We start from the raw sequence: 288,358 nt of genomic DNA on the forward strand, positions 1-288,358 counted from the left end.
AGGAGGCCGCACAAAAATTAAAAAAAAAACGCCCTGGTTCAGAGCGAGCGCTCTTTCAGAGCGTCCGTCTCTGAATCAGGCCCTGTGATCGTTCCATCCTTCATTAAATCTTTTAAGTGTGTACCGGCAATCATGCATTGTCCAGGGTGAAGGCAAATCGCCCTCCCACCCACCCTAAGAGAGGTAAGGTTGGACAGCGATGATCAGAGTCAAAGCATTGACCTGGTACAGGGGTAAGCAATAGAGGTTGAGACGTTGTTAAAATCAATCAAAAGTAATCAAAATCGATCAACATCGATGTGTTTCTGGGGCTAAATCACACATTTACTATCAAACAATTTTTTTTTTTTTTAAGTATTAGTAAATGTGCGATTTAGCCCCAGAATCATAACATTGACGTTGATTGATTTTGATTGATGTTAAATCGATTAAAATCGACCTTTAGTAAATTAACCCTCAATTTGTAGAAGGAGCCGGGTTCCCTGTGTAGCACAGTCTATCGATGCAAGGCCCCTGTCAAACTGGTGCTCTGAAGCTTTAAATGAACCATATGGAAAATTATTGAAACACCTTACATGTTTTAGATTTGTATGGTAGCTGCTGAATTTTTGTTTAGATATCTACATACAGTAGCATATACACATTGTGATGGAATGTGAATAAAACAGTCTCTGTTTGGCCATATGAAATCGTGTAAGGCTATATAAATACCACTGATAAAAATAATATACATTGTCAGAATGTTTCTGCCTGCTGCCTAGTACAGTGGTTCCAGGGTTGCCTATGGAAACTGAAAACATCTTGGAAAACAACAGGGGAATTTAGGTAACTGCTCCTGGTATGTGCTGTCTGCTGACATACATTATACTGCTAAAGGAATGGAATGTTCCATCATTGATAGGGGTGTCCTGGCAGGCTCATCGCTGCCACACCTGCACACTGCTTACCTATCACCGCTGTTATGTCCATAGGAAGAACCTGCAGACAGCATTGTGTTATAGCGTGTCTGCACGTGTTACCAGACTGTGTTGTCAGCATAATAAAAGTACAAATATGTTCAAAATTCCAACTCTAAAAATGTCAAGAAATTAAGCAAAAATGTACAAAAAAGGACGTAATATTCAAGAGAATAACAGCAACACATTCTTGTCCCTACTACTCTGTCTCGTACCTCCAGCACTTAGCCCGAGGCATGAGCTCTCAGGGGCATATCCAATTAGCCATGGAGTTTACCCCGGGGCTAACTGGTGGTGCTGACCAATTCAATTAGGGGCCCACATCCCTGTGTGTTTATTAGCAGAGGGTACAATTTGCCTCACAGTCTCAGGAGGAGATTAGTTAGGGTTAGGTTTTGGGGGGGGAGGGGTGAGAGTTAGGCACCCCTAGGGGGGGAGGGTTAGGCACCACTGGGGAGGTTAGGCACTAAGGGTCAGAGGGTTAGGTTTAGGAACGAAGGGGGGAGACAGGGTTAGGCACTAACGGGGAGGCTTAGGGTTAGGCTACAAGAAGGGAGGGTTAGAGGGAGAAGGAGGGAGACAGGTTTAGGCACTAACGAGGAGGCTTAGGGTTAGGGTGTGGTGTGGGGAGGGTTAGGCTACAAGAAGGGAGGGTTAGGGGGAGAAGGGGGGAGGGTAAGTATACTTACCTGACCCCTGCCAGGATACCAACCATCGGGATGCCACTGTCTGTATTTTGACAGTAGGCATCTCGACAGCCGCCATTACATATTTCCATATACAGTGTATGTACTCTCTTTATAACATTGATGTCTTATCCTTACAAGATCGTTTGGGAGATACTGCAACAACATACAGTAGCAGATGAAGTTCACCTGTGATAAATGGTAGGTTGTGTAGCTGGGGATGAAAACTAAACATGCAGCTTGCTGGTCACATGAAGCACTATTTGCTAAATCCATGCTATAGAACTATTTAGGTATCATCCTAAATTATCTTTCTGTTGATAACAGCAACCTCTGTTCAGTCCTCCATGTCCACTGCCTCTGTGTCATCCTTCATTCCTAACTCTCCTTCACTCCCCACATTCAGTCTACGTCGCAGTCCTGCTGCTTCCACCTCCCATTGGTTCAGCCTTATCCCACCCCAGTGTAAGACGTCAAGTAGGGGTGTGGTATAAGAGATAGACAGTAATTAGATAGACAATGTCTAGATAGACACCAGATGTTAGACAGTCAATAGTTAGATAGGGACAAAAGGTTCGACATGTACAAAAGTCAGACACACTAAAGTAAAGCTGCATACACACGTAAAGATTAACTGTCCAACCATCCAACTAGTTGATTGGTTGGAATGAAAATCTGGTAAAGTATGGGAGTAAATGATGATCATCAATTTGCTCCTAAATGCCAGAAAACAGATGAAAATAGCCGTCAGACAAGTTTGTTAAATGTTTGATCTAAACAATTTGTTCAAACAACAGTTTTTGTCCATTGTCCGGCGTTTGGGAGCAGATTGCTGATTGTCATTTGCTTTCATACCTTACCAGGTTATCATTCCAACAAATCAACTAGTTGGATGGTTGGGCAGAAAATCTTTACGTGTGTACCCAGTTTTAGACATGTAAAAAGGTCGAAAGGGTCAAAAGTTCGACATGAAAATGGTTGACACAAAAATGGTCGACAATTTTTTTATTTTTTTGCCCTAATCTTCAACCTAACCCTAACTCTCCCTCCTGGTGCCTAACCCTAACTGTCTGGGTAAGTGCCTAACCCTAACCGTGAGGATAAGTGCCTAACCCTAAAAAAAAATTAATAAAAATATTGTCGACCATTTTTGTGTGGACACATTTTCATGTAGAACTTCTGACCCTATTGACCTTTTGCACCTCTACGGCGGCTAAACAGTTGCCGGTATTTCAATCCCATTCCATCATCGCTACATCTTTATTTCCTCATTCAACCTACTGTATATTCAGCATATAGTTCAATCCAAAGGCAAAGCATATCATATGAAGTACATGTTACTAACATTCAGTCCCGTTTAGCACCAACAACAAAGTTAGCCGCTGGTATTTCAATCCCTTTGCTGGGGAATTAGATCTGGGAGGTTGGTCTACTCTCCTGGGAGTCCAAGATGGCTTCTCCAAAACTTGGGAACCTCCCGGACATTCAGGAAAATAGGCAACTGCATCTAGAACTACCAGGATATTATAATTTATTAAGTAGGATAAAGGTATACTTTATTGATTTGCAAGGGCATGCATATAGATTTTTAAGGGATCCAAAACCAAATGCCAACTAAAACACTTGAGGGTGGTTTTGCCAAAGCCGAAAACCAAAGCACGATGATGAATTAGAACCAAACCAAAACACTGGGGTCCGTGCACATCTCGATCCCGTTAAAAATCACTGGTGAGGTCTCATTTTAATATTTATTTCAAGGCGCCAACTTACAGGATTGATGTTCTGGAACGGAACGGAGTACATAGAAGGAAAATAAATTAATAAAAGGTATGCAATATCACAGTTATAGCGAGAGAATGTATGAATTTATTTACACTAAAGAACAGAAGATTAATGAGGAGAGAATCACTGTGTATAAACATATTAATAAAGTCTATGTAAACCGGCTCAGTTTAAGGTCCCCACAGACGACGTGAGGCTTATAGACAGAGAGATCACCAACCACGATAACGGTTCTCCTCTGTGGAATGCACACCGCAAGAACTGCTATTAGCAGGCACTGTAGATAAATGTAAGGAAGGATTGGAGATTTGCAAAACAGAATATGCAGGGCTATAGGGGTCTATTTACTAAGCCTTGGATGGAGTTAAAGTGAACAGAGATAAAGCACCAACCAATCAGCTCCTAACTGCTATTTTTCAAACACAGTGACATAGCAGTTAGGAGCTGATTGACTGGTACTTTATCTCCGTTCACTTTATCTCCATCCAAGGCTTAGTAAATACACCCCGTAGTTATTAATGTAATGTGTTGATCCAATGAATTTTCCACACTCTAGGCAAATTGAACAGTACTTTATAGTTTTTCATAATTTTTTTTACCTTTCTCTAAATCAAAATGTTTTTTATTTGTTGTTGGTGTGGATAAAAAGTTAAACTTAATTGACAAACAAAATGTTAAACTATGTAATTATTATTATTATCGTAAGAAAAGTATCTCTTTATTGAGCATTTTTGCCTGCTTGAACCAACCTCCCCATCAGTGGTTGAATCTGCATGCTTCAATGTATGTTTTGTTTAATGTTCCTTTTACGTCATGCAATAAAAATGTATACATTGTCACTAAGATAATGTAAAAATACATAGCGTTGTATATGTGTACTTGATGTTTTCCTCCATGCTGCTCCTGTTGCAAAATGTTTAAACTTACGTAAATTCTTTATTCCAAACCAGCAATGCCCTCATCATTCAGCAATACCTCATCCATATATTCTGGAAGGCCTGTATGACTCTATGTGATAAGTTAGTACAGTGGCTCCAAAAATATTTACCCTGTTTGGCATTTTTCACATTTTAATTTCGTGCAACATCGAGTTAAAATACATTTATTTGGAAATTCCTACCGCTAATCAACACAAAATACTAGTACTGGTAATGTCAAATAAAACAGCAACAACTTGAAGGCTTTTTCATAAAAAAAACAAAACAATACTTGACTAAAGTATTCACCCCCTTGTTTTAAGAAATGGTATAAGCACTTTGTACTGCAATTATAGCTATGAATCTTCTAGTGTAAAGGGGCCTATCCATTACCCGACATTGTTCACCGTCCCCGACTGTCTACTGAACATGCTGGTCAACCTGACGACGGACGTCAGGTTCGGCATGTTCAGGGATAGGAGGTCGGGCTCCCTCACTGAATGACGTTCAGTGAATGCTGTTCAGTGTGGGCACCGCACAAGTCTTTCTTCTTTGCAATATTGTTTCATCACGTTAAATGGAGATTGTCATTAAACAGCAATTTACAAATCATCCTACAGATTTACTATGGGTTTTTAGGTTTGGGCTATTACTGGGCAGCTCAAGACTTGTTTCTGTTTAAGCCATTACAATGTAACTTTTGCTCTATACTTTGAGTAACTGTCCTACTGGAATATATGGTACATCTCCAAAATCTTGCAGACTGCAGCTTGTGTTCCCCAGCTATTTTCCCCTGACTTCTGATTCCCCCATCCCCAGTCACCTCTCTCTGGCTCCTGAATACCCCTATGCCCATGTCTCAGCAACCTTCATTTCACTGTTGGATATCTCTACCAGTCTGTCACAACTCTAAAATGGATGTTATGAATGCTGACCATATACTTGGACCGTACAATCAGAACAGAGGCAAACCTCCGTGTCCTTTGCCAGGGACACTCACAAGGGGGGTTGGGTTTTGCTGCGCCCGATATGCAGGTTGCGGTCCTTTGTCTGGGTACCAGTGTATGGGCTGGTGAACTAAGAACTGGCAACAAGACTGGTCTTACTGGAGCGCAGTCGACAGGAATGGGTCAGGACCAGATGGGCAATGCGGTACCAGGGATGGAGCGGAATCGGGTCAGAGGAATAGCCAAGGTCATAACCGGGAAGTCACTAGGAGCAGTATCAGGGAACAGGCAATGAGAATAGTCAAACAAACCAGATCAAATTACTAGGAATCATATGAGGGGTTTATGTATCAAGCAGTGAAAAGCATGGAAAAGTGGACCAGTGGAGAAGTTGCCCGTAGCAACCAATCAGCTTTGAAGTAGCATTTATAAAGTACAGTCTATAAAATAATAGGCACGAGCTGATTGGTTGCTATGGGCAACTCCTCCACAGTCAGATGCACCACTACTGTTTGCGAGATTTGAGGGGGTCCGCATGGAGACTGCACAAGTGCCCCCTCTTCTCTTAAACTGCCCCCTGGCTGCTTATGTTTTTTTGTAGTAGATGCAATTAAGCATGAAACCTTTCATTATGTGTTTCTGTATTATGTTTATGCCAATAATGGAAGCGTGAGCAATGTTTTATTTATGGTAATTACCATTTGTTTTACCCTAATTGCCGTTTGTTATGCAGAAACACGCCTGGCCATTGCAGTTACAGGACCTTGCAGTTACAGGACCTTGCAGTTACTTGACTAGGCCACTTTGGGGTCTATTTACTAAGCACTGTTAGGAGACAGAGTGAAAAGTGATAAGGTGCCAGCCAATCAGCTCCCAACTGTAATTTTTCAAACACAGCCTGTGAGATGGCAGTTAGGAGCTGATTGGCTGGCACCTTATCACTTTTCACTTTGTCCCTTTGTCTCAATAGCAGATGAATGTAGATGAAAAAGAAACTATTCCTGGCAAAGCATTATGAAAAGAAAAGTGTTTCACCTTTATAAGAAGTCCAAGTTTCGTGTGCGCAGCACAAGAGGATAGAGCGATGCCTCTTCCTTACACGTGCAGCACATGTTTTTTTTTTGTCCAATGCAATTTCAGTTCATAACATGTTTGTTTATTCAGAGCTCTGCTATTTTCAGACAAGTTAGAACTGATGACGGAGTACTGTGGAGATGGTGCATCTGACTGTGGCAGAATGTCGGACCAGATGCAGCTGATTATTAAGACTGAGCTCCACGAAGGATACACTTGGTATGGAATTACCATCGGAAATAACCCTAAATGCAGTATTTAGTTACTTATATTGTATGATCATTGTCCATGGTATATTTTTACCTTGCTTTTTAATCAACCTTTAACTGCTTCTGCCCTTATTGTACATATTTGTATCCAGTGGCAGCAAATATGTTTTTAAAATTTTTTGAGACACCTAAATAATGCTGTTACAGTAGTCCCTGTAATATCACTATTCGGCTTGCTGTTTATATCGCTGTGTTACCACTGTTACCGGATACCCTGCTAATATCAATAAACCCAGCATCCTAGTTATGGACTCTATGGGGTATATTTACTAAAGTGAGAGTTTTTAGAAGTTGAGATGTTGCCCATAGCAACCAATCAGATTCTACTTAACATTTAGCATCTTCTAGAAGATAATAGCTATAATCTGATTGGTTGCTATGGGCAACATCTCCACTTCTAAAAACTCTCTCTTTAGTAAATATACCCCTATGAGTGGGCTAACAGTCACTTTCACATTCTGCCTGAGAACTATTGTGACCGGGTTGGGTATGAAATCCCAGCTGTCAGGATGCCGACATCAATAGGAACTTTGCTAATCCCTACCCTAACTCCTACCCTAACCCTCCCTCCCCGGTCCCTAACTCTAATCTCCCCCTCTAGTGCCTAAGCCTAACTTCCCTCTCCCCGTACCCTAAACCTAAGACCGTCGGCACGCCGGGATGCCGACTACATCCGATTGTGAGTGACCACCACTCCAATAGATTATATAAATAAAGGGATGGTGTTACATTGCCCACCATATTCTTTTGAATATTGAGTGCTGAGGTAATCGAATATCAATATTCCCACAGAATCAGGGCCTGATTCAGAGCCGCTCGTAAGCGGCCGCTCGTTCGCTCCGAGCCATGTTCGCACAACTGCGCATGTCTATGGGTTGTAATACGCATGCACGAACCAGTCATTGCGGTCGGAAATTGTGTGCTCGTAAAATAGCGAGTGCCTGCTAATTTGAGTGACAGGATGAGGCGTTTGTGGGTGGTAACAGGGGAAGGTGCTTGAAAACGGGGAGTGGTGATCCGAACGCAGGCATGCCAAACGGTCAAAACGGGCGTTTTAAGGGTGTGCATAATTAACAAAGCAGTGTCATCGACCACGTCACTTGGTTGTCTTTTAGCCTGAACTGCTCGCATGATTGCGGTAGGAAAATCCTACCACAAGCACTGCGAGCAGTTCATACGCCTTTCGATGTACTCGATTAATCTAATAAATAGCGGAGATGACGTAGGATTCGAGCGGCCAGGGGGCGTTTTTTACAAAATAGCGAGTGCATGTTTCATTCACTCGTTCAGACATAGAGGCGTCAACAGACTGCAGAGAGCGAGCGCTCTATTTAAATATCCGTCCCCTTTTTCTGAACGAGCGAGCGCAAATAGCGTCCGGCTCTGAATCAGGCCCTCTGTTCTGTACCTGCAAGACACCTATACTTACTGTTTTCCTGTAATCTACACATAATGCTTAACATTCTCATTCACCCCCTGGCTGTCCTGTGTTGAGCCCAGCATCCTGAGATAAGGCTGTTCCCACTCCACGTTAGTCCTAATCCAAAGTCAGTAGTCACATCTATCCAGCCACAGACACTAGCAAAGAAGTGCCACAGCAGTGATAAGAATCAATCGTTTCCCGGTATCTGTGAAGGAGCATAGCACTGACAGAGACTTTTCTTCTGAAGCTGGGGGCACCACAATAGTGCTCAGATGACAGTTACAGTCAGGGACATTTGTTGGGTACTTAGCATCAATAAGCATGGTCAGTAATAACAAGCTACTGACTGTAAGAGAAACCCTAAGTCAAAGGTGACGATATAAGAAAATCCAGTCACAGAGGCTTAATCCTTCCAGGTGGGACAATGAGGTCAAAATAAAACTAATTGTTTAATGTTCCTATATGGACTCAAATATTTAACATGTTCACATACTGTACTATAACTGCAAACTGGTACACTAGTCCTAACTGTGCAGAATTCCAGTAATAATCTAACATTACAATGTACGTTTTTATGTATCAGACAAACACATTGTGTTCTAAAATGTTACATATCCTATTTTTTTTTTAAATAATGCAAATTAACTTTATTTTGAACATGTAAGGAACAATTAAGGAAACAGTGTTGCCAAGAGATACCAAAATGGAGACTTAATTTTTTTTAGCAATAAGATTTATTGAAAGCGCAAGGTGAACTCGAAGAGGCAGATTCAATGAGCCCGTAATATATGGGTTAGCCGCTGGTTTATCGTGGTGGGAAATTGCCAAATAATTGAATAGTTTCATTAGTTAAACCTGGAGCTTTAGCTGTGTGGTGACAGTGCCATAACTAGCACCCTGTGCAGGCCACACCCCATACCTGATGATGTCATGGTGTCACGCTGAAGAGGCGGGGCTGCCTGACAACCTTTCGGGAGGCTGTACAGGCTGCAGTGCGCATGCCTGGAGTGTTCAAAGTATGTTCCGGGGTGGCACTGTAGCAATGATCTTGGCAGCAGGGTGCCATTACATCCTGGCGGCATGGTGCTATTATCACGTAGCGTTAGGGACACTTGTACAGAGATGCCTTGATGCGGCCCGGTGCTTAAACATATCTTTGCAAATATATACAACAAAGATCTCACACAATTAAATGTGCCCCGATGACTCTAGCTCATGTGAACTTTGATTTCAGTAACAATTATTTTGTCATGATACAAATGAGGAACACATTTAACATAAATGATTCCCTGAAGTTTTCTGATAGCACATTTTTTGACTCACAATAACTGAATATTTTTTTTAATCTGTTGCCAATAGTCTGTTCTTTTCTAATTTATCTTACTTTTATGTTTAGCATGCCTAGTAAAAGCACTCTAAATTCCCATTGCCTTAGCATTGAGGGTTCCCATAAAATTGTAATCTTTTCCATAAATAAAATGCAGCTTTTCCCTAAGCCACCCACCCTGTAATATGAGCACAGTGTATGACCTCTAATAGAATAATAATACTAGAAGGGATTGGGGCCTGATTCAGACCCGCTCGCGAGCGCATAGCGCTCGCAAGCGGGTCGATGGTTGGGCAGTGCGCGAGCCCCGGAGCGAGTGAGAACTTCACTCGCTCGGGGCTTGCAGCAAAACGGGGCGGCTTTCGATGTTTTGTAGGCGGGTCAGGGGGGGTGGCTGCCCAAATGGAGGCGTTCTCAAAGGAACGCCTGCCGTTTGTTGGCGGCCCTACTGACATCACACGTGATGTCAGTAGTGAACTTCCTGGAAGTTCACTCTGCTTGCAGTGGACGAGACCCTACCACAAGGGTCTCGTTGCAAGTCCGATGGTCGTGATAATCACGAGCATCGCCAGGCCGCCCGCACAAGTTGTGGGTGGTCATCCACAGCTATGCGAGCGGCCTTTAGGCAGATTTTTTTTTTTAATCCGCCCTAATTAGTGAGCGCCTCTGAATCAGGACCTTGGCCAAGCAAGGGGGTGTGGACACCTCCATTGTGAATATCGGGGTCCTCTGAAGAGGTAATTTTATATACTCTCCTGCGTGCATGATTACACTTCCCCCTTGGTATCCGGATGAAAGTTCGACCATGAATAGGTCAACAGTCAATAGGTCGACACCAAATGGTCAACATGCAATAGGTCGGCAGGTACAAAAGGTTGTCTCACAAAAGCTTGACAGTTTGAAAGGTTGAAAGTGTTAAAAGGTTTACAGTGTTTTTTTTATGGTTTTTCACCATTTGTAAGGGTAGGGTTGGCTCGTGTTAGGGTTAGGAGGAGGGATAGGGTTAGGCTACCAGAGAGGACGGTTTGAGTTAGGCACTAAGGGGAGGATTAGGGTTCAGATTTAGGGTTAAATTACAAAAAAAGAAATGTGTCGACCATTTGTATGTCGACCATTTGAACCTGTCGACCTTTTGTACCTGTCAATATATTGAATGTCAATGATTCGATGTCGACCCATTTACTGTCGACCTTTACATTGTCGCTATATTGTACCTCTGCTATTCTCACGACATGGTGAACTTAATTGTTTTTATTGCCCCTGTCGACCTTTTGCATGTCTGCCATCTGGTGTCGACCTTATTACTGTCCTTAGCATTGTGGGCCTCATTCAGTGATGTACGCTATTCCGATGCTCAAGCAATTCAGCGACTATTGTCCTTCTATGCATAAGTCTGAATTGCACTGTGCATGTTTCAAGATACATTAGCATAGTTGCTTGAAGCGACTTTTCATTTGCAAAGGTATTGATAGTTGATAGTGTCTGTTTGGGGTGGGTAACGGGGAGGGGTGGCAAAAAAAACGCAGGTGTATCTCCCCCATTTTCGGGGCAGGTTGTAGCCTTCATCTGTGATCCCATACTCAGATAAAGTGGTTCCGATGTCTCAATTCAGGCAGCCATTTTTGGCCAATTATCGAATGATCTGCGACTGCCACGGAGTATTTGTAGACAGTTGCTTGGATCTGCGATAGCCCCGGTGGGCATCTCAATACAAATCTCAGTGTCTGCAACATCAACACATATTTTTGCACGTCAACCGCGTACGAGATTGGGATCGGTATGAAAGACCGCCGGACCTATGTCCCGACGCCGGAAGTCCGGTAGCAGTAAAGATCCCGACAAAGTAAGTAACTAATTATCCCTAACCTTTCCCCCCTAACCCTAACCCAACTTTAGGAGTGTCTAACCCTAACCTCCCCCCTTTGTGCCTAAACCTAACCCCCCCTCCTCCTTGCAGTCTAAACCTAACCCTCCCGGGGGCTTGCCTAACCCTAACCTCCCATTTCGACCATCGGTTTCCTGGCTGCATCCCACGAGATTACAGCTGCGATTTCATTAACGTACTTTTTTGAACCAGGCCCTGTGCTCATACAGTAAATACATTACAGAATCCAGTATGAATGTCCTAATAAGAGCATGGGTAATGGAACTGGGATATTTTTTATAATTATTTTCCATTCACTGACATAGTAAAATGTGTTGTTTGAACAAGTTAGCAATCTAGTCCATGTCACAATTTTGTAGCGCTATTTGTCACTGTCTCAAACAGATGTGTAGTGAAGAGAAATCCTACTTGGAACAAAAACATTGAAATTCCTTCCTTTGAAGACGATCACACGTACTTTTCAAGCGATAAGGAATTGCAGTGTATAATATTCTTCAGGAAGAAGCTGCCAGACACTCACAAATATGGAACTTCCGTTACCGGCCAGGAGTTGTGTGTTACGTAGGAAAACTCTCACTCCCTGGAATTTATTTTTACATGTCTCCAAGATACATCAGAGTGTTACATTGCCTGAAACTACAACACAGGATTGAGCAACCGTGACTTGCAGACACATATTTTAAGCCAAGTAGATAACATCTGAACAACACACAACATGCTCTAGGCAAACACAAAGCATTTAGTAATGTGCCTGCAATCATAGTATTAGTGCAAACCATAATTCTAATGCACCACGTCTAATGGATTACAGCAGAAGTACCTGTTTGCGAACATATGTACTTGGTTCTTTGAAATGTTTGTATAATACTGTCTGCATACTAAGAGAACTTTAAAAATGTTCTACATCCAGGTACTTGAGTATGGGAAGTGTCTACCACTTAGGAGGAAATCCAATTAGCCGTGGCCCGTGGGATTTACCCACGCCGGGCGATTCAGTTAGTGAGGTTTACCCCCCATGGGGCATTAAACTACTGAGGTGGACTTTTCCTCGCACCACTAGAAAAGGTACCCGCAGGGGGTTAACGTGCAGGGAAAACCCATTGATTTCGCAATAGTGGGTTTAGTGCGTGTTAACCGCTGTTTACCGTGTGAGGGAAAATGCTATTTGAATGCCCCCCTTATTGTACTAACGATACTGGATCAGAACCTCTATACACGCCTTCCTATACCTTCTAATGTCCTGCCTATACCTTCTAATATCCTGCCTATACCTTCTAAGGATGACGCTAATTTGCGTACGCAGTCATACCATAAATAAAGACTTAGACGTGGAATCTGTGGTTCCAAAGCACAAGTGTTATTCAGGTAAAAGTTCAGACAGTTACACGCAATTGATCTAGACACAATTTAGGCGCAAAAGGAAAATTATACAGACCCAAGTACAGTATGCATAAGCAGGCACTTCCGGACCTGGAGATAGGCATCAGCAAGATCCCTAGTCATACAGCGTTCAGCACGAAGACTGAGAACCAGCGTTCGTGCACACATATTTATACCCCCCCAGAATAAACAGGACAATAGGGAAGTTTGTTGCTGATGTCATTGGTTCCCAGGGGAGAAGCATCTGTTACAGCACATTTAACAGGCTTTTTCAAATAGACTCTCCCTGCCTCTAACAGCTGGGGGTCTTCCTTTTCACGCCCCCTGCAACATTCTAACAGTTGTTCATGAAATATACATTTTGTTGCTTGTAGGCTCTGTGATCCATAACTCGGGAATGTATGATGCGATCTCCCCACCGATAACACCGGAATACTGTAAAAAGAGTACGCATCAGTATAAGACCAAACTTGATACCTTAGTTATCAAATACCTTTATTTCTCAGCATTTAAACTAACTGAACCAACTTAAATTATACACTTTAAAGCTTATTGAACCTTATGTGTGAATATGTAATGTGTGGGTATTCAGGGTTTGATATAAGGATGCTAGTTAACTTGGGGCAGATGCGTGCGCATAAAACTAACAAAACAGCGGTTTCATACAAAGTCCTATGCATTCGCTAATATGCGACTAGTTAACAGCGCAATTGTGTGTATTAATGTGTGTATGAGAAATGGTGAAAAATGCAATCGCATGGTGCTAATAGTATCATCGCCACATGTACTAAAATGTGAGTTTATCTAAAATGGTGCTTAGGCGGCCATTTGCAAAATGGCGTCTTGCGATCTCATTTTCAAGATGGCGTCTTGCGGCCAGTCGCAAGATGGCATCGCCGCAATTAAATTTTAAACTGAACTTGTCTCAGCCAATTATTCAGCTTCGACAGTCCACCCTTTGATAGCAAACAACATGCTATCACAATCTGCTATTAGAAATTAATTTAGGCTTACATTTACATATTATTTGGTGTTATTATGGGATGGCACAAGGTGGTTCTTAATCCATCAATAATGTGTCTCTGGGTGGGGACATAAAACTACTATTATATGCATACCGCGGATCTTGGAAGATCATGTGAAAGGTTTGGGAATGCACCAGTCTTATAATAGCAGTCTTGAAGGGGAGTTGAGACTTTACATTATCTGAGCTGTTCTATAAATAACATTTCAATAATACATTCTTTGTATGTCTAAATATAATACATCAAACGATTGTATTTCCTAGTTCAGGGTTGTAATGCAGTTCTATATTTACTTCGGTATACATATTGTCATTACTGACCACCATCATAGTTTCATTCTTTTGTTTCACTCTGTTTTTACATTTTCCACACTTCAACACAATAGGAACACACCGGATGCATATGCCAATTATTATGATGACAATCAGTATAAGGATTAAGAATTTGCCTACGCTGGCGATCACTTCCCGGACCCATTCCCCTAGACTCGAGAACCATTTCACTGGGTTCAGCTATGAAACCCATCCTTCTATCTTCTCCCTTATTTCAGCCACTGAAGCGTTATGGTTTTTGCAAAATTCCCACTTTAGCTGCAGAATTTCATCCATCTTCCGGTCCTCCTTAGGGTCGCTGGTATCATTGGTGACAAAGGTGCAACATTTTGCTCCAAATTGAGTGGCAAATGTTATGCAATACCCTCCAGTAACAGCAGTTAAATAATTCAACACTAGCCTGTGTTGCACTAGTTCTTTCTTGTACGCTTGCAATTCTCTCCCTGTATACCTGAATGTGTCATCGTACATCTCGGTGATAATATCTATCAATTTGGCAAGTTCCTGGATATATCTAAAATTTAATGTACCCCGAGCGATCCTGGTGGGGTCCAATGCGACCAGAACTTGAATCCAGTTGTCTCACTGATTAACTGAGTGGCTTTATGTATATCACCAGGTACCATATTTCTTTTGCCTCTGTGTTCATATTGTGTGTGAAGATATGTGACGGTGTGTTTTTATGTATACCCAGCATTTCAACATCTGTGAGGGTCATAACTTCTGGGACTACTCTTCCCAGGTAACACAAACCTTCGGATCTCGGGGAGAGCCATTTATACGCTTTTCTTCCACAGATGAAATATACATTATCAGGGAGAACATAAGGAATGGTATGCATCATTATTATTAAGCACATTTCCCTTGCAAACAATCCTATTTCTGGTTCTTCCATCTGGTACATGCAAGTTTCTGGCTGTATTATTTTAGCACAATAACCATTTGGCACCTTACCAATAATTTCTTTGGTGGAACTCAATGTATACCGATACCTAAAATGTTTCCCACCAGACTTAATGGAGCGCAAAAGATCATGGTTTATGGACTCATTATCAGCTCTTTGTGAGAAGGTCATCGTCTGATTATTCCCCGACACTTCCCAACTCCCGGGTTTATTGGGGTTGGTTATGTTTAGACACAAAAGTGATCTATCTACTTGGAATTGATGGAGTTTGAAATTAGGTGGTTTGGATGAGAGGAATTTTCCTTCCAATGTTTTCCCTTTTTGCAATTCTAAAATGTCCGTGATATTCAGCAGAAATGGCACCAATTCTATGTTATGCTGTCCCTGTGGCACATGTGAACACACCCAGCAATCAGTTTGATTTAACACTTTGCCTACCATGCTATGATAATCCTCTACAGGATACCTACCCCAGTACGGATTATATTTAGGTTGGCACCGTTGGATACAGTTTTCATCAACTAGGGACCCACAAAGCTCACAAATACAGGAATCTTCAGACGATAAACCTCCACACCTTCCCCGAGTATCCGGAATGACAGCTCTCTTAACAATAACAGTACTAAGATTGGTCAGACACTCCCCTGATTGGCATTGCACTCCTCCTGATTCCACTCCATCAGCACTGCCATCAGCTCCCGTTTCCTCATTCGGTCCCCCATCACAGACACTGGATATCCCCGGACTGACCAGGATGGTGAACACTCTAAAAGAGAAAATGAGAATGAACACAGCAGGCCCGTCCATTGTCACAACAAGACCTGCAATTTCTCTCAGTTCAGTTATCTTACTACGACCTTTTCAATCCTCCCGGAACAAGCTCGCGAGTGACAGGTCCATGCTATCAGCCTTGTCTCCGACTTGTTTCTCCACCGGTTGATTGACCTTTTTGCAGTGAGTGGAATGGACCCAGGTATCTCTCTCGGCCACCTTCAAAGATGTAGTACTTGTCAGTAGCACCTGGTACGGACCTTCCCACTGATCAGTCAAACAACCTGAACGCAAGAAATTTCTGATCATTACATATTCTCCTGGTTCAACATCATGACAGTTCATTTTAGACATATGATTAGACAACAATTTCAGTTTCTGCTGCTGTTGCTTTAACTGCTTACTCATTGATATAAGATACTTCACAGTTACCTCGTTGTTACCCTTTAGATCTTCCTGTGGACTTATAATCAAATGAGGTTGTCTACCCAACAATATTTCAAATGGGGACAGATTCAGAGGAGGTCTGGGAGTGGTCCTTATACTATGTAGGACCAAAGGTAACGCTTCTGGCCATCCTAGTCCAGTCTCAGTCATGATTTTACTTTGCTTATTTTTAATAGTCCCATTCATCCTCTCTACCTTTGCACTGGCTTGCGGTCGGTAGGGGGTGTGAAGTCGACTATTAATACCCATCAGCTTACACACATTTTGAAAAACATCACCTGTGAAATGGGTACCCCTATCACTCTCAATGATTTTAGGGATACCGTACCTGCATACAAATTCCTGAACTATTTTCTTGGCAGTAAACGCAGCAGTATTAGTGGCCGTTGGGTAGGCCTCAACCCAGTTAGAAAATACGTCTGTGCACACTAATACATACTTAAGGTTCCTGTAGGGTGGTAATTGGATGAAATCAATTTGTATCACCTGGAAAGGTCCATCAGTCGGTGGAATGTGGGACGGTTCGGTAGGGATCGCTTTCCCTTTGTTCTTTCTCAAGCAGGTCAAACAGGACATTTCTATTTTTTTCTGCTTGTGAAGAAAAACCTGGTGCGCACCAGTATGCCCTCACCAACTTGCACATACCCTGTTTACCCAGATGAGTCAGACCATGTGCTGCCTCGGCCAGGCTGGGGTAATATGCCTTGGGGGCTACTGGCTTACCATGGGGGTAGGGGGGGTAAGGTGCGCTCTTCCTGCTAGTACTGGTGATGACTTGTGTGTGTTTGTGAGTGGTGTTAATTAGAATGTTTCTTCTGGTGGTGGTGATGTTTTGGGAGTGAGGAGGGTGTGATTGGGTATGGAGTGTAGTTTGGAGGAATGTGAAAAGGGGAATGGAATAGGATCAAAATGAGGCCAGCGAGACACAGTAATTTTGGGCAAAATCTTTTATTGAGTAGTCACAATGCTGCTCTGTTAAGATCCCGGGCAGGTGGGTGGGGTTCAGTGATGAGTGGTGATGAGACTGGGGAGGTAGGTGGACCCTTTTAGGGGGCTCCTTCCCATGCAGTTCAGTGACCTTGCACGTCACCCCTGCTGGACCTATGGGGGATTTGCAGAGTGGGTTGGAACACCTGTGCGGCGTCCCGCGTGTTGGTGTGAGTCTTGGCAGTACTTACCTACCGGTAGGTTTTTTGTTGTGGTGATGTAGGTCGACGTTGCGGCCGTTGCAGATTGGTTGGAAGCTGCAGGTTTGTTGGTGAGCTGGATCAGCGTGTTGCTGGTGTGCTGAAAGTGCACGGCTGTTCTGATTGGTCTGCGGAGGTCAGCGACCGTAGTATGCAGCTGAAATTGGCTCTTGGTCGTTCCGCTGGTGGTGCGGAGCCAGAGGTGTGGATGGGTGAGCTGCTGGGAAGCTGGGTTGCAGCGTGTGTGCTGGGACCACCCCTGGGGGGTGGTCTGCCCGGGATACTGATTCAAAAAAAGCCAGGGAGGAGGGGGGATGTGGAAAGTGTGACCGGGATGGAGCTGGTCACTGGCGATGTTGGCTGGGCGGACTTGCGGCCGGATGTGCGGGATGCTCTTATCACTGACGGTCCCTCGTGGAAATGGGGATCGACGGTGGAGACACCCCTGGCCAGGAGTGAGTTGCTGAGCACGCCTGGGAGCAGGGGGGGAGAGGGGCTGGTCCGGGGTGGAACCGGTCACTAAAGAAGGCACCTGTGTCGAAACGCGTTGGAGACCCTCACATCAAACCCGATACCGATCCAGGCTGACCTCCACTAAAGATCCCCATCCCCACCAGGGACCACCAGTGCAGAAAGCTCTCAGCCCACCTGCCTGCTGGTCCGCACCGCTCACACCTCCATTGACTGGCTCGCACCGCTCACACCTCCAGTGACCGGCTCCACCCCGGACCAGCCCCTCTCCCCCCCTGCTCCCAGGCGTGCTCAGCTCAATTAATTTCAGCATATCAATAGTTTGAAATGACATAATTGTTTCAGTTGGAGAAAACATTTTTAACCCTGCTGCCTATTTTGCAGCTTCATCAGCTCTGTTGTTGCCCAGTGACACCGGGTCATCCTCACATGTGTGGGCTTTGCATTTAATTACTGCCACTGCTTTGGGCAGTAGGATTGCTTCTAAAAGATGTTTTATGTGTCGGGAATGTGCAACTGGTGTGCCTGCTGCTGTCATAAACTTTCTCAGATGCCATAGAGCCCCAAAATCGTGCACCACCCCGAACGCATACCTCGAGTCAGTGTAAATGTTAGCAGATTTGCCTGCTGCCAGTTCACATGCTCTAGTCAGTGCTACTAACTCTGCCACCTGAGCTGAGTGAGGAGGACCAAGAGGTTTAGCTTCTATAATGTCTGTGTCATTTACAACAGCATAACCTGTACATAATTCACCTGTGTCTGTTTGTCTATGACAACTCCCATCCATATAAAAAGTTACATCCACATTCTCTAAAGGTGTGTCATGTATGTCAGGTCTAGCAGTAAAGGTCTGATTCAGATATGTCATACAATTGTGCATATCATTATGTCTGCCGAACTCACCTCCCGCCAGCAACTCCTCTCCTTCCACCCTTTGTACATCATGTTGTACATATGGTAGGTATGTTGCTGGATTCAGCGTACTGCAACGTTTAACGGTAATATTTGCAGGAGCGATTGGAGCTAGTTCCCATTTGGTGAACCTAGCCGACGAGACGTGTCTGGTTTGAGCTGAGTTCAGCAGAGCAGATACAGCTTGGGGAGTGTAGACAATCATATCATGACCAAATACTACATCCTCACTTTTACTCACCAATAGAGCGGTAGCTGCTACACTTCTCAAACAGGTGGGGAGTGATCTTGCTACCGTGTCCAATTGGGCACTGTAGTATGCTACGGGCCTACTGGCATCACCATGTTTTTGTGTAAGGACACCTGCAGCACAACCTTCGGCTTCCGTACAATACAAATCAAAAGGTTTTTCATAATCAGGTATTCCCAATGCAGGAGCTCTTGTCAGACTATCCTTAAGATTAAGGAAAGCCTGTTCTGATTCCTCTGTGTGTATGACACGATCGGGCTTTGAGGAAGAGACTAATTCCTGTAAAGGTAAGGCCAAAATAGAAAAACCTGGTATCCACATTCTACAATATCCACACATTCCCAAGAAGGTACGAATTTGCTGTTGATTCTGCGGCAGTGTCATGTTTTGTATGGCCTGGATTCTATCTGTTGTGAGGTATCGTAACCCCTGAGTTAGGCAGTGTCCCAAATATTTTACTCTGGATTGGCATGGCTGTAGTTTGTCCTTAGCCACCTTGTGTCCTGTTTGTGAGAGATGAAGTAACAAAAGTTTAGTATCATTCAAACATGACATAAACGAGTCAGAACATAGCAATAAATCGTCCACATATTGTATTAGAACAGATCCATTGGCAGGTTGAAAAGATTGTAAACAGTCGTGCAATGCCTGGGAGAAGATACTGGGGCTGTCTATGAAACCTTTGGGTAATCGTGTCCATGTGTATTGTAAACCTCTGTATGTAAATGTGAATAGATACTGGCAGTCAGGATGGAGAGGCACAGAGAAGAAAGCAGAACAGAGGTTAATGACAGTGAAATGGGTTGCTGTCAGGGTTCAGCCAAGGATTGGCCTCTCTCACCTCCTTGCCGGCTTCCCCTGACTTCCTTGCGGTCAGACGTCTGGTGCAGTGATGGATGTGGGGCTGAGTATTCTGCCTTAGGTGCTTTTTGCGAGCTTCCATGGTCGGCTGTGTGTGCTGGGGATCGGAGTTCCCATCATGGGCGCCACCATGACAGTTCCTCTCATGTGACAGTACTCCTAACCTATGGTAGCATGATTTCAGTCAGCTGATGCTGTGCTCCAGTAATCTGCTACCCCTGGGTATAAATCCGCCTCCAGAACTCCAGAAAGTTGCTGTTCAACTTCTTCTCTGTTCCAGTGATACCAGCAGTGCTCTGTGCTAATCTTTCAGAGAGTTACTTCAGCCTGTTCACAGTTCTCCAGTTTCCAGTATTAGCCTCCAAGCTATTCTTAGTATGAGAGTAGTTCTCTCCCTGTATCCAGACTGTTTTGTTTTCTATGTCTGTGTGTCTTTGTATATGTGCTGCTAGTATTGTAGCTTCCTTGTGTCACTGAGGTGTCAGATTACCTGCTGGTATTAATTAGCTCACAGCTGGACCTCCCAGCACATATCTGTGTCAATCTGCCCTGTGTCTTGTCAGTGCAAATCTGCACTTGCATTTAGCACTCTCCTAGTGTATGCCTGACTTCTCTTTGTGTCTTGTCTCTGCCAATCATTTCCAGCATTCCCATATATTCCCTGAGTCCACTCTGCTCTTGTCTGTGCAATCTCCAGTATATGTCTGTGTTCTTTGCTCAGTGTCTTGTCTCTGGTAATCAGCTCCAATCATTTCTAGCATTCCCATATATTCCCTGAGTCCACTCTGCTCTTGCCTTTGCAATCCCCAGTATATGTCTGTGTTTTTCTGCATACTTAACTGTTTCCAGTCCATGCCTGTGTATAGCATTCAGTTCCATTTCCAGAGTTTATTCATTCCATTCACCTCCAGTGCTATTGCATTCATTATAGTTTCCGGTCTTCTGCCATTCCCAGGTACCTGTCCAGAGGGCCGCGACCTGCTCTCTTGGTGCAGCTGAAAACCAAATCCCAATTGAAGGGGTCACTGGAGAAAACCACCAAGTGAGTTAGACTCCGTGCCTCTGGGTAGGTCTAGCCAAACCTGGGTTTGGACGCAACTAGGAGACCTAGTCTAGTCACTCCCCTAGTCACCCGAACCCCTCGGCTCACCGTCCTCCACAGAGGAATTCTTGCACTGGATCGTGACAGTTTGAACAGCCCAATATGCAAGCTGCCGGGTTCCAGGGTGATGCAGGGTTTCAGGATTTACTCTTTCGCTTTTGCTTTGTCCCCAGACACACCACAAGTTCCGCCAGTGAATTCTCCACAGTTTTGTTCTGAAGTTTCAATTACACCTACAGATGAAAAATTTTCTGTGCAAGCTAGTGAACCTCTCAAGTGTCCTCTGGTTCCCCAATTTTCTGATATGCGTGACCCTGAACCTTTCAAGAGTTTCTACTGGCTTCTAGAACAACTACAAAATCTCCGTCCCAAAATTTTTCAAGTTATTCCCAAGCTCTCTAGTGCTACTCCTGACTTGACTAACAGCTTTTCCAAACAAACTAAAGTAAAGCATCAAAGTTTCCTGCGCCCTAAACTTACTGAGGTTGAACGTCAGCGACGCCGGGAACTGCATCTCTGTTTATATTGTGGTTATGACGATCACTTTCTTAAGGACTGTACTCTGCGCCCACTGAGAAGTGGTGACAAGTGTGTGACTCCCAATGTCTGCGCTTTCAGTGCTCCCCATCATCCATCAGTGATTCCTGTTTCTTCAGTTACAGATAAGGAGGTGATGTCCACTGAGCAAAAGAAAGTTCAAGTTTTCGATTGGGGCCCTGCTACAAGATGCTTCAACCCTCATCTAAGAAATATTGGGAGGATATTTCAGCCTTCTAAAGTCAGGGACACTACTCATTCCATTTCTACTGGTCACGGCCCAGATTCCATTTCCATCGGTCCCAGTCCGGATTCTGTTTTTCCCAATACCGGACTCCAGTCAGTAGCCCCAGGAGGGGTCTCAACTTCCTTACCCCGAGTGGAGGTCCCAAGTCTCGCACCCCAGCAGGGGGTCCCAAGTCTCGCACCCCAGCAGGGGGTCCCAAGTCTCACACCCCAGCAAGGGGTCTCAAGTCTCGCACCTCAAGAGAGGGTCTCAAGTTCCATACCTCAAGTGGGGGTTTTAGGTCCCATACTCCAACACGAGTGTCAAGTTCTGTACTCCAGGAGGGGGCCTTGAGTCTCTCTCCCCAAAAGAAGGTTTTGAATCTTGTTTCCCAGGAAGGGGCCTCAAGTCAAGTACCTCAACAGGGGTTTCCTGACCCTATACCCCAGGACAGGGTTTCAAGTGTCGTACCCCAAGGAGGGGTCTCTAATGCTATACTCCAAGAGGGGGTTCCTAGTGTTATGCCCCAAGAGGGAGCCTTAAATATTCTTCCCCAGAAAGGGATTTCAAGTATTCCACCCCAGGATGGGGTTTCCAGTGTCATACCCCACGAGGGGAATTCAAGTGTCTCACCCCAGGATGGGGTTCCCAGTGTTGTGCCCCAGGGGGGAATTTCAAGTGTTATTCTCCAAGATGGGACCTCAAGTGTCTCACCCCAGGAGGGGGTCTCAAGTCTCACACCCCAGGAGGGGGTCTCAAGTCTCGCACTCCAGGAGGGGGTCTCAAGTCTTGCACTCCAGCAGGGGGTCTCAAGTCTTGCACTCCAGCAGGGGGCTCAAGTCTCGTACCCCAAGAGGGGGTTTCAAGTCTCACCCCAGGAGGGGGTTACAAGTTTCATGCCCCAGGAGAGGGCTATCATTTCAAGTGTTACGCCCCAATAAAGGGTCTCAAGTTTCAAACCTCAAGAGGAGGTTTTGAGTCACTCACCCCAGGAGGAAGTCTCTGTTCTTGCATCCCAAAAGGGGGTTTCATGTTCCATACCCCGAAAGGAAAAGCCGAGTCTGCTTCCCCAGAAGGGTGTTTTAGGTCCCATACTCCAACAGGGAGTGTCAAGTTCTGTACTCAAGGAAGGGGCCTTAAGTCTCTCACCCCAGGAGGATGTTACAAGTTTTGTGCCCCAGGAGGGGGCATTAATTTCAAGTGTTTTACCCCAGGAAGAGGTTACAAGTGTTGTACCTTGGAGAAGACTTTTGTTTCAAGTTTCACGCCCCAGGAGGGTGCCTCCGCTTTGAGTTTCACGCCCCAGGAGGGGGCCTTCACTTTGAGTTTCACGCAGTAGGAGGGGCCTTTCATTTCGAGTTTCACGCCTCAAGGGGAGGCCTTTGTTTCAAGTCTTACACCCCAAGAGAGGGTCTTCATTTCAAGTGTTATTCCTCAGAAAGGGATTTCAAGTATCCTACCCCAGGAGGGGATTTCAAGTGTCTTACCCCAGGATTGGGTTCCCATTGTTTTACCTCAGGAGGGGATTTCAAGTGTTACGTCCCAAGAGAAAATCCTTGTTTCAAGTTCTTTACCCCAGGAGGGGGTTTAAAGCCTCTTACCCCGAGAGAGGGTTCCTAGTGTCTTTCCCCAGGACAGGACTTCAAGTTTCTCACCTCAGGATGGGGTTTCCAGTGTTATTCCCCAAAAGGGACTTCCAAGTGTTTTACCCCAAAAGGGGGTTTCAAGTATTATACTCCAAGATAGGATTCCTAGTGCCATTCCCCATGGGGGGATTTCGAGTATTAAATTTCCGAAGGAGAGTGCAAGTGTCTTACCCCAGGAGTGGGTCTCTAGTCTTGTACCCCAAGAACAAGGGTTTACAAGTGTTACTCCCCAAGATGGGGGTTCTAGTGTCATACCTCAGCAGGAGGCTACCAGTGTTATTCCTCAGGAGGGAGTCCCAAGTCTAACATCCCAAGAAGGAATTTCAAAATCCGTATCCCAGGGAAAGATCTCAAATTTCTTGCACCAAGAAAGGATCTCTGGTTCTTTACTCAAGGAAGAGTCTTCTGGTGTTGTGTCAAAGTCAAACGTTTTAGTGCCCCATCAGTTAAGAGGTTCACAAAATGACGCTACCACTATATCTATGGGTATCCCCCAGGATCCATCTGATGTTTCTGTGCCCATTCTTTTTGATGGAGATATAACGCAGTATTATGCCTTGGTGGATCATTTCATCGCTATTATGAAATCCTCGCCATGGTCTGAAATCAAGCCTACTAATGTAGTAAAATTTATAATTTCATCTTTCCGAGGTAAAGCCTGGGACTGGGTTGAGCCTATTTATGATTCAAAGGATCCGATGCTGTCAGCGGCAGTCATTAAAGAATTTGGTCCAACTTATCCTGACAGTTCTCTCGGGAATACTCATCTCAACAAAGTCTCAAGTTCTGGGGTACCACCCTCTGCTATTAAGCTCAGATGCATTTCTTTGAGTCCTTCTTAAAAAGATCCAGTACGAAAACAACCTGTCCAGAAGGATAAGACTCAAGGAGGCATAAGGATGATGAATTATAACAGATTCTGACTATGATCCTGAGTACGATGAAAAAACAATTTCGGTAGTTCCCATGAAAGACACTTTGCAACTTAAGTCTTCTTCAAGTGGTTAGAAAAAGTCTTGGAAAAATAAGAAGAATCGATGACGTCCTGGTGACCAACCTTTCTTGGACCAAGTTGACTATTTCTTCCAATTATTAGTCTCAGAATCCATCTGGTATTGGGAACCTTGTTCTTCTAAATTTTCCAGTTCATATTGTATCTTCAAGCAAGATTTTTGAGTTTCCTGTGTTTTTCAAATATATTTTTTGTGTCTTTCTGAGGAGTACCAGTTGAGCCTTTATGGGTGTTCGGTGCCCACCCTAAAAGGAGGGGGTACTGTCAGGGTTCAGCCTAGGATTGGCCTCTCTCACCTCCTTGCCAGCTTCCCCTGACTTCCTTGCGGTCAGACGTCTGGTGCAGTGATGGATGCGGGGCTGAGTATTCTGTCTTAGGTGCTTTTTGCGAGCTTCCATGGTCGGCTGTGTGTGCTGGGGATTAGAGTTCCCATCATGGGCGCCGCCATGACAGTTCCTCTCATGTGACAGTACTCCTAACCTATGGTAGCATAATTTCAGTCAGCTGATGCTGTGCTCCAGTAATCTGCTACCCCTGGGTATAAATCCGCCTCCAGAACTCCAGGAATTTGCTGTTCAACTTCTTCTCTGTTCCAGTGATACCAGTGTTGCTCTGTGCTAATCTTTCAGAGAGTTACTTCAGCCTGTTCACAGTTCTCCAGTATTAGCTTCCAAGCTATTCTTAGTATGAGAGTTCTCTTCCAGTATCCAGACTGTTTTGTTTTCTATGTCTGTGTGTCTTTGTATATGTGCTGCTAGTATTGCAGCTTCCTTGTGTCACTGAGGTGTCAGATTACCTGCTGGTATTAATTAGCTCACAGCTGGACCTCCCAGCACATATCTGTGTCAATCTGCCCTGTGTCTTGTCAGTGTAAATCTGCACTTGCATTTAGCACTCTCCTAGTGTATGCCTGACTTCTCTTTGTGTCTTGTCTCTGCCAATCATTTCCAGCATTCCCATATATTCCCTGAGTCCACTCTGCTCTTGTCTGTGCAATCTCCAGTATATGTCTGTGTTCTTTGCTCAGTGTCTTGTCTCTGGTAATCAGCTCCAATCATTTCTAGCATTCCCATATATTCCCTGAGTCCACTCTGCTCTTGCCTTTGCAATCCCCAGTATATGTCTGTGTTTTTCTGCATACTTAACTGTTTCCAGTCCATGCCTGTGTTATAGCATTCAGTTCCATTTCCAGAGTTCATTCATTCCATTCACCTCCAGTGCTATTGCATTCATTATAGTTTCCGGTCTTCTGCCATTCCCAGGTACCTTTCCAGAGGGCCGCGACCTGCTCACTTGGTGCAGCTGAAAACCAAATCCCAATTGGAGGGGTCACTGGAGAAAACCACCAAGTGAGTTAGACTCCGTGCCTCTGGGCAGGTCTAGCCAAACCTGGGTTTGGACGCAACTAGGAGACCTAGTCTAGTCACTCCCCTAGTCACCTGAACCCCTCGGCTCACCGTCCTCCACAGAGAAATTCTTGCACTGGATCGTGACAGTTGCATTTGGTGGGATTTGCATCAATATCACAGCTGGATTCGGCACTACAGGGAATTGGCTCTCTACTACCTTATTAACACCTCTAAGGTCTTGTACCAGCCTATATCCCCTCCCACCACTCTTCTTCACCTGAAAGATGGGACTATTGGCTACACTAGCTGTACGAACTAAAATTCCTTGTTGCAATAATCGCTCAATTATTGGAAAAACCCCTAATTCTACCTCCTGTTTTAGTGGGTACTGGGGAATTTTTGGAGCTTGCCTTCCGTTTTTTAAATTTACCATTACTGGGCTTACGTTTGCCATTAATCCAGTGTCCTGTTCATCTTTAGTCCAAAGGGAATCTGGAATTAGGGACAACATTTCATCTACCTGTGATGGAGTTTCATTTAAAACGGTAGAGTGATACATTATCCTTTGAGGAGTGTCTAACATATCCCACACCTCATATACCATTCTCTCTGGGATATCTAAAAATACACCATCAGGGGTGCAATATATAACACATCCCATCTTACATAACAAGTCTCTACCCAGTAGGTTAGTAGGAGCCGCAGCAGCCACGAGAAAAGAATGCCTGGTATGCAACAGCCCAATAATAACCTCTGTGGACTTTGTTAAAGGATAATGTTCCACTTTACCTATTACACCCATTGTTGGTACTGTCTCGTTGGTCACCTGCAAATTAACAGGAGATTTTATCACCGACCTGGTCGCCCCTGTGTCTACAAGAAAAGGATGTTCAGTACCAGCTACATCAACCATCATGACCGGTTCTTCCCTAATACTTCCCATTAACCTGACCATCTGTAGACTACAGGAATGACCTGACCCCTAGCGTTGGCTACCATTCTTCAATAAAGCATTTACGGCTACAATTGGAGCTGGTGCCTGCTGAACATTTGCTGGCCTCTGTGCATATCCCTTATAGCGATATCTAGGTCTTCCCTGATGTGGGATCCCTACTCCTTTTACTGTACAGTTTCTACTTAAGTGTCCTGTTTGTTTACAGTTAAAACATGTTCGTGTTTCGGGTGAAGACATGTGGTGTTGTGAGGTTTGCGCAGAGGGTAAAGGTGGTGGATATTGGTAAGGATAGGGAGGGTAAGGGTATTGTGGGGGATTAGAAGTTGGTGGATAGCCTGGGACCTGTGGTTGCATCGGGTTAGTGGGATAGAGTTGTGTTTGTTGTTGAGTGGGGTTAGTGAGAACACATACTTGTTCAGACGTGAGTGTGTGTGCAAGTGCAAGTGTGTCTGTTGGCTGTGATGTTACCGTCATTCCCTCCAGAGCTTGTATACTGACAGCCATTAGTTTTTTGCTCTGGGCTTCTCTCTTTTTGGAGATGTTTTTATCATGTTCAATGGCGGTTTCTATGAGGGTATCTATTGTGAGTCCCTGCCAGCCAGGCTGTGAGGTCTGAACCCGAGTTTTTAAACTCTCTTTCAGACCGTCCACAAGTACTGTGACTATCATCCCCCGGTGGTTTGTGAATATCCTCTATCCCAGTGTACTGGGTGATAACCTGCAGAGCCCGATCGCAATAATCTTCTGCAGTCTCACTCTCTTTCTGCTTAATGGTGAAAATTTTGTTCCAGTTAACTACTATTGGCAAATATATACCCAATTGAGTTACAATGCGGGAAATGTTACCTTGGTTTACTTGGTCTGTTAAGGGAACGCCACCATCCAATACACAATCCGTGATAAATTTTGTCACGTCGGTATTGTGTGGCAGACAGGCCCTTAACACCACACGCCAATCTTTATTAGTGGGCTCACGTGAACTACCCAAATTTCTCAAATATCTTTGACATTTGGCTAATTCCTTTTTGGGATCGGGGAAATCATTTATGATGGAATTTAGTTCTGCTTTTGTCCAAGGACAATGCATTACTACTTCCCTCGTGGGCACTATACCGTTCGCGTCTGCATTTCCATTTGGAACAGTTATTGTCCGAATGGGATGCAGACCGGTAGCGCTGCTACTTTTGACCTGATTACCTGGCTGGGGGTTTAGTCTGCTGCTGCTACGTATGGTATGAACAACTTCCTCTACGGGTGCAGAGGGCATTAACACTTCCCTTGCTGTTACCGATGGAGATGGCGGCACCACTCGTGATTGTGGTGATGCAGCATCTATCATCTGCACAGCATGGGAAATGGCAGACATTACAATAGGCTCATCATCCGCATCATGAACATTTTCTTTATAGTTGCTTAAGAGAGGGTACAAGTTGCTTGTTACATTTTTATGGGTATTTTTGGTAACTGTACTTGCACCTCCATCCACATAAGGTGGGGGAGGTGAGCGTGAACTGCTGGCAATACTCTCCACAACGCTACCTTGTCACACGTGCGTGCCATTTTGCGGCGCGCCCGTATTGCAATTCAGCGTCATGGATGTATTTTCTGGCAATGCGCTCACGACGCTAGTTTGCGTCGTTTGCACATTGTTAAGCCACGCATCCCCTTCATGCTGCCACAGTTTTAAACATTCTAAATATTTAACCTTTTTCTCTCGGGAGCGCATCAAACTGATGTGATCCTGGACATTGTCTAACACATTTTTATCAAAACTACCAATTCTGGGAAACGGTCTAACACTCTTCCTCGTCATATTAAACCATAAATCACAATACCTTATTGCATAAGTACCGTACTTGGTATGTATGATATGATGGGCCGATCCGATCGGCGCCTCCATTAGCAGCACATCATTGCCTAACATCTCTACTGTTTGCGTGGCTCCCATTCTGAGACAACTCCTACGCTTTTCAATAAAGATTTAAACCGATGAAAGACAATCAAGACACTTTCACTTACCTGTGGACGATTTAAGTTGGCGGCGCCCACACACCTGGATAAGATTTAGTAAGGCAACTTCCACACCTGGATAAGATTTGAAAAAGGCAACTTCCACACCCGGATAAGATTTAGTAAGGTAACTTCCACACCTATGAGAGATTATATGTCGGCTACTCTGATGCACCTCTCTACAACAAAGACAACATGTACACCTGCTACTGTGTATAGAACGGTAAAGCTGCTTACTGAGCGGCTAGACTAACCCTTGCACCTAGCCCTTAAGGATCATACGATACCCTTAACTTTGTTCAACAAATATTCACTGTTACACACTTTTTTCCTGCGCAGAAAAATACACGTTAACCCAGATATTGGTAATAGAAAAAAAAATGTAAACCTCAATGGCTTTGTTCAAACACGTGGCAGGACAACCGGAAGTACGTATACGCTATTGTGCGACCAGTGGCATACACAATAATGCGACTACCACACAACTGTATAATGGCTTTTTAACTGCATACACAAAAGCGCATCTTTTTGCTATGCGCAAACCTGCGACTTAGTTGCGTACTCAGTACTGCGACACCCCTTTAAACGTAAGGTTCTATCAACAGAGGAAAACAAACTTTTTCCTCTCTTGTCCCTGGATTCTAGTCAGCTTCCTTGATTCACATGGAGACGGATGGCGATCTTTCAGCACAAAGTGGTTGCAGGCAAACATTGCATGTGGCCACTCCACCCTTTGCTGAAATATCGATGGCCGTATGTACCGTGTGAGCAGGAAGTGACTTCACTACGAGCCCCCAACTAACGATACTGGATCAGAACCTCTATACACACCTTCCTATACCTTCTAATATCCTGCCTATACCTTCTAAGGATGACGCTAATTTGCGTATGCAGTCATACCATAAATAAACACTTAGATGTGGAATCTGTGGTTCCAAAGCACAAGTGTTATTCAGGTAAAAGTTCAGACAGTTACACGCAATTGATCTAGACACAATTTAGGCGCAAAAGGAAAATTATACAGACCCAAGTACAGTATGCATACGCAGGCGCTTCCGGACCCGAAGATAGGCATCAGCTAGAGACCCCTAGTCATACAGCGTTCAGCACGAAGACTGAGAACCAGCGTTCATGCACACATATTTATACCCCCCCAGAATAAACAGGACAATAGGGAAGTTTGTTGCTGATGTCATTGGCTCCCAGGGGAGAAGCATCTGTTACAGCACATTTAACAGGCTTTTTCAAATAGACTCTCCCTGCCTCTAACAGCTGGGGATCTTCCTCTTCACGCCCCCTGCAACATTCTAACAGTTGTTCATGAAATATACATTTTGTTGCTTGTAGGCTCTACGATCCATAACTTGAGTTTGCATGATGCGATCTCCCCACCGATAACACCGGAATACTGTAAAAAGAGTACGCATCTGTACAAGACCAAACACGACTTGTTTAGCATGTATAATACCTTAGTTATCAAATACCTTTATTTCTCAGCATTTAAACTAACTGAACCAACTTAAATCATGCACTTTAAAGCTTATTGAACCTTATGTGTGAATATGTAATGTGTGGGTATTCAGGGTTTGATATAAGGACGCTAGTTAACTTGGGGCAGATGCGTGCGCATAAAACTAACAAAACAGCGGTTTCATACAAAGTCCTATGCATTCGCTAATATGTGACTAGTTAACAGCGCAATTGTGCGTATTAATGTGTGTATGAGTAATGGTGAGAAATGCAATTGCATGGTGCTAATAGTATTATCGCCACATGTACTAAAATGTGAGTTTATCTAAAATGGCGCTTAGGCGGCCATTCGCAAAATGGGTCTTGCGATCTCATTTTCAAGATGGCGTCTTGCGGCCAGTCGTAAGATGGCGTCGCCGCGATTAAATTTTAAACTGCACTTGTCTCAGCCAATTATTCAGCTTCGACAGTACATTCATAGAACGACTCAGTTATTTACCACAGAAAATCACATAATACATCCAGCCATATTGGCTTGCGGCCACCTAGAGATCTTTGGTGCATATTTATTATTTTTTGTGGCCAGCCCCCGAAACAAAAAATTCCTTATCGCCGCAGTTTGTAGCAAAAAAAATTAAAATCTTTTTTCACCTAATTGCATGAAATCTGAATAGCTGGAACAAGGAGCACAGAAAGGCCCCTATTTATTAATCATCTCAATTGGAGGCGATCTTGGCATGACATTACCGACCATGATCGCATCACAACATGCGATCCTATCGTCAAAATGTACAATCTGGCACATGTGCAGTTCCGCTTACTGCAAATGCACGGCTGCCAATGACTGCTGGCATGGCTGCCATTGACCGCTGGCTAATTATGCGCAGTGTAGCCAATAGGCCACAGTGGCTAACGTCATTGTCAGATGGCGTTAGCTGAGGAGGCCAAATATCCGGAATGCATCGCATGTTGGTAAATTTGGCAGCATCGCATCCCCCATAGAAGCCTATGGGGGCTTCGGCTGCCTGTCGGAATGGAGGGATCGCAACAGGTCTCAGAGATTACCCAGGGTTGGGTATGAAATCCCGGCTGTCGGGATGCCACTGGTCAGTATACCGACAGCGGCATCCCGACAGACAGAATCCTGACACCCATAGAGCAGAGCGGTAAGTATTTTCCCTACCCCTACCCTAACCTCCCCCCCTAGTGCCTAAACCTAACCACACACTTCCCGCACCCTAAACGCTAACAACCCTCCCCGATGCCTAAACCTAACCTCCCCCTAGTGCCTAAACCTAACCACCCCCTCCCCACACCCTAATCCTAAAACTCCCTTCCCGGTGCCTAACCCTAACCCCGCTACCTAACCCAAACCTCCCCTTAACACCGTGATACTTACCTTCGGGATGCCGGCTGGTGGGATACTGGTGCCGGGATCCCGACCTATCGGGATTTCGCCGCCGGTCTTCTGACCGTCGGCATCCCGCACTCCAGGTTGCCGACTGCATGCCATTACCCATTGCCTATTTACTACTGTATTGCAAACTACTGTGCTGAAATTCTGAAACACGGCCTGGACCTATCTAAACCTACCCCTTTATTAAATCTACTAGATTATTCTATTTACCAATAGTAATACAGGTTGTGTCTCCGATATGCAAAATGCTTGGGATCAGGGGTATTTTGGAGATCGGAATATTCCGTATTTAGGAATATTTGCATATCATAATGAGATATCTTAGGAATGGGACCCAAATCTAAACACAGAATGCATTTATGTATTATATACACCTTATACACACAGCCTGCAGGTGATTTTATACAATATTTTCAATAATGTTGTGGCTCAAACAAAGTTTGTGTGCATACATAAAATGTATTTATGTTTCTTATATACCTTATACACACAGCCTGAAGGTAATTTTATACAATATCTTTAATAATTTGTGCCTTAGACAAAGTTTGTGTACATTGAACCATCAAAAATCACCTCCATGGCTGCCTCTAGAACTTCTTTAACAGAGCACCCTCCTCTGGAACTCTCTCCCTCATCAAACTTTGTATTGGTCTCCCCACCTTTAAATGTGTCTTTACTAAGGCCCACCAGCCCCCCCCCAGCTACTCTCTCACTCCCTCCACGCCTTCCCAGTTAACCATCCAGTTGTACACTGGCTCCATTTAGTATGGAAGCTCTTCGACAGGTTCTTCCTCCCCTTTGTTCTCCAACTGACACTATCCATGCCACCAAAGCCCCTTCTATTTAATTTTTTTGTCCCTCTTGTTTGCTCACCCAAATGAAGGGTACAGCATCACTGTGAGCTACTGTCTGCTAAGGCTCAGAGCAAACAGTGGGGAAAAAGTCTTGCACAGCCTTAAGGGCTGGAGTATCTTGGCTAGATGTGGCCGTATAGTGGTGGTGCGGCCTTTGGGCTGGTAGCCGCCACTGGGCTGGTTGAGGCCTGCGGGCCAATGAGTGGTGATGCAGCCTTTGGGCTGGTCACAGCCTCTTGGCTGGTTGAGGCCTAATGGCCAATAAGCTGTAGTATGGCCTTTGGGCCAGTAGCAGCCCTGGGACTGTGGAAGCCTGTAGGCAAACGAGTTGAGGTGCGGTCTTTGTGCCGGTAGCAGCTTCTGGTCTGGTTGAGGCCTGAGGGCCAAAAAGCTGTGATGCGGCCTTTGGGCCGGTAGCAGCCTTTGGGCTGGATGCTGTCATGGGGGCATAATGACTTGGCAGGAAGAGGCTGAGGTGTGCACAGTGTCGATGGGATGACACCAGCGGAAGGATGCAGAGTTGCATACAGAGAACGCTAAGGTACGCTTAGTGCCACCACGATGACACCAGTGGTTGTACACAGGGTGCATACACAGGATGCTGAGGTGCGCTAAATGCCGCTGAGATGACACCAGCGGTATACACAAGGTTGCGTACTCTGATGTGCAGCCTGTGTCATCTGGTTGACACAAGACGCTGGGTTGCGCACTCGGAACGCTGAATGCGGGCTGTGCCGCCTGGATGACACAAACGACAGCTGGAGCAAATGTAGACCGTGCCGCCTGGATGACACAAACGGCAGGAACAGAGATGCAGGCTAGGTGCTGGGAACTCGACTGTGAAACAGGAGACCAAAACAACAACCGAAAAACACGTGGAATGCTATCACCGGCATGGAATATAACAGAAACAGGGCCCAACCAGAGCATGTCTCCCTAATGACAGACCAGAGAGCACCTGGGCTGTGCACAGACAGGAGAATCAATCTGTGCACCTGATAGTGCACACAGACAGGCAGTAATTAGTGCAGAGGCTCAGTAGCAACCAAGACTGGAACTGCAAACAATATGCTGCAACCACAGATCCTAACAGGAGGAAGGAGGAGACTTCAGCGAACCCTTGCCGGGCATTCATCCCGCACAGCATTGGCAGTGCGGCGGCTTGTGACATTGTCTTTCCCACCTGCGACTCACCATTGCCTAATTCTACAAACTACAGTGAGTTGCCCTTCCCTTGCACTTGTTCCTCTCTGACCTTATTTCTACTTTAATGTCCTGTATTCTTGTTTTTACTCAGGCAATGATTCGCTGTTGTGTCTTGTACTTACAGTATCCATTTGATTTTAAGTGTACTACATGGGCCTGATTTTGAGATTTACGTAATGTCAATATATACGCAGATCGATTGATTTTTAGCCATTGCGCATGTGCAAATGCCGTACTATGCCCTCACAGCGATTGTATTGCAATCATGCTCGCACAAAAGATTCACTCACAAAGTGAGTGATAGGAAGTCAGCATTTAGGGAAGGTAAACACAGGCATGATGGGATCTTTTAAATTCTGTTTCATGGACGGGCATAAATTAGCCATTGCGATCTCCTTGGCAGCATGAGAGCTCCCTGCGTGTCAGGAGAGCTGCAGTGTGTGAGACAGGACATACATGACTTACAAGCTGCATGGCTGTCCGATCTGCGTCAATGTTACCAATGTTTATTCTGTTGTACGTCAGGGGACGGATATGAGAAGACAGCAGTGGGTGTCCCTATGCTCAGCTAAGCCTTGGAAGGCATTAGCATATTTTAGCAGTTGCTATACGTAAGAGATCGCAGTTGTGATTGCATTTGTGTAAATCTCAGAATCAGACCCCATGTAAGGCGCTGCATATACTGTGGCGAAAATAAATAAAAGAAAATAATCTATTCACAGAAATACTTTTTATTTAGACCTCCTTTAGCTGTGTACATAGCAAACATTGAAATTGGCTATGGACAACTTCTCAAATTGTTCTTTTTAGAAGGTTGGATCTCCCCTATTATTGTATACTAATAAAAGTACCCAGCAGTCTGCCCCCCAATCACTCAGCACCACCCCTCACACTGTTTATCCCTGACCTCTCTTTCCGCTGCTCCACCCCCCCCGCTCGGACTGCTGCTCTTCCTGTTCCACTCCCCTCCACTCCGTGTCGGCCCCAAAGCTCCTCTCCAACCCCACCTCCCTGTCTCCACTCCATCCTGTCTGCAAACCCCCCGACTCCATCCTGTAATGCCCCCCACTCCAATACTTACCCAAATCCTGATGACTGGCGAGGTCCTACTCTAGGAGGTCTATTTACTAAGCCTTGTTTGTAGATAAAGTACCATCCAATCAGCTCCTAGCTGCCATGTCACAGACTGTGTATAAACTAATAACAGCTTGGAGCTGGTTGGCTGGTACTTTATCTCCGTTTACTTTTTCTCCATCCAAGGCTTAGTAAAATAGACCCCTAGGTCTGTCCTGACTCCCTCATAGAACTAGACAGACATGATAATAAGTTATGAGACATCATAATAGCAGCTCACAGTCAGTGAAGGCTGATATACTATAAGTCAGTATAAAACACTAACATATCACTTACACATGCGGTGCCTCATCCCCGGCATTTTAAAATAAGAGTTTTAGTTTTTAAGTTTAGTTCCGCTTTAATTTAGTGTGTAAGTAGCAAAGATTGGTCTAATAGGCATATTGTCCCACATGGGGTCTCTTTATGTAGTAACTAAGCCAAATGAGGTCAGAAATAGTAACTGTGATTAACTGGTATGTATTTGTAATGAACCCCAAGAGAAATAGCATTTTATACATTAGATGAGTCAGTTCTTTGAATTTCTACATTTACATATTATATATATTATTATTCTCAAGACATGTGGGAACCATTTAGGGTTGCTGTAGCACACTATGTTCTGCAAGATTTGGGGAATGACTTGACAGATAGTTGGATCACGGTTACACTGGCTGCCTGCCATGGAACGCAAAGCATTTATTCAAATAATGGAGGCAGCTGGGCTCCTTACTGTCATTTGCAGACTTCAAGTTTAAGACATAATTAACAACTACTCGAGACTTCTGTCAGGAAGATTTGAATGTATGACCGGCAGTGCGTGCTGCCCTCACCTTACGTGTTAGAGAAACATTATGCTAGCATGTCAGAGGAAAATGAATTATTGTCCTACCTTATATTGTGTGTATTCTTGAAATAAGTTGCTATGATGGGATCAAATTAAAATAACATCATTTAGGATAAAGAAAATTCTATAAAAAGTATATTTAAAAATAAAAATAACAAACTATAAAAAAAATGCCACCGGTTCAAATCCCGACACAAGAAGCCGGCAGCAGGAGATCCCGACGCCGGCTGGTAAGTACCCTAACCCTCCCCTCTTCCCTCCCTAACCCTTAGGGGTGCCTAACCATAAACCTGCTGGGGTGGTTCCTAACCCTAAGTCCCCCCCATGGGTGCCTAAACCTAACCCCCCCTTCCCGCTTATAAACCTAACCCTCCCGGGGGGTGCCTAACCCTAACCTACCCCCCAAAACCTATCCCTAACTCCGCTGTATTCCCTAAACCTAGCCCCCCCCCACGGCTAACGCTAAGGACGCCCCGGACTTACCTAGTTTGGGCTGTCATCCTTCGGCACTCCGGCGTTGGGATTCAGGTAGCCATCGGGCTTCTCATGTCGGGATATGGACCGGCGGCATTTAGTCCGCCGGTCTTTAAACTGCATCCCAAAAAAATGTATGTCAAGCTTTTTATGCTAAGTGATCAACGCCAGCTTGTGGGCTAGATAAGTACAAAAAAAAAATAGACAGAGGGTTATAAGTGGATAGTATGAATGAGAAGAACCATTAATGTATATATAATGGGTGCAGGGTGTGTGGTGCATACGGGTCCCTGGGTCCGCAATACACAACCTGCACCTATATAATTATACTCTCCTCTCCGGAGTACAGCGTCGGCACTGTAGCAGCAGCAATAATCACCAGGAAAGTGGTGTGGTGGCCATTTTCCCATGCATGTGCAGTGGACACGTCACAGGGAACATGGTGTGGGTGCCATGTTCCTGGAGACCTGCACATGCTTAGTAGACTCTGGCACAGTGTATTGCTCCGGGTCCTCTCTTAGCTTAAACTGCCCCCAATGAGAAATACTTAATAGTTCTTGGTGAACCCCTATTAACTTTTTAAGTAGTAATTAAACGTAAAATGCAAGTTTTATTCCAAAGAGCTAGTCACAAGCACAGGTCCACCGAGAGCCTCGGCGGGCCCGGGTAACAGGGGGTGTGGCCTGACTGCGGGAGGTGTGGCCACACCCCCTTCCCGAAAAAAGAAAAAGCTTTGTGGCGCTACGCGCTGGGGAGGAGGGGGGGGCGCTCTGAGCCCCCTCAGCCCTGCTCAAAGCCAGGGGGGGCAAGATCAGTGTGAACACTCCCCCCCACAGGCATAGGAGACTGCTGTGGCTGCTCGTGGCTCAGCAGACATGAGCATCTCCCACTGCAGCTCAGCACACTCTGTGTGCTGGGCTGCTGTGAGGGAGGGGGGGGCGGCACCGGACCTGGGCCCCCGCCGGGCCCCTCAGGAAGCCCGGGCCTGGGTAATCTGTACCCGCTCCCTCCCCCTCTCGGTGCCCCTGCACAAGCATATACACTATGTAAAAGCCTGTGAATTCCAGCAGCAGCTTTTCTATGCACACAAGCATTTCTCTCTGAAAGACAATGTGGTAGATGTACTAAGCCTCGGAGAGAGATAAAGTACCAACCAATCCGTTTTTACAGCCTGCAAAGTGACACTTAGGAGCAGATTGGTTGGTACTTAGGGGCCCATTTATCAATGAGTTTTATAATACGCAACTAGTAATAAAACTTGTTGCGTGTGATAAATGGTGCTCCAGCCAATCAGCTCCCAACTGTAACAGATTACAATTAGGAGCTGACTGGCTGGAGCAGGGGGGTAGAGAGGCGGCCGGGCCCGGTTGAAGGGGGCCCAGCCTAGGCGTGGGAGGTGTGGCCACGCCCCCCTTAGGTTTTAAAAAGATTTTGCAGTGGTGCTGGGGAGGGGGCGCTGTGAGCCCCTCAGCTCGGCACAAAGCCGCCGGTGGGGGGCGATCAGCAAGATCGCTCCCGCCCACAGGCATAGGAGACTGCTGCGGCTGCTACTTGGCAGCCACAGCAGTCTCTCACTGCAGCCCAGCACACATCAGCTTGTGCTGGGCTGCTGTGATTTAAGAGGGTGGGGGGAGGGGTGGCGCCAGACCTGGGCCCCTCCAGCAGCGGCACTAACCATATCAGAAAAAGGGACATCTGAATTTATCGGAAAGGCACATAGGGTTCTGCTCTAATCCCCTTCTTACACCATCACTGGAGTCAGCATGGCTACCATGCATCATAGTTTCATAAAGCAATTCCTGAAAACTATAATTGTGTCCTGAAAACTGTAATTGTGTCAGGAAAGTGTTATAAAAGATATCCCATTTGGACAATTACAGATGCAGTTGCTCCCATGTAGACATAGAGATGGTGAGTAACAGCTGCTGTGCAGATCTCCAGATGCCTTCGATCAGCACGGCCCACACAGAAAGCAGCAGAGATATGCGAGTGGACCTATACTCACTGGCTTTATACAAAGTGAGCTGTGCTGTATGCAGAGGTATCTTCCAATATTCACAAATACATACAATGACCTGACTCTTAAGTCAGGTGCCAGTGGTACAGCAGACGTTTCTCGCGGACCTCCACGTAGTGCGCCTGCGCAAAAAGAAACAAATCGACGACTGCGCTTGCGCCGGATCAAGCTGACACTAACCGATGGAGATGGCTCCTGCGGACAGATTGATCTGTCTAATCACAACAACAAAAGAAAAAGATAAGACTTGTGTCTGGTGCACTAACAGGGTGATGCTTCGCATCTATTTATTTCTCTGGATTGATTATTACAATGAAATATAACTTTTATTAGATTATTTACAAGGTTTCAATTAGATCCAAAAGGAAAGGCGAAATGTTTATTAAAATATATAGAAATTGAAAGAAAAGAGTGTATACATATGTAGAAAATTTATTGAAGTTGATTTGCTAAAAAATGCCACCTGTCATCCATCTATTCCACGTATTATTACCTGATACTCGGTACTGATTGAATGTAGTTTACATACCACGTATTTGTATTAGCATATCACATATAATTATTACTACATTCATCTATAGATGTTATTCAATGGGGATATCTAGTATCGGGTGTTTCAAATGAAATCTGTATTTAAATGATCTTTGTAGGGAGAATGTTTATTCTCCTTTCAATTTTGTTGTCTTTCACCACCCCTCTGAGATGATACACCGTCTCAATAATACTCTTTGGAATCCTACGTTCCCTCTGCAAATATTTGTTGCAGTTTTACAATTGTAACATTATTGAAACAGACTACGTAATAAATGTATTACATTTTAGGGCTTTCTCCAGTGTCAGGTATCTTGCATATAGTTGTTAATATATTTCCATTGCTAACTTTATTATATTTGTAGTTCATTCGGTTCCCTAAATGATATTGGGTTGGTTGGTAGATATATACAATATATAATATTAATCTCGCTCTCCACAATATTCCCATATATGTGCGTCACTTTCTTAAATATACACAGATTACTGTGTCTCCTAAATATTAGCGGGTTAACTCGTGGCTATGTATAATATATATTGTTAGTCTCATTTCCCACAGTATCCCCGTGTGCATGCGATAATCCGTCTCTGTTTCTCCTAAATATTAGCGGGTTAACTCGTGGGTATGTAAAGTCTTATCTTTTTCTTTTGTTGTTGTGATTATGCTAAACATAAGATAGTCAGTTAGCACCTCCATAATTATTTACATTATATCCTATAACATTTGGAGAAGTTCGGGGTTTTAGGGGAACATAAAATAATAATTCACTGGAGTAGAGATATATATATATATATATATATATATATGTATTGGTGCGAGATCATTACAGTTATTGTTTTCATGCATAAATAGATTGATCTGTCTGTTGACGGACCACACTTTTTGTGAAATGGATGTTTCTGGGCGGCAACTGGGTGATGACCTTGCGTTTGCAAGGATCAACTATGTTTTTGGAGAGTATCGTGGCAGCCGGGCCTGCTCTAGGGGTGTTCAACCAGTGCGGTTGAACAGGGGCACCACCCATAGCAGGCGCACCCCTCTCCAACATCCCGATTTCAGTGGGACAGTACTATCCTGCTGTTCCACCTATGGGCCTAAGTGGCCCACGGGTGGTCAAATCGGGGGGTTGGGGACCCCCACCGCTACAGCTATGCGGCGTTGCCGGACCCTGGAGCCTGAATGGATGCTGCGGGCATGCATTCAGTGATGGGAGAGGGCTGGGGGAAGCCCAGCTAGTGAGGCTCCCCCCCAGCCTGATGTTATTTGGAGGTGTGCCAGGCGGGCATGCCCCCAAACAACGTCACATAGGGGGCTTGACCTATGATAATTAGGCCACGCACCCATTGGTGCAATCTGAAGAGCCAGCATGGGGCCAGTTTAAGAGAAGAGGAGGTTTGTGTGGGGTCCATGAACTCTGTACATGGGCCCCCTCCTCCCCGGCAGCACAGTAGACTGGGCTTTTGCCAGAGTCCACTGCGCATGCCTTCGGGAACAGTCTGTGTGAGCATGGCACCTGTGCTATTTTCCTGGAGACTTCTCTACTGCGCATATCACAGGGAAAATGGCTGACGCAGGAAAGGTGAGAATAATTTCATGGGTGTACGGTGTGGGCCTCCTGGACCCAAGGGACCGTGTTCACCACTTCTGCTGCAACAATTATCGATATGGCAGTGTACCGTGGGCAGATACTTGAACTTCCATATTTGATCGTACCATTTAGACGGAGATAGCACGCCTTTTTCTGACGGATGTTTTGCACCTACAGTAGCATGCACACTTCGACAGATTCTGCATATGAAAGTAAGTAGAACGCCGTGGGTGTACGGAAGAGCGGCCGCAGATGTGTACGAAAGAGAATCAGCCCCAGTATGTATGTACCTACTGTATATCATGGCAAAAGTTATGATGTTTGAAACAATATTTGACTTTGCCCAGGAAGATTTCAGAATCAGCATTGAAAAACTATTAGAGGTGCGTTCTGCGCAGAAAGAACAAAAAGTCCAGAGAAATACAGTATATGACCAAAGCATTTACAAAATATAAGATTTATGTATTAAAGTGATATAAGCCCCCCAGGTGCATTCAGTCTGTTTACACTGTTGTCCCTGTGGAATTCTTCATGTAGCTGTCACTCACTGTTGTACACTATCATTTACATGTGTAAAAGAATCTTTAAGGTATTTTCAGTGTGCAGTGTCACATGGAGTGTTTGATCTGAAAGAATGACATGTACTGTACTGCACTATGAAGGTTTATTTTTCCTTTGATCTTTTGGTATCTAGGCAAGATTGACAGCTACATAAGGAATTCCAGAGTGTACATCTACAGTGTGTAAACAGGCTGAAATCACGTGCCAGACTTATATCTCTTTCAAACATTAATAATAATTAGAATAATAATTATATTAAAAAATATATAATTTAGGGGATCACCTGTCGCTATCAGCACTTCTCTGTTTTGTAAACTAAGGGGGTGATTCAGCTTGGGACGGAATTGCAAAGCTGCAAGGAATAGGTGAAAAAGGTAGCGCTGATTAGTGTAATAATCATGATAACCGCGTACAGATGTGCTCACGTTCATTTTGCGCAGGTGGTGAGCTGACCTTACAACGAGGAGGTTGAGATTTATGCCAGCTTTTCAGACACATTGTTGCTTTCAAGTGACTATTACTATTGGAATTCTTTCCGTCAATTATTATGCTGTGGATTCTTTGCTACTGAGCTTACTAAGTGGATTAATATCCTGCTATTGGAACACCTGACTCTCTATGTATACATTTTTTAGCCTTTAAATATATGTATGTCTTTTATAAACTCTATGTGATATTTAGAATATAAATGTCTAAATAATTATATTAAATAAGTGTTTTAAGCGCTCTCTATGTACCTTTATGGTCTTTCAATAGTGTTACCTATATCTCATGATTGGTTATTTTTATTACATTTTTTCTTGTTGCTTATATGAATTGTACATGGATGGTGCAATAATCATCTCATTGAATTAACAGGCCAGACCTAGTTTCCAACACACCCAAAGGCATGGAAAAAACATAATTGCCTAATGCCCTGGAATGCCCGACACATTCTCATACTCCCGGAGTGAGGGCAAATGCGCCTGAAATCCACTCACGGGCCTGCAGAGAGGGAATGGACATGTCCACATCAAGAATTCCAGCTACTTGATCAGATTATGTCATTTGTGGCATCATACACTTTGACCACCCGCTTAATAATACAGATTGCACTAGGAAATGACAGTGAAAGATAAGAATCAGTGGTGTTACTGGGGTCAGTGACACCTGCTGGGTACAAGAGATCCCCTGCGAGCACTGAAGGCACATGTGCCCGAAAATGGGGCGTGGCCTTGCTGTGAGGGGGCATGGCATCACAACAAGCCCCTGTTTTAATTACTCTGGAGGCGTGCCCAGCACTCCTGGTGATGCCAGGCTGCCCCCAGATATTTTCCCTACACTGCCGACTCTTCCTTAGTGACTGGGAGTCGGGCGCTGCACAATACCATAACAGTGCAGCATCCGGCTCCCAGTACCTGAGGAGGAGCCGACATTTGGTGTCACCACCTCGGCAGTGACACCAATATTCTGCTGCCATGTTTTTCATTGAGAAGGGGAAGTCACAGGTTCAAAACAAAAATCCAGAATGCCATTTATAACCGTATTCTGAATATCTCCTATTTGAATGCGTGAAATATTGTTATTGTCTTCATTATCTTTTATGAATGTTTCTGTGGGTTAGCCTGTCAGAGAGCCATGCACTTTTATTTACTCAGATGAACTTTAATGGAAAACTGTGACCTGTGAAAGATATTACAAGTGTGCTGGCATCTCCCTTTGTTTTCGTCTCAGAGAAGTATTACAAGTTAGTCATTTCTTTTTTGTAGTATGTCCTCATCTGATAAACCATAGGGGAAACATTTGTCAAAACCGGATTCCAAAAACACTAACACTTCACTTTTATTGTTCAGTAACCATCAGACACATATTATTATCTGAGCAACAAGGTCTGACATCTAAGGCAAAGGCATACGTATATATCTGATATAAAAACATTGTCATTGGTGTAGCTATTTGCTTGGTAAAACTGATGTTGGAGTTGAGTGAAGAAGAGGAAATGCTCTGTGTACAGGTGAAAGATCAATTATGAAATGTTTCATAAAGCATTTTCCTGAAATGTATTAGGGAGAGATGTACAGTATCAAATCTTCTAAAGTGGACAGGTGGAGAAGTTGTCCATAGCAATCAACCAGCTTGTACTGTAGCTGTCATCTTATAGAATGTACAGTACTTGATAAATGACAGTAGAAGCTGATTGTTTGGTATGGGTAACTTTTCCACTTGTCCTCTTCAGAAGGTTTGATACAGTACATCTCCTCCAAAGAAAATTAAAAAATATTATATAAACTAAATGTACATGAGTTACATCATTTTTGCCCTTATTCATATGGACCAGTCTCAGTTGGGCTGTAGAGATTCAGGTACTGAAAATGGGATGCAGTTATTATACCTACTGCCAGCATCCCGGCTGATGAAATCCCAGTGCCGGAATCCCACTACCCGGCCAGAAGACCGGCGCTGGAATACCGACAGTAGTGGAGATGCCTGCCGGCATCCCGGGTGACTAAATGCTGGTGCCAGAAGACCAGCGACGGAATACCGACAGTAGTGGAGATGCCAACACCGGAATCCCGACAGCCGGGATGCCAATCATATGTATAGCGGGGCTTGTTAGGTCTCAGCCACGGAGGTGTGGGGGGTTAGTTTTAGTCTAGGGGAGGGGGAGATTAGGGTTAGGTACCCCCGGGGGTTGGTTAGAGATAGGAACCAAGGGGGTAGGGTTAAGTTTAGGCACCAAGGGAGTAGGGTTAGGTTTAGGCACCAAGTGGGGAGGGTTAGGTTTAAGCACTAACGGGGACAGTTAGGGTTCAGGGTTAGGGAGGGCTAGGATGCAGGAACAGAGGGTTATGGGGAGAAGGGGGGAGGGTTACAATACTTACCAGACCCTTGTCGGGATCCTGAGCATTGGGATGCCGCTGTCGGTATGTTGACAGCAGGCATCCCGACTGCCAGGATTTCATACCGATTCCACTGGAGATCACACCCATCACAATGACAGTAAGTGACCCATGAAGATTAGGTATTTACTATGCAGTTGTCCCCTTGGATGGACCATTGCGGCATACAGTGCCCTACTGTACACTGTTCAATTAAAATTCTTAGACTGCATAGGGAGTAGCATGCTTGGAGGGGAATGATGCACTAGAACTAATATCGCAATGCTTGATATTAGTGTATACTCATCATTCATTAAACCATGCCTTATTGTAGATAATCTGAGCTATTGGGGTTTAACTGTCATTGCTGTTACTCTCCCTATTCCTTCTTTGGTGATCTCTGCTGCCTCCTTGGTGACATCAGCTGCCATCAAACATGTGGATCAACTGTCCGGGCTCCATTCCCAGCCGCCAACACGAAGGCAAAAAAAAGAACATCAAGCTTCTCATAATTACATTCCATTGACAGATAACCACAATAGTTACCTGTGCAGTAAAACAGCAAAATCCTCCTCTAGAAACAGCAGAGCTAGAGCGCTCGGTTATGATAAATGATGACGGATAGTTTTGGTTAATTTCAGATGACTGATTTATGATTTCTATAGTGGCTGGTTCATGTTCCATGTCTCTTCCTTCTACTGTCTCTTCTCTCATTGTCCTACACACCGGTAGCTGTACCAAAATGCCAGGCACAAATCACTGCATAGTTTCTGGTGGCTGATAATGCTGCTTTCAGGAGTAGTGCCTGACTCAAGGTTAGAAACAATGGCTGCCTCGGGTATACCACTGCATATCAGGTCAATTCGATTTTTTATTGCTTACTTTGACACCGTCACAAACTACAGGGGTGAGCAGGTGCTAGGCTTTAATTCATTAGTTCTTTTAGAACTGGGATTTTTGACACTTTAGGATTGGTCTTAGGTGGGTTTATTAAGGCTGTCAGTGGCACTAACTACTGGCCTGTTACATGTTTGCCAAGTGTCATCATTTATCCATTATCTCGCTTTTTATTGACACTGCTTATTTTGACTATCATGCCGGCTGTCGACTTGTAATAAGTTACTGATTAGTATTCTTGTCTGCCATCTGCCTAGACCTGTACCCTTTACCAAGGGTGTAACTACCATAGGTGCAGCCGCTGTGGGGCCCACAACTGAGTGGGACCATCTTCTCTATTAATGTTTCATGTGTTATATAGATTTTTCACTATTGGGTGATACTTAAGGGACCTTACAAACAGTTGCTATGGGGCCCACAAATGTCTAGTTATGCCCCTGTGCCCACAAATATCTAGTTACACCCCTGTCCGTTACTTTTTACCTCAATTATTTATGATTGTATGCTGCCTGCCCTGACCACAACTTGTGACCTTTCTATTCTGTTAGCCTCCTGCACCAAACTCAGATCTATACTGGACTACTCTTTACCATATTATTGTACTGTTTGTCATCACATCGCAGAAATTACATTGTTAGCAATTTATTGCTTGGGGTTCAGCCTCCAATACTGTATATTATTGTTTGCAATTGCTTCTATGTAAACCTATACTGCCACCTATCATACCACACATAAGACCTGTGGAAACTAAGTACCAATGGGAAGACTTTATTCTATGGGAAAGGGGACTGCTAAAGATGAAGACCAGAAGTAGTTTTCAGATGTTTACATTGGAAGCTAAGGCATATATTATAGCCACTACCTAGTAATAGTAATAGCTGCCTACACTTTTCCCACAAGCAACTACTGTACATTGCTATTCCGCTTCCTGTATAATGTGTTCTGTGTTCCTCTTAGATTGTAGGTTCATTTGGCCAGGGTCACCTTTAAATTCTGTTTCATGTCAATGCATGTAATTTGTTTGCATCCTGTCATGACCCCCTCAATGTAAAGTCTAATATGTCAGCGATTTATAAACAAAAACATAATAATAATAATAATAATAATAATAATAATAATAAAAAAATAATAACAATTATAGCAATAATTTAATATAGACAGCCCCACTTCCTCTAACTGGTACTTGTCCCAAGCACAGTGGAAAGATTACATTTTAGTTAATCAAAAACTCATTTAAATAGCATTTAAATATTTTATTGGAGATTACCTTGACCTTTCCATTCAATTAATTCTTTACACCAAGTAGCACACATGGCTGCTTCCATTTTCCTGAAACTGCGCAGTCTGAAAACACTTATCTCCTCTTGTGACTCAACACCCATAATCCTCCAGGATTACAGTGAGAAGAAGCTCCAATAGAATTGGTTCAGGGAAGGGACATTGACTGATATTTGATTGGATGAAAGAGAATGGAGTTCTCCTAAACGTCTATCCAGCACACAGCATGGAGAGCCCTACAGATAGTATAATTGCAATGTTATAAAAATGGTATTACAAATGTATAACAACTTGAGATACAGTATGTGCTGAGCCCTGTGTTTTGGTTTTGGTTTTGCCAGAACCACCCTCAAAGGTTTTGCCTAAACCACCCTCAAGTGTTTTGGTTCTGATTCGGTTTTGGTTTGGATTTAAAAATTTATAAAAACAGCTAAAATCATGTAACATGGACCTGTTTTTGTTCCTATAGTATTATTAACATCAATAACTTTCATTTCCAAACAAGTTTGACCACCTCACAGCACCTGAAATCACAAGGGAGCACTGAAAAACGTGAAATCCATATTCTGAACTGCGCAAAGACCCATGTCAGGACTCATTCCTACTCGGAAACCAGAGGTGATTCCGAACCGGGACTCGGTTCGAAATAGAACCACCTAAATTCGGGTGTGTTTGGTTTTCTCAAAAACCAAACTGTTCATTTCTAACTACAACAAAACAACAACTTGTATTGTAAGTGCAATTATGTATTGTATAGTAAGCTTAAAAGCCTTATAATTTTTTTTTTTTTAAATTGCACCTTTAGCATACTTGGCTTATAAACCTTACTTTTACACAATGTTTAAATCCGTCATTATCTAGAAATAACAGGTGTCAACAAATACAGTTTTCTGATTAAATTCGTCATTCATAAATATTTCCACAGAATTCATAATTAGTCACAGATTTCTTGGTCAGTCAATGCCCTTTCCCTCATTTCTGATTATTTTTTTCCCTATTATATTCCCATGAATTCCTTATCGCTATATGCAAATCTATGAATGTGTGTTGTTTGGTATGCTTAAAGAATGTAAACTTTATGCACAAAAAACCACAGTAAAATACTGTGTGTTAATGAACAAGATATTGTTTATTGTCAGATGTGTCTTTATACACCTATAGTACACATAGGGGTATGCATTAGGGTGGCTAATATATATATATATATATATATATATATATATATAAATATATAGTCCAAATGCTCCGGCATTCCACTTGAAGAATCCAGGCAATCAGCCCACACTTGCTCCAGTGCCCACCCTGGGGCACAGCACCCCCAATAGATACAGGAGATGTGACAGGCGGCACTCAGAGTCAGATAAATGTAAATGTAAATACCCTCACCAGAGGGATTTTATTGTGAGTCTGACTGACTCATAATAAAATCCCTCTGGTGAGGGTATTTACATTTATCTGACTCCGAGTGCCGCCTGTCACATCTCCTGTATATATATATATATATATATATATATATATATTAATATATATATAAAAAAATGCCTTTATATTGCGCTAAGAAATATGCTGCACCTCAAAAAGAACCCCTGTTAGTGGGAACCAATTTTAGATAACATAAAACAAAAATATGAGGGTGCAATTTACAACAATATTCCAATCATTGACTGGTATATAAAAATATCAAATATTTAACACAGTCAAAGGAATATCCAATGTAGTCTCTTAAAAGAGAAATTTTCAATCAAAGGTAGTCCACTTTTCCTCTTTATAGCACTGGACCAATTCGTCGTAGCTCCAATTGGACTTTTTCTAAAAAAGACCCACTCACCAAGAAAGACACCCAAGACAAATTGGCCCAATGGCCTACTGTTAGATTTTTCAAAACAATATTTTTATTAAAAATTGTCTAATAGACATATGTATAAAAATGTTTTATCATATAAAGTGCTTACACAATTTCTTCAATACAGAAGGTGGAATGGAACCTGCTGTTACCCCTTAGGGGCCAAATTTCCAAAAACAGGTTTCTCCCCGCTGATATAAGATTCTAGTTCACAACCCTACGCGTTCATCCGTTAGGACTTCATCAGGGGCATAAACATATCTTCAATTAAAGATAAACATAGAAAAAATAAAAAGGGTGTACAAAACAATAGTGTGGGGTCTAATTTACATAATATCAATAACATCGTACATACCAAATGCACAAGATCCAGCAAAATTTTGCAAAATATAATCCTAAAGATTGGTCTTGAGATGAACCTACATATAAAATTGCATTTTAAATAATAATTCCAATAAAAATTTCCAATAAAAAATTCATGGTTATAAATTGCACCTTATAGAAATTATACATAAAAATATTGTACATACAAAATTAGGACATAAATCCAAAATGAATATAGTGTGATGCTGTCCTTTAAGATGAACCTATACATCAAAGAATTTCCAACAATCAATACAATTTTTAAGGACATTCTACACAATTCATATCAGTAATAGCACCTTCATTGATTGAAGTATATCGTATGTCATATTTAGAATATCCATCTACATAATATAATTAATGGTAATAAACCCAGTCAAATATATACCTATATTGTATACACATAGATGATCAATATGCACCCACATTAGTTGAGGCATACATTGACTAAGGTATACCATATATGATACCCAATCAGATTAATGATACCTGTAATGTATCCATATGAATTATTAATAAGTCCATAAAAATTACAAAATGCAAAATATACATCACACAAAAATTGCAGAGCACAAAATATACATGATATGAATACAACCCTTACTTAACCAGGATTGAACTGGAAAAATTCAATGGGAATCAATGTACTTACTCATTAGTTAGAAGACTTCACAGACCGTGATGTGCTCTCATCTCTAAGTCAGGCTACAATGAAGGGTTTACTCTAACTCCCTTTATATCCTCAAATGGGATTGATGTAATTTCCTGTCAATTATTATGGAGGTGAAAACTATTAAACTATACACTGTACTTTTGAGCCTCTTAAACATATCCTCAGTATCTCTTACTATATCCTAATAGTTAGAATGACTAATATCCTCAGTATTTCTATACATATAATGAAATTCCCCTGTGTAAAATCACTAATTATATTAATGTGTTAAAGATCATGTGATCCTGGAAGCTGGCACTTCCGGGTTCGTTGCCCGGCAACAGTATTGTTTGCGTGTCAGACAGTTTTGTTTGTGGACATCCAGGTTAATTCCCTGGCTTCGTGCTCATAATTACTGTCTCCACCTCTTACTGAATCATTGTTAGCATCTCGTTATTCGCGGGAGCTCTAAATGCCTGAGTGACCACCCCGATGTCATAGGGCTTACGTTACAACAGACAAGTATTCAAACGGTCACCTCGTACCTGCTCCTAAGGCCGGATGGACCACCCGGAAATCATTCCTGCTTGTGTTCCAGTGGCCATCTTAGGCCAGCGTTCTGACATCCTTACTATATAATGTAACCTAAGTGATGAACCCGCTTGCGTTCCAGTGGCCATCTTGGATTAGCGTTCCAATGTTTTTACGTGATATAGCTTAGGTGATAAATCCGTTTATATTACAGCGGCCTATTTAGATATGCATTCCACCTCTTTATAAAATAACACCCAGTAGTCACGTAATGTAGGTGATGAACTCGCTTGCATTCCAGCGGCCATCTTGGATTAGCATTCCAGCGCTTTTACTAGGTAATGTTACTGAGGTGATAAACCCGCTTGTATTCCAGCAGCCTTTTTATGTATGTGTTCCAACTACCTCATCATAAATTAACACCTAATAGTCATGATGACTTACATAACGGCAATCATTTTAAATTGTCATTCCAGCTGCCCATCCTTGCATTGACAACATTCCCGCTGGAATAAATAAACTAAACTAACCCCATATAGATGCAGTGACCAAGTGAAATGGTGCTTATGAAGTATTTATTTAGATTAAATTAATTAAATATTACTCCACTTAATATTCTGTGTTCACCTATATTCATGAAAAATGTAATATTATAAAATTTATATTAATTTCTCAAATACTTTAGTGAAAAAATTCTTATAGACTAATTATTAAATATTCGCCCATACATACAAATAACAATTTGTGTGAACATTTATGTGTTAACTTCAATGTTTAAAAATCCCAAAATTTTTCCAATGCATTCACTGGTTTTAATAGATGATATTTCATTCATTAGACCGACTTACAAAAAAGACACTATATCTATATTCTCATTGAGCCCATTCGGGGCCAGAGAATTTACAGTGTATATCCAAAATGTTTCTCTTTTTGAAAGTAAAAGATCCCTACTCTCTCCTTTCGGGTCACATTTCACATGTTCTAAAATAGTGAAGGAAAAATCTCTTATATTAGAGTTGTGGATTTCAGTAAAATGACGCCGGAGGCTGTGTGTTTTTAGCTGATTTTTTATGTTACGCATATGTTCCTGAATGCGAAGTTTCATACATCTCTTAGTTTTACCAACATAATTAAGATTGCAGCTACATCTGATTTTATAAACCACATAATCAGTGTTGCATGTAACAATTCCCTTCAATGAATATACAGTTTTATCTTCAAATTCCCAGCTAAAACTTTTTTTATCCATGAATTTACAACATATACATCGGTTGCAAGGATAACATCCATTTCTTTTACTTAAAAAATCCCCACTGATATTGCTTATTCCTTCAGGATTATCAGATTTCAATGGTTTAAGCCTACTAGGGGATAAAATGCTTTTTCACATTGGGTTTAGGAGGTAAATGTGGACCCAATATAGGATCTCTCAGAAGGATACCCCAATGTCGTTCTAATGATTTCCTGATCAAATGGCTTTCTTTATTAAATTGAGTGACAAATGGTCTACTGGTCTCATTTTTAACATCCACTAGTGAAACCACATCATTCGCTTTTTCCACTAAAAGTTCACTTCTATATTTAGCTGAGGCTTTAAATCTAGCCTCTTCTATTTTGGCTATGTCATAGCCTCTTTCTATAAACCGATCTCTCAATAGAGCTGATTGTATCCAAAAATCCTCTATAGTGCTACAGTTTTTTCTAATCCGAAGGAACTGTGCAAATGGCACACTATACAGCCATACTGGATAATGGTAGCTTCCAGATGGAATGTAGCTGTTCGCATCCACATCTTTAAAGAACGTAAATGTTTTGATGGTTTCATTGGGTCTACCTTCTAACATTAAATCCAAATAATCTATTTTAGAACTATCCAATTTGTTAGTAAATCTTAAATTGAAATAATTTTTATGAATAAAAGACATAAATTCCTCAATCTTACTAATATCACCTCTCCAGATCAAAATTAAGTCGTCTCTGTATCGTTTATAAAACTCAATGTTACTTGATTTGAATGGAGAATTGTAAATGAAAATTTCTTCCCATTCTCCCATCAATAAATTGGCATACGATGGGGCAAATTTTGTAGAATGAAATCTTTATAATGTAAAAGGGTATTGATTAAATTACTCAAGCAGCTGTGGCTTGGCTGAATGACTAAATGACTAAAATTCTATTGTGCTGCAAGATGCCAAAAACACAAAATCATATATGAAAAAATGTATATACACGAGACCATGATTACATGTATAACACATTTATTTACACCCAAAAAAAATACTAAAACTATCACTAACTCTCCATTATCATATGGCGCATATGTATATTCTATACATATAGAACTATAAAAAGACATGTGTAGTAATACAGGCTTTAAACTTTATTTGAAGTAGGATAAAGTACAGTTCCTTTGTATAACCCACTAATGAAATAAATCATACACATTAAAGTCCTGATTTCTATAAGAAACAGTTCGTAATGTTGAAGCAGATTGTATATATTAATGCACTTTATCCATTGTAACATTGGGAGACGTAGCAGTCATTCGTTAAAGGGTCTTGTGCTTATACTTTCAGATAAGCAGATGACTGCAAGCGCAAATAGGGTCAATGTACAATAGGTGCTCTATAGATAGCAATGTATGTTAGTAATGGGCAGGAATTTTGATAAAGTGATGAACCTTTAGGCTCATGAAATCTGGGTCACTTGCTGTTCTGTTTCATGAACTCACCTGATGTCATCATGTGCTAGACGTACGTCAAGACTCCAACTGATCTTAAGCCTGGGCTAAACAAAGTGCACTACACCTCTGTTCATACTGCATGTGCATCAATTTCATTGTAAGTAATAGCCATCCATTTAACTGACGCGTTTCTTTGCTTGAAGCAATTTCTTCAGATATTCCACAGGTTGCAAAGTGTTAATAGTTGCATATAGCATTATGTTGTATAAGTTGTTATACAATGTAAATTATTATTTTACATGTTACTGTGTTTTCTCCTTCCTAGTCCTGTGTAATGCCTCCTTATTGTTGTTATGTTTGGATGTATTAGGCATTGGGCTTTTACGTTCATCTCGTGTACCAAACACAGCTGATTTCTTGTTTGTCCATCTGTCCAAGCATCCTTGTACCATTGCAACCGAGTCATGCTGTGTACCCTAGTTCTTGGATATAGTTTTCTCATTTATATCTTGATTTATATTATTATTGTTATCTTTTATTTTTAAGATGCTACATAGTTTCTGTGGTCTTGTTCATGGGAATGTACAAAGTAAATGTGAAACTTGACATATCATAGGCATAATAACTGTACAGTAACATATCATAGGTGCAACACAGAGAAATAAACTGACACAATAGATAGGATGCTGACAAGGGGTTGGGTTGACAGGCGAGTGGAGAGACTCAATACTCAACGAAGTCAGGACCCACAAAGTCAGAGTAACTAAGAGAGAGTAGGAGACAAGGGAGGAGATGTATTTAAACCTTCTAAAGAGGATAGGTGGAGAAGTTGGCCATAAGAGCCAATCAGCTTCTAACTTTCATTTTGTAGAATGCACTTGATAAATGATAGCTAGCAGCTGCTTGGTGGCTCTGAGCAACTCTTCGTGTGTCTTCTTTAAAAGCTTTGATACATTTCCCCAAGGAACACAGGAATCAAGTATAGGTTCAGGGAGGAACATAAGGAAGGAGGGCCCTGCCCATGAGAGCTTACGTGTTAGGAAGAAGAGGAATGGTAGGCTTTGATGATAAACTGTGTTTTGAGAGAACATTTGTCATAGTTACAGTTTTAACGGTTAGTATTTGTGTTTGAGCTAAATTAAATTTGTTATTCCCCTTTTACATATCTGCTCTTGGGCAGGCCTAGGCCCCCAGGGAGGTCCAGGAATTTTGTAACTGCACCCATTTCAGTTTTGTGCCTTCAAGTGTTCTGACTGCATACTTAGAGCATTGTCAGAGATGACAGCCTGATCTAATGTTAGCTGTTCATTTAAGTAAAGTTAGTAAGGGGTGTGCATGGATTGGCCTTAGCTCCCATCAATTTTGAAAACAAAAAGCAGGTCACTCAAGTGGCCAACATTTGTCCAGTCAATAAAAGTCGTATGCTCGCTCTTGGCTGCTCAGTTTTATAAAGGTTCTATTATTCTGTCGTTCTGGATATATCAATCCAGTGCTACAAATTGCAAGTAAGAAGATTTGGAGCTACGAGTATTTTGGAAAAACTGGGACATCATTAGGTGTCATATATTGCTCATGTCTGCAGAGCCAAGGTTTTTGCAGTTCCCACCTAGCCTAAGGCATAGCTCCCCACTGCAAGCTGTCAGTGCCCTTGGACTGGGAGACACAAGGTGATAGGAGAAGAAATACATAGGAAAAACTTGCTAAATAGCAGGTGGGCAACAATACAGTACATATTCATTGTATACAATAGTATTATTTTTGCCATTTAAATTTGGCTCATATTTAAATGTATTTTCTAATAGTGATCTACAATATGTATCATCATTTGCACACATTCTACTTTAGCGGGGAGGGGGGCTATATATACGAAGACAAGTAACTTTTCACAGCTCATAGGTATGAGTCCTTACCAGCCTGTCCAATCGGGCGGGAGAAAATAGAACAAGTGGTTAAGGGTAACTGAATAAATCATTGTTTTTTGTAGAGATGTTTGGTTTTACTCGGTTCTTTTCACCAAAATTATCGCAAATTCAGATTAGTCCGGATTTATTTGGTTTGGCCATCCAAAATACGTGACAGCCGATAGCCAATAAGATGCCGTTTTTGAGATCCGAACATATCCGTGTAAAACCGAACCACACATCTCTAGTTTTTTGGGGCAGCATGACCTCTTACCACCTCCTCGTGCAAATGTAATAAGAAGACTGATATCCATTCCTTTGCTGAACAACATTGGAATAAATTACCACTATAACGTTGACTTCAAGCTGCAAGTTTCGCCACCATATTGAGCATCAACTATGGTTGGGAAGACTGCCAAAGGCTAGGCTCTTCGTTAAACCAGATTGCTTGGGCTACCTCCCACACTCCAAAAATATACATTACTGTAGGTTAATTGGCTCCAAAAATGAATCCTATTATGTATGTGTGTGTACTGTGTACATATGGTAAGGAATATAAATGGCAAGCTTCAATCTATACTGATGTGAATGGCCAAATATTCTCTGTAAATCACTGCGTAATATGTGTGCACTACTCTATATAAATAACTGTTAATAAATAATATATAAAGAATTAAGTATAGTGGCGATCAATTATATTTCCTTCTAATCATTCCTTTTTTATTTTATGATGATAGTTTTACTTTGAAGTATTTGCCTTATAGTTTTTATGAATTATTACATATTTCTCCAAAAGGTAATATTTTTCTTGATATGCATTCCGCAAAAAAAAAATAAAGTCTACAAATCTGCTTTATTTGCTCAGGATGTGTCTTCAGAAACACTGTTTATCATATTTCTATTACTTTCAGTTTAAAATATAAAACTACATTTTTATAAACTATGCTGAAATTCCAATTTGATTGATATAGTATACATATGTGAAATTAAAATGTATTAGTCTGTTGTATATTTACATTAGGCACTAGGAAATATTTAATATCATTTTTTAATGTCAGGCGGATCGCAAAGGGTGGTCTATTTTCCATTTTAGTGGGTTCATGCTTATTTTAACTAGGAAACAAAAGTATTTTTAAAGATAAAGAGCTTTGATATAGTCTTGAAATCATTGATAATGGATGCCATAAAAACCATATGGTGCGGATTTGCATTCTGAGGATGAAGAAGTAAAAGTGTGACTTGGTTATTGTACAGGTTGAGTTGCCCAAATCCAAGTATTACGAAATACGGAATATTCCCGAAATATGATTTATTTATTTTTAGCATGACTGAGATACTGAGACCTTTGCTTTTTGATGGTTCAGTGTACACAAACTTTGTTTAAGGCATAAAATTATTAAAAGTAAAGTATAAAATTACCTTCAGGCTTGTGTATAAGGTGTATATGAAACATAAATGAATTTCATGTATGTACACAAACTTTGTTTGAGCCACAAAATTATTGAAAATATTGTTTAAAATTATCTGCAGGCTGAGTGTATAAAGGTGTACATAAAACATAAATGCATTCTGTGTTTAGATTTGGGTCCCATTCCCAAGATATTTCAATATGGTAGGCAAATATTCCAAAATATGGAATATTCCGATATCCAAAATACTCCAGGTCCCAAGCATTTTGGATATGGGAGACTCAACCAGTACTGCCAGGGCTTTGACCCGTTCCACTGCAAAATGTGAAATGCTACTCAAACATATATTTATTCTCTCTAGATGTATTTTAATAAACTTTAAATGAATAGCGTTAATAGTTAAACGTTAATAGTTTAGGTTAAGTTTTTCTTTTTTTTTTACTTAAAATTTACATTGTATTGGTGACTTGTATTTTTGGTTTAAATTGTATGTGAAATGTTAAACTTTTTTTTTTTAAATCCACATCATGAAAGATTTGTCTAAGCAAATTTTGAGATAATATATAAATCTCATTATTATATATATATATATATATATATATTATATATAATATATATATATATATATTTAAATAAATAACAAAACAATGAGTGGAATTGATAGGGCTTCTATGAACTGTAGGTTTATGCCAGCTTTTATGGTCATTTCCAGGTGATTGTGTGGACATAATGTATAAATTATAGATGTGCACCGACCCCCATGTTTTGGATCCGGATTCATCTTTGGGTTTTAGTTTTGCAAAACCACCCTCACGTGTTTTGGTTCTTATGAATACCTAATAATCTTTTTACCCAAATGTCGCTATTTAGCGTTACAAGTCGCACAAGAAATAATTGCTTTCCAGACTTTGAGTGTGGTTCCAAAGCACAAAAAGATATTATTCACGTAAAAGCATTCAGTTACACACCTTGATCTAAATACAATTTAGCACAAAATTATACAGTCACAAGGTACAGTCGATACATACGCAGGCGCTCTGGATCCAGATTTCCCGCCATCAAAGGTGAAGCCTCCATCAAAAGAAAGAATAAGATGACTTACTACTGGAAATAGAGTGTCTGAATATATACCCTTACAGAGAGTAGGCAATACAATAGAAACGAGTTGACATAATACCATGGTTCTTCCTCTTGGTTCTTCTGTTACGGTACAGTTCATAGGTCAGTTTGTACAGTAGTGGTTCAGCCCTCCAATGGCTCTTTGTGTGTGTTTTCCCGCCAAATAAGTAATCAATAGGACACTACATACAAAGTACGTTCTATCACCCAATTCTCCATAATTCATAACTTGCAGACGCATGTTGCGATCTCCTTGCCGATGGAACTGGAGCTCTGCAAATAGACAGTGGTTTAGAATGGCACCAAACACGATCTGCTTATTATGTACTAAACCTTAGATCTCAAATACATTAATTTTACGACATAATTGATAATTAATAAAACCTTGGATATTAACCTTTATGCTAGGGAACCTTTCAGTGTAAGTGTGCAACGTGTAAGTATAGGGATATTTTAGTAAAGACGCTAGTATGCGTTGTGCGTCTACGTGTTTGTGGAGTACACCATGGTACGTGCTTTGCGGGGTTGTTCATATTATATGTTCTAATAAATGTACGTATGGTATTGTGAGGACTTTTAATGTAATGGCAGTGAGATGCACGACGCTAATAATCATAACATAGCGCCGTACACAAAGGTATTGTGTAGGTGCCGCAAGATGGCGTCGTGCTGACAACGCAAAATGGCGTCGTGCAGATATTAATTTTAAGATCTGGTCTCAGCCAATCATCCGGCTTCGACAATCTGTATTTAAAAAATAAATAAAATAGCCCCCCCAGCTAAAAAAACATAATTTTGACCTATTTGCATACAATCCAAAACCTGAGTTTGTTTTTTAAATCCGAGTTCCGAACCGTGGGAAGATCCGAACCGGGACTCGGTTCGACTCGGTACCCCAAAATGATTCCGAACTCAGACTCGGTTCTACCCAGAACCCCTAAATTCGGTTGTTGTCGGTTCTCTGAGAACCAGACCCACACATCTCTATTATGAAACCCAAGTTATGTGCACCACAAGATCATGGCCATCACCAAAGGAAGTCTACCAGTTCTAAGGTGGTATGCTGTTAAAGTGATAGAGCAGAAATGTTAGTTTGTCTCTCTGCACAGCAAGGAGAGTCCCCCAATTCGTGCCCTTTCTCTTTCCCATTATACTTTAAATAATTTTACCTTATAAAAGTAAATCTTGTTCTGTACTTACCAAGCCTGACACACCTCTGCCTATTCTGTACCTTAGTAGGAACATTGGTGGAAACTTAGCCTGTGTAAACTTCGCCTTCTTCGTAAACACTAGAGATGTACACCGACCCCCATGTTTTGGTTTTGGATCTGTATCGCCTCTTGTTTTTGGATCTGGATTGGTTTGCCAAAACCGCCCTTGCGTGTTTTGGTTTTTGGCTTTGGATCTGTATTTTTTCTAAAAAAATAATAAAAACAGCTAAAATCACATAATTTGGGCCTGTTTTCATTCCTACAGTATTATTAACCTCAATAACATTTACAGTATTTACAGTCATTTCCAATAATTTTTAACCACCTCACAATATAGATTTTTTCATCTAGTTAAGGGCCAAAAGGTTGCATCCAGCTAGCTGGCTGACTAAGCTAAGTGACAACAGTGGGCGGCACTAACATGTGGCAGTTCATCTTCCACAACGTATACAGGACTTCATTGAGAGCCGCTCGCAAAATGTGAGCGCTCGCTCTGAATGAGGGTGGCCACTTTTCTTTTGAAAGGCGGCCTCCTGGCCGCTCGCTAAGCTGTGGGTTACCACCCACAGCTTTAGTGAGTGACTAGGTGATGGTCACGATGGTCGAGACCATCGCGACCATCAGGGCTTGCAACGAGACCCTTGGGGTCGGGTCTCGTCTACCACAAGCCCAGGCAGTTTTCTGCTCTAACAGAGCAGGAAGCTCCCTACTGATATCACTGGTGATGTCAGTAGGGCCGCCTACAAATGGCAGGCGTTCCTTCAGAAATGCCTCCGTTTGTCTGGCCACCCCCTCACCACGCCTACAAAACGGGGCGAGCTGTCGATCAACATCGACAGCCGCCCCTTTTGTAGCGAGCCCCGGAGTGAGTGTACACAGTGCCCTACCATCGACATGCTTGTCAGCGCATAGGCGCTTGCGAGCTGGTCTGAATGAGGTCCGCAGTGTGTTATACAGTGTGGGTTGGATACACCAATAGTGCACTTACTGTGACAGCAGTGTCAGCAGTGCGGGTGCTGGCGGTGTCCTCAATGCGCGAGTGCCAGTGGTGTCCTCAATGCGGCGGTGTTGGCGGTGTGGCAGTGTTGGCAGAGTGAGGGTCCTGATAGTGCCGGCACTGTCGGCAGAGTGGGGGTGCCAGTGGTGTCCTCAGTGCAGGAGTGCTGACAGTGTTGGCTGTGCGGGGATGCCCTCGGTGTGTGGGAGTAGTGGCAGTGCAGGGTCGCTGATGGCGTCCTCAATACATGGGGCAGTAGTGTGGGGTTGCTGGCAGTGTCCTTAGTGCAGGGTGCCGGTGGTGTCGGCAAAGTGGTGGTGCCAGCGGTGTCCTCAGTGCATGTGTGCTGACAGTGTCAGCAGTGCAGGGGTGCCGGTGGTGTCCTCAGTGTGGGGTTGCTGACGGTGTCCTCTGTACGTGGGGGAGTGCGGGGGTGCTGGCAGTGTCCTCAGTGCAGGGTAACGGTGGTGTCGACAAAGCAGAGGTGCCAGAGGTGTCCTCAGTGCACGTGTGCTGACAGTGTTGGCAGTGCAGGGGTGCCGGTGGTTTCCTCAGTGTGGGAGTGCCGGCAGTGTCAGCAGTGTGGGGTTGCTGACGGTGTCCCCAGTATGTGGGGCAGCAGTGCAGGGGTGCTGCCAGTGTCCTTAGTGCAGGGTGCTGGCGGTGTCGGCAGAGCGGGGGTGCCAGCGGTGTCCTCAGTGTGGGGGTCCTGATGGTGTCGGCAGTGCATGGGTGCCGGTGGTGTCCTCAATGTAGGATGCCATCAGTGTCGACAGTGGGGGATGGGGTTGGCAGCAGGGGGTGCCAGTGGTGTCGGCAGCAGGGGATGGGCTGGCGGCATCTTCCTAACTTCCACCTGTGCCCATATTCAATGGGCTTAACGCTGGTTGGCTGAGAGCCGTGACAGACTGCACTCTCAGCCAATAAGCGTTAAGCCCACCCGATGCAAAACCTCGCGATCTGACAGCAGGATCATGAGGTTTTGCCTCGATAAGGGACCCGGGCCAGGCAGTTAGATCCGAGCTGAAATTTGGGTGGGTCCAGTTCCTGGAGAACCGGACCCGCTCATCTCTAGTAAACACTGCCATCTTCGCTGGTGTATCTAAAAGGGGTTGGGCGGGGTATGTGCGGACAGCGGCGGGCTCAGGAACAGGGATTGAGGAAAGTATAATTTTGTCTGTCTGTGTGTGTCTGCATGTTTATGTATAAAAGGCACTACTGGGGGCACTGTATATTGGGCACTGCATAGGGGCAATATATATTGGGCACTACTGGGGCACTGTATATTGGGCATTGCATAGGGGCAATATATATTGGACTGTACTGGGGCACTGGAATAGGGGCATTATTGGGGGCACTGTATGAGGGGCACTACTGGGGGCACTGTATATTGGGCACTGCATAGGAGCAATAAATATTGGTCACTACTGGGGGCACTGTATGAGGGGCACTAGGGGGCACTGTATATTTTTGCACTGAATAAGGGGCACTACTGGGGCCAATATATAAGGGGCACTACTGGGGGAACTATATATTGGGGCACTGCATAACGGGCACTGTATAAGGGGCACTACTGGGGGCACTGTATATTGGGCACTACTGGGGGAACTTCATAAGGGGTACTACTGGAGGCACTGCATATTGTGCACTACAACAGGGGGCATTACATAAGGGGCACTACTACTGGGGACATTGCATAGGGGTACTATAACGGGGCATTGCATGAGGGGCTCTACTACTAGGGGCATTGCATAATGGGCACTACAACAGGGGACACTGCATAAGGGGCACTACTGCTGGGGGCATTAAGGTGCAAATGGAATGGAAAGGAATGTTCCCAGAGTGACGAGAAATGGTAGTGTGCCATTTTGACATGCCCCCATTTCAGTGGCCGTGCCTCTTGTGGCATGTGACCATGCCCACTTTTCAACACGCGCACATGGGGGGGGTTCCATTGTCATCTTGTCCTGGGCTCCAAATACCCTAGTTATGCCACTGGTTATCTTGCTCCATAAACCCGTGCTAGATGCAGATCTGCAAAGTGAGGCACATGGTAGGTTAAGGGATTCAATTAAGGGCGATATGAGAGCGATGTCCACAATGTTTTGCGGGAATGGTTTTGGAACGCTGGCAACTTTGCAATTTATTCTAACTGTATTGCACTGATTTTGCCCCTAAATAATCCACAGAGCCTTAATTAGGTGCTACGCTGATTTGGGTCTGCTCACACCAGGGCCGGATTTCCCACCAAGCAACCTAGGCACTCGCCTAGGGCCCGGCGGGATCCAAGGGGCCCGTGGACAGGCCCCTTTGGCCCAAGAAATCTGACCTGTCAAAATGCTCCCAGAGGAGCACAGCACGAGTACCGCGTGACGTCATGATGTCACATGGTCACGCCTGCTTTTCAGGGGATCTTGCTGCCTTTACTGTCACAGAGTGATTGTGCATAACAGAGGGGAGGAGGAGGAGGGTCACCTGGTCCGCCGCCCAGCTTCAGCTAGCTCTGGTGTCCGGACCACACATTCCCGTCTGTACTGTCACAATATGGGTGGAGCCAATACAACAAGCTCTGCCCCCAAATCGCAGCATTACATCATGAGGGGGCGGGGCCTAATCAAGCGTGTCTGGACTGTCTAGTGTCTGCCCCATTAGCAGCCTGCACTGTTGAGTGTAAATAATTTATGTATGTGTACTCTTTTAGTATGTGTGTGTATGTGTATGTATGTATTCATGTGTTAGTGTCTATGTATGTTATTGTGTATGTGTGTGAGTGTGTGTATACTGTGTATATTTTAGTGTATGTGTTATGTGCATGTATGTGTTAATTTGTACACACGAGTGTGTGCATGTGTGTAGACTGTTTATGTGTATGTGTCAATGTGTATGTTATATATTATGTATATATGTGTGTGTATATAATATACAGTATATATATATATATATATAAATATATTCAGAAACCCGCCCAGGAAAATGCTGCGTTTGCCCCTGGGCCCCGACTTGCCCCAGCATGCACATCAGCCTCTGCACAGTGCCACTGCCAGGCTTGCTACCGCCCACCAGCAGCACGCAGAGGCCAGAGGGACAGGCAGAGCTTCAAAAGGTCCCGTCTCTCCGGGCAGCAGCCAGCCAGGTAGGGTACTGTATTAGGGGGGGTACACAACTGAGCGACCAGCAATTATGCCGATGTTCGGGGCGATTTTTCCATCACCCTGGGCATCGCATGATCACCGGTACACACTCCACGATTTAATGAACGATGGAATGATCACTTGTTCCGTCCTTCGGCCGTACGGCGCCAATATGTATGGCGCCGTATGTGATATCGTGTGATTAGCTGTGCAGCACAGCCAATGACACGATATTGCATGCAATTGCGGGAGTGCACAAATCGGGCAAACACACTGCGCAATATTTCCGATTTGGCCAAATTGGGCCAATATTGTGCAAGTGCGTAGCTGACCTTATTCTGAAATTACTCCGTAATCGCTCAGTCCATAATTACTAACTATTCAATTTTAAATCAGATTGCACAACATATGCACAACATAAAAACGACATTAATCATTCTATAGTACTACTATAGAGTGATTTATGTCGTTTTTATGTTGTGCAATCTGATTTAAAATTGAATAGTTAATAATTATGGGCTGAGCGATTATCGGTAGACTGCGTACGTACCGTGATTGCACTGCACACACGCCAAGGTATATTGCTATGGACTATTTGAGGGAGGGGGCCCCAAACTGGTATTTTGCCTAGGGCCCCATGAGCTCTAAATCTGGCTGTGGCTCACGCTATAGGAAAATAAGCTGCTATAGGTGAAGATCGGGTACTCATATTAAAACAATTACATATCAGCAAAGAGTGCATTCATTACATTTTGATAAGCCTTGAAACTGCTGCACATCTCGGTTTTAATCTTCAAGTTCCATCATTTACAATACAGTGGTATGGAGCATGAAAACCATGTTTTGCTATGTTCAGTTGTTTCAAAATCGCCAATGGGTATCGTGCTCTGTCAGTGGCGTAAGTTCATCCCAGACGCCCGGAGGCAAGTTATAATTTGGTGCCCCCCGTCACAGCTGCTGACACTGTAATGTAGCAATTCGCATGCAGACAGGCTATAGATAGATGAAGGCAGCAGCTGATGGTCTGACATGGAGCTCTCCACTAGTGTATGATGGCTTCTCAGGTGCCGGGAAGGGGTGCCGTGTATTGGGCGGCTGTGACGGTACACTACACGTACATAGTTACAGCCCTAAGTGGGGTGAATATGTTGTGGACAATGGAAGAGGTGCCACTTCAGAGCTGGAGCCTAGTGTCAGGCGTCTCCATTGTCTACCATAGTTCTGCCCCTGCGTTCTGTGCACATATTTTTAAAATCTGACACTTCTATTAATCTATTTTGTGATACTATCACAGTACTGCCAGCCTTTTATACTTGATGCCTCTTCCCTTTGGAAAGTCAGTGACCCTCCTTTAAACAACTGCACCTTTTCATGATGCCTTCAAAATTATTTTTGGTGAACCTGGGTGTGTTTCATTAGGTGCTTCATGTATTCTTCTCCTTCATCCAGGATACTCTACGGTATAACAATAGTTTGTTCAGTCCTTGAGTCCAAGTTGCAATGGAACAAGAAAACATTGGTGACAAACCAATGCATCAAGGACAAATTGGCTCCTCAATCTCATCTCCCTTTGCATCAGAGTGGATATTTGGTTCTATGAATGCACTGTACAAAAGGAGCAGTCTCACTGATCAGGTATTATTAAGCTGGCACCCTGCTTCCAAGCACCTACAGTTCCTCATGAAGGTCCCTCACAGCTTGAACATTCACGTCTTTTCTTGGAGTGCTGCAAAAGATGAAAAAAACAATTTATGTTTACATTGTGTGAGTCAGGATATTCAGTGGTTGTCTGCTCCAAGCATCCAAGAAATTACAAAATCTGACTGGTTAAATAATGCAACTATTTCACTTCAGACCCTTCCTCTAAATTTCCAAGTGAAGTACTCACTTCATTCTATGTGATTACACAAACAATTACCAACATTTTCCTGGGTCTCGTCTGGCTCCATCGGCCCTCTCCAGCTTTGGATTGGAACTTCATACAAAGTTTAGCCTGCAGTTCTTTTTGCCACTACAACTGTACTGTGAATCATCATCCAATCAACTTTGCTGAATTTGACTGAATATGAGCAGCCAGTATATCCCTATATCCTTCAGAATTCATCCGGCTGCTTCTGTCTTTTGTCACATCATCAATAAACACTAGTGACCCAGTGCCATTGGGAGCCATGCATGTCCATATTATCACACTGCCTCCACTGTGTTTTACAGATGATGTGGTATGCTTTGGATCATGGGCCATTTCAAGCCTTCTCAATACTTTTTTCTTCCCATCGTTCAGGTGCAGGTTGATCTTAGCTTCACCTGTCCAAAGAATGCAGTTCCAGAAGTGTCCTGGCTTTTTATAGATGTTTTTTGGCAAAGTCGAATTTGGCCTTTATATTCTTAAGGCTTATGAATGGTTTTCACCTTGTGGTGAGGCCTCTGAATTTGCTCTCATGAAGCCTTCTCTTTATGGTAGACTTGGATAATAGAAAGGGTCCTGCGATCACTGATGTCTTCCATGGACATCCAGGGCTTTTTTGTGTTGCCAAGCTCACCAGTGCCTTCTTTTATTCCCAGAATGTACCAAACTGTTGATTTGGCCACTCATAAGGTTCCCGCTATCTCTCTGAAGGATTTTGTTTCTTGCAGCCTAAGGATGGCAGGTGTCACTAGCATAGAAGCTCCTTCAAGTGCATGTTGTGGGTTCACAGCAACAGCTTCCAAATGCAAATTGCACTCTTGGAATCAACTCCAGATCCTTGGCTCTTAATTGATATATAAATAATGAAGGGATAGCCCACACTTGTCCTTGAAGCAGCTTTGGAATCAATTAATCAATTACTTTTGGTCCCTTGGAAAAGATGGGGCTACATATTAGACAGCTGCAAATCCTAAACCCTTCCTCCAATTTGGATGCGATTACCCTCAAATGAAAGCTGATAGTCTGCACTTGGAAACCAAGGACCTGTTTCAGACGTGGCTGCAATGCCATATTTACGCAGTTGAGCAATTATTGGCCAACTGCATATACATCGCGGACGCTCTGCGCACGTGCCAAGATATCTTAGCAATACTGGTCTCTAGTGAGACACTCAGGGACCGTTTGGGGGTGGTTACGGGAAGTTGCAGCAATAACGCAGGCATGTCGTGCCGAGTGTCTCAGCCTACTACTGCGATTCCACACGCGGAAAACTTGGTGTCAGCGTCTCAGTTCCCGAGGCCGTCCTGCCCGATCATAGGACTACTCAGATGGTCGATTATCAAAGGATCTGTAAGCATGTGTATATCAATGTACAAATTTTACTTAACCACATTTTATCAGGAAAACATTAAAACATACTATAAATTCCAGAGCCATAACTAGACTTTTTGGTGCCCTGTGCCAGAAAGAGCATTGGTGCCCCACTCATTTTTCAAAGGGACATAATGCACCCAAAAAAGGGCCATGACTTCATGGGGAAGGGCCAGGGAAGAGATGGGAGAGGCCAGGAGATGCTGGGGATGAAATAAGAGGAAGCTACAAACAAGAATGATAATAAACAGAAATTTGACAGTCCAAAACAGCGCCCCCTGACCTGTGGTGCCCTGTGCGATAGCACCGGCCGCACTACCGTAGCTACGGCCCTGATAAATTCATCTAACAACATTTATTTCACTTATATATCATAATTTCTATTGGTAGAATACACCTCTGTGACCCAACCCACAACTATCTCTGCTATCTTAGTCTGTGGCAGCCTTAGAGGAACACAAACCCCCTTCCTTTCCCTTCTCCCCCCCATTATTTTTCCCTTCCCCCATCTTCCTACATCATTTAAGGAGATAGCACGGATACACCCCCAATATCAAATGGTTCCAACCCAGGTCAGACACCGTTAACACAGCACAATCGATCTGGGTTATTCTCAGGTCAGCCCCGTTCACACTGAACCCAGGTCTGCCCTGCTAAACTTGTGAGGTCATAAAAAGTTGGAGGTGATGGTTGGGTAGGACTGCGCTCTGCTGTGTGGGCAGAGATATGTTAGTGGGCTGAAAGGTGTGCTGTATGAGTGAGTGGGGTGCTGCACTTCCTGATCGCAGGCATACCGGGTCCTGTGTAAAATTGGATAGAGATGGTGGGGTACGGAAGGTGCGCTTGCCCTGTGGGTGCAATGATGATGGGGGAGTGTTGGACTGTATATGTGGTTGCTAGTGTGTGTGCTGTGAATGAGTGGGGAGGGGTGGACCAATGGAATGACAGAAGCGGACAAAGGTGGGAGTAAATGGTTTTATTGGAGTAGTCACAGTGCTTCTCCGATATAGTCCCGGGCAACAAGGTGGGTGTGGTGGTGGGTGAAAGAGGTAGGGGGGAGAGACTGGGGAGGTGGGTTGACCCTTTCAGGGGGCTCCTTTCTGTGCGGTTAAATAGACGGCACGTTACCCCTGCTGGACACTATGGTCGACAGTCTTGGGAGTCTCGGTGGGTGAGGGGGGTGAGGGGGGGGTATATCCCGAGTCGGCGCCGGCAAAATTCCAGGTCTGATCCGGATAGGAACTTTGGCCCTCATTCAGAGACGTTCGCTATTTGTGGTCGCTCGTTTAAAAACAAGGGGTGGCTATTCAAATGATCCGTACGCACATTGCAGTCTGTTCACACCTCTAAGTCTGAACGAGCGAGCAAAACATACGCTCGTTTATTTGTTAAAAACGCCCCCTGGCCGCTCGCATCCTACGTCATGTCCGCTATTTATTAGATTAATCGAGTACATCGACCAGCGTATGAACTGCTCGCTATTCTTGTGGTTGGTGTTTGCTACCACAAATTTGCGAGCAGTTCTGGCTATAAAATAACCCAGTGACGTGGTCACTGACGCTGCTGTTTTAAATATGCACACCCATAAAACGCCCGTTTTGACCTTTAAGCACGCCTGCGTTCGGATCTCCACTCCCCATTTTCAAGCACCTTCCCCTGTTACCACCCACATACGCCTCATTCTGTCACTCAAAATAGCAGGCACTCGCTATATTGCGTACCAACGATTTTCGGCCGCACTGACTGGTTCGCGCATGCGTACTAAAAACCGTACGCATGCGCAGATGTGCAAACATCGCTCGGAACGAGCGTACTGCCGCTAACGAGCGGCTCTGAATGAGGGCCTTTGTTCCAACTCCGGGTCAGACCCGGAATTTAGGTGGAAAAGGGGTATAAGCTGCGACCTGGGTAGACCCAGCAAAACTGTGGAATGCAAGAGGAATACACTAAGCATTGAACTTCCTGGTTGTGGAACGCAAGATCAACATATCCGGTGGTGAACATCCGGTTTGCGTTCCACTACAGTATGTGGAACGCATGACGTCATATCCGGTGACGGACTTCCGGTTTCGGGAATTACCGGAGATTGAGATGCACGTGTCTTGCGGCAGTTTGGAGGTAATTATAGGGGGTATAAAAGTGGATCTTGGCAGCATCAGTCCAAAATGCTTCTGAGGAAGAACCAGAACGGTTCGAAACACGTTAAGCTGTGACAAGGACTTCATAAGCAGAGGTGGAACACAGGACACTCGTTTTTTTGGAACTCCTATGCAGGTTTCCGGGACATGTTGGATTATCTAAAGAAACTATTGTTACATCTAAAGGGTATCCTGACTGCACCCTGTATCCTGTGGATACCTAAGTATTCACCATTCGGTGATATATGCTGTTTTCTTTTATATGTAATTACTGGGAAGGAACTATATCATCTTTCTCCACATCTGAATGTGCCTTGTATCCTGTTGATGCTCAAGTACTCACCTGTTGGTGATATATGCTGATTTTTTTACATTCAAATGTGAGTGCACTATGTTTTATTAAAGGCTCTATGTTTTACGACAATATTGCACTATCAGTCTCTATTTTTCATTCTTTTGGAGATACTAAAGCACCTGGAAGGAACCATACCATTGTCCTCATTCTCATGTACCTAATAGAAGTCTTATAAGAACAGACTTCAGGGCTAAAATGAACTTTTGAAAAGAAAGTATATTTTTTTATTTATATTGACCTAAGCGCCACTATGTGACACAACTTGTGTGTTTATAGACCCAGCAAAAACCCAGGTGTTTGCTCTGGTGTAAAAGGGGTATAATTGAATATGTTTTTTTAAGCAGCTAAAATAACAAAAAAATGTCTCAGTGTTCAAATACATAAGGACCTAAGTGTATGAGTGTGATTTTTAAGGCTTTTAAAATGTGAGTGGCATTTTATACAATACATTTTTTTTTAGAAAGGGTAATGGGCCTTTTCTTTGTTTTCTTTTCACTATTATCTTGAGAATGATTATAATCAAGCCTGAAGTTGGAAGCCCAATGAAAAGCAACAGCTGGGAATTAATTTTTTTTTTAAAAATAGCAACTTGAGTGAGTTAGAGATTGTGGAAATTGTTTGAGTGTGTTCACAAAGGGACTGCGGTGGAAAAATTTAATGTTTTTGGAATAATGTTTAGTATTGCAAATAATACCCAATTAATCACAAGTGGTATTTATTATGTAATAATGAAAATGATCACTCTAAATTTTATATATTTTATGTTTTATTGTACTTAAGAACTTGGAGCAAGTTTTCTTCACATCACACAAAGGAGAAAAAAAAGAAAACTTTTGAAACTTTCTACATGTGGACACGTAAATGCTGATAAAGTAGTTGATCATTGGTTTGTCAACATAAGGAGATAATTGTTTTATTGATTTTCCGGGATGACATTATTATACAGGGCCGTAACTAGGGTAGTGCGACCACTGCCATGGCACAGGGCACCGCAGGGCACAGGGGGTGCTCTTTGGGCTTGTCAATTACCCTGTTTATTATCATTGTCACTTGTAATTTCCTCTTCTTTTATCCCCAGCATCTCCCGGGCTCCTCTGGCCCTTCCCCATGAAGCCATGGCCCTTTTTCTTATGTCCCTATTTAAAAAATGCTCTCTCTGGCACAGGGCACCAAAAAGTCTAGTTACGGCTCTGTTATTATATTAGTGTTCACTGTAGGTCTGGCAGCAGGCAGGGCGCCGAACCTAGAGCTAGGGCACTTCTGCGCGCTAAAGGCGCGCACGCCCAAAAGGGGCATGGCCAAAGAAAAGGGGGCGTGCCTTTTTGTCACTCCTGGGGGCGTGCCCAGCACTACGGACATGCCGGGCAGCCCCCAAGCCCTGCGGTCACAGTGAATGGATGCCGGGCGCATGCGCTCGGCATCCATTCACCGGCGGTGAGCGCTGCGCCACCGTTTTGATCACCCGCGGGACACGATGATCCGCGGGTGGAGACAGAGCTTGCAGGCTGTCTCAGCGGGGTGCCGCGCTGGTGGGTAGGGTGCTTTCTGCCCTTCAGGAATAGGGCAGGGCGCGGCGCCCCGCTGAAACAGCCTAGCGGGAACGCTATATATATCAATTATTCAATATATCCAAGTAATCTCTCACCTGCGGTACAGGAGAAACATTTGCACAACCTCCTCATCTGAGAGGGAGCCCAGGTCCTAGGACACTCTAGAAATATGACCTCTGAAGGACCTCCTCTTACCTCGGTGCACCTTCTCTTCTGGCTTCCTATTGTCCAAAACACATATAGTAAACTGCTGCATATGCCCATCCAAAAAATGGCAAATAATGATCATATTGCCACACACTTAATTGCAAACAGGTTTAGCTTTTTTTATGGTCAACATAGGACATTATATACTGTACATATGCGATATTAGGAATATTGCCCCTCAAAACCACCTCTTTTTTTCTTTGTTAAACTGCAGCATAATAAAGTTGTATTTTTACAGTTCAACAAATCAGGATGGTGGTTTTTCCGTATTTAGCAAATCTTGCTGTTTGAAAACCACCACAAAAATTACACTTAATAAATAAATGTCCGTCCTAATGACTTGCCTGTCTCCCTAATAAAGCCTATTTTCATCATTCATCTCTCTTTCCGCTGTTATAGTCTGTAGACACAAAAAAATCTTCATCTTCAAATTCTGAATAACTATATAATAAATAATAAATTATGATAACTTATACAGTATATACTAAGCAATCTTTGTCACAAAGGAAAACTCCTGATGTACATATAAAGAAAAAGCAATGTTTGTAGGAGAAACATTTGACATTGCAACTAAACTACATCTACAACAATGTTTTTACAGCTGGAGCATAAGAATTACATACGTTTATAACTTCCAAACTTATACAACCTTGATTAGCTTACTTAACCTTAACTACAAATAAAGACACAGACACCATAGCTTGGCTAAAAAAGGTCACAGCTTTTATTTATAATTGAATCAATTAACCTAACCAGGGTGGCAAAGAGACGCTGCAGACTCAGTTCTAGCTTTTTAACTTACTCCAAAATACTCAGGGAACGCCTAAACCGTTCCCCCTTTCAGACGCACTTAAACCGTGAGGGTCTCACTTCCCTCCTGGGCCAATCCGAGGCGTTTCGTGCAAAAACGCCCGGGTCCCCCCGTGCGGAGCAGGACAAATCCGCCTTGTACATCGAGAGCAAGTGCTCCCACAGTTATCTTGCGTCCCATAAAACCACTGAGCTGCAGCGTACTCCCGCCAAAGCCAGGCCCTAATAGAGACTGGCCCGCCACCCAAAAGAACTAACCAAGACGAAAACAAATCCTGAACAAAAAGATTCATACCCAGTCCATTCAAATGCACGCCATCATGACGGAAGAAACGTACAAGATCACCCTCAAAAAAGCCATGACGCACCACCAAGCCACCTATCGACACAACATGCTTAGACACTGCCACGTTCACCTTCCTCCGTGTTCTTTCCAATGCCCCAAACTTTCGCACTCCTCTCCACGTCAAGCGGGGTGTCATCTCTGACCACACCATCTGAATGGATGGCCATTTTGTACGAATCGAATCCACAATCTCACGCAGACTCACGATTAAACCCACGCCTGTCAGCTGACCAACATCATTGCCACCAACGTGAAGCACCAGCCATTCGGGCATTCCCCATTTTGCTACCGCAGAAACAATCAGTGCCAAAACACCGTCCACTCGCAAACCTCTCACTCCAATCCAACGCACTTTCCGACTACCAATTGGCAAGCCACTAGTCCGACCCGAGACATGTTTTTCCGCCCAAAAAATGTAGGAGTGGCCAACCAACCACACCTGCCCGTCTTCTTTTGTCAACACTGCAAAAGAAGAAACCCTAACATGAGAAACCACACCCAACCTGGATCAAAACGACACAACTTAGAACAAAACAGAGCAACTAACTAGCAGGGATGCCAAAAAAGGGGGAAACAGGAACCCGAGTGAAGAAGAAAAAACCAAAAACCTTCCCGTGAACCAAATTGGGCCAGATCATGGCTAACGGGAGGAAAATTAAAAAATCCCCTCACACCCCCAATTGTTGAACGCTAACCGTTCAACGATTGGCAGGTAAACAACGTTTTCGGGTTATCGCAGGGTGCGCACCTACAACTTGTCGCAGCGAACATACTTCTTATAACCTCCTGACTTCCAACGCCCCACCTTTTGAATATCCGAAGGAGATGCCCCTGCAAGCGCTGCACAAGTGGCTGCCCCTATTCGAAAGGAATGGGTGCCATAATCTGTATGATCTAAACCCAATTCTATTAAACTTCGCTTAAATAACGCAGTGAACTAAAACTTTGTGAGAGGCTTAGCATCCGCATGAACCAACCACTGAATCCCCCCAACTGGGCGCACTAACATGTATTGCGATGCTAAATGAACCGGGCAAATATTGCAATCCTGCTGCTGTGCAAGCGTGACCCATTTACCCCTACCTGACTGATCCGTTTTAGAGAGACGGAGCTTACAATGCACCGCCGCATCTCTAAAAACAATGTCCTTATACAACAACCCGGAGGACTCAGATAAACTATTAACTGCCACTAATTCGCTAACCCTGAAAGCTCCAAAAAACGGCTGACGGGAATCGGCGCGAGCAGGAGCTTGCCTAGCCCAACCTTTTAGAGCCTTAGCAAGAAGAAAAGACCTGGTTGGGTCAATCAAACCTTTTAGTTTGCAAAAAAAAGAGACTCCCGCAAGCGCCGACGCCACGTAGGCCCTGGACCTCCCCTGCTGATATCTCCCCCACACAAAGGATGACAGCAACTCCTTCGGAGACTTACCCTCCGAATCTTGGCGCGCGCAGTGACTGCTCCAATCCCGCCATGCGGCCGAGTATTTGCGGAGAGTTGATGGAGCGAGCGATTGCATCGCCAAAGCCTCTAAGCCGGCCTGATTATCTGCCACACAAACGGGGGGCATGTCAAACCAACAGCAGAAGCAGACGGTGCAAGCGCCCGAAAACGTTCAAATTGAAAACGAGACAATGCGTCTGCAATCTCGTTAACAACACCCGGTACATGACGAGCTCTAAAACGTATGTTGGCCTCTAAACAGCGTAAAATTAAATGACGAAGCAAACGCAAAACGCAAAACTAACGGAGAGGACGATCGCTGATTGTTAATAGCATGCACCACCCCCAAATTGTCGCACCAAAAAATTACATGCCGGTTACTCAGACGCGCTGACCAGAGTTCCACAGCAACGACAATTGGGAACAGTTCCAAGAGCAACAAATTACTAGTTAAGCCTCGTCGCGCCAAACTAAAGGCCAAGCAGTAGCGCACCATTCCCCATTGAAAAAAGCCCCAAAACCAGATGATCCAGCCGCATCAGTATACAGTTGCAATGACCCATTTGCCACTGGAGGCGCTGGCCAAATACGTTCGCCATTGAACTGAACCAGAAACTTGGTCCAAACCCGAAGATCTTGCTTAATCTCTGACGACAAACGAATATGATGATGCGGCTGTCTCGACCCAGCAGTGGCCCTCTCCAATTTCCTACAGAAAACCCTGCCCATGGGAATTATGCGACAAGCAAAATTAAAGGAACCCAGCAGTGACTGAACTCCACGTAATCTTACCGTGTCCACTGCTAAACAACCCGCAATCTGTTCTAACAATCTAGCCACTTTGTCGCTTGGTAACCTACAACAACCCGCAACCGTGTCTATCTCAATTCCCAAGTATGACAGACAGGAAATGGGACCCTCCGTCTTATCTTGCGCAATGGGAACTCCTAAACTGCGAAACAGAGCTTGAGCGGAAAACAGGAGGTCTGCACAGACGTCGCTCTCCCCTGGACCTATGAAGAGAAAGTCATCTAAATAGTGTGCCACGCCCGCTTGTCCTGTGCCGGCATGAACACACCAGTGTAGAAAAGAGCTGAATTTCTCAAAATAGGCACAGGAAACCGCACAACCCATAGGCAAACATTTGTCAACAAAGTAACCTGACTCTAGTTTGAATCCCATAAACTGCATAGCGTCTGGGTGCAACGGCAATAAACGGAAGGCTGACTCAATGTCTAACTTAGCCAGCAGCGCGCCCTGCCCAAAACTGCGCACTAAACCTAAGACTTCATCAAAACTTTGATATTTCACTCTACAAAAACTATCAGGAATGGCGTCGTTCACCGAACGCCCATCAGGATATGATAGGTGTTGGATCAAACGAAACTTCCCAGGGGCCTTCTTGGGTACCACACCTACCGGAGAGATACAAAGATCCTGCAACGGAGGAACAGGGAAAGGACCCTCCATCCTCCCCAGCAGCACCTCAGCCCTAACTTTCGCTTGCACAACTTCTGGGTAGTCCCTGGCCGAGCGCAAGTTACGGGGAGACCGGACCCATAAAGGACCCACTATTGGCAGAGAAAAACCGAACGAAAAACCTTCTAACAAAAAAGAAGCATCCTCCTTATGAGGATATAGACCCAACCAGCGAGCTAGTGCAGCTAAACAAATAGGCGAATGAGCCTTAACCAGCTCCTTTTGACCCTTCACGATCCTGGGTGGCACTAGCAGACCCTCTACGGCAATCTTTGGCTGGATGTTCCCCCCCGCAGAGACGACAGGAGTGACGAAAACGACAGGACGACCCCCGTGTACACCGGGAGTCGTTGAAAGCAAAACACTTGCCCTTCATAACTCCCGTCGCCCCCGTCCTACCACTAGCATAACCCTTGCGAGGATGCATCCCGTCCAAAGGGGGCCTACGCTGCTGCGACACCTCTAACCACACCTCTACGTCTTTTGCTCTGAACGGAATAATCTTGCTGCCATCATGCTTTCTTCTAAATTGCACGTCGTATTCCCGCCATGCCAAGGCCCGCGAACGGACAAACATGTCTAGCACTAAAAAAATATATCTCACTATGTTTACATGTTCATCCGCTCGCGTCTCCAAATAGCACGCCGCAAATACCAGCATGCCCTTCAACCAACTGGTGAAACTACAGAAAGCCTCCTCGCCCATACCCCCCGCCTTCTTAGCCTGACCAAAAGCCTTTTTCATATCTTCGGTAAGCGTAAAGAAGTCGACAAATTTACCTTTACGAATTCTCCCCCTCACACTCTTTCCCAGGCCGCGAAGAACGGCGGTGTTCGCACAATGCACTGAATAAGCCCCTGCCGCCACTGTAGCTAGCTCCACACTAACGCCCTGTGCAGCTGTACTCACTGACTTCTTGGCTAAACGCCTGGCAACCATTTTGGCTATTTTACATGGGCGCGCAGGGGAACCAGAAGAATGAGAAGAAGAGGAGGAGTCATACATAGACGAACAAGAAGACTCATGCTCACCAGCACCAGATGGACCCGGAACAGCTCCCTCGACTTGCTCATTCGTCGTGGCCGAAGACTCGCCTGTCGTCCCTTTCTCCGCGCACACCGGATCAGCTGCTGCAACAGTGATTGGTTCGCTTGACGGAGCCTCGATCGCCCTCCGATTATCTTCAACCGGGGTAGACTGGTGAACAACAGGACTGGAAGTCACTACCATCTGCGCGCGGGGGGGTGGGAATGCCGGGCGTAGGCGGAAGGGGTGCAGGCGCGGCTAACAGACGAGCCGGAGGCACCAGCGTGAAGTCGGGCGTCGCGGACAAACTGGTGGAGGTTTGACTGTACATGACAGGAGATGCGGAAGGTAGCATCGGCATGGGAGCCGATGATGCGCTTTGCTGCGAAATTGGCAAATAAGGGAAATAAAGCTGCGGATGAAAACCTGAGAAAGGGTAAGGTCCAAAAGTGGCCCCAGAGTAGTTGGGATAAAAAGGCGGAGAGGACACAACTGAGGTGGAGGGATAAATGGGGGGGGCCGCCCCGGAGCTCCATGAAGCCTGACCCCAGGATGAGCTGACTGACAAGGGGGGCGCATTATAAATGGGAGGTGGGGCACTGTTGGCGGGGAACCATGGATTCTGATAGGTGGAAGGGACAGCTTGCCTAGGCCAAAATTGGGCAGGTTGACTAAGCATGGGGCTGATAGACCCAGGGGTGCTACTCAAAATGTCCGCCGGGGTTAAGATGGCCGCCGGGCCCGACGTGCAGACCAGGCCTGCGGGACCCCCCGCTCCCCGGGGACCAAAACCTAATGACCCCACGTGACCCGCGACGCTAACCGCCGGCGGGCCCAATGCAGAGTAACCAGCGGGAGGCGCGAGCACTTGCGCCCCCGCCGGTGCAGCGTAAGCGGCAGCCGACGTGTGGCTGATGGGCGCCGGCAAGGAGCGTCCATCGGACGCTCCCGACGGCGGGCCCGATGCAGAGTGACCAGCGGGAGACGCGAGCACTCGCGCCCCCGCCGGTGCAGCGTAAGCGGCAGCCGCCGCGTTGCTGGTGGGCGCCGGCAAGGAGCGTCCATTGGATGCTCCCGTCGGCGGACCCGAAGCAGAGTAACCAGCGGGAGGCGCGAGCACTCGTGCCCCCGCTGGCGCAGCGGAAGTGCCAGCCACTGCGCGACTGCTGTGGGACGGCGAGGAGCGTCCATCGGACGCTCCCGCTGGAGCCGCGTGGGGAGTGAGTCGGCCCGGGGAGGTTGCCGAGTGCACAACCTCCGCCGGGGTAGCAGGACCCGCATGATGCGCTGGTGCAGCCGCACCAGCGTGCACGGGAGGAGGGGGAGCCGATGGGGAGGACGGCAGCATCAGAGGTGAGGTGGGGGGGGAAGGAGGACGTGGGGACAGCACAGGTGGGGAAAGGGGGGGGCGCGGACGCGCAGGGGGCAAGCTGAGGGGGCTAGCATAATCAGCTAGCTGACGGGGTGGGGGAGCAGAGCGACGTGGGCGAGGCATGATCAAACTAAGCTGCTTGGGCTATGGCACAGGGGCACTGGTACTTAGCTTTCAAAATTTCTTTCAAAGAGGCTGATCCCAAGGACCACAGGCTCCTATATAGTCCCCTATAACCACTCCCCCAAACTATATGACTGGCCCTTGGAAGCAGCTGATCACACCCAAACTAATACTCAATTTACCCAGCAACAAGGCTGTCATTCAAAACACACTGTCAGTAAAAACTAATAATCTTAACACTCCTCAATCCTATTCATATTTCGTCATTCATTGTAAAAAGCTATCGGTTAGCACTAGTGTGCAGGGAGAAGGGGCAGATCTGATAGTACTGTATAAAAGATAATGGTAGAACTTTTTTTGTCATGGTTTTGCCAAGAAGGTTCCAGTTTTCCATTTGAACATATTACACAAACAACCCCAGTCTCCTAATGCATTGTTATGAACAATCTGTCATGTTTCTAGGAATTCCCCTGTGTGTGTGCTTGCAAGGAATCATAAAAGCTCTACTGTTGTTTGGGTGACTCAATGCAGCTTATAAACACACAGGGCCTGATTTTCTAATGATCACAAATGCAATTGCGCATGCAATCGGCCAATTACTGCGTACTGCGCATGTGTATACATCGCAGTGCGCGTGCGCGAGTCGGCCACTGCGATTAGGACTGCGTTCGCAGTGACTACGCAAACCCATCGCAGAGTGATTGACAGGAAGTACCATTTGGGGAGGATGATGGGGGGGTGGTCGCGGAAACGCAGGCGAGCCAGTGCATTTGAACACCGTTGCAGGGGCGTGCATAAATTGTCCAATGCGATGCAATACGCAGCCTGAGGCCTAATAGCGTGCACTGAAGTTAACAATTCCTGAGTAAGGTCAGAGCTTGTGCAAGTGTGAGTGAGGCTGCGATGGTACTCCATGATACCGATGGTTTTGCAGTCTTGCTAAATATTACGGATGTGTGTAAGGTAAAGTGGTCGTCCAAGCAGATCCCTCCCAGCTCCCCCTGCGGTGCGAGTGTCCTTCTGTGCATGCCCAGGAAGATGCCAGAGGGACTTCTGGATCATAAACCCGGAAGTTCCTTTATTGCAAAGGACAGCTCTTCCCGGGAGATTGCGATTTTCTAGATACATACCGGCTATATGCACGGCATCACGGATGCGATGCTTAGTACATCCCAACCTATGTGTCCACCATTTATACCCTCTAAAATGTAGTCTCCTGTGAGCAGGCTCATCTCCCTCTATGGCCCCCATATAATTATGCAATATGCACTATATAAATAAAATACAATACAATAACAATAAGAACAGTATGGTAAAAAACATTAGTAAATGTTTAATACAAGATTTAAAAGAAAATATATATTTTATAGATTAAATTAAATGTTACATTTCATTTGCTAGTATTCTTACTCAGCACACTATCTTCCTGCGTTCTGTGCCCCATTTGTTTGGCTTTTTGTCAGATATTAATTTCTATCCAAATTGTATTCTTGCAGAAAGAGGGAGCAGCTGCAGAAGTCTCGGGTAAGTGCACTGTCAGATCTTGCGTCAGGCATTGCAGGAGTGGATGACTGAAAGCCACATCATACAGACAGGAAGGTGGAGGTTAACACTCTCGCTTGAGCCACAATGCAGCCTGAGGCAGCAGTCAGTGATATTTGACAAGCTACAGTCTTGACATAATGAAGTCTGAGTTGAATCATCTCTTATACAGGGAAGTAGAGCTAGAGGGATAGTTGCTAATGAACCTTCTACAGTATATGTGATATTTTATACTCGGTAATCTGACAGTACTTGAATGCTCTACTTATTGTACTCTTATAAATACTATGCAATTGTGGTAGGCATTGTAGTCTTTTCTAAGTACTGACCAGTGGCATCACAAGGGGGGTGCAAGCACTGCACATAGAGTGGTCCCCGGGGCAGTCAGAAACCTCCAGGACCCCCAGAGTGACTAATACGGGGGTACTGGTCGCGAGGCCATGCCCCCTAACCATGAGGACATGCCCTGTCCATGAGGCCACGTGCACTACAGCCCTCCCCACACCAGGTGTTACTATAGGGAGGGCCACCAATGTTACTGACCAAAACTTGAATTGGCCAAATTAGGCAATGACCTGCTAATTAACCTTGGTCAGCTAAATAACTTGTGTGCTACAATCGGGGAAGATGTATCAAACTTTCTTAAGAGGAGAGATGGAGAATTTGCCCTTAGCAACCAATCAGATGCTGTTTATCATTTTATGGAAAGTACTAAATACATGATAGATAATCTGATTGGTGTACAGGGTTGTGTTTCTGTTTGTCCACGTATTTTAAGATTGGCAGCTAGCATTGCTGGTTTTGCCTGTCACATTGACCATAAAAACTTTGATTTGGTCCTCGACCACCTCGACCCGTTGCACCCCTGCAGTACCCCAAGGTTCCACAGCACCCAGTTTGGGAACAACTACTCTAAGCAATAAGAATACTGATAGTCAAAACAATTATGATGCCCTCTACAATTAAGATGGAGTATGAATGAGGTTCTTAGCACATATTTGACCAAACATGCGTGCTCATCCACCACATTAAGGTGAACTGAAAATGGGTCCCTATCAGTGGCGGCTCCAGAGGTGAGGCTGCAGCGCAGTCCAAAATTCAAATAGGAGAGCCACACCAACTGCCAGTGAGTCCCAGCCATCTATGTTTGGCAGCGTTTGTGGTGGCAGTTGGTGTGGTTCCCCTATTTGAATATTGGACTGTGCTGTAGCCCCACCCCTGGAGCCGCCACTGGTCCCTATCATTGCTAATACTACTAACACATTAAATCAATGTATCAAGGTCCCTAAGATCCCTGCCCATAAAAGATAAACAGTTAAAAAGAGAAGACACATCTACAAGTTTAAAATAAATGGAAATTGAATAAAAGAGTCACAAAATCTCCTGTTCACCATATTATTCAATTTCTTCTTCCTGAATCTGTCAGAGCCGCCCAGATGTAAAATACAATTTAATTTTCTTCTTTCATCTTTATTAATCTGTTGCATGAGAGGGAAAACATGACAAACCCTCTGGGAGTGGGCTTAGGCTGTGAGGTCCAGCTTGGGACTGGTTTTCTTTATAATTATGGACCACACAGTTAAGATGGAAACCAGCTTGGCTGTCTAATGCTAGGGCTGGTTCTACTGGGAATATTCTGTCCTGTTCTCATCAGAAATGTTTCCCATTTATTTCAATGAGCCAATTAATTTGTATACTTGTGCATACTGTGCATAAAAGTTATTTTCTTCCATCTCCCCTCCTTGGTATTGAAGTTATCTTGAGTTCCTGCAACCGAACTTTCCATAGTGATTTGTTCTATACTGAGAAATTGGTGATTGCCTTTCATGACAGTGGTGTCACAAGGGGGTGCGGGCCGCACCTGGGTGTCACCCGCCAATGGGTGACAACAAGATGCAGGCTACCTGTAGCATTAAGTGCAGCACTCGCCACCTGTTACAGCGAGGGAGCTGGCACTCTGCAACTACGGCACCCCCCTCCAACCCAGTGCTAGCCACGGCCTTGGTTCGGGCCGTGAGGCCATGCTCCTTCTGTGAGGCCATGCCACCTGTCCGCGAGGCCATGTCCCCATTTTGGTGGCACCGCGCACATGGCATCCCTCCTTGCACCGGGTGTCACCGCCACTGTTTCATGATCTGTGATTATGGGGTCTATGTACTAATTGGTTGGTACTTTATCTCCGTCCACTTTATCTCTCTGCAAGGCTTAGTACATAGACCTCTACGAATTGAGCCTTGGAATCATTAAAAAAGAGATTTAAATAAATGTTTTGGCACATTGTAGTAGTAGCACCCAGCAGTCAAAACCTGAGAACTCTTTAGTATTCTCAGTATGCTGCAACAGAAAATGTTGTGATCAATAACAATTTAATTTAATAGTATAACTAGAGTTCTCCGGCACTTTGGGGGTACCGAGTCGAAACCGAGTCCTGGTTCAGATCTTTTCGTGGTTTGGAAACTCGAATTTAGAATCTGAACTCGGATTTTTGATTGCATGCGAACAGGTCAAAATCACGTCATTCTAGCTATTTTTTCTTTTTCTTTTTTTTTCCCTTTAAAATACATATCCAAAAACCAAAACAAATGAGGGTGGTTTTGCAAAACTAAATCCAAAACATGAAGATTTATTCGGATCCAAAACCAAAACCAAAACACGGGGATCTCTAATTATAACCCACTACATTGATTCACCTGATATATTGTCATAATATTAATATGATTGCAATGATTTTGTCTTCTAAAAGCCTAGACAGATGAAGAGGCCTATTTATCATTTTTGGGTAATATCCACAAGTTTCAAGCATTCCCTGGATGTATCTGGGGGGGCATAACAGATTTTGAAGATATCAGCTACGGTCCCTTGTTTTCGATCGTACCAACAGTCCCCATAGGGGGCTGCGATTTATTATTATTATTGTTATTATTATTACCAGTTATTTATATAGCGCACACATATTCCGCAGCACTTTACAGTGGATATTTGCCCATTCACATCAGTCCCTGCCCCAGTGGAGCTTACAATCTATATTCCCTATCACATGCTCCTGCACACACTAGGGTTCATTTTTCTTGGGGGCAAAGTAACCTACCAGTATTTTTCTGGAGTGTTTTGAGGAAACCGGATTTGAAACCCACGCAAGCACAGGGAGAATACCATACCTCCCAACATGACCCTCTCCAGGAGGGACACAATGCTCTGGTCCTGGACTTCCCTGGTAATTTATGATTGGTGGAGGCTCCAGAGATGGGGCTGCAGCACAGTCCAAAATTCAAATAGGGGAGTCACACAACTGCCAGTGAGTCCCAGCCAGTGATGATTGGCAGTGTGTGAAATGACAGTTGGTGTGACTCCCCTATTTGAAGTTTGAACTGCCCTGCAGCCCCACCTCTTATCAGGGAAGTCCAGGACCAGAGCATTGTGTCCCTCCTGGAGAGGGTCATGTTGGGAGGTATGGAATACACAAACTCAACACAGTTAGGGCCGTAATGTTAATCGAACCCACAACCTCAGTCCTGTGAGGTAGTAATGCTAACCATTACACCATCTGTGCTGCCCATATTTGTGCGATATACCAAGTTCCGGAATATAAAACATTCCGAAATTTGGCCCCGGTAGTGCCTGGTAGCTAAAGAACGCCATCTTTAATGGGGAGAGGGATCTGTAGGATCCCTCCCTGGCAATGGTCACTCGCACATGCGTGGTCTGATGACTGCACATGAGCCCTAGAAACAGCAAGTAAATTGATTGCGGGGAGATGTATCAAGCCTTGGGGAGAGATAAAGTGGAGAGAGATAAGGTACCAACTAGTCAGCTCCTAACTGTCATGTTACAGGCTGCGTTTGAAAAATGACAGGAGCCGATTGGCTGGTACTTTATCTCCGTCCACTTTATTAGTACATCTCCCCCCACGTCACTTTACTTTTACACTTTGCAGGAACAGGCTCCTATCGAAGCCATCGGGCCTGATGCAGAGATAGGCGCAATACCGATGTTTACGCAGTTGAGCGATTATCAGTGATCTGCAAATGCGTATGAGTCGCACTGCGCAGTGGCCAAGTTTCAGTACCATCAGCGGTCACAGTGAGGACTTGGCCACAGCGTGATGGACAGTCAGGGAGCATGGGGGGAGGTAACGGGAGAGTGGTCATAAAAACGCAGTTGTCCCATGAGCATTTTGGCGGCGTGATGTAGACTGCGATTGCGATCTTGTGCGCAATATAAATGGCTTCTCCATTTCGGCAGCCATTTTGAGTAACCATAGGGTCACTCAGACCTCTGATGATCGACTGACCTGCGATAGGTGCCGGGTCTTTGCATGCAGTCACTTGGATTTGCGAAGTGGGCGTTTCAATTCAAATGCTGGCAGCTGCAACATTTGCATATGTTTAATACATTCTGGCAAATAATTTCTTCCTGCCACAATAGGAAATTATAATGATTGGGTCTAAGACACAATAATTGATAAATAGAGAATGCCCCAAGGATGAAGACATTTACTATGTGTATGCAGTGGAAATATACAGCATGTTGTATGCAAATACATTGCATTCCTACACAGTTTTATCTAACAGCACCAAATACAGGGGTCTATTTACTAAGCCTTGGAGAGAGATAATGTGGACGGAGATAAAGTACTAACCAATCAGCTCCTAACTGTCACTTAACCTATGTTTGAAAAATGACAGTTAGGAGCTGATTGGTTGGTACTTTATCTACGTCCACTTTATTTCTCTCCAAGACCTAGGGCCTGATTCATTGTGGATCGCTATCCTGTTTATACGCACACAATACAGTTGCTAATAACAGCGGTGATATGTAAATATTTGTTTTCACATTGCAAATGCAGCCTGATATAAGGACGCCCACTTCCACTTACTCACATCCGTAATGCATCGCGTACCATCGAACCCATATCCACACTTGCACAAGCCCTGACCTTACTCAGAAATTGCTAACTTCCAAGTACGCTATGAGACCTCAGGCTGCGTATGGGCTAGCAGTGGCTAATTTATGCACGCTCATACAACGCACTGGCACGCCTGCGTTCGCCTGACCAGCCCCCCTTCACCACCCACAAATGGCACTTCCTGTCAATCACTCTGCCATGTGTCTGCGTAGCCTCTGCAATCGCAGTCCCGTACGTGATGGCTAATTCACCTGCGCGCAGTGCAATGCATACGCATCAATCGACCAATTGCGTGCGTATAAACAATTGCGTTCCTTGCTGAATCAGGCCCTTAGTACAAAGACCCCATAGTATGGTCATAGGAGTAATCAAACTTTTATTTGATTATTTTCTTTCTTTACTACCGTAGGTTAAACCAAGACTGCTTTTTAAAAATATAGCTTCTGGGAGGTTGTATTTACAATATACCATGCAGAACCCGATACCGCTGCAGCCCAGGAACAGTATACCAGCATATGCAGTCATTTCACTACACTAATTACTTGACCTAATATTGGCAGAAACAATGAGGGCATACATTTGAGATTTTTACGGAACAGTCCCCTGCTGAGTTTCCATTCTATGTTATGGGAATGAATATGAACTTTAGGCAGTTTAGTAACCCTGGCAACCTGTAAACTGATTGCTGATGGAGATAGTATTGTTCCTGTTAGGCAGAATAGAACACATTAAAAATTATGGAATGTTATTATTTTTGCTGTAGTAAAAGGTACAGGAAAGGGAATTGAGTCAGATGGAAAGTATACTTTAGTTTGGCCCCCCCTTGCATTCCTGCTGCTGTGAACTGTGCATGTTATATTGCATACACATTTTTTAAATACTTAACAATGCCCCATAGTTAATAAGTGATAATTAAATTGCATCTTGTTCCCAGCTCTGCTGTCAGTGATTCTGCTCTGCTTGCAGCCATGAATACATGAACCAGGGGCGTATCTTTAATGGGTGCAGGCAGGGCTGACTCTAGGGGTGTTCGACCTGTGCGGTCGAACACGGGCGCCACCCATAGACGGCACACCCTTCCCCAGCATCCCGATTTCATCGGGACAGTACTGTCCCACTGTTCCACCCGTGGGCCGAAGTGGCCCGCAGGTGGTCAAATCGGGGGGGATGGGGACCCCGGAGTCTGAATGGATGCTGTGTGCATGCGCGCAGCATCCATTCAGTGCCGTGAGAGAGCTGGGGGAAGCCCAGCTAGTGAGGCTCCCCCTAGCCTGTCGTTATTTGGAGGCATGCCATGCAGGCACGCCCCTCGGATAACGTCACGCAAGGAGGTGTGGCCTATGGTATTTAGGCCACACCCCCAATTTTTGGCCAGCAGCACACCCTGCACCCATTTATTCAATACTTACCTATATGGAGTCCCGCGCCGGCAGTAGCAGCACTGTACAAATCGACTGGAGCATGGCCGCCGGCAATTTGCGCATGCGCAGTAGGGAAATCTCCAGGAAAAAGGCTGCCGCGCCATATCCCCGATGACCTGCGCATGCACAGTAGAGTCTGGCACAGACTAGTGCCTAGAGGCTACTGCTGCACTCAGAGTGCTACCGGCCGCCAGCTAGAGAGGAAGGGGCCCGTGTGCGTTCTCCGGCCATGGCCCCCTTCCTCTCTAGCCAGCGGCTGGCAACACACTAAGAGCACCAGTAGCCTCTGTCATGAACACAGTGTCCAATGGGATTACTTTGCAAAAACTATTATGTTTTAAACTTTGGGGCTCATGTACATTTGGATTAGAGATGTGCACTGACCCCCCGTGTTTTTGTTTTGGTTTTGGATCTGGGTTTTTTTTTTTTTAAATTGATAAAAAGTTTTTAATAACAGCTAAGATCATGTGATTTTTGCAAATCAAAACCTGAAATTTGGATTTAAAATCCGAATTTTGAACCATGGGAAGATCAGAACGGTGAGACTCGGATCTGTCTGGATTCACGAAATTCGAGTGGATTTGGATTTCTGGAGAACAGAACCGCACATTTCAAATTTGAAAGTAATACACCAAAAACATAGAGATAAATTGCATAGAACAAAAATATGCACAGCAAAGGTATCTTATTTCTATATGCTGTTCTGTTATACACATGCAGGGATGTCTACAGTATGTTTTGCACTGCGCTGATCATGTCAGCCCATTCTGATTAAGTTCCACTTGTACCGCTCAGTGGACCTGATTCTGAAAAGTGCACAATTTTTTTTGCAGCTGCCTGAAAATCCCTAAAAACTATTATGGAGCATGCGTAACAATAACAAAGTGTACGCACAGCGGCTCTGTTGCAAATGAGAATCACGGTATCAGAATAGTCTTGGAATATTGAAGGGCGTTCGTGGCTGGGAGATGGCTTAGTGCACTCACGGAGACAGTCCGTTATATGGGACTGTTATGGCAGTGTGTTGGTGAAATTGGCTGCATACACAGACACTCAGCCGCTCACATAGAAGGCCATACACACGGGGAAACTGCACATGACGTAGACCTGGTGCATGTTTTGATGGTTGTGTATAAAAACGCACACATTATTATTTCAGTGCCTGCGGTCACTAACAGTGGGCGTCTCAGTCCTTGCACAGATGGACACACTGATGTGCACCAGGGAAGGTCTTTGTAGCGGCATATGCATAGAGTTACAGCTGGGTGACCGCCGAAATACACAGCCATGGCTGCATCTTCATCCACCCCTGAATCAGGCCCAAGTTCTCTATCGATTAACGTACTTTGTCCTAGAGCTAGTACTGGCACTTTCATCTTAAGGTGCCCATCCACTAGCAGATATGAAAACGACTGCACGATTATGATATTGTAATCGTGCAGTCGTTTGTCAGTCTGTGAGGAGCCTGCACTGAACTTGCAGTCGTTCAGTGCAGGCTCATCAATCATCTACAAACATGCTCAACCTGACGTTATCGTCAGGTTGTCCAGCATGTTAGCCCGATAGATGTCTAAACGACCACCGGGCACGCGCATCGCTGGTCGTTTTAGACATTTTTGCAAACGATTTATGAATGATTGTTATCGTTCAATCGCTCAACTTAATCGTCTAGTGGTTGGGCACCTTTACTGTTATATTGTGTGGTACTGAGCCCTTTCCCAAAATATGCTGCACTATGTTTTATTGACCGGATGGCGCGAGAGGAGGAAACAAGTGCATAAAAGAGATCAAAGTTTTGTACACTGGTTGACTTTGTTCACCACTTGTCACGGTATCATTGCTTATCAACTGTAAATACTTGGCTAATGTATGTGCTATGTACTTTACTCCAATAATAAAAACAAAAAGGCATTTGCTGTATGTGCCCATTATTCCTTTGTGTAGTGCTCACTGAGAAAAACAAAACTATAATTAACCCCAGCTGTGCGGCAGTGTTGTTTGGAATCCCATTTGATTCCTAAGAAGGTATAGCTGTAGGTATCACACTTACAGTAAGCCACACTCATTATACCTGACTGTGTTCAACCACAACAATAATTGTACCACCTAGATCCAGTTTGAAAATTATTTCTTTGGAAAAAGCTAATCCTATTTGAAATGCATGACCGGTTCTTCATGAAGCCATGCTGACTGACGCTGTATTAGTCAATTATTTCCTACAATGCATTTCAGAATTGCAATCCTTTCAAATAAATTATAGTGAATTACTCTTGACAGAATAAAACTTGCAATTTTGAGGTTCATATTTTGTTCACCGTTTAATGATTGTCAGCTTCATTTCATGAACAGAAAATACTGTTTTTGTCTTTATTTTTATTTTTTTGTTTTCCAACAATGAAATAAAAAATGTGTTCAGAGAATATTGATAAAAAAAAAAAATACCATTGTACATAAGTTTTTTTGACTAACAAGTATACATTGTATTGTGCATAAAGATGTGCGCTCACCCCTGTGTTTTGGTTTTGGATCTGGATTTATGTTCGTGTTTTGCAGAACTACCCTCATGTGTTTTGGTTTTGTGGTGTAACCACAGTTCGACTTTTAAATCCGAGCTCTGAACCGCGGTAATTTTCGAACCGTGGCGGTTTGACTCGGTACCCCAAAGTGATTCCAAACTCAGACTCAGTTCGACTCGGAACCCCTAAATTTGGTTGTTGTCGGTTCTCTGAGAATCGAACCCACACATCTCTAATTTTACATATTGGTTAAGTGAAGGAGACGGGTTATGGACTATAGATAGACAGTAAAAAGGTCGACAGTGTCTAGATAGACACCAGATGTTAGACAGTCAATAGGTCGACTGGGCAACAGGTCGACAGGGATAAAATGTTGACACACTAAAGGTCGACATTTAAGAAGGTCAACAAGTACAAATGGTCACCATGGTCAAAAGGTCGGCACAAAAATGGTCAACACAAAAATGCTTGACACGTTAATTTCTTTTTTTAAGGTTAGAGTTAGGTTTAGGGTTAGGCACTTACTGGAGGGAAAGGGTTCGGCACTTACCCCAAAGGTTAGGCACTTACCGGAGGATTAGGGTTAGGCACTAGAAGGAACTGTTAGGGTCAGGCACCAAGGGAAGGGTTAGGGTGAAGATTAGGGCTAGACAACAAAAAAAATCATGTGTTGGCCATTCGTGTGTTGACCATTTGTGTGTCGACCTTTCGACCATGTCGACCATTTATAGCTGTCAATCTTCTTCCATGTTGACCTTTAGTGTGTTGACATTTTGTCACTGTTGACCTTTTGTCCCAGGTGACCTACTGACTGTCTAAAATCTGGTGTCTATCTAGACACTGTCGACCTTTTTACTGTCTATCTGTTAATCCACACCTAAAGAAGACTTGGCATACCAGCCAGGGAAATAACTGAAAAAGTACATAAAATAGGGAGGAAGTAGAGCGACCACAGGAACTGCAGCTTTGCGGTATATGTAGAGGCTATTAGAGAGGATGGAGGGTGGCGACAGGGAAAAGAAATAGAGGCAAAATCCCAAATAAGTCAACTAATTCAGACATATAAACATCTTAAACCAAGATTATTGTCAGACAAGTTGCCTCAATAAGTTCCACTCAAGTTGGTGGACTGAGCTACGTTAAGACCAACCTCAATGGAGGCTAAAACTTAATCCTGAACCTACCTATCTTCATGCATCTCACAGAGCAAAAGTAGCGTTAAGATGGTGGTGTTTGGAGAAATCACAGGTTTTAAGGGTCTATTTACTAAGCCTTGAATGGAGATAAAATGAACGGATATAAAGTACCACCAATGAGCTCCTAACTGCCATGTCACAGGGTGTGTTTGAAAAATGACAGCTAGGAACTGGTTGGCTGGTGTTTTATCTCTGATCACTTTATCTCCATCCAAGGCTTATTATATAGACCCCTTAGATCTTTAAAATGTTTTCTATGGGAAGTTGACACATGAGTCCTATATACTGTAGGAATACCAAGTGTGTTTCTATGGGGTTGCAGAGGTTGGGGCGGTTATAATCTTAGCAGTATGAGCAAGGACAGTATTCAAATCCAGCAGTCCAGGCAGCTCCTCGCACCATGACTTCTCAGTACCTGTCCACAAGGAGGCAATGTATGCAACAACGAGGTCTAAATATAAGCAACACACTTTGAAACAATGCGCAAAAGCGATAAATTCATCCAGCAATTCAGACTTCCCTGCCAAGTCTGTAACAGGCTTAATTGAGCCTATGGTATTGTGAACCTAAAGGAACATGCAAAGGAAAGTCACAATGTTCACAAAGGTGGACCAGTGGAGAAGCTGTCAATAGCAACCAATCAGCTTCTAGCTATCATTTTATGTACTTGATAAATGCTTCCTCAAAGCTGATTGGTTGCTTCTCCACTGGCCCACTCTTTTCACTGCTTGATACATCAACCCAATGGTCCCTTGGGCCAAACCCACCTTTAATTGATTGGAGCCTAATAAAAGACCATATATTAAAAACAAAGTCATCTAGTGAAATTAGGGAATCCTTGGTGACACCAAGGATTCCCTAATATAGGCTGCTTTGGGTGCACTGATTTTGGTGCCATTTTCATTTCTATTATCGAAATTGGACAGAATACTGTGTAAAGACCCAGGTACTTAAGTTTGATTAGGGTTATGGCTAGAAAGGCTGAGATGTTAAAGGAAGCAAAGCATGTCAATTCCTAATAAATTTGTAATAAGCAAAATAACTATATAGAGTAATAGTTTTGAATATAACAGGTGTAGATACCAACGGATAGGAGAACAGGACCAGACTATCATCCCCGAATAGAGCTATTGTACTCTCACAGATGTACAGTATGTTTGTGTCATGGAGCTATTGTACATGACACAGATGTATGTCTGTGTCATGGACTTGTAAGTCTCTTCTGTAGCAGGCAGACAAAGAAGGTTCTCCTGTCTCAGACGGATCATTCGCACCCTTCATGGAGTAAGTGTTCGTCCAGATACTGATGATGATGGTTGCGGCTGTGAATGGAAAAACAGTGGGTGTGGAGGCCTTCCACATGCAGATGCATGGATGTATGTCATACACGGGTGAACTCTCGCATTAGCATAAGCTATTGAGTGGGCTATCTCAGCTGTATCAGAAAGTAGCCACAGATGCCTCCAACTCAGACTCAAACCCTTAGTGTATAATGTACAGTAATTGTATATAAGGTCCAGGAAATCCGAACCTGTGGAGCTTCTCAAACAGTGACCAGATGACCACATCAAATGCTTTTTCTGCATAGAGAGAGATCAATAACTTGTGATACACCTATGAGAGGTCTGCTAGGGACTGGAGGACAGTGATAACCTTCTGAATGTTTTTTAGTCATTGATTTTTAATCCCTAATACAGTGGCATGAAAACGTTTTTGCCCCTTCCTGACTTCTATTTTTGTATATTTGTCACACTTAGTTGTTTCAGATCTTTAAACGAAATTGAATATAAGACAAAGACAAACTGAGTAGACACAAAACACAGTTTTTATATGATCTCTTCTTTCCTTCATTTATTAATTTCAGTTTTATTATGACTTCAGCATGGGATAATGACATGGGGCCTGTACACTGTACAACTGAGAAATGAATGCATGATTGGGGCTGAGGGTCTTCAGCAGCAGGTGGAGACATCACCTCTACCTCCCCCTCCCTTAGACTGCATTAGCTATTCTCTGCAGAGAGCTGCACCAATATAATGAAAGAAGAGCATAAATGTGAGACTCAGTTATAGGCTTTATGAGGCCTACATCTGATAAGAAGAATCCTGCACTTTAAGTATGGCTCTTGTAATGTCAGAGGAAGCGAGAAAGATGGAAAATCAATGAAATAGGCAGAAGAGTAGGCGCTGACAAATGTTTCAATGAGCTCCTCGCCAGGGCGGTGCTAATAGTAATGGCACCTACATAAGTTGCTCATCTGATGGGAAGCCTAACAGCATGCAGTAGTATTTAGCAGTACCAATCCAGACTCCCACACCTTCAGCCACCCTCAGAAGGGGAGGTAGGATCAGAAATGTAGGCCTCAAGCACAGTATCTCAACGGATAGCAGATCGAGAGGTCCTCCTCATGGGTCTGGGATCTAAGAGATGTGTTGCAGTACCATAACAGTCCACTACCAACAAGGAGGAAAGGTTTATATATGTTATAAATCCTTTTCAGAGCCAGAGCTCCACCACCATGCATCCTCCCCCAGTTGTGTCCAGGCCACTAAAAATACTGTTTTTTTAATTACAGTACATCACTAAATGGACTGCTAGAGTGTACAGCATATATGTGCAAAGACAGATCATATAGCTGTCCACCAGCTATACCATATGTTGGATATCAACCAATCCCATGACAGAGTGTTATTTGCTATCCTGTGCTACTGCTCAAACTCTCTATCTCTTCACGTCAATGTTGTTTGATGTACTAATTCCTTTTCTTTTTACTGTCAGTCCTTCGCGTGGTCTGGAGTAGGCAGCAGATGAACTTTTGGTTCATGGTGACAATGATTTCTCCTTCACTCTTTGTTTTTTCATTTTTGTGCTTTTGTATGTTTTAAGTCTTTTGTATTTTATACTTTTTGTTTGGGATTGTGTAAAAAAAACCCATTCAAATATTTTTTCTTTAATCATATAAAGTTTATTGGAGTTTTTTTTTTACTTTAAGGAATCAATATAATAAAAGAATAGTAACAATGATAAAAAAACATAAGCTGTAAAAGTACTATAATTGAAGTTTCAATTTATAATGAACAACAAATTTAGGATGAAAAATATAAAAGCTTTACGAAACTAAAACACAGAAATATAGATAGGGAAGTGTAATCAAGGGAGTATTAGTAAGGGAAAAACTATAGGGCACAGAAAAATTAATCATATATAATTCAAATTAATGAATTTTTAGCATTGTCTTTAATGCTGGTTACAAAATAGGATGACAAATTGGTCAGCAGGCCGATCCGCTGTCAGAGCGGTCGATTGGTAAGCTATACACACTTACCGATAATGAGGAGTACGGCGGACATGTTGGAATAGTTATAAATTTTGTGTCTAATATCAAGTGATTGACCTTTTCCAATAAATTTACAATTTTTGGACAAAAATTCCAAAGTGTATCTCCTTTGCCACATCCTCTCCAGCAGCCATTGTAGTAACCTTAATTTACTATAATGTATGTACTGTTGAAGTTATGATGTACCACTGATAAAATATCTTATAAATAAAAGCATTTTTCATAGCCTTGATACAAATTGAAGTCTTATTGATTTTTTTCCCACAATAACTGCCCATTCCTTTGCTTTCTAAATGAATCCCAGCTATTTCTTCCAATTAATTTCATGTCTGTCTCTTTCAGGAAGGTCAAAGCTAAGTGGCAGATGATAAAATGGAGAGATACAACCTTTTGAAAATCCATAAAGATTCCAAAGTAATGTGTTTTGTTTTTCTAATTGGTATTTTTTGTGAATTAAATAAATGCCTAATTTTAGGTCAATAAATTAATATAACATATTTAAGGGTATTAAATCTAAATAACATTTAACGGTTTTTGAGGTCCATATTTTAAAGATTTTGTCAGGCTCCAGGAGCAAAGGGAGGATTATCCAAGACTAGAATTAGGTTAGGATTTTCTCAAATTATTAATCTGAGAATTTTTTTTAGTGATGATCCGAGTTTGCTAATGATCCATTAAAGAGAGCAGGGGGAAAGTTAACTCAAGAAGTTGTCTTGCTTTCAATCCAAAAACAGATATGTTTAGAATGAGTCAGTACCAGTTAGGAGAGGAGAGTGGCTTCATAGTACTTTTGGAAGATTAAGAAATACAATCTACCAATATTTCAACTATTTTGAATGTTTTTTAACTGCTCAAATAAAATGTAAAAAGTTTCTATGACTTGAAGTCAAAACATCAGACCACTAATGCTAATGTGCAAAACAAAAACAACAATCTTGATGATTTTCCATCTTAATTGTAGTGATCTGTCCAAACAAGATAGAGTATGAAGATATTCTCTATCTTTGACATTTCTTAGTTATAGATTCAATAAGATTTTTAAAATTGGCAGCATAAAGAATCCCCAGATATTTTAATTTAGTGTGTTGCCATTTTGATTGTATTCTTTCAAAGTTTTAATTGATTTGGATGAAAAATATATAGTTAAGGTTTCTGTTTTGGAGTTGTTGATTTTGAAACTTTAATTTCCCCAAAGCTTTTCAAGCCTTTCATAACTGTAGACAGCAATATTTTTCAGTTAGTAATAGTTAGGAGGATGATATTTTGTGTTCTCTGGAGCCAGAATTGACTCTTGAAATGTTGGTGGTTTTGTGGATTTACTGAATAGTACTGTTTGAAACTTGCAAAGATTGAGAGGTGTGGTTATTAGTGAGAATTTAAGTTATTGGGTTATAATAGAGGGATTCAATGCCATAATGAATTCTATCTTTAATTTCCATTTAGTTTGAAATTTTTATGTTTTTTCTAAATCTATCAAAAGCAGTAAGTTGGCAACACTCTTTTTTATTAGCTATGTGTATTAAACTTAAGGCTCTCCTTGCGTTATCAGATGATAAATCCATCTTGGTCAGGATTTAAGTATGTTGTAGCGCTCAACCTTCTCGTTCCGTCCAATAATATATGAATGGCTAATTGTCAAATGAATGACTAATTAACATTAAATTGAAACAAATAGATTCTGATGGTGTAAATTGAGTACCATGTACCAAGTTATAGTCAATGAAAAAGATAAGATAATGATATCTCATTAGTATGAAAATCCCATTAGGTAGGAAAGTACAATGTAACAGAATGGTAACCAGTACGCGTGTGTATCAAAGTATCACAAAAATATTTATTCACTAAACCAAGGATAGTTAAAACTGGTGCACAAATATAAGATGGTCTCTGTATCTTTCAATCATGTAGGATGAGTGGTAAATTGGAAATCTAATGGTTAAATAGTTCCTGTCCAATGTCACTGCATAATCAAAACAGAACAATCTGCGGCGTCCCGCTAATAAAGAAAAAATGGTGATGGTTGATGAACTACGGTGCCCGGGATGATGTTCCTGGGGTCAGGGAGTACAGTGTGGCCTTGATGGGGAGAGGCTAGTTCTCTACAGTGCGTGTAGCTACTTGGCATCAATGTCGGAGGGTGCCCGATATGTCACGCCACCTCCGACATACAACGCCACAGCGTGCGCTGAGGTCGGGGGCCGGGACACCACGGTCACACCGCTCGTGAGAGTAATGTGCCGTGTGTCTCCCTTTGCCGACCTGGGACTCACCTCTCTACCCTCTCACCGATCCTAGCCCTGCCGGCTCCGGCTTCCACACTTCTGCTGCGCTGTCTTCCTGGGTTGGTCACGTGACTATGACGGTGTTGTACGTTGATGTCTCTTGGAAACAATAGCTGTTGGAATCTTTAGCGTGTAGTGTACCCCAACGCGTTTCAGCCTCTAGGGCCTTTTTCAAGGAGATGCTGTAGTGATAGAGTTCATGACATCTGAATAAGTAGTCTGAGGGCGGTCCAAAAGTGTTCAAAGATAGCTTAATTGATTGGTGGATAGTTCAGTCACTCTGAATAGGTGTTGATCGCTGTCAATCAACCATTCTGGTGTACTGGCATTACATTTATTAGCACACCAATAAGTATTGTCAGTTAAAACCATGACATGTCACATGAGAAAACCAACCCGGGTACTTACTGGTTCCCTTATATTGATATACAACAAAAGTGAGAGCTGCCATGAGACACTATAGACATATCCATCAAACATAATTATGTACGTTCCAAACATTTTGATGTTTAGGAACGCCACTAGAATAAGTCAAAATAGACTTGTTATGGTTTTAACTGATAACACTTATTGGTTTGTTCTTTCACAGTTTTGGATTTACTTTTTATATACCAGAATAAGTCTAATTAGACATGTCATGGTTTTAACTGACAATACTTATTGGTTTGCTCTTTCATAGTTTTGGATTCACTTTAATTCCATACTTACTGATAAAGTTATAGGATTGTGCTAATAAATGTAATGCCAGTACACCAGAATGGTAGATTGACAGCAATCAACACCTATTCAGAGTGACTGAACTATCCACCAATCAATTAAGCTATCTTTGAACACTTTTGGACCACCCTCAGACTACCTATTCAGATGTCATGAACTCTATCACTACAGCATCTCCTTGAAAAAGGCCCTAGAGGCTGAAATGCGTTGGCGTACACTACACGCTAAAGATTCCAAAGTTATCTGCTTTTTTGCCTACACCAAGGACGTAAGACCAAGGTGCACTTCATAGATGATCCGGAACCTTTCTTCAACAGCTATTGTTTCCAAGAGACATCAACGTACAACACCGTCGTAGTCACGTGACCAACCCAGGAAGACAGCGCCGCAGAAGTGTGGAAGCCGGAGCCGGCAGGGCCAGGAGCGGTGCCCTTCACGGTAGAGAGGTGAGTCCCAGGTCGGCAAAGGGAGACACACGGCACATTACTCTCACGAGCGGTGTGACCGTGGTGTCCCGGCCCCCGACCTCAGCGCACGCTGTGGCGTTGTATGTCGGAGGTGGCGTGACATATCGGGCACCCTCCGACATTGATGCCAAGTAGCTACACGCACTGTAGAGAACTAACCTCTCCCCATCTAGGCCACACCGTACTCCCTGACCCCAGGAACATCATCCCGGGCACCGTAGTTCATCAACCATCACCATTTTTTCTTTATTAGCGGGACGCCGCAGATTGTTCTGTTTTGATTATGCAGTGACATTGGACAGGAACTATTTAACCATTAGATTTCCAATTTACCACTCATCCTACATGATTGAAAGATACAGAGACCATCTTATATTTGTGCACCAGTTTTAACTATCCTTGGTTTAGTGAATAAATATTTTTGTGATACTTTGATACACACGCGTACTGGTTACCATTCTGTTACATTGTACATTCCTACCTAATGGGATTTTCATACTAATGAGATATCATTATCTTATCTTTTTCATTGACTATAACTTGGTACATGGTACTCAATTTACACCATCAGAATCTATTTGTTTCAATTTAATGATAATTAGTCATTCATTTGACAATTAGCCATTCACATATTATTGGACGGAACGAGAAGGTTGAGCGCTACAACATTTTTTATTCATGTTTAATATATATAGGTGGGGATACCTATAAGTTGTTAGCAGCTTACCTCCTTTAAAGAGCTCAGTGCGCAAGATCATTTTGTTTCTCTAATTGGTCAGGATTTAGCATGCATGGAATTATAAACAATAATCGATTTGCTTCAAATTTTGACAAAATGTAAAGTTCTGAGTTAAGGAAAGTAGTGTCGATTCTGTTCAGACTGATGGGTCTCGATTCTCCTTAAAATTTGCTTTTAGATTTTCTGTAGTGGTTTCTTTTTTTACTTTATAATATTTGAGGTATTTAAAAAAGTACTTGCATTAACGGTACAGTACTAAGTGTAATGACATTGTTTTTAAAATATTGCTGTGAAGCCATCAAGTCTCAGAGCCCAGTTTACATGACATTAAAAAATGATTCTTCTACTTTATCTTTATGTTGAGCAGAATTTTAAAAATTAGGTTTTCAATTACTGTATATTGGTCTTCATTAATTTCTTAAAATCTCTCTGTAATTTAGCGAGTTATGAAAAGGGTTATTTGTTCTGTCTTTGTTTTTGGATTTTGTTTTTATTTATTCGTAAGAATTGTGTCCACTTTTGTGATCCCTTTCCTAGTACCTCTGAACGTTTTTCGTCAGCAAGAATTTTTAATCAGAGAATTTTTGATTTTTATCTGTCACTACTTTTAATTCAGATTCTAAAACATTTACTTGTCATTTAAAAAAAAAATCTATTTTCATATATAAAGATATTCCTCAGCCTGGAGCTTTGAGAGTTTCCCAGGTGATCATTTCATTCTTATCGTTGGGATAATTGTTTGTACAAATTTCTTCATTGAATTTCTTTTTTTTAAATACTTTTCTTTTGTAACGATATATATAATTTCAAAGTCTATTTATATCTTTTGGTAATACCTATGAAAATCTATTTAGAAAACAACAGCATCATGGCCAGGCCAGATCACAGGAGTGTTTGGACTAAATGTGTAGTGATATATTTAAGTAATATCATACTTGTAATAGGGATAATGAACTGAAAAATATACGTAAAAAACATCTTGGATGGGGACAACAGATAAAGTGAATTATAGATGTTATTGTGTCGTTTAACATTTTTTTATAATGTCTTTAAGAGCATTACTTCCCTTTTTAGAAAGTTTGGGATCTATCTAGAGGAGGCTTTGATATTGTGTTGAAGTCTCCACCTTGATAAGAATAGGTATTTTTGCTTCAGAACATTAATAAGTTTGGTTTATGTAACAAAAATGGGTTTTAGTATGGACTTAGGCCCTCATTCAGAGCCGTACGCTCTGAGCAGAGCGCACGCTCTGAATGAGGGCCGCCCTCCATAATTATGGAGCGTCCTCCTGGATGTTCGTATAGCTGTGGGTCACCACCCACAGCCTATACGAGCGTGCAGTTTGATGGCCGCGATGGTCGTGACCATCGCGACCATCGCCACTGCGAGCCGGAGCCTGCGGTTGAGGTTTTCAACCGCAAGGCCCGGAGTGATTTTGGCTCTATCAGAGCCAAAATCACTCCCACTGACATCACTAGTGATGTCAGTGGGCCGGCTTCTGAAGGTAGGCGTTCCCTTGGGAACGCCCCCGTCAGGGAGGCACGCCCCCGGCACGCCCACCAAAGGGGGCGTGCTGTCAATCAACATCGACAGCACGCCCCCTTTGATCAGACACAATGAGCGAAGGAAAGTCCTTCGCTCGTCGCGTCTGGCGCATGCGCATGACGGAGCTCCCTCCGTCGTGCGCATGCTCAGTGCAGAACATCGACCCACTTGCGAGCGGACAGCCACTCGCAAGTGGGTCTGAATCAGGCCCTTAGTTTCCTTGAACAGCAGACTACTGTAGATTTTAAAAAAAAAGCTTGTGAGTCCATTTGCTAGTTTTAGGTTGTGAATATCTGAGATGATTTTTATTCTTGGAAGTGCATTTTCATTATATAATATTTTCTTATATACATTTATTTTATTATGTAAAGCACATATAACAAATTGCATCAAGAGAATACGGAGTAACACAGTGTTTCAGGAATGCAAAAGAGACAAAATGCAAATTACCACTGCAGTTAATTCTTATTTTGGTTTCTGGTCGGGAGTGGCTTCCTCTCACTTGATGTTATTTATATTTTTTTAATAATGTAACTTGCAGTGTTATGTGAGATACTTTTCATTTCTTTCCTATATGATCCTCTGAAATGAAGATTGCATATTTCCAGACTATTCTGAAAATGAGAGGGATCTTTAATTTACAGTATGATGAGCTCATTCTACACCCATGTCCAGTAAGGGTGTAGAGACATAGGGCCTGAATCAGACCCGGACGCTAAGCCGCGGATGCACAGTATGAGCGATTATCGCACGTTTGCGCATGCATATGCCCCAAAGTACGCATGCGCGACCAGTCACTGCGTCTGGGAATCGTGAGCTCATAGAACACAGAGTGGATGCTATTTTGAGTGACAGCTCCGTTTGTGGGTGGTAACAGGGGAAGGTCCTTGTGAACGGGGGAGTGGTGCTGCCAATGCAGGCGTGTCTGGGTGTCAAAACGGCATCTTATAGGTGTGCTTAATTAGCAAAGAAACGTCATTGTACACATCACATGCTTGTATTTCAGCCTGCAGTGATCGCAGTGCTTGCGGTGAGGTAGGGTCGACCTCAAGGGCTGCGAGATGATCATGTTTAATCATACACTTCCTGGAGATGACGTGTGTTAAGAAAGAAAAGTGGGCGTCTTTAGACTGGCATGCATTCACTCTGCCGTCGCTCTCTAAGACATAGAGGGTGTCCTTAGGACAGACAGTGCGATTGCGGAATTTGCATACCCGGCCCCTTTTAGCTGCGAGAGAGTGCAGCTTAACGTCTGGGTCTGAATCGACACCGTAGATTCTCCCTATATGACGTTTTTTTTTCTTCCTGGTTGCAAAATTCCCGGTCAGAATGTAAAAATTACTGGAAACACAGGGCCTGATTCAGAGCCGCTCGTAAGCGGCCGCTCGTTCGCTCCGAGCGATGTTCGCACATCTGCGCATGCGTATGGGTCGTAATGCGCAAGCGCCAACCAGTCTTTGCGGTCGGAAATCGTGCGCTCGCAAAACAGCGAGGGCCTGCTAATTTGAGTGACAGAATGAGGCGTTTGTGGGTGGTAACAGGGGAAGGTGCTTGAAAACGGGGAGTGGAGATCCGAACGCAGGCGTGCCAAACGGTCAAAATGGGCGTTTAATGGAAGTGCATAATTAGTAAGGGAGCGTCATCGACCACGTCACTTGGTTGTCATTTAGCCTGAACTGCTCGCAGTGATTGCGGGAAGTAAAACCTACCACAAGCACTGCGAGCAGTTCAGACGCCTTTCGATGTACTCGATTAATCTAATAAATAGAGGAGATGACGTATGATGCGAACGGCCAGGGGGCGTCTTTACAAAATAGCGAGCGCATGTTTCGTTCGCGCGCTCAGACATAGAGGCGTCAACAGACCGCAAAGAGCGAGCGCTCAATTTAAATAGCTGGCCCTTTTTTCTATACGACCGTTCGCAAATAGCGTCCGGCTCTGAATCAGGCCCACAGTTTTTAATTCATCTCCCACCAATGGGTGTTTTTTATTACTCTATATTGTTTTCCCCCATTTTCTATTGGCATATGTTATTTGTTCTTGTGGGAAGAGAAATAAAGAAAGACTATCTATGGTGCCCAGCATTGCCTGGGTTTCTTTTTTTTCCCTGTCTCTCTTTCCATTTTTCCCCTTATCTCTCTCTCTCTCTTTCTTTCTGTGTTTGTTCCCTCTAAACCAAATGTTTACCTCAGAAATATCACTCTCCCTGCCCTTACTCTCATTACACTGTACTACAGGGAAATACTTTTAATTTGTTTACTTTCTAAAAAATAGTCATACTTAACTAATTTGAGGTAAAAAAAAATAAACAATATTCTAAATTAGCTCTCCTTATTGTGCTATACTACTTGCACTTAGGGATGTGCGCCGGACCATTTTTGCCGGATTTGGATTTGGTTCTAATTAGTCATCCAGCTTTGGATTTGGATTTGCCAAACTGTGGTGACTGGATTTGGATTTGGATTTTTTTTTACAAAAATTGACAAAAAAAGCTAAAATCACATAAATTGGTCCTTTTTTTCTTCTTAGAGTATCATTAACCTCAATAACATTAATTTCCTGTCATTTATAGACAATTTAGACCACCTCACAGCTTATAATATTGTTTTCAACATTATTGGCCAAAGGTTGCAGTAAGCTGACTGGTTACTAAGCGACAAAGCAGCAGCACAACGACACAGACACCACAGTTTAAAGCACATCTATGAAACATAGCAACACAGCAGTGGCAGAAATTAAAAGTAGTGCACCCACCTAGTGGGGTATGGCCAGCAGAATCACAGTACTTGTTTACATAGTGGGCTATGGCCCAAGGAGTCACAGTGTACAATCTTATTCACATTCCATCACATAGTGCCCCTGATTCACATTACACCATAAAGTAGTGTCTCTTATTTATGTTACGACACACAGTAGTGCCCCTTTTACACAATGCCCACAGTAGTGACCCTTTTACACAATGCCCACAGTAGTGACCTTTATACAGAAAGCCCACAGTAGTAATGCCCCTTATACACTTATACAATGCCCCCAGCAGTGGTGTCCCTTACACAAAGGCCCCAGTAGTGGTGCCTCCTATGCAGTCCCCTTAGTAGTAGGGCCCCCTATGCAGTGCCCCCAGTAGTAGTATGCCCCCCAGTAGTATGCCCCATTAGCATGCCCCCAGTAGTATGCCCTCCAGTAATATGCCCTCCAGTAGTATGCCCCCCAGCAGCAGTGCCCCCATTAGCAGTGCCTCCAGTAGTAGTGCTCCCATTAGCAGGCCCCCAGTAGCGGTGCCCCCATTGGCATGCCCCAAGTAGTATGCCCCCCAGTAGCAGTGCCCCAAATAGTAGTGCCCCAATTAACATGCCCCCAGTAGTAGTGCCCCCATTAACATGCCCCCAGCAGTAGTGCCCCCATTAACATGCACCCAGTAGTGGTATGCCCCCCATTAGCAGGCCCCCAGTACTGGTATGCCCCCCATTAGCAGGCCCCCAGTAGTAGTATGCCCCTCCTTAGCAGGCCCCCAGTAGTAGTAGTGCCCCCCTTAGTAGGCGCCCAGTAGTAGTAGTGCCCCCATTAGCAGGCCCCCAGTAGTAGTATGCTCCCCACTATCAGGCCCCCAGTAGTAGTAGTGCCCCCCCTTAGCAGGCCCTCACTTAACAGTAGTAGTATGCCCCTCCTTAGCAGGCCCCCAGTAGTAGTAGTGCCCCCCTTAGTAGGCGCCCAGTAGTAGTAGTGCCCCCATTAGCAGGCCCCCAGTAGTAGTATGCTCCCCACTATCAGGCCCCCAGTAGTAGTAGTGCCCCCCCTTAGCAGGCCCTCACTTAACAGGCCCCCAGTAATAGTATGCTCCCATTAGCAGCCCCCAATAGTAGTATGCCCCCTAGTAATGCCCCCTTACACACACACATAAAAAAAAAAAAAACACCTGAATCCCCGATCCCACCGCAGCTCTGCTCTGCTGTATAATGCGCGGAGGGAGCTGGAAGACAGAGCTCATGAGTGAGCTCCAACCGGCTCCCTCCGTGCAGCAGCCAATGAGAGTCTGTGTGACTCTCATTGGCTGCTATTACAAACACACAGCTGCCGCTGGTGGCTGTGTGTTTGATCTGTGTAGGGCCCTACACTAGAGGAGCCCTGACGTCGGATTCTCTTGCGAGAATCCGACTTCAATCAGGCAGGGAACAACCAAACAGCATTCGGGTGGACTCGGATCCCCTATGTTCGGAGCGGTTCGAATTCCACAGAATCCGAACCGCTCATCTTTACTTGCACTATGGGCCTGATTCAGACCCGGTCGCAAGCACTGAGCGCTCGCAACCGGGTCAATGTTTGCCCACTGGGCATGCGCACGACGGAGCCGGCTCCGTCGTGCGCATGCGCGAGACCTGGCTAGCGACAGGTGCTCCGTTGATCCAGGTCTCACACCAAAGGGGGCGAGCTGTCGATGGTGATTGACAGCTCGCCCCACAGCTATGCGAGCGGCCAGGAGGCCGAACAAAAAAAAAAACGCCCTGCTTCAGAGCGAGCGCTCGTTCAGAGCGTCTGTCTCTGAATCAGGCCCAATATGTACTTCTGTAATAAAGTCATAGTCAAAAGCAACTTTAGAATAATCTGATATTTTCTTGCACTTTCCCCATAGAAATCACTTTCCCATTTTTTTTTTAAATAATAGTTATTTTATTTTCACAAATCAAACTTTCAATAAAATGGGTAAAATAAGTACCTGTACTAATTTACCTTCACCAAGGTGAACAACATAAACCAGGCAATTGAAAAAGTTAGTTATTAATAAAAAAAAACAATTAGAACCCATATGGCAAGAACAAACTGCAGAGAGGCCAAATTGAAGGTCCAACATTTCTCAATCAAAATGAATGAGCAAAAAAACATTATAACTACGGAAATTGTCAGGGAGCTAAAAAGAGGCGGGGATGGGGGGAGACGGTAAGGTAAAACAAAAAGCCAATACAAAGGGAAAGTGTAAAAGGAGGAATAAAATGGAGGTTAGCAGAAACCAGGAAGAGGTGAGGATTGGAATTGGTACCACGGGGACCAAAATTTGTGAAAAGTGGCCACAGTGTCATTTTGTAAACTCGAAATGTACTCCATAGATGCCTGAAAATGAATCCGGGTGCGAAGGGCTGCTAAGGAGGGAGCAACTGGAGGCCTACATTTTTGGCTGACAGATATGGGTTATTAGCGTATCCTGAAATTTACAGTATGAGTTGGGGCACATAGCAGTGCTATGGAGATGTCTTGCATTATGGATAGACCTTGACCACAGTAATTACTGAAATCGGGCAGAACCATCACATATGGTAGAACCTTATCACCACAGAGTCTCCAGCAGGAACTTGGAGTAGAGGGAAATAATGTGTGAAGTTTAGACGGTACTAGGTACCTACCAGTATAAACCATATACGTTTCCCCTTTTTTACCACTATTAATTCCTTCTATTAATGCCTGTTAGGTTACAGGTGTCTCCCTTTTACATTGCTCTCATGTGTTCACCTCTTATTTACCTCTTCCACTCCGCTCTTCTGTTTGGTGGTGCACTTTTTTTACTCTCCTCTCTTTCTGATCTCTTTCTTATTTTTACTCTCCTCCGTCACTTTACTTCATTCTTCCATTTTGACCTCTCTCTTTCCTCCTCCTAAATGTCCTCTGCTATCTCTTTTACTTGTTTTTCGATCAGGTTTTCCTTTTTTCACTTGCACAGTTACAGCAGTGGCCGCGCACTGTGCATGCCAGGACCCATATGTGTACACTCGATCAGCAGTGAGAAATATTATATTGCTAAATAGACCTATTAATGTAAAATAAACCACAAAGACCATATGTTTTTAATGTCTCTATTAAGCAATTTTATTCATACTAGAGACGGACCCCGTGTTTTGGTATATGATCTGGATTCATCTTCATGTTTTGGTTTTGCAAAACCACCCTCAAGTGTTTTGGTTTTGGATTCGTATAAAAATCTATTAAAAATCGATAAAAACAGCTAAAATGTCCAAATCCAAAACCTGAGTTTGTTTTTTAAATCCCAATTCCGAAACGGCAACAGATCCGAACCGGGACTCGGTTCAAAACAAGTCACAAAAGTGAATCCGAACCTTGACCTGGTTCTACTTGGAACCCTAAATTTGGGTGTGTTCAGATTTCAGAAATCTGGACCCTCACATCTCTAATACATAAACTAAAAAAGTGTCAGTAAGAACTATTTAATGGGATCAGTGAAATTTATTTTTAAAGTTACATATCTGAACACAGCCTCGCATTTCTGTACTCCTTAAATATTTTTTATAGACTTCCTGTATTTACGCCATGTAAGGGATGTGAGATATGATAATCTGGAAGTTTACAACAGACGTCTATCCATGTTACACAATATAATGTTTTAGAATACTTTCTATGCGTGAGTGTTGAAGCCCTGTGTAGTAAGCACTGATAAAGTTCCCGTAAGTGGTTTCTACTATATATATTAAGATTATATAGGAATGCAAGAGTGCAAGGATTAGGAGGCATGAATGCATTCACGTGGGTTATAGAAGGATAACTCAAGGTGAAACACATTTTATAGTAATTATTGTTTGGGTCAAGAAAGATATCTGCTCAGATAAAATATTTTACATAGACATATTATAGCTTCCATGCATAATGTACACTACTAAAATACATTTGTGTATTTTGTTTGTTGCTTAATGAATCACAAAATTATTTGGCATTAGGCAGGACCATTTAGATTAACCCTGTAAAGCCTGACACGTAAAAACTCATAGAAACTTACATATCAAATATGATACAAATGGTATTATAGTGTGACGCCAACATCCTGGAAAGAATGTCTACAAATACTTGGACTATGATTGAGTCAGATGGCAGCTGATAACCTTGGTGGTGGTGATGGGGGGATAAATTGTCTAGAAGACTGAGCTGAAAGGTAAAGTTGCTTGTTGCAAAGTGAAAACTATGAATTGTGGCATTAGACCTTGCTGCAGGTACATAGTTGTAGTCACATTGCATTGGACACCGTTAAATCATGCATACCAACATTTTTTATAAGGGATTTGAGAGAACTTTGTGTCATCACAACCCACTTCCCGCTGGTGTAACACTGTGATTCATGGCACTTCATTCCGGGGGTGGATCCATGAAGACGTAATTCACATAAAATCCTGTCATCATGCCTCGCTCCGTCCACTTCACAGGAATAGTGCGTGGGACTCAGGAGGGTTGTGCACTCCATTAGGATCATGGAAGATCTAGACCCAAATTGGAAATTCCAGGAGAATAGGCAAGTATAAGCTATATATGCTCAATATGTCAATTAATGGTGACAGTACCGTACAATACAAAGAGCCACGGATGTGCAAGCTTAGGCTACCAGAATGGGATTTGAAGATCCATTTCAGAAAGTGAAATGAGTACATGTAACCCATAGGATATAAAGGTATGCAATCGGGAAGCCGACTGCCTAAATATCGGCAGCCGGCTTCCCGACTGTCATATCCCGGCAAGGGTGAAATGCCGGGCGTCTAGATGTAGACGCCCGGCATTTCCCCGACGCCGGGTGACCGGCGCCCGGCATCTTGATTGTAATGATGCCAGGCGCCGTGAGCGGACAGCCGCGGGGAGGGTTAGGTTTAGGGCTCCCGGGGGGGACTTAGGGTTAGGCACCCCCCCAGGAGGGTTAGGCTAGGGGGAGGGAGGGTTAGGGTTAGGCACCCCTGGGAGGGGACTTAGGGTTAGGCACCCCCCCCCGGGGGACTTAGGTTTAGCCAACGGGGAAGGGGGTGGTTAGGGTTAGGCACTTAGAGGGGGGATTAGGGTTAGGCTCTTGGGGGGAGGTTAGGGTTAGGCACCCCTAAGGAGGGTTAGTGTTAGGGGGGTTAGGTTAGATTAGACAATACTTACCTATCTGCTGATGACGGGCTGCCGCTGCCGGGAATCGAACCGCCGGCCATGCGACCGGCGGTATTTCATACCGATTCTGATATAAAATACCTAAAGATGGTGTTAATCACAAGATTTCTGGAGCTTGGTAGGTCGTCCATATTAAAAACCTATGGAAAGTGCTTTTGTGGCTGAAAAACCACCCGAGGAACCACAGCAGATAGTTAAATAATGCTTCAATCCTACGATTGACTGTTAAAGTACTTTAATAAATAGTCTCCGATAACTCATATGTAACCCAGTTTTCCAAGGACTGCGATGTCTATCTCACAATGCTTACAACGCAGATGCCCGATGCTCCTAAATGAATGGGACACATTGCAATAGAATCCTATAATTTTTAAGATTAAAAGGTAGCGAAGCATAGATTTTATTTCATAGCCTGAGAAAAAGTTAGATCCAATGGATAGCTTGTTTTTATATTCCAAAGCCATGAGGGACCTAATCCAGATCTGGTAACCCTTTATATGTTCTATAGCCCAGCAAGCTTCCTGAAATAGTATGTACAGTATACTGTATACTACTCTGGCTCCAGCAAAGCAATACCCAGCCTCCAACTAACAATATTACTGGTGCAGCAATGGTAAGATTGAATGATTGATTAAAAGGTATAATGATGATTATACTTTCCTTTCGATGTCGGTGGTATTGTGTAACTCCAGTTGTAAGTTCATATGCAAACTAAGAAATAAATATGCATAGTGTAATACTGTAAAAAATGTCTTCAATTTAATATAATTAACAATGATAAAAGATACCTTTTTTATACCTTTTGACCAATCATTGTTTACCTTACCATTGCTGCGCCGGTAGTTGGATTCACAAATTACTTACCACTATCATTCTTTTGGGGTCTCAGGGTGACCCAGGTTTTATCCACCATAGGCTGCAACTTGTTGCGCTGCTTTTATCACAAACTATAGACATTTTAACAATATTACTATTTCAAATATTTTGGATTCCTTAAATGTTTTGTGAACCTTTCGTACTAAACCTGCTTGTGTTTTAGGTTTAATGGTTTAGTGTAACCGATGTCAACCTGCAGTGCCTGACACACACAGAGCATCACATGGTGCAAGTTTTATAGAGCCCTTTAGTGCCAATGATTGGATTTGAACTAAGTGTTATTTCATATAGCATTTGCTATGGGCAGGCGTAATATATTCATTTTCTCTGTACACCGGAGCCTCTTTGTCCGGTACTTTACATTCTTTCACTACACATTCTTGACCCATGCCGTGAAAGAAAGCAGCAGGCTGGAAACAAACATGTAACAATTGACTGAAGCGGAACAGTGACATGTCTGGAGTAAAAAATTGTGACTATCCCATTAAGAGAAGAAAATGCGGAACAGCTGTAAAGTCGGAACTATACACGGTTAAACGCAATCCCTGGGGAGTAGTTTTAATCTGAAATGTATAAAATGTCTTGAATTATTTAATTTAATGTTAGTTAACATATATATATATATATAATCTTAATCTAAAATAATCTTAATCTTCAAAGTTAATAAATATAGGTTGTTTTTCACTTTTATATAGTGATATGAATTTATTTTTATTTATAGTGAAACATTTTGATGTGAATTTTTCTTATTGTGCAATTTGAGAAGGAAAAAATAAAATACCCCATACCTGCCTCCCCCCACTTGTTAATTTACTTATACAATTTCATGTGTTTTTGGATATTGCAAGGCGGCAACATCCAAATCACACCGGTGAGGCTTCCTAAATGTAGAATGTTCCTTTAATATTATTAAGCAGATTGATTGCAGTCATTTCAATGTTAAGATATAAAAGTATAAAATTAAGTGTGGACATGTTATCTGAAGGAATGCAATGTTTAATTCTTAAAATATTTTGGGAGATGTACTAAGCTCTGGAAAGTGATAAATTGGAGAATGATATACCACCAGCCACTCAGCTCCTAACTGTCTTGTTACAGGCTGTGCTTGAAAAATAACAGTTAGTAGCTGATTGGTCGGTAGTTTACCACTGTCCAATTTATCACTTTCCAGAGCTTAGTACATCTGCCATTAGTCATGCTTGCCTACTGGCCAGAGAGTACTTCCTAACTCCCGACACACAAGGAACTCTCCCAGATCCCACCCACTTCTCTTGTGAAGTAGACGGGACATTGATGTGTTTTGCATTATTATGGCCCCACCCCCACAATGTGTTGTTATTAGTTATGGAATTAGTTCCTGAGGAGCGTGTTGGGATTATGCAAATTGCATAACCCTGCCCCTATCACTTGCCACATAGATCTAGCCTCTGTGATCTCCCAAATGGAGGTCCAAAAGTCTGCAAGTATGGTGATAGGACATGATTCACTACCGTACGCAACTGCGATTATGCACGCAATCGGGCAATTGTTGCATTCTGCGCATGCTTATGCATCACTGCATGCGCAGTAGACCAGTGGCGTAACTTCATCCCAGGTGCCCGGAGGCAAGATAAATGTTGGTGCCCCCCCCAAACTAAAATGTACCACCCCCCAGCACCTATGCCAGCCCCAGATGCCGCCGCCCCCCTTTTGCAGTTCCTTTTATATAATGCCCCCAGTAGTGGTCCGCCTATGTAGTGCTCCCCAGTAATGGTCCCCCTATGCAGTACATCCAGTAGTGAGCCCCCGGTAGTTGCCCCCAGTAGTGAGCCCCTTGTAGTTGCCCCCAGTAAGGAGCCCTCTGTAGTTGCTCCCAGTAGTGAGGCCCCTGTAGTTGCCCCCAGTAGTGAGGCCCCTGTAGTTGCCCCCAGTAATGAGCACCCTGTAGTTGCCCCCAGTAGTGAGCACCCTGTAGTTGCCCCCAGTAGTGAGGCCCCTGTAGTTGCCCCCAGTTGTGAGGCCCCTGTAGTTACCCCCAGTAGTGAGGCCTCTGTAGTTGCCCCAGTAGTGAGCACCCTGTAGTTGCCCCCAGTAGTGAGCCCCTGTAGTTGCCCCCAGTAGTGAGCCCCTGTAGTTGCCCCCAGTAGTGAGGCCCCTGTAGTTACCCCCAGTAGTGAGGCCCCTGTAGTTGCCCCAGTAGTGAGCACCCTGTAGTTGCCCCCAGTAGTGAGGCCCCTGCAGTTACCCCCAGTAGTGAGCCCCTGTAGTTGCCCCCAGTAGTGAAGCCCCTGTAGTTACCCCCAGTAGTGAGGCCTCTGTAGTTACCCCCAGTAGTGAGGCCCCTGTAGTTACCCCCAGTAGTGATGGCCCCCACCGCATGCGCACACACAAAAAACCCAAACAAACACTTACCTTTATCCCCGCTGCAGTGCTGCTGCCGTCCATCCCCGGCGTCCGCTCCTCGACACTATGGGAGTGACGTCATTATGTCACTCCCATAGTGCACTGCGGGACCTGGAAGACGGAGCTCACTCCTGAGCTTCGTCCCCGGCGTCCGCTCCTCGGCACTATGGGAGTGACGTTATGACGTCACTCCCATAGTGCACTGCGGGACCCGGAAGACGGAGCTCACTCCTGAGCTCCGTCCCCAGCGTCCGCTCCTCGGCGCTATGGGAGTGACGTTATGACGTCACTCCCATAGTACACTGCGGGACGCGGAAGACGGAGGGAGCTCCGTCCTCCGGCTACCGCCAGGAGGATAGGAGCTGGGTGCCCGCTGGTAACACACTCAGCGGGCGCCCGGCAAATGGAGGGTGCAGGGGGTGCGACCGCACCCCTTGCACCCTCCGTAGTTACGCCAATAGAGGTGGAGCGCCGATCAGCGGCACTCCTTCTCCATGCAGCTCCCGGGGACAATGGAGCCAGGTGCCCCCTTCAGGGCTGACGCTATCAGTTCGCTGACTGCAGCCAGGGAGAGAAGAAGGGGCCCCGGATGGGGAGTGAACACGGTGCCCCTCATCTCTCAATACACCCCTGCATACATGTGGGTAAGATGCAGGATGTGGAGCACAGTGAGATACAGAGAATGGGAGGCAGAACATATAGGGCGGAATTCAATTGATTCTACCCCACTTCGTGCCTGACGGAGCTATTCAATTGTTGCTCCTGTCGGGCGCGATCAGCTGCTAGCGCTCCATTTCAACTCGCAGCCCCAGAGGGGTGCGGGCTGAAATCGGTGAAAAGTGGCCTGTTTGGGCCCCCAAACGGCACTTTTCGCGATTGCGCCTAGCACTTTGGTCGGGGTTAGCCGATTTACGCGGCTAAACCCGACCACTTTGGGCGCGAGCAGCACGAAATGCTGGCACAATTGAATAGCGGCCCGTGATCTCCCGTCACTTTAGACGGGAGATCCGGGCCGCAAAAACAATTGAATTCCGCCCATAGGGGGCACAATGTAGAACAAATGTTTTGCATTAGTGTGGTGCCAAGGCCTGTTTCTGGGGTATCACAGACAACTAGGGCAGAGGTTCCCAAAATCGGTTCGGAAGGCACAGGATATCCGTGGTTGAGCACAGATGGTTAAATCAAATTGACCGAGGTACTAATTAAGCCATGGTTATCCTTAAAACTGGATCGTTAGGGTGCCTTGAGGACCGAGTTTGGGAACCTCTGGTCTAGTGTTATTGCTTCAGTAAAACAGTAGCTGTATCTGCTATGAAAGCCCAGAGACTACTTTTTTGTATTGTGTTGTCCTTGCAACACAGAGCTTGATATTGTTTGTTAGAGAACGTCTATGGGGCCAGATTATTCTCATGAATATTCTATGCCTTCTACATTGTCCAAAAAGAGTTTTAAAAAATGCAAAACAAATTTCCCATCCAGGTCCATGTGCCAGGAGCAATTTTCTTTCTACAGATCTTTCACATTATCTTTTACTATAGGATGCCGTTAAAAATATTTTTGGACTTTTCTCATTGGTTGGGATCAATGCATGTTCCTAAATGATAGACAAAATCTGTTTTAGAAGCTTTAGTGAATCTACCTCATAGAGTTAAGTACAAATCCAGTTACTGGGTAAAAAATGCAAAACTGGGCAAATCATTTTCTGTTGCAGGGGTGTTAATATAAAATGCAGAATTCTATTTGCAGTTTGAGAGAGGAGGTGGGCTGTGTGCAGTAGTCTCCGCGTGGTTCCCCCTCCCCTGTCAGTGAATGTGTAGAGCAGAGTCTGGCACCATTTTCCCGGTCTCTTTTCTGTGGTGCATGTGCACATCTCTGGAAAAATGGTGCCAGTGTTGGTGGAGAGGTAAGTATAGTCAGGGGCGCCGAGAGGGGGGGGAGCGGGTACAGATTACCCGGGCCCGGGCTTCCTGAGGGGCCCGGTGGGGGCCCGGGTCCGGCGCCACTCCACCCCCGTCACAGCAGCCCAGCACACAGCGTGTGCTGAGCTGCAGTTGGAGACTGCTCGTGGCTGCTGAGCAGCAGCCACGAGCAGTCTCCTATGCCTGTGCGGGGTGCGATCACACTGATCGTGCCCCCCCCAGGCTTTGCGCTGGGCTGAGGGGGCTCAGAGCACCCCCCCTCCCCAGCGCACAGCGCCGCTTTGCGGCACTGCAAATCTTTTTTTTTTTGCGGCAAGGGGGCGTGGCCACGCATCCCCTCGATTAGGCCACGCCCCCAGGCAAAATTCACAACCTTACTTAGAGGCTGATGCAATGTTGGCAGTAAAATAGGCGTAAGTTACTCTAAAAAAATATCACTGAAAAATTGCCATATACATCTAGACATATATGCGCTTCAACAATGGTGGCACAAAATGAACATAATCACAGTGTATTTGCGCCTGCACTTTAGCAGGTATAAAATATACACCTCCGAACATGCACATACGTGTGCCTCTGGAGGTCCCCCATGAGCTATATTTGAATGGGTACACTGTTATGAATAATACCTGACAAGAAGTGATAAACTCTCAGGACTAACTATCAGAGGTCGTGACCTACAGTATAGCATAGAGATGTGCACCGACCCCCGTGTTTTGGTTTTGGATCTGGATCTCCCCTGGTTTTGGATCTGAATCTGGTTTTGGATTTTTTTCCTTGGTGTTTTGTTTTTGGGTTTTGGTTTTGGATCTGTATTTTTTCCCCAAAAAATATAAACAGCTAAAAAAAACACATAATTTGGGCCTATTTTTGTTTCTATGGTATTATTAACCTTAATAACAAACATTTTCAGGCATTTCCATGCATTTGTAACCACCTCACAGCTCACAATATTGATGTCACTATTGTTCACCAATATAGGCCGAAGGCTGCAGTGACCTGGCTGGCTAAAGTAAGCGACAGAGCAGCGGCACAAACGCACGGCAGTTTAAAAAAATATAGAACATCTATGAGACATCGCCACACAGCAGTGGCAGACAGGATGGCAGTTTAATAAACTATAATAATGACAGTCGGCAATGCCCCAAATTGTGCCAAATGTAAAGGAAAGAGGTGCAAGATGGAATTGTCCCTCCCACCCACTCTTATGTGGGATATTAAAAAGGACATACACAGTTTAACAAACCAAACACTTTAGCCACTAGAAATAAATGAGGGGGGTGGTCTGCCCTTCACAATTGTGGTGTGGTGGTGGGGTTAGGGTGGGGGGACTGGAAGGGACGTGGGATGAGGAAATGGTAGGTGCAGCAGCATGAAAACAGGAGTACCTGTGCCTGTTGGTTCAAACGGAGGAATATGTGGTACACGTGCGCTCCTAAGGGTGTGTGCGTGGGAGAAAGGGAAGGTGAAAAGAAAAAAAAAAGGAGGGGGTTGTGGGATAGGAAGGGAAGGGAAATGTGGGGCTGTAGGGGAAATGGAAGTGTGGGTATGTATGTGGCTGTTGTATAGATAATGCTTGTGGGTGAATACAAATGAGGCAGACAAGAAGTCCAACCTTTTATTGGGTAAGGCACAATGCTTCCCTAGGTAGTTCCGTTATGTGGTGTCGGGATTAGCAGATAAGTGATCCTCGGTTGGGGAGTGTGTGTACCCTTTCAGTGGGCTCCTTTCCGTGCGGTCCTTACTCCTGCACGTTCCCCTGCTGGACCTATGGTCTACAGTCTTACTGTACCGGGATGTGGGGTGTGAATAAAGTCCAGTACTTAGTGCAGTAGCGGAGTCCCGCTCTGTCTCTGGGATCTTTGTATTTACCAAACATTGGGCCTGATTCCGAGCGGCTGCTCGTTCGCTCCGAGCGATGTTTGCCCAACTGCGCATGCGTACGGATCGTAATACGCATGCGCGAACCAGTCAGTGAGGCCGAAAATCGTTTGTTCGCTAAATAGCGAATGCCTGCTATTTTGAGTGACAGAATGAGGCGTATGTGGGTGGTAACAGGGGAAGGTGCTTGAAAACGGGGAGTAGTGGAGATCCGAACGCAGGCGTGCTTAAAGGTCAAAACGGGCGTTTTAAGGGTGTGCATAATTAATACAGCAGCGTCATTGAGCACGTCACTGGGTTATTTTATAGCCAGAACTGCTCGCAAGATTGTGGTAGCAAAAACCAACCCCAAGAATAGCGAGCAGTTCATACGCTGGTCGATGTACTCAATTAATCTAATAAATAGCTGACATGACGTAGGATGCGAACGGCCAGGGGGCGTATTTTTTAAAAAAAACGACCGCAAGTTTTGTTCGCTCGTTCAGACATAGAGGCGTGAACAGACCGCAAAGAGCGAACGGTTCATTTGAATAGCCACCCCTATTTTCTGGACGAACGACCGCAAATAGCGTCCAGCTCTGAATCAGGCCCATTATCTTTACAACAGCCACATACCCACACTTCCATTTCCCCTACAGCCCCACATTTCCCTTCCCTTCCTATCCCACAACCCCCCTCCTTTTTTTTCCCCTCCCCCCCTTTTTTTTAAATTTCTTTTCACCTTCCCTTTCTCCCACACACACAAACCCTTAGGACCTTACGTGTACCACATATTCCTCCACTTTAGCCACTAGGACTGACATTTTTGTGGCTGAACTCCTTGGTTTGTTTGGGCCACACAAAACATTTTTTGGAAGGACTACCTTCAATTATTAAGGAGGAGGTTGATGATGAGGGTGTTGATGGTGGAGATTGCATGTGCTGATCCAAACTGCTGGTAGCTGATACTGGATTGCTTGTTATTAATTTACACATTATTATAATTTTGTTAAACAAATTGCATGAACTCGCTGCAAATGACGTGACAGGGAGGAGGTGCCTAGATGGTTAATGTCCCTTCCTCTGCTAACTTTGTCTTTACAAATGGAAAGATGCCTTCACAACTGTTGTCGGAATTTCAATTAAAATAATTCCACACCCAAGACGTGGCTTTTCTGGCTTTCTTTTTATTATGAGCAAGAACTGCTGCCACTGGTGGCTGATTTACGCAAACAACATCCTGATCATCAACATCCACATTAGCGTCAGATAGGACACAAATTTCCCCCTCATCCTCCTTTTGCACTTCCTTCATACTATCATACTCATTTTCTATTATTTCACCATCTAATATACTAGTACAGCCGTCATGGCATCAGTGATCTGCTGTGAAACTGGGTGACAGCTGTTAATACTTCCTCTATCAAAGGACTATTTAATAGTCAATTTTTTTTAACTTACTACTAGTAGTAGACTTCTTGGTCCCTTTCTGGGATGAAGATCCACCCCCAGCAGCAGCAACAGACGTAGCACTCAAGGATCCTTCTGAGGAATCACGGAAAGGAGAGGAGCCCATCATGCTTTTGAAATTGGATGCAGGACTACTTCCGATCATGATTGAGAATGTTGATGATGATGCAGGTGTTGGTGGTGGAGATTGCAGGCACTTGGATCCAGATAGAAGGGAGCAGTTAGGTGACACTGGACTGATTGTTGTTAGGTTTTTTTGTCCCCAAAGTTTCAGAATTTGAAATACCCTTTTCAATTTGACGAATGCACTGCAAGTGACGTAACACGGAGGAGGTTCCTAGATGGTTATGGTCCTTACCTCTACTCACTGTTACTTGGCAATGGTTACAGTTGCCTTGGAAAAGGTTGTCCGAATTTGGGTGGAAATGATTCCACACATGAGATGTGAATTTTTTGGTCCTTTGCCCGGGCATGGCAACAATGGGATTTTTCCCACCATGGGCAACATCTGTTGCCTGATTAACAGTTTTTACACAAACATCCTCACCATCAACATCCTCCTCATCATCAACATCCTCATCATCCTTGTTGTTATTGCCAACTAGATAAATATCCTCCTCATTCTCCTCGTGCAATTTCACAGAAGCATCCTCGATTTCTTCGTCAGAAGGCACACAAATGGTGGAAGGAGGTTCCTCTTCAAGTACAGAATTACAAGAAAGGTCAGGCTCACACATGGCAACAGCGGACACACTTAGACTCTCTTCGGGAATTTGTGATTTTTCAGAACACACAGTTGGTTCCGGTGTCTTACTCGTCTTAACAATTTTTTTTTTTTTTGTACCTCTCCTACAAGAAGAGGGGCTTAAATCATCACTAGAACCACCAGTCATAGATAATAAAGGCCATGGCCTTATCCTTTTCTTGCCACTTTGTGTAGTGAATGGTATATTGCCAATTTTTTGTTTCTCTAAAGCTGACAGCTTTATTTTTTTTTTATTTAACAGGGTAAAAGTTGATTTTTTTAGCCTGACTTTTTGGCCTGACAAGCCCTGGTACATCGGCCTTCATAGATGACGTTTGACGGCCTTGCATTTACATCATGTCTGCTACCGGCAGCTACAAGACTGGTATGTGGATCCTGCCCTTCAGTCATGTGACTGTCCTCCAGTAACACTGGGGGTGAACCCCTGAAAGAGACAGCAGTCCCTTGACAGACAGCAGCACAGCACCCCTGCGCACCTATACCAATGAAAGGTGTGGCTAACACGCACACAAAAAATTGCTTATTTTGTGGGCAGCAACCCTTTGACAGACAGCACCCCTGCGCACCTATGCAGATGACAGGTGTGGCTAACATGCACGCAAAAAATATATATTTTTTTCATTTTTGGGCCAGCAGCCCCTTGACAGACAGCAGCACAGCACCCCTGCGCACCTACACGGATGACAGGTGTGGCTAACATGCCACACACAAAAAAATATTTTTGTTATTTTTTAACACTGGGGTGAACCCCTGAAAGAGGCAGCAGCCCCTTAACAGACAGCAGCGCAGCACTTCTGCAATGATAACAAGTGTGGCTAACACTAATTTGTTTTATTTTTTTTCACACTGGGGGTGGGTGAAGAGCACCCCTGAAGGACAGAGCACCCCCTGGACAATACAGCACTACAGCCAGCCAGCCCCTATTGACTACAGCCAGCCCCTATGGACAGGACAAGCCAGCCAGCCCCTATATATGGACAACAGCCAGCCCCTATGGATGGACAGGAAAACCTCAGTCACAACAACAGCCAGCCCCTATATGGACAACAGCCAGCCCCTATGGACATTAAGCAACACAACAGCAGCACAGCTCCCAGCTCCCTCCCTCTTCACTCTCCAGAGTCGGATTAAATATGGCGGCGATCGCAGGACCTTTATAGAATCCAAAACCCACGAGAATCCAACAGCTGGATGATGACGTTTTGCCTCATTTTCAGATCCGAGTCAGGCGGGAAAACCCAAGCCAACTCGGATCTGCCTCAGATCCCCATAGTTCAGGTGGGTTTGGTTCTCAGGGAACCGAACCCGCTCATCCCTGGTATAGCAGCTGTCTTCCCTTAAAGCTGAACATTCTAACTGGTTCCTTGCTATCCAAAGAAAAAAGAGAAAGGGGCAGTATTACAGTGCACTAGTCAAAATGTTATACAGTTAAAGCATAAAAAAATAACCTTTATTAAGTATTCATTAAAATATAGTTACCATCAAGAAGTTGTTAAAATGGCGAAGTATTAAAAAAAATATGGATAGAAAGAAGGACATTAAAGTTTAAAAAGATGTGCCAGGGGTCTTATAACATATTCATAATTGGTGAAAACAATATTGTAAACTGTGAGGTATTCAAAACTGACTGATAATGACTGGCAATGAATGTTATTGTTGTTGATAATACTGTAGGAACAAAAATAGGTCCAAACTACATGATTTTAGCTGTGTGTCTCAATTTTCAAAGAGTTACGAAACCAAAATATTTGAAGTTGGTTTTGCCAAAACCAAAACCTAAACACGATGATGATTTAGAACCAAAACCAATGCGTTTCATACTCCACAAGTGCTTTTTCAAGGATTGATTCTTGAAAAAGCACTTGTGGAGTGTGAAACGCGTTGGGTCACAGCGGGCACAGGGCGGAGATCGAGCAGCACCATTCCCCTCTAACATTAGCTGGCCGGTGATGTCATAGAACTGCGATTCATCTTGTTACGCCGCACACGCTAGAGAGTCCGGCAAACATTGGGAAGCTGTCACTGCTTCAGCATGCTTCTGGAGAAGCAGAAGAATGGATAGCACAGGAAGACCAGCCAGCCAGTGACCAGACTGCATCCAGGAGGAGGAAGGTTAGAAATATAGGATAAGGCAGGGACAGAATTAATCTACTTATTGCTTATAATCCCCACCCTTCCACTCACTCTATTAAGAGCTATAAACATTTATCGAATGTTTTTGTTTTTATATATTGTTTTTTTATATATATATTTTGTTTTTACCATTTTAATATAAGGACTGCTTACACATAAAAACCAGAGTTCATTTATATAATCTACAATCTAAGATGTACAATACATGTAAGTAAGAGCAGAGGGGCATATGGGAAAACTGGTGGTTAATAGGCAATTTAAGAAAAAGCTGGTGGGAAGGGGGGCATGTGAGGGAAAACCTGGTGGAGCTTTTCACGTTTTCATTACTTAACATTTGGAAACCATGCAAGTTACACTACTCAAACAGGCATACTGCCCCTGCATCATCCTCATGGGTGTACCTTTAATGTGTGCAGGATGAGTGGTGCACACAGGCGGGGGCCCCACACCATACAACCTGCACCCATAGCAGATACTTCGCTGTCCATCAGTGCCACAGAAATCACCAGGAAAATGGCGCAGGTGACATCTTCTTGGAGAGTTGGGCATGTGCAGTAGAGCAATCACCAGTAAAATAGCATGGACGCCATGTTCTCTGAGAACTTAGCTTGCGTAGTAGACTTTGGCACAGTCTACTTGGCAAATGTGAGTTGTGTGGGAGAGGAGGGGGCTCGCACTTAGACTGCACACTGGGACAGCTCCTTAATTGTCATTTAGCCACTGACTTCATTGTTTTGCTGGCTTATAAAGATCAGAAGTACATTACATCTCTTGTAACTATGAGTAAACATGACCACCACATGTAAATCAATCTATCAATGATTACTAGTTGCCAACATTCACTGCTATTAAAACATGATAGGACATTTGGCCTACAGTTCCCTAATATTAAAATGTAAAAATAATAAGTCAACAAAACACTATATATTGTTCTCTCTGTCTTCCCAGTACGTCAGTCTTTCTAAGTAACTATGCTGTTATGAAGAGAGTAAAAAGAAGATATTTTTGAGAGAAACTTGGAAAACAGCAGCCATTTCCCTTCAGATTGTTAAGATCTTACTTGCCAAGAATGTGCAATATGCATTTCTCAGAATTATATGACCACAAAGTTGACACTTTATGGGCAGTGCAGTAGCTGAAGTTTTACTGTAGCCTTGTATAACTGAAAGACTTAATTCTAGATCAAGACTTAGCTGTGAAATGTGTTTTTTAGGGAGTCTTGTTATTGCTATAACTGTGTACAAACTTTTTTATTACCCTGCGGTATTTTCGCAGAAATCACTGGCAATACAATCTGTATTCAATATCTAGGCTTTTGTACATAGCACTACTCTCACACACACTGTACAAGAACTTAGAAAGAACTGTACCTCTGCATTCAACAATTCTAATTACAAATATGTGGTGTGTCCACATACACCTTTCTTAAAATCGTGCCGTGTCACCAAATGTGCCATGCCTTTGAATCTGCGTATTATCCACACCTTGTGTTTTTTCTTAAAATTTGCTACTTTAATCTGATGCTTAATATGAACACTTTTGCAGGAAAAAAAAATTGGGATCTATCTAATTGCTACTCGTCGTGGTGCATCTTAGCCGTGACGGCATCTTGTGCCAAATGAAGAAAAAAAGAAAGGTGTATTAGGACACATCTATATAAAGTTACTTTTATAGTAAAGTAAAAGTCACACTGAGGAGGAAATGTACTAAGCTCTGAAAAGTGATAAATTGGAAAGTGACAAACTACCAGCCACTCAGCTCCTAACTGTCATGTTACAGGCTGTGTTTGAAAAATGAGAGTTAGGAGCTGATTGGTTGGTAGTTTTTGTCTCTCCAATTTATCACTTTCCAGAGCTTAGTACTAGAGATGAGCAGGTCTGGTTCCCTGAGAACCGAACCCACCCGAACTTTGTGATCCGGGCAGGGATCCAAGTCTGGCTCGGGTTTTCCCGTCTGACTCGGATCCCAAAATGAGGCAAAACATCATCCTCTTGCTGTTGGATTCTCTTGGGTTTTGGAATCTATAAAGGTCCCCAGTCATCGGCGCCATTTTACTCCGGCTGTGGAGAGTGTAGTGAACAGATGTCCAGGGGTGCTGTGTCCATCCAGGGGTGCTGTGTCCTGCCGGGGGTGCTCTGTTGTCCATCCAGGGGTTGCTGTGTCTGTCCAGGGGTGCTCTTTTGTCCATCCTGGGGCTGCTGTGTCCATCCAGGAGCACTCTGTTGTCCATCCAGGGGTGCTCTGTTGTCCAGCCAGGGGCTGCTGTGTCCATCCAGGGGCTGCTGTGTCCATCTAGGGACTGCTGTGTCCTTCAGAGGTGCTCTGTCAGTCTAGGGGTGCTCTGCCCATCTATAAAGGGGCTGCTGTGATGGTCTAGGGGTGCTCTGCATGCTCTGTCTATCCAAGGGTGCCCAGTGTAAAAACAATAAAGCAAATATAATTTTGAAAAAATATATATTTTTTGTGCTGTACCCCAGTGTACTATATTATTATTTTTTTTTTACTGTGATGCTTCCTGTCAGACCGTGGTGTACACTGTAAGTGATAACGCAATTTAATATTCATAAATGTATTGTGACACTGTAAGTGGTAGCACAGTGTAATATTCAACACGTATTGTGACTCTGTAAATGAAAACGCAGTGTAATATACTGTCCATAAAAAAAATATTGTGACACTGTAAGTGGTAGCAGTGTAATATTCATACACATATTGTGACACTGTAAGTGGAAACAGTGTAATATTCATACACGTATTGTGACACTGTAAGTTGTAGCGCAGTATAATATTCATAAACATATTGTGACACTGTAAGTGGAAACGCCATGTAATATACACTTAAAAAATAAATATTGTGATGCTGTAAGTGGAAACACAGTGTAATATACATAAAAAAATATTGTGACACTGTAAGTGGAAGCGCAGTGTAATATACATAAAAAATATTGTGACACTAAGTGGAATGCATTGTAATATTCATACACATATTGTAACACTGTAAGTGGTAGCGCAGTGTAATATTCAACACGTATTGTGACACCGTAAGTGGAAATGCAGTGTATTATTCATACACATATTGTGACACTGTAAGTGGTAGCACAGTATAAAATTCATACATGTATTGTGACACTGTAAGTGGAAATGCAGTGTAATATTCATACACATATTGTGACACTATAAGTAGAAACGCAATGTAATATACATAAAAAAATATTGTGACACTGTAAATGGAAATGCAGTGTAATTTTCATACACATATTGTGACACTGTAAGTGGAAACTCCGTGTAATATACACTTAAAAAATAAATATTGTGATGCTGTAAGTGGAAACGCAGTGTAATATACATAAAAAAAATATTGTGACACTGTAAGTGGATGCGCAGTGTACTATTCATTCACGTATTGTGACACTGTAAGTGGTAGTGCAGTGTAATATTCAACATGTATTGTGACACTGTAAGTGGAAATGCAGTGTAATATTCATACAGGTATTGTGACACTGTAAGTGGAAACAGTGTGATATTCATACACATATTGTGACACTGTAAGTGGAAACGCAGTGTAATATACATAAAAAATATTGTGACACTAAGTGGAATGCAGTGTAATATTCATACACATATTGTGACACTGTAAGTGGTAGCGCAGTGTAATAGTCAACACGTATTGCGACACTGTAAGTGGAAATGCAGTGTATTATTCATATACATATTGTGACACTGTAAGTGGTAGCACAGTATAAAATTCATACATGTATTGTGACACTGTAAGTGGAAATGCAGTGTAATATTCATACACATATTGTGACACTATAAGTAGAAACGCAATGTAATATACATAAAAAAATATTGTGACACTGTAAATGGAAATACAGTGTAATTTTCATACACATATTGTGACACTGTAAGTGGAAATGCAGTGTAATATGCATTAAAAATATTGTGATGCTGTAGGTCATTGATATCACAGTGTAATATCTAAAATTGGAACAGATTGACATATGTGCTGTACCCCACTTCATGCGTGTTTGTTGATTATGGAGAACGATCAGTTGAGAGGAGAGCAGAAACCACATACTAGTGCTGGAGCTGCTGTCAGTGCCACAAGTCATGAAGATACTAGTGCATCTACATCATCTACTAAAGCTAATGCCCAAACGCATACAGGGCTAAAGTCAGGGCATCTAAAATCAAAGAACTAATCTTTTACAGTGGTAAAGAAAATAAAAACAAAAGGGAAAGTTAGCTGCAGAAAGACATAAAATTGGCAATACTGTATGCCTTTAACCACAGAAGTGTCAGACAGGCTAAGGCCTGGGCCTTTATTTATGACAGGTGGTTCTGCCTCTTATGATGAAGTAAGCCCTTCTCCCAGTAGATGTTTTTAAAAAATTAAAATTGTTAAGGCACAGGAACCAACTGTGTGCTCAGAAATGTCACAAATTCCTGAGGAGAGACTGAGTGTGTCAGTGGGTGCCATGTGTGAGCCTGGCCTTTCCAAAACTGTACTCAAAGAGGAGCCTTCTTCCACTACTTGTGCATTCTCTACAAATGTGGGCATTAGCAGCACAAGTCACCATGCTGACATAGAAATTGCAGAGGCTTCTGTGGAAGTGCACCAGGATGAAGAGGATATTTGTTAGCTGATGCTAATAAGGATGTTGATGATGAGGATGTTGTTGATGAAAATGTTGTTAATGAGGATGTTGTTTGTGTAAAACAGGCACAAGTGGAAAAACAAAAAAATCCACTTATGTGTGGAATAATTTCTACCCAAATCTGGACAAAAATTGCCAAGCCATCTGTACCCATTGTCATACCAGAGTAAGTAGAGGTAGATTTTAACCATCTAGGAACCTCCTCCCCATTACATAATCTACAGCGCATCCATCAAAAGCGTTTGCAATATTCAGAAACTTTGGCTAAAAAAGTAACCACAAGCAGTCCAGTGTCAGCTAGCTCCCTTTTCTGCTATATCCAAGCACCTGCCATCTTTACCACCAACACCAATATCCTTAATCATGATTGGAACTAGTCCTGCATCAGTCCTCCCCTATCCTGGATTCCTCAGAAGAATCCTTGAGCGCTATGCCTGCTGCTGCTGGGAGTTGATCTTCATCCCAGAAGGGGACCAGGAAGACTACTAGTAGTAGTTCAAAAAAACAATTGACTGTTAAAGAATCCTTTGAAAAGGGGAGCAAGTATGACAGCAGTCACCCAGTTGCACAGTAGATCACTGACGCCATAACATCTATGCTGGTATTAGATGTGCATCCGATATCTGCCATTAGTGCAGTGGGTTTTAGACAGTTAATTGAGGTCCTGTGTCCCCGCTACCAAATCCCATCTAGGTTCCACTTCACTAGAAAAGCAATTCCCAGCCTGTACAGGTACATTAAAAAAAATTAATTAGTGTCCTCCAAAATGCTGTTGTACCAGCTGTCCACTTAACCACAGATATGTGGACAAGTGGAACAGGGCAAATTCAAGATCACATGACTGTAACAGTCCACTGGGTGGGTGTATTGCCGTCAGTGGCACCAACAGCAGCAGCAGCATCTAAGAAACAGCATATCATTCAGAGGCAGGCTACTCTGTGTATCACCAGTTTCACAAAGAGGCATACCGCTGTCAACCTCTTAGAAAAACTCAGGCAAGTAAGTGCAAAATGGCTTACCCTGTTTGGACTCTCCTCTGGATTTGTGATTTCTGACAACACCACCAATATTGTGAGAGCATTACAGCTGTGTGAATTCCAACACATCCCATGTTTTGCTCACACAATAAACTTGATGGTGAAACATTTTTTAATAAATTACAGGGCCGTGCTGGAGATGCTTTCTATGGCCCGCAAAATTTCTGGACATTTTCGCCATTCAGCAGGTGCATGTAGAAGAAATTTTGAATTTGCCCTCCACCCTGTATATGGTTCAGCGGATGGAGGAACAGCAAAAAGCCATCCAAAGCTACACAACAAAGAATGACATAGGATGAGGAGGGGGAATGTACCTTACTCAAGCTTAGTGGAAAATACTTTTCGTGTTGTGCAAAGTGCTGAAACCCTTCAAAGTAGTCACCTGTGAAATGAGTTCAGACACTGCCAGCTTGATTCAGGTAATTCCCCTAATTAGACTGTTGGAAAAGCAGCTTGAGAAACTGAAGGAGGAGCTAAAACAAAGCAATTCCGCTAAGTATGTCAGACTTGTAGATCAAGTGCTTTACATGAGCTGCCCACCCCCCAGTGTGTACTCAGAAAGAGTTTTCAGCACACCCGGGAACCTTGTCAGTGATCGGTGTAGGAGGCTACTTCCTCAAAATGTGGAAAAGATGATGTTCATCAAAATGAACTACAAATTCCATGAGAAAGACTTTACCGTGTATTACGTCCAAAAATTACAGAGGCAGCTAAGGCTGTAATGGTGGATTCCAGTGGGGACAAATTAATATTGTGTGAAAATTATGTACACACTGATGAGGGTGATGAATCAGATGATGATGGTGACAACACATTGCCTCTGTAAAACCAGTTTGTGCATGGAGAGATCATTGCCAGCAATGTCAGCTGCCCATTGGTAGCTTGCTTTGTGGGGGCCCAAACAAACCAATTGCTTTAACCACAATTGGCAGTCCCAGTCGCTGAAGTGATTGGTTTAAACTGTGCATGTCCTGTTTACTATATACAACATAAGGGTGGGTGGAGGGGCCCAAGGACAATTTCATCTTGCACCTCTTTTTTTGCATTATGTACTGTTGGGGCATTGCTGCCTGACATTGTAAATTGTATAGTTTATTAAACTGCCATCCTGTCTGTCACTGCAGTGCCATTCTCTTTCCTAGATGTGACATGTTGGAAGTTGAAATGCCACAGCTGCTGCAATCTTTGACATGCAGTTGCTGAATGTCGAAAATATCCAGAAATGTTTATGGCCACAGACAGCATTTCCTGCATGCACCTTTAATTTTAAAAAATATTCTGAGCCATCAAGTAAATTTTGTGAGCAAAACATGGGTCATATATTGCTCTCCCCTCCTCCCTCATATATTTGCTTTGGAATCAAAAAATTAAATTAAATTTGCTACCAATCAACCCTACATTTCCATGCCTTCAACTACATACATACTCCATCTCCCTCAGGCCTCTTGATTAATGATAACATATGTTTCCTTATGTGCCATGGTGGAAGTTGAACTGCCACATGTTTGTGCTGCCCACTGCTGCCGCTTAGCTTAGTCAGCCAGCTAGCTTGGTGCACATTTTGGGCCTAAACTGGATTAAAACAATATTGTGAGCTGTGAAGTGGTCACAATTGAATGGAAATGAGTGGAAATTAATGTTATTGAGGTTACTAATAGTGTAGGAACAAAAAAAGGCCCAAATTATGTGATTATAGCAGTTTTTTTAATCAATTTTTGAAAAGAAATACAGAACCAAAACACACAAGGGCAGTTTTGGCAACACCAAATCCAGATCCAAAATACTAAGGAGATCCAGATCCAAAGCCAAAACACAGGTGTCAGCGCACATCCCTACTTAGTATATCTGCCCCTAAGTCTTTCAGTGATGATTTTGCAGGACGTGAAATATTAAGGTCAGCGCAGAATGCTGTGCATACATTCTATGGATGACTGATACACCAGTTGTATCAACACTAAGACATATTTAAAATATATTTATAGTAGAACTTTCAGTATACTAATATATATATTTTTTTTTATTTGGTCATTTAAATGCCGATTTCTGAGGTTTTCTACATGACTGGAGGAGCCCTCGTATGTATAATTAGGATTTGTAGCAGATATTGGAGATATAATAGTTTTCTATGGGTCTGCAATATGGACACATGTACAGTATCAAGCTTGGGCCCAGTAGCTAATGCCATTTCTAGATGGCATTAGCCATTGTAACCTATTGGCTACAATGCTGGGAAAAGACCAGGAGAGGTATCTGTCGGCCCGGTGTCCATGTCTTACATCAGCTGAGTAATAAACCTGGAAGTGATGACTTCACCAGGACAGCAGCATACTGTAGGAGGAGCATGGAGTTGTAGCAACAGAGAAGTCTGACACTACTAAAGGTAAGTTTATAAGGGTACAATGAGAGAGCTATGGAGGGGACAGTGATACTGTACATGGAGAGGACAGTTAGAGAGCTATAAAGGTGCAGTTAGAGATGTATTAAGAGGGCAGTGAGAGAGCCATGGAAGGGCAGTGAGAAAGCCATAGAGGGGGTAGAGAAAGAATCATGGAGGGGCAAGTGAGAGAGTCATGGAGAGTAATAGAGAGCCATGGAGGTGATAGTGAAAGTGAGAGCTATGAAGGGACAGTGGTAGAAGTACTGAAGGGACATTAACAGAGACATAAAAGTGGCAATTAGAGAGCCATGAATAAAGATTGCAGCAAGAGAGCCATGCTGAAGCAGTGAGAGAACCATGGAGGGGGTAGTGAAAGATCCATGGTGGTGTTAGTGAGAGATCCATGGATGGGCTGTGAGTTTCATGGAGAGGCTGTGAGAGATCCATAGAAGGGCAACTGAGAGAGCCATGGAGTAGGTGGTGAGAGAGTCATAGAGGGGAAAGTGAGAGAGCCATGGAGGGGTTTTTTAGAGACCCATGGAGAGTCAGTAAGAGAGCTATGGAGTTAACACTGAGAGCTATGGAGGGGTAGTGATACTGTACATGAAGAGGACAGTTAGAGAGCTATGAAGGGGCAGTGATAGAAGTACTAAGGGGGTATTGAGAGAGACATAAAGGTGGCTGTCACAAGCAGATTGGGAATGAACCTGGGGTGGATCCAGGAGAGGTTATGAGGGCAGATGTTTGGTACTGAAAAGATGCTGGTCTGAGAGGAGTGTTGCTTATGGATGACCCACTAGTGGAGGAGTGATACTGGTGGAGGTGTATACTCAGAATGGAGCGTGGATACACACAACAGGTAACTGGGTAGTCAGAGAGGATCACCGTCTGTCCAAAAGTAGAAGCAAGGCTCCCTCTAGGGGTGGTAGCAGGGAGTAGCACTGCTGGTCCACAGGGTGACTAGGAGGCTGGAACCTGGAACAGTGGATATATGAAACACAGCAAAGACAGGATACTTGCAAGGAGCTCAGAGAACTAGCACCCAGCTAGGCTTGGAATAATGTTGCACTGGCAATGAAAGGACTGCGATTCAGCCCTTAAATACCCAGAGGACGTGCAGGATTGGATGCTAGAACTCCCATAATGCTCTGCCTGGATTGGTCGAAAAGAGTCACCTGACCAAATCCAAGATGGCGGCGCCCATGTTGTGCTGCAGCACTGCCAGAGTGTGCTATGCTCACACCAGGAACACTATGCCTCCAGACCCCTTTAGCATGCAGAGCAGACCTCCATATGCCTGCATCTCCGCCAGAGCATCCGGACACGTAAGTGCTGCTGACCCTGACCCCTCACAGCCCTGGTCGTGACAGTGGCAATGAGAGAGCCATGGTGGGGCAGTGAGAGAGCCATGGACAAAGGTGGCAGTAAGAGAGCCATGGAGGGGTAGTGAGAGAGCCAAGGAGGGGTAGTGAGAGAGCCATGGAGAGAGTCATGGAGAGGGTAGTTAGAGAGCCAAGGAGGTGGTAGTGAGAGAGCCATGGAGGGACAAGTGAGAGAGACATTGAGGGGCTGTGAGCGAACGTAGGAAAGGGTAGTGAGAGAGTTTTGGAGGGGACTTAGAGACTAATATGAAGAGAACCGTGGTATATACAGGAGGCAATGAGAGAGCCATGGAAGGGGCTGAGTGGGAGATATGGAGAGGGTAATGAATGAGATGGGGAGGGGGTTCCAAGTGGAGACATTGCTCTAGGTAAAAGAAAGCCTAGCTTCGCCCTTTGGACCTGATTCAGACCCGCTTGCTAGGATGCGTTCGCTCATAGCTTGCCGATGGTCTGCATTGTGCGCATGTGTATGCATCGCAGTGCGTGTGCGCAAACCAGTGCGAGAGATCGGGAAGCGTTCGCTCACTGCGCATAGACAGCACAGCAGAGTGAGCGACAGGAGAAGCTGTTTGTGGGTGGTTTGGACATTATAAAAACGGGGGAGTAGAGGTACGAACGCAGGCGTGCCAGAGCGTCTTAACGCCGTTTCAGGGGTGTGCATAATTAAGAGGCAGCGTCATAGTACACGTCACCTGGCTGGATTTTACACTGAAGAGCTGTAAGGTATGGTCTGCCTCAAGCGCTGCGATCGCATCCGATGGTACCCGATGTACCGATGGTCGCATACACTTCCTGGAAATGACATGCGCAAGTGGGTGTCTCAAGACAGGCCGGTGGGCATCTGCATACACAAAGTGATCAGACGCCAAGACATAGTGGGCGTGCTTATGCCTTGCCGTGCGATCGCCTGCCTTGCTGTGGGTTAGCCGAATTTGCATACGCTGGGTCCGAGCGTACGCATCCAGCGAGTGGGTCTGAATCAAGCCCTTTAATCCTTACCTTTAGAATCAACACTTTTCCAATATCGGACCGTATTACATTCGCCACGTGGTCTCTGAATGTTTAGGTTTAATATTGGGTCAAAAAGCAAGAAACACATCACAGAATATACACGTTTTAAGTAGGGATGTGCGCCGGACCATTTTTGGCGGATTTGGATTTGGATTTGGTTCTAATTCGTCATCCGGCTTTGGATTTGGATTTGGATTTGCCAAACTGCGGTGACTGGCTTTGGATTTGGATTTGGATTTGGATTTTTTGCCAAAATTGGCAAAAAAAGCTAAAATTACATAAATTGGGCTTTTTTTTCTTCCTAGAGTGTTATTTACCTCAATAACATTAATTTCCAGTCATTTACAGTCAATTTAGACCACCTCACAGCTTAAATTATTAGTTTCACCATTATTGGCCAAAGGTTGCAGTGAGCTGACTGGTGACCAAGCGTCAGAGCAGCGGCGCAGTGGCACAGACACCACAGTTTAAAGCACATCTATGAAACTATGCCACACAGCAGTGGCAGAAATGAAAGGTAGTGCTAGATGGAATTGTCCTTGGGCCCTCCCACCCACCCTTTATGTTGGATCTTAAAAAGGACATGCACACTTTAACAAACAAAGCATTTCAGCGACAGGTACTGCCACTTTGTGGCTGAAGTGCTTGGTTTGTTTGGGCCCCCACAAAAAAATCTTCCAATCTACTAAAGGCAACAGGTCTACAGTGGCATGATGTCACCATCATTGCCATCCTCACCCTCATCAGTGTGTACATCATCCGATTCCTCACACAATATCAGTTCATCCCTGCTGGAATCTACCATTACAGAAGTATCTGTACTGTGACGTGATTGGTGGGAAAGGTTTTCCTCGTGAAATTTCCAGTTCATTTTAATGAACATCATTTTTTCTACATTTTGTGGAAGTAGCCTCCTTCGTCGTTCACTCACAAGGTTCCCGGCTGTACTGAAAACTCTCTCCGAGTACACACTGGAGGGTGGGCAGCTTAAATAATGCAAAGCCAGTTTATACAAGGGTCTCCAAATTGCCTTTTTTTTCTTCCAATATTCGAAGGGACTCTGTGACATGTCTACGTGTATGGTGTCCTGAAAATAATCCTCCACCATTCTTTGGATGGTAATCGTATTAGATGGAGTTGCGGTAGAGGTGTCACTGGTGTTGGGCAAATCTTTTAGACCCGACCAGATGTCAAAATGTTGACTTGACTTATCTGCATCACCACTGGGTCTTTTGGAAAAGGTGCATTTTTTTCTGGCTGCTGCTGCAGAAACCGAAGGAGGAGACGTCATCGTAGTGCCATGTGTCACTTCAGCTGCCAACTTGCTCACCAGGAGCGCTTTGGTTCTTTTAAGATCTGGGTCAGTTGTAAAGAAAGACACAGCATATGACTTGAACCTAGGATCAAGAATGGTTGCTAAAATATAATGATCAGATTTCAAGATCTTGGCCACCCGTGGATCCTGGCGAAGCGAACAAAGGACTTGATCTATCAGTCCAGCATACTTTGCGGAATCACTTTGTTTAATATCATCCTTCAATTTCTCCAGCTGCTTTTCCAAAAGCGAAATCAGGGGAATCACCTTACTCAAGCTAGCAGTGTCAGCACTCACTTCACAAGTGGCAACTTCAAATGGTTTGAGCACCTTGCACAAGACAGAAAGTACTCTCCACTGTGCTGGGGTAAGGTACATTCCCCCTCCTCTCCCAATGTCATGGCTTGTCGTATAGCTATGGATGGCTTTTTGCTGCTCCTCCATCCGCTGAAGCATATACAGGGTTGAGTTCCACCTCGTTACCACTTCTTGCTTCAGTTGATGGCAGGGCAAATTAAACTGCTCTTGCAGGTGCTGCAATCTCCTGCACGCTGTTGCTGAATGCCGAAAATGTCCCGAAATTTTTCGGGCCACAGACAGCATCTCCTGAACGCCCCTGTCGTTTTTTAAAAAACCCTGCACCACTAAGTTTATTGTGTGAGCAAAACAGGGGATGTGTTGGAATTCACCCAGCTGTAATGCTTTCACTATATTTGTAGCATTGTCAGAAATCACAAATCCTGAGGAGAGTCCAAGTGGGGTAAGCCATGTTTCTATGACATCTCTTAGTTTTTCTAAGAGGTTGTCAGCGGTATGCCTCTTATTGAATCCGGTGATGCACAGAGTTGCCTGCCTCTGAATGAGCTGGTGTTGTTTGTTAGATACTGCTGCTGCTGAAGGCGATTCACCCACCCAGTGGGCTGTCACAGTCATGTAATCTTTAGTTTGTCCACTACCGCTTGTCCACATATCTGTGGTTAAGTGGACAGTGGGTACAATAGCATTTTGCAGACCAATAATTAGGTTCTGTTTAACGTCCTGGTACAGCCGAGGAATGGCTTTTCGGGTAAAATGAAACCGAGATGGAATTTGGTACCGGGGACACATGACCTCAACTAGCTGTGTAAATCCCACTGCATTAATTGAGGATATTGGACGCAGATCTAATATTAGCATAGCTGTCATGGCGTCAGTGATCCGCTGTGCGACAGGGTGAGAGCTGTCATACTTGCTTCCCCTTGCAAGAGATTCTTTAACAGTCAATTGTTTTTTTGGTATACTACTAGTAGTCTTCTTTGTCCACTTCTGGGATGAAGATCCACCAGCAGCAGCAGCAGCAGGCCTAGCGCTCAAAGATTCAGTTTCTTCTGAGGTGTCCTGGAAATTGGAGGAGTCACCGTGACTTAGCACTAATAAATTGGATGTTGTACTACCACTGATCATTCCTGAGGATATTGAGGAGGAAGGTGTTGTCGGTGGAGATTGCAGGTGCTGGGATTTAGTAGAGAGAAGGCATCTAGCTAATGCTGGACTGCTTGTTGTTATTTTTTTTGCAGTAGTTTCTGTTATCAAACACCTGTCATGAGCTCGCTGCAGATGACGTAATAGCGTAGAGGTTCCTAGATGTTTAACGTCCCTACCTCTACTAACTGTGGTCTCACAGAGGCTACAAATGGCTTGACAAACGTTGTCAGGGTTTGGGTAAAAGTAATTCCACACAAAAGATGTGGATTTCTTGGTTCTATGCCCAGGCATGGCAATGGCCTTCTTATCTTGGCCAAGAGCTGCTTCCACTGGTGCCTGACTTATACAAATAATATCCTCATCCTCAACATCCTCATTAGTGCCAGCATCAGCTGCACATATATTCCTCTCATCCTCTTGCAATTCCACGGTGGCATCCTCAATTTCTATGTCCTCGGCAATACTGCTCATCCCCACAACTACAGATGGAAAAGAAACTGTGGAGGGCGGCTTCTCTGAAAGGTCAGGCTTACACATAGAAATGCCACTTGTGGACCCACTTAGACTCTCCTCAGGGATTTCTGACATTTGTGTTTCAAAAAACACAGTTTGTTCGACTGCCTTATTGGTTTTAAATTTTTTCACACTTCTATAGTCTGATTGAAAAGGTCTTTTATCATCACGAGAGGCACAAGATGCCTCACTGACAGCTGCAGAACCACCACTCAGAAATAAAGGGCAAAGCCTGAGTCTTTCCTTGCCGCTACGTGTGGTGAATGGTATGTTGCCAATTTTCTGTTTCTCTGCAAAAGTAGTAGTCTTTAGAGGTTTTTTTTTTGTCTTTACCCCTGTAAAATCTAAATTTTTTGATTTCAGGTTCCCTAAGGTTTTAAAGCCTCTACGCCCTTGAGCATCAGCTTTAGATAAAAGTGATGGACTTCCAGCCGCTGCAATGCTAGCATTTACATGTTGTTTCTGCTCTCCTCTCAGTTCATTCTCGTGATCCATATTACTTTATCACTATGAACTGGAGTCACAGAGCTTGTATACACACAGTGGGCTATGCCCTTTCACGGAGCTTGTATAATAGACACAGTGGGCTATGCCCTGTCACGGAGCTTGTATAATACACTCAGTGGGCTATGCCCTGTCACGGAGCTTGTATAATAGACACAGTGGGCTATGCCCTGTCACGGAGCTTGTATAATAGACACAGTGGGCTATGCCCTGTCACGGAGCTTGTATAATACACTCAGTGGGCTATGCCCTGTCACGAAGCTTGTATAATACTCAGTGGGCTTATGCCCTGTCACGGAGCTTGTATAATAGACTCAGTGGGCTATGCCCTGTCACGGAGCTTGTATAATAGACACAGTGGGCTTATGCCCTGTCACAGAGCTTGTATAATAGACACAGTGGGCTTATGCCCTGTCACGGAGCTTGTATAATACTCAGTGGGCTTATGCCCTGTCACGGAGCTTGTATAATAGACACAGTGGGCTATGCCCTGTCACGGAGCTTGTATAATACACTCAGTGGGCTATGCCCTGTCACGAAGCTTGTATAATACTCAGTGGGCTTATGCCCTGTCACGGAGCTTGTATAATAGACTCAGTGGGCTATGCCCTGTCACGAAGCTTGTATAATAGACACAGTGGGCTTATGCCCTGTCACAGAGCTTGTATAATAGACACAGTGGGCTTATGCCCTGTCACGGAGCTTGTATAATACTCAGTGGGCTTATGCCCTGTCACGGAGCTTGTATAATACACTCAGTGGGCTATGCCCTGTCACGGAGCTTGTATAATAGACACAGTGGGCTATGCCCTGTCACGGAGCTTGTATAATACTCAGTGGGCTTATGCCCTGTCACGGAGCTTGTATAATACTCAGTGGGCTTATGCCCTGTGACGGAGCTTGTATAATACACTCAGTGGGCTATGCCCTGTCACGGAGCTTGTATAATAGACACAGTAGGCTATGCCCTGTCACGGAGCTTGTATAATACTCAGTGGGTTTATGCCCTGTCACGGAGCTTGTATAATAGACACAGTGGGCTATGCCCTGTCACGGAGCTTGTATAATACACTCAGTGGGCTATGCCCTGTCACGGAGCTTGTATAATAGACACAGTAGGCTATGCCCTGTCACGGAGCTTGTATAATACTCAGTGGGTTTATGCCCTGTCACGGAGCTTGTATAATAGACACAGTGGGCTATGCCCTGTCACGGAGCTTGTATAATACACTCAGTGGGCTATGCCCTGTCACGGAGCTTGTATAATAGACACAGTGGGCTATGCCCTGTCACGGAGCTTGTATAATAGACCCAGTGGGCTATGCCCTGTCACGGAGCTTGTATAATACACTCAGTGGGCTATGCCCTGTCACGGAGCTTGTATAATAGACCCAGTGGGCTATGCCCTGTCACGGAGCTTGTATAATAGACACAGTGGGCTATGCCCTGTCACGGAGCTTGTATAATACTCAGTGGGCTTATGCCCTGTCACGGAGCTTGTATAATAGACACAGTGGGCTATGCCCTGTCACGGAGCTTGTATAATACACTCAGTGGGCTATGCCCTGTCACGGAGCTTGTATAATAGACACAGTAGGCTATGCCCTGTCACGGAGCTTGTATAATACTCAGTGGGTTTATGCCCTGTCACGGAGCTTGTATAATAGACACAGTGGGCTATGCCCTGTCACGGAGCTTGTATAATACACTCAGTGGGCTATGCCCTGTCACGGAGCTTGTATAATAGACACAGTGGGCTATGCCCTGTCACGGAGCTTGTATAATACACTCAGTGGGCTATGCCCTGTCACGGAGCTTGTATAATAGACCCAGTGGGCTATGCCCTGTCACGGAGCTTGTATAATAGACACAGTGGGCTATGCCCTGTCACGGAGCTTGTATAATAGACACAGTGGGCTATGCCCTGTCACGGAGCTTGTATAATACACTCAGTGGGCTATGCCCTGTCACGGAGCTTGTATAATACTCAGTGGGCATATGCCCTGTCACGGAGCTTGTATAATACACTCAGTGGGCTATGCCCTGTCACGGAGCTTGTATAATAGACACAGTGGGCTATGCCCTGTCACAGAGCTTGTATAATAGACACAGTGGGCTATGCCCTGTCAAGAAGCTTGTATAATACTCAGTGGGCTATGCCCTGTCACGGAGCTTGTATAATACACTGAGTGGGCTATGCCCTGTCACGGAGCTTGTATAATACTCAGTGGGCTTATGCCCTGTCACGGAGCTTGTATAATACACTCAGTGGGCTTATGCCCTGTCACGGAGCTTGTATAATAGACACAGTGGGCTATGCCCTGTCACAGAGCTTGTATAATAGACACAGTGGGCTATGCCCTGTCAAGGAGCTTGTATAATACTCAGTGGGCTATGCCCTGTCACGGAGCTTGTATAATACACTCAGTGGGCTATGCCCTGTCAGTTGTCATGGAGCTTGTATAATACAGTGAGTAGTAGAGTACACATACACACAGTGGGCTTATTATGCCCAGTCACGGAGCACACACAAGGGCTTATGCCCAGTAAAGTCACAGAGCACTGCCTACTCTAATCTATCTAACACTAGAACAGACAGCGCACTAGCTAACTACCTAACTACGCGTCACGCGAGAAATGGCGCCGACTGCCGGGCGCCGCGCCTTTTTATTGAGGCCGAACGTCACTCGGCTCTCGCGAGAATCCGACGCCGGACGGGTGACGTTCGGCCTCGAGGTGGAATCCGAGTCAGGCGGGAACACCCGAACTTGCGTTCGGGTGGACTCGGATTCCACCTGTTCGGAGAGGTTCGGATTCCTCAGAATCCGAACCGCTCATCACTAGTTTTAAGCAAAATACTAGTTCGCAATAGTGTATTAAACTAGTGCATAGGTTCCCAAACTCGGTCCTCAAGGCACCCTAATAGTCCAGGTTTTAAGGATATCCATTTTTGACTTAATTAGTACCTCTGTCAATTTGATTTAACCACCTGTGCTCAACCATGGATATCTCTAAAACCTGAACTGTTGGGGTGCCTTGAGGACCACGTTTGGGAATGAACTAGTGAAATGTTTTCTTTTACTGTATGGTTTTTTTTCTATATTTATTTTAAGTGTGTTGGGTCATACGTTCTTACGTTCTTCTGTTACTGTATGTTTACCTGTTGACATTATTTGATTTCCTTCCAGGGTTCAGCAAGAATGTAAATGTTTTTTACTGTATATTGTGCCATATTTTTTATTGTGAGTTATATAATGCTGTAGAAGGAAATTATTTTCACATTGGCTGTCGAGATGTATAAATGCACTTTCTTTCTCTTTATTAAATGCATAATTTAAAACTAGACATGTGAGCAGACCCCCATGTTTTGGTTCTAAGTCATCATCATCTTTTTTTTATTTAGTTTTGGCAACTTGGACCTGTTTTTGCTCCTACACTATTATTAACATCAGTAACATTCATTTATCAGTCAATTTTGACCACCTCGCAGCATCAGAAATCATGAGGGAAGGAATTAAATGCAATCCAAAACACGCAAGATCAGGTTTTCAGGTCAGAGCTCCGAACTTGGTGAGAAGACCCGAGTCGGGACTTGGTTCTACTCGGAGCCATGAAGGGGGTAGTTAGAGAGACATGGAGAGGCAGTGAGAAAGTTATAGAGGGAGAAGTGATACTGTAGATCACTAAGGATAATGTTTCTGCCATGCAGACCATAGTTGAGGTGGATGCCAGGTGACTGTAGCCCAGTCAGAGGAGATAGGCATCTGATCGGGATCCATCCACTCAAAACTCCACGAAAATCTTAGCCTGAGCAAAGTTTATGCACGCTGGGTGCCCCATCAGGTGACTTGGTGCTGTAACATAATGGCAATTTTGATGGCAATTGCTCCAAAAAATTATCTGGAAAACCATCATTGGTGATATCATGGCAATTTTTTGTGGCCAAGACTGGTCATGTAGCTACCGTACCACTCATGTAGCAGCACACCGTCACTCTTGGACCAGTACGCCAACCAATGCCTGCCTCAAGTGCTGGAAGCCAATTCCAGTCGACGTCTAGGAACTCGCGCTCGTATTGCCCTTCTCCATCACAACAATGCACCTGCCCACAAGTCCAGGACAATGGTGGATTTTCTGTCCCATGAACGCATACAGGAGCTCGGTCATCCACCTCCTGTGGATTTTGCATATTTTAACACAGCTGCTGAGTCTTTGCAAAAAGTGTCTATCTCTGAATGAGAGCCCCAGATCTTCTTGTTCTTTATATTCAGTGTGTTGTTATCTGTATTCAACTAAAACAAGGCACATAATGACTATTACCATTGCAGCCTGAGACAGAGAGCATACAAACAGTTTGTTTTACGAGCAATGCCAGATAAAACATATTAATTGCTCACAGAATATTTTGTTTTGCACAGTATATAGATGAGTGGTATGAAGCCACACTACTGAGAAATGCAGAACATTTCTGAACAGTGGCTGAGTCAGGCTGCTATTAAAGTAGCCGCTGTGTGATAAGGTAGCACTCTGTACTTATGATAAGCCAGAATGATAACCAATCAATGCGATGCTGTCAGCTATCAGGGAGAGTGCCTAATAGAGGAAACAAATATTGTACTGACATTGTCAAGGAACAAATTTATCCTTGTTGAAATAACAAATAACTTTAAAGTCAATCTAGGGTGGACTGTATAAAGCCTCTGCTCTCTAATGTGTCGTGCAGACATACAGTAGCTCCATCTGCCACAGTATAGGCCTGATTTGGAGATGTACGCTAATCGCAGCTGCAATCCCATACACGGTTGCTGTGTGAGAATAAGCAATGTTGCAGAAGCTTAGTAATCATTCGACTATCGTTCTTCTGAGTAACCATACGATCATTTGACTATTGGTCTTCTGAGTAACCCTATGGGTGAAGCAGAATCACAGCAGGAACTGAGACCCCGAAGCCATTTTTATTGCGTACGTGATCGCAGACGCAGGCTTTGACAGGCCCCGAATATGGTAGCAAAACACCTGCACGTTTACATTTCCAAATGCTCCCTGACTATTAATCATACTTGCAAGTAAAAAGTTGCGGCAACCGACTACCGTAATGTACCTTGACACATGCGCAGTATACTAATTATCACTCAGCTGCGTAAATATCGGCTTTGCATACATCTCTGAATGAGGTCCTATGTCCATTACAGCAATGTGTAAGAGAATTCTTTAAGTGTAAGTAAATAGTAAAGATCATGCAGGGTAGAATACAGTACAGCTATGTATTAAGATTACAGATGTGTGCAGACTCCCTAGGACCTGTTTTTGTTCTTATAGTATTATTAACATCAATAATATTAATTTCCAGTAAATCTTGACAAATTTTGGCACCTGAAATCACAAGGGAGAGGTTTACACGCGAGATCCATTTTCTAGATCAGAGATCCGAACCTGCGGGAAGACCCTCACTGAGACTCGGTTTGTCTCGAAACCCCAAAGTTTGGAGTGTGCTCAGGGCCGGCCCGAGCCCAATTTTTAATGTTGGCAAAAAAAAAATTTCAGCGCCCCCAGGGGCACTGTTGCGTGTGCCATAGGCGCGCGACCAAAAAAGATAAGGGGTTGTGGTCTCGTGAGAAAAACCGTATACATACCTAAAGCATGTTCATATATACAGTGGTTGAAGTGGGAATTTTGAAGTGGGGGTATGGAAAATTTAAGGTCGTACTTATGCGCCGGACAAAAGGGAAGTAGCCACTCAAAAGGACATGCCCCCTCTTCATCAGTGTAGTGTACCCCTTATACACATTATGCCACACAATAGTAGTGCCCCTTATAACACATTAGCTCATGCAGTACTAGAGCCCCTTATACATTATGCCACACAGTGATGCCCCTTACACATTATAGTAAAATGTATAAGACACTATGGATATTTCTGCCAGCTACTTGTTACATAGCCCCCAGCTTATTATTGCTACTGTATGTTGCCATATGTGATATATGTAACTTATATGTTGTCATATATGTTTGTTATAGATGGTAAAGCTGTTGATTCAGCAAGGCTTTGTAAACAAGCATTACCATCTATAACACACATACAGTATATCACAACATACAGTACCAATACCCCTGGTGACAGCAGGGGAAGGGCACGGAGATCTATATGTGGCCACAGGGTTGCCCTATGCCCTTCACTGGTTGAAACAGTCTCTGTGTTTTTAAGTAGTAAATGAATTTGCTGTGTTGGAATTACTAGCAGGTATGTGGGGTGTCTTTATAAAAAAGTCAGCAGCGTGACCAAGACTGCAAGGCATAACCTGGCCTTTAGCCCAGCATTTAAAGACCAGTCTGCTGTGATTATTATTTGTGCCAGTCCGTGCAATACAAATCAGCGACCAGAGACCCAGCGTGTCACCTCTCTCGCCTGTTGCTGGCCCAAAGCACCGGTTTGCACCCCACAAACATCTTCCATTCCCCACCGCACTCACACCGGCTGCCCTCACTCTACAATCAATTGCAGCAGGCGCACGCGCACCTCGCCCCCTATGATCTCGGCTCAGAGGAGTCTCGGTGCCTGCGGGACCAAGTGAGTAACGGTGACTCACTGTCCGTGACTGCCGCGGCGCCCTCCTCAGTCTGGCGCTCTACGCGTATAGGTCGGGTAGGCTCTGGGTGTGTTTGGTCTTCAGCAGAACCAAACCGCTCATCTCTAATAAACATACCTCCCGACTGTTCCGATTCAGGTGACGTAATCTTGATATGAGGGGCTCACCAGTGGTATTTTAATAATGGAGGGGGCATTTGTGCAAGTTTCGTGTTTGCCCCCTGCAGTGGAAAAGTGGCATTGGCACATGCTAAGATGATAGCAAAGATATAGTGCCAGAGGTCCTTGTTATCGTCTCTGTATGGTTTTATTTTTTGTGGTTTATGTCTTGGAAGAAATCGTCTGTAAAATGGTCTTGGCCTCAGCTTGATCGGATCTTGTCCTGGGACAGGGTTTAGGGTGTGCGGTGCGAGACTTCTTTGTCTCAGGTGCCCGTGTGCCTAGCAAACCCTGCTCCCATTATAGAAATGCCCCTGGCACTATCCACCATGCCATAATTGCCCCACTCTCTGTGGTATTGAGTTAAGTGTTTCAAAGCAGCTGATTATTCATCCACATGCAAGTGAAATTCTTAGTGTAGTTTTGTTGTAATAAAACACGCCACATCTAATGGAGTCTATCGCCTTTCTACAGCGTCCCCATTATAATACCCATTTTTTATGTTGTTGCCATTGAATTTAGCAAATGTCTATTTTTAAGAGGGAAAAAATTCCTGTAATTATTCTCATACTTCTCCTTCCCGCAACGCGACACATGAGATCCTGTTGAAGTATCAGGAATGTTCTTGTAAGCCCCCAAAACCTATCTCAACTACAGTTAATTACTATGGAACTTAACTACATGTTCTACTAAATGGAGAGAAGACAAATATTGTGGCAATTGCTCAGTTTAAAAATATGGGGGCATGACATACAGAGTCTTCATTGGAAGGAACGTGACCAATAGCTACAGTACTTGTTGTTAGTGCATAACTGTGGCTTTATTTAGAATTTGCTTTGTGCAGGAAATCAAGACCCTGTCTGTTTCCTTTCACTACCAAGTTTGTGGTTGGCCCAAAAAGTTTTATCCACATTTCAAAATCCTATCTGTGATTTATCATTTCTCAGCCATGCTCCAAAAGTACATAGTGTACCCGGGGGGTGTATGATCCGCGCCCGTGATCTGCTGCCTTATACTGCATTCCGCAATGTGAGGAAGCGCAACATGCAAGGCTGTGAAACAGGGAACATTGACCAGTATAGTGATTTGATCATACACACCGAAACGTCCAGTAACACAGGTTAAGTTACGTGGTTTAAGTAACTTTTAAGTTATTAAGTGATTTTAAGTGATTAAGTAACTTTTAAGTGATTTAAGTTACGTGATTTAAGTAAGTTACAAGATTTAAGCCATCTACACATTATATCATATATCGGTCAATCTTTGTACTTTCGAACAATCTGTACGACCATTATATAGTGTGTAAACCCTATCCGTCGTTCATTGCTTCATCCCATTGGATGTTCTGCTTGTCCAATGGGAGGATTCCACAGCCAACAACAGATTGCATAGTGTGTACGACAATGCGATATATCGTTACATCGCAAATACAGCGTCTCTGGGCAGCACCGTCGTTCAGATGTGTACCCTGCATTAGAAAAGTGTCTATAGTACATGCTATGTATTTACTATGGCAGGTTTAAGTGTTAGAAGTAATACATTCAGAAACTGCCTGTTAAATTTTAACCTGGGGTGCAAGCGCACAGCACTGGCCCATGTGAAACGGTCCATCTTCATAAGGTGGTTTTCAGTATGCAATGAGATGTTGCTTGATCAAAATGTGAAAAGTACTTTTGCTGGAGAGAATGAGTACCGTATGTGTTCTAGTGAAAGGGCTTGTTTACACTTCACCCTATACATAAATAAGGTTACCACCACCACTAACCCTTCTTGGCAGACCCTACATCTCGAGCTTCAAGGCTCTTGTTCTTAGTACCAACAGAAGATATTGTTATAACAATGCGAGCATTAAAAATGGGCTTATTTTTATCAGAAAGCATTTTCTTCTAATGCATCGCTGTCTACATAATTCTTACCGATTTCTAGGAACGAAAGACACTTGTTAATTATACGGACCCCGCTGTAGTTCACTATCGCCCGTTTCCTTTTTAAAATCTTTAGCTACCTGGCTCACATTGAGATTTGCTGAAGCGAGAGATTGAGGCGGCAGCTCAAATGAAAGATAAGGTGCTGGTGAGCTACAGAGGGACAAGTAACAATTACCAAATGAAACAAAAGGGTTAAAACACCCCTCTCTAATCCAATGTCTTTGGCAGGCACCAGGCTACTGGGTAGGTCTGCCTATGCCGACATGTCAGGCTGTGTCACACTATTGCTACATCAGGACACTTATGGGACCCATTGTGTGTCAGTGAATGACATGGCTGTTATCAGGTACTACACAGACAGCTAAATAGCACTTCATAGTCAGCTGGCCTGGGGGTCAAATACAGTTATTATGGCAGACATTTTTTTTTTTTTACCTTTCTTAACTCTTTTAAGAAATTGCTTAGAAAACTGTTTCTTCTTTCACAAAAGCTTATATGCTCTATATGTATTCCACTCATTGATGCCCACTTTGTTTCATATCTAGAGATGTGTGTGGACCCCTGTGTTTTGGTTTTGGAAAACCACCCTCAAGTGTTTTGGTTTTGCATTTAAAAAATTTATAAAAAGTTAAAATCATGTAACTGAGACCTGTTTTTGTTCCATTAACATCGATAAAATTAATTTCCAGTCAATTTTGACCACCTCACAGCACCTGAAATCACAAGGGAGGGACTTACATGCAATCCAAAACACGCAAGATCCGTTTTTTAGATCCAAATTACGAATTTGGCGAGAAGACCCAAATCGGGACTCGATACTACTCAGAACCCCAGTGATAATCTGAATCTCTAGTCATCTCATAATTGTACTCTAGCTGCCTGTCACCAACCACACTCTACTCTAGTCTCTACCCTTTCCCCCGTCACACCACCTTCACCACCCTCCACTGTAGGGCACTGTGGCCCCTCGGTGGTGCTTCATACATAAATGATAATAGCCACATAAATTGCAAAACTAATGTGAATCTGTTTGTATTGCCCCTTTGTCGCAAGAAAAAAAAGTCTAAGTATATGTTTCACACAAAAAGTTTCCAGTTATTTGGTTATTGTTTTACTTGAAGACAGAATCTGTTGAGATTTGTTACCAGTTCTCTGGAAATGAGAGAAAACAAACAAAGCCGTCTGCTCAGTAACAGCAGATCGACTGTAGCGGAATCCCGGAAGGTGTTTCCAGAGCTGTCTGCCCAGACAATAGAGAAGCTGTGTGTCAGATACACAAGGATCTCTTGTTAGAAGAAGTCGTGTTGCAATATCAATTTTGTTGACTTTTTCCATTTTTACAGCATACCTAGAAGGGATAATATGACCTAATTAAAAGTATGTTTGTTCTTCGCTGTATTATTCTGCTAACAAAAGTGACCCGGTTGTCACCCTTGGCGTAACTGTTTGGCGAGGGAAATGGTTTTCAGCTTTGTACACGAGCGTGGGTGTGAGGCCTCATAGCTGGAGTGCTATTCCCGTGACATGTCAGAGTTACGCTGGTGAGAAGGGATCTTAGAAAACTGTCAGGGCCACGCCAGGACCAGCGTGGGTACCTCAGTGGCAGGAGTGGGAAACAAAGAGGGGGGATGAAGGGGGTGACTCACCAATGAGTCTAGATAAAAGATGTAATAGTAGTAGCTGTGGCATCACAAGGGGGGTGCGGCCGCACCCTTGTGTCACCCGCTGAGGGGCGACACTGTAGCATCACGTGCAGCACTCGGCTCCTGACACTGACCCTGATTCAGAGCCGGACGCTCTGACAGAGCGCTCGCTCTGAATCAGGGCCGTCCCTCCTACCTTTTGGAGCGGCCTCCTGGCCACTTGCATAGCTGTAGGTGACCAACCACAGCTATAGTGAGCGGCCAAAATGATGGTCGCGATGGTCAAGACCATCGCGACCATCGGACTTGCGACGAGACCCTGTGGTGGGGTCTCGCTGCCGCAAGCCCAAGAGTGCTTTTGGCTCTATCAGAGCCAAAAGCACTCCCACTGACATCACTAGTGGGAACGCCTCCATCTTGGCAGCCACGCCCACCAAAGGGGGCATGCTGTCAATCACCATTGACAGCACGCCCCCTTTGGTGCGAGACCCATAACGACGGCTTGGCCGTCATTATTCGGGTCTCGCGCATGCGCACGACAGAGCCTCCTCCGTCATGCGCATACGCACTTGGGCACCATCGACCCGCTTGAGAGCGGGTCTGAATCAGGCCAACTGTGCGGGAGCCGACACTACAAAAACAGTAGTCCCAGGGGGCAGTCCGCACCTCCAGGACCCCTAAGTAACTAAAACAGGGCTACGTTCCACGAGGCCACGCCCCCTGCACATGAGGATACGCCCGCTTTTTCAAAGCCACTGAGGAGTAGTTAGATATGTAGGTTTGTGGATAAAAAAATAAAACATTGTTTTTGACTGTAAAAACAGGTAATTGTACTGTGTTTATCTGATATAACTGTGTAGCAATATTAGTGCAGAAAGTGGGTGATACATGTTCTGTGTACAGTGGTGCATATACAGGCTCTAGCGGCATATTTATTCAACTAATTTTGTGCAAAATCACTACCACAAAAGGAGACTTTCAGGGGATACCCAGAAAATATAAACATTCCCAGGATGTATGATGGGGGTTCCGCAGCAGTTATCGGAGATTTCTGATGTGGTTCCCGCATTTGGGATTGCAGTAGCAGTCCCCGTAGTTTTCTATGGGGACTGCTACATTGTGTGATTTACCAAGCTCTGTAATGCAGAGCTAACGCCATTATTAGATGGAGTCGGCCATTGTAACTTATAGGCTACAGATAACACATTTTACCAGGAGAGGGATCCGTAGGGTCCCTCCCCAGTAATAGGCGCCAGCACATGAACAGTAGCATGCTGGGGGTCCAGATTATCACTTTACACATTGGAGCCCCTGTCCTTGGATGTGTTTCTTAATACATAATTAAGATCATATTTTCTTATTGCCAGGAATAGCGGCAATAAGAATTTATAATTATCGTGTCTAAAAGCTGATAGTTAATATATATGCCCTTAGCATTTGTTGGTACCAGTGTGCAAGAAAAAGGCTTTAGTAATAGGATAAATTAGCAGTGCAAGTTGGCCACCACTGTTCATGGTGACGGACCACAAGGACACATACAGTTGTCAAAGTTAGTCTTCAACGCCTTAAAGTTTGTAAAAAATATAAGGTCTTTCACTAGCATAAAGTCAACCTTTCCTGGCAATGCCTTAAAACGCCAATAAGTTATCTCTCCTTATCTCTTGAAAAACATTTAAATATCCCATTTAGCAAAATGAAATGTCAGTTTTGCAAGTGGGCACAACTCATGGTACATGCGTCCAATGGTCGCAATGAGGAGTCCATCTAGTTCCTTCCAGTAGAACCTAAAATGCGTAATAGTGCGGCACTGCCATAACAGGGAACTAATATGCCTTGGGCCTGGCCCCTCCCCTAACATGTGACATCATGATATTACGATTAAATGGACAGGACCAGACATCTGAGTGACAGGGGGCTCTCCTGTCTATAAGGTGTTGCTCTAGGAACCCTGCAAGCCAAATACACATGCCACCATGGCAGCAACAGTGCTACACCCGCTTCACTCGCATAAGCCTAGTTACAACCCAGAGTTGAGGTGTTTTCAAAAAGCATTTATAATACTCTGTAATATGAGTTACCGTTAACATTTATGCAGTTCAAGAAACAGAAAGCACAAATGTCTTTAAGAAAATTTACCTTTAATAATTTCTTTCACTTTCTGAAACCCAATGCACAGTGAATTGTACTACAATTCTAACAATCTATGAGGAGAATGTAATTAATGAAAAGTAAGACGCCAAAATTTAAGATTTTCTGCAATTTTCACAGCGGGATTTGAAGTGGTGATATTTTAAACCCCAAATGACCCTGCGTTTGCTGAAAAATGTCTGCTCTAAATCTTGTGACAAAAATTGCTGAAAATCACAATATTGACAATTCGCTGTTCATCACTATGCCCTATGTTTGCTAATCTCAGGTATCCTACACTAGTAACAAAATGGGCTGGGAGTCAGAATGCATTGTATATGCATGTTGTAAATTAAACCCCTAGACCAGAGGTGCCCAAACTCGGTCCTCAAGGCTCCCCAACAGTTCAGGTTTTAGATATATCCATAGTTGACCACAGGTGACATAATTAGTACCTCAGTCAATTTGATTTACCACCTGTGTTCAACCATGGACATCTCTAAAATCTGAACTTTTGGGGAGCCTTGAGAACCTTTGCCCTAGACTGGGTTAGACTGCGTTGGTGGTGCTAGGGTTTAACTAGCTTAGAGGTGTGCTTTTGTGTGGCCTGACTTTTATTAGCCATATATGGCTGTTTGAAGGGGGGGGCTTTAAGTGCCATTTTAGAGTTATAGTGTATGTGTTCTGATGGGTGGTCTCTTTCTGCCAAGGACTTTCCCGTCCCTGTTTGAAGTTTTTGTAGTCGGCTTTATTCATGGCGGGAAAGAAGAACAGTAGCATTCGCTATCTGCCTTTTAGTTATTGAGGTGCTCTCCCCGCCAATACATAGGTTAGGTTGATTCTACTCTATTGGGGCAACACTGTTCCTGGTGGGCCTTTTCGTGACATTGGTAGGGGAGTTGCATACTTTGAGCTGTGGTGATGGGCTGGCGGTTGGCCACCATCCAGGCCTAAGTGGGGCCGTTCTTTCTTCACCACCATAATTAGGTCCTCATTTATCAACAACTTTAACATATGCAACGAGTGATAAAACTTGTTGCATATGATAAATGGTGCTCCATCCAATCAGCTCCCAACTGTTATTTTTCAAACGGATGACAATTGGGAGCTGATTGGCTGGAGCACAATTATCATATACAACTAGTTTTAGCACTTGTTGCATATGATAAAACTCATTGATAAATGAGGCCCTTTAACTGTCTTCTTCGCCCTGTTACCATTTAAATTATAAATTAAGCTGATCCTGTTTTCCCCGCCAATATGCCTCTGTATCATTATTTTGTTATAAGTTGGTTATTATTATGTTGTTATACTTGCATACAAGCGAAGGTTGACATCAGACATTTGTGTAATGGGGAAAAAAATGTAGCATACTTTTCTAATTTTAAAATGTACAGTAACTCATAATATTTCCAACCTTTACTTCTGTATGATCTAAATATGTCTATTGTGCATTACTTACGTGTTTAACTTACTGCGATTTCATATATTTATTTTAACGTAATGGAAAAAGTAATTTCCTCAGTACAAATCCTGGCCTGATTATAACGGTGCTGATAATGATTACAGCCTCTCTTTGTTCCAGTACATCGGTTTGGTTTCCTTCTCCAGAAACCTGACTTTCTGCGAACGGCTTCTGCAGTCTCCGTCACTGGCTCTGCCACCCTGGCAAGTGTTTGGAAGATCCAGATTTGTGCAGTAAATCCATCATTTATTTCTCGTTAGTGTCCAAGGTGAAAGGAATGTCTGGACTTTGATCCTTGCAACCGCGAGACACAGGCCAAGGGCTATGATTTAGAAAATATAAAAGATGTCCATAGCTTCCAAATTTTATGATCTGTCCTTGCTACACATTACAACATACCTGTGAGCAGTGTGTGGGACAATGACGGCTTTCTTTGAGAAACGTGACCTTTAGCGTCAGGGCACATGTGTTTTTTTTAACCATATGTCTAGGCAGTTTTGAAGCATTATAACGTAACAAACGCAATGTGGCAATAAAACGCACTGGGATGCCGTTAAATCTTGTGTCATTTTAGATTTTCTGTGTTTAACAGCAACAGCCTGTGTTTTTCCCCATTGTATGCTGTTTATATCCATTTCAGTCAAGTTAGAAAAGCAAAAAGGAACTGGGGAAAAACAGAGGAAAAGGTAAACAGCAGTAAGTAAGCAGATACGTACATTACTTCCTTTACTTTTATTTTTTTCAGCGCCGCCATAATGCTGTGCCAGGTCTCTTACTTGCTTTTAAATGAACACAAATTCAATAGTTCTGTTAAAAAGAATGAACTAAGGGGCCTATTCATCAAACGATAAATGGCCTGGTAACCATGTGGAAACGATAGTTTCCGCATATTTAAATTATCGGACCATTCATCATCAGGGGTCCGATAGGACCCCTTTGGTATTCAACAAACTCAGAAAACTGAAAGTTTTCAGAGTTTGCTGCCAAGAACAAGCTCCATCTTCAGATGGGGCTTGCTCTCATAGCCCTGCTTCTTCCTATGGGAAGGAGTTCTGGGGATGCAAAGAGGGATTCGAGCAGATCCCTCCCCGGCGGCTGTGCACATGCGTGACCTCGGGTCACGTATACGTTGCCGGGCCGACAGGGAGGAGGTATGTAACGCAGCTACATCTATAGCTGCAATACTAACCATGGGGACAGCTGCTTTTCGGAGCAGTTGTCCTCTCACTGGAGCAATAATCAGGGCCGTAACTAGGGTAGTGCGACCTGTGCCACCGCACAGGGCACCGCAGGGCAGGGGGGCGCTATTCGAGGCTTTCGATTTTCTGTTTATAATCAATTGTCACTTGTAGCTTCCTCTTATTTTATCCACAGCATCTCCTGGCCTCCCCATCTTTTCCCTGGCCCTTCCCCATGAGGCCATGCTTCTTTTTTGGGTGCGTTTTGTCCCCATTTGAAAAATAGGGGGGCGCCAATGCTGTTTCTGGCACAAGGCACCAAAAAGTCTCGTTACGGCTCTGGCAATGATGAATTGCTCTGATGTAATCTATCCCCTGCTGTGAGTTGGATACTTAAGGATCCCTCGCAGCGAGTTTAATACTTCATCATCAGAGGCCATACGGCCTTCGATGATGAATAGGCCCCTTAATCTTAATGTAATCGTTTGTGAATATACTGTGTATTAGAGAAGTGCGGTTCAGCTCTCCAGAAATCCGAATCCACCCGAATTTTGCAATCCGAGGTGCGGTTCTGATCATCTTGTGGTTCGGAATTCAGATTTTAAATCCAAATTTCGGGTTTTGCATTGCAAAAATTACTAGAGTTTAGCTGTTTTTAAAAACATTTATCAATTATTTTTTTTAAACCAGATCCAAAACAAAGAAAAATACTTGAGGGTGGTTTTGCAAAACACAAAGATGAATCCAGATCCAAAACCAAAACACAGGGGTCAGCGCACATCTCTACATATATATAAAATAAAGTCCCCGGTTTAGGGGTCTGTCCGTTCGTTCGGGCTAATCTCTTGAACCATTGGAATGGATTTGGATAGGGTTTTCACTATTCTATACAGCAGTGGTTCTCAAATTCGGTCCTCAGGACCCCACACAAGTTACATTTTGTAGGTCTCCTAGCAGGGGTACAGGTGTAGTCATTACTCACTGACACATTTTAAAAGATCCCCAGGTGGAGCTAATTATTTCACTTGATTCTGTGAGGAGACCTGGAAAACATGCACTGTTGGGGGTCCTGAGGACAGAGTTTGAGAACCTATGCTATACAGCATTGGTCGAAGAAGGTTTAGGTGTATAATCCATTCATTTGTGATAAAAGGGAGCCGAGCATTGACAATTTTAGCATAGCAAGTCAAAGAAACATTTTTTGCATAATAGCAGATAAACTCAGTCCAGCCACAATACTAAGGAAGGACAGAAGTTATAGTAGAACTGTGTAGCTTTAAATGAAGGTAATGGAAATCAACAGTCAAAGGAGCAGCAATGCACTAATACTCCCACTCAATGCACTCTTCTAGGGAACCCTATTTTTCAATGCAATTAAATTAATCTCTCACCACACCTGACCAGACTTTGCCAAGCTGTAATCTCAAAACCTTTTCACTACAGCGCCAATACTGACCTTAATTATAACCACTCCTAACCCTAACTATAGCCAATCCTACCTACATCTACAGAAAATCCTAGCCCCAGCTACAGCCAATCCTACTCCCAACTATAGCCAATCCTACCTCCATCTAAAGAAAATCCTAGCCCCAGCTACAGCCAATCCTACTCCCAACTATAGCCAATCCTACTCCCACCTATAGCCAATCCTACTCCCACCTATAGCCAATCCTACCCCCAACTATAGCCAATCCTACCTCCATCTACAGAAAATCCTAGCCCCAGCTACAGCCAATCCTACTCCCAACTATAGCCAATCCTACCCCCACCTATAGCCAATCCTACCCCTACCTATAACCAATCCTACCCCCAACTATAGCCAATCCTACCCCAACTATAGCCAATCCTACCCCCAACTACAGCCAATCCTACCCCAACTACAGCCTATCCTACCTCCTTCTACAGCCAATCCTACCCCCAGCTACAGCCAATCCTACACCCAGCTACAGCCAATCCTACCCCCAGCTACAGCCAATCCTAACACCAGCTGCAGCCAATCCTACCCCCAACTACAGCCATCCTACCCCCATCTACAGCCAATCCTACCTCCTTCTACAGCCAATCCTAGCCCCATCTACAGCCAATCCTACCCCCAACTATAGCCAATCCTACCACCAACTACAGCCAATCCTACCCCAACTACAGCCTATCCTACCTCCTTCTACAGCCAATCCTACCCCCAGCTACAGCCAATCCTACACCCAGCTACAGCCAATCCTACCCCCAGCTACAGCCAATCCTACCACCAGCTGCAGCCAATCCTACCCCCAACTACAGCCATCCTACCCCCATCTACAGCCAATCCTACCTCCTTCTACAGCCAATCCTAGCCCCAGCTACAGCCAATCCTACCCCCAACTACAGCCATCCTACCCCCATCTACAGCCAATCCTACCTCCTTCTACAGCCAATCCTACACCCAGCTACAGCCAATCCTACCCCCAACTATAGCCAATCCTACTCCCAGATAGTGGAAAAAGTAATTTCCTCAGCAAAAGTCCTGGACTGATTAAATGATTACAGCCTCTCTTTGTGCCAGTACATCATTTTGGTTTCCTTGTCCAAAACCCTGACTTTCTGCAAACGGCTTCTGCAGTCTCAGCCACTGGCTCTGCCACCCTGGCAAGTGTTTGGAAGATCCAGATTTGTACAGTAAATCCATCATTTATTTCTCATTAGTGTCCAAGGTGAAAGGAATGTCTGGACTTTGATCCTTGCAACCGCGAGACACGGGTCAAGGGCTATGCAGTCTCAATCCCTGGCTCTGCCACCCTGGCAAGTGTATCCTACAGATACAGTCTATCCTACTCCCAACTAAAGCCCATCCCACACCCAACTATAGTCCCCAGCTACAGCCAAACCTACCCCCAACCAAAAACATAGAAACATAGAATTTGACGGCAGATAAGAACCACTTGGCCAATCTAGTCTGCCCCATTTTTAAACATATTGTTACCTCAACCTTTATTGATCCTAACTTCTTCTGAAAGATATTCTTATTTCTATCCCATGCATGTTTAAAATGCTCTACTGTCTTAGCCTCTACCACCTCTGATGGGAGGCTATTCCACTTGTCCAATACCCTTTCTGTGAAATAATTTTTCCTCAAATTTCCTCTGAACCTACCTCCCTCCAGTTTCAGAACATGTCCTCTTGTTCTAATACTTCTCTTTCTTTGAAGAATGTCTCCTTCCTTTACCTTGTTAAAACCCTTTATATATTTGAACGTTTCTATCATGTCCCCCCTTTCCCTTCTCTGCTCCAAACTATACATAGTAAGATCTTTTAGTCTTTCCTGGTACGTTTTGTGGTGTAGACCTTGCACCATTTTAGTTGCCCTTCTTTGTCCAGTCTCTAATGTATTAATATCCTTCTGGTGATATGGCCTCCAGAACTGAACACAGTATTCGAGATGAGGACGTACCAATGACCTATACAGTGGTATTATCACTTCTTTCTTTCTGCTACAGATTCCTCTCCCTATGCAACCAAGCATCTGACTTGCCTTCCTCATTGCTTTGTTACAATGTTTGCTTGCCTTTAAGTCACCTGAAATAGTAACTCCTAGATCCCATTCCTCTTCCTCTTCCGTAGTTTCCAGTATAGTGCCATTAATACTATATTTAGCCTTTGGATTTTTGAGAGCCAAGTGCATGATCTTACATTTTTTGGCATTAAACTGTAGTTACCATGTTATTGACCATTCCTCTAGTCTACGTAGATCATCAATCATTTGTTTTACCCCTCCTGTTGTGTCAGCTGCAAAAAGGCATAGTTTCCCTTCAATACCATTTGCAATGTCACAAATAAGATATTAAAAAGCACTGGTCCAAGTACAGATCCCTGAGGTTCTCCACTGGTAACATTTCCCTCTTGAGACTGCACTCCGTTTACTACAACTCTCTGTTTCCTATCCTGCAGCCATGATCTTATCCATTCAACTATCTTTGAATCCAATCCCATACTTTCCAGTTTATTTAACAGTTGCGATGTGGAACAGTGTAAAAAGCCTTACTAAAATCTAGATAAGCTATATCTATGGCCTCCCCTTTATCTATTTCCTTAGTCACCCAGTCAAAAAAGTCAATAAGATTTGTTTGACATGATCTCCTCCCAATAAATCCATGCTGTTTGTGATCCTGCAAATTGCTGAATTTGAGATAATCTATGACTCTTTCTTTTAAGAGTGTTTCCATCAATTTCCCTATTACTGATGTAAGGCTCACTGGTCGGTAGTTGCATGCCACTTCCTTGCTTCTACAGTCAATCCTACTCCCAGCTAAAGCCAATCCTACCCCCAACTACCTTTCTGGGTTATACCAGCTACTGTGTAAATTCCTACTCTAAGGGCCTAATTCAGACCCGCTCGCGAGCGCTGAGTGCTCGCAAGCGGGTCGATGTTGGCCCAGTGTGCATGCGCACGAGGGAGCCGGCTCCATCGTGCGCATGCGCGAGACCTGGATAGCGATGGGCAAGCTGTCGCTATGGGTCTCGCTACAAAGGGGGCGTGCTGTCGATGGTGAGTGACAGCACGCCCCCTTTGGTGGGCTTGCCGGGGGCGTGGTTGGCAAGATGGAGGCGTTCCCATGGGAACGCCTACCGTCTGAGGCCGGCCCCACTGACATCACAAGTGATGTCAGTGGCAGTGCTCTCGGCTCTGATAGAGCCGAAAGCACTCCAGGGCTTGTGGCAACGAGACCCTACCACAAGGGTCTCGTCGCAAGCCCGATGGTCGCGATGGTCTTGACCATCGTGACCATCTTTTTGGCCACTCGCTATAGCTGTGGGTGGTCATCCACAGCTATGCGAGTGGCCAGGAGGCCGCTCAAAAAAAACAGAGGGACGGCCCTGATTCAGAGTGGGCGCTCTGTCAGAGTGTCCGGCTCTGAATCAGGGCCTAAATCCCATCAGCTACTACTGTTTCAGAATTGTGCTCTCCCTCTAGACCAGGGGTCTTCAACCCATGGAGCTGTTCACCGTGGCCCACCAATGGTGTCCAGGCACACCCTAATGTCACCCCCTCCATGTCCATTTCAGTTACTACACAGTAACAAACACATCGCCGGTGGTGTGTTTGTTTTGGCAGCCAATGAGAGTCAGACAGACTCTCATTAGCTGCTGCACTCACGGCCGGAGCCAGGCTGGAGCTCACTCATGAGCTCCACTTTCTGGCTCCCACGGTGGGTGAAGGGAGAGATGCCATGATGTCTCTTCTATAGTGCAGAGCAGGCGGAGGAGTGGACGGTGGCGGGCGCAGGAGTGTGGATTGAGGTACTGTAAGTGTTTTTTTTTTTTTGTGTCTGTCTTTGTCCCATATATGTAAGGGGCACTGGCATTGCATAGGGGGGGCTCTACTGGGGGCACTGCATGGAGGGGACAACTACTGGGGGCACTATATAAGAGACACTACTGGGACACTGCATAGGGAGGACCACTACTGGGGTCACTGTATAAGTGGCACTACATAGGGGGGACACTACTGGGGGTACTGCATAGGGACTACTACTAGGGGCATTGCAAGGGGTACTACTACTGGGGGCACTGTATAAGGGGCACTGCATAGCGCGGACTACTACTGGGGGCACTGCATGCAGGGACTACTACTGGGGGCACTGTATGAGGGGCACTGCATAGGGGGACCACTACTAAGAGCACTGCATAGGGTGGACTACTACTGTGGGCACTACATGAGGGGACTACTACTGGCGGCACTGCATGGGGAGACTACTACTGGAGGCACTGTATAAGGAGCACTGCAGAGGGGGGCAATTATGGAACATAATTTTTTGAGGATGGGGGCAACTATCTGACATAATTTATGGAGAGGAGGGACAGTTATGGGGCATAATTATAAATGTGGGAGGAGGGGGGCCATTCTGGGACCTAATTAAAATTGGAGGAGGGGGAAGTTATGGGACATAATTGTGTGAGGAGGGAGCAGAGTCCAAAATACCACATTATAGCTTAGTGGCCCTAGGGCTTCGTTTAATTTTTTTTATGTGACCTACACTGTCTTAACAGTTGAAGAACCCTGCTCTAGACTATCATCTAATCCGCACAAAGCCCTCTTTTCCTTCTATCACTCTTGCATCTTCCCCAATAACCATATATTCACTGTTCTGCTTTGCTATATAGTTTGTTTTCTTTGTATGATCTCCTATACTGACTGCCTGGTGCTGAAGTGTGCTGTAGTGCATTGCACATAAACAACGACTATGATGATAATGACAGAATGTTGCTTAATTACAAATAGAAAAAACAATACGTGGACCTACGCTTTGGTTTCAACTTTCGTTTAAACATCAAAATCTCCCTTTGGGGTTGGCACGAATAAGGCAGTACAACAACAGGAAGCATTATACTAAAAATGCACTAACAATTATAATGACACCACATTGACAAACATAATACTTGAAGATAAAAAATATATGTAACAATATATCTCAGGCTGAGTGACTCTGCAGGCTAATATTGATCTGGGAATGATGTGCATCAGTAAGAGAACACCTTAAGGTGCTCTTTTACCCAATAATTGGAATCTAGATAAAAATTTCAACGTGTCACAAGCAAGGTGTCAATAGGCTAATAATAAGAGTAAATTCAGCTGTATGAAATAACTAATTTTCCTACAACCTGTTAGTAACAATAGCTTCTGAACCTACACATTGATTAATGGAATACGGAGTGTTGTCAAATGTTTCACTTTGAAAAGGTTTCTCTAGCCAGACAAAACGCGTCGGATCACCTGGAACTGATAGTGCTTTAAACTTCCACACATCAAGACCGGTTTTGCTGTCATCAAGGACCTGAGTGACCTTCTGGTTACCAGAAACTATATTGTTTGTTTCATCATCAAGCGGTACCCTCTATTACCCCTAGAGGAATACTTTACCAAACAGGTGGCCCAGTGACTTCTTGTTCCCTCCCGTCATATGCACAAGGCGCACAGATTCACCAATCCCGTAGATGTGACTACCCTACATAATCCATCTATCATTGTGTAAGTTTGGGAAATATTGTTGCTATCAAGTTGTGGGACTATGAGTTCCGTATGATATTTCATACAAGACACATTGTTGGGTAAGATCGGTTCCATAGGAAAAACATGCACGATACACTCTGCAAATGGATTTGTGCTAACCCATGCATCTGCCCATGTTTCCAAGCTGTACATCTAAGTGTCGTTTTCAAGGAGTGGAATTATTTTTGTGGAACCAGCTAGGACACAACCCCCAAAATGCACCCTATTCATCCCTTATCTTACTTTAATATTATCACTCCACAAAAGGAAATATCATTTTTGCACTGCTCTGCAAAGTTAGGTGTGTCAGTGCACTTTCTACTGTACATCCTTTGCTGATAAATGGCTTCACACCACCCAAGTCACTTCATCTGCCTCTGACAAATTCTGTTCCTTCTCAAACACCTCCATTTTGCTCAGTAGACCCCTATGCCCTGGTGGAAATCTAGGAGACCGCATGTACGTCAAGAAGCACTGTTAGTCATTTGCTGGCCTTGTATTGTAGAGCAGATGTTTTTCATTTTGTAAATGACCTCCAGTGATTTTACAGCTAGCTTAGTTGCATTGTAGAGGAGATTTATCAATAGTTCTAAAGTGGAGGTGTGGCAACCAATCAGATTCCAGCGATAATCAGGGCTGTAGAGAGATTGGTCAGGCCCGGGCAATGGCAAGGGGTCATGGCCTAAAGTAAACAAATGCGGCCATGCCCCCTGCCGAAATAAATAAATATGTGCGATACCACGTGTTTCACAGGGGGGGGGTGTTTTACCCCTCAGCCAGGGGAAGATCCAGGGGGGGGTACAATTGCTCTCCCCCTCCTATCTGGTACAGGCAGCAGTCTCCCTGTACTCAATGCAGCTCAGGCACTGCTGCCACTGACAGAAGGGTGGTGGAGCGAGCGGAGGACCTGGGCCCCTCCAGCAAGTCTGTGCCCAGGTAATTAGTACCTCCCTCAGCGCTACTGGCTATCATTTATCTACAGCATTCTATAAAATAATAGTTATAATCTGATTAGTAGATATGAGCACATCTCCTCATGTGTTTTTTTATGTTTGATAAATCTCCCCTATTGTATTTAGATAACTATGTTGCTCTGACACCTGATAGCTCTTCAGTTATGAAAATGCCGCATTTAGTGTTTTCACGTGTGACATACTCAGACGCTCTCATGTCACAAGGCAGCAGTTTTCATTTACTCCTGAGGGCTCCATTTATCAATGATACCAAATGCTGGTGGCATATATTTCTTTAGTATCACTGTGACACTTACAAATATGCAACTGGTATTTATCAATACTTACGAAGTCCAGCACTCTTCTCATCCTCAGCAGCGCTCAATGCTGCGTTCCCGCTGCTGCTGACTAATGTGCATTGTACTTCAATCCGGCGAGGACTCAGAAAAGCCTGGAATGCTTTGCCAAAGACAGAAAGGCCTTACTGCATCCCCATTGTTGACAATGAGGACCATACTGCTTACGCCATCTATAGATAGAGAGCTCCTCGAGGTACAATCATAAACACTGGTAAATGTAGCTAAAGGCATACTTATCTACTTTCCCAAATTTCTGGGAGACCCCCGAATTTTATGTGACTCTCCCAGACTTTTGGAAAAATAGTCTCGTGGAGGTCACCAGTTGTTGCCTGGTGCCACTCACTTCCCAAGTGGTTTGATGACACCTGTAATCGTGGCATTGTTTGGCAGGACAGGGTCACTATGGCAGGTGTGGGGCCATGGTGATACAATAGCGATGTCACTCCCCGCACTACCCATTTGATGCACCATGACCCCCCCCTCCGCACTGCAAACCAGGCTACCCCCTTACAGAGTCAGCAGCATGGCTAAAAGGTTGATGACTTTGGCATGTGCAAAAGTCCATGATATACGCTCTCAGTTAGCCTACATAGGGCCACTTTCTGACATTTTTTCAGGGCCACTTTAAATTCCCAATCCGCTCCTGACTGTGACACTCTGTGTAATTATTATCACATGAGAGGCTGTGGCATATTCTCTTCTGGGTTGGGTATGAAATCCCGGCTGTTGGGATGCCGCTGGTCAGAATACCGACAGCAGCATCCCGACAGCCAGAATCCTCACACCCATAGGAACGCATGGTAAGTATTTTCCCTACCCTAACCCTCCCTCCCCAGTGCCTAAACCTAACACCCCCTCCCGGTGCCTAAACCTAACCTCTTCCCCTAGAGCCTAAACCTAACCTTCCCCTCCCCACACCCTAAACCTAACCCTCCCTGCTTGGTGCTTAAACCTAACCTCCCCGGTGCCTTAACCTAACCTCTTCCCCTAGTGCCTAAACCTAACCTCCCCCTCCCCGCACCCTATACTTAACACCACTGCTTGGTGCCTAAACCTAACCTCTTTCCCTAGCACCTAAACCTAACTTCCCCCTCCCCACACCCTAAACCTAACCCTCCCTCCCTAGTGCCTAAACCTAACCTCCCCTCCCCACACCCTAAACCTAACACCCCCTCCCCAGTGCCTAAACCTAACCTCTACCCCTAGCGCCTAAACCTAACCTCCCCCTCCCCACACCCTAAACCTAACACCCCCTCCCCAGTGCCGAAACCTAACCTCTACCCCTAGCGCCTAAACCTAACCTCCCCCTCCCCACACCCTAAACCTAACACTCCCTCCCCGGTGCCTAACCCTAACCCTCCCCCTAGTACCTAACCCTAATCTCACTAGCTAACGCTAACCTCCTCCTAACAATCCGATACTTACCTTCGGGATGCCGACGGTCGGGATACTGGTGCCAGGATCCTGACCTGTCGGGATTTCGGCGCCGGTATTTAGACCGTCGACATCCTGCACGCCGGGATGCTGACTACATCCCTCTCTACTCTGTTATTTCTCTAACATCCCAATTAAGAGCCAAATTCAAATCTTAAATAATTTTATTGCGGTGTGGAAAAGCATCATTCTTTTTTTATTCACTGTTTACACACCGGGAGATGATTCACGGCAGCTATTTCCGTGTTTACGTAGCACTTAAATCATTGTTGAAAAGAATTCCGTAGTGAAATACAGCTTCTGCTATCTAAAGACTTACCTTGTTGATCATTCTAATAAATCTCAGGGAATGGGAAATACATATGTGCAAACGGTCGGTAGGATCACCTATAAATTATGTAAAGCTAATGAATTGCTGACAGAGAATTGCAACATCCACTAGAATCTCTATATTAGCACAGCTGTAGATACACTGAGAGCTCTCCTCATAATTTGTTCAAGACATCCAGGACATAAATTGTTGGATAATATTGCATGTAAGTTAGTTGTTTGAAGTTTAAGGCATGCTAAGTGATTCTCGGACAGCAAAAACACACATTTATAAATAATATGACTATAAGGTTTAAAGCAGGATTTAGAATTGTAGTATGAATTTTTGTTACATTGTACAAAGCTCCTTTCCTTCCATGCAATATCCTTAAGCCTTTACAGACATTAATCTTACATGGTGCTCCAGGAAAGAGCAATGTCAATTTGGGACATGAAGGGCCCACCAGGGAATGGAGTGGGCAGGGGCCCATACTCAGGGGGTGTGGCCAGCCACTACAGAGGGGCTTGGCCAACCATTAGAGGGGAAATGCACAGACCAGGGCCCCTTTATAATACCCACTGATTGGCAAGAGGGCTAATCTTGGTGTAGTTTCCATAGAAACAAGCCAAGCACCCAGGTTCATCCATTATTCCACTCTGCCAAATTACTGATCCTCTAGTAGAGTAACAATGTATCATTTCAGTGCACGGTCTGGAACCTGAACCCTAGAGGAGGTGGTGGGGCCTACAGGCAGTGGGGCCCGCCGAGGAGTTCCCCTGGTGCTTTGTGCCAGTCCAATCCTGCGAAGGGTTGAAGAGAAGGTAGGAGAGCAAAAATTTGTAATAGTTCATAATTGAATTTTTCCAAGGACAGACGGAAGATGTGGGAGGGGGAGGACCAAGTGGGAAGTGCAAGGAGCATGGAACTGTGAATTCACTTTCAGTCCCTGAACTTCCCCCTTCTATGGGAAAATGGGCAGATCTAGGAGGCTGGCCTACATTCTCAGAAGTCGGGAGAGCTCCTTGAATTTTGGGGCACCCACTTCTCTGAGAAAGTAGGAAGATCTGGGAAGCTGGTCTACATTCTCTGGAGTCTGGGAGAGCTTCCAAATGTTGGGAGTCTACTGAACATACAGTACCATAAGAGTAGACAAGTCTGCAATATATTTAGCAATAGAGATTATCCTTTATAGAGCATTGGGGGTTTGAGCATTTTCCCCCTGGAACTGAAAGCACTGCTTATCCTGGCTGGTATAGCTTTACATCAGGAATGTGTCAAGACCTTTATCACAGACAATGGTTTGGTGGGGGGAAAGTATGAGTTAATTAATACTTAGGGGCATAACAGAAGCCACACTAACCCATTTGTCTGCTAGAGGGCTCAGCGACATAGGGAGCTTGTGGTATTCTGGAATGCTGGAAAACCTATTCAGAACAAAATTATGATTTAAGATTGCAATTCTTAACAAAATTATGTTATATAGTAAAAAAAAGTCATTATAGAAATAAAAAAAATATTCTGGCCATGCATTTATTTAAAAAAAAAGTTTTTATATATTAAATTATTACTAAATGAATTGTCCAAAAATGGTCTTATTTGTCCAAAATAACAAATCATCATGTGAATCAAACTGTAGAAGATTAACACATATCTAACAAAGATAAAAATATGTCTGTCAGAACTCTGAAGGTTATGGCTGGAGAGACCTAGGGGCATATTTATTATTAATAAAGGCAGCCCCCTTATCACTACAATCAGCGGCAATAAGGAATCTTTGACCCCTGAGGAAGACCTAATAGGATGAAACGCATTGGGTCCACTGACCTAACCTCTCCATTTGTGTAGACTGCTGCTACCTACAAGATCTTCATCATTTCTTATTAAGATAAGCCATGTTTATTTTTATATTCTACCCTATGTTTCCTTATGCCCTGTTATAGTATCCAATAAAAACCTTTAAATGTATAGATAGGGGGATCATCTCTATTTGGTTTGAAGCCAGCTGCCTGTCTATGCTGTACATGGGTATGGATCACTAGAGGGACACTGCAGGAACATCCAGGAGTAGATCACTGCATGCTTTAATTTAAACATTATCTGGTACACAACTATATTGTCTACTATCACAATATTTGTGTGAAAGAAGTGCTACATTATGGGATGTAGTCAGCATCCCGGCATGCGGATGCTGAGGGTCTGAATATCTGTGCCGTAATCCCAACAGGTCGGCATCCCGGCACCAGAATCCCAACCGCCGGCATACTGAAGGTAAGTATTGGGGTGTTAGGGGGAGGTTAGGGTGCGGGGTTGGGGTTAGGCAGTAGGGGGAGGGTTAGGCACAGGAGAGGGAGGGTTAGGATTAGGGGTGTGCACCGGCCACTTTTCATGTTTTGTGTTTTGGTTTTGGATCTGGATCTTTCTTCGTGTTTTGGATCTGGATTGGTTTTGCCAAAACCACCCTTTCGTGTTTTGGGTTCTGGGTTTTGTGTTTTGGATCTGTATTTTTTTTAAAAAAAGCATAAAAACAGCTAAAATCACAGAATGTGTTGGTTTTTCTGCTCCTATGCTATTATTAACCTCAATAACCTTAATTTCCACTAATTTCCAGGATATTCTGAACACCTCACACCTCACAATAGTGTTTTTATGTCCAAAAGGTTGCACCGAGGTAGCTGGATGACTATGCTAAGCGACACGAGTGGGCGGCACAAACACGTGACCCATCTAGGAGTGACACTGCAGTGGCAGACAGGATGGCAGTTTGAAAAACTAGGCCCCAAACTGTACATAATGCAAAGAAAAAAAAGAGGTGCAAGATGAAATTGTCCTTGGGCTTTCCCACCCACCCTTATGTTGTATAAGCAGGACATGCACACTTTAACAAACCAATCATTTCAGCGCCAGGGTCTGCCACACGACTGTGGCTGAAATGATTGGTTCGTTTGGGCCCCCACAAAACAAGCTGGCAATTAATCTGTCCCTGCACAAACTGGCTCTACGGAGGCAAGATGTCATCCTCATCCTCCTCATCCACCGATTCCTCACCCTCTTCAGTGTTGTGTACATCCTCATCCTCACAGAGTATTAACTCGTCCCCACTGGAAGCCACCACCACAGGTCCCTCTGTACGTTCTGGAGGCTGGTCTCCCTGGAAGAGTTGATAATTCATTTTTATGAACATCATCTTCTCCACATTTTGTGGAAGCAACCTCCTACGCCTTTCGCTGACAAGGTTCCCGCCTGCACTAAACACTCTTTCGGAGTACACACTGGAGGTGGGGCAACTCAGGTAAAATAGAGCCAGTTTGTACAGGGGCCTCCAAATTGCCTCTTTTTCCTGCCAGTACAGGTATGGACTGTCTGACATGCCTACTTGGATGCTGTCACCGATGTAATCCTCCTCCATTCTGTCAATGGTGACAGTATCATATGTAGTGACAGTAGACATGTCAGAAATTGTTGCCAGGTCCTTCAGTCCGGACCAGATGTCCAAACTTGGTCCTGCCTGCCCTGCATCACCACCAGCGGGTTGCTTAGGATATCTAAGTTTTTTCCTGGCAGCCCCAGTTGCGGGAGAAAATGAAGAAGGAGCTGTTGACGTGTCACATTCTGCTTCAGCTGACAGTGTTTTCACCAGCAGGTCTTTGCACCTCTGCAGGCTTGTGTCAGATGGAAAGAGAGACACCACATAGGCTTTAAACCTAGGATCGAGCACGGTGGCCAAAATGTAGTGGTCTGATTTCAACAGTTTGACGACCCTGGAATCCTGGCAAAGCGAATGAAGGGCTTCATCCACAAGTCCCACATGCCGAGCGGAATCGCTCCATCTTAGCTCCTCCTTCACTTTCTCCAGCTGCTTCTGCAAAAGCCTGATGAGGGGAATGACCTGACTCAAGCTGGCAGTGTCTGAACTGACTTCACGTGTGGCAAGTTCAAAGGGCTGGAGAACATTGCACAACACGGAAATCATTCTCCACTGCGCTTGAGTCAGGTGCATACCCCCTCCTTTGTCTATGTCATAGGTGGATGTATAGGCTTGAGTGGCCTTTTGCTGCTCCTCCATCCTCTGAAGCATATAGAGGGTTGAGTTCCACCGCGTCACAACCTCTTGCTTCAGGTGATGGCGGGGCAGGTTCAAGAGTGTTTGCTGGCGCTCCAGTCTTCAGCACGCAGTCGCTGAATGGTGAAAGTGTCCAGAAATTTTTCGGGCCACCCAAAGCGTCTCCTGCATGCCCCTGTCGCTTTTCAGAAAATTCTGCACCACCAAGTTTATTGTGTGAGCAAAACATGGGACGTGCTGGAATTTGCCCAGATGTAATGCCCGCACAATATTGGTGGCGTTGTCAGATATCACAAATCCCCAGGAGAGTCTAAGTGGGGTAAGCCACTGGGCGATGATTTCCCTCAGTTTCTCTAAGAGATTGTTGGCGGTGTGCCTCTTACTGAAACCGGTGATACACAGCGTAGCCTGCCTTGGAACGAGCTGGCGTTTCTGAGATGCTGCTATTGGTGATGCTGCTGCTGTTGCTGCGTAAGGTGATGCATCTACCCAGTGGGCTGTCACAGTCATATAGTCCTTAGTCTGCCCTGTTCCACTTGTCCACATGTCCGTGGTTAAGTGGACATTGGGTACAACGGCATTTTTCAGGACACTGAGGACACTTTTTCTGACGTTTCTGTACAGTCTCGGTATCGCCTGCCTAGTGAAGTGGAATCTAGACGGGATTTGGAACTGGGGACACACTACCTCCATCAATTGTCTAAATCCCACTGCACTAATGGCGGATACCGGATGCACGTCTAACACCAACATAGCAGTCAAGGCCTCAGTTATACGTTTTGCTTCAGGATGACTGCTGTCGTACTTCATCCTCCTCGCTAAGGACTGTTGGAGGGTCAATTGTTTAGTAAAAGTAGTGGTGTTCCTACTTCCTCTCTGGGATGATGAACGACTCCCAGCAGCAGCAACAGCAGCAGCGGCAGCAGGAGGCGTAGCAATGCAGGATCCTCCGGAGGAATCCCGGATAGGAGAGTCAGTCATGCCAGTGACATGGCCTGCAGGACTACTTCCGATCCTGACTAAGGAGGAAATTGACGAGGAGGGAGTTGACGGTGTGGTTTGCAGGCGCTTGGATACAACAGGACAACGGGATTTAGGTGTCCCTGGACTGCTTACGGTCTTAGCCAAAGTTTCTGAACTTGACAGTAACTTTTTATGAACGCGCTGCAGGTACCGTATAAGGGAGGATGTTCCTAGGTGGTTAACGTCCCTACCCCTACTTATTTCACCTTTACATATGGTACATATGGCAAGACAGTTGTTGTCCGGATTTGTATAGAAATATTGCCAGACCAAAGAGGTGGAATGTTTGGTCTTCTGCCCAGGCATGACCGTGATGGGCTTTTTCATCCCACGGACAACAACTGTCTCCCCCGGAGCCTGATTTAAACAAACCACATCACCATCAGAATCCTCCTCACCAACTTCCTCCTCAGCGCCAGCTACACCAGTATCCTCATCCTGTTGTACTTCAACAGTGCCATCTTCAATTTGCATATCAGCAAGTGGACTGTGGGTGCTCCTTTCAGCACTTGCAGGGGGTGTGCAAATGGTGGAAAGAGCCACCTCTTCCCGTCCAGTGCTGGGAAGGTCAGGCATCGCAACCACCACCACACTTGGACTCTCCTTGGGGATTTGTGATATCTTCTTAGAACGCACAGTTCTTCGCTGTGCTTTTTGCCAGCTTAACTCTTTTGATTTTTTTAGTGGGAGGAGGGCTTCCATCGTCATGTGAAGCTGAACCACTAGTCATGAACATAGGGAAAGACCTTAGCCATTCCTTGCCACTCCGTGTCGTAAATGGCATATTGGCAAGTTTACGTTTCTCTTCAGATGATTTAAATTTTTTTTCAAGGTCATTTTCCTGAACTTTGCCATTTGGGATTGTATGTGCCCTCTACTATGACATTGGGCATCGGCCTTGGCAGACGACGTTGATGGCATGTTATCGTCTATGTCATGACTAGTGGCAGCAGCTTCAGCACTAGGAGGAAGTGGTTCTTGATCTTTCCCTATTTTATTTTTATCGGAGAAAGTTTGGTCCTCCATTTATATTATATTGATATATACGTGCGGCTAAGGCGCACACAAACACAGAAAATAATTTTTTATTTTTGTTGCAGACAAGTGCACTTTGTGGGTTACACCACCCTTTAAGAAATGAGCCAGCCGGCCCTTTACTTATGGGACACAGGCGCACGCTTGGCGCTGCTCCTTTGTTGATGGACGTGCAGCCACAGTGCACACAATTCACAAACACATAAAAAATTTTTTATTTTGTTTGGAGTGTACTTTGGGGGTTACAGCACCCTTTAACGGTCAAGCCAGCCGGCCCTTTACTTATGACACAGGCGCACGCTTGGCACTACTTTGTTGATGGACGTGCGGCTACTGCGCACACAATTCACAAACACAGAAAATATTTTTTTATTTTGTTTGGAGTGTACTTTGGGGATTACAGCACCCTTTAACGGACAAGCCAGCTGGCCCTTTACTTATGACACAGGCGCACGCTTGGCACTACTTTGTTGATGCATGTGCGGCTACTGCGCACACAATTCACAAACACAAAAAAATATATTTTTTTATTTTGTTTGGAGTGCCCTTTGGGGGTTACAGCACCCTTTAGTGGTCAATCCAGCCGGCCCTTTATTTATGGGACACAGGCGCACACTTGGCACTACTTTGTTGATGCACGTGCGGCTACTGCGCACACAATTCACAAACACAAAAAAATATATTTTTTTATTTTGTTTGGAGTGCCCTTTGGGGGTTACAGCACCCTTTAGCGGTCAATCCAGCCGGCCCTTTATTTATGGGACACAGGCGCACGCTTGGCACTACTTTGTTGATGCACATGCGGCTACTGCGCACACAATTCACAAACACAGAAAATATTTTTTTTTTTTGTTTGGAGTATACTTTGGGGGTTACAGCACCCTTTAACGGTCAAGCCAGCCGGCCCTTTACTTATGACACAGGCGCACGCTTGGCACTACTTTGTTGAGGCACGTGCGGCTACTGCGCACACAATTCACAAACACAAAAAAATATATTTTTTTATTTTGTTTGGAGTTCCCTTTGGGGGTTACAGCACCCTTTAGCGGTCAATCCAGCTGGCCCTTTATTTATGGGACACAGGCGCACGCTTGGCACTACTTTGTTGAGGCACGTGCGGCTACTGCGCACACAATTCACAAACACAGAAAATATTTTTTTATTTTGTTTGGAGTGTACTTTGGGGGTTACAACACCCTTTAACGGACAAGCCAGCCGGCCCTTTACTTATGACACAGGCGCACGCTTGGCACTACTTTGTGGATGCATGTGCGGCTACTGCGCACACAATTCACAAACACATAAAAAATATTTTTTTTTTAGCACTTGGGGGGAGCACCCCTGACGGACAGAGCACCCCCTGGACAACACTACAGCACCCCTTTAGGACTGGGACACTGCACAGGACTTTGGAGTGGACACAGCCCCTATGGCCAACTGACTGCACAACACAGTCCAGCCAGCCCCTATGGACTTTGAAGTAGTGGACACAGCTCCTATGGACAACAGCAGCACAGCGCAGCACAGCACAGCACAGCACAACACTACACTGCACTGCACTGCACTACACTACAACACTACACTACACAGCCTAGCCAGCCCTAACTCCCACCCTCCCTCTTCACTGTCCACAGCCGAGTGAGAAAATGGCGCCAACGCGGGTACCTTATATAGGATCCAAAACCCGCGAGACCCGGAAGGCGGGATGAGGACGTTTTGCCTCGATTTCAGATCCGAGTCAGGCGGTAAAAGTCGAGCCTGACTCGGATCGGCCTCGGATCGGGGGGCTCAGGTTAGGATTAGGTTGTATGGAGGGGGAGGCTAGGTTTAGGCACTCGGGGGGAGGTTAGGATTAGGCACCGGGGAGGGGGTGTTAGGTTTAGGGTGCGGGGAGGGGAGCAGGAGGTTAGGCTTAGGCACTAGTGGGGAGGTTAGGGTTACGAACCGGGAAGGGAGGGTTGGGGTTAGGGTAGGGGTTAGGATAACACTTACCATTTATTTCTATAGGTGTCGGGATTCTGGCTGTCGGGATGCCGCTGTCGGTATTCTGACCAGCAGCATCCCGACAGCCGGGAAGACATACCCAACTCCTACACTATATTGATGTTTTATCTTACGGGCCTGTTTGAGCCTATCTAAAGGTTTTTTAGCTGACAAGCCCCATGTGCTGCTTCATCCAGCGAGGAACTCTTCAATGGGAATTCAGATAAGCATTAAAGAATTTATTTTTGGAACGCAGATATTACTCGAGCCCCTCTGGATCACCATTTAAATTACTACACTATCAGGCGCATGTCTTTTTAATCTTTATCTAGAGAGTCATCCTATCCGCAAGCCAAAATGTACTGCTGCCGCCTTCACTTTAAGGATTAGTGACTTTATTCACTTTTTCAATCACTGGATTGTTTTGCTATTGTGGTATAATTATCATCCTGTATAGTTTTTTAAGCATCTTGCTGATACAGACTAGAATACATATACTGTATACTTTGTGCGCTATCCTAACACACAATTCCACATATCTAACAAGGATAAAAATATGTGTCTGTCAGAACTCTGAAGGTTATGGCTGGAGAGACCTGGGTTATATTTATTATTAATTGCAGCCAGCCCCCGATATCAAAGCTTCCTTATCACTACAATCAGAGGCAATAATGAATCTTTGATCGCTGGAAGGTGTCATTCCAAGCCCCTCCCACAATCAGTAAGGCTGATTAAGCATGAAGGGAATTAAGGCCCAGATTTATCAACGAGTGATATTCTTGTTATCACTCATTATCACTACTAATATTAAATGGTGCTCCAGCCAATCAGCTCCTCACTGTCATGTGTTTAAAAAAATTACAGTTAGGAGCTGATTGGTTAGAGCACTATTAAGACTAGTAACGAGTGATAGCTCATTGATAAATCTAGGTGTTAGTCCTGAGTTGGGGCCTATTTACTAAGCCTTGGATGGAGATAAAGTGACTGGAGACAAAGTACCAGCCAATCAGCTCCTAACTACCATGTCACAGGCTGTGTTTGCAAAATGACAGTTAGGAGCTGATTGGCCGGTACTTTATCTCCATCCAAGGCTTAGTACATAGACCCCTAAGTTAGTTAACACGGAACTGGGTTATGTTGGGTGAATGAATAATGTATGGGAAAGCCAATTGGATTCAAGGGGCAGAATGATTATTTAAGTGGGTAAGCTCTGGTTTCAGGCCTCTGGGGGAGATGTACTAACCCTTGGAGTGAGATAAAGTGGAGAGAGATAAAGTACCAGCTAATCAGCTCCTAATTGTCATATTACAGGCTGTTTAAAAAGATGACAGGAACTGATGGTGGGTACTTTATCACTCTACACTTTATTTCTCGCCATGGCTTAATATAAGTACCCCATCTAATGGAATCTCCCCTCCTTTTTTTTTCTCTGTCTGGGTGGTAAACACAGCCGTCAGCAGCCAAGTTGGGAGCTTGGCATGCATTTGGAGGTAGGTTTGGATGCCACTGTTTCAGGGGTCCAAGGTGGTGTAAAAGTTAAAGGGAGTGGCATCGGGGGAGTGACCCCTCTATTGTGATTGGGTAGTGAGTGGCTATTAGCCTTCACATGATTTGCACATGTTTATCTGCCACCAGTTTTTGTTTGTTTTCAATAAAATTTTACATCTTCACGAGCAGTGGTACTTGAGGTGTGCTGGTAACACCTGGGTCAGAAATCAGTAGCTGTGCTCAGGGCTGCCATCATAAATTGTGGGGCAGATAGCTCCATGTGTAAGGTGTCTGACTACCATGTGAGAGGTGATAGGTTTGTGTCCGGGGTATTACAGTATTTTGAAATGTGTGTGTTAAATAAAAGAGGATGTGACTGAAGGTGCTTGGGGAAGTGTCCTGATGGAGCAAGAGTTGGCCAGGGAGGAGATAGGGGAGGCCAAGAAATATCGGGGATAAAAGAAGAGGAAGCTACAAGTGAGAATGATTATAAACAAAACAAATTGACAGGCCCTACTCTGTGGTGCCCTGTGCCGTGGCACATGTGGCACCACCCTAGTCACAGCCCTGATTGTACACTTCCTCATCCTTGAACCTGCCCCTGTCTCTCTTTAGTATTTTAGATCCATCAGAAAGTGCACATGATGATATGTACTGTATAAAGCTGTTTTTATCCAGGAGAGCTGCACAGTGTCAGCTCTCCTGGAGAAGTCTTTCTCTTCTGTAAAATACTTCTACAATTTGCCAGGGATGTAACTCGCAGGGACAGCGGTTCCCCTTTGTACATGGCTGGGATATTTTGTTACAAATAAAATATCCCCAGTGATATGGATAGATAATAATTGCAGCTGGTCAGTGATTATTAGTACATAGACTCATTAGTGCTTGATTCAGAGTGGCACGTGTAAGAGAATGTAAATTGTGTGGAAAAAAAAGCTAGATGCAAAATGAGCAGTTTTCCTCCCGTAGTTGCAGATTTAGAACACCCAAAATATACACAGTCAACTACTGTAGTTGAGCTGTTTGCCTCATTAGTACCATCACCACTAGTAGTTACACCGAGGGTTGACCAGCCTCCAGAAAATACGGCCACAGACATGCATATAGGTTCAAGTTTCTAACCCTGTATAATAGTTGCATTAACATGCCCTTATCTTGCTTTCCTTATTCCTTCCTTCCCCTGTCACCCCTTACTAGTTGTAAGTGTTTGAAAAGGGTGAGATACTTCTGCCTTTGAATAGCTACATTTATTTATTTATTACCAGTTATTTATGTAGTGCACACATATTCCACAGCGCTTTACAGTGAGTATTTAGCCATTCACATCAGTCCCTGCCTAAGTGGAGCTTACAATCTATATTGCCTATCACATGTACACACATATACACACTAGGGTTAATTTTGTTGGGAGCCAATTAACCTACCAGTATATTTTTGGAGTGTGGGAGGAAACCGGAGCACCCGGAGGAAACCCACGCATTCATAGGGAGAATATGCAAACTCCACACAGTTAGGACTGTAGTAGGAATCGAACTTACAACCTCAGTGCTGTGAGGCAGTAATGCTAACCATTACAATGTCTGTGCTGCCCTCTTGGGTACATCTGTTTTCAGCCATTTCTGACCATATACAGTATGAAAATAATGTGTTTTACAGTAAGCAAACTGGCATATCTCCAACTCTGACATTAATATCACCCAAGTAATCTAACTCATTCATTGGCTGATAAAAAAAAAACCTTTTACACTTCTGCAAATCCTGCCACCTTGGTCTAGAAACATATGCACTTGTTGCATTTGTATAAAAGACAGGATATTACAAAACTCTTATAGAATTTGCCTTAGAAACCCAGAAATATAGAAATGCCTTAAACTTTGTATTTAATCTCAATGATAATGTTTTCCTCGAATGAAGCACTGATTCCTATGATCATTGTCTAGATTACCACTCACATCAAAACAAGACTCCCACCACATTCATTGTATGTATATTAGTCCACAAGCCCATCATACTGATCAGTCCACCTGGAGTTCCTCTCAATTGATTGGTGTACAGACAGTATAGTACAGACCATCCAGGCATGGGTTGGGTATGAAATCTCGGTTATTGGGATGCCGCTGGTCAGAATACCGACAGCAGTATCCCGACAGCCAGTATCCCGACATCCATAGGAACGAACGGTAAGTATTTTCCTAACCCCTACTCTAACCCTAACCATCCCTCCCCAGTGCCTAACCCTAATCACCTAATCACCCCCCCTAGTGCCTAAGCCTAAACTCCACCTCCCCGTACCCTAAACCTAACACTCCCCATCCTGGTGCCTAAACCTAACCATCCCCTCCCCACACCCTAATCTCCAGCAGAGTGTCAGTGAAGGCAAGGTGCAGGGTGAACAGCAGATTCAGGTACTCAGGCAAGGGTAAGGTAATGGAGGATGTAGGGTAGTCCAGTGGGGTTGGAGCAGACAAGCAGGCAGGCAGGTAGCGTATCACAGGAAACAGGTGGTGAGCACAGGGTACTCTCTCTCAGCTATGTTGCACTGGCAATAAAGTGAGGCTCTGAACCTCCCAAAATACCAAGTGCTGTGCCGTGACTGGCCAGAGAGAGCATGTGACAAACCAGGATTGGGCGATTAGGTCACGTGACCGGAGACAAGATGGCGGCGCCCATGCCGGAGCGGAACGGAAGCACCAGCAGGCCTCATCAGCCCAAAGTGACAACATGTCCGCACAGAACCACGCACAGCCAACGCCCCTCGCCAAACACCAGCGCCACCGCCAGACGCCCCCCGCCATAGTGACCTCAATGGTAATACCTGTCGACCACCGTGCCGAGAAACTCTGGTCGTGACACAGGGTCCCTAACCCTAACTCTACCGCTAGTGCCTAACCCTAACCCCGCACCGTATTTTGATCCGTCAGTCTTCCACTGTTGGTATTTCAGCCGCCGGGATTACATACCGATTCCATTATAGATAGTTGTTTTTTGGTGTATAAGGTTTCATAGATGAATATGTAATGCATTGAGGATGACCTCAAATTACTCTTTTTATGTATTGGGTAAACAAGATTTCCCAGTCTTTTAGCATCTGGGTCTGGGCCCTGAACCATTTAGGCTAGATGACAACAAACAGGTCTGTGAAGAATAAATCATTGTACAGTACATTAACACCTTGGGGCATATTTAATTGGCCACAATGTTTTCTCTGCAGTAATTTGCACTGGCATTGTGACCAATTTTCTATTACCATGGGCATGCACGCTTCAGATACCTGCGGTATCCGATAGAAAAAGATTGCAGGATTTTTTTTTTAAATAGGGAACAGATTGTACCCTAAAAAAAATAAATAAATTGGGTAACAGTAATAATGGCTATTACTCCTTTAAATTGCTTAAATTATTTGTGCAATTTATAAGCTAACTTTTTTACAAATTAATAAAACTAAAAATGCAAAAAAAAGTATAAAAAAAAATGTGATTTGGAGGTCATTTTAGGCCAATTAAAAAAATAAACCAAAACTAAATTAATTAATTTTCTTTTTAATAAATGCATTAATTACATTTTGGGTTAAAAATGAATGAAAATATTAAATTGTGGTAAGTTGAGATCATTACAATATATTTAACAACCAATAATGACACGTAATTATTGGAACAGTTAGGCTAATTGAAAACTTCCAATTGCCTAATTGGTAATTAAGGGTGGGGTGCCTTAGGGATTCTGAAGGGGTCCCTGACATTTTTATCTTAAAATAGGGATTTACATTTTTTTAGACCTGGTCTGGGGCTGTGAGAAAATAGCCACGTTAATCCCATTCGAAATTACCGCAGCAGATTTTCTACCCACCAAGTGAAAAGGAAAAACCTTGCGACAGTGGGAAAAACCCTGCGCCACTAGGTTTTTCGAAATTTGCAATTGGATATGTCCCTTTGTGTACTTCATCAATATACCTTAGCCCATTGTTTATTTACACAGAAGGATATCACATCATATCTAAAACAACTCATATTTTTGTGCTAGATCTTGACCACATTCAGTGGCAAACGCAGGATTTCTAGAGGGGGGTTTTCAAATGCTTGATTTTAGAGCGAATGTGCATGAAGAGGGCAGAATTAGTACTCAACCAGTTTTATTATGCATCATACAAAGTGTATTGTGTATCATAATTCCAGCATATACAGGACCAGCGATCACAGTAAGCCATTAGATGCGGCAGTAGGGCAAGTCCGGGAGCCTGGAGGAACAGCAGAAGAACCTAGCACTGCTCTGGACATATATGTACATATTGGGCTCTATAGCAGTGCATCCCTAATAGTGTGTGTTTTTCAGATCTCCTAGTTGGTGCACAGGTTATTTATTACTGTCTGATGCATGTTAAAAGATCCACAGGTGGTGCTAATTATTTCATTTGTGATACTGAGAAGAACATGCAACACTAGCAAAATTCTATTATATTACTATTTCTACTGTGGTCATGTGTGTTCTGGGGAGGGGGGTTTCCAGGCAGACGGAAACCCCCCTGCGTTTGCCTATGACATTAATATAATCAATTTAGATTTTAGGAATATGGTCGAGAAAATTTGGGAGAACTTTACTCTTTAAAAAAAACAACAAAAAAACATTTTGATTAGGTGTGTCCACAATTGGCCGCAGCATTCCTCTACTTTCGCCTGCAGACAGCATGCTCTTAGATGTTAGGGTACATAGTGATCTGACTGAGATCATTTTGAAAGAATGAAAGATGTTTCTGTAGAAATACTATTGAAGTTTGTGTTTAAACGTGAAATTAATATCACATAAAATTGGCCAAATCGCTGTAACACTGTTTATTTTTAATACATTTCATGTGGAATATTTGTTACCACATACAGTTGAAGATGGAATGAATGTTTATGTGTCATATTTTGCTAATAAAAGAGTTTCCGTATAGTCAGCACTGTGAGCCTTCAGTCACGTTGAATGGCGCAAAAAAATCTGGCATGTGGAGATCTGAATTGGGAAGTCAAATTGCAACATCCAATTCCCGAACAGATTCATGGACCAGAGACCCTGGCCAATCCATATCAACAATTGGTGGAGGGAGATTATCTTCCTGTACCAAAACGTTACCTATTATATGCCATTTGTGAATTGTCTAGTCTTTCTTTCCTAATACAAATGATAATAATGTAATGAGATACACATCACAGGAGAGTGCTAACAATTGATTCAATATTATCCGACTATGGAGAATCCAAATAAAAAGTAGAGTTGCTATTTTGGTGCACTTGCGTTTGGGGGGTAATCATACCATATACAATATATACAGTAAACAAAAGTAATTGGACACTGACAGCAAATAGATCAACAAGATTTTATTGACGTCAGTACTTTGTAGGTCCACCATGTGCAGTGATTACTGCAGATACCTTTCCTGGCAAACTGTCCACAAGTTCCTGGACAACAGCAGGCGGTATGTTTTGCCATTCCGCCTTAAGTACAGTGACCAACTGTGACACTGAAGAAGGTTGAGTTGTCCTAGAACGCACCCGTCACTCATCCCAGAGGTTCTCAATGGGGTTAAGATCTGGACTCTTAGATGGCCAGTCCATCCGGGTTACCGAATTTTCTGTACACCAGTCCAGCCTCGCACCCTGGAAACATGATAGGTGGCATTGTCTTCCTGATAAAACCATTCCTTGTTTCCATAGAACTGAAGTTTCCATAGAAGTGCATGGGCCTCCCTACAAAGTGTTTTTGTCAAAACCACCACATTAGTGGCCATTTGGAACTCGTGTGCAATGGTATGCATGGGACCATTTCACAGTGGGGGTGTCCAATCACTTTTGTCTACATAGTGCATATGTAGTAGAATACCCTAAATCAGTGGTTAATATTTAGCTAATTATGTATATATTTTTGAAAATATCTAATAAAAGTTAAGTTTTATAAAATAGGAGTTATTTTTTTACGTTCCCGTACTTTAAGGTATTCTACTAGCTACATATGGTGTGTTTTGCGCCAACATCAAGTTCCTCAGTGCACCAAAATAACAACTTTGTTTTTGTTTCTCCAGTCCACATCAACGGACATCACAGAAATTGATTGAAAACCTACGTACAGGACTGCCTACTGTCTGAAAAAGTGCTATCAGTGCTGAAATAAGGACTTAGTGGGCCTGGAGCTAAAAATGATGATGAGACTGTTGCATTTCACCACAATGTATGTGTATGGTTTCTGGATATAAAAGTGTGATTACCAGTGGAGGGTCCAGAGGTGAGGCTGCAGTGCAGTCCAAAATTCAAATAGGGGAGCCACACCAATTGCCAGTAAGTCCCAGCTAGCGATGTTTGGCAGTGTTTGGGGTGGCAGTTGGTGTGGTGCCACTATTTGAATTTTGGACTGCGCTTCAGCCTCACCTCTGGAGCCCCCACTGGTGATTACCATTTAAAAGAGCTTTATTCTAATACAACACATCCCCAGTAGATTTCTTTGGCCCTACATCGTTTGATAACCTGGGAAGTTTTCCTCTTCAGCAAATAGTTGCTATGCTCCTACACAGTAAACAACTGCCATTTCCATACACGGCGAAAGACAACATGATCGTGTGGGAGGTCCGGGGCCGCACACCCCCCCTCCCACGAAGACGCCGGTAAGGACCGGACCCCGCGTCGCCGGACGCGCCCACGTGTTGTGGCGCGTCATCACCCGGCGACGCGGCGCGGCCATGACGCCGGCAAGGACCGGACCCTGCATTGCCGGGCGCGCCCACGTGTTGGGGCGTGTCATCACCCGGCGGCGCGGCGTGCCGATGAGGGCCCGCCGCGTCATCCAGCCCAGAAGCCCGCGTGGCGGGGTATTTAAAGTCCCCGCATGCGAGCAGGAAGGGAAAGAGCGGAGGAGTCGTCAGAGCAGGTGGATCGTCACTGGAGGAAGTCCCGAACGCGAGTTAGCAGTTCAGGTAAGCCCTCAGTGAGGCCCTTGTATCTTGGTATTAGACCACTGTACCATTTGTACCCACTGTACCACCACCGTGCGGCGCTAGGCTGAGACCACTGTACCATTTGTACCCACTGTACCACCACCGTGCGGCGCTAGGCCGAGACCACTGTACCATTGTGTTAGGTTGTTTTGTACCCACTGTACCACCACCGTGCGGCGCTAGGCCGAGACCACTGTACCATTTGTACCCACTGTACCACCACCATGCGGCGCTAGGCCGAGACCACTGTACCATTTGTACCCACTGTACCACCACCATGCGGCGCTAGGCCGAGACCACTGTACCATTGTGTTAGGTTGTTGTGAACCCACTGTACCACCACCATGCGGCGCTAGGCCGAGACCACTGTACCATTTGTACCCACTGTACCACCACCGTGCGGCGCTAGGCCGAGACCACTGTCCCACTGTGTTAGGTTATTGTGTACCCACTGTACCACCACCATGCGGCGCTAGGCCGAGGCCATTGTACCCCTGTGTTAGGTTGTTGTGTACCCACTGTACCACCACCGTGCAGCGCTAGGCCGAGACCACTGTACCATTGTGTTAGGTTGTTGTGTACCCACTGTACCACCACCATGCGGCGCTAGGCCGAGACCACTGTACCTTTGCTAGGTTACCGCATATCCACTGCACCATCACCGTGCGGTGTTAGGCTGCAGGTATTGTTCTAGTGCGGCGCCAGGCAGCCGTGCTCTCTTATAGGAGCAGAGACCAGGACTACTCGCCCAGCAAAGAGACAAGGGGTATACCCGGTGAGCGCATTCTGTGTTTGTGTGTCGTATCATTGTTTGTGTGTCGTCTCCTCTTCCCTTTCCCCTTTTCGGGCGTTTCCGTTCGGGTTGCATCCATGTGCCTGGCATGCGGGTGCAAACCAGTCTGAGGCCACAAGTGCCAATGATGACCATCCTCTAGTCCCAGCACCCCTGCCCGTCAGTCCATCCTGTGGCACCAAGGTCCGGCCCATAGGTTCAGCGTGTCCGACCTATCTTACAGGTTAGACCGTCCCCGGCTGTGTCGAACCGGAAAGACCCAGGACCGTCGGTGGGAGAAACCAAGGTGTCCTGAAGGTGAGAGCCACGGGATGTGAGAGGTAAGTGCCCCGCCACACCTGCACAGCAGCAGGCGCACACAGCAGTCCACCACTTGCCCCTCTTACATTTGGCGTAGCCGGCAGGATCCCTTGATGCCAGCCGGAGGACCCCCACGAAGATGACGGATCCTACCACCGCCTCTACCTCCGCGGGACCACCATCCGAGACGACAGACCCGATTTTTGACCGGCGGGTCACCCCGGCCATCGGAGCCGCTGTACAACTCATCCAGAAGTATGATGGACAGAACATGGAACTGGACGACTGGATGGACCAGGTGGAGTCGGTGATCCATCTGTATCCACTCCCCGCGCCGGTACAGGTAGACTTGGTGCTGCAGGTCATCCTGGGGGAAGCGAAAAAATCTGTCATCAACCGCCCTCTCGGGCAGAGGAAGGACCTCCAGGGGGTGTTCAAAATCTTGAAGGCCACTTACGGAGACTGGTCCACACCGACCAACCTCCGGAAACGGCTGTTCGCTCGGATCCAGCGCGAGGATGAGTCGATCTCCCAATTTGCCAACGCCCTCCAAAGTTGCGCCGATCAGAAACGGGCTCGGCAGGACGCAGACTGGTTGGCCGGAAACCCAGACTTGGTCTTACGAGACCTATTCGTGGCAGGTCTGAAGAGTAGACCCCTATGCCACCATTTCCAAGACAAGATCGAAGGGGACCCCCGCCTTCTGTTCCACGAGGTGCTGGAGAAGGCATTGGCCAAGGATCAGGATGAGGAGTTTGGCTCCTGCTCTGTGTCCCTCCAACCAACACACCCAGACTCCCGCACCCCCAACCCACCCCTAAACCCGCTGGAGAATTGCGGCAAGGAGTTGACCAATGCGCTCCTGCTGGTCCAGCAGGAAGTATCCCAGCTAAATAAGCGAGTGGAGCAGGCAGAAGACCGGCGGGCCGGGGCGGAGACCCGTGCAGGAGAGAGGGCCAAGGCCCCACGTCGGAAACCTCACGAGCAAGACCCGACCCGGCGCTGGGAGTCAGCAGGAACGCGCCGACGGGACACCAGGGGTCCAGTCTGCTGGGAGTGCGATCGACCTGGCCATTTCGCCCGCGAATGTCCTGAAGTATGACCCAGTCGAGACACCCGCCGTAGACCTTTAAACTAGCGTCCCTCGCGGTTGCTGGCCAAACCGCGAGGAGGGGAGACGACCAGGTGGACATTACCCACTCGTCGGATCTCATTGGAGAGTGCCCCACAGTAATAGCCCAGCTGGCGGGAAAGAGCCAGCGCTGTCTTCTGGATACCGGCTCCCAAGTGTCAACCATGTCCCAGCGATGCTTCCAGGAGAACTACGCCCACCTGCAGCGGACCAACGTGGGAGATTGGGTAACCCTCATGGCCGCAAACAACCTGCCGATTCCCATCCTGGGTGTGGTTTGGGTCGAGGTGGAGCTGTACGCCCAGTCCCTGGGGAAGAAAGGCATCATGGTTGTCGCAGGGGAGGACTTGAAGCATGGGCCTTTCATCTTGGGGATGAATATACTCCGCTGCTTGGACCAAGCCCTAGTCCTGGAGAAGGGCCCCCGGTACTGGAGACACCTAGGGGTGCAGAAGCCCGTACAGCAGGCCCTGCAACGGGTGATGCGGCTGTGCGACACAGGCCCCCTGGGACGGGTCAAGACAGGCCATAACCAACGGGTGAGGATTCCCGCCAGGCAAGAGGTGGTCGTGGATCTGCCCGTGCGGGCGCAACGGCCCCTGGAGGTTAGGGAAGTCATATTAGAACCCTGCTGGTTTGGCCAAACCAACGCTGGATTGATCGTGGCTCGGGCCTTGGCAGTAGTCAAGCATGGGGTGGTGCCCATCGGATCTGTAACCTGGGGGATGCCCCAGCCCAGGTTCCCCCCAGGACCATCTTGGCACAGATAGAGGCTGTGCCCGAGGGCGGTGTCGAGTCAGGACAAAACGTCCTCCTAAAGCCCAACGTGCGGAAACCATGGACGCTGGCCGTGAGGGTGGAGGAGCGGGTAGAGCCCACAGAAGACTGGAACGGGCGAATAATACTCGAACAAATGGACGTGCCCCTAGGTGAACTCGGCCCCGCCGAGGTCAAGAAGCTCGAATGACTTCTGTGGAGGAGACAACAGGCGTTCTCCCGCAGCGAGGAAGACTTCGGTTACACCCGGGCATTAGAACACGAGATCAACACCGGGGACCAGCCCCCCATCCGGGAGCGATACCGACCCATTCCGCCAAAATTGTACCAGGAAGTGAAGGCCATGATCCACCAGATGCTGGATAACCACGTCAAAGAGAGCAAAAGCCCGTGGGTGGCGCCGATTGTCCTAGTTAAGAAGAAAGATCGGGCCCAACGCTTCTGTGTGGACTATCGGAAGCTGAACAACTGTACTGTGTGAGACGCATACCCTCTCCCCCGCATCGAAGAATCATTGGCAGCCCTGGGGAAGTCACAATTCTTCTCCACCTTGGACCTGGCCAGTGGCTATTGGCAAGTGCCGGTGCCCGAAAGGGACCAAGTCAAGACGGCCTTCATCACCCCCATGGGCCTATTCGATTTCTGCCGGATGCCCTTTGGGCTCTCCAAATGCGCCAGCTACCTTCCAACGACTCATGGAACGTTGCCTAGGGGATCTAAACTTCGACTCAATTTTGATCTATCTGGATGATATCATCGTGTTCGCCCCATAGCTGGACGAGCATTTCCGCAGGCTGGATCAAGTACTACAGCGTTTGGAGCAATACGGGCTCAAACTGAAGCCAAGGAAGTGCCACCTCCTCCAACCCAGCCTTGAGTACTTGGGACACGAAGCTGCTGAGAGGTGTGGCAACGGATGCACGAAAGAGGACTGTGGCGTGGGGCCAAGCCCAAGACGACTCCTTCAACCAGCTGAAAGACGCCCTCACCCAAGCCCCGGTACTCGCCTACGCTGACTTCGACAAGCCCTTCCTGGTCTACACCGACGGCAGTCACAAAGGGCTGGGGGCAGTCCTTTCCCAGATCCAGGGGGGCAGGAACGGGTGATTGCCTATGGGAGCCGGAGTCTGCGGGACTCTGAGAGGAACCCCAAAAACTACATCTCCTTCAAACTCAAGCTGTTAGCAATGGTGTGGGCCGTGACGGAGAAGTTTGCCGAGTACTTAACTGCGACGGAGTTCGAGGTCATCACAGACAACAACCCTCTGGCGCACCTGGACACTGCCAAGTTGGGGGCCCTGGAGCAGCGTTGGGTTGCCCGGCTGGCGAAATTTTCCCCCAAGATCAAATATCGTCCAGGGAAATACAACACCAACGCCGACGCCCTGTCCTGTTTTCCCATGGAGGCACCCAAGGGCCCCTCCGACGAGGACAAGGAAGGCTTAGAAATCCCTGATCTTGCCAAGGTTAGACCACCACCCAGACCCCTGGAAGCCACCAGTTGCGGCCTCCAGCTGCAGAGAACCGCGCTCGAGTGGGCCGTACAGCAGAAACAAGACCCAGACCTGAGGGCCATCCACAGCTGGAAGGAACAGGGACATTGGCCCTCTGCCCGCGAGAGGTGCTGACTCAGCGGGGTGGGCCAGAGGATGCTTCACCAATGGGATCGGCTGACTGTCCATGACGGGGTGTTGTGCCGACGCACCTACCTGGAACAAGAACTCCGCGAAGTCAGGCAGGTCGTGCTCCCGGAAGGCTTGGCCCGAGGCTTGGTAGTGGAGGCCCACGAGGAAAGGGCCCACCTCAGGGTGGCCAAGACGCTCCAGTGGATACGCCGTCAGTACTTCTTTCCAGGACTACAAGAGTTGGTAGAGGCCGTGTGTCGGGCATGCCCGACGTGCGGCGTCACCAAGCCCACCGAACAGAGAGCCCCGGTGCAGACCATCCAGACCAGGCAAGCCTTGGAGCTGTTGATGGTGGACTACGTGCTAATAGGGGAGTCGACGAGCGGGACCAGTACGCCCTAGTGATGACGGACCACTTCACTAAGTTCACTGCGGTGGTGCCTACCCGTGACCAGATGGCGGAAACAGCCGCCAAGGCCATTGTGGAACACTTAATCCGAAGGAATGGCTGCCCCGAGCGCATCCACTCAGACCAAGGAGCATGTTTCCAGGGCCGCGTGATGGAACGACTTTGTCAGACCTACGGCATGCAAAAATCCCGGACCACGCCCTACCATCCCCAGGGGAAAGGGGCCTGCGAACGATTCAATCGGACCCTGTTACAAATGCTGAGAACCTTGGAAGCCGAAAAGAAACGCCGTTGGCCAGCATTCGTCCAAGAACTGGTGTGGGTGTACAACAACCGCGTGCACCGGACCACGGTCTCGTCGCCCTACTTCCAACTGTTCGGTAGAGCAGGGAGGGAACTGCAGGACCTCGACCTCTCTCTACCCCAGGGGGAAGACGAGTGGACCCATGGTGGGTGGGTCGAGGAGCAAAGGCGACGGCTGAGGACCGCAGGGGAGGTGGCGGAGCGCAACATCGGGACCACCAGGCACCCCCAGCCCGGAGGGGCCGTGGGGGAGCCCATCCCAATTGGACAAAGAGTATTTGTCCGTGAGAGGCGCCCAAAGAACAAGCTAAGCCCGCGATGGGAGGTGTTGCCCTACATCGTACAGCGACAAGTTTCGCCCAACAACCCAGTATACGAGGTGCGTGCCGAGGATGACAGCGGTCACACTCGCACCCTGCACCGAGACATGTTGCGACCCTGGGAGTCGGGAGACCCGTCGGAGGCACAGGAGCCGTGCTGCAGCATGAAGCCTGGTGGACAGAGCAGGGAGCTCCCAAATGCCCTGGCAGGACCGGGGACCCCGGGGTTCACCCCATTCACTTGGTGGGCGCTGCCCTCCCGGGCGCACAGCCCCCTCGTCGTCACCGAGGAGTCGGCTGGGACCGAACTACCCCTACCAGCAACACAGGCGTCAGGAACACCACCGCCCGGACCCCAAGACAGCCCACCACTGGCCGAACCAGCCACCCTGTCCCTCGAGGGTCCAGTCCGGAGATCCGCGAGGTCGACCTTGGGAGTGCCACCACCACGGTTCCCAGACCCCGACTTTGAGTGGTCGTGCCACCCGGTCTTTGTGGGGACCACAAAAGGAAAAGAAGGGGAGAGTGTGGGAGGTCCGGGCCGCGCACCCCCTCCCACGAAGACGCCGGTAAGGACCGGACCCTGCGTCGCCGGACGCGCCCACGTGTTGTGGCGCGTCATCACCCGGCGACGCGGCACGGCCATGATGCCAGCAAGGACCGGACCCCGCATTGCCGGGCGCGCCCACGTGTTGGGGCGCGTCATCACCCGGCGGCACGGCGGGCCAATGAGGGCCCGCCGCGTCATCCAGCCCAGGAGCCCGTGCGGCGGGGTATTTAAAGTCCCCGCATGCGGGCAGGAAGGGAGAGAGCGGAGGAGTTGTCGGAGCAGGCGGATCGTCGCTGAAGGAAGTCCCGAACGCGAGTTGGCAGTTCAGGTAAGCCCTCAGTGAGGCCCTTGTATCTTGGTATTAGACCACTGTACCATTTGTACCCACTGTACCACCACCGTGCGGCGCTAGGCCGAGACCACTGTACCATTTGTACCCACTGTACCACCACCGTGCGGCGCTAGGCCGAGACCACTGTACCATTGTGTTAGGTTGTTTTGTACCCACTGTACAACCACCGTGCGGCGCTAGGCCGAGACCACTGTACCATTTGTACCCACTGTACCACCACCGTGCGGCGCTAGGCCGAGACCACTGTACCATTGTGTTAGGTTGTTGTGAACCCACTGTACCACCACCGTGCGGCGCTAGGCCGAGACCACTGTACCATTTGTACCTACTGTACCACCACCGTGCGGCGCTAGGCCGAGACCACTGTACCATTTGTACCCACTGTACCACCACCATGCGGCGCTAGGCCGAGACCACTGTCCCACTGTGTTAGGTTATTGTGTACCCACTGTACCACCACCGTGCGGCGCTAGGCCGAGGCCATTGTACCCCTGTGTTAGGTTGTTGTGTACCCACTGTACCACCACCGTGCAGCGCTAGGCCGAGACCACTGTACCATTGTGTTAGGTTGTTGTGTACCCACTGTACCACCACCGTGCGGCGCTAGGCCGAGACCACTGTACCTGTGCTAGGTTACCGCATATCCACTGCACCATCACCGTGCGGTGTTAGGCTGCAGGTATTGTTCTAGTGCGGCGCCAGGCAGCCGTGCTCTCTTATAGGAGCAGAGACCAGGACTACTCGCCCAGCAAAGAGACAAGGGGCATACCCGGTGAGCGCATTCTGTGTTTGTGTGTCGTATCATTGTTAGTGTGTCATCCCCTCTTCCCTTTCCCCTTTTCGGGCGTTTCCATTCGGGTTGCACCCATGTGCCTGGCATGCGGGTGCAAACCAGTCTGAGGTGCCAATGATGACCATCCTCTAGTCCCCGCACCCCTGTCCGTCAGTCCGTCCTGTGGCACCAAGGTCCGGCCCATAGGTTCAGCGTGTCCGACCTATCTTACAGGTTAGACCGTCCCGGCTGTGTCGAACCGGAAAGACCCAGGACCGTCAGTGGGAGAAACCAAGGTGTCCTGAAGGTGAGAGCCACGGGGTGTGAGAGGTAAGTGCCCCGCCACACCTGCACGGCAGCAGGCGCACACAGCAGTCCACCCCTTGCCCCTCTTACAATCACACCCAGCAAGTCTTCTCTGCTGCAAGGTTCTTCATATTCTGAGCCAAAGTATATAGTTATATACCTAGTAGAGTGAAAAATAGGATGTGGCCAATGGTGAAGCAGGTATGATAAATAATATTTTGTTTAAATGAAAGTGAGTGGCCTTGCACCAAAAGTGTGTTGAGCTGAATAAACCTGGATCTTCCCATCTCAGATGTGTATTAGCGGTAACATCAATTCCAAACAGTAGGCTTAGGTGTCTATTTACTTGGGTGGAGATAAAGTGAAAGGAGATAAAGTACCAAAGCTCCTAGCTGCTAAAGTATAAAGCTCCTACCTGTTAATTTTCAAACACAGCCTGTGACATGGCAGTTGGGACCTGATTGGCTGGTACTTTATCTCCATTCACTTTATCTCCATCCAAGGCTTAGTAAATAGACCCCCTAGTTTGGAGGATTATCCTTTCCTATAAGAATTAAATGCTGTAGAATGTAAAATAGTCTGATACTATAAAAAAAGCAAAATCAAATTATATTATATTCCACATTCATCATTCAAGTCTATCCAGGAAAGCTCCCTAACATCTATTGGACATTTCACTTCAACAGGCTGCTTTACGGGGACAATGGCCCTCATTCAGACCCGGTCGCAAGGGCTGAGCGCTCGCACCCGGGTCGATGTTAAGGCCCTGCGCACGCGCAGCGGCCGCACTGTGCGTGCGCAAGCCCCGGAGCGAGAGAGAAATTCTCTCGCTCCAGAGCTCACTACAAAAGGGACGGCTGTCGATGTTGATCGACAGCTCGCCCCGTTTTGTAGGTGGGGCGATGGGGTGGCTACATAAACGGAGGCATTCCTCACGGAACGCCTGCCGTTTTGTGGGTGGCCGCACTGACATCAGCAGTGATGTCAGTGGGGAGCTTCCTGCTCGATCAGAGTAGAAAGCTCCCTGGGGCTTGCGGCTGCCGAGACCCAACCTTAGGGTCTCGTCGCAAGCCCCGATGGTCGCAATTGTCTTGACCATCGTGACCATCAACCTGGTCGGTTGCTAAAGCTGTGGGTGATAACCCACAGCTTAGCTAGCGACCAGGAGGCCGCACTAAAAAATACAAGCGGCCGCCCTCATTCAGAACGAGTGCTCGCTTCTTGCGAGCACCTCTGAATGAGGGCCAATGTCCTTATGGTAAATTATGTATCTACAATTGAGATATAGATATTTGTCTAGGAATGGATTCATATGTAATCCTGGGTCAGGAGGGTGAGAGGTGGTGTGTTGGTAGTTGGTGGAGGAAGAGTAATGGGACTTTGCAGACTATATTTGCAGACTACCTTCCCAAGCTGTAGCATATAAAGGGATAATATAGAGGAGTGTTGGAAGATGAGAGACAGGGAGAGGAGAGAAGCACGGCTAGAGAGACAGTTGATGAGTGCAGAGCAGCTAACCCCCAAAATTTATGGAGTTATACCAGGGTCCAGCATGGTTGCAGAGTCTGGGGTGTATAGAGTTTAGAGTGCCCATGTGTGGGGAGAGCTGGGTGCTGGTCATATTGAAATTAAACAGTAAGCCTGCCTAACTCCCTACTAACCCTGTACTGTATTATATGCACTGTCATATAGCAGTGGATGCATGTATTATCAATGATATTGTTTTTATAATCTTATATACCTCCAGTTGGGTTCTACTGTATAAGGATAGGTATTACCCATTAGGTGCTACCAAAAATCCCCTAAAAGTGCTATTTTCTGCACGTGGCCTTATCAGTGCACCAAGTTCCACCAGAGGAGTTGTGCTGGCCTCTAGCCAAAGTCATGAAAGTCACCCCTAGTGATGGACTGGGAGTGCCAGTCAGCTATGAAGCCATTTTCAGCCAAAAAAGAGCTGCGTTAATTCTAGGCTGAGACATGAACATTATGAATTAGGTTTTATGGTCAAACAAATGGATGTCCTTTGTTCTTCTTCAACTTCTGCCAGACATTCCAAATCCCATTACCTTCTGCCAGACATTCCAAATCCCATTACCTTCTGCCAGACATTCCAAATCCCATTACCTTCTGCCAGACATTCCAAATCCCATTACCTTCTGCCAGTCATTCCAAATTCAATATTCACAGGATTTCCACTGCAATCAGTGAACTCAAGATTCAGTGGACACTACTTGGTATCCAATAGGGAATTGATAATTGTTTTTAGGGGACACACTGTTAGAACATGACAGCTGTAAATATTGAGCCTTCACTGCAGCTGTCATGACCATACACTGATTCTTCTCATTACATTATCCTGTACGGGTGATCTCTAATTGTGTTACTGGGATTTAAACAGGCAGTAAGGACTGAGCTCATCTTCAGTCTCATTGGTGCTTACCTGTTGTATTGATCTGCAGTCATGTTTTGACTTCTGTCCATTTTATGACTCAGTTGCTTGATACCTGCCTTGACCTTGAATCTGTTTTAACTATGTATTTTGCCTTATTGATTTGTACCCTACCTTGTTATACAGTTATCTGAACCATTCACCTGATTTGGAACATCCGGGGACTTAATAATATTCTTAAGCACCGTTTTCTCTCAACTGAAAAAACATAACACTGATATTAGTTGCCTTATGGAAACTCACTTGTATGGTTGCTGGGTCCTTGCTCTTAATAATCTGTGGCTGGACTGGATGTACCTTTCTTATCTCCTAATTCCAGGAGTGTTCTAGTGAAGAAAAAGCTTAACTTTCAGATAGAACAGGTTCAGATAGATCCTCATAGTAAATATGTTTTTGTTAAAGCTTTTGTTCACTCCTCCTCATTACTTATTTGTCTGTCTATATTCCTTCCCCTTACAGTAATGATGTCCTGCAGCAGGTGGCCTCCTTTCTTGCCTTGGCTTCAGGCAGCCCTGTGGTTTGTATGGGGGATTTTACCAATACAATGGATGCCTCGCTTGAAAGATGGAGGGAGGTCTCCCAGACTCAAACTTCTTCCTCTTGCCCTACTCCTTTATCCAAATGAATCGCTGACTTAGGACTTACTCAGTTTTCCTGTCACTTCGCCTCACACCACAAACTCTCAAGCTTTGATCGTATGCTTGTTCTAACTCCAAAAGTTACTAGGAGTGGAATATCTGCCTCAGGGAATATTGGAACAATCTCCTGTGTCCATCAACATAGACCTTTCTGGGGAAAGGGTAGTAATTACATTTTGGAAATGGAACCCTTTTTGGTTACAGTCAATGGTGGCAGGTTCTGAATTAATCTTTTCTTGGGATAATTACTTCTCTGATAATGTGGGTAGCTCAGATATAATGGTTCTTTGGGACTCCTTCAAGGCAATTCTTAGAGGTATTTTTGTTAAAAGAGTGTCAGAGATTAAGCAGTTCACTTGGCCCCAATTAAAAGTTGTATTATGTAGCCTCCCAATTAACTCATATGCGAGAGTGGTTGTGAGATTGTAGGTGTAATACACTGGAGGGGTTCCTTGTTGAGCGGACAGGGTCTCTCTTTACTCCTCTACAAATTTTGTTGAGGATGTGTAGATCGCCCAGTGTCACTCCACTGATCTGAAAAGCCTTGCTCTTATGGCGTTTAGCACATTCTCTCCTTGGGGTGTTGGAGTTGACCCGAATACTCTATTGTGGTTCAATGGGACCTTCTCTGAGCTGGGCAAGATGAGTACTGACAACTTTTGTATTAGATATGGTGTTGTTACCATTAGACAGGGTTACTATGCTGGCCATTTCACATCATTCCAACAGCTATATGTAAATTTTGGACTCCCTCACACTGCTTCTTATCATTTTCTTCAACTTCACCATGATCTGCCCAGTTCAAGAGGAACCAGCCACAGTTATGTGATTCCTTGCTTAAGACTACTTTGCAGAGTTCTTCTAAATTAATCTCATCTTTATATTACAGTCTCTCCAGGATGGGTTACTGCCCATGAAGGTAAACTGGGAGGTTGATATTGGTGCCCTGTCTAACGAGGATTGGGAACAGATAATTGGCTGTGCTAGGGATGCCACCATTTCATTTGCTTCCAACAAATTCATTTTCATATCTTACACAGAATATATTACTTGCCTTTATCTTTACATGCTAAGGGTATCTGAGCTGACTCGGTTTGCCCCAAGTGTGGTTCCACTGATAGTGCCTTCAGGCATATGCTATGGAAGTGTCCAGGTGTCCTTCAGTTTTGGACAAATGTTTGGGATTCTCACAGACATTGCTCCTGTTCTCCCCCTCTATAACCCAGGGTTTGCCTCTTTGGTATTATGCTGAGAACAGGGCCGGTTCTAGACATGGTGGAGCTCAGGGCGAAAGTTCACAGTTGCGCCCCCCCCCACAAAAAAAAAGCGAAAAAGCCCCCTACTTTTTGTAGATGACTTTCCTCTGCATGCGCTGAAAGCACACGCGCTTCTGGAAAGGGGGCGTGTCCTTGCGGAACACCCCCAATTCATCACACTGTGGGGCGTGCCCAGCACTTATGAAGGTGCTGTGCTTCCCCCAAGCTCTCCCCTCATGGCGAATAATTGCCATGTGCAGTAATGCGCCTTACACAGTAATGCCCTTTATAAATACATTATGCCACATGCAGTAATGCCCTTTATAAAGTATATAAACACATTATGCCACACGCAGTAATGCCCTGTATAACACATTATGCCACACGCAGTAATTGCCTTTATAACACATTATGCCACACGCAGTAATGCCCTGTATAACACATTATGCCACACGCAGTAATGCCCTGTATAACACATTATGCCACCAGCAGTAATGCCCTTTATAAACACATTGTGCCACATTAAGTAATGCCCTGTATAACACATTATGCCACACGCAGTAATGCCATGTATAACACATTATGCCACACGCAGTAATGCCCTGTATAACACATTATGCTACACGCAGTAATGGCCTTTATAACACATTATGCCACATGCAGTAATGCCCTGTATAATACATTAAGCCACATGCAGTAATGGCCTTTATAACACATTATGCCACATGCAGTAATGCCCTGTATAACACAATTTGCCACATGCAGTAATGGCTTTTATAACACATTATGCCACATGCAGTAATGGCTTTTATAACACATTATGCCACATACAGTAATGCCCTGTATAACACATTATGCCACATGCAGTAATTCCCTTTATAATACAGTATCCCCAATTCAAATTACACCACACATTAGTCCCTTATTCATGTTATGACACACAGTGGTGCCTCTTTTACACAATGCCCAAATTAGTGCCCCTTATACACAAGGCCCACAGTACTGAGTATTAGTGCCCCTAATACAATGCCCACAGTAGTAGTGCCCCCTATAGTAGTGCCCACATTAGTAGTGCCCCAGGAATAATGCCCCCTATAGTGGTGCCCACAGTAGGAATGCCCCCTATAGTAGTGCCCAAAGTTGGAATGCCCCCATTAGTGCCCCCAGTAGGAATGCCCCCTTATAGACATGTCTCCAGTAGTAATGTCCCCTTATAGACATGCACCCTTATAGACATGCTCCCAGTAGTAATGCCCCCTTATAGACATGCCCCCTTATAGACATGCCCCCAGTAGTAATGCCCCCTAATAGACATGCTCCCAGTAGTAATGCCCCCCTATAGACATGCCCCCAGTAGTAATGCCCCTTATAGACATGCCCCCAGTAATAATGCCCCTTATAGACATGCCCCAGTAGTAATGCCCCTTATAGACATGCCCCCAGTAGTAATGCCCCCTTATAGACATGCCCCAGTAGTAATGACCCTTATAGACATGCCCCCAGTAGTAATGCCCCTTATAGACATACCCCCAGTAGTAATGCGCCCTTATAGACATGCCCCAGTAGTAATGCCCCTTATAGACATGCTCCCAGTAGTAATACCCCCCTATAGACATGCCCCCAGTATTATTGCCCCTTATAGACATGCCCCCAGTAGTAATGCCCCCTTATAGACATGCCCCCAGTAGTAATGCTCCCATGCCTTCCTTCTTAAAAATAAAAAATACAAACACAATACTTACCTTAGGCCCCGCTCCTGCATCCGCTGCCGTCTGGTCTGACCACGGCTAAACCACGGATCTATGGGAGAGATGTCATGACATCCCTCCCATAGTGCTCTCTGCTGGAGCCGGAGCTCTGGAGTGAGCTCCGGCTCCACGGATCTATGGGAGAGACGTCATGGCGTCCCTCCCATAGTGCTCTCTGCTGGAGCCGGAGCTCAGGAGTGAGCTCCGGCTCCACGGATCTATGGGAGAGACATCATGACGTCCCTCCCATAGTGCTCTATGCTGGAGCCGGAGCTCTGGAGTGAGCTTCGGCTGCCTCTGCAGGGAGGGAGCCGGGTGCCCGCTGATAACAAATATCAGCGGGCGCCCGGCAACGTGGGGGGGACCGGCGCTGGTTTTTTTATTATGGGAATTATTTTTTTTTTTACCTTCTGGGGACTCAGTGGCGCCCTAGAGGGGCCGACACCCCGGGCGATGGCCCTGTTAGCTCACTCCTAGAACCGCCACTGGCTGAGAAGGCCTTTCATAATGCTCTATACAAATATGCTATGTGCCTGACCACTGGCGACAGTTGTGATAGCTAGAACTTGGCGTGCACCAGATTCCTCTTACTTACATTGTGGCAGGCTCTTGTTAATGATACTGCAGACCACGAAAGGTCTATTTATGTCTCTTTTCCTTTTTTTTTTCAATTATTATTTGTATACCTTGGATTGACTTTATCATATTTACTATAATTAATATATATAATATACTGATATAGACGGTACTTTTTTTGACACCCGTATGTCTTTGCTATTTATTATATTATTGGTTATGTTACATTTTTTTGAAATGCCAATAAAAAATACTTAACCCCCCAAAAATGAAAAGTTATTTTCACTAGAATTTTGTTTCTCACTTGATATATATGCACCTGCACCTTTAATAAAAAACAATTAATGGATTTAAATAAAATCTACTTTTCCTGGCTCATCTTATTTGATCTCTCAACACTATTGTTCATCCTGATAAACATATTGTTTAAGGAAAAAATTAATGGGTGGCTTTTTCTCTGGATGTACCAGGAAAGTTTAAAGCTGGATACACAGTATACAATAATCAGGCAAAAAAGTCAATATCCCATCATCTGATTCATTAGGGATGTGCGGTTCGGTTCTCCAGAAATCCGAATCCACCTGAATTTCGTGAATCTGGGTTAATCTGGATCGCGGTTCTGATCTTTTTGCGGAATTCGGATTTTAAATCTGAATTTTGGCTTTTGAATTGCATAAATTACATGATTTTAGCTGTTTTTAAAACTTTTTATCTATTTAAAAATAAAAAAAATTCATAAAGAAAAACCAAAACCAAAACACTCGAGGGTGGTTTTGCAAAACCAAATCCAGATCCAAAACCTTGAAGGTGATACAGATCCAAAACCAAAACACGGGGGTCGGCGCACATATTCATTTAACCATGGTCAACGGTCGAATCAAAACCTGTGTTATTGTGTCCGATATGAAGAGTGCTGTTCAACATTCGTCGGACCCAACGATAAATTATCTGGCTGAAAATATACTGTGTATGGAATTCTGGGCCTGATTCAGCTTTGGTCGCAGTTGCTAATACGCACGCAATCGGACGATTGTTGCATTCTGAGCATACTTATGCATCGCAGTGCGTATGCGCGAACCAACCGCTGCGATGGGGACTGCGATCTCGCAGAGGCTACGCAGACTCATAGCAGAGTGATTGTAAGGAAGTGCCATTTGTGGATGGTGACGGGGGGTGGTCAGCTGAACGCAGGCGTGCCAGTGTGTTCGCATGCCGTTGCAGGGGCGTGCATAAATTATCCACTGCGATCCCATACGCAGTGTGAGGTCTCCTAGCGTGCGTGGATGTTAGTAATGTCTGAGTAAGGTCAGGGCTTGTGCAAGTGTGCGTATGGGTCCGATGGTATTCCATTGTACCGATAGTTTTGCTATTATGCTAAGCATTACGGATGTGCGTATGGTAAAGTGGGCATCCTTATGTGGTGCTGAAATTGCATTTCGATCGCAGTGGTTTGACTTGCTATCGCAGTTGAACTGCGTGCGTACTGCGTACGCAGTATTGCGATCCGTAGTGAATCAGATCCTCTGACTGTTGGGCTCTGATTCCTGACAAATTTTTTAGGTTTAAAGTTAAACATCACCTATGTGGGTGTTTGTATTTAAATCAGTAATGACGTACTGTACCTTCTCTCGGCTCAATAACTGGGTAGTGTGTACGTTCTAAAGGAGATGTTCCCGGGATAGTTTTTAAGCTCTAAAAATTGTCTAGTCCATTGTTTGGCAAATGTGTCATGTTTATACAAAGCCGAATTCCAAGTCATTGTAAATATGTACAGACAGGTATGCACAGGTGTGGTGGGATTAACTGTAGCTGTGTTTAGGGGGAAAAAATAATAAATAAGTCTGGTTGTAATATTTATATATATATTTTATCTCTATGACTTGTTATTTGTATTCATTTCATATACTAAAATACCATCAATATGTGATAAATATTTGGTGTAGTGTGGATTTCTAAGTGTGGATAAATGTGTTGAATGGACTGCCATCCAATTGTTCTTTGGTCTTTCTTATCTGCGGTTCTGTGAGTTGGAATGGATAGAAAAGGAGCACAATAGAGCTGTGAAGGGACCTGCATAGAATTCCTTGCTTTTATCTTTCTCCCCATTCCATATACAGCAGTGTCACAGAAGAGGACCTGATGGTGTCATTTAACGGCAAAAAGGGGACATTTTTCTGGCAGATAGTATGAACTAATCTGCTTCCCACAGGGATCTAATTTACAACTTGGAGATATCTTTGTAAGTCGCGGACAGAGCCGGTTACAGAATGCCAGGATTCCTACCCACAAACATTTTTCTCAGGTATCAATAACAACAAACAAAACGCAAAATAATTACCCATAAGGCCAGACCATTATCTGGTCATTGCAGTCATTATTCCCATGTGTACTCTTATTGGCTGTTATAACAAAATTGCTGCTGAGTTCTGTGTTTGGACTCCTTGTTGGGCATGTACTGTATACTTGTTGTACAATTTGTATATTTGCCCATGGGATGTAGTCATATAATCCAGGCTATCAGGATGCAGACGCTTAGAATGCCAGCGAAAGAATCTTGACACCAGTCAGAATCCCGGGGCCAGCACCCCACCAGTAAGTAGCGGGGTTAGGGGGAGGGTTAGGGATAGGCACTAGGGGGAGGGTTAGGGATAGGCACTAGGGGGAGGTTTAGGGTTAAACACTATGGAGGGTGGTTAGGTTTAGGGTGCGGGGAGGAAGGGTTAGGTGCAAGCTTATGGGTTAAAGTAGGAGTTCTTACCTGTAGGCGTCGGGATTGTAACCCAGTCGGGATGCCAGCCGCTGGGATCCTGAGCTCCGGCATCCCATATCCAACCCTTTGCCCATATGCTGAATTATATGCATCTCTAAACGCAGGCCGCAACCATCCATCCGATTGATTTCATAGCCAACAATATTAACAATACGCATCTGCACCAACCCTTTCCCTAGTGCAAAAGACGTGTCTGAAAACAGGCGTAATTTGGCGAATGCGTAACTCTGCAGTAACGTCAACGTGCCCCATTTAAATTTAGCCTGTGTGCGAACGCCCCATTACTAGCCAGTTGTGTCCCTTCAGTCACAAATAGAGATGCAACTTAGTTGTGTAGAAATCAGCATCGGCTATACTGTGTACGCTTGGCTCCGGAGTATGCACAGTGCAAAAACAGGCAAGACACAGGCAAAACTCACTTTTGCCCCAAAATTTAGTTTTGGGAACATTTACTAAGTTAAGATAAAATACTGTGTACTGGCAGCAGGGTGGCTGAGAGACCTAGAGGTCCTGGCTGTTGTTGGGATGGGGGCCTTATGTACTAGCTCACTTAGGGGGTCTATTTACTAAGCAGTGTTAGGAGACAGAGTGAAAAGTGATAAGGTACCAGCCAATCAGCTCCCAGCTGTCATCTCACAGGCTGTGTTTGAAAAATGACAGTTGGGAGCTGATTGGCTGGCACCTTATCACTTTCTTATCACTTCTCACTCTGAGGGGTATTCAATATGAAACGTTAACTTCACTGTCGAAGTTAATGTTTCATATCGGAGTTTTTTTCTGCGTTAAGTCTGGTGCGCGCTCCCGCTTATCCCCGAAGTTGGATTTGCGTAAAGTTACGAATTTTTCCTTAAAATAATTGTAAGACCCCCCTAAAGTTGTAAAAACATGGGGGAACACTATGGGTACCCCCGTTTTAGCCTTTAATTGAAACTCGGGGATTTAAATAGCCGCAGCAGGTGTTTTTTTACCGACATTGAAGAATTGATGCAGAGGAGCACTTAGGTTATTTTTTTTGTTTTTTTAAGTGGTCCCATCAAATTTGGGGTACATGAAAATGGGTACTAGCATATTTTGATGTCCCTAAAGTAAGTTTTTTTTTTAATTCTGCATTTGTGCACCTGCCGCTATAATTCTATTCTTCAAAACACCTGCCGCATACATGCAGAATAGCCCTGAACCTATTTCCCTATTGTTTAACAATTTTTCCCCATTTTTTTTTTTTTTTGCACCCCAATTTTTAAGTAAATTTTTTGGGGTGTCCCTATTTTTTTTTTTTACTTTTTTTGACAGTTCTTTTTTAAATGTCATTCTCTATTTTTTTTAAGCCTGCACCCCTAAACCCCAATTCTGCACTTTTTTTCGACACCTATTCAATGGTGAAAACTTATCACCGTTTTTTTATCAGAGACTTGTCAAAACTGCGATAAGTCTTTGAAATTGAATAGGGTGTAAAAGTAAAACCTGCGATAATGACGTCATAATTGCGATATTAATGCAAAAACGATGTTATCGCTCCCATATTGAATATCCCTGTCTGTCTCCTAACACTGCTTAGTAAATAGACCCTTAACTGTATATGTTGGCGGTGCGTCCTTTGATGCCAGTGAGGGGCATGGCTCCACACAGGCACCAGAGCACAGTGGGGGGCAAAGTGAGGTAATGGCTATGTCTCTCTGCAATCCTAAGCCTCTTCAGAGATCCGGGACTGGGTAATCACTACCCTCCTTGCCCCTCTTCTGGACCTCTGGCTGCCAGTGCATCTTTACTACAATGTGCTGCAACCCTTAAAGCAGTGATTCCCAACCTCGGTCCTCAAGGCACACTAACAGTCCTGGTGTTAGTGATATCCATGATTAAGCATGGATACTTAAGTCAAAATAACTGAGGTACTAATTACGTCAGCTGTGCTCAAGTATGATTATCCTTAAAACCTGAATTATTAGTGTGCCTTGAGGACCGTGGTTGGGAACCCCTGCCTTAGAGGCTTCAATAGCACAGCACTGCTTTCCCCTATGCTACTACTGCTGGCCTGTTTCACACAGGTAAAGGTGCTTCTGACATCCCTTCATCATGGATTAAGGACCTCATTCAGACCCACTCGCAAGCGCTGAGTGCTCGCAAGCGGGTCGATGTTTAGGCCCTGCGCACGTGCAGCGACTGCACTGTGCGTGCGCAAGCCCCAAAGCGAGAGAGAAATTCTCTCGCTCCGGAGCTCACTACAAAAGGGGCGGCTGCCGACAGCTCGCCACGTTTTGTAGGCGTGGCAGGGGTGGTGATTTCACAAACGGAGGCGTTCCTTAAGGAACGCCTTCCATTTTGTGGGCGGCCGCACTGACATCAGCAGTGATGTCAGTGGGGAGCATCCTGCTCGATTAGAGCAGGAAGCTCCCTGGGGCTTGCGGTTGCCGAGACCCAACTTTAGGGTCTCGTCGCAAGCCCCGATGGTCGCAATGGTCTTGACCATCGCGACCATCAACCTGGTCGGTCGCTAAAGCTGTGGGTGGTAACCCACAGCTTAGCTAATGACCAGGAGGCCGCACTTCAAAAGAGAAGTGACCGCCCTCATTCAGAACAAGCGCTAGCATTTTGCGAGCGCCTCTGAATGAGGGCCTATGGTTGAAACAAGTGCTAGCACACAGGGATTCAGCAATGAGCCACTGGAGCATTTGGGGAAACCGGCTATATCAGAGAGTCATGTTGCACGACTGGTAAAAACATTGTATTTTATCAAAATTTAGAGAATTCCATTAACTCCATAACTACATCTGACATTAATACCACCGTTCTCCTTTAATTTGCGCTAGTGATTATAATCTTAGGAATTTAAGAATTTAGGCAGGTGAGTCAGCTTCATAATGGCCCATTGTTCATTTTTACATTCTTTATTTATTATCATACTCTGCATTAATACTTATAATTACTATACTGATATTTGTATTCATAGGTCAGGAAACTATTTCCCCTTGGCATATCCAGTTTAATAGAAAAAAATAAAAAATGGGGCGAATAATAAATGTGTCCAAAATCGAATCATGTTAACAGTAAGTGGCGCATGCAAGAACGTTTTGTGGATGGATCTGGGGGTAACGACCACTGCTCGTGTCCTGTAGTTGAACATTCACAGCTATGAGCAACTACTGGTGATTTGGAACTTTACACATCTCAGGTGCTTCTCCCCTTGCGGCTGATTCGGCATAACTGGGTGTTATCTCTAGGGCCAGGTAGAGGGCTAGTGCAAGTGTCCGTTGATTATGATGACTGCTACTTCCACAAGTGAATGGACAGGGGTGGTGCAGTCCCACCGATGCATGTAGGAGATAATCCGCACTGCAAGTGCAATTGTGCTGACTTGCATGTAAATCGCCCCCTAAGTGCATACCGAAAACTACCCTGCCAAGTTTTTAGATGTGTTATTGACTAATTAGCACTCAATAGAAGCACTAATTAACACTCGACAGAAGACCATGGCCCTGATTCAGACCCGCTCGCTGCCACTGGCCGCTCGCTGGGTTTGTGGGCGTTTTTTTTTTTGTTCTCCAGGCCGCTCGCAAAGCTGCGGGAGACCACCCACAGCTTGTGCGCATGACCAGGAGACCATTGCGATAATCGCGACCATCGGCCTTGCGACAAGACCCTACGGTAGGGTCTAGGCTGCCACAAGGCTGAGTGAACTTCCTGCTCTACTACTGTCCACTACTGACATCAGTGGTGCTGTCAGTAAGACCTCCCAACAAATGCCAGGCGTTCCTAAGGGAACGCCTGTGTTTGTCCAGCCACCCCGCTTACCCGCCCACAAAACGGGGCGAGCTGTCACTCACCTTCGACAGCCGCCCCGTCTTGTTGCGAGCCCCATAGCGACTGAACTTCAGTCGCTCTACGGAGCTCATGCATGCACATGCTGGATGCAGCGCATGCACAGTGCAGAAACATCAGGCCGCTTGCGAGCACAGAGCGCTCGCGAGCACCTCTGAATGAGGGTCCATGTCCACAGCTACTTTAAGAATATTTTTATATAAGGAACAGTGCAGCGGTGCATAAAAAAGTTTTAAAATGCCAACCTTCAAAAGTTCTTGTTTAAACATTGACATGCTTCTTACCAATGGCGTATCTATACTGGGTGCAGAGCATACTTGCCGACATTCCTAGGCAGCTTTCTGGGAGCAGCAGGAGGGGACCTGCTGCTCTCCTCTTTGGGGGGCAGGGTCAGACAACAGAAGGTATTAGGCCCCACCCCCTTTACAGAAATACCCCCTTGATTCGCGGGTCTGTAAGGAGGGGCCGGGGCTAAATTACATTTACACCTTTTAGCCATGCTCCTTCCCGAAAATTCCAGGTAATATCTCCCCATCCTGCCCACTTCACTAGGAAGCGGGCGGGATGCATTAGATATGCCTACTCTTCCAGAAGTGCGGGGGGATACCCAAAAAATCGTGAGCCTCCCGCAATTCCCAGAAGAGTAGGCATGTATGGTGCAGGGTGTGTGATACCAGTTGCAGTTCTATGGGTGGCAGGCAGGGCTATCACCCGGGGCACTGCAAACTGAGGGCCTGATTCAGACCCGCTCGCGAGCGCTAGCAGGCGGGTCGATGGTGGCCCAGTGTGCATGCGCATGATGGAGCCGGCTCCATCGTGTGCATGCGCGAGACCCGGATAGCGACGGGCAATCCGTCGCTCCGGGTCTCGTACCAAAGGGGGCGTGCTGTCGATGTTGAGTGACAGCACGCCCCCTTTGGTGGATGGGCCGGGGGCGTGGCTGCCCAGATGGAGGCGTTCCCATGGGAACGCCCACCATCTGGGGCCGGCCCCACTGACATCACAAGTGATGTCAGTGGGAGAGCTTTCGGCTCTGTTAGAGCCGAAAGCTCTCTTGGGCTTGCGGCAATGAGACCCTACCACAAGGGTCTCGTCGCAAGCCCGATGGTCGTGATGGTCTTGACCATCGCGACCATCATCATGGCCGCTCGCTATAGCTGTGGGTGGTCACCCACAGCTATGTGAGTGGCCAGGAGGCCGGTCAAAAAATCCAGAAGGCCAGCCCTGATTCAGAGCGAGCGCTCTGTCAGAGCGTACGGCTCTGAATCAGGCCCTGAGTGTGCAGGCGCAGTCATTCCCTCTGCGCAGTCTAATCTGACAACACCCGTCTACACTTGCCCACTGCTATATATAAGCTGCGGTGGCCCTGGCACCATATATACAAATGGCCTTGGTGCCATACCACTGAGAGTCTCGCCCCAAGCTCTGCAAACTCTAGAACCAGCCCAGGGGGGTCCAGACCGCACACCCTCCACCTATGTTCTTTAATACTTACCTCTCAGTGGTCCAATGGCAGCAGCATCAGCGCTGTACAAATCACTGGGAAAATGACGTGGCACAGTAGATGCTGATGCAGTACCAGAGTCTTCAAGTTCTCGCTTGTGCTGTCGGCTTGAGAGGAGGGGGCCTGGATGGAGACTGCACATGGGCCCCTTTTTTTACTTATTGTTTATTAAAAATAATATAAAGTTACTTAAAGGCAACTAGACAAATAAAATAAGTAACTAGTACTAACTACCAGAACATTGACATGATATAAGAATGTCTGACCATCTTTTAACACCTTATTGGGCAAAGGGCAGCACAGACCTTAGCATTACTGCCTCACAGCACTTGGTTGTGGGTTTGATTCCCACTACGGCCCTAACTGTGTGGCATTTGTATATTCTCCCTGTGCTTGCTTGGGTTTACTCCGGTTTCCTCCCATACTCCAAAAATATACTGGTAATTTAATTGGGTTCCAGCAGAATGAACCTTAGTGTGTGTATGTGAGCATGTGGTAGGGAATATAGATTGTAAGCTCAACTGGGGTAGGGACTGATGTAAATGGACAAATATTCTCTGTAAAGCACTGTGGAATATCTGTGCACTACATACATAACTTGTAATAAATAAATAAAGGGCAACTGATTAGGCAGTAAGAATACCGTTTAGTCGCTATTTAGTCTTGCAAGTCGCTTAAAAAAGAATTGATTTCCAGTCCAATCGTGTGGTTCCAAAGCACAAAAAGTTCTTTATGTAAAAAGGAGTAACACAATGTAAGAGTTAACATTTAGAGTAAAAAGCAATAAAATAGTACAGCCCGATACATACGCGTGTGCACTGGTCCCAGTATACAGTCATCAATCCTGAAGTCTGTGGTCGCAAAGAAGATGTGTGTATATATGTATATATATATATATGTGTGCGGTATGTGCATCAGCATATGTGTGTTGTGAATACGCATTTTAGCTTATCGGATTGCACTGACGCAAAGTAGCATCCTAGTAACATTGTCATCAGACTATAAATGACTATATCGTCAGATAATAATTGTAAAGCGATCATATCCAATTATTTGACTTTGACAGTCCACCCTTTGATACTAAAACATAAAACTATCACATTCTATTCTTAACCTATTTAGTCATGCATAATAAATTATTATCTAATGTTCTATACGGTATGGCACAATTCGGTCATTGAACCGTCAATAGTGCGCCTCAGGAAAGGGTAAAACAACCCTTATGCGCACTCAGCAGATCTATAGGGGACCATTGGCAGGATGTGGGACCTCATCGAACCTATAAAGGAAGTTTGAGGGCATTGAGACTACATTATCTATGATGTTTAACGGAACATTTAGAATATATTTTATTATACATGACCAAGCCTATTCACATGTTATTATCTGATGGTACATTCAATTTCAGGATTGTAATGCAGTTCTTTATCAACCTTAGTACCTAAACCACCACTTCTCACCACCATTATGATTTAATTGTCACTGTTTACCTTGGTGGTACGTTTTCCACACTTCAACACAGTAAGAACACATCTGACATATAAACCAATTACTAAAATGACAACAAGTATAAGAATAAGGAGCTTACCTACACTAGCAACCATCTCCTGTACCCACTCTCCCAGACTGGAGAACCATTTTACAGGGTTTAACCACGAGAACCATTTCTCTACCTTTACCTCAGTCTCATACAAGGAAGTATTATGGTCCTTCCGAAATTCCCACTTCAGTTGTAGGATTTCATCCATTCTCCATTCAATCACCTCTTTGGGGTCATTAGTATTATTGGTGATGTACGTGCAACACTTGACACCAAATTGGGTGGCCAAAGTCACACAATATCCACCAGTAATAGATGTCAGGTGGTTTAACACTAGCCTATGTTGTACCAATTCATTTTTATAAGCCTGTAGCTCCTTACCCGTATACCTGAAAGTGTCATCATACATCTCGGTGAAGTTATCTATTAATTTAGCCAGGTCTTGGATGTATCTAAAATTTAAAGTTCCCCGAGTGATCCTGGTGGGATCTAATGCTACCAAAATTTGGAAGCCAGTTGTTTCACTAATCAACTGTGTGGCTATATGTTCTTCACCAGGGATCATATTTCTTTTGTCACGATGTTCATACTGCGTGTGTATGTATGGAGGTGGTGCAGTTTTATGGATACCAATCATTTCATCATGTGTAAGGGTCATTACCTCTGGGACCAATTTGCCTATAAACATAAACCCTGGGAACTCGGAGATAACCAAGAATATGCCCTTCTTCCACAAACATAGTATACATTATCTGGGAGGACATAATGTATATTACAATCCTGCACAATATCACATAAAGTTTAAACAAAACTACCTATGCCTATTGTCCTCATCTGCTCAAGACATGTTTCAGCCTGAATAACATTTCAACAATAACCCGTAGGAACTTTTCCAATAGATATCACATTCGGTTTGTTCCTATGTCCTCATCTCTGCTGTTCATCACTACTGGTGTGGCGAGCCATTGTCTGATCCAATAAATCTGCTTCCCAATTCTCCAGTCTTTCTATGTATGAAATGTTCAGACACAGCAAAGACCGATCTATGGAGTATTGGCGGAGCTTTAAAATAGGGGACCTCGTGATGTTATACTTCCCGTCTATGGATCTCCCTCCCCGTAATTCAAGGACCTCAGAGAAATTTAATGGGAATGGTACTAATCCTACATTACGTTGTCCCTGAGGCATGTGAGTGCACACCCAACATTCAGTCTGGTTTAAGACCTTACCCACTAAGGAATGGTAATCCTCTAAAGGATGCCTGCCCAAATACAGATTACTCTTGGACTGGCATCGATGGACTGGCATCAACTAGGGATCCACAGTACTCACAAATACAATATTCCTTAGACAATAGCCCCTCACACTGTCTCCCAGTTCCAGGTATCTCTTTCTTGCTACCTTCAAAGATGTGGTACTCGTCATCAACACCTGGTAAGGACCTTCCCACCAGTCTGTTAAACAACCTGAGCATAAGAAATTTTGGATCATAACATATTCTCCAGGTCCAATATCATGACAGTTTGTTTCTGGCATACCAGGTAACAACATTTTCAGTTTCTGTTGCAGTTGTTTCAGTTGTCAGCTCATTTTTATAAGATATTGTACAGTAGCCTCATTATTACTCTTCAAATCATCCTGTGGACTTATAATCAAATGAGGTTGCCTTCTAAACAGTATCTCAAAGGGGTACAGATTAAGACGAGGTCTGGGAGTGGTTCTGATGCTATGGAGGACTAGAGGTAAGGCTTCTGGTCATCCTAATCCAGTTTCAGCCATGATCTTACTCAGTTTATTCTTAATAGTACCGTTTACCCTCTCCACCTTGGCACTGGCTTGCAGTCGGTACGAGGTGTGAAGTCTACTATTGATTCCCATAAGTTTACACATGTTCTGGAAAACATCACCAATGAAATGAGTACCCCTATCACTTTTTATGATTCTAGGGATACCGTATCTGCATAAAACTCCTGAACAATCTTCTTAGCAGTAAAAACAGCAGTATTAGTGGCAGCTGAATATGCGTCTACCCAATTAGAAAATACATCAGTACAAACTAATACATAGAGTACTTGAGATTCCTGCAAGATGGTAATTGGATAAAGTCAATTTGTATTACCTGAAAAGGTCCATCTGTCGGAGGGATATGGGATGGCTCGGTTGGTATTGCCTTCCCAACATTTTTCCTCAATCAAGTCAGACAGGACATTGCCCTCCTTCCAGCTTGAGAAGATAATCCTGGTGCACACCAATATGCTCTGACCAACTTGCACATACCTTCTTTTCCCAGGTGTGTCAGACCGTGCGCTGCCTCAGCCAGGCTTGGGTACTATGCCCTGGGAGCAACAGGCCTACCTTGTCCCTCTCTCCAGAGTCCAGAGGACTCTTGACCACATCCCTTCGATCTCCAGACCGCCTTTTCCTGTAGGGAACACAAATCTTGCATTTCAATTAATTTCTGTGTGTTTATTGTCCGGAAGACCATCACTTTGTTAGTGGGTATGTTTACATTTGACCCTGCTGCCCATTTGGCAGCTTCATCTGCTCTCTTGTTGCCAATCAATACTGGGTCTTCTTCGCATGTGTGAGCTTTGCATTCAATGACGGCTACTGCCTTCGGTAACTGTATTGCTGTCAGAAGTCCTTTTATGTGCTGTGAAAGTGCTGGTGTGCCTGCTGCTGTCATAAAGTTCCTAAGATGCAAAGGAACCCCAAAATCATGTACTACCCCGAAGGCGTACCTAGAGTCAGTGTATATATTAGCTGGACCAACGGGTTCAGCTTCTATAACAGCCTTGTCATCTACAACAGCATAACCTGTGCATAATTCTCCTGTGTCTGTCTGCCTAACTCCCATCCATGTAAAATGTCAAATCTACATCTTCTAATGGTGTGATTCAAATATTCCATACAATCATGTGTGTCAGTATACCTGCAAATCTCACCTCCAACCAGAAATTCACCTCCTTCCACCCTTTGTGCATCTCGAGGCACATATGGTAAGTATGTTGCTGGATTAACGTATTGCACCGTTTAATGGTAATATTTGCAGGTGCCATCAGAGCTAGTTCGCATTTCGTGAACCTTGCTGAAGAGATATGTCTGGTTTGGGCAGAATTCAACAAAGCAGATACTGCATGCGTTGTATAGACAGTTGTATCATGCCCTAATACTACGTCCTTGCTCTTATTTACCAGAAGAGCAATTGCAGCTACACTTTTTAAACATGTCGGGAGTGATCTTGCCACAGTGTCCAATTGTGCACTGTAGTATGCTACAGGTCTGCTAGCATCACCATGTTTCTGTGTAAGGACACCTGCTGCGCAACCATCAGGTTCTGTACAATATAACTCAAAGGGTTTAACATAATATGGTATTCCCAAGGCGGGGTGCTCTTGTCAGATTATCCTTAAGGTTTAGGAAAGCCTGCTCTGTTTCCTCAGTGTGTGTGACACAGTCGGGTTTTGAGGATGAAACTAAGTCCTGCAATGGTAATGCCAAAATAGAAAAACCTGGGATCCATGTCCTGCAGTATCCACACATGCCTAAGAAGGTACGGATTTGCTGCTGGTTTTGCTGCAGTGTCATGGTCTGTATGGCCCGAATTCTGTCCGTTGTCAAGTGTCTTAGCCCCTGGGTTAGACAGTGTCCCAAGTATTTGACCTTAGTCTGGTATGACTGTAATTTGTCCTTTGCAACCTTATGCCCTGTTTGTGAAAGATGAAGCACAAACAATTTAGTATCATTTAAACATGACATAAACGAATCAGAGCACAACAACAAATCATCTACATATTGAATGAGGACAGACCCATTGCTTGGTTGAAAAGATTGCAAACAGTCATGTAAGGCCTGGAAGAAAATACTGGGGCTATCTATGAAACCCTGGGGCAATCGTGTCCATGTATATTGTATCCCTCTGTAGGAGAATACAAATAGATATTAACAGTCAGGGTGAAGAGGGACAGAGAAGAAAGCAGAATATAAATCAATGACAGTAATATGAGTAGCAGATGGTGGAATCTGCATGAGGATGACAGCTGGATTGGGCACTACGGGGAATTGGCTTTCAACAACTTTGTTAATTTCCCTAAGGTCCTGTACTATTCTATAGCCCCTCCCCAAAGCCTTCTTCACTGGTAAAATGGGACTATTGGCTGAACTTGCTGTATTAATTAAAATCCATTGTTGCAATAACCTCTCAATTATGTGATACACCCCTAGCTCCACCTCAGGCTTTAATGAGTACTGAGTGATTTTTGGAGCCTGCCTACCACTTTTCAAGTTAACCATCACAGGAGCTACGTTTGCTATCAATCCAGTGTCCTGTCCATCTTTGGTCCAGAGGGAACCCGGTCTTTGCGATAACATCTCTTTCACCTGCGATGGACTTTGTTCTAGAATGGTAGTGTGCAACATTAATCTTTGTGGTGTATCCAATATGTCCTGTACCTCATGTGCAACCCTTTCTGGTATATCTAGGAATATACCATCAGGGGTACAGTATATGACACATCCCATTTTACACAGCAAATCCCTTCCCAACAGATTAGTAGGAGCCAACGCTGTTAGGAGAAAGGAATGCTTGGTGTGCATCAGCCCGATAGTAATCTCTGCAGGTTTAGTTAAAGGACAATGCTGTACTCTCCTCATTACTCCCATTGCTGATATGGTCTTGTTGGTAACCTGTAAATTACATGGAGAATTATCACGGATCTTGCGAGTGCCCTCTCTGAGTGTATCTATGTGTTCCCTTCTTAGGTGGACCCTGATTTCTCAATTTACAATCCCTTCTTATGTGTCCCTTTTTGTTACAATGAAAACACCTTACTGTATAACTTCGTTGTTGGTATATGTTTTAATTATGTGACTGTGTAGGTAATCCCTCTTAAGCCTGAATGCTCACTGCCATTAACTTCTCACTCTGTGCCTCTTTCTTTTTGGAAATGGTCTTATCATGTTCTATGGCAGATTCCCTAAGTGCATCTACAGTAATTCCTCTCCAGTTAGGTACAGAGGTTTGCACCCTGGTCTTTAGATTATCTTTGAGACCTTCCATTAGTACCGTAACAGCTACCTCCCTGTGGTGTACATCATTTTTTATATCTGCTATCCCTGTGTACTGGGTTACCGCTAGCAGCGCTCTGGTGAAATAGTCTGCTGCGGATTCACTATTTTTTTTTTTAATATTGAAGATTTTGCTCCAGTTCACTATCACTGGAAAATCTATGGCCAACTGTGCGATTATTCACTTTATATTTACCTGGTTATCCTCATCCATTAAGGATCCATCCTACTCCAATATACAATATGCAATAAACTTTTGTACATCAGTATTGGTAGGAAGACAGGCCCTTAACACCACTCGCCAATCTTTATTAGTTGGCTCATGAGCATTACCTAAATCTTTAACAAATTTCTGGCATTTGGCTAACTCTTTCCTAGGGTCTGGGAAGTCTGACATAATTGAATGCAATTCTGCTCTCGTCCATGGACAATGCATATCTACATTCCTAATGGGAACTATACCATCTTTGTCCGGTTTCCCATAGGGAACTGATATTGTACGGACAGGATGTATACTTACCACATCACTATGTTCAGGATTACTTACTGGACTTATTGTTTCTGTACTATGGATGTTACCTCTTCTACCATGGTCGCCGATACTCTCACCAATTTCAGCTGCTGCCCCTGCTGATTGGATCACTCCCTTCCTTGTCTCTGTGGAACATCTAGCATGTGAACAACATGTGCAATGGCTGAAATTACAGTGGGCTCATCATCTTCTACAACAACATTTTCCTTGAGGTGACTTAAAACAGGGTATAAGTTACTTGTTACGATTTTTTATATTTGGTATCGGCTGTACTTCCACCTGCAGGCACATAGGGCGGCGGAGATGTGCATGCGCTCTCTTCTTTATGCACAGTAATGCTACCTTGCAGCGTGGGTACGCTACCTGGTGGCATGCTGCTTTGTGGCATGAGTACACTACTTTGCGGTGCGCTATTTTGCCACGTGTTCCCCTCGTGCAGCCACAGCTTTAAACAGTCATTGTACTTTATTCTTTTCTGCAACGATTTGACTAAACATATGTTATCTCTAACATTACTTAATGCCTCCGAATTGAAACCGCCAACCATGGGAAATGGTCTCATACATCCTATGGTCATCTTGACCCATATGTCGCAGTACGCTGTAACGTACGCGCCATACTTCATATTCATTATATACCTTGCCAATCCAATCGGCCCATCCATGAGCAGCTCTTCCTCGACCATCCCTAGCGACTGCTTTGCACTCATCTGGGACAACGCTTTCACTACTTTCACTAGGGATTTCGACGATGGACGAATTCACAAGCTGCATCCACTCACTTCCTTCCACTGTGCAAAACCGACCGCTTAGGCGTGATTGTCAGATTACACAACGAGGAGCAGAATATAGCCTATGCAATTATTCTACCTTCCAGACAAATTCACAAGCTTTGTCTATCAGCTTCCTACTTTGACTACCATGTCTGCCTGGTAGAATTAAGTATTTCATTAACACTTAACCTTGCCAGCGATTTACTCCCACACAACCCTAAGTCACAATCACAGTTTTAAACGCAACTATGCGGCGTGTACACAACCGTGCAGTCCAATCGCATTGCCTATAGGTACCAACTACCAATAAGCTTTGAGATTACTATTGGGTGTGTCTCCCGAAAACCCCTTCGTTTTTGCCAAAAACAGAAATCCCTGTTTTCGCTGCCAGTATACCTGCTGTGTATACCTACTCGGCAGTAGTTGTGCCTCGTCAGACAACTACCGGGTCTCCCCTGTCTCGTTCCAACAGTGCCAAAAAAACTTTTCTTTTCACATCACAAGCACACGTTCCCATTCATATCCCACCTTGTTTTCTGCGCAGAAAAATTGCTTTCCCAAGTGACAGTAACTATTCAGAGGTTTTAACAAGTAATCATGATATAAATACAACAAGACTATCTATGTAAACGATTGTTTAAACATGTGGCAGCAATACAGGGAAGACGCATACGCTATGTGCGAACTATATTATATACGGTCACTATTGTGTGGACTATATTATATACGGAACCCACAGGAGGCTCCAAAGGATACTTTTGATATATAATATCCAAGGGAAGGTGAGCCCCTATTCTATCTCCTTTAGGGCAGCCACCTATGTTTGGTTATAGGTACTAGTGCTACCTTAATATTTTTCATTTTTCAGTGCTATGTGCGAATCGCCTATTGCAGAGCAAAAATGACAATAAAAGAAACAGACTTTTCTCTCTTGTCCCTAGGTCCTAATCAGCGCTCTTTAAATTGCACAAAAACGGATATTCGGTTTCACAACATAAAAAGTTTTAAACAGGCTTTGAACAGATTGGTTCTTACCCGTATATGAAGCATCCACCTTTTGTTGAGGAACCGAAATCCATACGCTTTACGCAATTTCCGGTAGCGTGATATCAGTCACGAGCCCCCATTTATGAATACCGGTTAGTCGCTATTTAGCGCTGCAAGTCGCTTAAGAAAGAATTGCTTTCCAGTGCAATCAAGTGGTTCCAAAGCACAAAAAGTTATTTATGTATAAAGGGGTAACATGATGTAAGAGTTAACAATTAGAGTAAAAAGCAATAAAATAGTACAGCCGATACATACGCGTGCGCACTGGTCCCAGTATACAGTCATCAGTCCTGAAGTCTGCGGTCGCAAAGAAGATGTGTGTATATATGTATATATATGTGTGCGTTATGTGCATCAGCGTATGTGTGTTGTGAATACGCATTTTAGCGCATCGGTTTGCACCGATGCAAAGTAGCGTCCTAGTAACATGTCATCAGACTTTAGACGATTATATGGTCAGATAATAATTGTAAAGCGATCATATCCAATTATTTGACTTTGACAGCAGTGTGCTTAATGTTTCTCTGTCTGAAATGTACGGTGACTCCTGTAACTTACAGATCACATAAAAGTGTTATGTACTGTAGGCCGGCAATTATTTTTAAAGCATTACCTGGAACCTAAGATTCAATGTACATTCATCTGTTCAAGTGTAAACTTGTACTATCAAATTAACTTGGAATTTCTCTTGTAGGGGAATGCTGATGCATTAAGTTCAGGTTAATGCTGTCTGTCTTTCTTATTCCAGGATATTTTAATTAGATGATATTGATCACCTAGAAATATGTCATGTTCATTCCCATTTATACATCATTTATATGCATTTTGCATTGTAAATTTATATATTCACATAATTTATGTATCAAGAGTTCATTTGACTTTTGCCTACTTCTCTACAATATTTTTTATGTGAAACAGGTGTCATATAACATGCTTTGTCCATGAAAATGGAATCTGAAGTGAATCCTGATCTCATATGCACCCTTCCACCCTTCTTGTTAGAAATCAGTGCCCTCCTCACTGTGCATACATGCTAAGCACTAGGGACCTCATTCAGAGGCGGTCGTTAGATGCAAGCGGTCGCACCGAATCAGTGTGGCCGCTTGCATCCTGAACGGCCGCCTCCTTGTCGATTGTTAAGCTGTGGGTTACCACCCACCAGTTTAACGACCGACCAGGTTGATGGTCGCGATGGTGATCACCATCACGACCATCGGGGCTTACGACCAGACCCTAAGGTTGGGTCTTGACACTCGTAAGCCCCAGGGAGTTTCTGTTCTGATGGAGCAGTAAGCTTCCCACTGACATCCGGCCGCGAACAAAACCTTAGGTGTTCGTAAAGGAACGCCTCTGTTATGGTAAAAAAAACCTCGGCCCGCCTACCAAACGGGACTAGCTGTCGATCAACATCGACAGCCACCCCTTTGGTAATGAGCTCCGGAGCGACAGAGTTTCTCTGTCACTCCGGGGTTTGCGCAGTGCGGCCACTGCGCATGCACAGGCCTAACCATTGAGTCAGTTACGAGCGCATCGGTGCTTGCGACCGACTCTGAATAAGTTCCTAGGACCCAGAGTCTGCAGGAATGTCCAACTTCCAACTTGATGTGCTCCTGCACATGTGACTGCAGCCATCTTAGTAGGGATGGCCATCGGAGGGGTTTCCATCGATGGTCACCATCGATGGACCCATCAGTGGTTACCATCGATGGCATAAAACCCATATATGGTGAACAATCGATGTTTTGCACCCCTCGATGGCCTTCGCTGTGGTGGGGAACGGTGTGCCATGGACCAATCAAAAAGAGGGATGGGCTTAGTCGGCAATGGAGGCTGGGCTAAGCTTTGTCCCATCCAGAAAGAGAAATCATCTCCCACAAATCCATCGATGGCAGAAAACCATTGTCTCTTGTCTCATCAAGTATTTGACACTGGCCATAAACCATTGATGATTTTAATCATTGAAGGTCGATGGCAATCCCTACATCTTAGTACTGTGTATGAGTAACATCGTGGGAGACAGTAGTCTCCTACTTAGCTCCATGTGAGAGACCTGATTAATAGATCCTGCACCACTATCTGCAAGCAGCATACACTCACCATTTGGTGAGCTGCATAGCACCCCACTCTGCTCAAGCTTCGCTCCATATGAGTGTACTTGTAACAGTGAGTACGGCTGTACCTGTTATCTTTCAATAAACCAACACCACTGGTTAAGTAACTGGACTGTTTATAGTTAAAGTCATCTGCTGTTGCATGTCTATACAACTCTGCAGTATCAGCACCTGCACACACATCATTTCCAACACTTCTGCAGTCTAGTTGTCACATTTTAGCATCAGAAAGCATTGAAAGAGATTGAACTGTCATGTGTTCATGGAATAACAGTGGCTCCCTGATCTGATTTTGTTGTGGACTCATATTCAAGTCAGGAAAAAACTATTTTAAAGCAAACTGCTTTCTAATTGTCTGTAAGGTCCTGGGCCCTTACTCAGGGGAAGTACCCATGCAGGCAGAGGCAGAGTAAAATGGTAGGTAGTTAGTGGAGTAAAAAAAAAAATAGACAATGCTGCCAAGAGTCAAGGCCAAAGAGGTCATCAGACAGGAGAGAATAAAATGACAGAAAGCTAAGGTCATGCATTAATAATAAAGAGAAGAATGACAAACAATGGTTCAATTACCTGGCACCTTGCTGGTTGCCAGTGTCTATCAGGAGTGTCAGTTTCCTTCGCCTGACATACATGCAAAAACATGTAGAGTATGGGAGTATCAATTAAAATACCAGGTAAAAAATATTACACAAAATATTTGATAACAATACAAAGATTATGTTTTTTAAAAGGTATGCACAATCCGTTTTATAATTAGAGAGCAATCTTTAATTTAAAATAATTAATGGAAAAGTTCCATTTGCCAAGTTTACAGTGCCAAAAAGTAGTGTAGTGAAACGCGTGGCATAGCTATTACATTTTGAACTTGTTTTTTTAACCATTACCATAGAATAATCCTGTCAGAGAGAGGTCTACAGAACTGAAAGCACCATTGCTAAATGCTGAAGCACCAAGGAATTTTAAGTGGGTGCATCCAATTACATTGTTATCTGAAGATCAAAGAAAAACTGGGTGTGGGGTTATCTTGGAGCACATGCTCAGTCACACTGCCTGATGCCATAGGAAATTGTGGATTTGAATGATATGGCATCTAAAGAGTAACACTTCCATCATTTGTAATCAGGTGTCTTTCTGAAGCCTTAGGTATCGTGTAGATGTATTGAGTTTCGCTTTGGGCATTAGTAAAGTGATACTCTAATTTACGTGCCTGAATCTTGTAACAGCAGTTCCTCTTGACATGCTCTTGATCACTGACTATCACCAACATGAGTTTAAATGGGGAGCGCTGTTTTATCTTCACGATGCCTGTTTATGTTATCGACACTGTAAAGATTGCTGATGTTTTAGGTTTCTTTGCACGGTTTTGAAGTCATATTTAGCTCAGTAGTCACTAAAAGCAACGGATACTCTTTGTTCTCACTGGAGTACATATACAAAGGTACATAGCAAAAATGTTTGCTATGTACTATAAAAGAAGCTGCGACTCAATTTGTACAAATACATTTAGATTTCCTCTGAAGCGCATAGTTTTACCATATAGTAATTAGAACTCTATTCATCATGATAAAATTTTTATGCATTATATTTTAGTTTTGAACTCGCCACAAGTTCATTGTGAAGTTTAGTCCTAATCATCACTCCTGCATTACTAAAGTATCACTTCCAAGACACCTTTTCGGAAATGTGATACTTTTCCCTTTCAACCGCACTGTCCTCCTGACTGTATATGCTAGTCTAGCCATCAGCTGTCAGTGTCCCCATGCGCTGCCAGCATACTCTCCCTAGTGTTCTCCCTGCCGGCATCCTCTCTACAGTGCCCCCACTGCTGGCTTCTCTCTTCGGTCAGTTATTCCCCCGACGACTCCTCCTGCACCCCCACTGCTGGCTCCTCTGTACTGTGTGCCCGGTGCCCCCACTCTCCCTACTACTGTTATTAAGCACCCCCCTCCTGGCCAGGTGGCCTCCAATGTCCATACCTCCCCCCTGCACACCCGATGGTGTCCATCCCAGCTCCTCTGTGGCTGCTGCTGTACTGATCCAGGTAACTCTCTCCTGCAACCCGCCACCGGTGTTTGACCCCTTTCCCCATAACCCGCCACCGGTGTCTGACCCCTGTAACCCATCTCTGACCAGCCCTGCTGCCGATGTCTGACCCTGACTTCCCACGTGGCTGCTTCTGCTGCCCCTCAGTGTAGCTGCACAAACTCCCCCTGAACCCCTGCAGGCAAGCACAGGAGGACCTGCTTGAGGAGCCTGGATGGAACCAGCGACAGCCAGAGATGCCGGAGGTAAGTAGACACAGCTGGAGGGATCTGAAAAGATCCATCTGCTGCAAAAGCTGCCGTCTAAACGGCAGCTTGTGAATGGTACTGGATCTGTATGACATCTCAGGGTGGCATACAGTATCACTCACAAGTTCCAAAAAAAGTGCATAAATGTTAATTGTCACCCACTTTTGTAGAAATGAAGGGATGATGAATAGACCCTTTACCCACTTTTTCTATTTTGCCTCAGGAAGATTATTATTATGATCCTTTATATATATGGCACCACACGGTCTCCAAGGTACTTTACAGGGTACACAAACAGAAACAAATCATTGAAGTATATGGACAAGGTCTATAAACATTGTTGCAGCAGCAGTCATAATACCCAAATGAGCAACGGGGTGGCCAAACCCAAAGATTTTGTGCTGTTGTAGGCAAAGGGAGGGAGATGGTATAAGTGAGGGAAGGAAAAGCACATGAGGGAAGAGTGCCACGCTCATAAGAGCTTACAATCTAAAGTGAAGCAGGAGACAGAGGTGAGAAAGAGGTCCGGTATGACCCAGGTGGGAGGAGCAGGGGCATGGCACTATGAGTTGTAGCATTAAGTCATGGTGGGCGGTGACCCAATTCATAGTGAAACATATCATCACTCAGAATACAAATAATTTACCGGCCGCCAGGATGCCGGCAGTCAGAAGACAGACAGCAGCATCCCAATGTTCAGGATCCCAACAGGGACCAGTAAGTAGCATAACCCTCCCCCTCTCCCCCTAACCCTAACTCTCCCCCGGTGGTGCCGAAACCTAACCCCACTTTCCTCCACCGTAAACCCAACCCTATGCGGGTGTTGCCTAACCCTAACCTGCCCCCGATGGTGCCTAACACTAACCCCTCCACCCCGCAGTCTAACCCTAACCCTCCCTGATCGGTGCCTAACCATAATCCACCGCGGGAGGTCCCTAAACCTAGCCCCCCTAACCCGGATGTCACTGAGATGTTTTCAACAGAAAATGGAGCACACAAAACTGGAATGCAGTCATCAAAGAATCTGCAACACTTCATGAATGAATCAGGAGATGTTGACTGGTAGCATATAAAGTCCACACAGTTACACATCGGACTCTGAGACCCTGCTATTTGTCCAGGCGCTACTGCTTTGCCTTCTGGAGCGTCCCTGATGGTCACCACAGTGTTCCACGACATTTTTGTTATCTTCTGAATGTTTGGTGCCTTTTCCCAGTCTTAGCGCTGCATGGGTGCAGCCATGTTAGTTACAGTCAGCTGACTCCAGATTTTCCATTCAGAGACTGCTTTCCTTCCAGCTGACCAGTGCAGCCAATAAGGATCCAGGGTGTTCTATATAAACTCCTCAGGTGCAGCAGTACATTGCCAGAACAACTTCACCTTGCGGCCCGTTACCTGGCTCCAGTCTCAGCAGCTTCCAAGTTTCCTGAACTCCTTGTGGGAATCGAGTGCTATTCAGCATATTCCAAGCCTCCTGTACTCTCTACAAAACCTCAGCATTACTTGTGCAAAGCACTCCCTTCAGGGAACACCTGTGTACCTGTACCAGCATCTCCTCAGTGGTGCGTTCTCTCCAGATATATACCTGTGTATCCGTGCAGCATCCAGCTAATGCTAATGATCGACTTACTGTGCGTTTCCACTAGATTATCTACTCAACAGTGTGTATACCAGCTGACCACCTTCTGTGCGCACTTCTAAGCTGTTCCAGCAGGTGTCAGCTTTCCTTCTGTAGAACACCACTCCAGCAACTTATTTTGTTTCTGGGCCCACGTGCATGTACAGCTCAATAATCCCTTTTGGCAAATTATTTATTGCTCTACTTTAATGACAAGGGGCATTATCAGACGTCTTAAGTTCCTGACCAGAGTCCGCATAAAACCCGATCTCTGACACACATAAAGTTGTTAAGGTGCCAACAGTTTCGGCTGCATAAACAAAGGTGCATAGTCAAAGACGCAGACAGGGTCCAAACAAGAGTGATGCAAAGATTCAGGGAGGATCAGGTAGCAAACCCAGACAAAACTGGTTAGATGGGCAGAATTATCCATATTGGATTAAGACTTGACACTAGTGCACCTCATTACTAGCCATTACATAAAGCAATGTGAATGTTCCTCTCCAGGTTCCATTATTAGGCAGTCTAATGTTGGTCCACTATCTTGCTTGGTACTATGCAGTTAGCCATATACTGTGTGATCATTAACCTGGATAGACTGACAGCAAATACTACTAATAATGCAGAACAGGCTTACAGGTGCACCGTGTACAATGAAACGTTCACAGGGGCATGTGTAGATCTTCTACTGGGGGTTTCCATTCCAGAGTGGTCATGACCAGCATTCTAAGGGCATGGTTTTAATGTTAGAGAGTGCTAGGTTGCTCTACAGATCTTTCCATATAATTCAAATACACAGGCTCACATTCACTAGCCCCCAAATTATACCAGCAGTAAATACACTGGTATCATTACCATAGGTTCAATTATTAAACCTTTCTATAACCCTTCTATTACATTAAATAGTCCCCACGAGCTGGGCTGGCAACAAAAACTTTGGGGCCCGTTACACTGATATCACTATGACTTAAGTTAACTGTGACTTACCTCCTTACCCCACAAACAGCTGCTGGGACTGTGAATTTGCAGTGCTTCAAGGCGGCACATCTTGAAGTGATCTTGTTTGCTGTCTGCGTGACCCGCGGCGTTCAGTTCCACCTCCACTTCCTCCCTCCCTGCTCCTCGGTGGACTGGCATACCCCTTGTACCCCCCTCTTGCCGGGTCTGCTCACCAGTGATGTATCTATAAGGGGTGCAAACGGGCCCACACCGTACACCCTGCCCCAAGTTCTCCAATACTAACCCGTCCGCCGTCCAGTTTCAGCAGCTCAGTACTCCACAAATCACCAGGAAAATGGTGCGGCATCCATTTTCCCAGTGATCTGCGTACTTCACTTCAAAATCATTGGGAAAATGGCCACCGCACCATTTCAAGGAGGCCTGCACATGCGCAGTAGACTCTGGCAAAGCGCCAGAGTCTACTCAAAAAGCTGAAACTCAAGCCTGCTATACTGCAGACTTTCTCCCGGGGGTTTAAAACACAAAAGACAGGAATCTGGGACAAATGTACCTGCCACAAACCACTTTACCAGTGATCCTATCACATATCCCCCCCTTTGTTTCGACCTGTGGGGCGGAACAACTGAAGCCCCCAAACAATGAACGCGTGACAACACGTCTGCATTGGCCAGCTGGCTTCCTGGCCTGTGTTCCACTGAAAATTTAAAAGTTTGTAACGCCAAGAACCATCTTGTAATTCTCGCATTACTGTCCTTATTTTCAGACATCCACTTCAGAGGGGCATGGTCAGTGATCAATTTGAACTTTCTTCCGACCAAGTAGTACCTGAGAGCCTCTAACGCCCACTTTATGGCCAACGCCTCCTTCTCCACTGTGGCATAGTTTCTCTCATGTACATTCAACTTTCTGCTAAGATAGAAAATAGGGTGTTCCTCACCCTCCTTGTTCTGGGACAGGACCGCTCCTATACCTACTTCTGATGCATCGGTTTGTACTATGAATTCCCTTTCAAAATTAGGAGTCATCAGTACTGGATGGGAACACAACGCTACTTTCAACTCCTGAAAAGCTTTCTCTGCCTCAGGACTCCATTCTACCATGACTTTTTGTTTGCCTTTTGTCAGGTCAGTCAGTGGGACTGCCATGGTGGCAAAGTTGGGTATAAACCTCCTGTAGTACCCCGTAATTCCCAAGAAGGCTCTCACCTGCTTTTTATTCAGAGGCCGTGGCCAGTTTTGTATGGCATCAACTTTATTGAGCTGAGGCTTTATCAGGCCTCTACCAATGGTGTATCCCAGATATTTTACTTCCTCCATGCCTAGACAACACTTTTTTGGGTTGGCTGTCAAACCTGCCTTATAGATGGAGTCCAACACTGCTTGCACCCTGAGTAAGTGAGACTGCCAATCAGGACTATGAACGACCACGTCATCCAGATAAGCAGCCGCATACCGTCTATGGGGCCTTAGAATCCTGTCCATCATGCTTTGGAAGGTAGCAGGTGCCCCATGTAGCCTGAAGGGCAACATCTTGTACTGAAAAAAGCCCTCTGGCGCTGAAAAAGCTGTCTTTTGTTTGGCGCTCTCGGTTAACGGTACTTGCCAATACCCTTTGGTTAGGTCAAGAGTGGTTAAATACCTTGCCGTCCCTAGTCTCTCAATCAGTTCATCCACTCTTGGCATCGGGTAGGCATTGAATTTTGAAACACTGTTCAACTTTCGGAAGTCATTGCAGAAACGCACACTCCCGTCGGGCTTTGGAATCAACACAATGGGACTTGACCATTCACTATGTGATTCTTCAATAACCCCTAACTCTAGCATATTTTTAATTTCTTTCGACACCGATTCTCTTTGTGCTTCTGGTAACCTATAGGGCTTTAGATTAACTTTAACCCCTGGGTCACTGATGATGTCATGTTTAATGACCAAGGTTTTCCCAGGTACGTCAGAGAACAGCACCCTATTTCTAATCAGAAACTCCTTGACCTCTTGTTGTTGAATTGCCGACAGGGTTTTTGCCACTGTCACTTCGGGAACTAAGGGCCCTGGACTTACTGGAGGGTCTCGGACGGCCGACAGTACCGTTCTATCTTTCCAGGGCTTTAACAGATTTAAATGGTATATCTGTTCCGGCTTTCTTTTCCCCGGCTGGTAAACTTTGTAATTGACCTGCCCCACTCTTTCTAAGATTTCAAAGGGCCCTTGCCATTTAGCCAAAAGTTTATTTTCCACAGTGGGAACCAATACTAACACTCTGTCCCCAGGAGCAAAGCTGCATAACCGAGCATTGCGGTTGTATACCCTCTGCTGTGCCTGTGAGCCTGTTCCAGGTGCTCTCTCACTATCGGCACTACCGCAGCAATTCTCTCCTGCATTTGAGAAACATACTCAATCACCGTTTTGTAAGGACTAAACTGCCCCTCCCATGTCTCTTTGGCAATGTCTAGTAACCCCCTTGAGTGTCTCCCATACAACAAGTCGAAGGGTGAAAACCTGGTGGAGGACTGGGGAACTTCTCTTATGGCCAACAATAAATACGGCAATAAGTAGTCCCAATCCCTACCATCCTTGTCGACCACTTTCCTAAGCATGTGTTTTAACGTCTTGTTAAACCTCTCGACCAGCCCATCGGTTTGGGGGTGATAAACCGAAGTTCTTAACTGTTCGATTTTGAACAGGCGGCATAACTCTTTCATGACTTTGGACATAAACGGTGTACCCTGGTCAGTTAGTATCTCCTTAGGTATACCCAGCCAGCTAAAAACATGAACTAGCTCTCTGGCAATGGTCTTGATTGACGTATTGCGCAACGGGATCGCTTCTGGGTACCTGGTAGCGTAATCCATTATGACCAGAATATACTGTTGTCCCCTGGCAGACTTCATTAAGGGTCCAACCAAATCCATCGCTATTCTTTCAAACGGCACCTCTATGATAGGCAATGGAACTAGTGGACCCTTAAAATGTGGCCTGGGAGCATGATACTGACACTCAGGGCAGGATGCGCAAAAGTCAGATACCTCTTTATGAAGCCCGGGCCAGAAAAACCTCTGCATTATTCGCTCAGTGGTTTTCTCTACCCCTAGATGGCTTGCCGTTATATGACCATGGGCCAGATCCAACACTGTTCTTCTGTAGGCTTTGGGAACTATTAGTTGTTCCACAACATCTTCCCCCTTCTTAGTCACCTGATATAACAAATCCTGCCACATTGCCATGTGGGGATAGGACAAAGGACTATAAGGGTCTACTGGTTTACCATCAACCACTTTTACATTCTCCCTGGCTTTTACCAAAGTAGGGTCATTCAACTGCTCGATGGCAAAGACCTCTCTTCTGACCTCTAAATCAGGCAGACGATCACCTGGCCCAACAACACTTCCCACCTCAATGGGAGGCACATCGGTTGGCGGGCCACCGTCACGTTCCGCATTCTCTAGTTCGCCAACCATAGTAGAAAAAGGGAATAACTTTGACTCAGAAGAAACTCCCTCCACTACATCGACAACCTTCTCAAATGGATCAGGGTTGTTCACCTCTGGAACAAAACGGCTTTCCCACAACTTCCAGAAGTGAGCAAAGTCTCTCCCCAATATTGCATCGTACACCAGACCATGCACCAAACCCACAGAAACTATAGCAGAGCTACATGGTGTCTCGATGTTCACCTCGGCCATAACATAATATCGAGTATCCCCATGTATGCAGGTCACACCCACAGTTTTCCCTGTATGCCTCAAGGGGTTCACCAGCTCAGCTTTTATAAGTGTCACCAAGCTACCAGAGTCTAACAGTGCCTCTACTCGGTTGCCATCTACAGTGAGTACACACATGTGCTTATCAGTCTCAGCCTGCCGGTCAGCCGTACAGGCTATCTGTGCAAAGAAAGACCCCCTGCGGTAGACATGAGCAGTATCACATTGCTTAGGTTCAGTTGTAAGTGCACAATTAGCGGCAATATGGCCGAAGCCACCACATCGGAAACACTGAGTCATATTAATGTCTAGTCGTTTACAGGGCAAGAACCTTCCCGGCCTGGCAGGCCTGTCTCCAGGTTCTACACCCTCAGTCTTAGGTACATTCCACCGCCCAGCACCCTTCTCCCCTGGAACAGTCTTACCAGTGTCTCTGGGAGTTCGCCGGTGCGCCATCGGGGCTCGGTGGGGCATACTCATCAGCTCCTCAGCCGCCACGTACCTCTCCACCAGCTCGACCAACTGGTCCGCGGACTTAGGGTCTGCATGGCTCACCCACTTGCGCAGAGTCACAGGTAATGATCGCAGGTACCGGTCCATCACGACCCTTTCCACGATCTGTGGTCCCGTCAGCGTCTCGGGCTGTAGCCATTTTGAGGACAGATGGACGAGGTCATGCATCTGTGAACGTGGAGGCTTGTCCTTATGGAACTTCCAGCGGTGGACCCGTTGGGCACGAACAAAGGTGGTGACTCCCAAGTGAGTTAGGATCTCCTGTTTTAGTTTTTTATAGTCCTTGGCATCAGCCAGGCATAAGTCAAAATATGCTTTTTGTGGCTCCCCAGACAAAAAAGGTGCCACCAGACTTGCCCACTGCTCCTTGGGCCAACTCTCCCTTTCGGCCATTCTTTCAAATGCGGCGAGATAGGCCTCCACATCATCGCCCGAAGTCATCTTTTGGAGGAAGTGACTGGCTCGTACGGAGTGAGTGGTGGTGGGAGGACCAGTATTAACATGTCTGGGCCGGGCGACCAGGTGCTATACCACCTCTCTTATGGCCTGGCTGTTTTCCGCTAAGGCCTGGCGGGTTTCCTCAATGGCGACCTGTTGTTGCCTGGCGGATTCCTGCTGAAGTTTGTTAGTCTCCTGCTGAGCCCTGGTAGCTTCCTGCTGAGCCCTGGTAGATTCCTGCTGAGCTGCTGTAGCTTGGAGCAAGGCCTTAATAATGTCCTCCATTTTGTCCTGGGGTGTAGGTTGGAAGCTGAACCTTGCCTCTCTGAGCATTGGCTGACGCCTCCTCTATGGGACTCCAAGGACACAGTGTTATTTCCACACTCACAAATTGGGTGTCTGTCCCTTTAATTTTTAAATGGAAAGTTTTCCTCTTGCTGCAACTTTAGTGTGTGTGGTTGCCCGCATTCTCCACCATATTGTGACACAGTTAGGTTAGGGGGTCCCTCTCCTGGGTAGAGGACTCCTTCCTTACACACACACACAGCAGCAGGGAAGCAGCACACCAGTCTGGATGCAAGTACAAGCTGGTCAGCGCCAGTCTTTATTGTACAATGTCAGAAACATAAAGAAAACATAAATATAAATCCTAGCCCTGTCGGGGCACTAACTTCACAGGTAGTTCCCTCACTACCAGAGCCTGGCAGGGCCTAATGCCCTCGCCAGCAACAAAAGCACAGCACAACACTCACGGTTAGGTTTCCAAGTGTCTCTGAGCAAACTCCCTGCCTGCTCTCCCAGGTGAGACAATCAGCCCTAAACAAACTAGGCTTATATTGGCCACTCTCAGGTGGAAAACTAACAATCCTGTTACCAGGCTGCGAGAACCAAAACCAGGAGTGGCCGTGGGTGGAGCCCTCCCTCTCCTCTCACCCACAACCCCCAGGTCCCAAACCGGCTTTTCAAAAAGCCGAAACTCAAGCCTGCTATACTGCAGACTTTCTCCTGGGGGTTTAAAACACAAAAGACAGGAATCTGGAACAAATGTACCTGCCACAAACCACTTTACCAGTGATCCTATCACAATATATATATATATATATATATATATATACAACTGTGACTTAAGTTAACTGTGACTTACCTCCTTACCCCACAAACAGCTGCTGGGACTGTGAATTTGCAGTGCTTCAAGGCGGCACATCTTGAAGTGATCTTGTTTGCTGTCTGCGTGACCTGCGGCGTTCAGTTCCACCTCCACTTCCTCCCTCCCTGCTCCTCGGTGGACTGGCATACCCCTTGTACCCCCCTCTTGCCGGGCCTGCTCACCAGTGATGTATCTATAAGGGGTGCAAACGGGCCCACACCATACACCCTGCCCCAAGTTCTCCAATACTAACCCGTCCGCCGTCCAGTTTCAGCAGCTCAGTACTCCACAAATCACCAGGAAAATGGTGCGGCATCCATTTTCCCAGTGATCTGCATACTTCACTTCAAAATCATTGGGAAAATGGCCACCGCACCATTTCAAGGAGGCCTGCACATGCGCAGTAGACTCTGGCAAAGCGCCAGAGTCTACTCAAAAAGCTGAAACTCAAGCCTGCTATACTGCAGACTTTCTCCCGGGGGTTTAAAACACAAAAGACAGGAATCTGGGACAAATGTACCTGCCACAAACCACTTTACCAGTGATCCTATCACATATCCCCCCCTTTGTTTCGACCTGTGGGGCGGAACAACTGAAGCCCCCAAACAATGAACGCGTGACAACACGTCTGCATTGGCCAGCTGGCTTCCTGGCCTGTGTTCCACTGAAAATTTAAAAGTTTGTAACGCCAAGAACCATCTTGTAATTCTCGCATTACTGTCCTTATTTTCAGACATCCACTTCAGAGGGGCATGGTCAGTGATCAATTTGAACTTTCTTCCGACCAAGTAGTACCTGAGAGCCTCTAACGCCCACTTTATGGCCAACGCCTCCTTCTCCACTGTGGCATAGTTTCTCTCATGTACATTCAACTTTCTGCTAAGATAGAAAATAGGGTGCTCCTCACCCTCCTTGTTCTGGGACAGGACCGCTCCTATACCTACTTCTGATGCATCGGTTTGTACTATGAATTCCCTTTCAAAATTAGGAGTCATCAGGACTGGTTGGGAACACAACGCTACTTTCAACTTTGTCACAGTTGCTTGACTGTATCCTCCAACCACTATTATCTCAACAAGGGACATTTTTGAAGGACACTACAAGTTTTTTGAAGATGCTATTAACAATAGATATACTACCTGATAATGCGCTCCTTTGTTGTTTAGACGTATGTAGCTTGTACACGTCCATCCCTCACAATGGTGGGATGTGTGCCATGAAGTTATTTTTGGAAAATAACTTAGCCACTTCTGTGTTTGATCATAAGTTGTTTCTGACGTTATTAGAACTTACACTACGTCGTAACTATTTTTTGTTTGATGGATCTTTCTATCTACAGCTACGAGGGTGTGCCATGGGGTCGTCTGTGGCACCCTCGTATGCCAATGTATATATGTTTAAACAAGAACATGATATGTTTTTCAGTGACCCAGATATCAGTCGACATATATATTTGTACACTCATTATATAGACGATGTGTTTTTGATTTGGCTGGGAGGTGTTGATAGGTTTGAAATGGTGATGCGTGAGATCAATGCACTTAACTCACCTATAAAATTTACATACAGTTACAGCACCAGCCAGGTCAATTTTTTGGATGTGATTGTAAAGATTCATGAGGGCAAGATACAGACAGAGGTGTTCCGTAAACCTACGGATCGGAACACGTTGTTGATGGCAAACAGCCATCACCCACCATCGCTAAAGAAAGGGTTGCCACGTTCACAAATGATGAGGGTGGCGCGTATTACCAGTGATCCCGCTAGGATTGAATTGGCGTTAGACATACTGATTGCTAAATTTGCCTCTAGAGGTTATGATATTAAGATGCTGCAGGACCAAAAAATGGAGGTCTTGGGGATGGAGAGATCACTTTTGTTAAATCCCATGAGAAGGGAGGAGACTAATGTTATCCCGTGGGTCAGTGACTACACGGTGGCCAGTCCGATCATTAGGAGAGCTACTCAAGCATTATGGCCAATTGTAAGTACAGATAGAGATCTACCGATGCTTTGTAATAAAAGACCTTTAGCAGCTTTTAAGAGGGGTCGGAATCTTAGAGACAGACTTGTGCGGTCTGATGTCTCTGAATTTGGTAAATCCCCTTGCCCCAATATGTATTTCAAACCTTCGGGATGCTATAAATGTAGTGGTTGCACTACTTGTAAATTTTTGATACCGTGCAAAACATTTAAGCATCCACATAAGGATACTAGTTTTGATATTAGATATGTGCTGACTTGTCTTTCAACGTATGTTGTATACATTGTTGTGTGCCCGTTTGGACTACATTATGTAGGTCAAACTACCAGGAAATTTAGGGAAAGGATGACGGCTCATCGTTCAGCGATCAGGATGATACTCAATGGTAGGGATATTGACCAACCGGTGGCACGCCACTTCCTGGAAGCTGGGCATACGTTAGAATCATTGCGATATTTCATCATTGATCATGTCCCTGCTTCAGTGCGCGGTGGTGATCGGGCTCGATCACTGCTATTTAAAGAATCCCGTTGGATTATTAAGTTGGGCACGACTAAACCAGGGGGACTCAATGATAAAATTAACTGGAATAGTCTGTTATAAGTGATGAGGCTTGTGTACTGTGCACATTTGTCTTGGTTATTATGAATATCTTGTTTTGAAAAAAGTGGGGTGTTTTGCTATAAGTACTGACAGTATATTTGATATTCATGGTATAATACTGTTAGATCATCTCCCATATGTATCAATATATGATGTGTGTCCTAGTTGTTCATAATGTTTGTATCTATTGTCTATGGGGATGTTGTTTTTATGGCTATCTAATTTGTTTCCCTAGCTGGTGCACACACGGGCAGTTCGGCATCTTACGGCTGGTGACAGCCCTGAGCTTGGACTGAGCTGGAGCGCATATGGCCGGCTGGTGGAACGCAAGTCTGCTGTTCCCATGGTAACGGCTGCAAGGCGTCCCGGAAGTTCAGTGATGACTGTATCCGGTGGGAGGAGCCGACGACCGCGGTGCACGGTGATGGAAGCTGGCCACAGGTGGGGTATTTAACGGTGGGGTAAGTGTTGTTTGTTGCTGTATGTATTGTGTCCTGACGACGGGGTGGTAACCTCGAAAACGTTAGAAGAGAATATACATCGTTTTTCCTTGTTGCTGTCTCCGAGTGCCAGTTCTTTCTCCTCTGGATATTGTTTTTGCTACTGGATGCACCGGAGCGAGTTGTCTCTTTATTCCTTTGAGTGCCGGCAGATTGTGTCTTTTCTATATATATATATAATATATACAACTGTGACTGTGACTTAAGTTAACTGTGACTTACCTCCTTACCCCACAAACAGCTGCTGGGACTGTGAATTTGCAGTGCTTCAAGGCGGCACATCTTGAAGTGATCTTGTTTGCTGTCTGCGTGACCCGCGGCGTTCAGTTCCACCTCCACTTCCTCCCTCCCTGCTCCTCGGTGGACTGGCATACCCCTTGTACCCCCCTCTTGCCGGGCCTGCTCACCAGTGATGTATCTATAAGGGGTGCAAACGGGCCCACACCGTACACCCTGCCCTAAGTTCTCCAATACTGACCCGTCCGCCGTCCAGTTTCAGCAGCTCAGTACTCCACAAATCACCAGGAAAATGGTGCGGCATCCATTTTCCCAGTGATCTGCGTACTTCACTTCAAAATCATTGGGAAAATGGCCACCGCACCATTTCAAGGAGGCCTGCACATGCGCAGTAGACTCTGGCAAAGCGCCAGAGTCTACTCACTTGCGTTGCCGGCTAGAGAGGAGGGGGCCCCTGTCAGAGACAGCACACGAGCCCCCTCCTGTCTCTTAATTTGTCTCGTTCACAGATAGATGTACTTTGTCCTTACTCTGTCCCTTGTTTAATGACGTATGCATTGGGCACACTGTAGCACAGCAATACACTGTCACATGAACTCTTAAATCTCAAATCTGTGAGGAAATTTTAGGAATGCCTGAGGTACTTTGGGGTTTAGTTCCATTTTCATGGTCTTAGTAACAGCAATAGAGAACAATGCTCTCTACAGCACTGTTAAAATATGTGCTGTAATCCTAATGAAAATATTTGTATTTATTACTTCTCAAATTAGGTTGCAAAATTCTGAAGACAATGTTTAATTATTTATTTTTGTGAATAATCATTTCTGAAGAATGTCATGTATAAAAATCAGAATTTGTTTTCAACAAACTCATTAATACTCAAATATAACAAAATTGTGTTTCATATAACATTCATTATGGAATGTAACAAAATTCCATAGTCACATCATAATAACTTGCCAACTAAGGTAAAGCTTCCTTAATACATATTAGATTACTTAGCGACAGATGCTGTTTGTTACCCCTGCCTTACTTATCACTATAAAAAAGACACAACACATATGATTTGATATTTAGGGCCGGATTGAATTAGACGCGAAAAGCCGTAATCGGCGAAAAAGTTTTGCCTATTGCCGCTTTTCCCCTGTTTGCGTCTTATCCCCAAATTCAATTCCAAGATGTTTTCGCCTAAGCGGAAACTCAATGCACTGAAATAGGCGGAAAAGCTTCTCCAATGAACGGCAGGCGCAAAAAAGTGCAAAATCTCTATTTTGGGGTGCAAATGTGGGGAATTGATTCAGAACTCTTTTGACAACCCCCCCCCCCCCAAAAGACAAAGCAGCCAAAAGAAGATTACCTCAGAACACCCAAAAAAACACGTAATTTTTGGGGTGAAAATGGAAAAAGTGGGGGTACAAGGATAAAAAGTAGTGAAATAGGTTTCTTGGGGGGCTGTTTGGATGGGGCGGGTGTTTTTAGGATTGCAGGTGCATGCAGCTGGTGGATTTTTAAATTTTTTTAAAAGTGCACTTTAGAGACACAATAATATGCTAGCACCCATTTTCAAGTACCCGAAATTTGACTGAAGTATTTATTTTAACCAACAAATACTGGTTTCTATCATTCTTCATCACTTTTACATAAAAGCATCTGGAAAACTTTTAACAAAACTTAAGGATACAAAGTACGTTTATTAGGGCTAATAGTACACATCTGTAATGATTTCCAGTGTCAGAGCGTCTTATTTTGGGGTACAGACTGATTTCCCCAATCTATTCAGTACTTTCCGCCTGTTATGAATTCACCTATTTGCGTTTTCACCTGTTCTGTAATTGAATAGGGCGATTTTGCGTCCCAAACAGACGAATGTGGCGGAAAGTACAAGAGGTAATAATTCATAGACTTTTTGCGGCTAATTGAATACAGACCTTAATAGGCTATTAATTTGATGGATAACAGTAAAGTAGATAGTAGATTTGTAGATAGAAAGATTTGGTAACATTAGACCCTGCCAGAGCGTCCCTAGCCAAATTAGTGCCCTAGGCAAAATTTTGGATGGCCTCACGGGCGTGGTCTCACTGTGCTATCACCCCTTTCACCATTATGCTCTACTCCCAGCATCTTTCACAGCACCCTTCTCGCAGCACAGATCACAGCACAGTACCCCTCACCCAGCACCCCTGTCCCAGAACAGCACAGAGCACAGCACCCCTCTCCCAGCATAGCTCGCACGCTAACCGCCACTGGCTGTTCCGCCGCTGCCCGCTCACTGTTTGCTGCTGCCAGGCCAGATTGGAGCTGTCAGCTGAGCTCTGATCATGGACGTTGCACAGTGACAGTAGCAGCTGCCATAGTCTCTGCCCAGCCAGCAGCAGGTGCCCCAGCCGCGCCTGCCTCAAACCTCTGTCGGTCCTAGGCGGACTTGGGTGCCCCTAGGCATTTGCTTAGTTTGTCTATGCCTAGGGCCGGCTCTGGACCCTGCAATACTGCAACATCCACAATAGACGACAAAAAGGAAGCAGCTCAAATGGTATCTCCTACTCCTTCATATCTTGCCTAACAGAAACTAGAGATGTGCCCGGACCCCGTGTTTTGGACCTAATTCATCATCAGGTTTTGGTTTGGGCACAACCAACCTCAAGTGTTTTGGTTCAGATTCGGTTTTGGATTCCTAAAAATAGATTGAAAAAAATTATAAAGATCATGTCATTTGGACCAATCCAAAACCCAAGTTCAGTTTTTAAATCCGAGTTTCGAACTGACTACAGAACCGAACCGGAACTCGGTTACACTCGGTTACACTTGAAACCCTAAAGTGATTCCGAACTGGAACTCTATCAGACTCGGAACTCTTAAGTTTGGGTGTGTTTGTATTTCAGGAAAACGGAGCTGCACATCTCTTATGTACTAAGAACGCTCTGCACCCATCACCTTATCATTTAATGAATCAGTGCATATTGTGTGGGGCAAGGTGCATTTGGAGTAATTCACCTCCTATTGCCTCAGGCTAGCTGTCCAGGGTGTGGGCAATACCTGAGAAAGGGGTCCCTGCCCATGCAGGCTTTATAACAGTCACACATATTGATACTAGGGGTGTGCACCGGCCACTTTTCGTGTTTTGTGTTTTGGTTTTGGATCTGGATCTTTCTTCGTGTTTTGGATCTGGATTGGTTTTGCCAAAACCACCCTTGCGTGTTTTGGGTTCTGGGTTTTGTGTTTTGGATCTGTATTTTTTTGAAAAAAAGCATAAAAACAGCTAAAATCACAGAATTTGTAGGTTTTTCTGCTCCTATGCTATTATTAACCTCAATAACCTTAATTTCCACTCATTTCCAGTCTATTCTGAATACCTCACACCTCACAATAGTGTTTTTATGTCCAAAAGGTTGCACCGAGGTAGCTGGATGACTATGCTAAGCGACACAAGTGGGCGGCACAAACACGTGACCCATCTAGGCGTGAAACTGCAGTGGCAGACAGGATGGCATTGAAAAACTAGGCCCCAAACTGTACATAATGCAAAGAAAAAAAAGAGGTGCAAGATGGAATTGTCCTTGGGCCCTCCCACCCACCCTTATGTTGTATAAACAGGACATGCACACTTTAACAAACCAATCATTTCAGCGCCAGGGTCTGCCACACAACTGTGGCTGAAATGATTGGTTCGTTTGGGCCCCCACAAAACAAGCTGGCAATTTATCTGTCCCTGCACAAACTGGCTCTACGGAGGCAAGATGTCGTCCTCATCCTCCTCATCCACCGATTCCTCACCCTCTTCAGTGTGTACATCCTCATCCTCACAGAGTATTAATTCGTCCCTGCTGGAACCACAGGTCCCTCTGTACGTTCTGGAGGCTGGTCTCCCTGGAAGAGTTGATAATTCATTTTATGAACATCATCTTCTCCACATTTTGTGGAAGCAACCTCCTACGCCTTTCGCTGACAAGGTTCCCGGCTGCACTAAACACTCTTTCGGAGTACACACTGGAGGGGGGGCAACTCAGGTAAAATAGAGCCAGTTTGTACAGGGACCTCCAAATTGCTTCTTTTTCCTGCCAGTACAGGTACGGACTGTCTGACATGCCTACTTGGATGCTGTCACCGATGTAATCCTTTAACAGACAGACGCACGCTTGTCGCTGCTGCTTTGAGGATTCAAGTGCGGCTACAGCCCACACAATTCACAAAGACAGAAAAAAAAAAGAATATTTTTATTGTTTGTGGAGCACACTTTGAGGGTTACACCACCCTTTAACAGACAGACGCACGCTTGTCGCTGCTGCTTTGAGGATGCAAGTGCGGCTACAGCCCACACAATTCACAAAGACAGAAAAAAGAAGAAGAATATTTTAATTGTTTGTGTAGAACACTTTGAGGTGTCACCACCCTTTAACAGACAGACGCACGCTTGTCGCTGCTGCTTTAAGGATGCAGGTGCGGCTACAGCCCACACATTTCACAAAGACCAAAAAAAAAGAACAATATTTTAATTGTTTGTGTAGAACACTTTGAGGTGTCACCACCCTTTAACAGACAGACGCACGCTTGTCGCTGCTGCTTTAAGGATGCAGGTGCGGCTACAGCCCACACAATTCACATAGACAGAAAAAAAAAGAACAATATTTTAATTGTTTGTGTAGCACACTTTGAGGGTGTCACCACCCTTTAACAGACAGACGCACGCTTGTCGCTGCTGCTTTGAGGATGCAAGTGTGGCTACATCGCACACAAGTCACAAACACATTAAAAAATAGTTTTTTATTTTTTGGAACATTTTGAGAGTTACACCACCCTTTAACAGACAGACGCACGCTTGTCGCTGCTGCTTTAAGGATGCAGGTGCGGCTACAGCCCACACATTTCACAAAGGCCAAAAAAAAAAGAACAATATTTTAATTGTTTGTGTAGCACACTTTGAGGGTGTCACCACCCTTTAACAGACAGACGCACGCTTGTCGCTGCTGCTTTAAGGATGCAGGTGCGGCTACAGCCCACACAATTCACAAAGACAGAAAAAAGAAGAACAATATTTTAATTGTTTGTGTAGCACACTTTGAGGGTGTCACCACCCTTTAACAGACAGACGCACGCTTGTCGCTGCTGCTTTAAGGATGCAGGTGCAGCTACAGCCCACACATTTCACAAAGACCAAAAAAAAAAGAACAATATTTTAATTGTTTGTGTAGCACACTTTGAGGGTGTCACCACCCTTTAACAGACAGACGCACGCTTGTCGCTGCTGCTTTAAGGATGCAGGTGCGGCTACAGCCCACACAATTCACAAAGACAGAAAAAAAAGAACAATATTTTAATTGTTTGTGTAGCACACTTTGAGGGTGTCACCACCCTTTAACAGACAGACGCACGCTTGTCGCTGCTGCTTTAAGGATGCAGGTGCGGCTACAGCCCACACAATTCACAAAGACAGAAAAAAAAAGAACAATATTTTAATTGTTTGTGTAGCACACTTTGAGGGTGTCACCACCCTTTAACAGACAGACGCACGCTTGTCGCTGCTGCTTTGAGGATGCAGGTGGAATCTAGACGGGATTTGGAACCGAGGACACACTACCTCCATCAATTGTCTAAATCCCACTGCACTAATGTCGGATACCGGACGCACGTCTAACACCAACATAGCAGTCAAGGCCTCAGTTATACGTTTTGCTTCAGGATGACTGCTGTCGTACTTCATCCTCATCGCTAGGGACTGTTGGAGGGTCAATTGTTTAGTAAAAGTAGTGATGTTCCTACTTCCTCTCTGGGATGATGAACAACTCCCAGCAGCAGCAACAGCACTAGGAGGAAGTGGTTCTTGATCTTTCCCTATTTTATTTTTATCGGAGAAAGTTTGGTCCTCCATTTATGTTATATTGATATATATACGTGCGGCTAAAGCGCACACAAACACAGAAAATATTATTTTATTTTTGCTGGAGAGTAGTGCACTTTGTGGGTTACACCACCCTTTAAGAAATGAGCCAGCCGGCTCTTTACTTATGGGACACAGGCGCACGCTTGGCGCTGCTCCTTTGTTGATGCATGTGCAGCCACAGTGCACACAATTCACAAACACAGAAAATAATTTTTTTTTTGGTTTGGACTGGAGTGTACTTTCGGGGGTTACAGCACCCTTAACGGTCAAGCCAGCTGGCCCTTTACTTATGACACAGGCGCACGCTTGGCACTACTTTGTTGATGCACGTGCGGCTACTGCGCACACAATTCACAAACACAGAAAATAATTTTTTTTTTGGTTTGGACTGGAGTGTACTTTCGGGGGTTACAGCACCCTTAACGGTCAAGCCAGCCGGCCCTTTACTTATGACACAGGCGCACGCTTGGCACTACTTTGTTGATGCACGTGCGGCTACTGCGCACACAATTCACAAACACAGAAAATAATTTTTTTTTTGGTTTGGACTGGAGTGTACTTTCGGGGGTTACAGCACCCTTAACGGTCAAGCCAGCCGGCCCTTTACTTATGACACAGGCGCACGCTTGGCACTACTTTGTTGATGCACGTGCGGCTACTGCGCACACAATTCACAAACACAGAAAATAATTTTTTTTTTGGTTTGGACTGGAGTGTACTTTCGGGGGTTACAGCACCCTTAACGGTCAAGCCAGCCGGCCCTTTACTTATGACACAGGCGCACGCTTGGCACTACTTTGTTGATGCACGTGCGGCTACTGCGCACACAATTCACAAACACAGAAAATAATTTTTTTTTTGGTTTGGACTGGAGTGTACTTTCGGGGGTTACAGCACCCTTAACGGTCAAGCCAGCCGGCCCTTTACTTATGACACAGGCGCACGCTTGGCACTACTTTGTTGATGCACGTGCGGCTACTGCGCACACAATTCACAAACACAGAAAATAATTTTTTTTTTGGTTTGGACTGGAGTGTACTTTCGGGGGTTACAGCACCCTTAACGGTCAAGCCAGCCGGCCCTTTACTTATGACACAGGCGCACGCTTGGCACTACTTTGTTGATGCACGTGCGGCTACTGCGCACACAATTCACAAACACAGAAAATAATTTTTTTTTTGGTTTGGACTGGAGTGTACTTTCGGGGGTTACAGCACCCTTAACGGTCAAGCCAGCCGGCCCTTTACTTATGACACAGGCGCACGCTTGGCACTACTTTGTTGATGCACGTGCGGCTACTGCGCACACAATTCACAAACACAGAAAATAATTTTTTTTTTGGTTTGGACTGGAGTGTACTTTCGGGGGTTACAGCACCCTTAACGGTCAAGCCAGCCGGCCCTTTACTTATGACACAGGCGCACGCTTGGCACTACTTTGTTGATGCACGTGCGGCTACTGCGCACACAATTCACAAACACAGAAAATAATTTTTTTTTTGGTTTGGACTGGAGTGTACTTTCGGGGGTTACAGCACCCTTAACGGTCAAGCCAGCCGGCCCTTTACTTATGACACAGGCGCACGCTTGGCACTACTTTGTTGATGCACGTGCGGCTACTGCGCACACAATTCACAAACACAGAAAATAATTTTTTTTTTGGTTTGGACTGGAGTGTACTTTCGGGGGTTACAGCACCCTTAACGGTCAAGCCAGCCGGCCCTTTACTTATGACACAGGCGCACGCTTGGCACTACTTTGTTGATGCACGTGCGGCTACTGCGCACACAATTCACAAACACAGAAAATAATTTTTTTTTTGGTTTGGACTGGAGTGTACTTTCGGGGGTTACAGCACCCTTAACGGTCAAGCCAGCCGGCCCTTTACTTATGACACAGGCGCACGCTTGGCACTACTTTGTTGATGCACGTGCGGCTACTGCGCACACAATTCACAAACACAGAAAATATATTATTTTTTTAGCACTTGGGGGGAGCACCCCTGATGGACAGAGCACCCCCTGGACAACACTACAGCACCTCTTTAGGACTGGGACACTGCACAGGACTTTGGAGTGGACACAGCCCCTATGGAGAACTGACTGCACAACACAGTCCAGCCAGCCCCTATGGACTTTGAAGTAGTGGACACAGCCCCTATTAACAACAGCAGCACAGCACAACACAGCCAGCCCCTATGGACTTTGAAGTAGTGGACAACAGCAGCACTACACTACACTACACTACACAGCCCTAACTCCCACCCTCCCTCTTCACTGTCCACAGCCGAGTGAGAAAATGGCGCCGACGTGGGTACCTTATATAGGATCCGAGACTCGGAAGGCGGGATGATGACGTTTTGCCTCGATTTCAGATCCGAGTCAGGCGGGAAAAGTCGAGCCTGATTCGGATCGGACTCGGATCGGGGGGGCTCGGGGGGATTCGGATTTCAGAAATCCGAACCCGCTCACCCCTAATTGATACAGGTATAAAACATATGCAGCAACAGTTCTTGTTGAATAACTTGGACGCCAGACCTTCTCTTATAAAAATAAACCACTTTATTTCTAGAGATGAGCGGGTTCGGTTCTCCAAGAACCGGACCCACCCAAATTTCCAGTTCCGAGGCGAGGTCCGAGTCCGACTCGGGTTTTCCTGCTTGACTCGGATTTCAAAGCGAGACAAAATGTCACCATCCTGCTGCGTCAGTTTCTCGTGGGTTCTGGATTGTATAAAAGTCCCTCCCCCAGGTGATCGCTGCCATTTGCTTGCTGAGTCCCCGGCTGTCAGGACTGTGCTTTATCCATGAGGGGCTGCTGTGTCCATCCATGGGCTGCTGCGTCATCCACGGCAGGGGCTGCTGTGTTCATCAAGGGGTTTCTGTGTCCATACAGGGGCAGGGGCTGCTGTGCCCATTCAGGGCAGGGGCTTTTGTGTCCATCCAGGGGCAGGGGCTGCTGTGTCCATCCAGAGCAGAGGCTGCTGTGTCCATTCAGGGGCAGGGGCTGCTGTGTCCATCCAGGGGTCTCTGTGTCCATCCAGGGGCAGGTGTTGCTGTGTCCATCCAGGGGCAGGGGCTGCTGTTTCCATCCAGGGGTCTCGATGTTCATCCAGGGGCAGGGGCTGCTGTGTCCATTCAGGGGCAGGGGCTGCTGTGTCCATCCAGGGGCAGGGGCTGCTGTGTCCATCACGGGCAGGGGCTGCTGTGTCCATCCAGAGGTCTCTGTGTCCATCCAGGGGCAGGGGCTGCTGTATCCATCCAGAGCAGGGGCTGCTGTGTCCATCCAGGGGCAGGGGCTGCTGTGTCCATCCAGGGGTCTCTGTGTCCATCCAGGGGCAGGGGCTGCTGTGTCCATCCAGGGGTCTCTGTGTCCATCCAGGGGCAGGGGCTGCTGTGTCCATCCAGAGCAGGGCCTGCTGTGTCCATTCAGGGGAAGGGGCTGCTGTGTCCATCCAGGGCAGGGGCTGCTGTGTCATCCAGGGGCAGGGGCTGCTGTGTCCATCCAGGGGTCTCTGTGTTCATCCAGGGGCAGGGGCTACTGTGTCCATCCAGGGGTGGGGGCTGCTGTGTCCATCAAGGGCAGGGGCTGCTGTGTCCATCCAGGGGTCTCTGTGTCCATCCAGGGGCAGGGACTGCTGTGTCCATCCAGGGGTCTCTGTGTTCATCCAGGGGCAGGGATTGCTGTGTCCATCAAGGGCAGGGGCTGCTGTGTCCATCCAGGGGTCTCTGTGTTCATCCAGGGGCAGGGGCTGCTGTGTCCATCCAGGGGTCACTGTGTCCATCCAGGGGCAGGGGCTGCTGTGTCCATCCAGGGGTCTCTGTGTCCATCCAGGGGCAGGGGCTGCTGTGTCCATCCAGGGGCAGGGATTGCTGTGTCCATCATGGGCAGGGGCTGCTGTGTCCATCCAGGGGTCTCTGTGTCCATCCAGGGGCAGGGGCTGCTGTGTCCATCCAGGGGTCTCTGTGTCCATCCAGGACAGGGGCTGCTGTGTCCATCCAGAGGTTTCTGTGTCCATCCAGGGGCAGAGGCTGTAGGGGTGTATTCGTACAAAATACTGTGACACTATGTGGTAGCGCAATGTGTTCTTTTCTTATTCATAAAAAAATCTTATGACACTAAGTGGAAACTTCACAATTTTACAATATAATAACACAAAGTTAGCAATAAAAAAATGCAAATTTTCACTTATTTCCTCAATCGTGAATAAATGATTAGTCTACTCTACACACAGTCTACAAGACCACAACAAAGTGCTAAATAACGTGCATAATATAGTAAACATAATCACATCACAAACGCCTCAGCTGAGATTCACATAAACATATTTTCAAAAGGTAAAAATAGAGGATATAGTTTAAAAAATGGTATAAAGCAGCTAAAAGTTCGTTCTCTGGCCCTCATTCAGAGCCGCTCGTAAGCGGACGTTCGCTCGTAGTCATCTGATGTTGTACAACCACGCATGCATTGGTGTAACAGTGCGCATGTGCGTACGGCTGATTGCGATCTTTTTTTCAGTCGGTCGTCGAACAGCGAACAGGAAGTGACATGTCAAATGTGATTGACAGAACTGTCCGTTTTGGGGCGGTGACGGGGGTGGAGATGGAAAAACGCAGGCGTGTCGAGGCGTTTTTTGGGCGTACATAAATTATGTGATGCGAGCGGCCAATGTGAACGGAAAAAGTGATACGTCACTGTCTGATCCAATTTTCATTAAGACTGCTCGCTCAGCTTGTGGTCTGGTATAGTCTACTGCAATGACGATGGTCTCTTCGTCCTTCCCTGGGCTCATCGATGGAGTTTTGATTTATCAATTGAGGCCACAGAAACATTCATCTTTTAATTGTTAAACTGCTTGTAAGGTGTTTCGCTAATAGACTTTTTTTAGTAGCTAAAAACCGAACGCAGGTGAACTACTCAGCTGCTAATTTCAGCCTAATACCATCAATTAGCAAACAATTATTTTTTTTTTTTGGTGTATTTAGAAATATTTGTAAGTGTTTTTTTTGTAGTTAAACAATATTGTAGGCATGTTTTATTTTTTGGCTAATATTTTTTGGCCAAAGAAACCAATTTTTATTTTTTATTTTATCAGTGTTTTGTAAAAATCATATTTATTTTTAACCCTTGATTTGTGGAAAATTCAAAATGTTTCTCTTTCCGTTGTATTGTTTGTAATTTTGTTGGATGGATTACCTTTTAATCAGTTTTGTAAGAAATAAACAATAGAATTGAGCAGATTTTAAACTTTTTTTTCTAGTTATTTTTTTTTTTTTCAGAAAAAAAATGAAAAGCACGTAAATCAACATAAATTGCTTGTTTGGCCACACACATAAAATCAGTGGCATTTCAGACACAAACAAATAAATTTTTTTTAAAAATTCACAAGAAAGGAGAGGGACGTTTTGGCCATTAAGGAATATGGGGCAAACACAGAGATGGATTGTGGGGAAATTAGCCAGTGCTGTCATCGCCTTTTAGGGTGTTTGGCTGGGGGTTGGAGTGAGCTGGAACGGGTCCGGGAGGTCCTTCGCCTGGCCTGTCCAGAGGCAGATGTTGGGGCCTCTGGACTAGGCATAGGGCTAGGCACATTTGGAGGGATGGCTGTTGTTGTGCCAGAGGTGGAGGGTCCTGATGTTCCGGAAGGAAGGGAGGCCGGCTCCAACATGTGCTGGCAAACGAGCTGCTCCAGGGAATTAGCAATTCGCACGTTGGCCACAGAATTTGCCTCCAGGGTGTCCGCCACCCATAGCAGACTGGCGTCCAGCCTCAGCAGAATCTCGGTCTGTTGATCCGTTTTAATATTGAGATCACTGAGGAGGGCCACTGCCTGTGAGGGGGAAGGCCCTGGACTGTCTTCCACAGGGTCCCCAGCCGGATCTACTGCTTCCTCCCCTGCAGATCCAGAAGAAATTCTGCGGCCAACGCTCACCTCTGGAGCATACTCATCCGCCTGTGTCTCTGTGAGAAAAAAGAGAAAAGAGTCAAATTAGAATCTAGATATTTTCCCAAACACATTTCAGAGTTGTTAACATTACAACATTTACCTGGGTCAACATGAGGAGCCGCAAAGTCTGGCATGTCGGTATCCATGTTCGACACGCCAAACACCTCCTCATCCTGCACACACCCCTGTGCCAGCTCCTCCAAATCAGTGAGCTCAAGTGACACAGGGGAGGGACCCCCACCTGTCCCCCTTGCATGCCTAGCCCTATCTGCAAGTTTTTGTTTCAGGCGATATTTGAAGTCGCTCCATCTGTTGTATAAAAAGTTGGCATTATTACTGCAGTATTTTGACCTGTAAACACTTTTTAGTCAAATGTAGTTTGTACGTACCGGCGTTTGACCTCCCGGGTTGAACGTTCCAACTCACTCACCCCATTGACAGCACTGGCTATGTTGTCCCACATTTTCCATCTCTGGCTTGCCCCCATATTCCTTGCTGCCTGTGGCAGGGTGTCATTGCACATTTGGACCAAAACCTCCATCTCCTTCCTTGTGAATTGTGGCTGCCTTTTTTTTTGGGTTGTTTACTTGGCCTACTAGGCCCAGCAGCCTCTTCCATGTCATCCTCAACACCTTTTTTTTTAAAAAGAAAATACATTTTTTAATGTAAAATGTTTTCAAAAATATTGTTAATCAATCATTTTCTACAAAAATACAAATACTTACCTGGCGCCTCTTGGCCAGTACCTTGCTGCTCTGTAGTCATTTTTGACTCAACTACAGCAGACCGATTTGGGATTTCAGTGACGTTTTTATACCTGCATCAGCATTATTCGGCCGCATCATTGATTGTGCGCTCCTATTGTCCATCCTTAATTTGTGCGGGAAAATAAAGACTATTTATGGCTTGGTGTGACTCCATTCGAGGTGGCATTTTTGGATTGTTGGAGGTTTTGCGGTGTAGTGGATTGTTGGTACTTGGTGGTTGTTTCGAACGAGTAGTTGTTATTTGTCTTATTTTTGGTCTTTTTCATATTTTTATTGGTTACGTTCGCATTGTTTGTTTTTTTTTTTTAATTTTTGAGTAAGTATTTTATAAATCCATTAAAAAAATTAATAGTAAATAGTTTCCAATAATAATTGTTGGGTTTTTTTTTTTACAGTTATTTTGGCAGTGACCCAGTGACCTTTTTGAACTTTGGGATATTTGTCTGTTTTTGGTAAGTGTTTTCTGTTTTATGAATTTACAAATTTCGATGTGTTGGTCTTAGCATATGTTTCGCTAAGTAATGTTTTTGTTTTTCGGTGTAAAATCATGTCTTACCACTAAATGTAGCGTACTATTTATCGAACTAATGTCTCCTTTAACTGTAAAAGTAGCGTACTATTTAGCGAACTAATGTCTCCTTATTTAACTGTAAAAGTAGCGTACCATTTAGCAAACTAATGTCTCCTTATTTAACTGTAAAAGTAGCGTACTATTTAGCGAACTAATGTCTCCTTATTTAACTGTAAAAGTAGCGTACTATTTAGCGAACTAATGTGTCCTACCTTCTCCCTTTTTCGACAACTATATTTTTTTTCATTCATAGTTTATTAAATTAATCTTCAAAATATTGTCTACTTTGGAAATGTAGGTTGTTTTACACATGACACGTCCCAGGCCTGTAAGCATCTTTGGTTTGCTTTGAAAAGATAAGTATATTTTTCTTAACACATTAGTCTTAAACAATAACTGCCTGGCTTACCATTTCAGGTTGATATTGGTCGTATTATATTGACCATGGTTCCAGAACCTGACCAACCTCAACTTCGTCCCAGGCATAGGCCTCGTAGGCATGCAAGGCCCCAGTTATATAGAACACATGTCACCCTTTTTGGAATGCCAGATGATGAGGTGTTAAGGCGCTACCGTCTTCCGCCACAAATCATCATAGACACTCTCTCATTAATAGAGAGTGATCTTGAACGGCAAATTGACAGTCCTACAGCAATACCACCAATTACGCAATTAATGTCGGTGTTACATTTTTGTGCCTCAGGATCCTTTCAAACCACCATGGGAATAGTGGCAGGAATTTCCCAATCCTCCTTTTCAAGGATCCTGAGGGCAGTGATGGATGCACTTTTTAAACACCTCCATCATTTTATTAAAATGCCATTGGATATGGGTTCCCTTAGTGTGGTGAAGGCAAATTTTTACCAAATTGCTGCCTTCCCACACATCATAGGGGTTGTGGATGGTACTCACATACCACTTCAGCCTCCAGCAAGTCTGGAGGCAATATGTAGGAACCGAAAGTACTTTCATTCACTGAATGTAATGGTGGTATGTGATGCCTCCCTCCAGATCCTGTCCCTGAATGCCAAATTCCCAGGCAGTGCACATGATTCCTTCGTTATCCGGCAATCAGGGCTTTGGCACAAATTAAACAACCTACAAGCTGGTGATGCATGGCTTCTGGGTAAGTTGACACCTTCTGTTGAAAAAAAAAACAAAGCTTGGTACCCAATGGGCCTGATGTAATATTTTATATTTTCACAGGAGACAGTGGTTACCCTTGCACGCCCTGGCTGCTCGCTCCTTATTTGGTTCCCACACCAGGGCCACAAAGTCAGTATAATTCCTCACTTACAGCCACCAGGCAGGTGGTGGAGCGCTGTATCGGCCTTTTAAAAGGCCGATTCAGATGCCTCCACCGCTCTGGTGGCAACCTCATGTATTTGCCGGATATGGTTTCGAAAATTGTGGTCCTGTGTGGGATATTTCACAACATTGCCATAAGGAGTGGTGTCCCAATGCAGCCAGAGGATGCCTTGCCTGAGGATGGTCCCCCGAGGTTGGTCGGAGGTCAGTATGTGGGGGGGCCATACGCGATGTCATTGTGGCCAGATTTTTTAGGTAATTATTTCCCAAAATTAAGTTCATTGACACAATGTAGACATGTAATATTTTAATGTACAATTTAAATTTTTTTTTCTTTTATTCCATAAATTACCTTAAAAAATTATGCATACTACCTGATCCCAAAAAATTACTGCATGTGGACACATTGGATATAACTTCTGGAACAATGATTTCTTCGCCTCATTTGTGGAATCATGTTGGCATGCTACTTCTTCAAACAGTTCCTGATTGTTGTTTTACTTTGTTTGTTTTTGGTGTTTTTTGGATTTTTGTGTGTGTTTTCAATGCGTGAATTGATTGTGACAAATCACTTGGTGTTTATTATTTGTGTGCATTAAATTAATTTTTAACGTTAAACAAACATTTCCTTGGTAAATTACAAGCGCGTGTAACCTGGTCCAAAAAAAGAAAACATGCTTAACGGCTAATCCTGTAATGTGTTAAATTGTAATCTTTTTGACTCTGCTTTGTGGCTAAAAACAAACACCAAAGGTATTATGGTGAATCGGTATGTTTGCCAATGTAGGCCTAAGCAGGTTTGGTTTAATTTTTACATTACACCCAAAAAAAAACAACTATTTTTGCCATTAATTCTACAAACCTATTGGTATTGTTAGGTGTTTAATGTGCCAGCTTACATACTTACTTGAGCTTTCTACAATCCAATTTACATTACTTAAAAACTCATGGTAAAATAGTATACTTATGTAAGGTTCAACAATCTAAGATTTACAGACAAGGAATGAGACTTAAATAAATCAAAATAAATTTTATTTTTAACAAAATTTTTTAAAGTAAAATAAAATAAATTAGTGGCGCAGGCGCGCCAAAATGTGATCCAACGCCACTAGCATGGCAACTACATGGCCCCTTAAATTCTGCAAGCCTGCATAAATGTCTTCGTAACGCCTCTGGTCCTCTGTGGGGAAAAAAAATGTGCGGATTACTAAAATGACACCTTAATTTATATGTGAAAAAATAACAACTACAAAAGAAAAGAAATGCCAAACGAAAAGATTGTTGAAAACAAAGACAAAAAATATTTTGAAAAAATAACATAAACGAGAGTTACAACTACGCAAAAATACAACATTTGTTGGTACCATAAACAAGAAAGACACAAGTATGAGTGTTTGGACATGTGTCATATGTGTAAGGGGAAAACATCCTAGACATTGTTTCACACAGAGATATTTCAAAAACAATGGAACTACTTTACTATTTTGAACTGCACAGGCAAAAGGACAACATCAACCCAAATAAAAAAAACATTACAAAAAACCATAGTTGCAAATGTAAACATACCGGGCACATTGCTGACTGGGCCTGGAGCCCCGAATTCCTCCTCATCAGAGGTGGGCCAGTGGCTCAGGGAAGGAGGAGGGGTTATGTGGGATGAAGTGGAGGGTGAGGAAAAGAGAGGGGGGGTTTGAGTGGAGGGGGAAGTTGGAGGGATGTTAAGGTGAGGAGAGGGAGGGGACTGACGGGCGGCAAGGTCTGGGGTGGAGGGGGAATTTGGGGAAAATGGGCAGAGGAGGTTTGGGTGGGAGTGGGGGATAGGGGACGAGCCCGACGTCGGTGACGTTGGAGACGTTGTAGTCTGCGCTCAGCCCCTAAATGATGTTTAAAAATTTATATTATTACATATTTAATTGTTTGAATCCAAAATTTACACACCAAACCCCCCCCCCCAAAAAAACCAGGGCTATACGGTAAACATGCACACGCAGGTATGTCCAAAAGAAAGAAACAGGGCTATATGGGAAACATGCACACGCAGGTATGTCCAAAATAAAGAAACAGGGCTATACGGTAAACATACACACGCAGGTATGTCCAAAATAAAGAAACAGGGCTATACGGTAAACATGCACACGCAGGTATGCTTACATTTTAAATCACATTAAAAAAACCTTACTTTTATGTATTTGCTGATGCAAATTGGCCAACAGGCGTAGGGATCTGCGCCTGAGATCGGACCACCTTCTTTGAAGTTGGCCGATATTTCTGCGGTAGCCGATCGTACGCAGGCGGCGCCGCACCTCCGCATAGGCAAGCCGCTTGCGGAGGTTAGTGATGGGGGCGGATGCTCCGTGATTCTCCGGTCCATCACATCAGTGAGGACCAGGAGTTCACGGCGACAAAAAGCGGCGGATCTCATAATAGCAATGATTTTTTTTTACACAAAACAGTTTTAATAAAGGTCCTAGAAAAATTTTGATTGGATAATGTACTTTGGAAATTAACAGAAACCATTCTATTGGTTAATGTATGAGTCATGTGACCTACACACTCACAAATATAATGTGAGTTATGATAGTCTTGATGCAGTGACATGCGTAAGCTAATTTAAATATTAATAAAAAAGAAGAAAAATCGGCCTATAAAAAAACCGCAAAGCAATAGTAGCATTCAAACAAACGTTTAAAATTGAAAAACCACCCCCTTGGTCCAACCGTACGTATTCTGCGGAAGCAATGACACACACGAACAATAATAAAGTTTATTGACATTGAAGAAAAAAACAGATTGCAAACATGTGATTAACAATTAAGCTAATTAATATAGTGATTGCTATTAATCGATTCAAGTATGTTTGCTGAATGAAATAGCATGCAATCGAAAACTGACAGGGTCACTTCCGGAATTGACTTGTGCGAGCGTTCCCTGCAGCCAAAGAGGAGACGGACGGTCGCTATTTCGAACGTTCGCTAGCTAGAGGAGGGGTTGGGAGACTATGGGGCAGAAGATTAGCTGCGAGCGAACATACGAGCAAGCGATTGTGCCCTGCACACACTGCCCTCCTCTGTTTGCCCAGCAATGCCCACCTCTGTTTGCCCAGCAATGCCCACTGCCTACCAATGTTTACCTAGCAATGCCCACTACCCACCAATGATGTCTATATGCATACATTGTCCGCAGGAAAAATGTGCTGTGTGCAAATATTCAAATGTGCAAATGTGGTTGTTTCACTGTAATGCCCATCTGGGAAGAAGCAGATCTGTTATAATGTGTTTTTTAAGCTTGATGCTGTGTAAATGTGATTTACTACCCAGTGTACCGTAAAAATAATGTTGTAATTGTGTACTACTGTATATGGCATTAAGCTATTAAGTATGGTTTTCATTCACACAACGGTCTTTTAAATAAAAAATAGAATAGTATAATGTTTTTTCATTAAATCAAGAAAAGGCCATTGTGTCAATGAATTTAATTTCTCCCACCACCTATGCAATTACATGCATCTAAAATAAGTGACACGTGTGTAACCATTTCAACTTTATTCACATCAAGTGAACATTTTATCCCAAAATGAACATGAGACCATTAAGGCCCCTGTTATGTGGGGGTAACAATTATGTAATTCACCTGCCACCCCCACTATTGGGGGTGTCCAGAATTTTAATTTTTTTTAAAAAAGTCTTTTTTTTTTTCTTTTTTAATAGGAATGTCTCTGGATCATGAACCGGATGATATAAGTGGCTTTATCGAGCTATATCGGCACCATGATTGTCTTTGGCGTACCATACCAGGCATATTCTGAGCTGGAAAAGTTAATAAAGCTATATCATGATGCTGCATTTATAGATTGGGTGTTCTCTCTCATCTCTGTCAGCAGGGGCATGTAGAATCGTATCTCCCTCTCCAGCAACCAATCCTTTGTCCAGCAGGACCTAATACTGATCCCAGTGGCGTATCTATAATGGGAGCATTCCAGGGGAGCCCCACACCGCACACACTGCACCCATATTTTTTTAAACTTACCTGTCCCTGGTCCCGCGTCGGGTGTCAGCGCTCCTCAGAACACCGTAAAAATGGCCACAGCGGCCATCTTTCTGGAGTTCTGCACATGCGCAGTAAACTCCGGGCACTAGAGTGTACCCAGAGTCTACTACACATGCAAAAGGCTCTACAAAGGAATCTGAACGTGGGTATGGCATTAAGCATTATTGTTCTCCATCTAAGCTTCATGTAAATGTGTTTGCTGGGTTGTCTGATGCTTAACATTTCATATTAGAATTGTCTTTCTTCTCAGTCCTAAATATACAAACATGTCACACAGCCCCATTCCCACTTTAGTTTGTTATGGGTACAGTGGCTTCCCCCATCTCACTGTTTATTCTTTACATATACTAAGCATTTACCCATGCATGGAACATACATATTCATACATTGTCAATACGTATGATGATAAACATTCTTTCAGTGTTGGGGATAGGGTTCTAGTTTAAATAAAAAAACAAAGACTCAGAGTGTACAAAAAAATAAATGTGACCTAATTGCAGAGGAGAGGGGAAGAGGAGGAGATGGTAGGGTTACCACTTTTTATTTTCAGTTTTCCGAATAGGGGACATGACCAGGGGCGTGACCAGGGGGTGTGAAAAATAATAAAATAAATTAATATTGAATAAACAAATACGTTGTAGGAGGAAGAAGAAGATGAGCTGCTCACATACAGGGAGGGATCTGAAAAGATCTCTCTATCCAGTTCCATTCCCACAAAAGTGACTTCTGTTGCCATTTAAAGATGGCCTTAACTGTAGATTTCAAGCTCCAAAATTTACTTTTTTTGAAATTTGATGAATTGGAAAACATCTCAGTTCCCCGAGAGATCACGGGAATGGCGGTGTTCTGGCAATCCTTATGGAGATATCTGCCATAACTGCTGTGTTACACCATTCATAAATGGCACCAATGTGACTTGTTATGGGACACACGTGGAAGATGGAGACTGGGAAGAGACTGCATGTGTTACTTGGGGATGCTTAATATCATGTAATCCAAGTACAAGGCAGGAGATCGGATAATCACGTTTGTTAGTCCCAGAATCTGCAGGGGGTTATTTAGCTATATTTGTGACCAAGGTGTAGATTATACTCCTGATTAGGCCCCAGTTAGCTGCACAATTGTTGCAGAACAATAATATCCACAAACAGTGAGTAGACAATATGAAAAATAAAGTGAGTGACACCAACAACTAAGACTATAACACCAACTAATCTTGTTTATGCTATAATGGGACATGAACATAGAACCGTGTGGTAATTTTTTTTCACACAACAACAGCAGCAGCGAGGAACACTAAACCAATAACATCAAAAAGTGACCCAATGACAATAACATCTGATTCTAAAACATCTATAACACCTGAATCAACAACAGCGGCAACTGACTCAACAACATCTAAACCAAAAACATCAACAAAAAATGAGTCTATAACAACAATAATGACTAAGACAACTGCTGAGTTTATAACATCAATAACTGAGTTAGCAACAGCAACAACAGCAGAGTCTACAAAATTCACAACAACTGAACTTACAAAATCACCAATGAGTGAGCCTATAACATCAACAGCTCAATTTATAACATGAACAACAACAACAGTCTATAAAACAGTGAACAACAGCAACAACTGAATAAACAACCTCAACAATAGTTGACCCTATAATATCAACAAATGAGCAAATTTCAACCAGTGATTCTACTACATCAATAACTGAGCTGGTAACAGCAATAATGACTGAGACAACAACTGCTTAGTATACAACATCCATAACTAAGTTAACAACATCAACAACAGCAGAGTCTAGACAGTCCACAACTGGACCAATAACTTCTACAACAACTGAATCTATATTTTCAACATCTGAGTCAACAACTTCAATAGAGTTGACATCAATAACCCCATTTACATTAGCAATACGTGACTCAACCATGACTCTACCATGTCTGTGACAACTGAGTCAACAACATTATCAACAAATTAACTTACAAAATCAACAATAGGTGAGCCGATGGTATTTACAGCCCAATTTACAACATTAGCAACAACTGGGACTAAAATACATACAAGACAACTGTCACGCTGGGAGGCGGTTTTCTGGAAGCTGAGGCCTGAGGCAGCAGGAGGAAACGGAGGCGAGGGGCCTGAATGTACGACCTCCGCATCCACGGGTCTTGGTCATTGGCGAGACCTAGTCAAAGGTGCGGAATCTAACCCACGAGATGGTGTTCGCCAGTGACCCCACCAATCGGGATATGGGCTTGAGCTGCACCTCGTAAGCAGGTCACGGTCCTTTGACTAGGTGACCAAAGCCTGCGGGAAAAAGGAGAAACGAACACTCGTGGCCCAAAGGGTCGGTGCCAGTAAGGGGCACGTAGGGACACTGTACTTGAGGTACAAGGAAGTGTGCACTGCGGACACACTCTACCGGGTTGCCAGTCAGAAAGAGTGTACCACGATGCAATACTGTAATACGTAGGTAGGGACCACAGAGTCCAGTAACGAGGTAGGTAGTAGCACCGGAGCCAGCCAAAGATTATAACGCTGGAGAGGTGGGTACATATAACTACACTCAGGCTGTGATGGTAAAGCACTGGTGAAATGGATAGTATACTGCACACAGGTGGCGGTCGTAATGCACTGGTGGAATGGAGGTATACTGCACACAGGCGAGGTGATAACGCACTGACAATATAGTTGCACACAGGCTGAGGTGGAAAAGCACTGGTGAGATGAATGATATAGCTGCACACAGGCTGAGGTGGTAAAGCACTGGTGAGATGAATGATATAGCTGCACACAGGCTGAGGTGGTAAAGCACTGGTGAGATGGATGATATAGCTGCACACAGGCTGAGGTGGTAAAGCACTGGTGAGATGGACGATATAGCTGCACACAGGCTGAGGTGGTAAAGCACTGGTGAGATGGATGATATAGCTGCGCAAAGGCTGAGGTGGTAAAGCACTGGTGAGATAGACGATATAGCTGTACACAGGAATAGATCACTGGAAGCAAGGGAACCTGGAACGAGAGACCACTAGTAGCACTAGCAGCGACAATGGTTGTTCAGGCAACTACCTGATACACAGGAGCCGGAAATATACCCCTGGAAGCCCACTGATTGGTCCACAGCGTCAGCTGACCGGCCAGACTGTCAGGGGAGGAAGAGCAGTCAGAGCAGGAAGTGTCATGGCGGCGCCCATGACAGGGACTCCGATCCCCGCGCACCAGGCTGCCCGGGACACAGCATCAGGGAGAGTGCTCAGCACCTCCCACGTCGCTGCACGAGCCACCCAACTGCCCGGGAAGTCAGAGGAAGCCGGCGGGACGGTAAGGGATGGCCGATCCCCGGCTGAACTCTGACAACAGCAACAACTAACCCAAAAACAAGAGTATTTGAACCAATAATTTCAACTTAGTCTATATCAACAACTGTGTCTACTTTACATCTGCAACAGTGATTTAGGGGGTCATTCAGACCCACTCGCAAGCGGCAGTACGCTCGCAAGTGGGTCGATGTTCCCCACTGCGCATGCGCACGACGGAGGGAGCTCCGTCGTGCGCATGCGCGAGACCCGGACTGCGACAGCCAAGCTGTCGCTCCGGGTCTCGCACCAAAGGGGGCGTGCTGTCGATGGTGACTGACAGCACTCCCCCTTTGGTGGGCGTGCCGGGGGCGTGCCTGCCAGACGGAGGCGTTCCCATGGGAATGCCTACCGTCTGAAGCCGGCCCCACTGACATCACTAGTGATGTCAGTGGGAGTGATTTTCGCTCTGATAGAGCCAAAATCTTTCCAGGGCTTGTGGCAGGGAGACCCTACCGCAGGGTCTCCATCGCAAGTCCGATGGTCGCGATGGTCAAGACCATCGCGACCATCTTTTTGGACGCTCGTATATGCTGTGGGTGGTCACCCACAGCTATACGAGCGTCCAGGAGGACGCTCCATTTTAATGGAGGAGGGCCCTGATTCAGAGCGAGCGCTCTGGTCAGAGCGTCCGGCTCTGAATCAGGCCCTTAGTCTTTATCAATAACTCTGTCTACTGTACATCTTCAACAATGACTTATTCTATATCAACAACTCTGTCTACTATACATCTGCAACAATGATTGAGTCTATAGCAAAAACTGTCTACATCTGCTACAATAGCTCAGTGTATAGCAACAACTGTGTGACTACATCTGCAGCAATGACTGAGTCTATAGCAACAACTTTGTCTACTGTACATCAACAATAAATGAACCAACAACTTCAACAACATCTCAATCTACAAAACCAACTAAGCTGAAAAGAGCTGAAATAACATACAAAGTATTATCTACAATTAAGATCAACAAAAGCATAACCTAGAAAATCCACAACTGAACCAATAACTTCTACAACAACTAAATCTACATCTTTAATATCAATATTACTCCAACAACTGGAACCATTCTTCAATCTACTCCGTCCAAAACTTCTGAGATCAAATTGTCATTTACTATTCCAAGAACTGGAACAATATCTTTACCAGCATATTCTCTGTCTCCATCGTGACTCCCAACTAAAGGTATGTATCCTGAATTCTTGTCTTGTTTCACCAATCAATAACAAAGAATCTGTTACGGAGCACTGACATTCTTATTTCACTAATATACAGTATATGTATTTTCTATATTAGTATTGTGTGGTGTGTCTAAACAAATGTTACACTTATTTATCATAGATGAATTACCACCATAATAGTGGGTGTTATAGATTCAGCCCTCCTTCTACAGCTGCATGACCACGCCTGTTTAGCCTGCATTGCCCCTAAGCTTCAGCTACGTTCTAGCAGTTTGACATGAACAGACTTTTTTGGCAACGCCATCTCCTGAATGTGCTTAGTGCATATGGTAATTGTGGTCAAACCGCCAAAAATTACATTTTTAGAGGTCTGACCGCATTACTCAGCATAGTGCATCCCGCCCACGAAGTGAAACATCTCTAACAACTGCTTAATGTCTCCTAATTCTGATAATTATGGTGAGAAGTAAATGAGATGTAACTGAGCAGGGAAAGCTCCAGTCTCACTATGAGACAGGCTCAGGCTCTTATATAACCTTGGGGGAGATATTTGTGTTCTAGACATGTTTAATGTTTTTCTTTTCTTGTTCTTTTACCCAGCAGACATGTTTAATGCTCTTCACGAAGATCCAAAGTGGAGATATCACACTGACATATGGAAAAAAGCAGAACGTTGCTGCAATATATGTCAGCTCTTGGGATCAGATCGTACTCTGGACTTTAAAATCCCTCAGTAGCAGATGGAATGTGAAAACCTCTTGGTCTTTAATATTGATTTATGGGATTTATACAGAACATTAAATGTTTATTTGATTGTGTTATCACAAATAAAATCTATACAAAACATGATATTGTCTGTGATGTAGATACTGGTGGGTGATGTCACCAACATGAAAGCTTTCATCACACAATAACCTCAGCAGCATTCTAGGACCTGTAACCTTCATACTGGTGATGGGGAGCAAGTGATGATCTGTCCTCTCCCGATAAGAGCTGTCCTCTCCTGATAAGAGCTGTCCTCTCCCAATAAGAGCTGTCCTCTCCCGATAAGAGCTGTCCTCTCCCGATAAGAGCTGTCCTCTCCCGATAAGAGCTGTCCTCTCCTGATAAGAGCTGTCCTTTCAGATAGAGGGACTTCTGTTTTTATGATACAGAACTCCCCTGAATTACACGTGCACCACCGGGGGTGCTGGGAGGGATCCAAGCTGTGTGAGACATGTGCAAAGAGAGAAGTAGTATCCCGAAGCGCCATGTAGAATTCAGTAAAAAAAATGTTTTAAACATTTAATGCATAATATTCCTATAATGACATAATGATGTTCTCAGCCAAGGACTAAAAAAGGGTAGTTGTAGGCTTAAAAGGTATTACTAAGAAGATGTAGTTACACACTCTATTTCAATTTCTAAAAGTCTGTATAAACATATATATAAAAATCATTGAAGGTTTTGTATATATCAGAGCAGTAAGTTCCTGTGAGGTTGTTTTGGATAAAAGTCGCTAATTAGCCACACTATTGACATGTGGTAATGTACAATACATATCAGAACAATAGGTTCCTGTGGGGTAATTTAAAAATGAAAGTCAATAATTAGCTGCACTATTAAACGCATAGCAGACCGCAGTACACTATGGCAAAGTTACTGAGTAGGAAAGGTTTCCAACTTCAATGTTTCCAAAATGATACTAATTGATCAAAACAATGTTATTGTATCAAAGAACGTAAAAGGTGTACAATGCTGATTGCTGGTAATAATACTTGCGAGGGTGGAATGTAGATGGAGGGGTTTAATTTTCCCGGCAGGAGGTCCGGTGTATGCCTTTCCAAAGAGCTGTTGGGTTAATTCACCAGTAGATGTTAGTCAGCGCTCCAATGAGAAATCGTCTCTCCGTTGTATGGAGACGTTCCGTCAAATGGCTCAGACACCTCCGCTCCGGTCCAATGTGTGCTCCACTGTAATCGAGCACTCTATGGACCTCATTCAGAGTCGGTCGAAGTGGCCACACGGTCGTACGGGAAAAGGGGCTGGATATGCAAATGAATCCCTCGCAAGTTGCGTCCCTAAGTTCTGATCGGCTGCTGGCCGACCAAGGGGAGGAAGCGGCCGGAAGACAAAAATATGCCCCCTTCTCGTACGCATTACACGTCATCTCCGGGAATATAAGGATTCATCGAGACCATCGGGAACCATCGGACCTGGTCGTAGAGCTTAAGGTTGACCATACCCTCTCTTAAGCTCTACGATCATGTCAGTGTAAAAACCTCCCATGTCACATGTGCCATGAAGCTACTTTGTTAATTATGCACTCCCATAAACCGTATGCACTCCCATAAAACGCTGTTCGCATAATTAGGCACGCCTACGTTCGGATCTCCACTCCCCCGTTTTCAAGCACCTTCCCCTGTTACCACCCACAAACGCTCCTGAAGAACCCTGCCCTCCACCCACCCGCTGCGTTATTGGTAAGAGCTCAGGGGGAGGGAGCGGGGGAGGGCAGTAGCGACAGTGCAGCACAGGATGCACTGCCACCCTGATACGGCGCTGGGTGCCGAGAAGCCTAGCACCGGCCCTGCACACACACACACACACACACGCACATATATATATACAGTATACACTGTATAAACAAACACTCCCCTGAGCTGAATTTATAAATACTACTAACAATTTATTACTCAAACAGGAAATGTAGTGGTTGAAGTGTGCATGTGTGTGTGTGTGTGTTATACTGTATATAACATGTATATATGAATAAATAGAATATATGTGATCACGATCCTGGAAAACGGGATGCCGGCACTTAGTATACCGGTGCCAGAATCCCAACACCTGTCAGAATCCCTGTGCCGACATCTCGACCGCTGGCATCTTGAAGGTAAGTAGCAGGGTTAGGTTTAGGGGTTATGGTTAGGCACTATGGGGAGGGTTACGGTGCAGGAAGGGGGAGGTTAGGTTTAGGCACTGGGTACAGAAGGTTAGGGGTAGGGAGAGGTGGAGGGTTAAGATTCCTACTGACAGGGTGGTACATAGGGGCCCTTGCAAACTTTTGCTATGCAGCCTTCAAATACCTAGTTACGCCCCTGTCGACTTGTCAGTGTAAACGGATACAACCGAGTCCAGGGACCCATGGATCCAACTCGGGTAGCTTGCAGGGTTGGCCACTGATTGTTCCACCCTGCAGTGTCAATGGCACGATCCGGGTCACGATGACCCGGATCATGCCACATGCTGCCCGATTGGCCGGCTTCAGTGGCGCTTGGAGATGACATCATCTCCAAGCATCCACTGCAGTGCAACGCCGGAAATGCCAGGTTACTGCAGATCCGGCTCCAGTGTGGCCAGCTTCAGCGGTGCTTGGAGATTACATCATCTCCAAGCATCCACTGCAACACTGGAAGGGCTGGGTCACTACAGATGGTGCCGACCCGGGCATGGTGCAGTGTAAAAGGGGTCTGTCCCAGGTCTAATCCGGTTTGGAAACATTTTCCAAATCCAGGGTCAGATCCAGGACTTTGTTGTAAAAGGGGTATATTAACTGAGTGCTTCTCAATCCAGTCCTTGGGACACATTAGCAGTGCATGTTTTCCAGGGCTCCTAATGGAATTACAAGTGAAATAATTAGAACCATCGATGGATCTTTTAAAATGTGTCAGTCAGTAATAAATACACCTGTGCTCCAGCCAGCATATATAGAAAACATGAACTGTTAGTGTGTCTTGATGACTGGATTTGGGAAGCACTGATATAACATATATGTGGTCTATTCATTATCCCTTAGTTTCTAAAAATTAAAATGTTCACCTACTTTGTAGAAATTAATGGGTCTATTTAGCAAGCAGTGAAAAGCATGGAGAAGTGGATCAGTGGATAAGTTGCCCATAGCAACCAATCAGCTTTCAAGTAGCATTTATTATGTACAGTCTATCAAATAATAGGTAGGATCTCATTGGTTGCTATGGGCAACTGCTCCACTGGTTCCACGTTTTGTACTGCTTGATAAATAGACCCCTAAGTATTGCTGCCATTCATTTTAAAGTTAATGCAGGAGATATCATAGACATGGGCGTCGAGAAGGGGGAAGTGGATACCTTTTACCTGGGCCTGTTGAAGGGGCCTGGCGGGGGTCCAGGTCCTGCAGCCCCTGTTGTGATACTTTGGGCAAGGAGAGAGAGGACTGACTCCCCAGCCCAGCCCTCTCTCCTTCTGTTATGTGCGAGGGGAGTGATGGAGCCTTCCACCTAGACACCGGTGGACAATTTTTTTATTTTTTGTAAGGATGGGAACTGGTCACACCTCCCCAAGTTTGCCATGCCCCCTCCCAGTACCAGGTCCTGGCAGAGCTGTCGGCAGCCCTGATCATGGGTATCTCTTGCTTACCTTCACTCCCTATCTGGCTCACTGGTTCGCTGTCCCACATTATTCTATGGGGACCAAAATTCATCAAGCTCTAAAACTAATACATTTTCAGAGCTTGATAGTGGGAACCTCCGCCATCTTCAGTTAGCACTTATTCCTGGACCCCGTTCGTCTCAGATCCCTCTGCCCTTGTTTGGATCCCTCCGCTGGACACCGGCTTCTTTGTGCCCATGCATGACCCCCAGTCCACACATGCACACTAGCACTGCTGAGTCAGACTTGGCACTGCTAAGTATCATTACTAAAACTGTAGCGATGATAGGGATCATGGGGACAGATGATCTTCGGATCAGACGTCTCTCCGCACTGGAGCATTGTTGAATTGCTCTGGTGTTTTTGTATCCTCCGCTGCTGCTCACAGTGGGTTGGATACTAAAGTAACAATGCTTAATTTAATAGGCCTCATATTTTTCATTGCAACTGTTAAAGGGGAAATATATGAACAGTTTAGCCATACATGATCATAAATTAATATAATGCCGGACAAATGTAATGTAAGGACTGGATTAAGGTCCACATGGGCCTGGGGCTGAAAATCATAAAGGGCCTATTATGAGAAGGAGATTAGGGTGCAGATTCAATTATCCGCTATAATGGCGCTATTGACCCCGAAATCCCGTCTTCATCATCATCGCGAGGTTTCAGTTCGTTTTGCTTTGGGCCTTTTTGGGCAATCCTATTAGATGTGAATATCCAGCCCCTTCACCCATAAACCAACCAATCATGCAAGCGATGAGGCGGAAACTTTGGGAGGGGAACTTATTGCGTCTTCGTGCTCTTTTTTTCTGACTATTTAGAGGTTTGTTTGGGTGTTGGTCATCCAACATTTTGATCTGCCTGCACCTCTATAATAAACCCCCCTCCCCATCCATCTAACTAATATAGCCATCCCTGTACCGTTATAGCCCCCCTCCCCCCACCCATGCACCTAACATGACTCCCATATAGACCTCTTCCCAAACACCCATACAATTAATATAGCACTCGCTGCATTTCTAATAGCAAACCCAGGGCCGGTGCATGGTTTTCTGGGACCCTAGGCAGAACTTCAGCCTTCTGCCCCCCTCCCCCAATACACACTTTCCAGCCCTCCAGTGCTGTCACACTCACCTGAATCTATTTGCTGCTCAGGGGCTCGTTGCTGTTTGCAGGTCTCCTGCTTGCGCTGCCTCGAGATCTGCAAGGACGGAGGAGCCTGGTGACGGCCACTGACACTACCTGTGAAAAGCAGGCAGGTAACCTGCCCTGTACCCAGGGGAACCAAGAGGGGGGGTGCGAGTACAAATTACCCGGCCCGGGCTTGCTGGAGGGGCACGGCGGGGGCCCGGCACCACCCCCCCTCTTACATGACAGCAGCCCAGCACACGCTGCTGTGTGCTGGGCTGCACTGGGAGACTGCTCGCGGCTGCTAAGAAGCAGCCACAGTAGTCTCCTATGCCTGTGGGGGGAGCGATCAAGCTGATCACACCCCCCACTGGTTATGCGCCAGGCTGAGGGGGCTCAGAGCACCCCCCTCCCCATCGCACAGCGGCGCTTTGCGGTGCTGCAAAACTTTTTTTTTTCTCCTCGAAGGGGGCATGGCCATGCCTCCCGCAATTAGGCCACGCCCCCTTGTACCTGTGTCCGTCGTCGCTCTCGGCGGGCCTGCCTGAACCCACCAGATGCTGCAGCAGCGGAGACAGACAGTATGCAGCACTGACACTGCAGTCACACTGTCTCAGTCACTGACGCAACGTTGGCCATGGCCGGCTTTACAAGTGCTGCAGCTGCCACTGCTCGGACATTATAGTTAGTACACACTGACATTAACACAACAGGGCAGTGAGTGGTGCTCTCCAGAGGCCAGCGCCCCTAGGTAGCTGCCTATTGATGGCACCGGCTCTAAGCTAACCTTCCCCACCCCACTCTCCCATGCAAATAATATAGCAACCCCAGCATGCGTACCTCTCTAGCCCCCTCCCTAATCATGCAGCTAACATGCTGACCGCTGCACCCCTATAGCTTTCCTTCCCACACCAATGCATCAAACATAGCAAACCCTTCATCCATAAAGACTCCCATCCATGCAAATTACATACAAAACTCTGCATCCCTATAGTCCCCCTTTACCCATGCACATATATGTGCTCACCCCTCCACTCCTATAGCTTTCTTCCACCACACATGCACCTAACAGAACACACTGTGCACCATATATTTTGTATGCAAAACAATTTTATTATTTTTTTTAAATTCAGATATATACAAAGAAATGCCCAGGGAGAAGAGACCCCATTCGCCATGCTCTTCTGAAGAGTCCGCAGACACTGGTGAAGAGTGGCAGGTGTCATGGGAAGAGGGGGCATGACCAGTGGCATAACTAGGGTATTTGGAACCCAGGGCAAATTTGAAAATGGAGGCCCCCCTACTATGTGCATGCGCTGCAGGCATGGTGAAAATGGGCGTGGTCACAAGGGGCATGGCCACTAAAAAATGGGGCGTGACAACATGACACGCTCCTTTCTTGTCACTGGGAACATTTCGTTCCATTTGCACCTTAATGCAGTGCCCCCTATACAGTCCCCCCTATGCAGTGCCCCTAATAGTGGTCCCCCTTATGCAGGCCCCCTATATTACCCCTTATATAGTAACTCCAGTATACAATACCCCCAGTAGTGGTCCCTCTAATGCAGGCCCCCAGTAGTGCCCCTTATACAGTACCCCCACTAGTGGTCCCCCCTTATGCAGCCCCAGATTAGTTCCCATTATACAGGCCCCCAGTAGTGATTCCCCATATGCAGCCCTCCAGTAGTGATCCCCCATATGGAGTGCCCTTTATATAGTGCCCCCAGGAGTTATCCGCCCTTATGAAGGCCCCCAGTAGTGCCCCTTATGCAGGCTCCCAGTAGTTATCCCCCCTATGCAGTGCCCCCTGTAGTGGTTCTCCCTTTTTCAGTGCCCCCTGTAGTGGTTCTCCCTTTCCAGTGCCCCCTGTAGTGATTCTCCCTTTTCAGTGCCCCCTGTAGTGGTCCCCCCTATGCAGTGCCCGCAGTAGTAGCCCCTTATATAGTGCCCCAGTAGGAGTCCCCCCCTGTGCAGTGCCCCCAGTAGTAAGCCCCTTATATAGTCCCCCAGTAGGAGTCCCTCTTGATGCAGTGCCCCCAGTAGTAGTCCCCCCTATACAGTGCCCTTTATATAGTGGCCGGCCCCAGTAGGAGTCCCCGTTGATGTAGTGCCCCCTGTAGTAGTCCCAGTAGTGGTCCCCTCCCCAATGCAGTGCCCCCGCAGTATCCCCCCCAGTAGTAGTCCCCAGTAGTGGTCCCCCCCAATGAAGTGCCCCCAGTAGTATCCCCCCTAGTAGTAGCCCCCAGTAGTGGTGGTCCCCCCTGAAGCAGTGCCCCCAGTAGTAGTCCCCTCCTTAGTAATAGCCCCCCCTCCCGATAAATATACATGGAAATTAAACAAATAAAAGAAAAATTCTTACCTGAATCCAAGTTCCCATCGCCGCCGCTGTCCGCATGTCAGTCCTCCCGGGCTGGCGCGCTCTGCATTATGGGAGAGACATCATGACGCCTCTCCCATTACCCACTGCAGGAGCTGGAAGGGAGTCGGCTCTTGCAGTGGGCGCTGCGGCTGCAGCAGTCAATGAGAGTCTATCTGACTCTCATTGGCTGCTGTTTAACTAACATCCCCGCCAACGCTGGTGGCGATGTGTGTGTTATGCACAGCCTGAGCCCGCCCACCTGCCACCCTCCTCCTGGCGCTATTGGAAAGCGCTCAGTGGGAGGAAAGGGGCTCAGCTGTGCAGCACAGGACCGGCGCTGGGAAGCCTAGCGCCGGTCCTGTGTAAATGTGTAGTGCTGACCGCACTCACTGCGGTCGGCACTACACTGGCTAACTAGGGCGGGCCGGTACCGTGGCCAGCGGTGCCCCCCATGCCGCCGGTTCCACAGCACCCAGGGCATGTGCCCTGCTCGCCATGCCCTAGTTACGCCACTGGGCATGACAGAGGGAGAGTAGTGCATTGAGGACATGGCACTACTGGGGGCACTGGATAAGGGGCACTGGATAATGGGCGCTACTACTGAGGGAACTGTATAAGGGGCACTACTTGAGGCACTGTATAAGGGGCATTACTGGGGGCACTGTATAAGGGGCACTGCATAGGCACTACTACTGGGGGCACTGCATAAGGGGCACTACTGGGGGCACTGCTTAATGATGAAAGCTCGTGAGCCACGAGATTTAGTCTCTGAGAATTTTGCCTCAGTTTGAGATCCGGGGGCCAGCGGGGGAACCGAACACACATTCGGTTCTCGCCCCGGATCTCTAAGTTTGGGTGGATTCGAATCTCTGAGATCCAAACCCGCTCATCTCTAATGTTTATCTGTCAAGATCTCAGTGTAGTCACGCAATTCTGACATATAGCACTAGGAGGCGGCCATGTTTATCTGTCAGGATCTCAGTGTGATCACACAAAGCTGACATATTGCACTAGTAGGAGGCCATGTTTATCTGTCGGGATCTCAGTGTGGTCACACAATGCTGACATATTGCACTAGGAGACAGCCATGTTTATCTGTCAGGATCTCAATGTGATCACACAATGCTGACATATTGCACTAGGAGACGGCCATGTCTATCTGTCAGGATCTCAGTGTGATCACACAATGCTGACATATTACACTAGGAGGCACCATGTTTATCTGTTAGGATCTCAGTGTGGTCACACAATGCTGACATATTGCACTAGGAGACGGCCATGTTTATCTGTCAGGATCTCAGTGTGATCACACAATGCTGACATATTGCACTAGGAGGCACCATGTTTATCTGTCAGGATCTCAGTGTGGTCACACAATGCTGACATATTGCACTAGGAGGCGGCCATGTTTATCTGTCAGGATCTCAATGTGATCACACAATGCTGACATATTGCACTAGGAGGCACCATGTTTATCTGTCAGGATCAATGTGTGGTCACACAATGCTGACATATTAGGAGGCAGCCATGTTTACCTGTCAGGATCTTAGGACCTCATTCAGAGTCGGTCGTAGCGGCCGCACGGTCGTACGGACTACGGCCGCCAAATCCTAAACGGAAGAGATCGTATGGCTGGTAGATCGTAAACAAAGTGACGCCCATTCGTTAGCACTGCACCTCCTCTAGCTACCGACTAATCTGATCGATCGAACGAGACAATCGTAGTCAGGCGCTGTCAGTCGCTGTATGCCATATGTGTTGTATTGATGGTCACATGTCATGTTTACATGGACAATCGAACAGCTTGTTATTAGCTTGTTGTCAATTATCTTGCTGTTCTTTTTAACCAGTTTTTTTTAATTTGTCAATAAACTTTATTGTTTTTGTTTTTTTTGGGGTTTCCCCGTTCTCCTGTATTTTTTTTTTTCGAATAACAAAGTAATGTTTATTATCTTTGAATGTACTGTTGATAATTGTGTTAAATGTAAAAATGCATTTGCATTTTGCGTTAGGATCATTTGCACTCTTATGTTTGCAATTGCACACTGCGTGTTTTAACTAGGGGTGAGCGGGTTCGGTTCTACTCGGTTACCCGCTCACCCCTAGTTTTAACCAATCAAATCTGTCCTTATTTTTCATGTCACATGATTAAAGGATTGTCCAATAGTGTTTTTTTTATGAAACTGAGTAAATATTTTAGCCAAACATCTTTCTTTTACCCCATGTATATTTCATGTTTTCATTATAATCTGCTATTGCCATCATGAGAGTCGCGGCCTTTACCAATCGGGAATTAAGCATCCTGGTCAATATTTTGGACAGGTGCCTAACAAACGCACCGCCTCCCATTTCCAACCGCTTAAAGTGTGCGGCCTAAGCGGAGGTGAAGAGAGCCCTTCGGCGTGCTGGATTTTGGCGCAATATTGCGCAACTAGAGAGGCGGTGGTCTGATTTGTGCCGCCTGGTCGCCAGTCCTTTTGGCAAATTTGCGGGCGCGATTATGCAGATGTAAGTATGTGTTTGTATAAATGTTTAAATTAGAGGACCGTTAAAAATGTCTGACCCTTTTCCAATTATTTTAATAAATGTAAACAAACACTCCATGTTGTCCCTATTGTCCAGAATGTGTAAAGTGTACTTGTATTGTGTAGCAGAAAGTGCAAACTAAACTAAGATGTTATCCATTTTTTTTTTTATCTTAGGCCAACAGCAGAGACAGAGAAGGGATCTCAGATTTGGCCGCAATGCAGGGCCCAACCTGCAGCCCTCATCCTCACCTTACCCATCCGCTCAACCCAGCCCTCCCTCCCCACCACCAAACTCCCCCAGTAACCCTCCTTCCCTTTTCCAAAACTCCCCTAGTATTTCTCCCTCCCCTGCCCACTCATCCCAAATCACCACTCCCGAACCCGAGTCCTCAAGCCAAATAACCCCTCCCTTTGAATTTGGCGAGTCATTTTCCCCTCCCACCATTCCACCAACTCCATCTCCATCGGTTGCTTCCTCGGCAGGCTCTGATGGTATGTTTTTTTTATTAGACTGTTTGAACCCTTTTTTTTTTTTTTTTGTTATCCATGTTGTTTTTTGAGCCATTTATTTATTTTGGGTGTGTGTTTGTTTTCATTATCACAATATGGGTGTCATAATCATTGTGCAGTAATCATGTTACTCAATATTTGGTGGTTATGTTTTGTGGCTGTGCACTATTTTTTTTTTTGGGTGTCCAAAAATGTTTGCCTTTTGGGGTTTTTGAAATGCTTATTAATTTGTGTTAAATATTTTTACATTTTGATTTGTATTTTACAATTTAAAAAAACATGTCACAGAACTTGGGAAGGCGATAGGAACCAGACTAACCTTGTTAATGTTGTGTACACTGTGTTTAAAAAGTACTAAGATGTAACTTCATTAGGAAAAGTGATGTTAGCCATAGCAAACAAACACATTGTACTTTTGGATTATCAAGAACATTCTAGAAGTGAATATGTTCAGTGTGTTTTAATGATATGGCCATCATGACTTAGGAATACACCTCCCAGTTGATTTCAAATCATCCTAGGTTTTTTTTGATTATGCCACATAGTTAGGGTTTCCCAGTGTTTTCAGACCATAAAAGTTTCCACATAATAATAATGTTGTGTGGAGTAAACTTTATAACACACCCTACAAATACATTTTTATGTCCACAGATCTAACAACCATACTTGGAGGCATACGAGAGGAGCTCACTCGAGCAAGTGGGCATCTTTTGGAGGCCTACTGCTGCCTGCAGTGGATTGTGGGGAGTCTGCAGCATTTTTAGTTTTATTTTAACTTTGATCATGTCCAAATGTTTTCATTTCAAGTAAAGTTTTTTGTTTAAAAACAGATGTCCTCTTTTTTATTAAACATTAAATGTTGTAATTCTGCATTTCAAATAGTTTGCTAACAAAGCTGGGTGCCTTTCCATAGTGGAAATTTTTCAAAATTGTCTTTTTGAACCTAAAGAACATTTGCGGTAATGTTTTTTTTTGGGGGGGTTGCCCTCCATTATCCACCTCAAAATGGGATACCAAAAAAATGTACACCAAACCTTTTATTTTAACAACAAATTCATTCAATAACAAACATGTTGCCAACATGCTTTCAATTGTAATAAGCATTTCATAACAGAATCCAAATAAAAAAACTGGACTCAGGTTTTCTAAAAATAACATATCTTGTTTAGTCAGACATAAACAACAAAAGCTAAACTCCAACATAATATTTAATTTTTTACAGAAAAAAAACATCCTCTGGCTGCATGGGTACTCGACTCCTTATTGTGATGTTGTGTAAAATCCCACACAGGACCATAATGCGAGAAACCATATCCAGCGAGTACCTGAGTGCACCACCAGAGTGATGGAGACACCGGAACCAGCCCTTTAAAAGGCTGATACAGCTCTCCACCACCTACCTGGTGGCAGTAAACGTGGCATTATATTGAGTTTGTGGCCCTGGTGTGGGATTCAAATAAGGAGTCAGCAGCCAGGGCGTGCAAGGATATCCAGTGTCACCTGTTGGAAATGGGACACCATAAGTTTTTGACATTTTTAATGAAACCATGTTTACACTTTTACTATAGCTACATACTGGATTTATACTTACCAAGAAGCCATGCATCACCAGCTTGCAGTGTGGTTAATTTAGGCTAAATCCCTGAATGCTGGATCACGTACGCATTATGGCTGCAGCCCGGAAATTTGGTATTCAGGGAGAGGATCTGGAGGGAGACATCACATAGCACCATTACATTTAGTGAATGGAAATGTTTTCGGTTCCTATAGATTTGTTCCCTGCATGCAGGGGGCTGAAGTGCTATGTGAGTGCCATCCACTACCCCTATGATGTGTGGAAAGCCTGCAATCTCAAAAAACTTCTGCTTTACCACATCAAGGGCTTCCGTATCCAAAGGCATAGTAATAAAATGTGCTATATGATTGAAGAATGCATCTAGCACATGCCTCAGGATCCAGGAAAATGAGGGCTGGGAGAGGCCACCCACCAGCCCCACAGTGGTTTGGAAGGACCCTGAGGCACAGAAATGTAACACCGCCAACAACTGTGTAAGTGGTGTGATTGCTGTAGGAATGTTAATCTGACTTTCTAGATCATTCTTTATTATTGAAAGAGTGTCTAGGATAATATTTGGAGGCAGGCGATAAGTGGTTAAAAACTTAAAACCACATCATCAGGCATTCCAAAAAGGGTGACACATGTTCTATATATCTTGGCCCTTGCATGCCTCCTATGCCTACATCAAGGAGGAGGCTGAGGAAGGTTGGTTGGGGGCAACATGGCCACTATTAGCTGGCCAACATCGCTCTGTAAATTTGTTTTGGACAAAAATTAGTGGTGGTGAGAATTTTGTTTTTAAAATTTTGAAAAAATACTTAGCTTTGTTACAATGGTGCATATTCTTACAGGGTCGGGCTGTGCCATCTTCTGGAACCCCTACATGTGTTGTTTGTGTTATGAATAATTATTATTTTTTGTAAAGTAAAAAAATGGATGTCATACACAAGCATATTACTACTATTATTGGTAAAACAATCCTTAACTGTGAAATTGTGCTATATAAGTAAATGACAAAATCACTGTTTTTAAAAAATTTAACAGCCTGAAACATTTTTAAAATCGAAAAAAACAGCATAAAATCCTGTAAAAAAAAAAATCAAAAAACTTTTAGGATTAAATAAATAGACACTTACCTGGATCCACTACAAACTGGCCTGTTAAACGCCTAAAACAAAAATATAAAACATGACTATAATTGGTGAAATAATGTTTTATAAATTAACAAAAAATACACAATGGAAATATGCTTGCAGTAAGCTGAAACACTTACTGGAGTCTGCAAACAACAATGATATTTTCCCCGAAAAAATACACGGCCACCAAAGCACACGAAGAAACCATTTTTTTAAATGTAGATTTTTTATATTTTAAACAAATTTTTTTTTTAAATAACAACCTACAAAAAAACAAAAAACAAACACACCCCCCCAAAAAAACAAAAAACAAACACACCCCAAAAATATAAAAAAAACAAACACACCCCAAAAAATATAAAAAAACTAACAAATACACCCCCAAAAATATAAAAAAATAAACAAACACACCCCCAAAATATAAAAAAATAAACAAACACACCACCAAAAAAACCCACAAAAAACACTCCTAAAAAAAAAAGACCCAACCCCAAACACACAACACACACAAGCACCACTCAAACAACACACACAAGCACCACTTAAACAACACACACAAGCACCACTCAAACAACACACACAAGCACCACTCAAACAACACACACAAGCACTACTTAAACAACACACACAAGCAACACTCAAACAACACACACAAGCACCACTCAAACAACACACACAAGCACCACTTAAACAACACACACAAGCACCACTCAAACAACACACACAAGCACCACTCAAACAACTCCAAACACTGTAAACACTCCAAATCCGTTCAAGCCGCAAAACTAACTCCAACTACAGCCTACAAGTAAGGGCCCATTTGGCTTTGCCTTAAATAAGGGCGCAAATAACACAGTGATTGAATAAACCAGGCAAGGTGTGCATTGTACGTAGGCAAATAGGGATGCACGGGTAACCAATCCAGGGATGCGCTCACATCTCGCCAAACCCACGCAGTGATTAAGGAATGCAGGCAAGGTGTGCATTGTACGTAGGCAAATAGGGATGCACGGGTAACCAATCTAGGGATGTGCTCACATCTATCAAATAGTCTTCACAAGCACTAGTCTTCATTCTCTCTCACAAGTTTTTAAAATGGCAAGCGAGGAGCATGGTGGGCAGAGGCCAAATGAGGCAGGTAAGTTTGAAACACATTTTTTACATTTCACAATCACAGTTCATATGTTCAAAAAAAGCATTTTTTTATAATTGTAAAAAAAAAAATTGTAGGTGCTGGGAATCCACTACCACCACAAGAGGAGGAGGAGGAGGTGGGGCCCATCAGGCCAAGGCCCAGAAATCCACCGTTTTCAAGACTAGAGCTTGAGACATTGGTGACCATGACAATGGATAACCTTGTACATGCCCCAAGAAATATGGGGGCTGGAGCCAAAGAGAGGATTTGGGATGAGATATCCAGGGCTGTTAATGCTGTGGGGACAACCCACAGAACCATGAAAGTCGTCAAAAAAAGGTAAGGAAATGATATTGTGAGTGTACTGAAGTCAAAAGCTAGATCTTAATTTAATAAACTAACCCTGCAAAAATGACAATTCACATTGTCAGATGGACTGATTTTAAATACCAGCTGAAGAGGAAACTACGGAGTAGGGTGGACCATGCTGCGGGGACAGCTGGTGGTACCATCCCTGAGGAGCTGACCTTGATGAGGTTGGAGACGTTGGCTCAGGGATGTGTGACGGAAGAGGAGATGGTCGGCGTGTCCACTATGGACACTGACATGGCCGACTTCAATGCTCCCCATGTTCAAGAATGTAAATATTTTTTTTTTTTTAAAAGTATAAAGCTAAAACGTGTATGCGTTTAAATTTTAGGTCAGGTCTGGGTCCAGCACAGATGGAGACTCTGCATTGGAGGATCCAAGTACTCCATCTGGGGACCCTGTGGAGTCTACTCCAGGGCAACCATCGGAACGAGCAGTGCCTCTCCTCACCAGGTTGGTCTCCCAAACTCAGGAGAACAGATGTCTTCTCCTAAGGATGGAGACCACTCTGGTGAGGGTGGCGGTGGCCCTGGAGACCATTGCTGGGGCCATGGATCAGGCAAACCCACCTGCCATGATGGAGCGAGACTCCCTTCCTCCCAGGACCACCACCTCTGGCAGCCCAACAGCCACTCCCGCAAGTATGGAGAGCCATATGCCTAGGCCTGAGGAAATACCATCTACCTCTGGCCAGGCCAGTCGGTGGGTTACACGCCAGTCGGCTGTCCGTAACTTACCTCTTCCTCCGAGCCGGCCAAAACGATGCAAGTAGCCCTGGATATCTCCTCCTTCACCTCTTGTCCAGTCCCCATATTTCTTGTCACCAATGTCTCAAGCTCTTTTAAAATTTGTTTTTTTTAATTTTGTTTTAGTTTATTTTTGCTTTTTTGTTTTTTTGTGCAAATGTTGCCATAACAATTTAAAAAATTCTTCTGATTTATGGCTAATTTCCGAAAATAAACAAAACTTTATTATCAAAATGTCCATATTTAACTATATCAATGTATACATGGTTTAAAAAGTACGGTATCTGAAAAGGCTGCTACGCAAAACACAATGCTATATGTTTTAAAAAATGCCAGAGAAAAATAAGATAAAAAAACACAAAAAAAGAGTTGTGTAAAGAAATCCCTAATGCACACGCAAGTGCAATAATTTACAAGGTAATTAGCAGTGTTAATAGCTACAATGCACATATCTTAGCTGCTTGGTTTGTGTGGTTCCAATTAGAAACATCACAAGTAACATCGGATTAATGATTGTACTGTTGTGGCTTATGGACGCTTCTTGCCTACCTTACCCTGGACGATCATCCTGTTCGTAGAGTGACATTGTAATGCTTCCGCAATTCATGGTCGGACGAAGCAGATAATTTATGGACTCCCCTAAAACGCCTGGAAACGCTGAAGCACGCCTCCGTTGGCAGACCACCACCCCCGTATACACCCACAAACGGATTTTCCTGTCAATCAACTTTTGCAAGCCACTTCCATTTCGGAAGCCCTACGACCGACAGTATTTTGCATCGGTAGAGCTCATTCGCACATGCGCACAGCCAGCTGTGCGCAGGCGCAGAAAGAAAAACTTCTGATGCTTACGACCGTGCGACCGCTACGACCGACTCTGAATGAGGTCCTTAGTGTGGTCACACAATGCTGACATATTGCACTAGGAGGTGGCCATATTTATCTGTCAGGATCTCAGTGTGATCAAAAAATGCTGACATATTGCACTAGGAGGCGGCCATGTTTATCTGTCAGGATCTCAGTGTGGTCACACAATGCTGACATATTGCACTAGGAGGCGGCCATGTTTATCTGTCAGGATCTCAGTGTGATCACTCAATGCTGACATATTGCACTAGGAGGCGGCCATGTTTATCTGTCAGAATCTCAGTGTGGTTACACAATGCTGACATATTGCACTAGAAGGCGGCCATGTTTATCTGTCAGGATCTCAGTGTGGTTACACAATGCTTGGAGGTGGCTATGTAGATGCACACAGATATAGGTACTTATGGGCATATTATCAGAGTGTCGTGGGTGTGTCATAGGTGCTCTTTCATACTCAGACGCTTAACCGCATATATGGGAAACCATAGTGTGACAGAGATTCTGCACCTAGCATTTGGCCTGTGCAGATGACTATGGTGCTTTTGTCTCTTGTAACTGCAGCCGCTTAAAGTGGGTGTCACAGCCTGTGTGCAGTTGGGTGCATACCTCCCAACATGACCCTGTCCAGGAGGGACACAATGCTCTGGTCCTGGACTTCCCTGGTAAGAGGCGGGGCTGCAGCACAGTTCAAAATTCAAATAGGGGAACCACACCAACTGTCATCTCACATGCTGCCAAACATCACTGGCTGGGACTCACTGGCAGTTGGTGTGACTGTGCTGCAGCCCCACCTCTGGAGCGCCACCAATCATAAATCACCAGGGAAATCCAGGAGCAGAGCATTGTGTCCCTCCTGGAGAGGGTCATGTTGGGAGGTATGCGGGTGCATGGCTGTAACCATGGGAATGGCTGATACCAGCATTAGGATATAGACGCAGATGTGACTAAAGCAAAAGTTGGTAATGTGACCGCGTCAGCATCTGACTCTGGGGCCCATTTATTAGTGAAGCATAACCCCATTGGCGCTCGCTAAAGGGGTTATATCATCCTTTCTTTATTTAGCAAACAGCGGTAATTTATGGTTACTACTGTCTGTCACAGCCTCGCTCTCGCTATCTTTAGATGACATGGGCGATGCGGTCCCCATTGATGGCAATGGGGACCAGGTGCTGCCCTTCCCGGCTACAGCAAAGCCTTTCGGGCACTGCCAGGTCCCCATGTCATGCACATGTGCAGACGGACCGTTACGTATGTGTATTACACAGGAGCCTGTCGCTGGCAGTGTTAGGCTGTCAGCAGCTGATTGGAGGACCTCGCGGACAAGGAGGATGTCACGGGACCTCGCCGGAGGGGTAAGTATTGATAATTACATGTGGCATTTTCATCTGTAGCACAGTGATGTTAAACAGAATATGCCACTAGTATTTATGTTGGTCTATAAATGGGGCCCTCAGACAGAAGAATGAAACCGCAGCCTCTGGTTGTATATTGCACCTGACTGATTGATTCTACTTCAAGAAGTCTCTGTATCATATACTGTGCTGGGTCACAGGGTTAGCAGCCGGATACTGCACTGATTGCTGATAGGAAGGTCCAGGTACAATTCCCCATGCAGATTTCTTTTTAGTACTTGTTTTGGGATGACTGATGAAACTAGGCCAGAATCATCAGAGCTATTTAGCTGGCGAGCTGGCTCAGTGTGCTAGTGTACATGTTTGATCCTCGAAACAGGTTTCTTTTTCATCACTGTGGTTGCTGTACTAGATAATGACACTGAGGAAATAAACCTTACCACTATGCTAGTAAGCCAGCTGGCTCAATGTACAGGTGGTGTCAGCATTTACACATAATACATAGTTCGGCACTTTGACACCTGGTGCAGCTACCTGTTCAAATTCCCAAGTGGCTGTAATGTTGGATCTTTGGATCAGGTTTAATATTGATATTGAGAATAGTCTCACTGCTTGTTCCTAGGTATCTAGTTCCTCATACCCCTTTTACACCGGAGCTAAAACCCGGGTTATTGCAGGGTTAACCCGGGTAGCTCCTTGGTGTAAAAGGGGAGAGGGTTGGATCGCCGGGTCGAGTGACCCGGCAATCCAACCAAGGTAACTTGCAGGGTTTAACACGGGAGTAACCCGTGAAACCCTACAGTGTGAATTGCGTGCTCCGGGTCACGATCACCTGGAGCTCGCCGCATGCCGGCCAATTGGTCCGGCTTCAGTGGTGCTTGGAGATGACATCACCTCCAAGCATCCACTTCAATGCCGGAAAATCCGGGTCTATGCAGACCTGACTCGGGTGTGAACGGCTCCAACTCGGGAATGTCCTGGGTCGACGCCGGCTAAATTCCGGGTCTGATCCGGATAGGAACCCTGTACCAACTCCAGGTCAGACCCAGAATTTAGGTGTAAAAGGGGTATTAGTGGGCTAGTAACTATGCTCTGTGCTGCTGGTTCATGATGGGGACCCTGCTTCAATTTCCCAAGAAGCTGCTTTTATTACCTTGTCTTCAGTCTGATTGATGACATTGAAAAAAGTCAGCCCTGTTTCATAGGGGTCTATTTGCTAAGCAGTGTTAGGAGACAGAGTGAAAAGATATAAGGTACCAGCCAATCAGTTCCCAATTGTAAGTTTTCAAACACAGCCTGTGAGATGGCAGTTAAAAGCGAATTGGCTGGCACCTTATATCTTTCACTTTGTCTCCTAACACTGCTTAGTAAATAGAACCCTTATAGGCTCTTATCTGGCTCAGTGCACTAATACCCAAATACCTTGTGTTGTGGAGTTTGTGGTTTGAATCCCCAGGTAGTCTTGTTTATTACTACTATAGTGAGCATGTTGGCTCAGTATTTTGCTGGGGGGGGGGGGTTATTTATTGAAGGTCAATTTTAAATCAATCTTAATCCATGTTATGTTTCAAGGGTTAAATCGCACAATTACTAACAGACAATTTTTTGTATTGATTTTTAAATGTTAGTAAACGTGCGATTTAGAACCCGAAAAAACAACAGCGATTTGGATAGATTAAAATTGACTTTTAGTAAATAAGCAAATCAGGTGTTTACTGAAAGCAACTACGAGTGTGAGTATGTATATATAGCTCAGATTGTTTTGGTGCTTTGGCTGCTGCCTGATCAGATGTCCTCTCCTCCCAAGCCATAGATCAGCTCACAGGGCTAGCAGCAATGTGCTCTAGGGACAATCATGGTAGAGTCCCCGCTTATTCCCAGGCATGGTGACTTCACTGTTACTGTCTTATATCGCAGATAGATGACATTGACAAAATTGCAGCTGGGTGGTATAAGACATTGAGAAAAATCTCTCTGCTGTTCAGTAGTATAGGTTCGCTCACTGGCCTAGCGGTAAGGTTCCCTGTACATAGTTATGGTAGGGTCTCTGGTTTGAATCCCAGGACAAGTATTATTTAAAATACATGTAAGTTCTGCCAGACTGCATAATAACATTAGTAATAATCTCCTCATATACTTGGTTATTTGGCGGCTCAGCTGAATGGCTGCAAAGATTACTGCTGGTGATGACCATGGAAATCCTGCTTTGAATCCCAGGACTAGTGTTATTTACAGTATGTTACATGCATTTTTCCCCCCAGGCTCTATGATCACATTAGTAAAAGTCTCCTGTTGTGGTGGTTCAGCTAAATGGCTGCCGGTGATGACCATGGAGATCCTGGTTTGAATCCCTGGACCAGTGTTGTTTATATTACCTGTAATTTTCCCCCAGACTCCATAATAACATTAGTAAAAGTCTCACACTGCACTTGGTCATGTGATGGCTCAGCTGATTTGGTGTTGGATTGCTTTTTGGTGATGACCATGGAGATCCTGTTTTGAATCCCAAGACCAGTGTTGTTTATATTACCTGTAATTTTCCCCCAGACTCTATGATAACATTGCTCATAGTTTTTTCATATACTTGATCATGAGGTGGCTCAGTTGAATGGCTCCCAGGATTACTGCCGGTGATGACCATGGAGATCCTGGTTTGAATCCCAAGACCAGTGTTATTTATATTACCTGTAATTTTCCTCCAGACTCCATAACAACATTAGTAAAAGTCTCCTCCTATACTTGGTCATGAGGAGCCTCAGATGAATGGCTTCCAGGATTACTGCTAATGATGACCATGGAGGTCCTGGTTTGAATCGCAGGACCAGTGTTATTTATATTACCTGTAATTTTTCTCCAGACTCCATGATAACATTAGTAAAGTTTCCCCATATACTTGGTCATGAGGGGCCTTAGCTGAATAGCTACCAGGATTACTACTGGTGATGACCATGGACATCCTGGTTTAAATCCCAGGGCCAGTGCTATTTATATATTACCTGTCATTTTCCCCCCAGACTCCATAATATCATTAGTAAAAGTCTCCTCATATGCTTGATCATGTGGTGGCTTAGCTCAATTGGTGTTGTATCGTTTTTGGTGATGACCATGGAGAACCTGGTTTGAATCCCAGAACCAGTGTTGTTAATTTACCTGTAATTTTCCCCCAGACTCCATGATAACATTAGTAAAAGTATTTTCATATGTCCGGTCATGAGGTGTCTTAGCTGAATGGCTGCCAGGTTACTGCTGGTGATGACCATGGACATCCTGGTTTAAATCCCAGGACCAGTGTTATTTATATTACCTGTAATTTTCCTCCAGAGTCCATGATAACATTAGTAAAGTCTCCCCATATACTTGGTCATGAGGGGCCTTAGCTGAATGGCTGCCAGGATTACTGCCGGTGATGACCATGGACATCCTGGTTTAAATCCCAGAACCAATGTTATGTATATTACCTGTAATTTTCCTCCAGACTCATAATAACATTAAAAATGTCTCCCCATATACTTGGTCATGTAGTGGCTTAGTTGGATTGCTTTTGGTGATGACCATGGAGAACCTGATTTGAATCCCAGGACCAGTGTTGTTTATTTACCTGTAATTTTTCCCCAGACTCCATGATAACATTAGTAAAAGTACCGGCATATACTTGGTCATGAGGTGTCTCAGCTGAATGGCTGCCAGGATTACTACAGCTGATGACCATGGAGATCCTGGTTTGAATCCCAGGACCAGTATTATTTATATTACCTGTAATTTTCCTCCAAACTCCATGATAACATTAGTAACCAATGTTATGTATAATAAATGTAATTTTCCTCCAGACACATAATAACATTACAAAAGTCTCCCCATATACATGGTCATGTAGTGGCTTAGTTGGATTGCTTTTGGTGATGACCATGGAGAACCTGGTTTGAATCCCAGGACCAGTGTTGTTTATATTACCTGTAATTTTTCCCCAGACTCCATGATAACATTAGTAAAAGTATCAGCATATGCTCGGTCATGAGGTGTCTCAGCTGAATGGCTGCCAGGATTACTACAGCTGATGACCATGGAGATCCTGGTTTGAATCCCAGGACCAGTATTATTTATATTACCTGTAATTTTCCTCCAAACTTCATGATAACATTAGTAAAGTCTCCCCATATACTTGGTCATTTGGGGCATTAGCTAAATGGCTGCCAGGATTACTACTGGTGATGACCATGGAGATGCTGCTTTGAATCCCAGGACCAGTGTTAATAATATTACCTGTAATTTTCCCACAGACTCCATGATAACATTAGTAAAAGTCCCAGACTATACTCGGGCATGAGGTGGCTCAGCTGAATGGCTGCCAGAATTACTGCTGGTGATGACCATGGACATCCTAGTTTAAATTCCAGGGCCAGTGCTATTTATATTACCTGTACTTTTCCCCCCAGACTCCATAATATCATTAGTAAAAGTCTCCTCATATGCTTGGTCATGTGGTGGCTTAGCTCAATTGGTGTTGGATTGCTTTTGGTGATGACCATGGAGAACCTGGTTTGAATCCCAGGACCAGTGTTGTTTATTTACCTGGAATTTTTCCCCAGACGCCATGATAACATTAGTAAAAGTATCTGCCTATGTCCGGTCATGAGGTGTCTCAGCTGAATGGCTGACAGGATTACTGCTGGTGATGACCATGGATTTCCTGGTTTGAATCACAGGACTAGTGTTATTTGTATTACCTGTAATTATCCTCCAGACTCCATAATATCATTAGTAAAAGTCTCCTCATATACTAGGTTATGAGATGGCTTAGCTGAATCGCTATCAGGATTACTACTGATGATGGCCATGGAGATACTGGTTTGAATCCCAGGACCACTGTTATTTATATTACCTGTAATTTTCCTCCAGACTCCATGATAACATTAGTAAAGTCTCCCCCATATAGTTGGTCATTTGGTGGCTTAGCAGAATGGTTGCCAGGTTTACTGCAGGTGATGACCATGGAGATCCTGGTTTGAATCCAAGGACCAGTAGTATTTATATTACAGTACCTTTAATTTTCCTCCTGACTCCATAATAACATTATTAAAAGTCTCTTTATACATTTGTTCATGATGTGGCTCAGCTGAATGGCTGCCAGAATTACTGCTGGTGATGACCATGGAGGTCCTGGTTTCAATCCCAGAACCAGTGTTATGTATATTACCTGTAATTTTCCTCCAGACTCCATAATAACATTAGAAAAAGTCTCCCCATATACTTGGTCATGTAGTGGCTTAGCTGAATTGGTTTTGGATTGCTTTTGGTGATGACCATGGAGAACCTGGTTTGAATCCCAGGACCAGTGTTGTTTATTTACCTGGAATTTTCCCCCAGACGCCATGATAACATTAGTAAAAGTATCTGCCTATGTCCGGTCATGAGGTGTCTCAGCTGAATGGCTGACAGGATTACTGCTGGTGATGACCATGGATTTCCTGGTTTGAATCACAGGACTAGTGTTATTTGTATTACCTGTAATTATCCTCCAGACTCCATAATATCATTAGTAAAAGTCTCCTCATATACTAGGTTTTGAGATGGCTTAGCTGAATGGCTATCAAGATTACTACTGATGATGACCATGGAGAACCTGGTTTGAATCCCAGGACCAGTGTTGTTTATTTACCTGTAATTTTTCACCAGACTCCATGATAACATTAGTAAAGTCTCCCCATATACTTGGTCATGAGGGGCCTTAGCTGAATGGCTGCCAGGATAACTACTGTTGATGACCATGGAGATCCTGCTTTGAATTCCAGGACCAGTATTAATTATATTACCTGTCATTTTCCCCCAGACTCCATGATAACATTAGTAAAAGTGCCAGGCTATTCTTGGTCATGAGGTGGCTCAGCTGAATGGCTGCCAGGATTACTGCTGGTGATGACCATGGAGATTCTGGTTTAAATCCCAGGGCCAGTGCTATTTATATTACCTGTAATTTTCCCCCCAGATTCCATAATATCATTAGTTAAAGTCTCCTCATATGCTTGGTCATGTGGTGACTTAGCTCAATTGGTGTTGGATTGCTTTTGGTGATGACCATGGAGAACCTGGTTTGAATCCCAGGACCACTGTTGTTTATTTACCTGGAATTTTCCCCCAGACGCCATGATAACATTAGTAAAAGTATCTGCATATGTCTGGTCATGAGGTGTCTCAGCTGAATGGCTGACAGGATTACTGCTGGTGGTAACCATGGAGTTCCTGGTTTGAATCACAGGACTAGTGTTATTTATATTACCTGTAATTATCCTCCAGACTCCATAATATCATTAGTAAAAGTATCCTCATATACTAGGTCATGTGGTGGCTCAGCGGAATGGTTGCCAGGATTACTGCCGGTGATGACCATGGGGATCCTGGTTTGAATCCCAGGACCAGTGTTGCTTATTTACCTGTAGTTTTCCCCCAGACTCCATGATAACATTAGTAAAAGTATCTGCATATACTTTGTCATGAAGTGGCTCAGCTGAATGGCTGCCAGGATTACTACTGGTGATGACGGAGATACTGGTTTGAATCTCGGGCAGTCTGGTTGAATTCCACATGACACAGAGCACCCAGGGTTAGTGGATGGTGGTTGGATCCTCAATCAGGTGTCCTAAGTTGGAATGTTGCCCCATGTGTTGTTATTTATTTAAGGTGCAACATCAACAGTAAAGGACAGCCTTCTGCAGGATCATCTACCACAATCTACTAACAGGTGATCTGCCTACAGGTTTTTTTTTTGTCAGAGTGATCTATCTTCCATACAAGACACTAAATTTGAAGTCACCACACCTGGGAAACATAAGCAGGGACCTTGCAGAAGAGAAGACACCTCATCAGGCAGAATCCAAGCTACCAAAAGAATTCTACATGGGAACATACTTTAGTAGGTGACCTTTCTACTATGGCACTGTGCCAAGATCCTGCTTCAGGTAAGTAGAAATGTCAAATTCTTTTGGTATCTTGGATGCTGCCTGATGAGGTGTCTTTTTTTCCTCAAGTTACATGGAACTGTAGAATTCTTGTTTAGACTTTTCTCAATGTCATGAACCACTCAGCTTCTATTTTAAAGGCATTAAGATAAAAAGAAGCCAAACGGAATTCAACACAGGATCCTCACTATGCTGCATATAGAGGACCTGGCTGTTAGCTCACTGATCTTCCGACTGACATTGAGAAAAGCCATTACTATTGTTTAAGGGCCAAACTGGCTCATCGTACTAATACTCATGTACTGTACTTTGTTCACTGCCTTTGAGGAGTCTGGGGTTTGAATCCCCAAAAAGACTTGTGGGTATATTTACTTAAAGTTGTTTTTAATCAATTTAATATCGATCTAAACCAATCAGCATTCATGTTGTGTTTCTTAGGATAAATTACACATTTAGCAATAGACAGTTTTGTTTTTTTGTTTAAGTATTAATAAATGTGTGATTTATCCTGAGAAACATAACATCAATGTTTGACTTAGATCAATTTTAAATTGAGTAAATATCAACATTTAGTAAATATTGCCCTTGTTGTTTATTACTAATGTATCCAGCATGATGGCTCAGTATACTGCAGGTGTTTATGGAAGCAACTAAGTGCTTTTATTTTATTTTTAGAACCAATTTATGTCGCTCCAGACTCTAGAGAATGTGAAACAAAATGTAGCTAACCAGGCTCACTATACTAGTAGTTTCTTTCTGTGATGGAGGTCCTGATAAATATCCCCAAACAGCCATAATCCTAGTTTCTTGGTATTTTACACCAAGCTTCTTTTTAATCCCTGCTTGGCTACTGCATGATCTGGTTCAGCTGACCAGTATAAACAAGCTCTTAGTTGCTTTCAGTAAGCACCTGCAGTATACTGAGCCATCATGCTCACTACACCAGTAAGAAACAACAAGGGTTATATTTACTAAAGATTGATTTTTATAGACTTTTAGTAAATATGTGATATACTGTAGCCCCAGAAACATACTGATGTTGAGTAATTTAGATCAATTTTATCCTTTAGTAAATATATGCCTTGTTGTTTATTACTGGTGTAGTGAGCATGATGGCTAAATATACTTCAAGTGTTTACTGAAAGCAACTAAGAGTTTAAATACTTGTATATAGCTCATATTTTTTTAGTGCTTTGGATGCTGCCTGATCAGGTCTCCTCTCTTCCCAAGCGATAGGTCAGCTCACTGGGCTAGCAGCAATGTGCTCTAGGGACAGTAATGGTAGAGTCCCTGCTTATTCCCAGGCATGGTGACTTCACTGTTACTGCCTTCTATGGCAGATAGATGACATTGACAAAATTGCAGCGATAGGCTAGCTCACTGGCCTAGTGGTAAGGTTTCCTGTACATAGTATGGTGGGCTCCTGATTTGAATCCAAGGACCAGTGTTGTTTATATTACTTGTAATTTTCACCTAGACTCCATTATAACATTAGTAAAAGTCTCTTGTTGTGCTTGTCCATGTGGTGGCAAAGCTAAATAGCTGCTTGATGAGGTGTCTTCTCTTCCTCGAGGTCCATGTATGTGCTCTAGGCACAGTAGAGTCCATGCTTATGTTTCCCAGGTGTGGTGACTTAATATTTAGTGTCTTGTATGTAAGATAGATAACTCTGCCAAAATGCCCCCAGGCAGCAGGGAGATCACCTGTGAGAGATAGTAGATTGTGGTAGATGATCCTGCAGAAGGATGTCCTTTACTGTTGATGTTGCACCTTAAATAAATAACAAACACACGGTGCAACATCCAACTTAGGACACCTGACTGAGAATACCAACCACCATCCACAGGTGCTCTGTGTCATGTGGAATTCAAACAGACTGCCCGAGATTTGAACCAGGATCTATATCATCACCCGCAGTAATCCTGGCAGCCATTCAGCTGAGCCACCTCATGACCAAATATATGTGGAGACTTTTACTAATGTTATCATGGAGTCTATGGGAAAAGGTAATATAAATAACACCAGTCCTGGGATTCAAACCAGAATCTCCATGGTCATAACCAACAGGGAACCTGACAGCCATTCAGCTGAGCCACCACATGACCAAAGATTTTGGAAACTTTTACTAATGTTATCACGGAGTCTTGGGGAAAATTACAGGTAATTCAAACCTGGATCTCTATGGCCATCACCAGCAGTAATTCTAACAGCCATTCAGCTGAGCCACCTCATGACCAAGTGTATGCAGATACTTTTACTAATGTTATCATGGAATCTGGTTGAAAATTACAGGTAAATAAATAACACTGATTCAAACCAGGATCTCAATGGTAATCACCAACAGGAAACCTGACAGTCATTCAGCTGAGCCACCACATTACCAAGCATTCAAGGAGAGGGAAGCAGTCTGGAAGCCGACGGATGTAACCCCGACCTTTCTTCTTCCTCCCCTGCTTAATCCCGGCAAGGCTCCAATGACAGGCATCAAAATCCTGACGCCTGCCATTAGACCTACGCTGGGATCCCGACACAACGATCAAAGGTAAGCTGCGCGCGGACAGCCTCGCGGGTGTAGGATTAAGTTTAGGGGTCCCGGGGGAGACTTAGGGTTAGGCACCCCCCTGGGAGGTTAGGTTTAGGCTTGGGGAAGGGGGGGTTAGGGTTAGGCACCCCCGGGGGACTTAGGTTTAGGCTGCGGGGAAGGGGGGGTTAGGTTTAGGCACTTAGAGGGGGGGTTAGGCACATGGGAGGGGAGGTTAGGGATAGGCACCCCTAAGGGAGGGTTAATGGGTAGAATTAGGTAAGTTAGTACTTACCTTAGGACAATCGGGATTTCATACTCTGTTGGGCTGCTGCTGTCGGGATTATACTGATTCCCATGGAGACTATTACTATGTTATCATGCAGTCTGGGGGAAAATTACAGGTAATATAAAAAAACACTGGTCCCTGGATTAAAACCAGGGACCGCACCATTGCTATGTATAGGGAACCTTACCACTAGGCCAGTGAGCCAGCTGGGATATCTTGGCTAGGCTTTTCTCAATGTCATAAACCAATCAGCTGCTATTTTAAAGGCACTAAGACAAAAAGAAGCCAGACAGGATTCAAAACAGGATCACTATGCTGCATATAGAGGACCTGGCTGTTAGCTCACTGATCTTCAGATTGATTGATGACATTGAGAAAAGCCATTACTATTGTTTAAGGGCCAAACTGGCTCATCGTACTAATACTCATGTACTGTACTTTGTTCACTGCCTTTGAGCAGTCTGGGGTTTGAATCCCCAAAATGAATTGTGGGTATATTTACTTAAAGTTGTTTTTAATCAATTTAATATCAATCTAAACCAATCTGCATTCATGTTGTGTTTCTTGGGATAAATTACTAGAGATGAGCAGGTCTGGTTCTCCAGGAACCGGACCCGCCCGAATTTCGGAGATCCGAAACACAGCTCCGATTTCCCTGCCCGCCCCGGATCCCTAACAGAGGCAAAACCTCGCGATCTCAAGGTTTTTAATATAGCAGGCTTAATGCTTATTGGCTTATTGTCTGTCATGGCTCTCAGCTAATCAGCGTTAAGCCCATTGAATATGGGCACAGGAATTTAGGAAGATGCCGCCCACCCCCCTTGCCTGACACCACCGGCACACCCCTCTGCCGACCCCCACTAGTAGCATCCCCCACTACCGACACCCCTGCTGCCGACACTGCTGGCACCCTGCATTGTGGACACAACCAGCATCCATGCACTGCCGACACCATCAGGACCACCACACTGAGGACATCACTGGCACCCCCGCTCTACTGGCACCCTGCACTGAGGACACTGCCAGCACTCCTGCACTGCTGCCCCACATACTGAGGACACTGTCAGTGACCCCACACTGCCGACACTGCTGGCACTCCCACACATTTAAGACACCACCGGCATCCCTGCACTGCCGACACTGTCAGCGCACATGCACCGAGGACACCGCTGGCACCCCCGCTTTGCTGACACCATGCACTGAGGACACTGCCAGCACCCCTGCACTGCTGCCCCACGTACTGTGGAGAACCATCAGCGACCCCGCACTGCCAGCACTCCCACACTGAGGACAGCACCTGCACCCCTGCACTGCCGACACTGTGAGGTGGTCAAAATCGAATGGAAACAAGTGGAAATTAATGTTATTGAGGTTAATAATACTGTAGGAACAAAAAAAAACAAATGATGTGATTTTAGCAGTTTTCATAAATTTTTAAAGAAAATACAGATCCAAAACCAAAACACGCAAGGGCGGTTATGGCAAAATCATATCCACATCCAAAACACGAAGGAGATACAGATCCAAAACCAAACAAAATACGAGGGTCGGCGCACATCCCTAATAAATGTATATATATATATTAGGGATGTGCAGGCTCGGATAGGTTCGAGTTTGCACGTTGAGTTCGGATTTTTCCCTCCAAAAAAACGGAACTCAGAAAGAGGCAAAATGTCATCTTGCATGGACGAACATCATCATTCCTGGACTTTTGACATATATATATATAGCTTTACAGTACATGCTTTCTTTAGTCATTCTGCTGTTGATCCCAACTGCTCATATGCATTATTAAAAAGCATTGGGGAAAATTAGTTATTGTCTATAATCTACAGATCAGAACACTTTGGAATCTATGCTATCACCAGCACCATTGTACAATAGGCACATATTTGCTACAAGAAATAATAATCTTGTTATTACATAATGTATAGCGTACACAGATTCTGTGAGAACCTTAAAACACTTGTTATAATTCTCTCTCTGACGCTGAAATTATAACAGTCTTAATAGCTTATACCCATTATTTGTGCAGTTCAAAATCTAGTAGGTCAACTCAGGAGAAAGTACATCTGCTCACAGATTGTGAGAGACAAGTTTACATTTCTGTACTAAATGGGCAAATCTCCTTTATGTTACGCCTACCCTCTGCTAACTGTGCCAGCATATTCCCTTCAAAGACTCTATAAACCATTTTAAAAGATTTGACAAGTTATGGACATCCAGCACTCAACAAGCTACTTCTTGTGGTCTATATTTATTTACTGAGAATTAGCATTATTGCTTTTTATTCAAAAACATGTCCTAGTAGAGCCAGTACCTAACGCTTTTAAATTCTTCACTGACATGTTTGTTTTTACTTGCTTTGTTGCCTAACAGGAAAATTCTAAATGTTTATTTCTACTGCTTATTAGGGTGGTCTAAGACCCTTCTGCTTGCCATGATTTGGTACATATTAGCAGCACAGTAACTTTGGATTTGTTATTTTGGTTCAAACCATCCGTGGCTTGGGTACGGGATCCCTGCGGTCGGTATGCGGGTGGTCAGAATCCCAACAGAATTAGGCAAGCATCATAACCCTAACTCTCCCATCCCGCAGCCTAACCCTAACCCTGCCCTTTCACAGCCTAACCCTAACTCTCCCCACCTGCAGCCTAACCCTAACCATCCCCTCCTGCAGCCTAACCTTAACCCTCCCCTCATGCAGCCTAACCCTGACCCTCCCCAACAGCCTAACCCTGACCCTTCCCCTGCAGCCTATCTCTAAACCTCCCCCTAGTGCCTAACCCTTCCCTCCCGCAGCCTAACGCATCCCTCCCGCAGCCTAGCCCTAACTCTCCCCTCCTGCAGCATAACCCTAACCCTCCCCTCACTCAGCCTAACCCTGACCCTCCCCTCACAGCATATCCCTAACCTCCCCTCTTGCAGCCTAACCTTAACCCTCCCTTCCCACAGCCTAACCTTAGCCCTCTCCCTCCGCAGCCTAACCCTAACCATCCCCTCCCGTAGTCTAACCCTGACCCTCCACCCGCAGCCTATTCCTAACCTCCCTTCCCGCAGCCTAACCCTCCCCTCCCATCCCGCAGCCTAACCTTATCCCTCTCTCTGCAGCCTAACCCTAACCCTCCCCTCCCGCAACCTAATCCTGACCATCCCCAAGCAGCCTATCTCTAACCCTCCCCCTAGTGCCAAATCCTAACCTTTCCCTCCCGCAGCCTAACCCTGACCCTTCCCTCCCGCAGCCTAAGCATGAACCTTCCCCCACAGCCTATTTCTAAACCTCCCTCTAGTGCCTAACCCTAACCCCCTCTAGAGTCTAACCCTAACTCCTAACCTTAACCCTAATGCTTACCATCGGGATGTCATTGGTCGGGAATCTGGATGACACTAGTCAGCAATGAAAGATGACACTAGTGTTTGATTTAGAACTTTACAATTTTCCTTATGACTGAGAATTAACAGTTTGCACTTTACGGTTGTCACAGTAATCCTCTTTGGCGGTATGTATCAAAATGCTGTTCACTTCCATGTTTATGTTTTGGTAGGTGTAATGCGCATGAGAAGGCATCAGGACGTGCATCTGCAAGTGGCCATTACTGGAGAGGAATCTATAGAATCCCTTTCTGAAAACTGTTGCAATAGCGTAGCCAATCCGCTAAGGCCAGCAAAAGATGGCATCAGCTATTGGGACCCAAGCTCCAAAAAGCTACATATTTTGGCACTGAACACTATACATTCGGCCAGATCACAGTCCCCATAGAAACTCATCTCCAATAAATGCATACATACATAATTGATGCAGGAAACCTCAGAAATTGTCCTACTATGGGCAGGAGTACCATGCAGCGCAGCGGTCATCTCAGCAGCTCACAGAGAAATCTACAGTGGACAAAGATTGGAGAAACATTGTAGTTGCAATATAACCTGGTGAGAAATATACAGTAATACACAGGGCCGGATTATAGACGGGGCGGACCGGGCGGTCATTCAGGGGCCCCCATACTTTGGGGGCCCCCACAATGCTACAAACATTAGCCGGAACCTGGCCACTCTAAATTCTCACTGGCTGGCTCCCGCGTCCCGCCTCCCGGCAGCATCACACAGCACAGCAGCAGTCAGTCAATGCAGCAGCAACCCTGGTGACTGTGGCCGACTGTAGAAGCCCCGCCCCCTTTGATGAACTAATGCCGCAATTCGCGGGTGAGTAGGAGGCGGGGCCTAATTCCGCAAAGTGTCCGCCCCTTTTAGAAAAGCTTGTAGTGATACTACAAGTCTACAATACAACAGGTAAGTGTATGCTACTGAGAGAGCGTGCGCCGTGCACACACTCCTTTAAGCCCTCTCAATCTCTCTCTCTTCCTCACTCCCTCCACTGCTCCCTCTCTCTGTCCCCTAATCCTGTCCACAGAGCCGGATTTAGACCTCAGGGGGTACACTCTGGGCCCAATGTTCTGAACCTTGCTCCTCCCTTTTGTTGCAGTCAGAGATCCTGCAGCCCACTGTATTATGACCTAACCATCCCCCACACAGACCACCCTCCACCCACAGCACAGACCTTCACCCCTCAGTGCCTTTCTTCCCTCACAGCACAGACCCCCCTCAATAGAGACCCCTTTCATCTCACAGCAGAGACCCCTCTACCGTCACAGCACAGAACCCCCTCCGCTCACAGACCACCTCCTCCCCTCACAGACCCCTTATGGCATAGACCCTCTCCCCTCACAGCACAGGCAACCCCTCTCACAGCACAGACCCCCGTGCCCTCACAGACCCCTCTTAGCATATAGACACTTTCCCCTCACACAAATGATCCCCCTCAGCATAGACCCCTGTCCCTGCAAGCTCTGGAAAACTTACCTGCCCGGGACACTGCGGACCTGCATGGTTCTTCAAGTACCTCCAGGCTACAGCAGTCCTGCCTCCTTAACAGCTGCACAGCAGGAGACCAAGTAAGTGACAATGAATCCCTGTCACTGACTGCGGGTGCAGCAGCGCCCTACTCACCGCGGCACTCCATTCAGGACTGGCAGCATCCCCATCCTGCCTAATGATAGGGCAGGCACAGTCTTTCAACTATGCCTCCTCCTCCCCCAGGGGCAGGGCCTCGGACATGCTGCTACAACAACACTGCCAGTATGTTTGTCCTGAGCCATGAAACCTCCCCCCAGCTGGTGTTGCTAGAACCAACAGATCATATCACAGACAGCGCAGCAGGTTCTCTAGGGCCTGATTTCAGGGTGGGGCCAGCCACGGGCCCCATGGGACCCGCCAGGCCTTAGGTGGCCACCTAGGTTTCGTAGCGGTATATCCGGCCTTGTCTCTCCACCTCCCTTTCTCTTCCTTTATCTCACTCTCTGTCTCTCTCTCCTATTCTCCCCCTTCTCTCTCCCTATCCCTTCCTCCCTCTCTCCCCCTCCCTCCCCCTTTCCCTCTCTATTCCTGTCTTAGGGGTCTATTCATGATGTTAATTATCGGGGTCCGAACAGACCCCGATAATTAACATTCTAACTCTACGCGAGCGCCGGAGCAATTCATCATTGCTCCAATGCGGAGACAGCTGATCCGAAAATCATCTGTCTCCCCAAAGTGTTTCACTGCTCCATTCAGAGCAATAAATCTTTTAACTGCTCCTTTCGGAGCAGTGGGACAAGTGCGCATGCGTGACCTACAGGTAATCTTCACAACCCGGGACTCCTCTCATAGGGAAGGAACGGGTTGTGAGCCCCAAGCGGCGAATGCTCCCGCACTCAAGCTCTGAAAATATTGTATTTTCGGAGTTTGATTAATTCTGCCCCAATACTAGTGAATGGGGACAGCGGGCCATTCCGTGAGAGGAAGGTAAGTAGGAGATATCTGTGATATCTCCTGTTTTACGTTCTTGATGAATGGCCCGATAACTTAATTTCTACAATTGCAGGTGAAACTGTTAATTTTCCTTTGCTTTTGTGACGTTGAATAGACCCCTATATATCTCACTCCGTCCCTCTCTCTCTCTATATCTCCCTGTCCCTCCCTCTCTTTCTCCCTCTCCCTCCCTCTCTGTCTCTCTCTTCCCCTAATCCCCCTGGCAATTTTATTGATGGGGCCCCCACAACTCAGTTGCTCCGAGGCCTCCACAAGTCTTAATCCGGCCCTGGTAATACAGTATATGAGAGTGCATAATCTTTATTGAAAAATGTAAGAACATTTATAAGTATTTACAGTATATTTATTTATTACCAGTTATTTATATAGCACACACATATTCCGCAGCGCTTTATTGAACTTTTATTTTATTTTAAGAAAATCAATATATTTTAAGAGTATATTAAAATCACCAGAGAATATTGTTATAACATAAAGGATAACTTACACTATAACAAGTAGAGATGTACGCCGACCCCCGTGTTTTGGTTTTGGATCTGGATCTCCCCTGGTTTTGGATTGGTTTTGCCAAAACCTCACCTCCGTGTTTTGGTTTTGGTTTTGGATCTGGATTTTTTTCTTAAAAAATAAAAAAAAACAGCTAAAAATCACATAAAATGGGCCTTTTTTTGTTCCTACAGTATTAATAACCTCAATAATATTTATTTCCACTCGTTTCCAGTCAATTTTGACCACCTCACAGCTCACAAGGAGAACAGGAAGTGTGCTTTCCAAAAATAAATAAACAAATGACTTAAATAATGCTTTGCAAATCTTCTATAAACTGGCATTTCCCAACCTGTAGAGGGACATAAAAAAAAACATTGCTCAAACTGCCGTTGTTCCCACTGTCCACTTAACCATATGAGATATATTGAGAACAAGCAGAACTGAGCAGCAAATGCAACATTTCAGACCTAAGGTTTAAGTATTACGTTGTGCGGCTGCGCCATGCCTGCTTGCTGGCATTTTTTTTTCATCCCAGAAGGGGACCAGGAAGCGTGCTTTCCAAAAATAAATCTTCTGTTCTGTAACAGAATTTTTCCAACCTGTAAAGGGACATTAGTTAGTTAGTGGCCTTCAAATTGCCATTGTTCCCACTGTCTTGGACTGGAGCAACCATGGCGACTGAATTAGTGTCATAAGGAAGAGGAGGCTGCAAACTGGGTGTCATGTTATGAGTTGGCCATATGGGGTATGTTGCTGTTAAGGGATCAGGCTGGTTATCAGTGGACACATTATAGTTTTTGTTATTCTGGGTTTCCATCTCCTGAAGGGTGTTTACCAACAGACAGAGACTACCTACCTATCAGCTCAGGCATAGACAGTTCCTGAGGAACAGAGCTCTGTTCTCTGGACAGAAGCCAAATAGGTGTGAGCCCCTGTTCCAAGTCCAACATTTAAGGCTCTTATTCTGTCCACATCAACTATGATAGAGGAAAAAAATTTAATTGGGGACATCTAGCTCCTCTTTCTGCACCCAGCTTACCCTTTTTGGACAGCATGGATGGTTTGAAATAAGAAGGCCTAGCAACAGATGGGGATGGTCATTATCAAGACCTGGTCCCCCCAGTGGGTGTAGTCTGGGAGGTATTAGTTGGCATGCAGGCAGTGGAATAACAAAGGCCTCCATGGTGTCTGTGCTTACTATTCCGTATTTCAGTTTGCCATTCAGGTAGGAATAAACTAGTGGGCTACAGAATACAGTGACAGAATCACTGGATGTCTTAGTGCATTCAGGCCAAATACAATCCATGAATTCCCAGACAGATTCTGGACAGATGAATCCTTTGCTTGTAATAATCTTTGGCTATAACACCCACCTTTGTCAGGAATTACCAGACACTTTGAACGCTGTAACTTTGAACTGCTTTATAGAAAATATGTGAATGAAACCTTTCCACACTGCAGAACATGATAGAGAAATCCCTTGAAGTTCAGCACCTAGAGCATCTTTTTTTTCATGTTCTCTGAGGCCTCTCCTGACTGTGAAGAAAGATTATCCAAACTGTAGTCTTCCATTGTGACTTTTTAATGGTGATTTCAATGTTGTCCACTGGCTGAGATCCATCTCATCTGAGGGTTGTGTTTTCCCCATGCAAATGAGACAATTCACATCCAGAAGGTGACTCTTATGTTTAGCCTTGGTGTCAGTATCTCTTTTGGCTGAATTAGGCTTTAGTTTTTTTTACAAATATACAGTAGGCTTTAGTTTTTTAGAGCATATAACATTTCTGCTATGTTTAAGATTAAAAAAAAAAACTTTTTGTAACCCAATAACTTAAAAAAAAAGTTTTCATTGCAATATTCATGCAGTCCTTGACAGACAGCAGCACAGCACCCCTGCACAGCTATGCCGATGACAGGTGTGGCTGACATGCACACAAAAAAAATTTTTATTTATTATTTTGGGCAACAGCCCCTTGACAGACAGGAGCACAGCACCACTGCACAGCTACGCCGATGACAGTGACAGCCAGGTGTAAAATTGATCATAAATTAATTTAAAAACAATTCAATGGGTGCAGCCCTTGGCTGTTAAATGTATCATAAATTAATTTAAAAACAATTCATTGGGTGCAGCACTTGGCTGTTAAATTGATCATAAATTATTTTAAAAACAATTCATTGGGTGCAGCCACTCCGGCTGTGTAAAGTGAACAGGGAGGGTGGTCTTTTGGAAAAAAACTCAAAAGATAGGACTTAAACCTAGGATTCAGAATGGTGGCCAAAATATATTTTTCGGATTTCACTCTTGGATCCTGGTGAAGTGAATCAAGGGTTTGATCCACCAGTCCGACATAGTTTGCGCAATCGCTCTGTTTCAGCTCCTCCTTCAGTTTCTCCAGCTGTTTTTGCAAAAGTCTGATGAGGGGAATGACCTGACTCAAGCTCGCAGTGTCTGAACTAACTTCACGTGTGGCAAGTTCAAAGGGTTTGAGAACCTTGCACAACACGGAAATTATTTGTGACTGCGCTTGAGTAAGGTGCATTCCCCCTCCGCAGCCTATGTCATAGTCTGCTGTATAGGCCTGGATGGCTTTTGCTGTTCCTCCATCCTCTGAAGCATATAGAGGTAAAATTCCACTGAGTTACTACCTCTTGCTTCAGCTGATGGAAGGGCAAATTTAACTGTACCTGCTGGTCATGCAATCTTCAACAAGTGGTTGCCGAATGTCTAAAATGTCCGGATATTTTGCCTGCCACCGAGAGCATCTCCTGCAAGCCCCTGTCACTTTTTAAAAAATGTTGCACCACCAAATGAATTGTGTGAGCAAAACATGGGATGTGTTGGAATTCGCCCAGATGTAATGCTCTCACAATATTGGTGGCATTGTCCGAAATCACAAATCCCTAGGGGGAGTCCAAGTGGGGTAAGCCATTTAGCAATGATTTCCCTGAGTTTTTCTAATAGGTTCTCAGCGGTATGCCTCTTAGTGAATCCAGTTATACAAAAAGTAGCCTGTCTCTGTATTAGCTGTCTTTTGGGAGATGTTGCTGCTGCTGCTGCTGTTGCTGTTGTAGGCAATACACCTACCCAGTGGGCTGTCACAGTCATGTAATCCTTAGTTTGCCCTGTCCCACTTGTCCACATCTAGTGGAATCTAGAAGGGATCTGGTAGAGAGGACACAAAGGGCCTGAATTAACTGTTGAAAACCCATTGCAGTAATGGCGGATACTGGACGCACATCTAATACCAGCATAGCTGTTATGGCATCAGTAATCCGTTGTGCAACTGTGTGATTGCTGTCATACTTGTTTGCCCTTGCAAACGATTGTTTAACAGTTAATTGCTTTTTGGAGGATACGCTACAAGTAGTCTTCCTCCTGGTCCCCTTCTGGGATGAAGATCCACTGACAGCAACAGCAGCAGCAGCAACAGGCATAGTCATCAAGGATCTGTCACGATCCAGGCTGTCAGGCTGCCAGGGTCACGGCTCTTACCATGCTGGGCACTCTGGCGTGGTCCCTCCGGTGGTGGAGCGGGGTCCTGGAGAGTGGTGCTGGGCACAGGGGGTCTCCACAGACTGAGGGGGCCCATCTGGAGGGAGGGAGGCGTGAGCAGGTGAACTGACAGTGCTGGAGACTTCTGGGTGTGGCCATGTTGGATTTTGGTCAGGTGTCTGGTGGGAGCCAATCAGGTCACAGCTGTCCTGGGAGTGTTTTGCAGCCTATCCTGCACTACCTGAGGGTACTAAAGGGCTGTCAAGAGGTCCTTTAGTTGCCAGTGCAACGTCTATCACAGCATAAGCTGTGAGCTAGTTCCTGTGCTCCCTTGCTCCGTACTTGCTGCAGTTCAAGAGTGTCTCAGTGTTACCACCTCATAGCTCTGTACCTCTCCAGCCCTGCATTCCAGATTGCCACCTGTACCCGCTACCTGCTGCAGACCGGCCAACCCCGGTCGCTGAGTCCAGTCCGCATCCCATCAGCGGTACCTCACCCTCCGTGCACCCACTCACCTCATGAGTCATACTCTGTTAAGACCGGCTGCCTTTCAGTATCAACAAACAAGCCTCCATTCTGCATCCGACTCCACTCTGGGTCCAAGCCCACGCCAAGCCATGACAGGATCCTTCTGAGGAATCACGGATAGGAGAGGAGTCAATAATGCTTGGAATACCAACATTGAATGCAGCAGGACTACTCCCGATGACGAATGAGGATGTTGATGATGCAGGTGTTGTGTTGGAGATCGAAGGCGTTTGGATCTCACAGAGAGGGAGCAGATAGGTGACACTGGACTTGTTAAGTTTTGAGTTTTGGAACTTGGCAACGTACACTTTGATATTTGATGAATGCGCTCCAAGTGACGTAACAAGGAGGAGGTTCCTAGGTGGTTTAGGTCCCTCCCTCTACTCACTCTTACATGACAATGGGCACGTATGGCTTGACAACTGTTGTCCGGATCGGGATGGAAATAATTCCACACGTGAGAAGTAGATTTTTTTGTCTTTTGGTCCAGCATGACAACAATGGGCTTTGGCTTTTTCAAACCATGGGCAACAGCTATTGCCTTACTTACACAAAGGACATCCTCGGCCTCAATGGCTACTTGTGCAAGATGTTGACTGCCCTTCCCCACATTTACAGAGGGCACACAAATGTTGGAACTTGGAGGATCCTCCTGTACACTAGTATTTAGGTCGGGCTCACACATGGCAACCGCGGACACACTTGCAATCTCCTCAGGGATTAGTGATTTCGATTTCTCAGGGCACACAGTTGGTTTTTCCGGAGCTGTCTTAACAACTTTCACATTTTTAATTGGACCACCACCACTACTACTGCAAGCAGAAGGGCTATCAGAAGAATCAGCAGTCTTCTTCATAAAATAAGAATGGATCAGCACAGACAGCACAGTGATAGTGATTAGTGACAGCACCGTGACCAGAGACCAGAATGGATCAGCAGACAGCACAATGACAGTGACAGCACCATGACCAGAGACCAGAATGGATCAGCAGTCACCAGCCCAGGACACAGCAAATAGCACGAGCACCTATCCCAGCCCTACACTACCCACCCTCCCTGTTCACTTTACACAGCCGGAGTGGAAATGGCGTACGTCGCTTGGTCCCTTATATACTAAGTTGATCATAGAGACGAAAGTTCGCGAACTGCGAGATTTCCGTCTCTATGGTTTTGCCTCTGTTTCGAGAACCGAGTAAGGTGGGAACCTCCGAACCTGCTTGGATTCGACTCGGATATGCTAAATTCGGGTGGGTTCGGTTCTCTGGGAACTGGACACGCTCATCTCTAATAACAAGATTTAGAAAAGCGAAAGCTGAAATATAAAAAGATGTAAAACAGCCAATAGAGTGATAAAATTATAATCAGGCAGAGATGAAAAGCCTAGTAGTAGTATATGTCAGTGGCATAGTGCTTAATGTTGGTGTAGCGAGCAGAACACAGTGAGTATGAAGTTGATTAGGGACAGTTAGCTCATCAAAGTCCAAAAGCAATGGTTTTAGGCAAATCCTCTAGAGACACCCCACAGAAGCCACACCAAAAACCAACGTTTAAGGACATCTTGGGGAGTTACCGGTCCACTACTGTAATAGTAATAATAAAAGTTAAATCACCTGGCCCATGTGACAGACATCAAAGGGTGGTAAAGGAATTAAGTTCATTAAATGGAACATTCATTTTACATTTATGGATTATCACATGACCAGGTCAGTGTCACATGATTGGTGGAAAGTAAATGTGGTACCAACAGTAAAAACAGACAAAACAGAGCAAAATTGGGATGAGGAATCATAGACCTGTGAGCATAACCTCTGTACTAGGGAAATTTGAGATTCTGAGTGAGAGGATTCTGAATCATATTGTACAAATGAATAAGAATTACTTTAATAATACAGTGTCAGCATATTTTCATGAAGGACTGGTTAAGTAAAAAAATAAGTATTCATCTCTATGAGGTGGCAAGTTTCAAATTTGACTTTGCTAGTGCCATTAATGTGTAATACAGTATTTGGATATTGTAATACTATTTGATACTGTTCCACATAACAGAAGATAACTGGTTGGCAGAATAGTATACTAAATAATACAACAGAAGAGAACTGGTTGATGGATAGATGACTTTAGCTAGACATACAGTATATGTGGTGTATGCAGAGACCATGGGTATATTAGGGCATATTGCAAGTTACATTCTCTTGAGGTTCTGTTATAATTCTGCCAACACAAATAAATAGGAGTTTAATCCCACTTAGGAGGAAACCAGAGGTAGGTTTGTGTAGTTTAATTAGTATGTACATCAATTATGCCATTCTGTGAGCAGGAAAAGCAATTACCTGGATAGGAGATGGGTAAACAAAAGTCCTTTCATCTATGTCTACATGTACATGACTTTGGAGCTAGTTAAGAAAACATATAGTATCTGGGTACCAAAATAGCAGGGGTATTGAAACAAAGGTGCGTGCAAACTTCAAACAGGAACAAAGACCAAAATAATTTATTATATTTCTGCCATAACTAGGAGCTTCAGAAATCACAGAAATATACCTGACGTTTGTGTGATGGTTAGGTGTGATTTGTTGGTACAGTACCTGGGACTTATGATTGGGAGAAATGAGGTATCTCACCAATCACTTATCCCATAGCAGTCTTGTTTACAATCATTTCACATCTTAAATAATAGAGATTAGAGAACATACCAAATTTCATGTGGCTACTGCACAGGTGAAATTATGTACAGCTATTTGTTCTTCAGGTAAAAATCATATGGGTGGTCCTGGCATGGAGCCTGGGTTATTAACCTGCCAGCCATTCATCAGGGACTGGGCCATGGTATCACTATGGGGGTGGAAAAGTTGATAAAATGTATGGGATCATTTTGACCTGTGTCAGACTTTGGGGCAGGATGCATCAATGCATATCTTGCACAAAGGTGAAACTATAGATCTGGTAATGGGTGGTCCCAGTTTTAGCACCATGTCAGATATTGTGAAAAAAACACAAGTGGTGCCCTTCCACATGGTCAGGGCTGAAACTAGGATTTTTGTCACCAGAGGCAAGACAGTAATTTGGCGCCCCCCCTGGTAATTCTCCCTGCAGCAGTGCCCCTATAGTAATGTCCCCTGAGGTAATGCCCCTGTAGTAGTGCCCATATAGAAATGCCCCTGTATTAGTGCCCATATGATAATGTCCCCATAGTAATGGCCCATAGCAATGCCCCTGTAGTAGTGCCCATATTGTAATGCCCCCATAGTAATGCCCATATGTTAATACCCAATAGTAATGCCCCTGTAGAGCCCATGCTCCCATATTAATGCCCTTTGGTAATGCCCCCATTATAATGCCCCTGTGGTAATGCCCATGCCCCCATAATAATGCCCCTGTGGTTTCTGCCTCTGTAGTGCCCATGCCCCAATAGTAATGCCCCTGTAGTGCTCATGCCCCTGTAGTGCTAATGCCCCAATAGTAATGCTCCTGTAGTGCTCATGCCCCTGTAGTGCCCATGCCCCCATAGTAATGCCCCTGTGGTAATGCCCATGCCCCCATAGTAATGCCCCTGTGGTAATGCCCATGCCCCCATAGTAATGCCCCTGTGGTAATGCCCATGCCATCATAGTAATGTCCCTGTGATAATGCCCATGCCCCTGTAGTGCAGCTTATTAAAAAAAAATACTTACCTTGAACCCTGCTCCTGCATCCAGTGTCACGTCCGGTCCGCTGGCTGCTCCTCGGAACTATGGGGGAGACATCATGACGTCTCCCCCATAGTGCCCGTGGGGAGAGCCGGAAGCTGGAGTTCAGGAGAGAACTCCAGCCTCTGGCTACATCGCGTCGCTGCAGAGAAGAAGCCGGGCGCCCGCTGGTAATAAATATTACCAGCGTACGTCTGGCTTGGAGCCTCTCTACAGCGCCAGGCTGGAGGTCACTGGCATCGAGTACAGCGGTGCACCCGGTGCACGTGCACCTCCAGCCCCCCCCCTAGATGCGGCCCTGACATGGTGTCTCCTGGCGTAAGAAGGTATGTTATGTGCGCAGCTAAGCTGTGCGTGCAAAAAATGGGGTGTGGCCTTGTGATCAGGGGTGTGGTCACAGGAGAAGGGAGAATGGCCTCGCAGCCCGAACCCCAGTGTCTGGTGTGTGTCTAAGAAGTACGGGTGAGCACTATGCAGTGCCGGCTCCCTCATACTGTCAGGAGCAGAGTGCTGCATTTGATGCTACAGTGCAGGACCCGGCTCCTGTCACCTTGTTGTCACCCCTAGGTGGGTTTTTGGGACCCCAGTCAGTTTGTAAGTCTTTTCTTACCTATATGGTAGTTTCTCTGCAACGGGGAACCTCAGAGGATTTTGAGCCTCACTGGGCAGCGTCTTCAGCTGGTATTCACTATTCATGTGAATATTCACTATAACATTGTCTGGAAGATGCCTGTTTACTTAGAAATATAACCCATGTCATCATCATAACCAGATAATATATACTGTAGTAACAGAAATTTTTGTGGAGGAAAAATTTGAATTTCGCTGATCACACTTCTGTGTCTCTCCAGGATCCCCTGTGTTACTCCAGACCCCCTCCCCAATGTCTCCATCCCCAGGCCCCTCTGTGTCTCCCCAGGCTCCCCTGTGTTACTCCAAACCACCCAATGTCTCCATCCCCATGCACCTTTGTGGTTCTACAGGCCCTCTGTGTCTCTTTATCTCCAGGCCTCCATATCTGTCTATCTCCAGGTCCCCTGGTCTCTTTTCATCCCCAGGACCCTCTGGGCCTTTCCATCCCCAGGACCCCCTGCATCTCTCCATCCTCAGGCCCACCTGCATCTCTCAGCCCCATTCCCCCTGCCCCAGCGTGCATCTCTCAGCCCCATTCCCCCTGCCCCAGTGTGCATCTCTCAGCCCCATTCCCTCTGCCACAGGGTGCGACTCTCTGCCCAATTCCCCCGAACCCAGTGTGCGCCACTCAGCCCCAGTGTGTATCACTCTGCCTAGTGTGTCTCTCAGCCCCACTGCCCCGACCCCAGTGTGTGTCTCAGTGTGTCTTTAAGCCCCATTTCTCCAGCCCCAGTGTGCGTCTCTCAGCCCCATTCCCCTGGCCCCAGTGTGTGTCTCTAAGCCCCAATCCCCCGGCCCCGGTGTGCATCTAAGCCCCATTCCCCCTGCCCCAGTGTGCGTCTCTCAGCCCCATTTCCCCGACCCCAGTGTGCATCTGTCTGCCCCAGTGTGCATCTCTCTACCCCAGTGTGTGTCTCTAAGCCCCATTTCCCTGAACCCCAGTATGCATCACTCTGCCCCATTCCCCTGGCCCCAGTGTGTGTCTCTCTGCACCATTCTCCCAGCCCCAGTGTCCATCAGCGTCAACTCCAACCCCCCCAGTCCTTTGCAGTTCAGCTCCATTCCCCCCTCCCACCTCAGCTCTGTGCAGTTAGCTCCAATCCCCCCCAGCCCTGTGCAATTAACTCCAACCTTCCTCCCTAGCTCCCCTGCACAGTCAGCTCCAATCCCCCCTCAGCACTGTACACAGCTCCAATCCCCCTCCCCCTTCAGCACTGTACACAGCTCCAATCCCCCTCCCCCCTCAGCACTGTACACAGCTCCAATCCCCCTCCACCTCCGCACTGTACACAGCTCCAATCCGCCCCTCCCCCCTCAGCACTGTGCACAGCTCCAATACCCCCTCCCCCCTCAGCACTGTGCACAGCTACAATCCCCCCTTCCTTCTTAGCACTGTGAACAGGGGTATGCAGTCGGGAAACCGGCTGCCTTAATACTGACAGCCGGCTTCCCGGCTGCTTTATCCCGGCGTGGGATAAATGACTGGTGTCTATATCTAGAAGCCTGTCATTTACCCGACACCGGGAGACCGGCACCCAGCATCCTGATCAAAGGGATGCTGGGTCCCGCCTGTGGACAGCCATGGGGGGAGGGTTAGCTTTAGGGCCCATGTGGGGCAATTAGGGTTAGGCACCCCCCAGGAGGGTTAGGGTTAGGCTAGGGGAAGGGGGGGTTAGGCACCCCCAGGGGAGGTTATGGTTAGGCACCCCCCAGTGGGGAAGGGGGGGTTAGGGTTAGGCACCCCTAAAGAGGGTTAGGGTTAGGGGGTTAGGTTAGGTTAGTTTATGCTTACCTTAGGGATGATCAGGATTTCCAGCGCTGTCGGGCTTTCACTGCTGGGCTCTGCTGATCTGTTGGGCAGCCACTGCCAGGAATTGAATTGCCAGCCATGCGGCAGCCAGGATTCCATACCAATTCCTGCACAGGTACAATCCCCCCTTCCTCCCTGCAGTCGCCGCCAGCACTTACCTCCTGTTCCTCTGGGGGTTTTTTTTAAGCGAACTGGGCTAATGGGTGGTCCTGTGCACCCCTGGACCACCCCCCAGTTTTGCCTATGATCTTGCAGTCAAACCTCAGAAAATAAAAATTTTGGAGGTTTGGCTGCTTACAGCATATCCATCAAGCTCCGGAAAGCTTTACATTCCACGCTTGGATGCGGTGGGCAATGCCATCATTACCCAATAGAAGACTATGGGCTTCTATGCACACTTTCCCTGAGAGGGATCCAATAAGATACTTCCAGCACTCCCCACAGCACGTGAGTCACTCGACACATGTGCAGAAGGACTCCTGGGTCCTAAACCCGTAAATCCTTCTATGGCAAAGGACAGCTGATTTTGATATGGCATTAGTAAACATTGCATTTGAGTAGCAACAGTCCCCGCAGACCCCACAGTGGCTTGGGGGCACCGTGGGATGGATTAAGGGGGGGAGCAAAGGGGCCATTGCTAGGCCACTGCAAAACGTTGATCACGATCTACCAGTAGCTGGCAGAGCTCCTGCCAGTAGATCACAACCAACTTGCTTACAGTAACTGTGAATGCTGGCCTCTGAAGCAATCAAAGACTAAAGTAGCCTCTGATTGCTTCAGAGGCCAGTGTTCCCAGTGATGTAGTGCGCGGGTGATGTCATGAAGTCACCCATGTTGAGAGGAGCCTCCCCGCCTGCTGTATCCAGTTAGATCTAGTCAGCAGCATTGACAGCGGGAGCCTTGATGGTGTGGACTCAGCGGTGCCCAGCTTGGGCAGGTAAGTACTGCACAGGGGTGTGAGGGCTATTCTGCACTGGGAGGAGGAACTAGTACTGGGGGCACTGCATAAGGGGCAGTACTTTAGGGGGCACTGCATAAGGGACACTACCACAGGCAGCACTACATAAGGGGCACAACTACAGGGGGCACTGCATATTGGGCACAACTACATGGAGCACTATTACAGGAGCATTGCATAAGGAGCACAACTACAGGTGGCACTGCATAAGTGGCACAACTGCAGGGGGGCACTGCATAATGGGCACTACTATGGGGGGCACTGCATAAGGGGCACTACTACAGGTGGCTCTGCATAATGGTATTAACCTGATACATGCAGAGTTTACAGGTTATAACCTATGTTTTCAATTTTCTGGTTCTACACGGACATAGAAACTGTGTAACCTATCTTGAGCTGAGGCGACAGACTGGCAGGAGTGGAGAGGAGGGTTGGTGAGGTAGATAATTCAGGGTGGGATGTAATGGGCATTACTGTGTGGTATAATGTGTACGGGTCATTACTCTGTGGCACAATTTGCTGTAAGGGGTATTACTAAGTCTGGCATAATGTGTTATAAAGGGCATTACTGTGTGGCATAGAGTGTTATAAGGGGCATTATTGTTTGGCATAATGTGTAAGGGGCATTACTGTGTGGCATAATGTGTTATAAGGGCATTACAGTGTGGCATAATGTGTTATAATGTGTAAGGGGCATTACTGTATCACAAATCCACACATCTTTGTTAGGAGTGTGTGCCAGAGGCGCACACAGAAAAACATCTTATTTGGGGGGAGGTGGGGGGTGCCAGAAACTTTTTGGGCAGGGGGAGCAAACTTTATAGTTACGCCAATGTCGTTATGCTTACAAATTTGTGGCAAGAT

At 44.9% G+C, this 288,358-nt stretch overlaps 1 long non-coding RNA gene across 1 annotated transcript; it reads left to right on the forward strand.

Annotated features, from left to right (window-relative positions):
* Window positions 1-6,486: 6,486 nt before the first annotated feature.
* LOC148436115 (uncharacterized) lies at window positions 6,487-237,614 on the forward strand. Its single transcript, XR_015876506.1, has 3 exons — window positions 6,487-6,581; window positions 90,983-91,054; window positions 237,302-237,614. It is a non-coding gene; the product is annotated as an uncharacterized LOC148436115 (long non-coding RNA).
* Window positions 237,615-288,358: the final 50,744 nt, after the last annotated feature.

Source organism: Taudactylus pleione, unplaced genomic scaffold (assembly GCF_031769625.1).
Source record: "Taudactylus pleione unplaced genomic scaffold, aTauple2 ptg001956l, whole genome shotgun sequence".
Taxonomy (NCBI): Eukaryota; Metazoa; Chordata; class Amphibia; order Anura; family Myobatrachidae; genus Taudactylus; species Taudactylus pleione.